Below are 288,358 nucleotides of genomic sequence, written 5' to 3' on the forward strand. Positions count from 1 at the left end.
TGCAGACTGCTAAAGTCCAATGCAATTAACATAGCAACTGCAGTACTGAGTGTCTTACAATAGAATGTATTATGAGAATGTATTATGTTTAATAATCATCAATAGCCAATAGCCAAATGACATTAATTTGCATTATTTAAAATTTGTACACTAATTTAGCCATTGTAGTTTTCAGTCTATAAAATTTTATACCACTGTGTAATAGAACAGATTCTAAAGATAATGGAAGTAGGCCGAAAAAGAAGCTTTCTACACAGTGAAATCTCCAGCATTGAGTTCTCCTGGGAGCAGGGAATACTTGCATGCTAGTTGTACCTTCTCTAATAAACATACTATTTAACTGCTGTAAAGCTTTTTTTGGTTGAAAAACACTGTGACTGCTGTTGCAGCAGAAGTGTATTGAGGGGATATAAATAGTTACAAGTTAACTAATTGGTTTTGTTTTACACCATATAGCGAAAAGTGAAAACTGCACCATAAAGCGAAAACTGTTGCCATATAGTTTGAAACACATAATTGGCTAGAATGCATTTTGTAAGTCCATAAAGAAAAGGTTTGCCAAAGTTGAAGATCTTTGGGATGAATTGAAACATCACCTGCATGCCAGGCCTCTTTAATCATCAGTGCCAAACCTCACTAATCCACTCTTGTGGATGAAAGAGCAACTCCCCATAGTCACATTCAAAAATCTTGTGAAAAGTATAAAATGGGATGTTTAACAAGCCTGGCCGTATAGTGTATATTGTCTGTGTATAATATTAAAGATAAAAAATATATGAAATATAAAGCTAAAAATAATTATGTTAACTTCAGAGAACCTAGAAAATACAAGTTCCCAGTCCAGGTTTCCTTTTTTTTCCACTCAGTGTCAGAAAGAGTTGACATATTAGCAGCCATGAATGTTGAATCAGTCGAATCTTCCAACTAGCTGATGAGATGTAAGATTTTAAAATGTCACCCTCACTGGTAGAAAAGGCTGCAAACTACTTGTGGAAGGAAATGTCATGGTGAGTCCTTCTGCAGCACAAGGATTAATCTACACACATTCAGTCAGAATTCAAGGTGTGTCAAACAGCACAGTACATAGGTTGTGTGGTTTGGGATGCAATCTATGTATTTGTGCCTCCAAGGATATACATAATTTGAGATGATAGTAAGTACTCTCAACAATAACAACAGCAACAACAAAAGCTAGAAAGGTCTCTTAAGATAAAACAACTTTTCACATGTGTGACAATACAAATTCCATATGCATAAAACAAATGCTTAGTTTTCCTTAGCTTCTCAGCAAATTAGAGCACAAATAAATAAAAATAAAGATCAATAAAAATCTAAGATAAACTCTATCAGACTGGAATCCATTTTTCTCTTTTTGATCATATTCAACTCTTATTCTGTCATCCTACCCTGATTAGTTGCCAGCTTGTGTCTGTTACCATGTAGTCAGATTTATTTTAATACAGAATTTGAATAGAAATGAATGAATAGAAATTTCCCACCAATATTCATCAGACAACCCAACCATGATAAATTACTATTACAATAGTCAGACTTACAGCAGCTCAGGAACCCAATTTGTAGAGTATTTCTGTGTCACATTTTTTAAAATTAAACATATTAAACAGGATATTTCAAATTAAAATAGTGATACTAAGAATAATCGGGTAAAACAATTTCTACAATTTCATTGCCACTTATGGTAGTGCTCCTGCCAAACATTCATTTCATTATGCATTATCACTCCCCAAATAAGTTTGTGGAAATAAACATACACTTCAATGATGCAATGGCTAAAGACACAATTTTTTGACTTCCTAAGTGGGCAATGATATGAATAAGGTAGAAATGTATATACTTACCACTGAATGGGAATAAAGGTTAGTTCCAGTCACATAATGAACATGCAACAGCAGCAGCAATAGTGGTAGTAGTAGTAGTAGTAGTAGTAGTAGTAGTAGAATTGTCTGTGTTTGCATGTGTGTGTTTCAGTAAGTACCCCCTTTTACTTCTACAATCATTAAAAGAGCAATCAGCAGCCAGTTGTTACTAATGAAATGCATAAGATTAGATAAACATCAAGAAGTGTGACTACCTCTTATGAAAGCAGAATTTTTGCCAGTTTCATGTTCTGGAGTACACAGGTGTATGCTTACATCATGCCAAGAAGAAAGAACATTACCCATGAGCTTAGAGAAGCAAATGGTTCTGTTCATCAAACTGGGCAGAGTAATACGACCATCTCCAACAATAGTTTTAAATACGTTGTGAATAATTGTTTATAAATGGAGACCTTTCAAGACAGTGGCTTCCCAGCAAATTCAGTCCAATGTCAGACCTTTTCATGCTCAGAGATGTAAATAAATGCCCAAGAGACTCTGTAATTACAGTAAATGTTTATGTTCATGACAGCACAATAATAAAAAATGAACTAGTGTGAAAGGCCTTTCTCTCCGAAAAGAAAATAGTAGCACAACTGAGGTTTGCAAAATAGCATTTCAACAAACAACTAAATTTCTGAAACAATATCCATTGGACTGAAGAGACCAAGTGGAAGAGTGATGATATGGGGTTGATTTGAAGCCACAGAAGCTGGCAAACCTGCAGTCACTGAGACAACAAAGAACTTCAATTTATACCAGAATATTCTTGAGACAAACGTGAGACCATCTGTGCTGCAGCTAAAGACGGGCTGAAATTGGGTCATACAACCAGCAAATCAACATCTGGCTAGAAATGAATTATGATGGTGAATTAAAGATGATCATTACTGAATTATAGGGTGTACATGTTGTTTTCCACTTGGTTCCTGAATGTTGGAAAACTTAAAAAAAATGTCATGTTCTTTTGTCACTTTAAGTTATCTGTGTGATTACAGAAGTATACACGATTGTATACACAAATGATCAATAAAAACATCAAAATGATAAGCAGCTTCTTTCTCATGACTGTATATTCTGGATTTGAAGAATAGAGATAAAATATTATTCTTCAAAAATATATTCCTTCAACTTTGGTTCTGATGATTGTGGAGAGCACAGTCTAAGATGTCAATCCAAAATAGTCAGTCCAATTGTGTTGAGATGTGATTGTGAATACTATAGCATATAATTTATGTCGCCTTCAGAAACCTTTCTGTCATCCTTCATGCCAAATAGATGGGGATATTGCCATCCTGAAAGAGACCACTCACATCAGGATGGAAATGTTTCACCACAGGATAACAGCAATGAGTAAAAATAAATTTGTATTGGTTTGAAGTGATCTGTAAGGGGACAATTGGACCAAAACCATGTCGGTAATATGCCTTCCACACTACCCATTTTCTATTTTGCAATGTGGCATCATGGTTCCAATTCCAATCCAATGAATTGGAATGCTTTTAGAGCTGTAGTGCAGCCATTTTACTCCTTTACCACCTAAATGTTCTCTTCAGTATGAAATACGTGTTCAGTGATATTCAGGATGAGAGTTTGTGAAGGGGGTTGTGGATTGTGAGGATTGTGAAGATCCTGCCCAGTTCCTGAGAGCTGTGTATTTTTTTTGAAAAACATCTCATTCATTAATGACCTAGTGTGTTTGCTAACAGACAATTACACGAAAATGACAATTACACAAAAACCTGGTAATTATTATCTACATTTGGCCTTGTTTACACATAGTACACATACTCTGAAATATTCACAGTTGCTTTCTAAACTAAAATACATATACAGTAGTTACCTTGTTGCAGGAATAGGATCTCTGCTGCAAAGGTTTCCATTGCAGCACATTTATTACTATTAATAGCAATATGAATATTTAGTAATGTTAGTTATTGTATTTTGTCAGTAATGTGTTATGCATTTGTGATAACATTTTCATCAATTACGTCACACTGGAGGAACATATCCAACATGCTCATCAGAATCTTTTGTATGTTGAAGTCTGACTTTTCTACTTGTCTTTGTGGTATCCCTGAGGACATTGTCATGTATATTCACATGGGATAAAGCTCATATCTGCATCACTGATATCTGTAAACCTATGAGCTTTTCTGTAGCTGAGTGTAGATCCATGTGCAAAACAGAAACACAGTCAAACTTAGAGAGCATGCCAGGAAACCTGGCTAGAACCAAGGTAGAAGTTCACAAAAAGCAAAATTCAAAAACCAAAAGCATGCATCATTCCAGAAAATAATGGATTCTGGAGGTAGGGTGAGATTCTGGAGGTAGGATGCAAATTCAGGGAATTTTCATTACAGAAATTCAAATATATATAAACAGGCAGAAAATTAGAAATGAATAAAAAATGGGAACAGTGAACAATCCAAAACATCAGGCAAAACTCTTGTCAAAAACAGGCAAGGATCAGCTGGAGTAAACCAGCACACAAAGGCTAGGCAGGTATAAAGTGAAGAATTTAAAAAATGGAAAATTACAGATATAATCAAACAGGCTTAGTAAAATCACAGACCAAAGGAACAGAGAGTATACCTCGCAACGAGGAACCGAAACAAGGAAGTTTATAAAGTGCATAAATCAAACATACATATTTGAACACAGGTTGAACATCGTGAATAGGCTGGTGAGTGTGAGAGTTGAAATGTTAGTGGTTGCTGGGAGTTGGAGTTTATTGCAGCCATGTTTGTTGACTGTATTGAAACGGTGGAAATACTGAATACATTAGTAACAAACAATATGTGTTTTTTTCCCTCTCATTCTTCAATAACAGGAAAACATAAATATAAGGGCTATGACCAGGTTTTTAAATACATCTTGTGATGCACTTTCCCAAATTCTGATACAGCAAATTGTTTACAGATTTTTTTTTATTTTATTATTTTTTTTTAATTTAAGAAAGTCCAAAAGAACATGCCACTAGGCTGGTAACTAAATAGTCTATACATCTTCTGTTTAATTGGAACAAATGTGTATTTTTCTTTCTTTCTTTTTCCAACATGTCTTTCCATTCTAGGATTTAAAATAAATCTATATTTACAGATTTCCTTAAATATTAAATGTTATGCACAATAAAGGATGTGGTAGCTTAGTGGTTAATGAGTTGGACTACTGTTGTGAGTTTGAATCCCAGGTCCACCAAGCTGCCACTGCTGGGCCCCTGAGCAAGGCTCTTAACCCTCAATTGATCAGTTGTCTAAAAAATTAGATAAAATGTAAGTTGCTCTGGATAAGGGTGTCTGCCAAATGCCATAAATGTAAGATGTATTTGGTGATTTATATTGGATATTTATTATTTGCATTTACAAACAGTACATGTGTACATGCCTGTAGAAAAATCTTCCCCATTTCATATTTTATTCTGGAATGACTTGAAACAGCTGATGTGGTTACAAACCATTTATGCTTCAGAAATTTAATTAATGGTGACCGTGAGAAGACGGCCCTTGGGAAACATGTTTTTCTTTATCTTAATTAGTCTTTTCATTTTATCATAGCACCAGACCCTGTTTGTCCACTTGAGAGAAAGTGTGAGAGAAAGATTATTCTATATTTGAAATCTTTATTTTCATCACTGCTTTGCTGATTTCAGATAAAAATGATGTCTACATACAAGATTATAAGGTAACAACATACAACGGATGCACAAACACAGCCAGCCAGAGCCACAAATCTCTCTCTCTCTCTCTCTCTCTCTCTCTCTCTCTCTCACACACACACACACAGCATTTAAGCTTAAAACCTTTTGTTATTTTGCTATTTAAATGTGCAAAAGTACCTACAAACAGGCTGCATAATAATATATTTGATTCATAATCGTCTCATTAGTAATATCAGATACACTTGCCCATATTGAAAATAGTTTTACTTGCTAAAATCATAATCATAATCATATTACACTGTGTGTTACTGGGTGTTTTGTTTGCAGTGTTTTATTATTTATTTTGATAAGTGATAGGTAAAGATGATTAATTAGTGAAGTTAATATTACATGGCCTGTTTATCATGTGACATTTACAGACTGTAATCACAAGTGACAAAGAAGGCTTCAGAGGACATGGAGGCATATGGATGTCTTCCAAGAAGCCATTTATACTTGAATCAATCAACTCTACTCTCTCTCTCTCTCTCTCTCTCTTAACTGTGTATGTATGTGTGATCTGCAGAAAACTGCAGTTTTTAATTAAATCTAAAAGAGACAAAAAATAGTCCTTTTAGTTACTAAGGCTAAGGACTTTTTTAGGTGTAGCATTAATTAGCTGCATTAACAATTATGTCACTGAAAGGTCCTCAAAAATCTACAAAGATAGGGGCTTACACAGACAATTTCAACACACACGAACAGACCCATGCTGAAAACAATTGTTTAATGCACTCTCATAATGATTTCATTCATTTAACACTAAATGAATATTAGTATGCAAAGTATTCTCTCCTTCCATGCAGTAAATAGCCAAAGAACAGTACAAAAGTAAGTGGAACTAATTTGGCCAGTCTCTTAACATAAAGGTGACTCTTTTTTTAGACCTCAGGAGAATTTCTTAGCGATTCTTACATGTATTTCATTTAGCTTTTAATCTTTGTAGCATCCGTTTTTAGTGCACCACCTAAAAAACGTGTCGATTTATACTGCAGCAAACATTTCCCTTGCTGTAACTCACTGGGTAGTTTCCTGAGTCAAGCATTTTTTCAGGTGCACAGTTAAATTAAGTTACAATGATATTAAAGTAAAAGGGGAATTAAATCTCTTCTCCAATTTAAATGCTTGACAAACAGGATCCCAAATATACTAGTGTACTTGATTGAATGCTCAGGTAAAAAATATCAGTGTGGACAATAAATAAGTAGATCTGAGTATTTAGCATACTCAAATACTTTTCATTCCTTTAAACATTTATACATTTAAGCTAAATACAGTAACAGTTAACATCAAGTGTATTTCTATCCATGTATTCTTATAAATGCAGGCCTCTTCAAATGCCTCTTCACTTACATATGACGTAAATGCAAATTGTGCCTCTCTTCAAGCAATATTATATTTGTAACAATTTGTACTTAGCAGGTGAGTGTGGATCCATGTGCAATGGATTTTACTGACACAAAACTGAAATCAAACACAGAAATAAACAGGACATGAACTAGTGCAAAATCGTTGCTAGTTCCTTTACATTTGGCCAAGTCATAGAGACACAAGATGTTTCACAACAAACCAATCAAGAAAAGATCTGAACATGGTTGAGACACAATTTGGGAGCTAAGCCAGTAAGGTTGGAGACAAGACTGCACAATGTTATTGCTTGCTTATATTAATGTGGTAGCTTTGTGGTGAAAGTGTTGGACTAATGATCAGAAGGTTGTGAGTTTGAATCCCTGGTCTACCAAGCTGCTGCTGCTGGGCCCTCGAGCAAGACTCTTAACACTTAGTTGCATAAAATCTAAGTCTCTCTGGTTATGGGTGTCTGCCAAAAGCTAGAAATGTAATGTTTAAAAATTGGAAACCTAATATTATATTTGAATGAAAAAAATTATTTTTCAAAATTAGCTTGACATACTTGAGGTTAGTAGTGAAAATCAAGGAGTTAACATGTGATGTTATTGGGGTCTTTTGTCTTGGAAAATGAAACAACTGAGTACAAAAATACATTTTTACATTTTACATTCTAAAACAATAGTATTAGAAATAAAATAAGCCTTGGCTCATGTTGTGCAAATGTGCCTACAGTTTCTTAAAAAGGTTGCTACATTCCTCTAGCCTCCTGTGGTATAAATGTGGCCAATATTCACTCAGTTTGCATCAAATATTCAATCAGCTGACTGACATTCACTGTTTCCCATGTTTCACATAAATGGTAGGTAACTATAGACCATGGGGTTGACAATTTGTACCTTCAAAGCAATAACATAGCTCCATTCAGAGTTTTATAGACATTCTATTATACATTTATGAACCAGGAACACATCTGTTTGAATCATTGATGCTCAGTAATTGATTAAGTCTGGCCCATGGAAGTAAAAACAAGTGTGACTGAAAGAAAATGTCATGTTTGGAATGTAACCTCAGTTCTCTGAAGGAATGAAAGAAAGAAAGTAATATGCGCTGATGGCGATGAATTGTCATGATGGTATGTGTGGAAATCGATTAAATTAATTTAACTGAAATACATTATAAAGTATACAAATAAAACTCATTATGACATAAAAGACTTCCATGCTAGACTTTTTGGAGCCTTATCTGCCAATTAATTCCTGGTTTCATGCTAAAAAAAAAAAAAGTGATAGAACTGGTAAGGCAATCGCTGGAAAGAAATGGACTTTCTAAACAAATAAATTCTAAACATGCACATACAGCAACGAACAAAGAAAAGGATCAAGGGCAGTCAAGATCATCAGTATTTCAACACTAAAGATGTTTCTAAGGACAGGAGATGGGTGCTCTGAAAGAAATGCTGGATGCTGCAAGCATAAGAAAGAAAAAAATATTGCATTATTGCATGTGTCACTCACGCTGAATGCTAAATGAGGTCACAGTGGGAGATGATGAGGGTCAAAGCAGTTACTTTGGAGAAATCACACAAGTAGTGACTTCGCACTGCCTACACAGGGAATAGAGATTAACTTTAAAATTGACCCAGCCGCTGACATACGTCATGTAAGAAAGGCTTAGAGAGCCATGCTGTGATGGCTTGTGGTGACATTAGATGGGAGCTAAAGTACAATATCTATAAGTAGCTATGCAGTTAAACTATTAAGGTTGAGTACTGCATTATATCACAAGGTCTCATTAATAGCATACTAATATTGCAGGAGATACAGACAGACAGATATCCAGACAAACACACACACAGAAAGCCATACAGGGAGATGCAGTATTGATTAATAATATTTTGTATATTTCACATCCATATTCTCACCTGGGTTTCTGCTTCCTTGAAGAAGTTTTTCTGTTTCTGTTCTTAACCAAGAAACATAAACTTACAGTTCTCTCAACTGTCCTTATGAGTAATATGTGCTTTGATTGGATAACGTGTGCTCAGTCTATAAACTTTCAGTTTTTTAGGGCAAAGTATAATAGAATACACAATCGACCTCATTTGCATTTAATTACACCCCTGACTGAGTCTGTAACAAGACATGCTATGGACGTGTTATGTAGGTGTCAGTGAAGTGGGCTGAAAAGTAGCAGCCCAAATGGAGATCAAATTTAGTGTGCGTTTGACTCTGTGTAATCACCTGACATGCCTGTCACTGAGAGGCTCCGGTGGGCTATTCAGACTTAGTACCAGCCTAATTTTATTTATCTTATGACTGTTGGTGGTGCTGTTTTACTTGGTTCTACGAAATCTCCAAAATAATCCGCTTTAAGACATTTCTAAACCATAAATAATCATATGCCAAAACTGACACTACGTATTGATGTTGCTTTTTTAAAAAAAATCTTTGACAGGGGATTAGCCTGCTAACCCACTGATACCAGCCTCCCCTTGTAACAGAACAAATAATTCTAAGCTGAGGAAGAGAAAACAGGACAGCCCAAGATGTATACTGAACTACACTATTTTTTATTACTGTTATGTAGTGGAAAAGGTCAGAGATACAAAGTTCAAATGATTAGGAGTTCATTTAAGAGATAATGGCGGAAAGTAAATCAAATTAGCAGAATCAATATTTATGCAGCAAGAACAAGAATAAAACAAAGTGATTTCTAGCTTTGTGACATCCTTGTGCAATTATTGATCTTCCTAGATCTGCACGCCAAGTCAGGAAACCATGCTCTAGTACAACCGCACTAAATGGATGTTTAATGGACAATCCATTGTTTGAGCTTCAGGCAAAATGAAGCTGTTGTTACTGTACATTGGCAACATATACGATGTCTGCATAAGCAGGCAGCATATTCACCCAAGAATTCTAACTGAACAAATTGATAATGTATCTAAACAAATCTTTAGGCCAAACAGATTCAATTGACTCAGCTCCCTGAGAAGGAGAACAAAAAATCTCAAGGGCTTTATCACCATATATCAGCATAATGATATCACCATGCCAACACACCCACAGCCACATCAACAGCATTATTCAGCACACTGACTGAAGCATCTACAAAGAATTTCTCCTTAAACTCCAGTGCACAATGTGGATAAAATAATGCAATTCTAAAATAGTGGGGGGTTTTTTTGCAGTTAGTGCCACGTTTCATGTTGTGCTCATGCAACTTTTGTGTTCTGAAAGATTAATATTATATTATGAACATTATCATTTCTGGATGCCTGATTTTGTCTAATGGAAAAAAAAAATCACAACCACAAGAAAACTGACTATGTCCAGAAACACATCCAGGTTTCTTCTACATTCTTTTTCCACTGTATTCCAGTGCCATTCTCATCCCTTATTCCCAGCAGCCCTCTTCACTTTCCTTCTCAGCTCTGTCTTTCTCCATGATCACAGCCCTCTCTCTGTCTCAAAAATCACAACCCTTCATTTTTTGTTTTCAGTGAAAGTGAAGTCTTTCTCTTGCTGTCAATAATCGAAGCTGTTCTCTTTCTCTCACTCTCAATGATCACAGCCTTTGTCTTTCTCTCATTGAACAATGATCACAGCCATTCTGATTTTCTTGTTCTCAATGATTGCAAGCTTCTTCTTCTCCTCAGCTCTCTCTTATAGCATTTCCAAAGGATCGCATCTCTCTCTCTCTCTCTCTCTCTCTCTCTCTCTCTCCCAGATTCCTTCATTTCTTTCATGTATTACAGTGTTCTCTTTTGCCCTATCTCTCAATGATTGTCTTATTTGTAACCTCACCTCAACTGTTTTACCTCTATTCATATTAACCCTCATAACACATCCCAATACTCTTTCCATTCATCACAGCCTTATTCTTCATTCATCTCAACTTGCTTTTCTACTTATCCCAACACCTTTTCCCATCATCCAGACGTACACTGCTCCAGAGGACCCCATAATACCTTGCGTCCGCATGCTCACCTCCTACAATTCCTACTACCCTGAAGCCTATCAAAAGCATCACATTTGTCATGCTGATCAGCTGATCGACTAGCATGGACTAGCCATCCCCCCAGACTATTAAGGAGCAACTATTCCTAGGGTTCGCCAACTTCTTTAGACGCTTTGGGGCTTCAGCGCCATTGCTTTCCCTCTCATATCTCTGTTACGGGGCAGACCCAAATAGCCTGGAACATTTCAGGTGACCTGGCCATGGCCCAGTTCAAGAAAGATTCCACCCAGCCCCCATATTTAAGCACCCAATCCCATCCAGGCCCTTTATTGCGGAGGGCTCTGAGACAGGGGTTGGGGCATCTCAGAATGAAATTAAAACTTCACCCAGTCACCTTCTTTTCAAAAAATTATCAAAGGTCAAGTGCAATTACAATGTCCATAACTGAGAACTGCTGATTGTCCCCCTCATGTGTAATGGAGGCCATCCACTGGTAAATAGACCAGGTCATAGCACCACAACTACTGACATATTAGTGGCCAAACACATTTTCTGACTTCCAGCAAGTCCCCAGAGTCCACCACTATTAATGATCATAGATCATAAATCCCTATAACTTATCTGTCTCACTAGCCTCCTCTTTCATTTGCCATAGCCAAATTACTATTCAATCACATATTCCAGTACGTTGGGCTATCTGAGGCCATAGTTAGTAATTGTGAGATACTGGGAGTGAACTTAAGTTTGACTTCAGGCTACCACCTCAAGATCATCACCGAAGTAGATCAAGCATTTCAGAAGATCAGGTTCTTACCTGAAGTAGCTGGTCCCAGTTACTGCTGCCACAAAACTCACACCTTTTCAATGCATTCTTGGCTACCAGCCTCCTCTGTTCCCACCACTGGCTCACCAGCTGTGGGTTAAAGCTCAGTAAACAATTGTGGGAGGCCACCCACCATAGGCTTGAATGGGCCATCCAATTCCACAAAACCCTGAGACAATCTCATGCATTCAAAAACTCAGCCATAGATATGTTGGTCCCTTCTGGTTCAGTAAACTAATAGTCCTGTCATTCCCCATATCCTACCTCTAACCAGTGGAACCAGGCCCCCTCACCATTCACCAGCCTGTGGCTGCTCCCCTCTACACCTTAACATTGAAAAACAACTGACTTACCTGGCAAAAACAATTCTGAACTCATACCACTGCAGTGGAAATCTCCAGTACCTCATAGAGTGGGGGGGGCTATGGCATAAGAACAGCACACAACATCAACCTCGGTCAGAAATTCCACACCAAACACCCAGAACCCACACTTCCCCATTCACAGTCACTGTTATGTTAAATTACACACCCTTATTCCTAATCACCTGCACTCACACCCACAACACAATAGGACTTTGTTTCACTCAGTGCTCAGTTTTGGATATAGTTTATATAAATTTGATTTGCTTTTATTCATATTGTTGTTGTTCGCTTTGTTTTCTGTGTAGCCCAAGTAGAATGACAGAAATACATTATTTGTCGCTAAGGTTAAGAAGAATGATGAGAGGCAGGCTTTGGATCCACTCCGTCAACCAGAGCTGGAAGAACTACCCCGTCAGGCCTGTCGCAAGCTTTTGTTTCAGATCGCCAGCATACTCAGCTGTGATGTGATAGTGCTCCCCCCAACACACACAATAAGCATATACCATGCTATGTATATGTACTTTATATGATAAGCTAGAGTTGTAGTTTAAATAATTTAAACATGGGTTTAAATTCCTATCAGTAGTGTGTTTTTGAGTATTTAATTTTTTTCCTCAGTATTAAGAGTAATAAAGTGACTTTAGATGCCTCATATGTGCTTTAGTGTTCATGTCAACCCATGATTATTTTGTCCAGGAACAATGCACTGTCACTTTAATTCAGCATGCGCAGCGCAGCAAAAATAGACACAGTGCCGAAACAATTGTGGCACTGCTGCTTCTTCTCTGCTCCTGTTACACACTGCTGAGCCACCTCGGCATGTAGTGTGAATGCTCTAACCTGTTAACATGAGTGCCAAAAAAAAGTGTGCTGCTTTTGACCTGCTCACACAGCCAGTGTGAAACAGTCTCTACACACAGCATACTATCTTTCCCTGTTTGATGTATAAGAATGAAATGTTCTTTAGGTTCTTAAAACAGTCACTGGCCAACAAAGATTGTGAACCCAAGTTAAGACCCCGCATGTCAAGTCATGAATCTGCCCCCAGATTAAATCCTTCCACAAACCAGGCTTTTCTCACATTTTTTTCTTCATATTGTTACTCTTTTCCTTTATTTGAAACTTAACTGAAAAGTCGATTTTATTATTCACTTCCATTATGCTACAGCTTGCATTTCCTAGAGTAACTATTACTAATATTCTATTGCCTTCTATTAAGTATCTCAATTTTAACTCACATGAATGAAAAATGGTGTCACTTGCAGTTTAAAACATGTACTTTCTTAAATCTAAGACATAGAAAGAGAGATAAAGAGAGAGAAAAGGCATCTCTTGTTCCCCCAGGCCTTTAAAGACACCGTAGCATTTGTCATTAGTTTGCCGCAACAAACCTTCAAAAGCAATAAAAGAAGGCCGAGGCAAACAAAAAGAAGGAAGAAAAACATTACCACTTTCAATAGTAGATGCATCCAGACAGTTTAAATAAAAAGCATAAGGTCATTGCTGACACAATCATAGAAAAATATATTACTTAGCCATCTCTGGAATAAGCATTCATCAATGTATTTTGAGTAAAATCAACAGAATATGAAGACTCTATTGTCTTCTGATGTTATGATTGATATGAAAGCACTTTAAAGTATGATTTTATATGTCTATCTATATATGTATATGTATATTCTTCTGTGTACCCAGTAGCATATTTATATGATCTTAACATTGTTAGAGATTTGGGACTATAGTGTACCACTCAGCTCTAGACTCATACAAATTAAAAGTGTGTGTGTAAAAGAGAGTGTAAAATAAAGTGTTATTATTTAATATCTGTTTGCATATGTTGCTAAATATTAACCTTGGCATATTCCACTTGCTGCAATATTGCCTCACATAGCATGTGCGTATACATTCAAATGGTTTAAGATTTAATTAAGGATCTGTGCTCTCAACAACAGCAGATTTATGTGTGATACACAGCAGGCCTCTTGGCTCTTGAAGACAAGAAGCTTAGGAATAAATTTTATTTGTGCACACATGGAGCAGTTTAATGTCGGTAATAGGCATACAGAAAGACTATCTGACACTTCCTTTACCCAGGATCTAATTATTCCCCTGAGATTTGTTTATTAGCAGGTTTTTACAAAAGCTTTGGCTCCTTCTTTGAAATAGATCTGCATGTATTAAACAAGATTACACGTTTGATTTAGATACAGTAATTGTATAGAGGAACAATATTTCAAGGATGGATTTCAAAATCATGCTTACAACTCCACATTTTAAAAGATGATGACATTTGCAAATAGGTTTGAATAAATTATGTCTGAACAGATGACAGACAGATGCAGGTAGAGGTATTTATTAAATTAACCCATAGAACACAAACTAAAGGAACTTGGCAATTACCAAAATGGGAAAGAAGAAGAAAGTCCAACAATCTTTGAACAAGCAGTGTGGGTAATTAGGAAAGAAAGGTCAAAGCAACTAGACTAAACAGTATATGTATACAGCTCAAAAAGGTCACTGTCAAATGCTGGAGCAAAGACAGAGACCATACATAGAAATTCTACATAGCGCGTAAGCCATGCTCAGGATCAAACCATGTACCATTGTACTGTAAGCTCTGGGTTCAAAAACATTCATTGGCTTGTGATGGGTTGGCACCCCAGGTCCCCTGGGCTCCCTGTGTAGGAAAATTGATACAGAAAATGGATAGATAATATTAAGCACTGTAGTCTTCGTCATGGTATACATTCTAGTCACACTCACACAAGCACAACCATTATGTAAGTAATACTGGATTGCAATGTAACTGAAGCACCACAATAAAACAGTGTAAAATGGTGTAGGGCCTCTTTTTTGCAGCAAATGCATTGTCAATTTATCTTGGGAATGACAGATACAAGTCCTGCAAAGTGGCCACAGGGATTTTCATCCATTTCTTTAGGGGAACAGTGGCCAAGTCACTACTGATACTGGTGGAGGAAAATGTTACCTGACACACTCTTCTAAAACATGCCAAAATAGCTCAATAATATTCAGATCTGGTGACTGTGCAGACCAAGGGAGTTCAACTTCACTTTCATATTCATCAAACCACCAGTCTTGCTGTGTCTACTGGTATCCTGATATGCTGCACCACCTTCAGGATGCAATGTTTGAATCACTGGGTGCACATGATAATTCAAAATGTTTCTGTGGTCTTTGGCAGAGATTCGCCTATTTAGCACAAGTAGTAGGCCTAGGGAATGCTATGATATTGCAGCCCAAGCAGTCACTGATCCACCCCTGTGCTTCAAAGTGGGTATGCAACATCTGGGTGATAAGCTTTTTTGGTGCTTCTCCACACCGTAAGATGAACAGAGAACAAAACATTTTTCACACGAGACATGAGTGACCGAAATTTTGCTATGGCAGCCTGACCATGAATATTGCACCTATAGATCTCCAGACAAACAGTTTTGGTTGAAATAGATGAGTTGTGTTTACTTCTGTAGTGAATTGGGCAGTTGTGGTTATAGAATCTGGCTTAGTACCTGGGCATCCCTTTTAGACAGTTTCCTCATGCTTCAACAGTAACTTCTGCTAGATGTGATTCATCCTTTATGGTATGCTGATCTTACCCTGGATACTGTGGCTCTTGATACATCACAATGACTTGCTTACAGATGCACCACTGAAATGTACACCACCAGTCTTTTAAACTCTCATATGAAATGAGTTTAACCGTCTACAGAATTGTTCCTGGGATACAACATCAGTTCAGAGGGGGTTCTCATTGATCAAGGAAAAGTTTCTGCACTGTGTGAATGGCCTAAACCCTTCACTTTCAAGAAAGTGTTCTGGGGTTTGTAAATTTATATTGCTGTTTCATAATTTTTTTATAAATTCCAGTTTCACGTACTCCACTGAAGTTATTGTTGACAAAAGGTTCTAAGAAACTCAACTTTATACAACGAAAGGCATTAACAATGGTGCCCATCTTAAAAAAATGGATCTACAATAATCTCAGCTTTTTAGTGACAAGTATAAACTCCACCCCTGGCATTCTTTTCAAACAACCTGAAGTATGACATTGGTAACAGAGAACAAGTTACCATAAAATGGTGGTGAAAGAATGCTGTCCTAGGGGCAGCACATCAAAAGGATGCTCAGTTTACCTGGAAAGTCTGGAAAATACCTACAGAGTCTGGAAAATTTGATGGAGAAACAAAGAGCAAGTTGAGAGAGCACACTAGGAAGTAGAAGGTAGATTTGTCAGAAACTTCTATGCAGATAAACAAGTTTATTGGTTTCTTTCACAGGCAGAGTATTCCTAAAATTGACCTGCATCACCCATCTATACAAATACAAAGGCACTACAAAGTATCACCCAGTGCTTATCTGCCTGTCTGACCCTCATGCTCACAACTTATAACTGGCCTGATTTGCTCTGGGCATCTTTTGATGCGGCGCAAAGCTTCAGCCACTTTTTATCAGTTTTCTAGTGGCATTTTTATGCCATATGTCAAATAGGTAGTTTGTCAGTGTTTATGTGATCTTTCCAAAACAGTAAAGTTCACTGTACCTCAAATTATTAGAGACAGAAAGGCGGCATCTCTGTCTTTCGGTCATTTGGACCTGCTCTAGATGAAACATTTATTGAATGACTCACTGAGAGGTGAACATCAACCTTCAACTTCTGCTACAGAAAGAGAAAAGGCAATGTTAAATAGCCCCTAGACATGAACAGGTAATTACGTTGACATTTGACTAGGCACTATTACTGTACAATTTGACTAGGCACTATAACTATTATGAACAGATGAAGCTAATGTTATCTTGCTAGCTAGGCAGTCTCACAGTTATTCCAGAAACAAACAAGTGCTGAAATAACTTGACACTCACACTAATGGGCTATCAAACATCTAGCTAATCACAGTAAAAACTGACTTTGTTCAAATGCAGTTTAACTTAGCTTTGTGTGTTGATATTCATCTGACAAGATGCTGCCACAGAGTTTTCACTGGCATATTAGAGCTTAAACACTTTCCTGGATATCATGGTTCCCCTGCATAAAGTGCAAAGAACAAATATACAGTGACTCCAGAGGTTTCTTTAGATTCAAAGGTATTAAACAAAGCCAATAAGCTTCTTTATTTTAGGAGGCAGATGGAGATCCTATGGGGTCTCATATCAACAATAAATATTAGCATGAATTATGAGACATTAAATAGCATACATGCTGTGATGAATACAAACAGCATTTTTGTAAACCTTTCCAACAGGCCATGTCCTGAATGATGAAAACAAGGTGGATACACTAACAGGGCAACAATCAAAGGGTTCAGATCTAGTTCTTGATCCTGCCACATTAAATATTTGATTTTATAAATTTCTGTAAGCAACACACAAATACAAAATATAGTGCGGTTGTTGTACGAATAATATACCTCCCACCCAGGTATAGTCAGGACTTAACCGTGCAATCCCCTCATGACAGGATTCACTAAAAAGATTTATGGACAGTAGTTTGAAATGGCTTTTTTGATATTCGTTCTCATGATCCTATTCAATCAATATATAATTTCCTCCCACATTATGTACAAATTAAGTGTAGTAATTACCCATATAATAAACTATTGATCTTACCTTGTTGTCCCAGGTGGTGGACGGGGAGGAGCACCCCATGCTGTATATCAGCCGCAATCTGTTGTTGAGAGAGAAAGCAAGTACAGTATCAAAGATCAAAAATGAGTTTTTGCCCACCAATACTTTGCCATTACTCTGTTAAAACATGCCAACATTTTTTTTTTCTTCAAAACATACAGATCCCTTGTAGATATCTGCCACTTCAGCTGTTTAAATTCCACAACCAGAGACAGGTCATGGGGATATGTGGAGGAGGTGTGATCGAGTGTTGGATTGTGAATGGATGGTAGAACTGGGAAAACTGAGTGCTAAGGATCCACATCTTGTGCAGGATTGTGGGAAAAGGTGTTTTAGTGAGCGGCAGAGAAGAAAAAGTAGAGAGAAATGAGCCCTGTGACCGAGAAAGCTTGTGTAAGAGTGTGTGTGTGTGTGTGTGTGTGTTTATGTATATTTGTTTGTGCTAAAAAGCCAAATAAGTTAGGATGAGAAAAATTGTTTTCCTAAGCCTGTCTCCACCATCTCATTTCCAAATGTCCCTTTAAGGTGTCACACTGAAATTGTAAATTGTTTGTCTACTCATTGTTAATCTTTTCTGGTGATTTAGCATGATTAAACGTATTAGCAAAAACATAAGTGTCAACTCAAATAGCCATATAATTTGTGCATAATTTCTGTTCATTCATTTTTTTTGTCATCATCTGAATGACTTCTCTAGACATCAAACCAATAAGTATTTGATTGCATTTCTAATAATAAGAATAGTAAATGGGATATCTGTAATCAGATCATAAACATTCTTTAAAACCACTGGTCATCATGGTTAAAGCCAAAGATATAGTATCAAGCAGTGTTGATGAGTTAGAGTGCATTACCCACTACAATGATATATGTACCATTCCTTATCGGCTAGAGCAGATTGATGTCTGAAGAGCGTCCTCCTTTTGAATTACAATTAGGCTTCTTCAGGCTTTAATTGAAAAAAGTGCTGATATATAAAGGTAGCCTATCCACCTTAAGAATTGGGTTTTTTTTTTTTGGAGAGAAAAGAAGAATTTTTTAAGAAGAAAGTGTTTCTAGATGAATGTCATGTGGACATGGGTTTTAGGCAAAAAAACCACTGATCCCTTTTCCATGTAGTAAATGTAAACATGTTTTATTTACCTATGCTATCTTGCCTTATTGTGGTATCACATGTGCTCCACACACATAACAGAGTCATGCCCATGCCCAGCTTAGATTAGTCATTCAGTCAGGGTAAAGGGAACATTGTCTCTGATAAGCATGGTGAGCTCTCACCAAAGCCTGTTCTATATGCTAACCATGACTGGCTTACCTCAATATCTTGTATATTTACATTGCTCTTCAGTCTTCTTTTCATTTTCTTTTTCATATTTGACTCCACTTCTCTGTCTTTAATGCATTCCTCTTCTCAGTTTATGTAGACCATCATGCAGCTTTATAAACATCTCTGAGAACCTGTCATGGTTGTTCTTGTTTCTGTATTTCTTTGTCAAGTTTTTGTGTGTGTGTGCTCACATACATACATACATACAGACATACATACATACATACATACATACATACATACATACATACATACTGTATATACACATATTCTGTACAATTTCACTGATAAGAAGGTTTCTACATTAATTTAATGCATTTATGAATTACACAACCAATATTTGCAAGTCCTATTAGGGACAACAGGTAAGGAGATTATATCCTTAGGCTAGTCAAGACTTGACTCATCCCTCTTTACTGAACTAACAAAAAGAAGTAGTTAATGCTTCTACTTTATCTGGCTTTATTTGCCTTTTCACCTCTGCCGGTAGTCCTGGACCATGTATATTTACTTATAACTACATTACACTCTGTTCATGTGTACTCTCATGTACTGCTTTGTGAGGTGTGTTATCTATTCCCATCATGCTTTAGAGGAAACAAATTTCTAGTGCGGACTTCACCACATTGCTTTAGGCTTTAAGCTTGGGATTGAAATGCACACTACAGTGTTTGATTTCATAACACAATTTCAGATCCAAGCTGCAGGACTGAATGGTATATTTGTCTTGAATGCTGCCATAAGGCAGATCAGTCTTTTTTGGCATAAATAAATGATTAACTGCTATTTTTTTTTATCTGGATGAAACAGCAAGCTGATCAGAGATGTAGAACACATCATACAAATTTTGCTGAATAGTTTGCTGATTAGTGCTGATGTCAAACATGTCATTAGTCTTGCAGATTTCACAATATCTGTCTCAGATCAACCCACAGCTACTGATCAGTAATAATTTTCTGCTCTTGCCAAAGCTGCTTGAGGCTGTCTTTCTGTGGACAGCGAAATATCGTTTAGTGTGCTTAAAGTTTTAAGTGAGACTAGGAAAAGATTGCCAGAAAGCAAAAATGTTACTCCTCAGAAAAACTTCAAATCCTCAGTCAATGCCAAAGAGTAAGCCCTGTAGGCCTACATCAAAATAGGCCTTGTGGTTTGATTAAAATTTTCCATTTTTCTCTGCTTCTTTTTTCCATTCAAGGCCATCATCTTTTAATTAGGATGTGATGTGTTCATCGTGTAGACTGCAGGTGTGAGTCTAAAGCAGGCCTACTCCTTAGTTCATTACAATAACACTTGCTGATTTATATGTATGAGAACTAAACATCTATAAACTAAACTAAAAATGTTTAAATCATGAAGTTTTTGGTCATAAAATCTTAACAAGGGTAAGTTCCAGCAATTATTTTAATTGGCAGCACATCAATTCAAGCCATCTTTAATGCTGTAGGTAGAATTGTTGCCTCACAGGCCCAGCTTCCACATTCTCCCCATTATGTGAATGGGTTTCCGCTGGGTTCTCTGATTTCCAACTACCTCACAAAAAACTATAAAAAAGTTGGATAACTTAGGAGGAGTGAATAAGCTAAATTGCCTCTAGATGGAAATCAGTGTGTGGATATGTGTCTGAATATGAATGCTGCTCTACAATGGACTAGATGGCCATTCTGTGTGTATGTCCACCTCACTCCCAGTTTTTACAGGATTCAGTGTTTCTTCAAATCCAGTCCTGACCACAATAAAGTATTCATAAAATAAATTTATGAATTTGAAACATATTCAATTTTGTAAACTTTTTGTGTATATATTCCCACACCAAAAGTCCTGAAAATAATAACCCCATGCCTGGAGTTTTATGTCATTGATTTGAGCATCTTATGAGTTGTCACACTTCAAAAAAAGGATGACAGTGATTTTGTTTTGTTTATTTTAAAAATTCTAAGAATCTATTACATGCTTTCTTTATGAACTGTATTTCCTGCCTCAGATTGCTCACATAAACAATTAATGTGAGATTTATGGTTCAGCTTTCAATTCTGCCAATTGCAAAGGTACCATCAACATTGCTTTCAATTTACTAGGAGAACAATACAACAGTAGAATTCTTTTGTTCCTACTACCCAGCTTTGCAGAATGTTGTCAGAGGAAAGGATCAACCATAGTCCAGCACCCCTGAAAAAAAAAAAAGAAAAACTTAAAAGGTTAAGGCCATGCTCCACGACCCAGCAGTGGCAGCTTGAAATTGCAACCTCAATTTTTGTAGCCCAAAGGCTTAACACCTATCATTTCCTTCTGAGTGTTTGTCATGAACAATAAGCATAAATGACAGTGCTTTGTGAAAATGATTTTTGTTGTGCTCCTGAAGACCTGTAGATATGGCATTTCATACCTGTGCCAGTCCAAGATGACTGATAAAAGGCAAAAGCCTGGAGCTTTATTATATCTTGGATAATGTGAGTGATCTTTAGAGTGGACAGAAAAATATTGTTTATATGTCAGTTGCCAGAACAGAAAAGGTTTGTAATTGTCACCTTAAGAACAAAAATAAACTTTGTGAAGGACTGATTGTGTGTAATGTGTGAATTAAAGAGATGAGTGCAGGTTCCAAAATAACAATACTTCAGGTGAGAACATAGAAGAGAATAAAGCAAACTTTTACGTATCTTCAATCATTCAACCTGTAATCATGAGCGGTAACATTATAAGTATAGGAAAATTAGTATAATTTTCAGGATGTGATAATGAAGTTATGAGAAATGGATTTATCCTACATCCTCATCAAATACAGCAGGTGTATAGTTGGACTAAGGAAAGGATTTCTTTTTCCTTCATATTTTCTTAGCAATGTGGTTTCTTTTAATAGGTATCTTCAAACTTAGAGCTTCTCCTTTTCTTGTGTTTCTTTAACATTTTCTGAATAGAGGGAGGGGATGAAGTAGAGAACTGTTTGAATTAAAAACTTCCTGAACACTGTTTCTTCAGACACTCCAAAAATCGATCGTTAAGCATTGGTGCCCTGCAGCTACAAAACCAAAAAAGCTTGCTGTTGACATAAAACAATGAAATCCACTTGCTACAGAAGGTAGCTGCTCTTATTTTCAGAGGCTGTTGCAATGTGATGTAAAGTTAACATTCTCATATCTTGGTGCTTGTTAGAAATAGAAATACAATGACTTAAAACACATCATAGAGAAACTTGTCATGCATACTAGTTTTTCCTTACTAGAGGTGTAATAGGAGGCAAATAGACAATATAGTACTCCTTTAAAAAAGGCATTATGTGCTCAGATGTTTACACTGATAATATCAGCCTCACTCATTTGTTTTTTTTCCTCTGGTAATTGGCTTTTCGCCTCTGGTAATTAGTGTTTTTGCCCAGATCTCCTCCAATTAGCCAAGTAAGCAATCTAGAAATAGTCAAGATAATGGTACAAAGGAAGATAAATGGGCAGTTAGAAAGAAAAGCCAAGGCCAGAGTTTCAATATTCCTTTAATATTTTACACCATACTGCCTGTGGTTCAGAAGGCCAGTGTCACAAACAACATCCATATAACATTCATTCATCTTCAGTTATTGCTTAGCCTTGGTCAGGGTCCAGAGAGTATCCCAGGAACCCCGGACACAAAGAATCCTCTAAGGGCTGGATCATCACAAGGTATCAAGCACACACATTCACATATAAAGACAATATTAACATAGCCAATCCACCTACCGGGATGATTTCAGGAAATTACGGTATAAAACCCATGCATACATGGGAAAAATCATACTCCAGACTCCACATAGATATTAATCCAAGCTCCGGATTGAAACAGAGACCCTGAAGCTGCACCATTATGCCATCGTTCTATAAAGTAGACAGGCTCAATTACTCAGCAAACTAATGTCTGAGAACTTTCAAGAAAATGTTAGTCAGTAATTAGGGACTATGTAGAATGGGTTTGTTGTAGAAACTCCTCTAAACTCACTTATTATTCACTAGGGTGGAGCTGGAATATGGTTGAATAAGGGAATGAGTAAAGTCAATATAAATGAATTTAAAATCAATTTTTAAATCAATCACAAACTAATATGGAGTTCATTGTATTGGGGAATTGTGGCAGATGGTACCTTTGCACTTTCAGAAAGACTATAATAATAATTATTTCTTGATCCCCTACACAGACACAATAAATGGTTGTATAGTGAACTATAATGGCTATCACATACAACTTAAATATAGATAGGGGCATGCTGATGGCTAGCAGGCCATAAAACATAGAAACAGATTTCACTTTTACTAGGGGCACACTTAACTAGGGGCTTTTGATTCAAGAGTTTTCTGGACTGCTTGGCCATACTCATAAACTCAGGTGACCTGGCTGTGGGTGAAAAAGCGCTGTCCATTTGAAGATTGAAGAGAAATTCACCAGGGTAGATTGACCACTACTGAGAGCAGTATTTGAAACAGCCATTTCAGGGCCAACTCTGTGGTCTGGTTTCACAGTTCTTTGCAACATATGAGCAATCATCAATAGAAGAGGAAAAGCATATAGTAGATGGTAGGACTAGTCATCGTGTTGCAGCAGGATGTACTGCTCTGCTTAGGACAACCATGCGTTGTCTTGACATTGGTAAAGCTACAAATGCAATCTTGACAGTGTCTATTGCCTTCTTTGACAGCAATGGCAAATGAGTTTGCATTGCTAAGGCTGAGGCTAGCCATGGATGGATCACTTCATTTCTGTTCAGTTTTATTTATAGTATATAGTGCTTTTAAGAATGTGCACTGGCACCAAATAACTTTACAGAAATGGCTATATGAAATTAAACTCAATGAAAAAACTAGGAACTAGACTCAAAATGAGACCGGATTGTGTAATTATGATTGATTACACATTCACAACTGTACATTATAAAGTTAGGCAGTGCTGAAAGTGTTGCTGTTTGTTATTTAGGGTTTGTAAGATGTAAGTCTATATAATCCAGGAGAGGTTTTTCCACTGAGATTTGAGCATAGGCTGTTTTCAATGAGTGCCATCTTTAGCTAGCTAGACAGACAGATGATACAGACGGACGGACGGACGGACGGACGGACGGACGGACAGACAGACAGACAGACAGATAGATAGATAGATAGATAGATAGATAGATAGATAGATAGATAGATAGATAGATAGATAGAGAAGCATCCAATGACAGAAATAAGATGTGTAGCTTGACAGACAGATGGGCAAAGACAGAGATAGATAGCCCATTTAATCATTTATAGATCAATGTTATTTTATAATCCAAATTTTAATGGGAGCTAATGCAATGTGAATAAGATAACGGTGGTATGATCAAAGTCTTGCTGAATGACTCCTTTGGCTATCCACATAGTTAATAAATACAGAACAAAGGTGTAGAAAACTTGTGTGGAAGGAAAACTGACTACAGGGCATAGTGCTATGTGTTAGCCAAATCAGCCTAACTTAGCAGACTCAGCAATTAATCTTAGACTTAACTTGGACTCGGCAGTTAATGCTAGACATAGAAACTAAGAGGACTGTAACAGAGTGTGAGAAGTCAAATCAGCTGCCGGGGTTTTTGAAAACCCTCTAAATATGCACACATGACCAGCTTCACCATCCTGCTTAAACATGGCTACGATGACTGGAGAGTAAGCAGATTTTTTTTTAGCAGACATAGAGTTTACATTTCGTACACCTAAAATTTTTTATTACACTAATGAAGAGCTCATATTTGATTGAGATTTCTTAGTACATTGCCTACTAAGTATACTTAACTGATGCTAAGTATATATTGTCTGATATCAAAAATAAACTTATCTAATTTATTAATACTAATGAACTCGAAGCATTCTCCATTTTTTGACAGATCCTTTCTAGTTTTGCATGTTGATGTCTCATCTCAGACAAATAGAAAAAGTTCCTACACAAAATATGTCAAGGTTGATAGGTATGAAAATTACAGGCAGAGAGAAAAAGACAATACAGTGCATGTTTGGACAGGTAAAACAGCCAAACATTATATAAAGTGAATTAATAAGTATAGGTCTATATAGGTAATGCTGACAAAAATAGATAATGAGGGCCATGATCTATAGCACTATGCAACAAAGGTATGATGAGTGCAGTCATGCAGACAGACTATATGGCCAAAAAAATTGTGCACACCATTATGTGGGCCTTCCCCAATCTGTTGCATCAAAGTTAAATAGAAAACACACAATTGTATAGGAAATCTTTGCATGCTACAGCATCCCAATTTCTAAAAAGTTTAGCACAAACCTGTTCAATATGACCCTGTGTGCAATGCAAGGTCCATAGGGTTGCCAAGGTTAGTGTTAAAAAATTTGAGTGGGCTGCACAGAGCCCTATTCACACTTTCAGGAGTCATGCTACTAATTCTCATACATTCATTTCTATGATGAATTAACTCTTTTTTTAACCACATGTTTTCACAATTCCAAATTAAAAAAAAGTAAATGAAGCCTTATGAATTCAATCTTTTCACTCACCCTTTTAAAAATCTTTTTCAAGGAATTTAAGTTCTTCTTGATCAATAAAGACTGAAAGAATTTAAATTCATTTTCTTTTGGAACTTTTAGTATGCAATTTATTCATTTTTTCTTGGTTTGATAACACTACCATTGTGGTTATCAAATGGTTTTAGAAATAAGTTATATGAATTACACTTAATTACACAGTGTCATCATTTTGGGTTTTTGTTTATCTTGTTATATGAAATAAAATCTAGATGTGTCTAAATTCACAAATATGGTTTTGTCCTCCATCATTTGCCATACTATCAAATTACTTTTATGTTCATCTCTGGAAGACACATGCTATAAAACAAGCCATACACACCCCTATAACCCCACCCCACCCCCCCACCCACAATGTTCTAGGACCCTTAAATAGAGTATCTTTCATCTAAAATGCCAGTCAGTGAGCAGTGGCACTGTTTTGAACAGCATGCATTCACCCAGATGCATCTTTTATGCAAAGAAATAATGAATAACCTTCTTACCTTGGCCATTCTTAGAATTGTAAGTATATTGGGTTTAACATGTACCTTGCTCCTTTAAGCATACTAGGTTTAATGTATTCTCTGCCTGTTATATACACAGCTATTAAAGATGCATTAATAAAGCTTTAGTATTCAAAAAAACTATGCACAAATAAACAGAAAAAACACGAATATTAAAAATAACTAAAATGTATAATGGTTTTCTATGTAGGTTTGTGTCTTTCAATAAATGTGCCTGTTGTAATGCATTTTACATTGTTGTAAATAAATAATATGATCATACAGTCTATATTCTGAATTTCTAATTGAGAATTTGTTTTTATGATAATGAATTTTGCTGCAATGTCAACTGCATGTTTAATCAAATTACATTACATGGAAAAGGCATATTAAGGCCCTAGTATTTGCACATCTCAGTGACATTTGTTCTTTCTTTTACTTTTGCACTTGGGAGCACATTCAGCATCATGTGGTCTGTGATACAATTTATGTTCTCTAAGTGCACAACTGTGGCAAATTGGATTTGCAGTTTCCTCTGTGAATGTAAGTCTCAATAGAGTAATAAATATCATCCAGTTTTACTTGTCACATGTAATAGATTCTGGTAAAATGTGCAACCAGCAACTCAGAGTAAAATTATACAGTGTTGTGATGTTGGCATAGTCGTTTACATTGCAAAAGAAAACTGCTTTGCAATTAATATACTGTATGTAGGGCTGTATGTAAGATCAGGATTAAGTTTTATATGCTATCATTTCCTTATTTGCATATCTTCCTAAAACAGTACCATACTTGTACTGTATGTGCAGTTCATGTGCTGACATATAAGTGCATTTGTATTATGATGTTTGAGGAAATGACCTCAGATAGTTTCAGACTGTGAAATTATTATATTTTCTATATTTTCTGAATATTAGTATTAAAACAAGACCATCATGAATGGGCCTGTTTACTTTCCAATTAACCCCTACTGAATCTAGAATGGACGATTATCTCAAAGCGTTTTACAGATTATCAAAATCAATATTACATTTTTCAACAAGTAATACTTTCTCTAAAGAAACATTCAGTTTTGAGCTGTAAATTCATAAAGAAATTCAGAATACAGCCCTGAGGGTCTGTAAATAGTAATTAATAAACTTGACTATGTAGACTTATTTTTGGTGGTTACATATGTTATGTTAGTATAAAGCACTTCAAATGTCCAGAAATTTGTGTGACGCCTAGAATATTGTTATACTGTAAAAAGAAAGAGCATGTTAATCTCCTGATCAGTAATATTTTCATTAACAATAATTACTTTAGATGTAAGAGATGTAATATTTAAAAGCCTTAGCTTCCTATCAAAGGTGCTGGCTGTACATTCAGTATGATCAAAGTATTTCTACATTTTTATTTAGCTCAGGGAACTGACACAGCCTCAACATGATATGAATCTGAGTTACCACTCAAGGCACTTAGCAGATGGTTGGTTTAGGCTGCTTGTCTGCTCCCTGGCCTTGGCTCTGGATTGTCACTAATTAACTAGGTCTGTTCTAAGACTATGAGTTATGCTGCAAGAAATGAAAGCAGCACCTTCCCAAGTGGGATGGATATGGTCCCAACCCTAGTAAGACAGCCTTGCCCTTAAAAAACTACTCCAATTATAAATAACGTCCACAGTTATTACAAAAGAACAAGTCCATGTTTGTAGGCCATGACAAGGAGGTATTAGTTTGTGGCTCATTGTTACTCACAGAGAGACCAGACTGTACTCTGTGTATACGATGACATTTCATTTGATTTCATTTGATATCATTGAGATAAATTGAACAATCTTTGTGTTTTATTTAATGTAATTAGTTAATAATATATAATAATTAGCTTTCACAAAATGATTGTTAAAGATAACAAAAAAAATATTTAAATAAAAATTAATCCAGGAAAATTATATGATTTGAAGTCAACCAGTTCTGGGTTTACTTTAGTTAGTATTCTTATGCATAAATCTGCACACACTAAAGAGCACAAAATAAGATATTAAAATAAGATTTTTTCCATCAAGCTTCACGTAAAGGTCCCATTGTTTCTAGAAGTGAGAGTGTGTGGACATGAGCTCATGTACATCACCCTTATACAGTAGCTCAATGACAAGCCTTCCTTGGTTTTAGGGTGCTATGTTTACAGCAGCATGTGGAAGTTTTATGCAGAATAATAACGTCCCAGCCATGTTTGACTCCAGCCCTTGAGCATAAAATGAGACTGGATTGGCCTCTTTGAACTGGCACACACTGCTGACATGCTGTAGATGAGTGGAATTGGATAGTGATTTGACACAACACCAAGGCATGCTTTTGCACATATCTGGTCATAACAATCATTATACCACAATCTAAAAAGTAAATTTGGCAGGAATTCATTAATGAGCGGGCAGATTAAAATAAATTAATTAAAGAAAATGTACACCAATACACTTCATACAACTTGATTCCAAACACACACACACACACACTTTAAATAAGGGTAAGAAATCTAAATTGACAGTGAATAGAACCAAAATAAAAATGAATAAACTTTCACCACACTCAGTTGAGACTGAATCTTAAGGCCACAGTTTTCGTCTTTGCTGAGACTAAACAACTATTGAGTCAGCTTGATTTGTGTTGCACAGTAAACACAGCTGTCTGATAGCACTTCTTTTAAAGTGCTGCAACTGACTCATTTTTTTTTTTTGCACATGTCTTACTGTCTCCTATGATGAGTTTCTTGCTTTGCCAGATTTTTGTCTCCTGCGAACACATATAATTCCTATTCCTGCATAGCTAGACAATAGTGCAATTGCATCACCTTGCAGATGCCTGAACCATTTTCACAGAGTAAAATGGGATTTTTTTATATCATGAAATTACCATTCCAACATTCACCTATTCAGTTAAATGGACTCAACCCTCTTTCTAATGCAAGTAATCAGAGACCTAGAATGACCTGGCAGTCAATTCATTCGTTTCAGCATACCATTTTCACTCTCTTTTCCCTTACTTACACATCTATCAGACTGAGCTGGCATTCCAACAGGGCTCACCTGCAGGATTGGATGGGCCATGCTTTTGTACTTGAGATCTACCTTAAAGCACTTCATCATCATTTGTCTGAGGCTAGCATGAACACCTAAATGGGACAGTTAAAGATTAAAATAAGTCACTTGGTCTTTTTCCAATCTTCAACTGTCCAGTTTCTTTGAAAATGTGCATATGATAAGCCTCAGATTCTTGTTCTTGGCTCACAGGAGAGGAGCCTGATCTGATCTATCCTATCCACCTTAAGGTTTGATGTGTTGTGCATTCTAAGATGCTTTTCTGCTCACCATGGTTGTACACAGTGTTTATTTGAGTTGTATAGACTTCCTGTCAGCTCAGTCCAGTCATTCTCCTCTGATCTCTCTCATCAACAAGGTGTTTTAGCCAGCAGATCACAGGATATTTTTTGATACCTTTCTGTGTAAACTCTAGAGACTGTTGTATATGAAATTCAGTGGAGATCAATAGCTTTTGAAATACTTAAACCAGCTCATCTGGGACCAAGAACCATGTTACAAAGTCACAGAGGTCAAACTTTATCCATATTCTAGTGTTTGATGTGAACATTAAACAAAGCTCTTGGCATGTATCTATATGATTTTATGCATTGAGCTGCTGTAACATGATTGGCTGATTGGATAACTGTTTAAAGGGCAGGAATACCCTACTAACTAGGCTCTTTTGCTATGAATATTCAAATTAAATGCACTCCACTGCTACTTGATCTGAATCACACTGATCTGATCCACAGGCAGGCTTTTTCCACTTATTTTAGCTTGCACATGTGACATGTAACATGCAGGTATGTTGTAGGTTTTGCTCAAAACTGAGCAAAAATAAAGTGAAGAATAGAAAATGTAATACAGCTCTCCTGCTTACCACAGACACCTAAACCCATAGATAAACTCTGGCAAATGACTAGCTGCCTTTTTTAGGAAAGTATGTTGAGTCTTTTCCCCTACACAGGATAGTATTTACTCATTTGTATTTATAATAATGCATATAACTTGCTAACTGATCCTCCTGGTGGTCCAGCAGAACGATCTCTCTGGGAGCTAACTCAGCCACTGAAGAGTTAACTGTTAGTGCCGGTCCCAAGCCCGGATAAAATGAGAGGGTTGCTTCAGGAAGGGCATCCGGCATTAAACCTGTGCCAAATCAAAACATGCTGACCACATGATCCACTGTGGTGACCCTGAACAGGAAGCAGCTGAAAGACACATCAACATATAACTTGCTATCTAGGTTGACTTACATTAGACAAGTATCTAACCAAAACATGGGACTGTACAGGACATTGAATCAAGCTTTATACAGAGCTATATTATGCACATAGTGCTGAGGCTATATGAGTTAAACACAGACATTGTGTGCAATGTCTCATGAGCAGTTGTCCAAACATGACACACATTCCATGGGGTTTCACCGTTCTGAGATGAGTTCTTTCCTCATGTCTTTGCTTTTGTAACAACAACTTGCATTGCTAGCAACATCATTAATGTTTTGTCCCTCACTGGTGAAGTGTCTCACCACTGGAAAGGAGAAATCGTTCATTCTGATGGTGCAAAGTTGCTTAAAGGTTTTTCTTATGGTTTCGCTGACATACAGCTAGATTCTTGTAGGGAGTGTAGGGAGTGATGAGTGATGGGAAAATATAAGGAGTGATGAGTGACTATATCTATATATGAGTGAAATATAACTCTTAGTGCCAGTAACCAGCTTGGATTAAATGGAAGTGTTGCATCAGGAAGGGCATCTGGCATAAAACCTGTGACAAATCAAGTATGTTGATTTGGGTGATCCTTTGTGGGAACAACATATCAGTCTCAATAAAACACTAGACTAAAACACTACTTTTATGCATACCTTTTAAAATAAAGTGCCGGTTATTACAATATATATTTCAGGCTGTGTTTTTTTTTCCATGCATGTCAGATTCTGGCTTAAGTGAGGTTGAGTGCATTTGGTTAATGTTGTTTATTTCCAAATGAAGTCTCCACACTTGGGTTACAGCTGCCCACAACCAAATGAATACTAATGAGTTGTACAATGGAGACTCTTTTTCCAAATCCTAATATTCCACAAATTTAAAATGGACATAAGATAATAAATAAGTTTTAATCATGTTTTATGAATTTGCTAGAAAACAGCAAAAAGTACAGATTTACACAATCTGTCTAACAGTTTGTTCCAAGCTATTGTAATCAATAAAAATAAATCATCATCAATGTTTTCTTGTTCACTGTAGCTTTACCATAATGTCAACTTATAGTTGGAGGTTACAGTTTTCTGTGTAGTACAGCACATTGTCTTCTGAAACAAGACGTTAATGACTAATGACTGCCCAGTAGCAACATTTATTTCCAATAGTATTCTCCAGTGGACCTCTATAAGTGTTTATCGTCACTTCATACTGAACACAATCCCACAGCCCACTTTGGCCTCTGCTCTCCTTTAGTTTTGTGCACCAACCTCCTGTTATATGTGTGTTTCAAATGAATTTGTATCCAACACTTTTCATATATAGAAATGTTCATTGGATGATGTCTTAAAACTCTAATGGTTCTATTTATCTCTTTTTGCAAGTGTCAAAGATCTGTACCTGTAGTGTTAACTAAAAATGTGGATCTATTTCGCAGGAGCAAAATGGACTTTGATCAATAATATCTACTGCTAGTATAGTTTCAACAGCTCTGTTTACAGAAATACATTCTTAGGAATTTGCCCAACAGAGTCTCTTAGACCTTTCACTTACTCAGTCACCATTGACTTTATTCATGGCCTCCTTAAAGGTCGTGGCTGTTTTGTTCTACACTAGGTTAAGAGTTTGATTCCTGTAGGCTTTTACACACTTTAATTGAATAGTTGGTCCTGCTCTGTGTGGGAAGGATAGGCATCTGTTAGCTCCTGTATACAAAAGAGGGCAGTTACTGCTCTTAGATTTCAGTTATTTTATTTTCACATACTGTATGTCATCTGCATCAGCAGCTCATGACCACAGATTTTATAGGAGCAGGATGGCATTAATCATAAAAACTCAGTCATAAGGCTATCAAGGCTATCAGACTGCTACCTAGTGACTTATAATAACTTTGTTATGGGTAGTTAGTCAACAACATTATCTACTTTTTACATTATCTACTTCTTTCACTTCTTTCTAAGTTAAAGAAAGGAAATTATTTATGATCACACTCTCCAGTGTCACACAGATGAGGATGAGGTTCCCTTTTGAGTTTGGTTCCTCTTAAGGTTTCTTCCTCATATCATCTCAAGGAGTATTTCCTAGCCACTATTACCTCTGGCTTGCTCATTAAGTATAAATATAAACTCAAATTTGAAACATTATCATTTTTATTCTCAATTTTATATTCTGCATTGAGGAAATGTCAATTGTTAAAAGCTCTATATAAATAAGAAACTTACTGGTTTCACTTGATGATTTAATATGTATAATTAGTTTTAATAAATATTATTTTCAATAAGTAATAATCTTGGTAGCTATAGTGTATTATTTAAACAACCCTGTCATTAAATGTCCAATGCTCCTCCCCAACACATGGAGCAGCATAAATTGTGCCTCAAAGGGCTTCTTTTAGCTCTTGTTGCAATTCCAGCTACTATTTTTGAACAGTAGGTGCATTATTAACTCTGGATCTAAATGTGGTTGTGAGCCACACTTTTGCACAATAGGCTTGCATTTATGAAATAGCAACCATTTAAAACTCTATTATGCTAAAAGTGGTAATTAGTAATTTCAACAGAATTTTAAAATGTGTAGAGTTGTAAATGACTTTATATTTATATTTGTCAAATGGTTGATGTAGGTATGTATATGCAGATTTATTTATTTATTTATTTTTATTTTTTATTTTTGTGTGTGTGAGTGTGTGTATACTCGAGACACTCAATTAAAATCACAAGAGGGTGCATCCATTTCACTGTGCAGGATCATTTTAGTTGGCTTCCATTTTCATCTTGACCTACGGATACGAGCAGTCCATTGAGCACATCAATACAGGCACATTGTGATCTAAGTACAGCTTCTAGCTGTAGCATTCTGACAAAGACATAAATTGTTATGAAGCAAAATGTTTTTATCAAAAAGCTTGTAAGGTGAAAGGTGAGTTGCATATGGAAAGATTGAATGGTACATTTAGTACAACAGACACTCAAACACACACACACACACACGCACGCAAAAGTTTTTAGATTTTTTTTCTCTGTTACTTTCCCAATGTTTTTTAGTCTGCTTCCTTATCCTCATCTCTCAAAAACTTTTATCACCTTTCCTCATCCAGCGCCTTCTCTCTCTCGCTCTCTCTCTCTCTCTCTCTCTCTCTCTCTATCTATCTATCTTTTTCCTCATTGTCCCCCCTTCAATTCATCTCTCTTTATATCTCTGGATATCTCATTTGTCTGAAACCTTTGTGGCCTTGTTTGAACCACCCTCTTCAGTATGTGACAGTCCTGTAGTACGATTAATACCCTACAGGCAGGCAATCACACCCACACACACACACACAGACACACACACACATATATATATATATATATATATATATATATATATATATATATATATATATATATATATATATATATATATATATATACTGAAGTGTTCCTGTCCCTGACTTCCCATATGAATTTCAAATGAACAGGAAATCTTATCCATATATCAAAGGCTTCATTAGTCATGCAGCATCTGGGCGTGTGTTGTGTGTGTGTGTGAGTGTGTGTGTGTGTGAGAGAGAGAGAGAGAGAGAGAGAGAGAGAGACCTTGTGTGAAGGAGGAAATGCAGGTCAAAATTCTCATGGCTCATTTCCCTTTAATAACATAAAGATTGAAAATTTAAAATAGTCAGGTTTACTTTTGCTATTCATCTCCAAGCAAAATGACTACCATTACTGTGAACTGTCCTTAGATGCACTTGTCTCTCAGTGCCAACAACAGAGACTTCAACTTGTCTAAATGTACCTGAGATAATAGCAATAATTAGCTGTAAGTACACAGAGGTCTAGGACTCAAAATATTTCTGAAGGTTTTGTTTTTAGCTGTCTCCAGTTTCAGTAAATTCAGTAAAGAAACAGTAGCATAATCTTGATCTGTTAGCAAAATGTAACCTTCTATGTGGTAAACTTTGAATTCCATGAACCAACCAGAGCAATAAAGAATTCTCAACCCACAGCAGCTTAAAATATGACCATAGTGTTGCTCATTATGTATATAACCATCACCAATCATGTTTTACCTTCTTGTTGAGATGTACTGTATGTCACAAATATTATATTATTTATTATATGCTAACATCTGTCATATGTATTACATAAATATGGATGCATGAGACTAATTAGTGGTTTGTAAAATGCATACTTCAGTTTGTTTGGTTCTTTTTATTTGTTTATTTTCTTATTTAGACTACATGTAATATTGCCAGCCAAATATATTTTCTAGTTATGTGTACAAGTACAAAACTTCACAATCTGTTTCCTGAATGAAAGTCTCTTAAAGTCTCTAGAGTTATTGTGTGTGTGTGTGTGTGTGTGTGTCTGATCAGATGCTCGATGACTGTGAGTGGGGTGTGTGCTCTGGGGAATGTAGTCCAAAGCAGCGATGACTGCAGTCTACCACGGGAAAAGGAGTTTTATATTGTGTAATGTTAATACTTAATAACATATTACATGCACAGTTGTTGTTGTCCTTCGGCTGCTCTCTGTTTAGGGTCGCCACAGCAGATCATCCAGTCCTCATATTTTGATTCTGGCACAGGTTTTACACCAGATGCCCTTTCTGATGCAACCCTCCTATTTTATCTGGGCTTGGGACCGACACTGAGAGTCAACCCATTAGTAGCTAGGTGGGTTCCCTGCCTGGGAATCAAATCTGGGCCACTGAACCACCAGGTACTATAATACATAGTACCAGTTTGTCATATTGGTGTATTCTAAACCTAAATATTTTAACTCAGTAACTTAAACTGGTTGATGTACTATACAGTCAGCAATGTAATAACATAATAATCAGACACATTTCACTTTAAAATTTTAATTGTGATTATGGCTTTACCTGAGATGTCTAAGAGTGCTAATAGATATATTACATTTAGTGATTAACATCAGATCTGATTGAGGTGGTCTCAGTCCTCTAACAACGTTTAAGTGAAGTTATTTATATTCCACAATTCGCTGGGACTAATAAACTATTGAAGAAAGCACAGTATTTACATTTGTATTATTTACTGTCCAGTATCACCCAAATGGGGATGAGTTTCCTTCTGAGTCTGGTTTCTTCCTTCTTTCCTTGCCACCGTTGCCTCAGGCTTGTTCATTAGGGATAAATATTAGGAATAAATAGTAACTTAACTTTAAACTTCATGCTTTCAGCCCTACATGTTCCATAGTCAGGTTTTTCTTTTTGGCTTTTGGGTTTGAGAATAGAAAAAGGAGCAAAGAAATCAGTATGATTTAGGCTCGGCAAAGTGACCAACAGGTGTGGAAGTGGTGCATTCAATTTCTGCACAAAGCTAACATACAATATTTACACAAATTATACAGATATGATACAGATATTATACAGCGGCTGTACATTATAAATATTGTATCCATACAAATATGCCTATAAAAACATCACATACAGCTAAATTTAGCTTTTTAAGCTATAGCATAATATATTGTATATAATCACTATATTGAACTTTGTTAAGTATTTAGAATTATTGATAAGTATTATTAAGTATTAAAAGCATTTATGTATTTCTCATCTGATGACATGTGTGAATTACATAAATACATGTTTGTCAATGACTCCACAAAGACAAGTGTAATCTTAATCTTAGCCATTGCTTTAATCAACATGGATAATGTTTGACCCATTGTAATTGAACTGTTATTAGATGATATTTATTATTATCATAAGCAATATGCAGAAATCTTTTTCTTATACACAAGAATGACACAAATTAAGTCCAGACTGTTTTCTTTCATGTGATTAGCAATCCTCTGTGGTGCCTCATGTAAATGATTTGATTATGCATGAACAGTTTGACTATGAATTATTAAAAATATCAGGATTACCTCCGCAGCAGATTGCATCACCTGATTTGAGCTTTGCCTCCAAGCTATATACTACTGCCCTGTTAGTACAGCAGTACTGTCAGTACTATTTAAGGCATTTTATGTAGTGTGTAGTTTTATTGAATGTGGTTTTGAACAAAGCAATTGATTTTTATTGAATTTGTATTGACTTCTCACTGACAGATTTCCTAGATAATCCTAGAATTTATTTTTAAATGTTTTTGAATATATCAATAGCCTGATTTTATGTACATAAAGACCAATGTCTTAGAACAGTGTGGGGACTGGATTTGTGCTACTTTTTTGTCCTTGTTCTTTATGGTAAAAGTGCAAGCGTTTCGGCTTAGTTTGCATCTTGGAATTGAGTGGTTTGGTCCTGACTGGGTCTTGACTCAATGGACACATTTTTCTGTCCACCTCAGCAAAGCTAAACCATGCATGCTCACTTATTAGCCGGCTAAATTAAAAACATGACAATTTCATTATGAATCTGGGAACAATGGATGAAAAAAGCAGTTAAAGATGAGGATGGGGAACATTTTAATCAAGGCATTTTACGGCTGGTAATGAGTGTCGCTCTACCACCTTCTTTAATTTAATTGAGTTGCAAATAATCGAGAAAGAAACAGCTACCATAACTATTGTAACAGCAGGTCAGGACATTAGCCCTCACTGCCACTGTTCTACTGTGACCTCTGACCCTCATTTAATGTATATGGCCTGAATGTTTTCAGTAGTTCATTCTTGCCAATTCTTTAACAGTGTACGTTTTGTGTATTGTTAATAGTAGTTAGCCTTGAATGTCAAGATTGCTTGCTTGTTCATTTGAATTCTCTTTGTATTATTGTCTAGGTCTGTTTTCTAAGACCTGATTATTGCTTGCTTTCATTTTGGAATTTACAATTAGTACACAAGGACTAACACATAGGAACATATACTCCAGATACAATAACAGCCATGCAAATCATTCAAAAGTATCTCGATAATGTCAGGCATGCATTTCCGGGTTCCATGTTGCTACTTCCGGTTCCGGGACACAACTTCCGGTTTCGCGATCTCATTTCCGGTTTCCGCCATTTTATGCTCCTCTGTCCTATATAAGCTAGCGAGCAGTCCATGCTCCTTGCCAGATGGTCTCTTCAGTCAGCCTTGAGCTTCTGAGACAGCAGCCTGCCTTTTCTTCAGTTCCTGTCTGCCTGGTTTGTCTCTGCCTTCCTTCAATCAATGACTCTGCCTATCCTACGTTTAACCTGTTCTCTGTATTTGGATTATTGGACTGTATGCTGCTTATGACTCTGCCTATCCTACGTTTAACCTGTTCTCTGTATTTGGATTATTGGACTGTATGCTGCTTATGACTCTGCCTATCCTACGTTTAACCTGCTTTCTGGATTTTGGATTATTGGACTGTATGCTGCTTATGACTCTGCCTATCCTACGTTTAACCTGCTTTCTGGATTTTGGATTATTGGATTGTATGCTGTTAATGACTCTGCCTGTCCTACGTTTAACCTGTTCTCTGGATTGTGGATTATTGGACTGTAGGTGGTTGTTTCCTTTACTGATTCTACCAGCCTGCTGTATCCTGGTTTTTTCAGTTTCTTTTGAGAACTCTGCCATTTTTTGTGCCGTTCTTAATAAAGACTCTAAGTTTTGAACTCGGACCGTGTTCTGCATTTGGGTCCTCACCTGCCACCCCTGACAGTACCATCTGGCCAACATGGACCCAGCAGAGCCACAGAACATGCAAGCCCTTCTAAGCTCCTTATCTGAGACCTCCACCTCTCACGAATGTCGTCTCCAGGATCTCACCTCGGCTACACACGAACTGATCCATCGCATGAATCAGCTTTCAGTCACTCCACCCTCTTCAGCTCCCTCGGCGACAACGACACCCACGAGCTCACCAGGTCATCTTCGGGAGCCACACCTGCCTTACCCTGAGCGCTTCTCCGGTGAACCAGGACTATGCCGTGCATTTCTGATGCAATGCTCAGTGATCTTTGAACTTCAACCCTCTTCCTTCCCATCAGACCGCTCCAAGGTAGCCTATGTCATCTCCCTGTTGTCAGGCAAGGCCAAGCTCTGGGCAACCGCCGAGTGGGAACGTCAGTCTGTACTCTGCTCCTCCTTTGAGTCTTTTTCCAATGAACTCCGCAAGGTCTTTGACACCTCAGCTCCTCAGCAGGATCGGCACGCTCCCTCTTTGAAGCCTCACAAGGGAGCCTAACCGTGGCGGAATATGCGGTGGATTTCCGCACATTTGCCATCGACAGCGGGTGGAATGCCACCGCACTCTACGATGCCTTCTATCACGGGCTGGCTTCTGAGATTAAGGATGAGCTCGCTGCCCGGGAGCTACCAGCCGACCTCGATGACCTGATCGCCCTGGCTACCCGTATCGATCGACGCATTCGGGAACGCCAAACTGAAAGGTCAGCCCGACGTCTTGGACAACCCAACTACCGACCCACTGTCTCTCGCCCCCCGCCTTCTCCTACCCTCCCTGTCTCTGCATCCAGGAGCCTTCCTCTCTCCCATGCCATGGAGATCGGTCGTCGTCACTTATCCTCTGCTGAGAAGGACAGGCGTCGGGCCTCAGGACTATGCCTGTACTGTGGAGAGGCTGGACATTTTACCGCTTCCTGTCCAGTAAAAGGCCGGGCTCGTCGCTGAAAGAGGGGCCAGCGGCGAGTCTACGACCATCAGTCCCTTCCAAGCCACTGCTCAAGATCCACATCTCAGTTGACCAGCGGGGCTACGACCTATCTGCCTTGGTGGACTCCGGAGCCGACTCTGAATTTATGGATCAAGACCTGGCTAAACAACTAGGCCTTGAGACGGTGCCTCTGTTCTCGCCCCTCCAAGTTCGGGCCTTGCACGGCCACGTCCTCCATCATGCCTCCCAACGCACAAAACCCTTGCTTGTCACCATCTCTGAACATCACCAAGAGTGATTGTCTTTTCTTCTGATCCCTTCACCATTTGCCCCTGTTATGTTGGGCTTTCCATGGCTCTGGAAGCACAATCCTCACGTGGACTGGACCAGCGGCCGTATCCTGGATTGGGGGACCTACTGCCTAGCCCATTGCCTAGGATCTGTACCTCCTACCAAGGTGTCTGACATGGACGAACCACCCCCTGACCTCAGCTCAGTACCCTCCGATTATCATGACCTGGGGATGGCATTCAGTAAGGTCAGAGCCTCCTCTTTACCCCCTCATCGCCCTTATGACTGTGCTATTGACCTCCTGCCTGGCACTACCCCTCCTCGGGGTCGGCTCTACCAGCTTTCGGGACCCGAAAGAGAGGCTATGACCCAATATATTCAAGATTCCCTCGCGGCCGGGATCATTCGTCCATCTTCCTCACCTGCTGGGGCTGGGTTCTTCTTTGTAGGGAAGAAGGATGGGTCCTTGCGTCCATGCATCGACTACCGTGGGCTTAATGCCATTACCACCAAGAACCGTTATCCATTACCCCTCATGTCTACCGCTTTCGAACTCCTCCAGGGAGCCACTGTCTTCACCAAACTCGATCTCCGCAACGCCTATCATCTGGTGCGTATTCGAGAGGGTGACGAATGGAAGACTGCATTTAACACCCCAACAAGCCATTATGAATATCTGGTAATGCCGTTCGGGCTCACTAATGCCCCTGCTGTTTTTCAAGCCCTGGTCAACGACATCCTCCGGGACTTCCTAAACCAGTTTGTCTTTGTGTACTTGGATGACATCCTCATCTTCTCCCACTCCCTAGAGGAGCATGTTCACCACGTCCGGTCGGTGCTCCGTCGCCTGCTTCAGAACCGTCTGTATGTGAAAGCCGAAAAGTGTGAATTCCACACCTCCAGCACCACGTTTTTGGGTTTCGTACTCTCGGCCGGTAGCATACAGATGGATCCCAGGCGGGTGGAGGCTGTGAGGGACTGGCAGTGCCTGAAAGCCGTAAGCAGCTCCAGCGTTTCCTGGGGTTCGCTAATTTCTACCGGAAGTTCATCAGAGGTTACAGTGCCGTTTCGGCACCCCTGCACCGACTCACTTCCTCGCTACACCCCTTTTCATGGACTCCAGAGGCTGAGCTAGCCTTTGCCCAACTTAAGAAGCTCTTCACTACTGCTCCTGTCCTGATTCTTCCGGACCCATCGCGCCAGTTTGTGGTGGAGGTGGATGCATCTGACTGTGGGGTGGGGGCCGTCCTGTCTCAAAGGGCTTCTAAGGACAATCGTCTCCACCCCTGTGCCTTTTTCTCTCACCGCCTTTCCCCAGCTGAACAGAAGTATGCCATCGGTGAACGGGAGCTTCTGGCTGTGAAACTGGCCCTGGAGCAGTGGCGCCACTGGTTGGAGGGCACTGAGCAGCCTTTCATTGTATGGACTGACCACAGAAATCTTGAATACCTTCAGACAGCCAAACGACTCAATCCTCGACAGGCTCATTGGGGGCTGTTCTTTGGGCGTTTTAACTTCACCCTCTCATTCCGCCCTGGTTCTAAGAATGGTAAACCGGACGCCCTTTCACGACTATTAACCCCCGATGAGGATGACCCAGCTCCCGAACACATCCTCTCTTCGTCGGTAACCATCCGTGCTCTTCATCTGGGGATCGAAAGGAGAGTGCCACAGGCCATCGCAGGGATACAGATTCCAGGCAACTGCCCCAGGAACAGACTCTTTGTCCCTGATCACCTTAGGTCTCAGGTCATCCAGTGGTGCCACAGCAGCCGCCTCTTGTCATCCCGGGGTTTCCCGTACCTTATCTACTCTCCAACAGCGTTTCTGGTGGCCATCACTCAAGCACAATATCCAGAGATTTGTGGCAGCCTGCCCCACCTGTGCTCAGCAGAAATCGTCCAGGACCCCACAAGCCGGGCTCCTGCGCCCCCTTCTGACCCCCAGACAACCTTGGTCCCATATCTCCCTGGACTTTGTCAACGGACTACCTCCTTCTGCCGGCCACACTACCATCCTTACGGTGGTTGACCGATTCTCGAAAATGGTCCATTTCGTGCCCTTGGCCAAGCTTCCCTCCACCAAGGAGACTGCCCAGATGCTACTATTACATGTCTTCCGCTTACACAGGTTGCCTCGCAATATTGTGTCTGACCGGGGACCACAGTTCACCTCGAGATTCTGGAAGGAATCTGTCACCTCCTGGGTACCTCCATTAGCCTTTCATCTGGCTTCCACCCGCAGACCAACGGCCAGACGGAGCGTTTAAACCAAGAGTTGGAGACTGGGCTCAGAATCCTCTGTTCTGAAGACCCTACATCCTGGTCATCCAACCTCATTTGGGTCGAATATGCCCACAACTCTCTTCCCTCGGCAGCCACAGGCCTCTCCCCTTTCCAGGCCGCTTACGGCTATCAACCACCTCTGTTCTCTTCCCAAGAATTAGAGGCCTTGGTTCCCTCTGCCCTTGCTCTGGTTAAACGGTGTCGACGGGTCTGGAGGAGGACCTGCTTAGTGCTTCTCCGCTCATCCAAAAGCTATGCTCGATGGGCCAATTGTAAGCGCCACCCGACACCCCCTTACCATGTTGGCCAACGGGTTTGGCTGTCCACTCGGGATCTGCCCCTGAAAGTCGCCTGTCGGAAGCTCGCTCCTCGCTTTGTTGGTCCGTTCCCAATCTCTAAAGTGCTCAATCCAGTATCCGTCCGACTCAAGCTTCCCCGGGCCCTTCGCATCCACCCTACGTTCCATGTCTCCAGACTCAAGCCTGTCCGAGCCTGTTCGCTGGTATATGGCATATCTGTGATGGTGTGAAAGTCCCCAAGTGGCTCTGTCCATGGCTGTCTCCTGGTCCACACAGATCCATCCACAGCACCAGTGGGCACCATCAAGCGGCGAGACTCTGACCAGGGGTAGGGCAGTGGTCACACTGGAAACTGGCAAACACTGGGAGCTCAGGAGTGGGGTGTATAGCTCGACAGAGAAGGTAGAAATAATGTATCAGGACATATATTAGCTCCCAAGACAATGAAATCCTCACATTAAATGACAGACTTTTAATTTTGTACTTGGTTAATATGCTGCTGAAGGTGTGTCATCTCCAAACATGGACAAGACATTCATATTAATGTCTAAAGATGCTGCACTTCTGCTTTTGCAGCGATACATTCTGTACTACATGTTAATGATTTAAAGGTGATATGATACTGACAGTTGTTTAAGGTCTTGCTACTTACTGATCAGTATTAATAAAGAGCTCACATGACTAATTACTACTGTTAATTTCAATAATGTTACTATGTACTGTATTACTTTCCAAAGCACAATGTTACTCAACCATAATTGCCAATCAGATGGAATTTAGTTCATTGTTTATTATAAGGACTCTCCAATTAAAGCAATGTCATAAAATTAGTTTGAGGAAGCATCGGATTGAGTCATAACATCATAATTAGATTGTGGGTATCCGATTTACATAATACGATACATACTGCATGTTTTGCTATTTATACTGCTCATTACTACAGCACATACATCATGTACCAAGTAACAAAGATTTCAAAGTGCTTTCTTCTGCCTTTCATTTTTAGAAATTCTTTTCAAAGAATGGTAGGAAGAACAAAATTAGGCTCAAAATGTGCCATCAGCTTCAACAGGAGATCAATACTCAGTGTCCACTCAGCTGCAGAAAATTGTTAGTGGATCCCCCAGTGAGATGCCAGCTCATTCATCTCAATATTTTTTTGACCATCTTAATGCATGTGCTCTGATGGACTTGTCAATCTTACCCACCTACAAACTGTTCTACGCAGTAGGGTGCAGCCCATTACGGAGACATTACTTCACTTGCACTCTACTTCTGCAGCTATTCTAACAAATGAAATAGTATTATTTCGGTATCTCTCTCTCTCTCTCTCTCTCTCTCTCTCTCTCTCTCTCTCTCTCTCTGTCTCTGTCTCTGTCTCTCTGTCGCTTATAAGTTATTATTAATTATTTACACAAATCCTTTGCTTCAGTTGTTTGTCATTTGTACATTGATTGGAAAATTTCCGCTTAGTCAATTTACTTCTAGTTTCTCTTCAAAGGTATTTTGGGGGAAAAGTCTAAAAAGTCTATAAAAAAATCTACATTGTTCTGTTTATTACACCTGCTATTGTATTTCATGCTGTCACATCACACCAGGGAAATTCTGAACTGGCTAATCGGGGTAAATTGTTATTATTTTGTGTCATGTAGCTTCTGAAAGGCAATACTAAGATCTTTAAATAAAATTATAGCAATTTACACCGATAATCCGATTCAGATGTTTATACCCCCCGGCTCTTAATTTAACATGTTGCTTTCTTGAGCATCGTTGAATGTTTGCACCTTTTGTAATAGTTGTGTATGAGTCCCTCAGTTGTCCTCAGTGTTAAAAGTGTCAAAATTATATAGGTTCTGTTGGAAAGGGCTCAAAAATGCAGAAGATGCCGGAAAAGCAAAGAATGTGCAGGACCTGTGCAGGATTTTACTGAGGAACTTTAGGCAGGTTATTTACTGAGGACAAACGAGGGACTCCCAAAACCTAAAAACAGCTGTTGATCATTCAGGTAACAGCACTCAGTATTAAGAATCGATGGGATGTCAACTTTTGAACTGTTTCATTTGAGTAAATTCAGTTATTATTTTGTTTGCAAATATCTGTTATGTGAAATAGTTTATAAGCTATATCTTATTTCTTTTAAATTATTAACATTTTTCAGATTCTGCAAGTACTATTTAACTATTTATCTTTACTGCAATGGCCTTTGCTGTTGTTGCACCCAATGTTCCTCATTGGGATCAATTCCGTCCGTCCATCCATCCATCCATCCATCCATACATCATTATTATCATTATGTATTATTAATGTATTAATATTAATTCATACAAATAAAATGATCTATTAATCATATCTAATATTAGTATCTATCTAATAAGTAGTAATACTTAACTTTATTCTAGAATCAGTAATCCAAACAAAAACTGAGCTTCCAGCATGCCTTCTGGCTGCAAGTTTCACATTTGGGGGATGTTAAAAATCATTAAGCAACCTAATCTAAAATAAATTGCTCCATAAGCCTCCTGAATTGGGAGTTTCAAAAAGCATGTGTCATTTTGTTTGTGTGTAATATATTCTAGCTTTGAGAAATACAGTAAAAATTAATAGCATGCTTTTGGGTATAACACTGAGGGGGTAAAAAATAGAAAACAACTGGAGAAAGAAAGAGCAGGCAATTATATACCTACACAAGTGGAACATGCAGAAATGCATTAAAATTGTCATCTTAATGATCCTGAAGCATGTGGCCAGAAATTGAATGACATTTTGGGCAACATGAGTGATAAATCAAAAAATATCTTTAAATGCAGTTAGTTTAACAATGAAGTCGGGAACTACATTTACAATATGTAGTTTTTGAGGTGTTGCCAGATGTATGACTCTGTGAAAGGTTAGAGATAGCTCAGGAAAAATATACACATGGAATCAGAATGCTCTCCTCATGCTGGATTAACCAACTGACTGTATTCATGAATATTCAGATCTTGGACAATGGATTATGTGGCTTCAAGGACTCAAAAGGTGTGCATCTTTGCCCTGTGTGTAAAGTCAAATTATTATCTAATACAATTATTATATATATCAGTAACAATAGAGCTGACATCTGAAGACCAGAGGTCCTCACATGTACACCTGGACTTTCTGAAGCATGTATCTGTAATGGATGATTGTTTTTTTAAAACATTTTCTAATTCTTCATTATTCAGAAAAGATCACTTTCAATGGAGCTTTGGATGACAGGTTGGTTTAGTTTCACACTGAACATAATATTAATATTAATATTATTAATATATGAGGTGAAGATTTATTATTAATGTTATTAAGAATATAATTAATATAAGAATATTGTTAAGAATATTGCTATATTATTAAGTATAATATTAATATACAGGTGAAGACTTCTTATAAAATGCTTTAATTCAACAATCAGCACTACAGTGATAAATGTACTGAACAAATCTCACCAGATGCTTGTAGAAATCTCAGAAAATGCAGGTAAGTACAGGTATTTTCTGGGAAATACCAAATAACTGCTTTAAAGCATTTTGTTTATCATATCAGGAATTTTTAGCAGGTCTGAATATCCAGAGCATGAATGCCGTTTCTGCTGTGCTGCTTTAACAAAATACATAGCATGCTTGGTTCATGTACTGCAACTGGGGTGATTCAGGATCTGTCCAAAAATGTGTGTTCTAGGCTGATTGGCATCTCTAAATTGTCCATAGAGTGTGATTGTGACCTATGATAGACTGGCCATGGTGTACCCTGCCTTTTGCCAATGTATTTTATTTCAAATCCACAGACCACCTTCTAAACCATGTGGCTGGGTTGCACTTTGCTTTGAATAAAAAAGCATCTGGTAAAAATGCTAAAACGTTAAAAGGTGATATCAAATGCAGAGAACTGATAAACAAATATTAAAGAAGTTTAAGACAAAAACATAAACTGCAATACTATTCCATTCAAAAAGGAGGCGCCGCTCCCCCTAACCCTTTAATCTCCACACTTTCATCTCATTTTACCCCTCCTCCTTTAGTCTACACCCCATCATGCCGCCTCTTGCCTAGTTTGCCCTTCCTTCTCATCTGTGCCTGTGTGTGTGTCCGTACGCTCTCGTCACATTGAACGTATTAAATGGGAAACATGTTTGGAGTCTTCAGGAAAGAAAGGAGGAATGAAGATTGCTCCACATGAGAGCCCGAGGAAACTTTCCAAACTTCTCACAACTTTTATGTTTCTATTACATGCATGTGAGTCTGTGGAACTACTTTTATTCCTGAAAAAAAAGACACTGTTGAACTGCATGGCACTGCTTATTTATAATGTAATGCATGTTATTTACTTATAGTCTTGTCACTGATTCTAACTCTGTGGATAAATGCTTAAGCATGCATGCCTGTACATCTGAGGGTATGTTTGTACTAAGAAATATGCTGTTAAGAATCAGACATTTAGTTTCATGTGCTTGAGACAGGCTTTATTTATCTCTTCCTTTTTCCATTTCTAGTGTCCACTAAATCACTTTACTTATTCATTTACTTTACTTTATTTGCTGCTGCATAAAGCATGTACTCCACTACATCTCCCTCTGTCATCTCCATCCTTTTTCTTTTATTCCTCTCATATTCATATGTTTTTTCTGGGATGGACTCCTGCCACAATGAGGAAGGCTCACCAAGTGTCTGCATGCCGAAATTTGAAAATGCAGCCTTCAACCGTTCCATAATTGTTTCAAACGTATGCGGCTCTCCTCCTGAGGACTACTGCATGCAAACGGGTTCCACACGCTCCTGTCGCCATTGTGACGCTTCAGACCTCGAGACAAACCACAATGCCACCTACCTGAATGACTTCCACAGTGATGAGGAACCTACCTGGTGGCAAAGCCAGTCCATGTTCTATGGTGTCCAGTACCCCAACTCTGTCAATCTAACACTACACTTAGGTAAGACTTTTTGATAACTAAGAATATTTCCTCTTTGTTAGTCGATTCCCAGTTAGCACTGTGCACATGACATCACGATACAGTTAGGCGTAATGAATGGAGACTTGTGCACTATTACGTAAAGTAGATTCAGCTAAATGTTTCTAAAGGCTTCTGTTCACCGATAGCCACATTGCCATTTCGGCTGCAGGTTTCATTTCAGAAGAGCAATAAATGAGAAATATTTGCTAATCAAATGGTGAAATGAACCACTCCATGGCGTTATGAGAAGAGGGTTCGCACAGCAAAACCCCATTTAATTTAGCCATCCTATTTCTCCTACATTAACAGTCAGCCTCAATTTGAACCTGCTTGAATGCTGCTATTTCATTTCAGTTCAGTTCAGTGATGAGTAGAGTAGACTATCATGCCTTCTCTGATTAGACAGCCTAAAAAAAATCACACAGAAACCTTTAGACATATGAAGTATTTGTTTACACTTATTATTATTAATTATATCTAGAATTTTATGAAACTACATTTCACATAAACTTTATTTAAGCTTTATTGCTATTAGTATTATTATAAGCAGTCATAATATTAGACTGTTTCATTCTAATGTCTCTGTAATGGAAAGTTGATACTAGATGCAGATTTTCAGAGAATTTACTGCTGTTGTTTTATGTGTCATTCAAGATTTAGCTGCTTCCTGTGGTGATTTCCTGTGTTTATTGGATCCTGATCTTTCGAGCTCATTGCAGTTCAGTGTCGTTTCTATTTCAAAGTCTTAACTAACCCATATGCTCTAAATGGCATAACAGCACTTTTTTTAATCAAGCTCAGGGGGTTAAAGGCATTAAAAATTAATTGATACCACTGGTTGGATTTGTGTGGCCTCGTGACTGGTCACCTAATCATATCTAATATTTTAATTTCCACAGCTGCAAACATATTAATCCTTAATATAGACCCTAGGTTGTTATTTGCTTGTTCATTTATCAATTCAAGCCATTTTCCACAAAAAAAGCACAAAACTCAAATTTCGAAAACGTCTGCAGACACTCCACTGCCAGCAAACCTGACAGCATCCAAACATCCCAGTTTACCAAAACACTCCATGCCCATGAACCCTGCAGATCTACACCTATACCAAAGAAAAAATACTATTCACAAAAGACTTGACTAATCACATTTCAGACTGAGACTGTGTCTGAATCCCAAAAACTAATAGAAAGACTTTTCTGTTGTGGAGCTTTGTAAGAAACAGTTGCTGTAGCGTTCACTATGTGAGGTACCAACAAGTAGTCTGCACCTTTTGATTGAAGTGGGAAGATCATAAAAAGGTCTGTAGTAGTATTTTATAATCAATGCAAAATATGAGTGAGAGACAGTGGAGTGTGGATGAAATAGGTACTAGTTAGACCACTAGCTGTTGCATTCTGCACTTACTGGAGCTACTGGAACATCCACACAGTAAGGCATTTCAATTATCCAACCTAGAGGTAACAAACGTATGAACTAGCTTTCCCTGCATTGTGTAGTGATATTATATTTCTTATCTTATATCCTTTCAATATTTCTTCGATGAAACAGAAAGGCCATCCGGAGTCATGATATAATCAGACATCTTACTTCTAGCTGCATGTGGTCCTAGTACAAGAATGACTATCTTGTCAGAATTAAAGAAAGAGGAAGTCAATAAGTATCCAGTGTCTATTGACCTTGAAAAGTTTTGACTATCTTTAAGTGTCCGATTATTGTTACAGTGCACTACTGTATATACTGCATGTACATTCCACCTTCATTCCTTTTGATAATAGGCGAAATCTCTAATTATACTAGCCACTACACATGTAGTAAATGGGTTGAGTTCTGCCTTATTAATTTAGATGACCTGTCACACAGGAGTCATCATCAAGTGCCAAACATCTTGAACGGACAAACTATACAGAGTTGGAATTCAGAAAATGTAAAGTTAAAGGTATGATTTACTGCTGCTGTGAAAAAGGTTATGAAGATGAGTTCCCAGAAGCTTAAATGTCAACTGTTCGACAAACCCTGAATAGTACAATATTGTCTTTATAAGTAGCAATAAGCCACTATAGATTTGAGATTTACTCAATGAGTTGACAGCCCTGGTGCTAAGACATGAATCTCTGAACAGGAAATCGTGAGAGAAAGTCTACCACGTCTGTCTCTTTCATCTTAGGTTCTACTTTTTCCTTTTGATCACCGGATGGCTTCTAGTCAGGGGTCTGTGTTCAGCTCTCTCTAGCCTCCAAACCAAACAAATTACTTCCTAGGCTCAGACATGCATCAACACACACGTGTGTGAGAGATGGTAAACAAAACACTACGAGGAAGAAGACAAACACAAAAAGCAGCAGAGGTCTCGTTGCATAGATTTCAGGTCAGGTCTTTCCCACACACAGACACATACAAACACACACACACAAACTTTCAAAGAATACCTCACCCATCTGGTTTTCATTGTAGTTTTCCCTCAACAACCTTCTAAAAACCAATATGAGACACAGATGCCATGTGGTGCTTTTGAAAATTTCAGACAAAGAAGCAGCACGTTACGCAATCCTGACAAAGTGTCAAGCCCCCCCCAGGCATTGTCCCAGGAACATTTGTTCAGTGGATACTCCAAAAAGTCTCCAGCATTATAACTTCAGGCTAGCATTTTGTATTCGAAAGGTGCCAATATCTAATGTTTATTCAAAGCATTTACAATTTCTGATTCCAATTCACAGAAGGCTAAAGGACATGGGCTGTGAAGGATGACTTTGCTTCTGGTAGTGTTTCCTTCTAATATTTGACCTGTAAATTCGCAAACTTCGGTCTTGTGATCCAATAATAATAACTGTAGTGTGTAGTATGTTTTTTGTGAAGAAAATAGAGGTGCTACTAATTATTATGGATGATTCAGCTAGATAGCCGAAGATACTAAAGATACATTATCTTTCAACATACCACAAGGACAGCCTGTAATCAAGTTATCTAGCATACAGCATGGGAAATATCTGATCTGGTGTGACAGTGGCCTTTAGATTGAACATAGACAGATGTGTTTAGCTGGATGCTATCATATGATCAGTTAATCTAGGTGCTACCAAAAGGTTATTTCTTGTTCTTAGTGACAAAATAATTATATGCAGGAAGATTGAATGTGCTTTTGTCATTCCTTATTTTAAAAAATTGCAGATAGATTGTTTAATAATCACAGGGTAAAATCTGCTGTTTGTCATTATTTTATAAAACTTCATGAAATGTACTTGTTTAAATCATTTCTATCTCTGGAGTGGCAGATGTGAAACTCCAGCTTCAGATGGAGCTCAGACATATTTTATGTGATGGTGATTAAATTATTTGGCAACCAAAGATGCCCATAACAAGCAGATGGGGATGAGTTGTAGATGTTTATGTATTCCCTTCTGCTTTAGATATAAAATAAACAATATTATCTTCCAGCATGTGCCACTCAGAAATACTTAGTCTGGTGGAAAGCAATTAACACAGACACTCACATATAGTAGCTGAGTTTCTCAAGTTCATTGCACAGACAGGGTGGTTTAGTCTACTGATTCATAAACAAGGATTAGATGCTATGCTGCAGTAACTAGTGCTGGATAAACTTCAAGTGCTAGATGTTGTAATCATAACACACAAGCACACACAACTCTCACAGTAGGGTTCATTTATCAGGCTGGATATTTATTTGTAAATTATCTGTAGGAGCATTTACACAAGAAATGTGGTCACGTAAGTGAAAAGTGATTGGATCTGTTGAGTAATCCTGAGTTTGTGTAATTCTATTCATTTAAAAGGAGACACATATGAGCCATGATTGATCAGATTCAAATCATGTAAATAGCAATGAGTTACTGCAGCATTAGACACAGATTACGCTGTCAAGTTTAACCCTTGTGTTATGTTCACTCTTTGGACTCAAAGATCAAATTAACCTGCGGACATTATTGGGGTTTTAATAGGACTACAGGGGAGGGGAAAAATAAAAACATAAAAGTCCTTTACAGATATTGTCTTTATCTTAATCCTAAACAATATAGATAATATTTGTGATTAATGTTAGCAATTACTAGATCATATTTCAATGAACAATGAAAGTGTAATTCGTTTTTGTGTTAGTTATAATTTGTGTAAGAAAACATACTATAATAAAGACTTAAAGGCATAAATCTAGAAAAAAAAACATTTGAAATGAAATGAAATGTTTCAGTTAATGTTTATTATTTTGAAATGATTTATCGAATTGGTGATGAACAACGACAGAAGCACAAGAAACAAAATACAGCTCTCAAAAATGCATCTGCAAATACGGATGATTTACAACAAATGCAAAACACTTTTAGAAAAAATATAAAATGGGTGTAGACACAAGTCAAAATAATTTATAATTCTGTTTTAGAGAAATTCCTTTTATTTCCATTTTGACCTCATTTAGCATTTTCAGCTGTCTGTGAGCTTTACCCTATGTGGAATTTTATGGGTGTCACTAAATGCAAATAAGCTGTGCAAATGACCTTGGCATTTATCAACTTACGGACATGAAATAAATCAGCATTACTGAAACCTATACTTTTTACACACTTATTTAATTGTTAAGGATTTCTACCTGTAACTAACATCCCTCCTGAGGAGAACTGGACTGAAATCTGACACTGTCGCAGTCTGTGTCTTTTAAAGATTCTTACTGTATTAAAAACAATCACTACATTGATAGAAATGCCTTATAAAGATTTTTCAGGATGTTCAATGTAGAAAAAGAAATAAATAAGGAAAAACTCAAACGGCTAATCAAATTAAAGCAAAAAAAAAACAAAAAAAACCTGAGAACATTTCTGAGACATTTTTCTGTCATGGCTTCCTACCTCTGCATCAACAAAAAAGGCCAAAGAATTGCAGTCACAAATGACCTTCAGGACAGCACTGATGTTTTAGCTTGTCTGCATTCACTTATTATTTCATTGTAGCCAAAGATGTAAATGTAAACTTTATACTTTGCCTCCTTGAGTGACTTGAAACCAATTATTTATTTCTGTTCGAGCTGTTGCGTTTGTTCTTAATGTTGTCCTCTGTCTTCCCTGTTTAAATTTTGTTTAATGTTGTTTTGTTGTGTTCCAGGCACTGACGTCTGACACAGACGTAGACACATACATAGACACACACACACACACACACAAGTACACATACGCACTTAAAGACAGCTGCATTTGTTATTTATTCATTTTTTCCCTAACTGGCTTCATGATGTGTTTACTCTGAATACTAAACACCAGCACACACACACACACACACACACACAACCTTACATTTCTGTCATCTTTCCTTTTGGACAACGTGTCCTCTTTTTTCGTTCACTATTTTTAGTTCATTTTCTTGGTATTTTGAGGGGAAAAACAGGTGATAGGTTCAATAATCCGTCGTATATGCAGTCATCACACCTCCAGCTCTATTTCACATACACCTTCTCAATTGCTGCTGATGACATGTTCCGGATTTGTCAGTGATAAATATCTGTGCAGTGAAGATCAAATCTAGGGTGTGATTCACTCTCTGGAATTACCTGCCACAAATGTCACTGATAGGCATGAAACAATTACTATTCTGTCTATGCTTTTGTACTTGGTTCAAGCAAAAAGTGATCCACCTTAAGACATTTGTTAATAGATCCTGATTAGTGCTGGTAATTTCACTTCAGCCCAGCGACTCAAATCTTTTCATGCGATCCTTTCTGCAAGTTACATCAATACACCGTGTCACTGAGTGTCTTTATAGATATTGAGTAAGTCATTGATTCATTCACTCAGTACATTCATTTTTAAAAACGCCCCATTTTAAGAGACAAGATTTAGTATTATGTTTTATTGAAAAATTGGCATGTTCAATCCACATAGTAAAAGATCAGGTACATTTATTTTCAAGAAAGGGTCAGTGGTCATGAATGAGGATACAAATATAATTAGAATAAGAATTATAAGCATTTTTACATACATATCTAAAGTAGTTTCCATCCATCCATCCATCCATCCATGCATTCTATACACCACTTATCCTGCTGGGTCGCAGGGAACCTGGAGCCTATTCCGGGAGACCCAGGGTACACCCTGGGCAGGATGCCCGTCTACATATTCTTGTATATTTTATGCTATGAATACACACATAAGGTTCTTCTCAGTTCAACACATTTTTTCAAATGTACTGTTTCTCTTCTTGTTGAAGGCGAAGCAAACTGAAGGAACAACATCAGTGAGTCAGCAGTCTCTCATTCATTCACATTCCAACCAGTGATATACTCCTTCACACCCATACTGTACTCTGCTTTCTAATTGGGATGCTTAATATACAGATATAAAATTGACCTTCCCTTTACAGCATGTATCCTGCCCCTTCTCCTGTTGATTCATTTGTTTCATTCAGTACAAGTTCAACCAAATCATTCACAATGTAGTTCCTTCAGTCCATGCTGAGCCACATATTCCCCCTTTTTTTTTTTTTTTACAAAAAAGAACCTCTCTCATTCAGACTCAACCCCAATCTCGTTCAGTAAGAGGCATATTCGCTCGATACATCCAACTAATGACATTCACCTTCAAAGCTTGCAGTCTAGTGCAGTCAGGAAAAAGCTGCCAAATATGGTACACAGGTGGGACTTATATGAATGAGAAATATGATTTAGTAAGTGATTAAGAACAATACATTCATTCAAAAGATTCTTTCCAAAACACTGATTCATTCACTCCCTGTGTCTCAATTAGTGATACTTTCACATAAGATGTGTTCACACATGTATTCTTTCTATGTTTCTTTCTGTTTGTCTTTTGTGATACACCTGTGTTTTATTGCTCGTTTCTTAATTACAGATTATCCTGGTTCTGTTTCTATTACATGTGGTTTCCAAGCTATTTATTTGTCACCCATCATTTTTTAGTAAAAACTGGACATTACATTATTGACATGTAAGGCATCATAAAGAGAAAACAATGAACGGCTCGGTATGTAGCTAGCACTAACAATACTTTGTGCTGAGTGTTGGTGTGAGCTGTACTTTTGAAGAGAAATTCCAACCCTGGAGCCACATCAATATTCAGGTGAGGGCTCTCTCTGTGGCTGGGAGGTGGCATTGCTGGTGAAGTCATGACAGGACATTGTCAGAGGACATTTTTTTCACTTGCTGTTCCCCATGTTAGGTCTGAGCTGGGGACAGGAGGATTTTAATGCTACAACAACGCAGAACAACTTACAGGAACACTTAAAATTTACTGTGCTCCCTTTGCAAATTCAATTTATGGCACTTATAAATTATTTTGAGTACAGCCATATTGTAAGTTGCTTCTGTGATATGTAATTATATTATACCATCTATATTACCATTTCTGTTGTGCTAACTGTTGTCATGTATTTTGGTGCCTTCTTGGAAATAAATAAAGGCCACTTACTTATTTACTTAATCACTAATGTGTTGCTGCCTGCCTGTGTTATGATCCCAATAACATGCTTCTTATCTTATCCTGATGTCCTTTAATATAAATGGTATCCTATTTATACCCCTAAAAAAACTCCTTTGTTTCAACAATGCGGCTTCGAACTTGAGTCTGCTTAACAGTTACCATGATCTACATTCCTCTCCCGTCTGTAGCACCTCCCAAAAGATCTGTTCTTCCCACCCAGATTTAGGAAATGGAGACCAGAAATGTTTTATTTATAGTTCTTGCATGGATAACAATAACACTTTGTGAAGTCTGGGAAAATAAACCCAAATGTGTTTGCAGTGTAACTTATAAAAAATGAAGAAGTGCAGATGTTCTGTAAATCTTGGAAGAGATTTATTTACAGGGAGGCAGGTCCGTTCTTACGGGGTTCTAGTTATAAGGCTAAATGAATAATTTAAGTGTGATGAAATGAATGTGAGTTTTATGACTGGAATCTAAAACATAATAAGACAGTATCAGGACAGAGTAATTATTAAAAATTATTGAAAATGATTAAATCAGACACTTGCATTTTCTGCTAATGTAATTTGGATTTTTCATCTTTTTCTTCTATATCATTTTATAGATTTTTTCTGCGGTTCCTACTTGGTGTTATTTCTGATTTTCTACTTTTACTCTTTTTTGGCCCATTTCTTTAACATCCTTGTAAAATCCAATCTTTCAGAGAGCTCTGTTGTTTCAGGCGTTTTCTGTGAACATATAAAAAATTAACTCATGACATTTTTTTAAAGGTTTAGAAAAGAGAGAGCGATAATCCTGTCAATTTTGTAATATCACTGATTTGACCTACATGACCCTCTTACATGATGATGTTATGGGAGTTACAACATCACAGAATGTAGCAATGACCCACACAGAGAAGTCATATATTATTTTATTGAGCCGGGAGCCTTGGATAAAGGAAAAAAAACATATTCTTTCTATCTTTTCAGGACAGAATGGTCACCTGATGTTTCAAAGCAGTTTAAGTTGCTAGACATAGAGTGCAAGAAACCTCTTGTTATATCCTCCCACTCTGTCCACTGCTCACAACCATTTCATCTCAATAGCCACTTGCTTGTTGGAAAGTCACCATCAGTGTTTGGTCAGCAGATCAAGCAGATCAACATCAAAATGCTAGGAACCAAATCCATTCGAATGCAAGAACCATAAAAGAAAGGATATTAATCTTTGTAATTAACACGTCTTCAGTGGCCTCCAAGATTTAGTTATGCCTTACTCCATTACCCACAATGACTACCTGCTGATAATATTGTCAATGGGAATTAGTCCTCACTTCATTTCTACCTAAAGACACAATGCAGCAGCATTATAGTATTTTGCCACCAGATCAGTTTCCAAATCTTTGATGCTAATACCATAGTCTCTGGCGTAATTCAGTGTAAAAATGTAATCCATCATTTGTTCTTTCACTTCCTCTGTATATAAAATGGCATTGGACGTCAATAAAAATGGTAAACAGGAGAAAAATTCATAGTATTTTGTTTTTGGCCAAAATAAATATATGGAAATCACAAATCCTGTTATCCCTTATGTTTGAGATCAGTATTTTATTTTTCTTCAAATAACTCTTTTTCAAAGATTTCAACAAATGAAACTTGTGCCTGTTTTGATGTGTGATTTATTTTATTTTATTTTATTTTTCACACTCATTTCACACTCCACAGTGGTGGCTAATGGTTCCTATAAAAGTAGATACACGAGTCTTTAAGAATAATTTGTAATTTTTCATTTATGTCTGTTTTTACCTAACCTACTAGGGGCAAAATCGCTATTTTTTTCACAAATGTTTCTATCTTCAAAGATGTTATCTTCAACCACTAAAGTTCTATATAAGGTTATCCAAAAGAAGGAAAAACACTGGTCTCACACTGAAAGCCAACAGAGTCCTGACTAATTTTATATCAGACTTGCAGCCAGAAAATTATTTGTTTACACTGCTTGAAACTATCCAATAAGGTGATTTCATGGAATGCCAGTATACTGGTAAAAAAAAAAAAAAAAAAACGCCACTGTACCTGTGCTAGCAATGTCCCCCTGTGATGCCAGAGTGGCAGACAGCCACAAATATTTGATAAGAATAATACATCAAAATTTGCACCTGAATCTCTAAACATGACATAACTATTTCACTACAAACAGATTTATATTTTATTTTATGTGTTTCACTGTGGACTTTTCAAGGTATTCACAACATATAGTGTAGTTAGACAATGGCTTTCAGGCTTTTGTATTATAAGGCCACATACACGAGACATTATAGCATTAATTGCCTGGAGAAGTTAAAACAGTCTACCATATTCAACATGTGACACCTTTTTGTATTTGGCCAAAGGAATAATAAATAGATGTACAACTGAGATACACTCTATAGCTAAAAGTATTTTCCTGATATGGAGATATAACAACCCCTGCACCATTATCACTCCATCACCAAACTGTTGGCACTTTGCATGTCAGTTGGTAGCATTCCCTTGGCATTCACCAAACCCTGGTTTATCCATCAGACTGCATGATTCATCACCCCACTCCAAAATCCAGTGGCTGTGTGCTTTAGAAGACCTGGCATTGCAAATAGTGATCTTAGGATTGTGTGCAGTAGCTCAGGCCATGGAAACCTGTTTGTGAAACTTCTGACATACAGTTCTTGTGCTGATGTTGCTTCCAGAGGCAGTTTGGAACTGTAGTGCATGATGCAAGAGCGCAAAGGCGATTTTTATGTACAGTAAGACACGCTTCAGCACTCTGCATCCCTGCTCTGTGAGATTGGGTGGCCTACTGCTTTGTGTCTGAAATGTTGCTCCTAGACATTTCCATTTTACAATAATAGCACTTACTTAGACCACAGAGAAGGGCAGATTCAGAAGGGCAGAAATTTCAAGAACTTACTTAAAAGTTTATAGTCAGTCAGCTCTTCAGTGCAACCCAATCTACTGCACATGTTGCATTTATAATTGACTCCAACAAACTCTGTTGCAATTTCCTTGTTTCACAAACAGCATTATTGCTCAATATTAAGTGCTCATTCATGTACAATCTAACCATGACTCTCCTTGTTTACCTCATTTTAGAGTCTTGTTTTTTTTTTCTGTCCTAAGGAGAGAACAGGACTTACCAACATTATTTAAATACTGCTCTGGGCTAATTATGTAATTATGCAGCTTTGGATTGTTGAATCGAAATACACCCTGTGCTTCACTGACTTCGATAGAATATTACAGGTAATAAGAATCAGTCAGCACAGCTAACCAAATTAAGAGAACTCAATACAAAAGAGATAGCACAAAAAGAAAGAAAATCAGAGGTAGTGGTTAAGTTAACTGCTTGGATTGTATCCCCTTTGATTTGTGAGTCACTCTGAACACCTTTCGTCAACAGGTAAAGCCTATGAGATCACATACGTCCGGTTGAAGTTCTACACCAGCCGCCCAGAGAGTTTTGCCATTTACAAGCGTACAAATGAGACAGCACCTTGGCAGCCATACCAGTACTACAGTGCATCCTGCCAGAAGACCTATAGGAGAGACTCCAAGGGCTTTATACGACCTGGAGAGGAGGAGAGAACAGCACTCTGTACGGATGAGTTTAGCGACATCTCTCCACTAACAGGAGGAAATGTAGCTTTTTCTACCCTTGAAGGAAGACCTAGTGCCTACAACTTTGACCAGAGCCCAGTACTACAGGTTTGCACAGTTATATTACTTTGTTATTATTATTCTAGGTCTAAAGCAGGTTGAATCAGATGTTGTTCAATTTAGAATGAAACCTGCACCCACACCAGCCTTTTGCCGGAAATGTTCGGACACCCCTAGTCTGAAAAACATTCTCATATTATGGTTGCATATTATTCAAAGTAATGTAATGTTTGCCCCTTGGCTAGCCATGCAACTGGTGGGGATTTACAGGAGCTCTAATATAATTCAACTCTATTGTGCTTACATATGGGAGTGCACTTTTCCCTATCCCTCTTTCAAGTGAGTTGATATAAGTGCTCAGAATCAGTTACTCTGGACCAATCTGTAAGTATACCTGGATTATTTGAAACTTCACATTGGAGCTGATCAGCTATTTTAATGTTAATGGTAGTTGGACTCTAGACCAATCCTCGTGTGAATGTACGGCATGAAAGTTGCTCAATTTTACATTTACATTAATGGCATTTGGTAGATGCCCTTATTCAGAACATCGTACAGAAATGCTGGAGCCTGAAGTGTTGTCTGAACAGTAAGTCTCTAAGAATGCCATCAGTATAAAAAATGTATTGGGAGGTGATTATAGCAAGAACAGCACACAAGCAATTCTTCATCTTCATCTTCTTTTTCTTTTCCTTCTTCTTCTTCTTCTTCTTCTTCTTCTTTTTATTATTATTATAATTATAATAATAATTATTATTATTAGTAGTAGTAGTAGTAGTAGTAGTAGTAGTAGTCTGGGGACTGTGGTTAAGGTGTTGGACTACTGATTGGAAGATTGTGAGTTTAAATACTGAGGAGCCCTTGAGCCCTTAACCCTCAAGTGCTCAATTGTATAAAATGAGCTTAAAAAAGTAAGTCGCTCTGGATTAGAATGTCTGCCAAATATCGTAAATGTAATAGTAAGTTTTTAAGCGCTAGTGCTAGTGACTCAGTTGTTTGGACACCTTGGGAAAGTTTATTCCACCACTTACAGTAGATGCCTAACAGAGAAGAGTCTTGATGCATGCCTCCCTTGTATTCTGAGAGATGGTGTGATCAGCTAGCAGCAGTATAGCAATGTATACAATAACGTTGAAATTGAACAGTTTTAAACTGCATGATTACAGTACTGTTTTAAGATCATTACTTTCAACAGCGTAGCATGTATATATATAATAAAACATACCTATTATTTAGACTAGTCACATAATACTATGTTGCCCTTATATTGAAGGCTTTTATATGACCATGACCACCGTAGCAGCAGTCACACACAAAATTTTTAAAATTTTAATTTCTGACACTGCCAGGGCATCTTTGGTGCCTGTCTTCAGTCATAAATAGTAAAAAAATTGGTTGCTGGTTATCTCTATGATCTCAATTCATGACCAAAAAATTTTGTTGTGCGTTTACCCCACATCATTTCTCACACACAAACACAAGAATTTTTTATATGAAAGTGAAGTTTGGTTTTTTACCAGAGGTAGGTAGTCCACTCAATCTTCACTTTCAGAGAAAATCACAGCAAGCAGTTCACACTATAAAAAATCACAGTAGGCAAATGACAGTGAAGGGTTTGAAGTTATAATTAGTTCTGCAATTGCCTAAACACACAACATGTTTAGTATACCTAAGCAGAGCGTATTGCATGAGAGAGATAAACCGGAGAGTTTACTCTCTTACACACTATTTTATGAATCTGTGACATTTTTCAATATAAGAACGCACACAAATGGGAATTGTTATTCACCCCAGCGCAAGTGAATTCTTAAATCTTTTTGGTCAGGTGATTGCTTTTGTTTAACCTCATGGCTTGGGCAGTGGCTCCAGCAGTAAAACAAACGATCGGGTTCTACGAATGCACACGTTTTAATATGTTATTGTTTTCGAGTAGCAGCTCATACACAGAGACTGGCATGATGGATGTTGATATGATGAAGCTTTTTGTTGGACATGTTCACTTAACATTTATGGAACGAATCACAGATGTTCGTACTTTTTCCAAGGTTCCCAGGACAGAGGAATTTAAACCTTCCACTTTTTCTGAGAAATGCTGACAATTTAATTTTCATTTTAATTTTCCCATTTTAATTGAACATTGAGGGGGTTGAAGTGTGAATGGGTATGATTCTGATATTGTTAAATTAAATTAAAAAAATCAACAATGATGTTTAATCAACGTATCCGATTAAACATCATTGTAAATTGTAACATGCTGATGGAATATCTGAAACTTTTTTTCAAGCAAAATATACAGTATGTCACCTCTGCTCTGCACAACTGTCACAACATGACATCCATTGTGCACAGCCTTGTTCAATTTTGAAATAAAATGTAGCTAACAAAACACAAATTGTTATATTTGAAGAGTTTATTTGCAAAAACCGATAAACACCATATTTGACTGTCATTAGTTATTCTCCACATATAGAAAGATCTGAACCCTAAACACGTTTTGTCAAAAACGCTGGTATTGTCCACTTTCAAGGCATCAAGAGTTCACGTTGTACTGCAAAAGCCGACAAGCGCCCTTGTTGTTTGTGAGCAAAAACCGATAAGTCAATTTTAGCGAATCAGCACGCAGTATTCAGGTCAGCTGACCAGGCTGCTAGTCACTTCGTAAAGACGCGCTTGCTGAGAGGACTAAGTGATCGAGTATGGATAATTTTGTTGGATTTGATGAACCTGTGATATAAAAGAAAAATAAATGCTGAAACTTTTTCTCGGAACATTGCTAAAGCAGCACGTTACAGCAGTGAGGGAAAAGCTCCCTGTATTGTGCGTAATCACAACAACAAAGTTTGTCAGGCGTCTACATCATCAGCTGAGGAGATTACAAAGATGAACCCGATTGTTTTATGCAACCACTGATAAAACTAAACAAGATGCCACTGTGTTGTCACATGGATTTCACGTTACACAGAAATCATGCCAATTGTGTACATTGTGATGTTTTGTTATAAACTCTTGATTGCCGATTTCTGTCATCTAGAATGTTTAATATTGCTTATTAATGGTCTATTTTTGCTGCTGTTTACCTATACTACTTGTTTTAAGTTAAAGAATATTAAATATTACACTTAAATGCAATAACAAAGCAAGTACTTGGTTTTGTTTATCTCTGAAAGATAGTTATCTGCTTTTGCTCAAAAAACAGACTATTAATAAATAAAAAAACATACTTTCAATGAACTTTAATTTTGTAAGTTACCTGTATTATTTTGAGTAATTAATACTTAATCAAAACAACCAAAGTCCAGTTTGATTGATCTTACTTGCACAATAAAAAAACATCATTTCTGAAAATTTATAAAAACAGAGTTATCTGTTTTTGCAAATAAACTCTTCATTTGTAGTTATGGCTAAATTGCAATGAATTACCTGGCTAGCTTCTATATATGGGGAGTGCCATTAGCTGGATTGCACCATATTATCCTACCCCCTTCTGAATACGTTTGATTTTTTTTACTCTCCCTCTCTGACTAGCGATGCAAAATAGTCCGCTGAGCAGCGCGAGGATCGTAATAGCTACATGTGCTGTCAGTCACACGGCAGTAATCAAGAGCTGGGTTGTGTGGCAAAATAGTTAGGCCAAGAGTTGGGTGCTTTTAGTGTTTATTTATTTATTTTGACAAAATTACAATCTATTTGGAACAGCAATAATGCTACAAAACAAAAATGTCCCTGAATCATTTATCCCTAAATTTAAAAAATGATCATTGCTTCCAAAAGTGGAATAACTCTCTCCAGACTGTGCTGATACAAATATCTGCTTTTCTATCAGCCCATATCACACCGCCCCTGGGGGTATTAAAACTTAGAATAGCACCATGGTCTGTCATGCATTATTCCTTATATCACTTGTGTGCATGGATTCGAACCAGATGTGCTATCATGTCTACCAAAAAAAAAATAAGACAAAGCTAGAAAGATCTCTAGATATCTATATCTTTCTCATGCATACAGAAAATCCCATGTAGCAAATGGTGGTACATATAAAGTAATATGTGGTTTCTCGCTTTCTGTCCTTCATTTTCACTATCGTTTTCAATCTCTTTGCCATTACCCTATCTTCTTTCTCTGTATCTCGAGCTCTTTCTTCTGCCATTAATCATTCTCCTGCTTCTGAAATCCCTATCTGCTGTCTGTCATACTGTACCCTTTCAGTGGGTCTCCCAAGCCAAGCATCACAGCTACATTCTCAAAGAAGCTTTGTGTGTGTGTGTGTGTGTGTGTGTGGAATGCAATTTCATGAAACATATAAGCAGTATTATATTATGTGTACAACATATGATTTTATATTAATAGATTAATAGATTTATTAGAGAAGAAAAGTATATTGATAATTGATAATTCTAATCTGTATGCAGAAAAGGTATTATGCAAAAAAAAAAAAAAAAGCCCAGCTAAAACATCAAAGATAGCGTTATCCTGCCATTAATCCTAAAGGCATTTCACCACTCTTGACTTAATGACCTGAAAATCTTTCATGCACATCAAAGTTAGAGTTTGTCTTACAGATAGATACAGAGTTATTGCTAACCTTTGCCTTAGCTGTGGAAGAAACCAATCTCGAAGAAGGCAGTGAGTCTTAAAGGACTTATCCCTCTAGCATTTAAAAGAGTTTAACTTCTTTATTCACGTGAGACTTTAGTCATCAACATTACATTTCAGTCAGACGCCCAGAAAAGTAATGACAACAAATATGCAAAATTTTATAAAAGCAAACAGATCGATCAATCACTTGTTTTGTCGTTTGAAAAAATAAAATATCTGTACCTATAAAAATGTTGTATTAAATGGATAGCAGTCCATCCAGAAAGATGTTTTTCATATGATACCATCACATGCAATGGTCCATTAATATTTTCCTTCAGTAGTGGAAATTGCTTCAGGCTCAGGGACAAAAATGGTTGTCGCCGTAATACATTTCATTTTCAAAATGTCAGATTTTTGTCATTCTCGTATGCATTTAAACCTTCCACTTTGTTTCTTGTAGGAGATTACAAACTACATTATACACTTATTTAAATGCATTACAATATGAATTCTTCTTCTACTGAAAAAATTGTGATAATGAAGTGTGGAGGCAAATGAAGTATGTAGACAAAGACAAACTGTTGGTCCTCCCACTTATTTCATTCTTTCTTTCCTCTCTCTCTGTACTTGCTTTTCCAAACCATGAGCTAAGTCAACCTCAGTATTTATGTTCTGACTAGAGAGGGAACAAAAGCATTAACATTAGCAGCTCACATTAAAAATGGCATATCTTTAAGTATAACTTTTTTTCATTTTGGACTGGGTAATGCCAAAAATAAAAATAAACACTGGCCTATCACTGAATGGTACTAATCATCGATTAATTCCATCCATCCATTCTCTATACCAGTTATCCTACTTGGTTGTGGGGAACCTGGACCCTATCATGGAGACTTAGGGCACAAGGCAGGGTACACCATGGATGGGATGCCAGTCTATCACAGGGCACAATCACACACACTCAGAATTTAGAAATGCCAATCAGCCTACAACACATGTCTTTGGACTGGGGAGGAAACCAACATGCAAACTCCACACACACATGGCAGAGGTAGGAATTGAACCCCCAACCCAGAAGGTGTGAGGCAAACATGCTTACCACCAGTCTATCATAAACTTGTTCACACACTCATTGGCGTGGTAATGCCATGTTTTATGGAGTTACGTGGAAACTGGAGAACTCAGAGTACTGGCAGTTAGTATCCCACATTTATGGTTGGAATTGGGAACAGTGGCCAATGCGCCACTGTTCCACTCAGTTATTAATCAATACTGACTAATTTCTGTGGCTGTGTATAATGTTAGCATGATCCATAAAATCGGTGCATGACAGCCTGCAAATAAAGATTATTGGTGTCTGACTCTAAAAGCTTGCTGAACAAACAACCACACATAGACACGTGCCATGCCAATCAAAATGTCATATTATTATGTTTAAAGACTGAGCCATTCAATACATTCACAATCATTTTTTTGCATCCAGTACAAACTAGGATGCATGTACAAGGAGCATTTTTTTTAATTTTTTTCCAAAGCTGCAGACAATAAAGTGGTCAAATCCAGGTATGTTCATAAACATAGCAGACAAGGAATAACGGTTCAGACTCTGCAATAAACAACAAGATTTTGCAAAGACAAACACAAAAGCTAAATACTGTATGAATAAGTTGATTGACAAGCAAGTATCCAGTGTTTGCAGTTTAAAAGGAAGTACTTGTAATGTATGCTATGTAAAACTCTTCTCTCCAACCCATAATGTCACATTTACACTAGAGTTTTTAGAGTTTTTTAAAAAAAAATAAGTAGACTATCTTGCTTTTAAGAGAACAAACAAACCAGGTGAATATTTTTTTAAAAAATCCACAATATTTCAACACAATTTTAATAAGCCCTGAAGGTTAAGACAATTCCTTGATTGAATACTTTACACTTCCTTTACCAAATAGCCTGCCATCTGTCGAGTTCTCTAAAACAAGCGTCTCATTGACACACCGATTACAGTGCATCCTCCGATCAATGAGCCAGCCACTTTACACGAAGACATGTGAGTGTATCCAATATTTTTTTTTTCACTTTCATGCCATTTTTTTTTTCTAATTGCTAAATCATTAACAAACAAGACAGGGGGATTAAGATCAACTATTTACACCACTTTCCAGTCTAAATGATAGAGAGGTAAGTGAAGTAAAAGCCCTTTTTTGAACACATCATTCCTCTTAGGTTAGCTAGAAAATCGCACCGCTACTATAAACCGATCAGCCGTACCATTTAACCCATTGAGTGGTGAAGTGAATAACAGTGATTATCTCCTTTCAGTGGCACCTGTCAAGGGGTTGGATATTATATAACAGTTTGTTCTTGAAGCTGATGCATTAAACTCAAGAAAAATGGGCAAGCACAAGGATCTGAGTAATTTTGACAAGAAACAAATTGTGAGGGCTTGACCATTGAGTAGAAGCATCTCCAAAATGTCAAGTCTTATTGGGTTTTACCGCCATGCAATAGTTTGTACCTACCAAATCATGAAGACAGGAACCGATAGGCACCCAAGACTCGATGATACATATATGGAGTGAAGGCTATTCTGTCTGATCCGATCTCACAGAAGAGATACTGTAGCTCAAATTGCTGAAAAAGTTAACTCTGGTTATGATAGAAAGGTGTCAAAACACACAGTGAATCACAGCTTGCTGTCTATGGAGCTGTGCATCCACAGACTGCACTAAAAAGTCAAATACACTTGTTGGATGGTTATAGACCTTTCTGTTTGTTCAGCCTTTTTTATGGAAATCACACAACCTATGTAGAAGTAACTGTGAGCACCAGGGCAGCAGGGTGTTCCACCTGTGGAGTCTGTCCTCAATTATTTATAATGTAATAGAAAAATCAAGCACAGTAAGCATGTTAATGTTTAAACTACATATTACAGGACAGGTAGAAAAGGAAATGATATATGTGTAAATGAAGGACAAGGACATGATATTTCATATCAGTACCTTAATGATCTCTCAGTTTTAATTTTTAATTATAATAGGGTAGGTGGTACTCGGAAATTGTACAGTGTTTCCATGACCAACAAAACATGTTTGAAGAGTCTGAGAAAAGGGTTTATTCTATCCTTAGATTTCAATCAGTGAGACTAACCAATCCTGGGTGTTGTTGAGATTATATATGTGGAAGAGGGTAGATGGTGCTTTCCTCTGAGTGTCCAGCTACTATGTGATGCAGCATGAGCAGAAATTTGAGAAGGTGGCTAGCTTCACGTGTCTCATAGGAAGAACATGCTAGCTTTAATCATCTCTTGGCTTGCAGTCTTGTGATAGTGTAGAGCTAGCTAATGGATGGGAATGTGCAACCCTAGACTTTAGAACATTCTTACCAAACTGGCACTGGTTAAGAATAAGGAACTGGGGATTTGGGGATCATGTCTGTGTAGGGCCTGGGCGTCCATGCCTTAATTTCCATGCATTAATACTGTGTTGAAAAAAAAAAAAAATCACAATATTCCTATTGAATCAATGCAGTGTTTATTTCTAATCTGTTTTGCCTGAGCCTCTCTTGCCATGTTTTATCTGTTAAAAAAGCATCAAAGATAGGATTCGGTTCTGTTCCTGACTAAAATCATACAACTGCATGCGGTATAAGACTTCATTAAAGATTAAATCATCATGATGTGTATATATAATCTGGATTATACGAAAACGCGTGTAATTCTGATCAGAAAAAGTTATCATATTTGAGTACAATGTTTTTATTTTGCCTTTTGCCTTTTTTCATCTTTTACTAAATTCTCACCAAAAGCCTGGAGAGTAGAAAGAGGATAAGGGAGGAGATATTTGGAATTTGGAATGACAGGATATACAAGACCCCCTTGGGTTTAGCTTCAATAACAAGAAGAATCCAGAAACATTTATTTATTTATTTATTTATTTTTAAAAAAGCAACATATAAAGAAAAAGATTCTTCTTAGTTTTATTTCATTATACTGATTCCCCTTATGAACTTTCTATTTGTGCAATAGATCTAATTTGGTATCTTAATATTCTTTAATATCAGTCTGTTTTTCATTTAATTATTTGACTTGATTGAGTTCCTGCAATCCTCTCTACTGTTTTTATTTATCTTTCCTCAGACACTATTGTTTATCTTGATAACAGAGTAGCTGGGAGTATGTGGACTAATGTATGTGCTGTTTTTTCCCCCTTCACTTCATCATAGCTAAATAAATTGGCTGAAATAACAAACGGTCACCTTGTAACCCGGTGCTTATATATTTCCGCAGAAGTAATGGATTACCTCAAAGGGGACCTGTTTTCCAGTTTGTACGACATTATTATAAAGTTTTTTTCCTCCTCCATAAAAAATCCGCACTGAGGATGAAAGCTGCTCCATGAATTCAAATTTAATTTGTTCAGTCGTCTATTAAAATGCTGGGTATGTTCACTCCCTCTGTCTTGCTTTCACTCTCTTCCTGAGTAGGCTTGAAGAACTGCGTGTTGAATTGGAAGGCCAGCATTGAAGGAGAATGAAAATGAGAGTGTACAAAAGATGCGAAGGCAATGTGAACTGAAGCAATCAAATTAAAAAAAAAAAAGTTATTAAGTTTTGACTCTGGAATGAGCCTCTACTCTGCACTGTATAATTCAGTTCACCAAGAATCTCAGCTGGGATGATGGAGTGATGGAGAGATTCATATTAACTATTCAGTAAAAGCAGGACAAAAGCATAACAAGGAAGCAAAAATCAAATCATGTTCTTTTATTACTCATTTATTATAACAGTGCAAGGTTGCACTTAATTATTATCTGCTCATAAGGTTTCATGCCCATAACACGTCTCTTATAGAAGCTATACCTGTGTGAGGAACTCAACTAGAGTAACATACCAAAAATAAATAAATAAATAAATAAATAAATAAAAACCCAGACATAGTTCTCTGACAATCTTCTTGAAATCTCATTTACATTTTTACTATTATGAGTTTTTAACTTAATCTTTGCTGACACTGGAATGCTCAGTTCATAAAAATGACAGGATGATTTTGATTGGTCCAAAATCCCGGAAATACACCAGTAATGATTACATTAATCTACATTGCCATGGAAAACTAATCCAATCTAAAGAGGGCTTATGGCAGAGTTGTTGGCTGAATAAACAGAAACACTGGCATTGCATATGAGGACTACTGGGAAAGGACCATGTGATGTTTTCCTAATCATTAACTGTCCAGCTTTTGTGAACCTATGCCCACTGTAACTTCAGATTCCTGCTTGTGGTTGCGAGGATGATTATGATAATTATACAAATATTCTGATAATTGATTTGAACGTTAACTAAAGCTCTTGACCTGGATCTGTGACATTTTATGCACTGCATTGCCGCCACATGATTGGCTGATTGGCTAATTGCATGAATTGCATGAGTGGCCAGTAAGTCTCTGTGACAATAAAATAGTATAATAGAAAGCTTTAAGGAAAAGAAAAAAAATTAATCTGATGTGACATTTATTTTCTAATACTTTTTTACACTTCCACTCTCCTTAATAAAAGCTCCAGTCCCAGCAGGTAAGGATTACAACAGAGTAAATCTCTGTTTTTGTAAATTTTAGCCCTCTCTTGCACTATATGTGTGCACAATCCAGATAGAGAGTGCTTATTTTGAGGTTCAAATAATCCCACGTTTTCCATGTGGTTGAGGTCTGGTATGTTGCAGGCTAGTCAATGTGTCACAGTCTTCCATCATGCTTGTCAAGCAAGTGACAGACATTTTTAGTCTTATCCATCCTGGAATGTAGGAGAAGCACTATTGTGGTTGGACATGAAGCGTAAAATCCAGCCTCAAAATCTGGACAACAACTGATTATCTAGTTGCTTGTGTAAAAGTTGATAATTGCTTATCTGTTCAGGCGTGCAACCTATTGACATTGTATTACTGGTGGATGTGACTTGTTCTTCTTCTTCTTTTTTTTTTTAATCCAGTGACCTTATATCATAAAGAAAAAACCTGACATCATTACAGTGTTATAATCTGTAATATATGTTTTGCAGTATTACAGTAATTTTCTATCATTGTTCAGATCCTCAAAGAAATGAGGAAAAATCTATCACTAACTCAATCAGCAATTAAACTATCAGGGCTGAGTAATGCATTGTATCAAAAGGTCTCATCAGTGGCATAATAAAAATGATATATAGGCAGGCTCAAAATGTTTCTTTTCTTTTTCTTCTTTTTTCTCAAGTCCAATATTCTACTGGTTTTCTGCCATATTTCCTTACAATACCAAATATGATAAAATAATAATAATAATAATAATATTTTGTTCAAACAAACAAACTCTTACCATTGTGTCATCTGTCCTGTAATCTGTCCTGTAAGCATGTGCTTAGTCTATTTAATTTAAAAGGCTTTCTTGGGGAAATAAGGATGACTCCATATTTACTTCCTCCACCTTGTATTGCATTCATTGCACCTATGAGTTTATTTCATGTGTACCTTCTCTATCACTGGTGATGAAATGTTAAATATATCTATATATGCCTTATAAATATATGAACAATATTTGTGCAAATACATGCAATTTGTGTGTCAGTCATAGGCTGTATGATTCTACAGTCTGGGCTAGAAAGCAATCAGCCCCAGTCTCACTACTTCATTGGATTTGGTTTATTTTTTGCACAAACATCAGTGGTGCTGTTAAGTGTATTTCCACAAAATAATGAGAATAATCCTCATTTATACAGTAGACTTTGTTAACAGTCAGCAATCTGCTGTGAATGCCATCAACAAAACCTTATGATGTCTTTTTTACTTGTAAAAGACAGTGGATAATTAACTCCACTAGCCCTTTGTGGCAGCTTCCACTGGTCTGGGTCAGTATTACTGTAGTAAGAACTAAAATAACAAGATTTTGGAAAAATATCTACTACAAATTTAGCAAAAGTAGACCAAAACCATTAGACTGCATGCAGTTTTCACTTGGATAACATTTCATATTCTCCCATGTGATAAACTAAAGAAGCACAAACCTAGCCGTATCGTTCTGTTTGTCCTGCTTATACTCAGTCTCTTAGGAGATACGGAAAGCAGAAGAGTGAATGAAATAGATTAGGATGGAGGCGGAGGGAGAAGAAACAGAAGGGTAAACAGGAACAAAAGAAAAATCATAAATGTACTCAGATACATTTAAACAGAAAGCAACAGAGACAGGTGTATAAATATTTATATTTCATAATCTGGTTACTCTCAAGATTTCTTCCTCATATTATGTTAGGGAGTTTGTCCTTGCCATCATTGCCTCAGGCTTGCTCATTAGGGATAAATATAAATTTATTTATTTATTTATTTATCATTTTTACTGTATATTTTTCTTTTTTGCAAGCTGCTTTGAGACAAAGTCAATTGTAAAAAGTTCTATCCAAATAAAAATTGAATTGAATAATATTATAATTAAATAGTATGGTTAGATCTTGCTCAGATTCATGTACAACCCCTTAAATGAATGCTGTGTATACAGATGCACTGGCTACATCACTATAAAACAGGTCTTAAAGAATAAACCTATCAGGGATGGTAAATCAACATTGATGGCTAATTATTTAAATGATTTTTAAATAGACTTCCTTGCCAAATAATTTAATACTTGAAACAGTTGAACAGTGCAATGATTTATATCATTCATCTGTCATTCAAGTGCAAATTTGTAAGGAGATACCAGAAATTGTGATAATGACTTGCACACATCATCAAATCATGTCATGTGATTTTTTAAAAATAAAATTCTACCCCGTAATATTTCTGTATGTTTAAACATGGACTATATTTCTTCACTATTCATCCCAAGCCAATGTGCTCAAAAGTAAAACTGAAGTCTTAGTCATCAAACCCATAGTCAGTGATTTTAATGAACCTATTACGGAAATGAGCGAGCGAGAACAAGCATTAATTAAGCTTTTTGCTGCCATTTGCACAATAAGCCAATAAGGCTAGTCATGATTAACCTTTAAACGATTGCTTTCATTCTGCGTAGTAAATAATCATTCAAAGAGCACTTGGGCCAGACAATTAGATATACACTACCGCTCAAAAGTTAGGGATCACTCAAAAATTGTATTGTTTTCCGAGGAAACACACACGAAATTAGTCTGAATAGAAAATATAGCAAAAGAACAGGACATGCTGACATGTCAGAGTTAGAAATAATGATTTTGATGGAAATGATGAATGTTTTCTTCAAACTTTGCCTTTATCAAAAAAAAAAAAACACCTTTTGCAGCAATTACAGCCTGGGCACTCTAGCTGTCAATTTTTCAAGATAATCTGAAGAGATTTCACCGCATGCTTCCTGGAGCATCTCCTACAAGATGGCTTGGTTTGATGGAATCTTCCTCCGTAGCTGAAATCAAGCTAAAATATGCAAGTGATCCCAAACTTTTGAGCGGTAGTGTAACTGAATATGAATGAAAAGTGGGGAGTTTATTATGACCATAATGACCTTTGACCTGATTTTTGTCAATAGCATTAAGGTGCAGTGATGAGGTTGATCAACTGTGTAATATTTCAGTATTTCAGTACTTTTATCATTTTCCCAAAATAACAGAAAAATCACCGACAAACATGTTGTATGGGTTCTCACTTCCTGCTGCTTAATGAGATTGTAGGAGTTGTTTGTGACAGAATTAGACATGACAATGTTGTTATGTGTTTAAAATGTCTGTTTTGCAAGGAGTAGTTGTTTTGTATTTTTTCTTTTTTTTAATGATTATTTATACCTGTAGCTTGGAAAGGTCTAGTGATGACATGTGCAGGTTAAAATACACATAATAATGTAAAAAAAAAAAAGCAAGAGGAATGGTCAAACACACACACACACACACTACTTACACTACTTACTAAGTACACAATAGATAAAGGCCCAGAATTAAGGACTGAGATATGAAGCAATGTTTAGCAATAAACTTGCATTGCATTCAGTTAAAGCTCATAACCCCTGACTAGGAAAAAACAACCTGGAATTCCTGTTCAGGTAGTCAGTATAGTCTTCTCAACCCCAAGTTCAACATATGACATTTTAACACGGTTAACAGAAAATATCACTGCACTGCTTTTTAGTAGTATTGACTAAATCTATAACACTGACAACACACTTCTCTGTTTTGAGAAAAATCATTCATTAATCATTAGCTGACTGGATAGTTGCTTACAAAACCTAATTTGTTGACTGTATAGATTGAGGTTGTAAATTCTGAGCAATATATAAAAGTAGCTCACAGCAATATGTATATAAGTATATAATATAAGTAACCAGTATGTAGCCCTATTCAGGTTGGATTAGTTTATCAGGGGGACATGTCAAACATTATTTTGCAATGCCTGTCAAAATCTGCATAGAGAATCATGGTATCTGGAATAGTTTAAAATGATCAGATAACATCTGAGTTTTGTGGGAAAAAATAGGAGGTTTATTTATTGTTCTTTTTATTTCCATATCAGCATCAATGGCTATTTTCATGGTAACAACAAGGGAGGTAAAACAGGATATTCAATGGATTGTTATAGTGTAACCTGTAACATTGGAAATTACCTTAAAACCCCATGTACATTTAATACTGACCAGATGTTTTTAATTCCAAGTTTGCCACATAACACAGCTTGGCTACAAGTGCTATTGTTTGTTAGTGTTATTAGGACAAAAGTGAAAATGTTCTCTACATTAAAATAAGACTAGCTTTTGTTTCCAGGGCAGAAATGTGTGAAGTTTAAAGTACTTGAACTGAACAAAAATATTTTTTGCTCGTTTTTATTTTTCCGTGAACAAGGAAAGTAAATGATTTCAAGATCTACCAACTGAAGCCAAGATAAAGGAGGTTTTTTTTTTTTTTTTTTAGAAATAAGGACGTTAATAACAGGCACTTTGAAAAACCTGAAATGGAGCCAAAGAAAACTGCATGGAAGGGATTATACAAAAGTTTCTGAAAAGTTTCTTAGAGCTTGGCGAACACCATACTATATCCAGCTGGTTGACCAAATGCTTTAAGCACGCAAAACCATTGGGTGTCAGTGAAGATTCATTTCCTTCAATTTATTTATTTTTTTGTTGTTCTTGTTCTTGTTCTTTTGTTACAAACATGGTGAAAGTTTGTAAGAAATGTGTTTAGTTCAGTGAAACTAGTTAGAGCAAGTCATTAAACAAATTCAATTACATTAAAATCAATTAATGCAATCAGTTTCTTATATGTAGTGCTTTTAAATACAAGGGGAAATATGAGATTTGGTTATATTCAAGAAATTTTCACCTGCTATGGTATTCTTTACAGTGCAAGATGAGCACCAGAGACTTTTATGACTATAGCAGAAGCTTTTAGGTAGATGTCTTGGTAAAGGTGATCTTTTGCCTGTCCAGAGCAAGTTTTCGTGTACCCATGTAGGGCTTTTCCCAGCAGCAGGAAATGATTCACAAATGCAGAAAGCTCCAAGCAAAATTAGTGCATCAGGATGGGCCAGACAAGTCTGGAGGGTAGAGTGAATCACCAGCATCCTATTAGGTAATTTCTGATTCTATTTTTATCATACAGTTGTTCAGAAACAAGTCTGGAAGGATTTCCTAAAAGTATTATCTATAATTCATAAGCAGCAAGTTTATAGATTTTCATTGCCGGAAGGATGAAATATCGCATAGCATGCCACATCTCATAAACTTCAGAATCATGCATTACCAGACAAGAAAATTTCCATCACTTAAATGTAGCAACAGCCCTGCAAATATCTCTCACCTTCCCTGATACCAGTGCATCAGGAGAGCACTTTTTTTTTCCCAAACTAACTGCGGTTTTATGTAACCATGCATCTGTGGAGCTCAAATAGCTTCCAGGAGTAATGAGAATCACTTGGAGTACATTTTTGTTTATGTACTCAACCTTTCAACACAGTCACATAAAGACTTATGATTTCTTTAATTAAATATTAAAAAAAAGCTTGATGCAGCTTATAGGGCCATTGTTACATACACACATACATACATACACACATACATACATACATAACTACATAGAGTCCGGCAACCATGTATGGCATGAAAGACTAGCTGGCAAAGGTTTCAGAGAAGACTATCACATTCACACTTGCTACATGTATACATCTGTAAAGCAGCTATGCTGCTATAGAGAGGTTGACAGAGGGAACAATGAATTTCATTTCCATCCCTTGAAAGGCAAACCTTAGAAAACATTTGTGCTTTGGGGTGATAAGTGCATGAAAATGATAAGTACAAGGCAGCACGACCTTGTATACACCAAAAAAAAGGACCCACTTCACACCCTTCTTCAAATCTCTCACTGGCTTCCTGTAGCCATCCACATGAAATTCAAGACTCACCTTCTTTGGAGAAGCACCCTAATGCCTTAACATTTTTCTTGAGGCTTATGCTCCATTCCGCTACGTGGGATCAGTTGACGACCGATGCCTGGTGGTGCCTCCTCAGCAAGGCATGAGAAGCTTCTAGAAGCTTCAAACTCACTGTTCCTCAGTGGTGGAGTGAACTCACAACCTCAATCTTGACACCAAAAACTTCAGAAATTGGAAAAAAAGACCCAACTCCAAATGCAATCCTTTTCAGGCTGCCATAATTTTAAGACTAGTGACTATAACCAAGCAGGGACAGGCCCAAACCAATTCTCAGTCAATGTTGAGGCCAGAGCCAGGAAGAATTTCATGGACGAATCTTTAAAATGGCTCTGGACATAGAATCTTAGCATTTTGTTAATAAGGACTGTCAGAGATAATTAATTATTTGGGTATAAGGAAAGCTCTGTTGTGGAACAAGAGCCCAGCGATGTACTGTCCGAAGCCGCAAGTCTTTCCAAGTTGTTCTATGTCTCTTATATTTCTTATTAGTCAAAGCAGGCTACGGGGCTCGACAAGGCAGATTCAACTCTGAATCAGGGTCTAAATCTGGCAGCAGAGAAAACCATGTAGTTATAGCTGAGCAGTCAGCCAAGGGGCTGTACATGTCAGACATTTAGTCATAAAGGCCACAAAGTCTAGTTCTACCATAACCAAAAATGAAATAAATATACACTATATTGCCAAAAGTATTCGCTCACCTGCCTTGACTCGCATATGAACTTAAGTGACATCCCATTCCTAATCCATAGGGTTCAATATGACGTCAGTCCACCCTTTGCAGCTATAACAGCTTCAACTCTTCTGGGAAGGCTGTCCACAAGGTTTAGGAGTGTGTTTATGGGAATTTTTGACCATTCTTCCAGAAGCGCATTTGTGAGGTCACACACTGATGTTGGACGAGAAGGCCTGGCGCTCAGTCTCCGCTCTAATTCATCCCAAAGGTGTTCTATCGGGTTGAGGTCAGGACTCTGTGCAGGCCAGTCAAGTTCATCCACACCAGACTCTGTCATCCATGTCTTTATGGACCTTGCTTTGTGCACTGGTGCACAGTCATGTTGGAAGGGGAAGGGGCCAGCTCCAAACTGTTCCCACAAAGTTGGGAGCATGGAATTGTCCAAAATGTCTTGGTATGCTGAAGCATTCAGAGTTCCTTTCACTGGAACTAAGGGGCCAAGCCCAGCTCCTGAAAAACAACCCCACACCATAATCCCCCCTCCACCAAACTTAACACTTGGCACGATGCAGTCAGACAAGTACCGTTCTCCTGGCAACCGCCAAACCCAGACTCGTCCATCAGATTGCCAGATGGAGAAGCGTGATTCGTCACGCCAGAGAACGCGTCTCCACTGCTCTAGAGTCCAGTGGCAGCGTGCTTTACACCACTGCATCCGACGCTTTGCATTGCACTTGGTGATGTATGGCTTGGATGCAGCTGCTCGGCCATGGAAACCCATTCCATGAAGCTCTCTGCGCACTGTTCTTGATCTAATCTGAAGGCCACATGAAGTTTGGAGGTCTGTAGCGATTGACTCTGCAGAAAGTTGGCGACCTCTTTTCGCACTATGCGCCTCAGCATCCGCTGACCCCGCTCCATCAGTTTACATGGCCTACCACTTCGTGGCTGAGTTGCTGTCGTTCCCAAACACTTCCACGTTCTTATAATACAGCTGACAGTTGACTGTGGAATATTTAGGAGTGAGGAAATTTCACGACTGGATTTGTTGCACAGGTGGCATCCTATCACAGTTCCACGCTGGAATTCACTGAGCTCCTGAGAGCGACCCATTCTTTCACAAATGTTTGTAAAAACAGTCTGCATGCCTAGGTGCTTGATTTTATACACCTGTGGCCATGGAAGTGATTGGAACACCTGATTCTGATTATTTGGATGGGTGAGCGAATACTTTTGGCAATATAGTGTATATCTCATCTAAAAAAAAAAAAAACACATCTTGAACTATTACACAATTAATCTTCAAAGGAAAATGAATGAATTCTTATGCCGCTAGGTAACTGGTGTGAAATGTTCCATTGTAACGCATCTTGCACAAACGGTCTACATTATCTGGGCAATTTGTTTTTATTTTTCAACTATAAATCTAAATTGCAGAGTCAGCCCTCCTGATTCTCTCTCTCTCTCTTTCTTTCACTTGCTTTCCTCTCCATCTGCTATCCTCCCGAGGTTATTTATCTTTGTGATTCATGGCACGTTGTCATCCACCAACCCAAAGAAAGGTTTCTACCTGATGCACAGAGCAACATTCAAAGAGTGAGAAGAAAGAAGGTGAAAAATAGAGAAGACAATAAAGTAAAAGTAGAGTAAGGATGAAGCTGGCCATTCAGAAAAGAAAGAGTGGAGAATGACTGGGAACATGGGAAAAAAGTGGAGATGCTACAGAAGAAAAAATTGTGTGCAGATTAACAGAATGATGCAGTGAAAGAAGACTAGAGGATATATACAGAGAGCAAGCATTACAGGGGAAAAAAGTGAGATTTTTTTCTCTGTTTACATATTGTTTTGAATAGAAATAAGTTTTTATTCTTCAGACAAAAAAGTTTTACTATCAGGGCAGTGGAAAACTCTTGTATGTAGTATTCTCCCTAGGTTCCTTGTTCTCTAGCGTGAAATATAAATGTCTGCTTGTCCAACTGAGTGTAAACTCCATTAATGAGAACAATACAGTGGCTAAAAGGTCAGCCAGTGATAAGGAAGCCTTTCTCTTTCTCCGTTCTTCATCCACAGTCCACACACTCATATTCATTCAAGAATGGTTAGGTCACTGTGTTCCGTCTATTAAAGGCTAGACCTTGAATCAGCAATATTACTCGAAATGTGGCCATTCAGCAGTAGATATGCCGGGACATATTCCCCAGGGATAGAATGGTTTCTAGAATGAAGATATGGGAGTACAATTGTTCTTCCGCTAAACTCTTTGCTAAGCTAAATGCTTATGAGATTTGGAATATGTCATTCCAGTGAGCTAAATCACATTATTTAGGAAAAGTACCAGTCAGTACTTCGCATGGATTAATGAAAAATTCTGTAAATATCTGACAAGGTAGCATTCTGGAATTTACAAACTGATGCTTTTAATTATCTAAAAATCAACAGAGGCTTCTGTTAAAAAAAGAATAAAACAAAAATACATACACTATATTGCCAAAAGTATTCGCTCACCCATCCAAATAATCAGAATCAGGTGTTCCAATCACTTCCATGGCCACTGGTGTATAAAATCAAGCACCTAGGCATGCAGACTGTTTTTTACAAACATTTGTGAAAGAATGGGTCGCTCTCAGGAGCTCAGTGAATTCCAGCGTGGAACTGTGATAGGATGCCACCTGTGCAACAAATCCAGTCATGAAATTTCCTCGCTCCTAAATATTCCACAGTCAACTGTCAGCTGTATTATAAGAACGTGGAAGTGTTTGGGAACAACAGTAACTCAGCCACGAAGTGGTAGGCCACGTAAACTGACGGAGCGGGGTCAGCGGATGCTGAGGCGCATAGTGCGAAGAGGTCGCCAACTTTCTGCAGAGTCAATCGCTACAGACCTCCAAACTTCATGTGGCCTTCAGATTAGCTCAAGAACAGTGCGCAGAGAGCTTCATGGAATGGGTTTCCATGGCCAAGCAGCTGCATCCAAGCCATACATCACCAAGTGTAATGCAAAGTGTCGGATGCAGTGGTGTAATGCACGCCGCCACTGGACTCTAGAGCAGTGGAGACGCATTCTCTGGAGTGACGAATCGCGCTTCTCCATCAGGCAATCTGATGGACGGGTCTGGGTTTGGTGGTTGCCAGGAGAACGGTACTTGTCTGACTGCATTGTGCCAAGTGTAAAGTTTGGTGGAGGGGGGATTATGGTGTGGGGTTGTTTTTCAGGAGCTGGGCTTGGCCCCTTAGTTCCAGTGAAAGGAACTCTGAATGCTTCAGCATACCAAGACATTTTGGACAATTCCATGCTCCCAACTTTGTGGGAACAGTTTGGAGCTGGCCCCTTCCTCTTCCAACATGACTGTGCACCAGTGCACAAAGCAAGGTCCATAAAGACATGGATGACAGAGTCTGGTGTGGATGAACTTGACTGGCCTGCACAGAGTCCTGACCTCAACCCGATAGAACACCTTTGGGATGAATTAGAGCGGAGACTGAGAGCCAGGCCTTCTCGTCCAACATCAGTGTGTGACCTCACAAATGCGCTTCTGGAAGAATGGTCAAAAATTCCCATAAACACACTCCTAAACCTTGTGGACAGCCTTCCCAGAAGAGTTGAAGCTGTTATAGCTGCAAAGGGTGGACCAACGTCATATTGAACCCTATGGATTAGGAATGGGATGTCACTTAAGTTCATATGCAAGTCAAGGCAGGTGAGCGAATACTTTTGGCAATATAGTGTATATATATATATATATATATATATATATATATATATATATATACATACTTTCTACACACTAAATAAGAATGTATAAGTAATTAACCAAATATGAATAGATTATTCAGATTGAAGAGATAATGTATATTTCTTTAGATGTTCTTCCAGAAGGCATCATGCTGAAACTAGATGTGTGGATCAGGACTGGAATCCTGCAGGAGCAAATAAAAATTGTTGTGCACGTGAAAGATTTTTACATTAAAATCTTCCTGAAAAAATCTTATTCTTGTAATAATAGATAAATAAGAGTGTACAGCACATTTTTCTGGATCTTTCTACAAAGTAACAAAGTAAAGACGAAGTAAAAATTTAAAGTAATACTGATAAAATATTAAATAATAGGCTCATTGTTTTTTGAAACATCATTTGGTTACTCACTGATTCACATTAGATGGTTATCTTCTATTAATTGCTATTTTTGCTCAAATTTCTGTGTGGAAAATTATTTTCTGCTATATATTTGCCATGCTGATAGATTTAATGTGTTTTAATATCCTTATGTGAACCAAAATATTTGAAACTATCTAATAGTTTTGACCTTGTGGGGATTTGCCTGGTCCCCATGAGGAAAAGTGATTTTTTTTGCATTTTGGATACTGAGAATAAAGGTTAGGGTTAGGCTGATGTAGTGTTAATTAGCTGCATGAATAATTATGTCAATGGAAGGTCCTCACAAGGATAATAAGATAAATGTGTGGATGTATGTGTGCATTCCATTCATCGGAGACACATGCTAACACCCTTTGTCTTTAGTCTTTAACCTTGTGGCCTGTGAATGGTTATTCATTACACACACACATACACACACACACACACACATCAGGTGCATTCATACACACAAATTAGACAAACACACTTGCTCAATCTTCATTTATTTATCTATCCTTCTTTTGGTGACTGCTGTTTGCCCATCTTCTTGTCCAGCGGTGAAACAGAGAGTCCCTGAGAAGCTTAGTTTGTTTAATGTCAAAAGGTAGAAATCAATTCAAATCCTTGAACTATTTCTACCATTTAACAACAAACACCCCATGCTACTCAGAGACTTTCTAAATCCTAGCAGTTTTATTTTTCTGTTCTAGTTTTGGTGCATTATGTAGTGCCATTGTGTAAATTGATGATATTTTTAAAAATACCTCATAGATGAACTGCCTACTTTCCAATAAAAGAAATCCCATGGAGAAAGGAATTTGTGCAGAAAGGTATCTGTGTCAGCTCCAAATGGCCAGGGCAGCTTTAAATAGCTCCTAACCCTAGACCTAGCCCTTTTAGTCATTTTGGTTCCTTCCTAACCTTCTTTTTAATGACCCTCCTGAGAAGCAAGCATCTCGTACTTCGAGGTCTCTGCGTACTTGCAGTTTAAGACCTTCTCACTATGAGGCCTCGTCTCCGCAGATTCATATTTGAACTGACAAGACATAAATGTTAATCACTGTTCATTTGGCATTTCAGATCTGAGGAGATCTTGCTGAAGGACATGAGACCATTTGAAGTCTATTCGATATTTATTCACAAAGCTGTCAAATACAGAAAAAAAAAACTTTCAAGTCAATACAGGTATTGCATTTGAACAATGGTGAGCCCTGAAAAGAATATTGAACTCATTTCTCCTGAAAAGGTATGCTGTGTTTTGTAAAGGCAGTTGATAACACTTGTGTTAACAAGCGTTGACTTTTAACTATTACTTAGAAGGTAATTAACAGTGCTGTTTACTTTCATTTATGCTGTAACTTAGGGGGGCTTTCATACTGGCAGTTTAGTATGGAACAGAGCACGGTTTGCATGAAACACTGATCATATGAAAGCTGTCAATTGGACATGGAAGTGCTCTATGGTACAGAACCTGAGACTACATGTAGGAGGGGGTGTGAGTTGCACTTGAATTGTGCTGTGATTTCCGTGAATGTGAACGTAAGTTGCATTTGGGTCTGCACTTGTTCAGGAAGTAAAATAACCTGCACGTGTGTTTTAGCGCTGATGATATCATTAGTTTCCACAACAGACATGCAGCATGGGTGTCAGGGGAACAGTTTGGGACACGATTGGAAACATTCATACTTGCAGCTAATGTCCATTGAATTCTCATCTTATTACCAGAACAAACATGAAAATATAATGACTGCTGAGAGTAATACTTGTATATGCTATCTAAACATGATTAGGAGAAGTAGGCACTAAGATAGGATTTTATACAGTCATTCCTTTACAAAACCCAGAACCTTAATCTCATCATATTTTTTCCTCTCTTTGCCTTCATTCCTTCATGCACCATGTCAAGCATTGCTCCACTCACGCCACCTCTCTGCCCCAGTACCAGCAGAAGCCATTGCATTTCTCTTTTGTCAGGCAGTTGAGGATGCTACTGCAGGTACTCAATGAGCTTTATTATCGAGGAAAACAAGACAAAGACGTAATCCAGAAATCAACTGGCGAGGGTCAGGTGATGAGCAAAGAGCAGGCACGATCAAAACATGAAGAGCAAAACAAGATCAAAACCAGAGAAACAATTAATGACTCAAACAGTATGAGACACACAATGAAGTTAAAGACAGAGAGTCTGTTTATACTGTGGTGATGTGATTGAGTCCAGGTCTGCAGATTTCTATTCTTGTTTAAACCTTCAACAAGTTATAACATAAGTTAAAACATATTTTACTTTAATACCGATAGCACATTTAAAGAGACCCAACACACTGCCTTCTGCTATTTTGGATTCTGACAGTTTTTCAGTGCCAGTCTCATATGATGATCTTCAGCTCTGGTTACTGTCTGTGTGGAGTTTGGCATATTCTACCTGTGGGTTCTGCAGAATCCTTTTGCTTGTGTAAATGAATGTGCAAACTAACATCTCATCCAGGGTATATTCATGCCTCACTCCCTGAGTTATCATGAACCATGTCCAAAAATGAATGAGTGAATTTACATCATGTTCTCTTGTTTCTGTCTATCCTCAGGAATGGGTGACAGCTACAGACCTACTGATCTCTTTGAACAGGCTGAACACCTTTGGAGACGAGTTTTTTAAGGATGCCAAAGTGCTACGCTCCTACTTTTATGCCATCTCTGACTTTTCTGTGGGGGGCAGGTAATGTTTATTTACACTCACACACACAAACACAGACACACACCGACATTGTGACATACCTGACAAAGACATACCCTGACACAGCACTGTCAAAGACATACACACTGACACAGACATACACTGACACAGCACTGACACAGACATACCCTGACACAGACACACCTTGACACAGCACTGACACAGACATACCCTGACACAGCACTGACACAGACACACCTTGACACAGCACTGACACGGACATACCCTGACACAGACATACACTGACACAGCACTGACACAGACATACCCTGACACAGCACTGATACAGTCATACCCTGACACAGACACACCTTGACACAGCACTGACACAGACATACACTGACACAGCACTGACAGACATACCCTGACACAGCACTGACACAGACATACCCTGACACAGACATACACTGACAGACATACCCTGACACAGCACAGACATACACATACACACTGACACAGACATACACACTGGCATAGAGACAAACTGACACAGACACACACTGACACAGACACTGACACAGACACACACTGACACAGACACCCACTGACACAGACACTGATACAGACATACACTGACACAGACACTGATACAGACATACACTGACACAGCACTGACATACACATACACACTGACACAGACATACACACTGGCATAGAGACAAACTGACATAGACACCCACTGACACAGACACTGATACAGACATACACTGACACAGACACACACTGACACAGACACTGATACAGACATACACTGACACAGACACCCACTGACACAGACACTGATACAGACATACACTGACAGACACACACTGACACAGACACTGATACAGACATACACTGACACAGCACTGACATACACATACACACTGACACAGACATACACACTGGCATAGAGACAAACTGACACAGACACACACTGACACAGACACCCACTGACACAGACACTGATACAGACATACACTGACACAGACACTGATACAGACATACACTGACACAGACATACACACTGGCATAGAGACAAACTGACACAGACACACACTGACACAGACACTGATACAGACACACACTGACACAGACACTGATACAGACACACACTGACACAGACACTGATACAGACATACACTGATACAGCGCTGACACAGACATACACTGACACAGCACTGACATACACATACACACTGACACAGACATACACTGACACAGACATACACTGACACAGACACTGACATACACATACACACTGACACAGACATACACTGACACAGACATACACTGACACAGACATACACTGACACAGCACTGACATACACATACACACTGACACAGACATACACTGACACAGACATACACTGACACAGCACTGACATACACATACACACTGACACAGACATACACTGACACAGACATACACTGACACAGACACTGATACAGACATACACTGACACAGACACTGATACAGACATACACTGACACAGACATACATAGAGACACATTAATACACAGCCACTGGCTCAGACATACGTACTGACACAGACACACACTGACGCAGACACTGACTCAGATATATACACTGACATAGGGACGCACACAGTCAGAGACGTAGACACACACACACACACACACACACACACAAAGAGACACACTGACAAAGACACAAGAACACAGATACACAATGCGATACTGACAACACAGAACCACAAATATCAGTTAAACTTGTGAGTCGATGGCATTTACAGATACACACAAACACAATCACACCGTTCAGAGTCACAAGCAACACAAACAATTATACATCTGTGGAATATGGAGATGTATGTGATGAGAGACACAGGGTGACATTAGCAAAAACCTACAATCTGCTCTGCAGCATGAACAATGCTTGTTTCAGTTTTTACTGTGTAAACAGGATATTGTAAAGGGGGAATGCTGAGTGTGGTGAGAAGGAGGATGTGTCTGTATGCGTGGGTGTGTTTGTATGTCTGGGTGGTCGTTTACTTTAGACAGTTAAACATATGTGTAAAATAATCTTGAATTAGTTGTTGATGACGTTGTGACATTATGAAAGAACAGAAAACATCTATCAATTATCTTTCCCATTAGAATTTTCAACAAATGTTTAGCCATAGGTTTTTCTATCCTTTTTAAAGAGTATTTTAGCATCAAATATATTGCTTTCTACCTGAAACATGTTTTTTTTAATGGTCTCTTTCTCAAACTGCAGATGCAAGTGTAACGGGCATGCCAGTGAGTGTGTGCCAGACGAGCAAGGCCGTCTGGTGTGTGTGTGCGAGCATTACACTGCTGGGACTGATTGCCAACACTGTGCTCCATTCTACCGGGACCGACCATGGGCTCGCGCCACTGCAGACTCTGCTAATCAGTGTGTTAGTAAGTAATCATCGCTGCTTGAAAGCTTCCAATATTAAATAATAATAATCTTTAATTTTCTACTACAGTTAGCTGGTTTTGGTCAAAAATCAGCAAATAGAAACAGAAATCATGTCCTGAGTATAACCAACAGATTGTGTAATCATGATATCAGACATCAAAATGTGGTATGAGAAGGCTGCAACATACACTAGATCAGAATTTATTATTGTTCTTGAGAAGACTGCATCAAACCTCCGTGTTCTTTAACATGGACCATTCTCCAAAAGGTTGTTTTTTTTTCATGTAATATGAGCAAGCCAGTGATTTGAACTCTCAGATTTAACTGATGCTTTCTCAAGCCCCTCCTCCTTCCCCCATTTCACATTAATAACGCTTTTGCCTGATATTGTAGTGCTTGAAAGATGTATTACCCCTGGGCTTTCTGTCAAGAACAAGCAGATATTATTTGTCACAAATACATTACACTACAGTACAATGAAATTCTTTCTTCACATCTCCCAGTATGTTAGGAAGTTGGGATCAGAGGTCAGGGTCAGCATTATACAAGCACCCTAGGAGCAGGGAGGGTTAAAGGCCTTGTTCAAGGGCCCAACAATGGCAGCTTTGGAAGTGCTGGGGCTTGAAGCCATGATCTTTCCATCAGAGTACACATTTGGCAAAAATTCTGACTGGAAAAAAAAATTTGACGGACCTCCAACAAAGTGTTAAATTCCACAGTGTTTATCCTGCTGGTCGGTGCTCAGACATGTTCAGTGGGTCTGAACATCAGATCAATAATTATGCTGTAAAGTCTATATTAAAAACCTCTTTTTTAATATGGTTCTATTTTAATTATTATAATTAGCCAGTTAATAATATAAAGTAAAAGCCTGGGCAAATGTCACGACCTGACCTGTTTTTGTTTTAATTACAATACTTTAAATACTGACAAGTTTTTGTTGTTCTTCTACTTGGGCTGCAACAACAAGAGGAAGCAGAGACTGATCTGATAACAACACGAGGCAGAAAAATGCAGCAGGTTAATTATTTTAATTAGCCTTTCTATTAGCAACGTGTTGTTTTAATTGCCTTGTATTACATGTCCAACAGATGGCTTCTTCCAAGTGACAGTTGTTCTCTAAAATAAAATAAGGGAATTACACTTTGGTTAACTAATGCGCTGCTAAATGACAGCGAAGGCGACAAAGAGGAGCAGTTGGTCTATTATATGAATTATATGTAGGGCTTATGGTGACTGCCATATGCTTCTGTTTTTCTGACCAACAAACAAATTCATTGATAAAGAAAACATTCCTTTTTTTAGTCCCCAGTGTGTGAAATAAGCTTAAGATAATTAAAATAATTTGAAATAAATATAAATGTGACCGCCATAGAAGTAATAATAGTAATAATCTGGATGCCTGGATTCCTCAATCAAAAACAAGATATTGTATTCACCTGACATAGTGTCTCATGGTATTCATTATAATATTTATTTAAATATATGGCTACATGGATGGCTATTATTTAAATAAATGGCTACATGGATGGTGTAGTCATACTATAATTTTCCTCACACTTCTAAATCATATCCATCTACTAGAATACTGACACACCTTTGTTGATTTCTTGTCGTAATTTAGGAATCTGTATAATATTAGTGTATATAATTTTCCAACCTGGGTCCATCCCAAGCATCCCACCCCCTCCTCTGAGATCAAATGGACATGAAAGGTCTCCGAATTTTCTCCTGGCACAAAAGACACTCACTGTACGTTTCCTCATTATGCTAACAAATTTTTCCAAAATCATGCTAATGCTGGAACCATAGACTACAGTATATTCAACAGATAGCAATACTATGTGCTAAGTATTATATATTCCAAATATTATTTCAGTTTCTGAGTATGGAAAATAATACAGTTCCGTCAGCAACTACTGGAAAGACAGGGTCAATTCTTTTGTTTTTCTTTTAGCTTTACACTGAAGACATTTTGGTTTGAATTCAATGAATATTAGAGAACAGATTGATTTCAGCGTGTGTTTTTTCCCCTGATCTTTAAATCCAGATGTGTTATTTAGAACATTTTGTTTGTTTTAAGTGATATTAAAAAAATATTCGAACATGCGAGTGACAGGTGTTTGTTTTTTTTTGTTGTCATATCTTTGAATGTCTACTCTTGGTTTGAGCCGGGTTTCACCTGTGAAAACTGCATTTGTTGATAAAAAGGATAAACCAACACGAAGACCAGACAGCTGTCTCTGGGAGAAAAGCAAACTGTTATGAAGTGGAGAAACAGAGAAAGACAGGAGCAGAAAGACAGGAGCAGAAACTTGTCCATGAGACACAATCCTCTCATCAGCAGAAAGATTTAAAGCCAGTTTGGAATACACAAAGAAATACAAAGATAAGCCACAAAAGTTGATGAAGCAACTTTTGTGGCTTCACCAACTTTTGTGATGGACAGTCAAAGAATGGATCTGGTCCACACATGTGAGATCATCGGTTAAGCACAAAGGAGATAGTGTCATTGTTGGGCTTGTGTGGCTGCTGCTTCTAATTGTGTTAACAGCAGAATAAAATCGCAAGTCTACAATATTAAGTCTACAAAACAATCTTTTGTGTACAAATTTAAACAGATATATGTTCAATCTAATTTGAATAAATCATCAGGCCTCAACTCTCTCAGTGTTGGTCCCAAGCTAGGATTAAATGGGGGAGGACAAATCGAAACCTGTGCCAAATCGAAACATACGGACCAAATGATATGCTGTGGCGACCCCAAGCAGGGAGCAACCGAAAGAACAACAACATCAGACCTCAACCCAATTGGGTAGCATGTGGATGTGCACATTAATCATTACAGTATATGTAAGAAGTTTGAATCCATTAATGTTATCCCAATATCTAAATACATTATCAAGCATTTAAAATGCATTTGAAGAACAGATTTTAATTCTTTTTCCCACAAATATCATTTAAACATGTTTTTACTCTGCTGATGGCAAGATCTCTTTAGAAATTTTAGATAATAAAAATGTAACACCTAAATGAGTTTCACAAAGAGAAGCATTCAGGAAGATTTTCTTTAGGATTGCCCAGTAAAGATCCACTGGTTAAACTGTTGGTCACTGTAATGCTATCTTTTAATGTCAAATTGTCATAAATTTTGACAGAGTAGTAATGTGTATTGTGTTTCTTATGCATATTATTAATTCTAATATTTATTATCCATTGCGTAAGCCAAATAAAATTGGATAGTAATCAATTACTGATTATTATCATCAATTTAGATAAGATTACAGAAAGTAAAACATACATACATATTGGTTTGTAAACGTTGTACCTCAAAGGTATTTACAATGCAATATATCAGCGTATTAAATGTATTGCATATGCTTAATGAAGTGCAAAATTCATTATTCACAGCATTACTATGAAAATGGGCCACTATATAAATGCATAAATATGATCCTTAGCAAGTGCAATTTACCGAGCCGCAAAAAAATAAAACAAACACTGAGCCAAATATTGAATTACAAATTGAACCCCCCCCCACCCCACACACACACATTTCTATAAATTTTGCTATGTGGCAAGTGAGTCTGTATGATGCATGTTTCCGATGATTATTTTTGAAAAACGCAACAGGCTTATCTTTAAATGTGTTTTGATGGTTTCATACTTTTCACAGCCAATAATTCATCATTCCACTGCGCAAACCTTCTGTAAAGTCTGATTTCATGTAAACTGTACCGTTTATTTTTTATTTTATTTTTTACATTTTTGCAGCAAGAATTTATTGCCATATGTTTTTATAGTTTCTATACATTTCCATTTTGTTATATCTTTAGCATGTAGCAACTTTTTTTTTCTCAGCAGTTAAGACCCAACCATAAAGGTCCCAAGACTCACCAGTTGAGATTCCCTAGTTTAGACATGTATAATAGATCGTGTTCCACCCTGTCAGCCAAGAACAGGAATCTGCAGCTACAGCAGACTCACAGAAGCTCACAGAAACTGGACAAATGAAGGTTGAGGAGGAGAAAAAAATTATGAGTTTCAGTTGTCCAGTATCTGCAAGCTTGTGCTCACTGTAACCTCAGACTGGCTGATTAGAATGGAATCTGATGTGGTTTTCTGCTATTGTAGACCATTCTCCTCGCGGTTTTATATGGTGTGCATGCTGATGCTTTACTGTTCACCACAGCTGTAAAGAGTCAGTATTTGAGTTTTGGAAGCAGTCTTCCAGTCAGTTTAAATCAGTCTGACCTTTTTCCTTTGCCCTCTCAGAACTGTTACTCACTGTTATTTTGGTTTTCTGCACCATTCCATTGTGAATGAAAATCCCAGTTCTGAAATATTCAAACCAGCCATCTGGCACCTACAACTAGTGTCCAAGATCATATTTATTCCTCATTCTGATGTTTGAAATCAAGTTTAATATTAAAAGAAGATCCTGACCTGTGTTTTCTACAGCCATATGATTGGCAATTTGGATTATTCATTTGCTGATATAACAAAGAAACTACATCAGATCTGTTACAAATTCACCCTCAAAGCACATGACACATATATGGTTGTTTTTGTTTGCTTCTGACATAAAGTCCTGTGCATTTATTCATGTTCGAATCTCTACCCTATGCTGTCACTGGTTGTTTACCCTATTGTGTTCACCTTTTCTGTGTTAAGCCTTAGATTAGTTCAAAAAATCCCTCTTATTTCTGTCTTATTTCTAAGTCATACTTTCCTAAGTTGTAGCTCATGTTCTTCACTGTATTTCACTTATGCCTGCTGAACTATGGACCCTAACCCCAGCTATGTTTCATGACCAAATATCCTGACCCCATATACTAAAAAGCATCAGTGTCATGCACTCACATCCTTCTTCCCATACATTACAATATTTTATGAGATCTACTCCAGAGGGATACAGTCATATTCACTAGCAATACATTTTTTAAACAAAGTTGCTAATAAGATGATGAAGAAGATTCTTTGAAGGAAGGACAAAATTCCCTAGAGTGCTGTTTTAGTAATATATTAGTTACTTGCAAACCTAAAAGACATCATGAAGTCTTGCCATGATTTAATAAGTAGTTATGCACATTGATTACAAAAACCTTCCACACGGTAAGAGAGAATGAATTTTCTTCAAACACAGGCACAGACATTACAGCACACCAGGGACTGATAATCTTTCAGTTGTTGCAGATGAAATGGAGAAAGTCATATTTGGAGTAAAATGGGTCATTTCCCATAATGCCCCCCTAGGTGGCTGATGCCTTAGAATCTGCGACTGGATGGTTGGGATTGAATCATTTGCGTTTACACAAATGTCAGCTCATGAGGCAGGAACCTGCAGGCTTTGTGTGTGTGTGTGTGTGTGTAAAAAACAGGGTAAAGAAGTTGTTTGAAGCAGCCACAACTGCTTAATTTAATTGCATTATTCATCAGTTTTGACTTTTTTTACCTTCTCTATACCACTTAATGTCCATTGATTTCACACAGCATTCTGACTATTTCTCTCTCTCTCTCTCTCTCTCTCTAATTTTCTGCTTGGGCCAGAGTGCAACTGCAGTGGCCGCACGGACGAGTGTGTGTTCGATGCAGAGCAGTACCGCAGTACAGGTAGTGGTGGACGATGTATTGGCTGTAGGGACAACACAGCAGGGTCACACTGCGAACGATGCAGAGAAAACTTCTACAGATCGTCTGCACTGCTTCCCTGCAACAACTGCAGCTGTAACACGATGGGTGAGATGCAGACATGTGAACACAAGACACACAGTGAAATGATGAATAAAGATACCTGTTCTATATGTTCAGTTAGAAAACTGGCTATATTTTTATGGATGTCTTGCATAAAATGCCACTATGCCTACATCCAAACAGAAAGGAACGGAACATTTCATTAAATTACTTGCATATCAACATTTATAAGTAAAGTTATCTATAATGTCATATGAGATTCATTAGCATTTTGGTTTGCAGTGCTGTTTGTCTACACACTGATCCCAAGACCAGTGGCAATCATCCATGCTTTACTCGTACCTAGAGAGTGATGCAGCAGAGCTTTATTCCTTTAGTCTGTCTATCTCTCTCACTTTCTCATCTAAACACTCTGCTCAAATAAATCATTAACTAACATGCAAACAACAACATAATGCTTATCATCTTTATAGATCATTATAGATCGGTAACTAGCTTACCCAAGTCTCTGTCGTAACTCAGTGCAGTATAACTATTTATATATTTGTAGCTACATTGCATTCTGTAACTTTGAGTCTGATTTCTCCATTACTTCTGCACTGGATATATATATATATATATATATATATATATATATATATATATATATATATATATATATATATATATATATATATATAATACTGAACAATGCTGATGCTGAGCCAGAAAATAGGTACTTGCTATTTTGCCTTTCAGTGCCATGAAACCTGATGAGAGTGAAAGCTGGCTGATAATTATTATGTAAGCTTGAGATCACGGAAAGATTTCTTACTTGAAACAGCTTTGTAACTGCACTAGCAATCAATGTGTCTCAGCGTGGCGGACAACTATGAAAAGTCTCACAGGAATAACTAAAATACAACACTAACCAAGAAATTACACATGACTCGCGTAACATTTTACTTTCAATTTCAACTGGATTTTGCCTTTAACCTTAACATATTTTGTTTGTTTAAGTTTCTGAAAAAGAGCACAGACTTTATTTGAAGAGTTCCCATAAGACTAAATGTAAAAGTAATTTAATTGGAACATTTTATACCTACATTTTATACACACTCGCACTCTCACAGGATTAGCCATCCACTGGCCTATATGTCACTGTTGCTAAATATTTTTATGCCTGTAGCTTTTTCTAACCTTAACCTTTTAGGAACTCTTGGCACTTACCATTTTCCACCTCGAAAAAGCTGTGTTCTGTGTAAGAACAAACGTGATTTATTATGGGAACCAGCAAAATGACCCTGAAGCAATAAAATATTCATGTTTTCTGTTCATTGTGTGCATTTGATTCAGATAAAGAGTGTAAAGCACACAGTGGCCCCCACAGAGTTCAGAGGGTTTTCTTTTAACCTCTGCTGTAAAGCAGCGACTGAATAGCAAATAACGTTCATTCCCAAGACGATCTATCCAAACTACATAACAACACGTCCCATCAGCACTTGATAAATTAATAATCTGATCCCTATACATGATACCGTTTTACTTCCACTGAGCTCCTGTTTAGAATAAAATCTATTAAAAGAAATAGAGTCAGGCTGTAGGCTATATGACTAAAATGCAGATTTTAAATTTGTAATTGAACATGTTCTTGAGTCAATAATCCTGTTGCAGCCGTGGAAGCAGACGTCTATGAATAATTTTTGGAATTAAAAAATAAAAAAAATTCTCCTTCTCTACCTTTCTCCAGGCTCTCTGAGTCTGCAGTGTGATGAGGAAGGAGTGTGTCTCTGCAGGTCGAGCGTGATGGGAGTAAAGTGTGATATCTGTAGACCTGGCTTCCACTCACTCGGACCAGGGGGCTGCAGGTAACGACAATGCTAATATGTCAATGCTCTCACTCATGCTTAAGAACATCTATGGTTTAGTGAATTCAAACAAAAAGTCATTACGTCTACATGAGGCATTTCTTCATTCTTATTTTTAGTATAAACCACATTGTAACATGAGATTCCCCCCCAGTTTTCTTCTTGCCCTAATAGTGACCATATCTACACCATTTGTTTGACATTTCCCCATGCCATTTTTCAACTTACTTTCTATAGCATCACCAACCCAACTTCCACTTTTGATACCTTTCCTATTTCCAGATTCTCCTTGAATTTGATTCTTGAGATCTCCTGCTGGTCCAAGGTCCATGTGGGCACATAAACATGCCAACTATCCACATATACAAGCACATAAGCTATTGCAGCTAGTAAACACGATATAAGACCCAATTCTCACTACAAAAAATATATATAAAGTCTGATGTTGGTTGTTGATAAACATATATAACTTTTACAACAAAGTGGATTTATTATGTAAGTATTAATCCTTGTGGATTTTATGTGGAGTCCAGGAATGATGATCAGGAAACGTAGCAGGACTCAGGGTACAGCCAGTCAGGGTTCTCACAGACATATCCAGACTGTTAGGTCAGATAAACAGAACTTTAACTATAATGCAAGAAAAGATAGAACTTTCAGCGAAATGTCGCTAAACACACAGCAGGCGTACACACTGGAGGAACAAACAAATAAAATAGCAAGCATGAACCAAAACCCAAAACAAAGGCACTTGGTAAAATAGAAACAAAAGCACATGGGGGGGAAATAACAAACACATGTCACTTGCCATGCTAGGAACCCTGCTGTGTGCTGAGGGGGAAATTCGTGACAGAATTAAAGACAGATAAATCACGGAAAAGAATGTCTTGACAGTAAGAACGAAGGAGTCCACAGCCACGTCACACACTGTGAAAGGAAGAATTGGAAGAGACTGAAAGTTGATTGCTCCGGGCGTCCGACAATGATGCCCGCTGCTTGAATCCGACTCGAGCAGTATCAGACATGTCCCACTGGATAAAGACCCCGGGGCAGACTGAGGATCTGCTGGAGAGATTGTATCTCACTGTTGGTTTACAAATGTCTGAGGATCCCCTAAGATAGAGCTGGAATCTGTGGTTAGAGGGATAGAGAAATCTGTAAACGTCTCAGAATTGTTACCACCAAGTAACCTGAATGGAAAATGAATGAATTTTCTGTTGTTTAGCACATACCTTTAAAATAAGTCTGGCTAACACATGTACTACCGCTCTGTGTTTTCTATTGCTCATATATTTTTGTCTGATGTATGCATTCATGAAGGGTATTTGGACACACAAGACTGAAATGATTCTCATTGATTCTCATTCATCATTGATTCTCATTCATCATCAGTTTTGATTCTCATTTTAAATAGGTTTATGCCTGAAATGCTGCGTTCCAAGACCAAATATAAACATTTCTTTAAAAAATAATAACTCTGAAATAAAATATATGTATTTTTTCCTTCTGAATTGAACTGTTTTTCCAAATAAGTAGCTTTAATTTAGAGTTTAGAAGTAGCAGTGAGCAATTCTTCTTATTTGCAAAGCCTACTGGGGAAAATTCCCTCAGGAAGCTAGTTGAGAAGATGCCAAGAGCGTGCAAAGATTGAAAGGATATTGTCTTATATAAATAAATAATGTCTTAATTACTTATTTTCTACCATAGCATGAGCAAATGTTTGCAAACTTTTATGACTGGTAGCATTATTATAGGTTTTGCATTTTTGGCTGTAAAAGAACTAGAATACAATCAAGAATAAAATATAGAAGTATAGCATAGCACTTCAAGCAAATCAAACACCCACTATTCTCTCTCTCTCTTTCTCTTTCTCTCTCTCTCTCTCTCTCTCTCTCTCTCTCTTTCTCTCTCTCTCTCTCACTCACTCTCTCTCGTGGCCCATATGAGTCAGTATGCTGTGGTGTGAATTAGCTGGTTCGGTGGAGCAGAGCAGAATAGACCAAAATTGAGGAGAGGAATAGAAGTGAGAAAGAGAGAGAGACTCATAGAGGGAGAGAGGAATGCAGAGAGAAAATACAAGCCAGGTTAGATGGGTTGAGAGAGAGAGAGAGAGAGAGAGAGAGAGAGAGAGAGAGAGAGAGAATCAAATTATAAGTAATAGAGAGCTCATTAAAACACAGATGCTGGATTGATAATCAGAAGGCTTTGTCTGAGTCACCTCAAACGTGTAAAAGACACTACATAAATATGATATTATCATTATGTTGTGTTATTTATATTCATAGCAGCTTTAGCATCCAGCTCAATGCTATTTCAAATATATACAGAAAAACTTAAACTTACATTCAGCTCAGAATTCTTGACAAAATTCTAAAAAAAAATAGCTGAAGTGTAAAAGTAAACTGAACGTGATTGAAAATAGTGATTAAATCTAATAATTAAGTATGCCTAAATACTATTTTCTGGTAATGGAGGGACTATTTAAATATAAAGAGGCATAAGTATTCCTATAATTATACCTCTTCATGTCATCTCAATTTGCTCAACAGTCTGTCACAAATAATTATTTTTATGCTCCCTGTTTGGTGTGTGTGTGTGTGTGTGTGTGATATAATAAATTGCGTATTTGTGCATGTGTATGATTCTGATATTAAATCTGGGTATTGTGTTAGTAGATTGTGTGTAGTGCAAGCATTTACATGGGTTGTTTTTGTGTGTTTGTGGGTAGGTTGTGCGAGTGTGATGAAAGGGGCAGTGTAGGTGTGTGCTCAGCTGGAGATGGAAGATGCCACTGCAAATCCAATGTAGAAGGACATGCATGTGACAGGTGACCTTTTCTTTCTCCTCTTTCTCTCTCTCTGTCTCTCTCTCTCTGTCTTACACACGCACACACACACACACACACACACACACACACGAACACACATAATGCTAATACAATGGATGCATGCCAGAAGCCTACAGTTTGACATGCTGTCAATTTTTTATTTAATATTCATACAATTCATATTTTGTTTGTCGCATACACAAACCTACACGGTATGACGTGTATTTTACATTTTAAATAATGTATTCAGTCTATAAATGTATTTGTCAGTTATTCATTCCTATATTTATTTATTAAATAAACACAGCTTGTTAGTGGACACAGGTGTTATACCAGATTAAAATGTATTTTTACTGCATGTGGTGTGTGTGTGTGTGTGTGTGTGCATGCTTAGGTGCAAACCTGGCTCGTTCAACCTCCAAGCCGACAATCCACATGGCTGTCAGATGTGCTTCTGCTTCGGCCACTCGCTAGCGTGTTCATCCTCCCATCAGCATGTGGCCTTCAACATTACCTCCAACTTCCTTGAGGGTAATCCATCACGCAAAATCAGCTTTGATCGGCTAGGTTATAATATTGTGTATATTATATATATATAATGAGGTATAATCAAGTCAAACCTTAATTATATTGCATTTTAGTCATATTATTAATGTATATTTATATAGATTGATCCTGCAAATGTATTGTGCTTCATAAGTAGAAATAAAACTGGTTATTATAAGTTATTATAACATGCTAACCAACCAGTGTGAGAACTACAGTGTGACAAGTTGGAAGCAGACAGTAGTTTAGGATGGAGCACAGCAATTTCCCTTCATTGAAACTTAGGATAATACCCCTGTGTAAGTGAGGTCAGTGAAGACAGGGTTCACTATTGTTTCAGTGGAAGAACTCCACACAGAGCCCTGCCCTCAACCCCACTGAACACATTTGGGATGAATTGAAATGCTGACTGTGTGCCAGGCCTCAACATCCTACACCACTAATAGCTTGACCTCACTAATGCTCTTGTGGCTGAATGGACAAATCTCCACAGCCACACTTTAAAATCTAGTGGAAAGCCTTTCCAGAAGGTTAAAATAATACAAACATGGACAAAATGTTGAATATGATGAGTCCACAAACATTTGGCCAGATAGCATGTGATGAGCATGTAATGCTGCAGTGACATTTACAGCGTTAAATTATGATTCTAAATTTTGTAAAATGCTACAATATTCATTTTTAAATGTGGCTTCAGTGGCTTATCTATCATTTCAATTCAATTTATTTGTATAGCGCCTTTTACAATGGACATTGTCTCAAAGCAGCTTTAAAAAAGAAGAGAAACAGAGAAAGGAGAGAAAAATAAATAAAAATAAAAACAAATAAATAAATAAATAAAAATAAATTATTAAATGAAATTATTAAACTATTTTATCCCTATTTAATTTTATCCCTAATGAGCAAGCCTGTGGCGATGGTGGCAAGGAAAAACTTCCTGAGATGATATGAGGAAGAAACCTTGAGAGGAGAGAAGGGTACCCATCCTTATTTGGGTGACACTGGACAGTAAATAATGTAACTGTAACTGATAAATGTCCTTTCTACAGCAGCAATCAATGGCCTATGAGGAACTATTAGGTCACTGTAGTTTCTGAGGTCATTATAGGCACTAATTCCTTGCTGTCACAAGCTGACAGATGTAATGGCAGGTCTGTGACAGTGTGAAAGTCCCCAGGTAGCTCTGTCCATGGCTGTCTCCTGAGTCACAGGCTGTCCCCACAGATTCATCCACATATAATGTGAAAATACAGATTTCTGTGATACATCTAGATTTTTTGCTCTCTCGTTACTATTTTTATTCACCATTTTCAATTTTATGGCATAAATACATTATTATAATACAATTATGAGACCTGTTTTCATACCTACCTTGAATGACATGCACAAATTATTATTATTATTATTATTATTATTATTATTATTATTATTATTATTATTATTATTATTATTATTATTATTATTTTAAGTGAGCACTTTACCTTTCATTTTGCTCCTGGTGAGATCACACTGAAATGACATGAGCACTTACTGTATGTCAATTAATGAAATAAAGTTAGGTCACTTTCTTCATTTGGTGCAGTCCTACTGAGCTTCTTAGTCTGACACATGTGAAGACTCTACCTGGCTATTGAGGTGAAACAACCTCTCAGATAAACAATAAGAAGTGACCATCAAAACAAACAAACTCCTGGCCAAACAATCATGTGCAATCAGCTTGGTGCTCTTGAAAATCGTTGCAATATTGCTTCATTTTTTGACCTTTCTCTCTCTAATAACGCCTGTGGTAGCAAACTGCCTCTCCCTATAGACAAATATGGATTTTTTTCATTTGTTTTTTAAAGAGTGCCTAAAGTAGATCAATGTGCATTGTTTGCTTTAAGTAGCTTAAATATATTTTAAGGAATATTTTATTATTTCATTAGACAAGAGTAATGGGTCTAAATTAACACAATAATTATGTAATTATGTAATTAATATGGCATTTCTAGGATCTCTTCCTTAATGCACTTTCATGACCTGCTGGAAACTAAATATAAACTTTATAACAACCAATATGAAATGTCAATCAATGCACAAGCTGACAAATTTATAACCAATCAAAGATCATCCAGGTGTGCAACCTATTTGGTGTGTGTTAAAATCACTGCAATGTGATATAAAACCAAAACAAGTAAAGAAAAAAAAAAGATGCAATCTAGCAAAACAGGTACAGCAAACAAACTAGCCATGAAAACAACCGAAAACATTTATAATATATGTGTGTGTGTGTGTGTGTGTGTTTCCTAAGACACAGATGGCTGGCTTGGCGAGTTCTCAGAACATCAAGAAGCCTCCTTGATATGGAAAGAGGGAGAAGTCTATCTGCTACCCTACAGCCAGGAGGATGTCGGCTACTACAAAGCACCAGGTAGATCATTCTGTTCATTGTACATTTAATCAATCACAGCTATGATTGATATACATAAAGGGATTCTTGAGAGAATTGTGCGGGCTGGACATTAAGAGTTTGAAATGATGCATATTGTGTTTCAGTCTATTAATAAATACAGAATATGGAATATGGATAGAGTGCCAATTACAGTACATACAACAATTGTATAATTTAAGCAGTACAATGACTGGAACAAAAACTTGGAAAACACAAGCACAACATAAAAACTAGTACATACACAGCACCTGGGGTGAATTAGAAATAAATGGTTAAAGCCAAAACCTGAACTGTCAAGTAGTAATAAAATAATAAGCATTATAACATTTTAGGGTTTATATTATGCATATTCAATCACCATCCACTGTATTAGGAACATCTCTACACCTGTTCATTTATACAGCCAATCACATAGCAGCAGCTTAAAATTATGCAGCTACAGGTCAAAAGCTTCATTTAATGTTCACATCAATTATCAGAATGAAGAAAAAATGTCATGGTTGTTAGTACCAGATGGGCTGGTTTGAGTATGTCACAAATCTCCTGGGATTTTTCTTAAACAACAGCGTTTACAGAGACTGGTGCAAAAAAAAGAAAAGACATTGAGTAAGCAACAGTTCTGTTGGTGGAAACATGGCCAGATTTGATTTGATTTGAGCTCCTGGGAAGGATACAGTAACTCACTTATATTCAGTCTTTACTCTGTAGTGAGCAGAACAGGGATGCAAACTCAGCAGGGGTGACATGTCCCCTGGAGAGAAAATATTTTAAAAATCAGCTTTAGAATGTGGATTTACTGTCGATTTTAGAATGAGGATTTGGGGAATAACTCACCCTTGAATTAATCTTAGTGCTACTGAAGTAATGAAAAGGGGGACATCAGTTCAGGGCACTTGAAAAAATACTGTCAAGAGAGTGCAGAGCTCAGGTATTTAAAGTTAAGTAAATGATCGCAAAAGTTGCCACCCAGCTTGCATTTACTCACACAATTATATTAGGGTTAGGGTAAGAGGGGCTTTAAGTAATCAATAAGTTTTTTGCTCTTTACAGGTATTGCAACTGCTGTTTGGTCAAATAATATGACGAGCTTAGGGCTTTCAGGACTAACACGTAATGTTACATCCAAATTATGATGTCTAGCATAATCAAAACTCATGCTTATCAGACCAATTAACTGTCTTAAGCTTGACATATCAGCATATAAACCATTTAACCATTTTATCATAACGCTGCTGTAAAATATTTTTGACAGACATTCAAAAACCGACCTCCGAGAGACGGCCATCTTCGGTCTTCACTCCTCTTAGGTGCATGTAACAAGCACAAGAATATTTTTTTCCTTTCTGTGACAACCCAGAAGCCATGATTCTCATTTCATTGTCCTTACATGATCCATACCCAAAAACACCCCTCACACACACCACCCCATCCCAAATATTCTTCATACTTTAGATTCAAAACGGTGATTTTTGCCAAAAAGTGACAAGATTTGGCATCGCTGCCAGAAAACCATCTCAGCATGCACAAAACATTGAGGTGGATGAGCTACAACATCAAGTTCCACTCCTGTCAGCATGAAGAGCAATCTGAAGCCATCATGTGCACAGACACAGTGAAACTAGACAGTTAAAGATTAGGAGAAAAAAATCCTGGTCTTTTTATTTTCTCAGTTTTCAGCTGTTCTGTTTTGGCTGGCAAGAGCAGAACCTGATCTTCTGCGGTTGCAGCTAATCCACCTCAAGATTTGATGTGTTATGCACTCAGACCAGTCTCATTCTTCTCCGATCTCTTTCATCCACAAGGTGTTTCAACCTGCAGATCATGTTTTTTCGAACCATTTGAAAACTCTATAGGCCAACAGTTTCTGAAATACTCAAGCCAGCCCATCTGGCATTGAGAAGCATGACAGTGTTAAAATCTGAGAGAAAACAATTTTCCTGCTTCCTGATGTTTGATGTGAACATTAACTGAAGCTCTTGCATGATTTTATGCATTGTGGTAATGTCGTATGATTGGTTGATTAGATAACATTGGTTGATTAGCATAAATGGGCGAGTGTACCTATTATATATAAGTGTTCCTATTTACAGCGCTGTCATTTCATATGTTTTTTAGTTTCCTGGGGCATAGTATTAAATTTAGTATCTACTTTAGCGGGAAAAAAAGTTCTGTTGGTTTTAATCCTAATCCAGATATAGAGGTGATATGATATGTATTCTAAGCAAACACAGATAAAGCTGCATTGCATTAAAAAAGCTTACTCCATGTCGATTTACTCCATGTCGGTTATAATAAACAGGATACTAAGCGATATTCAACAACCGGGCCCTAGTTTTAGGACCTAAAATCAGCTTCAAAAGTGTAGACATTAGCCTAAAGGGCTATTTTAGCTTCCCTGTCCTCAGTGTGCAGCAAGTGCTAAACAGGATGAGAAACTTGGCTACCCTGAATCAGTTCCTTTAATAGTGTAATTTAGCGTTACTGTGAAACACTTAGCCCAATCATCTCAGGCTGATCACTGTAGGAGCAATCCTGTTACAGCATATCTTTAAAGCTTCCAGTCCAAAGGATGATCAAAGCACAGCCTACTCAGAGACACTGCTCCAGGCTAAATGCCTTCCAAATGTGCAAATCAAAATAAAGCTTTTGGCATCTGCCTTAATGCACAACTTTAAGGACAAGTGATAAAGAGAACTCTTTCTGCACATGGTCAGTGTGCATCTATGCTGCAGACTCATCCATCTCTGCTTCCCCGAGCCACCAGCCTGTTTCACAGCGTTTTGCAGCACTTTGCAGCACTTTGTGGCATTTATTCCTTATCACCAAGCCACAGGACTCACTTGTGTTTCTCTGGCCGCCAAAAAATGGCGAAGATCAATTGCTCCCACCAGTAACAATCACATTTCTCTCATCTCCTCCCTCTTATAACTCCCTGCGCTCAATTCTCCTCCCATGCGTTGGTTTTCTTCAAAGATTAGACTACAGTATCCTTTTTTATCCTTTTTTTTATTTCTAATTTGCTTGCTACACTCCCATTGGTAATCCTCCTCGTTTGGTGTAACCAAGCAAGACGGGCAAATTTTCTTTGATATTTACTAATCTGCATATCACATATTTTTAAGGTGGATTTTATTGAAAAGTCTGTATACAGCACTGGAACCTTGTTCTTGTAGTTATCTAGTACCATAACATGTAATATGTTTAATAGTTTGGAGTAATGGCGGAATAAATTAGCAGGGAATGCAGTGAGGTTTTTGTGTGTTTTGAATGGAGCAGCATGTTTTGACACTTGCTAAGCCCCTTCAGCTTGGATGCTGCCAAGTGAGGCAACAGGCAGAGAGACACCAAAGCATTCGAGCCAAGAGTTCAGTCTCTGCTGGCCAAATCAATTTGTGCATGTGTGTGTGTGTGTGTGTGTGTGTGTTTCGCTGCAGGTCAATGTGCCCATGTGCCCCGTAGTGAGAAAACAGAGTAGAACATTTATCACAAGTTGAGTCATAAAAAAACATGTACACAACACGTCTAGTCACATACACACACACACACACACAAATCTAGTCACAATCTGGCACACCTCAAAAGAGAGGCAGGGGAAGGAGTGTGCTAGGGGGAGGATGGGAGAGAGGGATGAAAGGAGGTTGAACAGAGAGCTTTCACTGAGACCCCAAGGTTAGGATTCTCAATCCTTTTAACATTGGCCATGCTTTCAGATATACCCATAAATCTCAAGCCTGAAAAAGATATTTTTTGCCAGCAAATATATTTACTTACAAAACTGCTGTTACGTTTAGAATATATATAAAAAACATATTGCACTAGTCCAAAATCAGGCACACAAGGAACATACATATATACACTGAGTCTTTTCCACAGCCCACTTATAAAGCAGATGTTACTTTATTCTTTATTTACAGTGAGACATGTGACAATACACATGGTTTGTGTTTATAGTATTTTACATTTACAGTAGGTCTTCGTCATATAATCTGTTACATAGTTCCTATTTTGGCTATGGGACAATGCCCTTGAGCTTCGTAGATTTCTGGGAATGGAAAGTCTTCATTCATTGTACAGCATCAAACAACAGTTTGACCAAAAATAGTTTAAAATTTTTTAAAACCTTTAGACATACAAAAGCACAAAAGGAAGAATTACAAGCTGAAAAGACAGCAAACCCCTCAAGGTTGAATAAATCTTATTCACAGAAGCCCAGTGATGGTGAAGTGATTTGGAGAGTCAGGTTGTGTTGGACCCTCAAGACACATTTATTATGAGAGTGAGTCCTTTCATAATACATTTCCACCAATGGATTCATGAAATGCGTATAATTTGTGTAAAACTCAATAATTGTGTATATTTTTATATTATTTATTAGTTCAGTGCATTTGATAATCACAAAGATGTAGATTTAGAGCTCTACTGAGCAAACCACAGGTGATGTTGCCAAGAAAAAGCTCCCTGATATACATGAGAAAGAAACTGTAAGAAGAACCAGATTCTTGGGGGTGACACGGTATACATGTGTGACTACCCACAGACAGCAGATGGTAAGTCACAAGTGCAGAAAGCTTCAAACAGAAGTAGAGCATCCGGATGAAACGGATGAAAAGGTCCAGAGGGCATGGAGCCACAACAAAAGAAGTATGTCAGGCACCAGCATCCCATCAAGCAGGTCTGAGTTCACATGCAGCTTGACAAAGCAACAGAGCACAGATTAATAGGTATGCTACTAAACCTTGAAAAATGTGATCAGAGTGCATGCATGGGCTCTAGCAGCACCAGCTATGATAGCTAAAAGAGAGACACAGGCTTGAGGGCACCCTAAGACATAAAAGCACCACACCATCAGTGATATTGTCCATGAATGGCATAAATATGCACATATACCAAACAAAATGCCTGGATAAACAAATATCTTTATTACCTATAATTAAAGAGGTCAGAATCCCCATTCACTTTGAAGTACATGCTGTACTGTAGTACTCCATTATTCTAGGTACTGATAAAGAACCTGCACCTTTTAATTAAATCAGGCATGATGGCTCATAATAGATGACACATCACTCTGTCCTCAGAAAAGAGGATATGCTAGTTATTTACTTGATCTGAAGTCGATCAATGCTGTATGTTATGCAACTGAGATTGTTATTCATAATAAAAAGCTGCCTGTGGCTCTAGAATGTGTTCTTAGAATTTTCTTAGAATTAAATACATATAGATGGTATAGGTACAGTCCTTTGTTTGGGTATAAGTGTATTAATTGCACCACTATTTGTCAGCTATTTGTTAGCAGTGGAAGCTAATACAATTGTACCCAAAGGTAGCATATATAGGGGAAAAAACAGAGCATTGAAGAACACAATACTTTACTTTTGTATGCAGAGAAGTCACCTTTAAAAAAATAATAATTGTTGACCAGGATAGAGTCTTACCCTAATGCTAACATTTTCTAGTCTGTCAAGTAGAATGTTGATAGCTATGCAATCAAAAGCTATACCAAGATTAAGTAATGAAAGCAAGGAGACACCCCTGTTCAGAGGGCAGTAGTAGGGTCATTTTAACAATTATTGTTGCGGTACAGTGATGAGGCCAAATCCTGAAATATTCAAGCTACATGTGGAAAAAATTCATAACATAAGTTGTAATTATTTACCTCATTAACCAGGCATTTCTGTAAAACTGCCACTCACTGAATGTTTTTTTTTTCTTTATTCTGAGTAAAGGCTAGAAAATGTTGTGAATGAAATCCCCAGGAGATCAGCAGTTAGAGAAATACTAAAACCAGCTCATTTGGCACCAACAATCCTGCCACGGTCAATTCACTGGTCAAATCGTTGAGATCACATTTTTGCACATTCTGATAGCTGAGGTTAATATGTTCAATGGCATTTTTAATTTAATTTGAGTGGTTAGAGGCTACTGATAGCAATGACAACCGAAGTAAATACTGTACAAAATACTGTTATAAATTATTATTTTATTATTTTACAGAAGTAAAAAAGTTATCCAACACAAACTAGTTTGAAAAATCAACTGCCCTTTAGTTACAATCAACAAATTAAACAAATGTAACTGCCAAATGGATTCAACTGGATTCAAAAGAACTTCTGGAAGAATTTAGAAAGTAAGTGCTTGAAATATATCACTCTGGAAAGGGTTTACTGAGAGGCTCATCTCAAACACTGATAACCCACAATATGTTTTGTGGACTGATCAACTTTTGATGTCTGGCATGAAGCAAGCACGGCATTCCACAATTAGAATGTCATTTCAATAAACAAGCATGTTGGTAGTAGTGTGATGGTGTGGGAATACTTTGCTTTTTCAGGTCCTGGGCAACATTCAATAATTGAAAGAAATAAATTCTGCTTTTTAGAAAATCATAACGAAGGATATCCAGTCACCAGTCTGTCATTTTGAAGCACAAGTCTATTCAACAATGGTTCAAAAGAAACAAAATTAAGATTTTGGAGTGGCTTAGTCAAAGTCCAGACTCAAACCTTATTGAGATGCTGTGGCAGGACCTTATATGCCTTATATGCCATAAATGCCTTTGTTTTAAATCCCCAAAAATCACTACTGTTTCTGCAAAAACAACAAGATTTGAGAGGCATCCTGCATGGATAAATATCACACCCTGTGCTTGCCTAATATACTAAGATTACACAGCTAACTACAGCCTAGCTAATTTGACGTTTCAGTTTCAACAGGCTGCTCTGTAAGCCCCATTAGTTCGGGGCAAATAGCCTTATTGTGTTGGGCAAATGAGTTAGACATGTGAATCAGTAAGGATTGGTGGTCTGGTGTCCAAGTGTTAGTGTTATCTTTGGTTTTGCAACTGGGCCACCAAATCACTCCTGCTGAAGGTTCTAAAGCTGGGGTTGGGGATCACTGTCTCCTTCTAAGCAACTCAGAATGTCATTTACTGAATCTATACTATTACTATCAATGTGCAATTTCAGCCATGCTGAAAAAATGAGGATGCTATTTAAGTTAACATTTACTTCGTAATTGAGGATTATGGCAAATTCAAGAATAGGCTCTGTTTTCTTTATAAAAAAAAAAAAAACTATTAAACTCTAGCAGAAATTGAAAATGAGCAGATAAAAAGAAAATGGACTGGTTGCTTTCAAATTAACTGGGTGGACTGTAAATAAGAACCTAATTTATAATGATATTCAAAAAGAAATCTCATTTACCTGGTATATCAGAGATAAAAAAAAAGATATGACAGTGGTTCTTAGATTTAAGTCTTAGACTCTTAACAGAATATTAAAGTAGCTTGTAGAATTATTAGAGATTGCTTTATTCTTAAATCATGTTATGGATTGTAGGGCTACCAGTAAACAACATACCAATACTCTCTTGGCGCCAGTCTTTGAGATGTGGTTTGAGACACAGCTGTGTCCAGTGTCTGCACTTGCTTCAGGCATTGCAGCAATGGCAGCCGTTACGGGTGAGCTGCTCAAGCCAGAAAGAATGATACCAAAGCAAACCTAAAGAAAAATCTTTGGGATTACTGTTGGGACCTTTTGAGAAAAGGCTGATTCAGGCATTGGAGATGGCAGCTGCTGCACAGCACAGAATCCCTAATGCATCACTTTCTCATGATGTTTCTCAAGAGTCTGTCACAAGCTCCTCCTAAAGCACCTTTCTAGCCAAAAAGAACCAAAAGTAAAACGTTTATGGCTATGTGCTTGTTATAATTAGGTCATATAACATTATTAGCAGTATTTTCCCAGCAAATAACACAGTTTCTGATCAATATATTTTAACAGTTTGTATACTTGATACAACATGACTTTAAATTTGTGGGTATATTGAATATCTTTTTTAATAGGGGCAAATTTTAATTTACAGTGGAATGGGTTTTGTGTTTACAAAAAAACCAAACAAACAAAACAAATAAAGCATGAGTATGAAGTCAAGGGAAGCAACAATCTTAATAATATGATGTTCTTGCATTGCTGTGAGTCACTCTGACATACAGACAGTGTTGTGTCAGGGCTCTCAGGTCAGAATTGGCAGGAAATATACACATAGGTCATACACCAATTCAGATATGTCAAATATTATCATGCCCAAACATCAGGCACAGAAATTGTGGAAGGAGTGCAGCTTGAGACATAGCCTTGAATAATTGTACATGCACAAACAATGTTATGAAATGTTCTTTATTTTTATATTTTATGTGGTCTACTAGGCATTTCAAATATATATGAATATACTCAACCTTCACCATTGTTAATCAGTGTCCTTGCACATGTTAGGCCTTCAGCAGAGCTACATTTTTTTACGCAGATTTCATACTTTCCTACACATTGAATATGAACTGCTAAATTGAACACATTTAAGTGCCAATTTTTGGCTGTGCATGCATTGATGTTGTTACTATGGCCACCAAATCTTGTCATCAGGTCAGCAGCTATAATAATTGAGATAATACTTTGTGATATTAGCATGATTAATCTGAGCAGCGTAGATGAATTTCACAGTTGTAATAAGATTTAGATGAATAGATGTGACACCTAGAGCAGCGGAAGTGAAATTTTTGTCCTCGCACACTTCAAGTTAGAAAGTTAGAAGGTTTCTTTTTGTCAGAAATTGCCTTTGATTTTTTGCTAGACTGATTTTTCACACCATCTTGTCTTGCTGAATAACACTCTCAAACAGCAATCTCAGCAGAAAAGTATAGCAAAGAACTCCCTCAGCAGGATTGTTTCCTGAGCTACATGGTTGTTACATTCCCTGGTAACCATCTGCATTTTGTTTCCTCTCCTTCTAATATATCTCCAGTAGCTGGATCCCATGCAAGGAGCCTCAGTATGTACCTCTGTGCTGTGGGTTCCATTGTTTAACTCAAACAGGTTTGTTTGCAGATGCAATTTTGAATGTTTCCTGATAATCACTGTTAGTTGTGATTGATATTTAGGAGAAGGTTCCAGAAGATGGCCTTAAAAGGTAAATGACACAAATCTATTTGTTCTTGGGAGTAGCATGCCATTGACCAGGTCAGCGCCATGGAGGTGACCAACACTTCTATGTCCACCAATTTCCAAAATATGCCAAGAGAACAATAAAATATGTTCTCTTCATTCTGGCAAAACAGGGATGCAGAGTTTTCTCAAGCCTAGATGACCACATGCTTCATGTAGGTACCCCCAAGCAAAAGTTCCGTTGTTCATGAAACCCTGTAATGACGGATTTCTAGTAATATTTGCTGCACATAGGCATGTACTCTGTCACTAGAAAATCCCAGATGATGCTGGATACCCGAGAGACAATGCCAACCACATTGGAAACTGTAGCCTGAAGGTAATGGAGTGAAAAGAGTTACCAGTCATGCTATCTAGAGTATAAAAAAATAGCAGCAGAAGCAAGAATATGTGGGTAGATTATTAAACCATGAAATTCTGAGTAAGCTATTATTGGAAACACTAATGTGAGTACAACATATGAGGAAGGAGGAATCTTTGTGAGAGGGAATGTTACATACAAAAGAAACAGATAAGCAAGACCCCAAAATAAATAAGATGAACAGTATATACAGTATACTTATATGCCAGATGTGAATGATTGCAAGAAAGCTATTCAGTATTTTATACAATATGGCACAACATGATATTGGTGTGCAATGGTACAGTAATGTGTACGTTATTATGAGGATGATATACAGATTGTGAATAGCATGCTGTGTTTGGGGCTAAAGCATGCCCTGGGGGAATAAGCTATACTTGGTACCTTCAGTTTTCTATCAGTAGAAAGGGCTGAAAATTATCATTACCTATTTTTTTTTTAGCAAGATTAAAAACTACTCTTATAAACACTGACCTGCAACACTTCAGACTTCAGGTGATGAGTGAAAAGTGGCTCTTGGTCTAACATGGCTTTGGATCTAATTGCTCAAAAAAGCTGTCTGTTTAGCTGTGGACATGTGTATGTTATACTTTAGGGTTTGTTTGTTTTTTTAATCTTCACTGGACACACTTATATATCTACAACCCAAGACCACACTAGGGCAGTATTAATTTTTTTTTAGATACAAAATCATTTTTATGTGACTGAAAAATTTGTTGAAGAATCACATGGAACCAGAGAAAACCATTTAAATCACCAAGCTATAGGCCATAAATTCTAGCTATTATCCTTTATCAGAGGATTCTAATTTAAAAAGAAATAATAATAATTAGACAATGTACACCCCCAAGCGGCAGTGTGAGAACTATAGCAATGACTTTTCGGTTGCTAGTGTGATTGCAGGGTAAGCTCAGACAAAGTTCAGTAAATGTCATCAGGTTTCATCACTTTGGTGACGGTTAATTTGTCTGATGAGGAGAAGGTCAGCACCTGTGTTTCATCATGTTTGATCTTGAACAGCAGAGAGAACAGAACGTGCTAGAAGTCAAGGGCCTCTTTGGTTCTGTTTCGCTCTCTTATCTTTCAGACAAAGTTCTTTTCCTTCAACCCCAATGGCTGTAATTTCTTTCTTCTGCTTTACCTATTCCCTGTCAAACCCTGCATGCTACGAAAAACCAAATGAATGCCTTCTATGTTAATGGCCTAGCAACACAAGAGTGCAGGTATAGATATGAAGGTATGTTTCGATCTGCATGCTTTTACAATTTAACCTCATCAAGAGAGCCATGGTTGTAGCCATTTAAAGCAAAAGTATTATGATTATTGTATATTTAAATTCAGCTCTGCATTCAGCATTGGTTTGAGTGGTTAATGTTCAATTTTTGTATAATGTGTATTTACATTGAAAAAACAACGTGTCCACCTTTTCACTTCATTACTTTACATAACATCACATACACTACATGACAAAATGTTTTTGGATACCCAACTATCACAGCCATATATGCTTTTAGAACATCCCATTCCAGATTTAGTCTCTGCTGCTGTTATAATATCCTGAGAAGGCTTTCTATAAGATTTTGGAGCATGGCTGTGGGGATTTGCTCATTCAACCACAAGAGCATTAGTGAGGTCAGGCACTGACTGAGGCCTGGGGTGCAGTCAGCATTCCAATTCAACCCCAAGGTTCAGTGATGTTGAGATCAGAGTTTTTCCGCTCCAGACTTAGCAAACCATGTCTTCATATGAGCATCATCATGCTGGAACACGATTTGGTCCTTCTTAGTTCCAGTGAAGAGAAATTGCATTGCCACAGCATAATAAGTCATCCTATACAATTGTGTGCTTTCAGCAAATGTTTGGGGAATGTCCACAATGTTAGTAGGAATATTTCAGATTTGATTAGCATATCTGAGGTTAGTTGTAGACATGTAGAAGAGTCATTTCTACAGAAACTACAAGTAGTTTTTCACTAGACGATTTATTTACTCTAACCATGACTTGAGTAAGATTACTGCTACTGTAGTAATAATTCACTTGAGAAAATGTAAAAGAAAACCACTTGCCAATGGTTTTACATTCCTGTTTCTACTTAAATCTTACATAAAAGGTTTTTTGGCTTCTTACATTTCAGGCATTCCCATTCATCTCTGGGAGCTAATTCAGTCTGTCTCAAACACTTGAGGAGAACTTCCTATGTGAGATGTTTGCTTTTCAAGTAGAAAAAAGGTTTCTATGTAAGAGACTGGAACATGGTATCTGACCTAAACACACTGAGAGCTCTGAAGGTACGAGGTGCTCGGTTCCGTCCTCTTTCATTTCGGGGATGAGTCATGAGCCTCAGTTCCTCAAATAGAGCAGCAGGAGACAGGAAAGAAAAACACACACAGTATGTGTTTAACAAGACTTTGTTTTGTCTGGGATGATAATGTTGTGCAGTGTTTTGTCTCTGGCAAGACACATTTCACTTAAAGAAACTGTCATATGTGTATGACAATGGGCTGATCTGATAGTTCTGGTAAGTTAAGTTGTCTTTATTTGTCACATATACATTACTGCACTGTGAAATTCTTTACCCATCCTTGGGGGTTGGGGTCGGAGCGAAGGGTCAGCCATGATGCAGCACCCCTGGAGAAGGGTGGGTTGGGGGCCTTGCTCAAGGGCCCAACAATGATAGAATTTTTATATATTATATAATGGCATGATGTGATTTAACTGTTTATACTTACTTTTTGATGGATTTAATGTTACTGTGAGACAAAGTTCCTGTTAACACTTACATTATAGCAGCTTTAAATGCTATACTTGCTCCATCAAAGTCATCACATTCTGTTACATACTGTAGTATCTTTTCGTTCATTATACTATTTGCTTATGAGCCTGTAGAACGTTTCAAAATGGATTTCCGCAATTCTTTCTTACAAATAATTTGGCTGTTATGGAAATGGCAGATTAAAGCGACGAGGCGTTTTATGTGCTCCCTGTGTGTTGTTTAGGACCACCAAGCTGTAAATGTTGCCATTTGCTGACTAAAGTGAACATTAACAAGAGTCTGAAAGTCAAAGACAATAACACAGACAACTGCGTTTTCAATTCTAGTCATTACTTTTAATGCCACCATAAAGACAGAGCATTAGAAGTAATGAAAAGCTTCAATCTCATCAAACGGCTAAATAAAGTCAGAAGCTGTATTGTTACTCAAATGGATTTGCATGCTAATGAATGAACGATGTTTCATAAAATGAGTTACAACAATGTGTTTGTGTATGGCCATGGTTTAAGTCTTAGTGTGGACCTTCTTGTTCTGAGAAGTATAGGAATATCTGACAGTTTTAATTTTGTGGGGACATTTGGGTGGTCCCAGTATGAATAGTAAGACAAATGTTTGTGTGTGTGTGTGTGTGTGTGTAAGAGCATTCTGTGGGGGCTTTTTGAAGTCTTTAATGAGGAGAGATGAGATGAAAGCCAATTACAAGACTGTCCACATACACTGCTGCTTCAGCACACACATGACTAGGACATCAGAGAACCCGCCTACTCGTCTGCAGAGCAAGAATGTAGCCTTTATTCCTCATCATTCAGTCATTTGTGGGATTTATAAATCCTTGAGTAAAGTCTTTATCACACTTCAACACATCTTCCAGCTTACATCAGGTCCCTACGTATAGCTACATTGTGCTCATAACATTCACTGCTCTTAAAACAGCTAATAAAGAATGTTTTTGCTTTGTTTTGTCTAACAGCAAAGTTTCTGGGGAACCACCTGCTAAGTTACGGCCAGCACCTTACCTTGTCATTTACGGCTGAATCAAGTGAGCTGTTGCCCAAGATTGTGACTGTGGTTCTTAAAGGATCTGGACTGTCAGTCAGCACTGACGTGTTCTCGACACAGTATGAAGATCGTGAGACAAGCCACACCCCTCGTAACATCTTCACACTCAGGTATGTGCCTAAGAGTTTATATGATGTATTTGTACCTTGGGATATGAATTCATTTATTTGGAAAATCATTCGTAAGACAATGAACTTAACCATAAAATGATGTTAAGATACTGTATAACTGTAACTGGAAATTTATACACATAAATAAATAGCTTTATTTCAATAACACGCAAATTTAATGAAAATAACTGATCATGTGACCGAGCTGGTACTTCTCAAGTTACAATGCCCTTTACAACCTACTGTACTACTGTGTATTCAAAACGTGTAGCCAAAGACACTCTGGTGGTCAAAATCTCTTACAACCATCTTTTAAATTAAGCCACATTAAGTGGGATTCACTCACTATATTCTGCTAAAGCTAGCGGTGTCGCAATAGTCATTTGCCATTAACTGGGAAACAGATTATACTTCCAGTTAGTAAAAGTTTTTTAGTGTTCCATTTGAGATGATGGGCTACATAGTACATCGTGTACGTGTGTCATTTGGGATGCAGCTAGAGGTAGTGTTCCCGAAACCTTTAGAAATCTGTTGGGAATTTTTTTGGTCTGCAAAAACATTTACACAATAAAATAAAAGTTTAGTGCACTTACATATAGCTTCTGTGTGCTTATTTTGAATTTGGGTTAAATAATAGTGTTGGTCTGTTTCTTGATTGATTTCTGAAAGCTAGAGCTTTATTTGAAGTAGGTGACAGGTTTCCACTTTATACCCCATCCATAGAATCAGAAGTTATTTCTTTCTTGTTTATTCGAACTCTTTAAATCTGACCATGACCGAAACCAAACCGAAAAAGTTTTCAAATCTGTTTATTCTGAAATTGTCCATGTGAAGAAATTTTCCCATTCCACAACACATTGAAAAAACATGTAAAAGCATGTTTGTCCTCATCTAGCAGACAAAATAGTAACCAGGAAAAACTACCTATTGAGACCAAGAAAATGTGACATAAGAGGCAAGGAAAGTTGAGATGATAATAGAAATAGTAACAGAAACAAATAAAGAAAAACAAAACATACAGGAACAGAAATTGTGTGCCACTATGTGTGATCACATGCACACATTCAGAGAATTCATACTCTGTTACTATCATGTGTCACCTATAGACCGATCAGAGAAAGAAGAAATAAAGCTGAAATAGTTGAGACAAAATTATCAGGAAGCAAGAAGTGCCTCCTTAGAAGGGAGTATTCACTGTCTATTCATTAGCTTGTTGCCTGATTGTGTTCACCTGTTTCACTATTTCATGATTCTTGATCAGTTTAAATTTTTATATTATCTGACACCACTGATAATCTCAGCCTTCTCATTTCTGGTCCTTAATTCTGTATTGGCATGTATTAAGCCAGCCTTGCATTCTGCACAAAAACACAACATTCACTATCTCAAATCTCTTGTTATGCAATATGTAGGAAGACCTTTATATGGAAGACCTGATGCTTTGCATCAAAAGCATTACTGTGTATTCTTTTGCATGGACATAAACTCAAACTACACACACCTATACAAATTTTTCAGATCTCAATAAACTTTTTTTTTTTTTTATCGATAGGTTAACCGAAACAGAGATGAATCCATTGCTCACTCCATTTGAATTTCGACGTTTACTCAACAACATGACTGCACTACACATCAGCAATGTGGGAGGACTAAACTGTGAGTGTTGATTTCTTTTTAAGCGTCTGTTTTTGCAGGTGTTTCCAAAATAAAAGCAATGCCTACATAAGGTATTTTAATGAGTATCGTAATAGATATATTAATAATTTATTAGGATCATTTAAGTCTATTGAAATATAAACTCTAAGCCTTAAAGCAAATTCTGTGCTGTTTAATATAAACAATCAGAAATGAGCCTACATTCTTGGTGCATTAAACATTTTCTGTTGAACAACTGGTAATAATCTGGCAATGAGGCTTGGATTAAAACATAGAATTAGAAATCCTGGACTAAGTTTGGAAACATGACCAGATTCTGCAGTTGGACTTCAAGCTGAAACATAGCCCATGGGCTGTTTTGGGGTTGGTCTGCACAGCATAGCAGAGATATTGCATTTTGTAGTGATTTGAGCGAGAAACCACCTGCATGCCGATTGCAACAGCAGAATATAGACTCAAAGGATAAAAATACACATGAGCATGCACAGAGCTAGTCTTAAAGGTTTCAAGACTGATATAGAAACATGCTGTAAGTACTATTGTTTCTAGGTCTGAGGTAAAACTGGCCGTAAGGCAGAATCCAAGCCTTTAGATGAGTGGTAGAGGGTCAAGCAATTGATCAGTAGCCCAACAGTGGCTACTAGCACCTGTGTGCTAACCCAGAGCTAGCATTTTGATCCAGTTTTAAGATACAGTCAGTTGACCACAGACACAAGTCAATGGCTGTGCCTCAATCAGCAGTTTTTGTTTCACATTTATTGCAGGGGCTCAAACTTTTTGGAACCAGAGACCATAACTGATTGAGAATTCTGAGTTATGATCTCCATTGCTGCAACTACATTAAAAAATAATAAATCATGCACCCCACCCTACTGCCCCAAGCTGTGCTTCCCAGACCTCACTTTGAAAATCGTTGGGATAACGTTTCTGGAGCTATTTAAGGCTAAAGAATTTTTACATTTTGATTTACACATAAGTGTAAAACTAAATTTCTTAATATGAACTTTTTGACTTAGCACCAACATTTTGCACCCTGGCCCTTGTCCCCACTCTGAACTACATGAAAAACAAAGGGAACTCCTCATCAAGGAAAAGCACAAACATGTGCTCCATGTGTACATGAACAGAGACAGATAGCTATGAGAAAAAGAAAAGTACTAATGGTGCATGTCCCAAACTAATCCTTGAACAACCTTGTGAGGTCACACACCACCCAAAGGCTTTGGAAGAGAAATAGCATTGGAAACGAAAAAGCTTCTATTTCACTGCCATTGCACTGTCTCTCCCACTGGAAATGGATTATTAGGCCATTATTATTCATTTGTCAAATGTCCCATTACAACCCTGGCTGCTTTGTTCTGCAACACACACACACACTGACAGCTTGAGGTACTGCTGCATGAACACTACCAGAGAGAGATGTGCTGGTGTGTGTGTGTGCTTTTCTCTGCAAGTTCCTATATGTAGCAATGGCTAGGAACAATCTCCTAAGGTTGAATATAGCACTGTAAAATGGCTCAACAGAAAGTATACATCTATGCTGGTATGTAGCCATATGTAAGAATGGCAGCATGGTCTGTGTGTGTGTGTGTGATATCACTTTATCATTATTCATAAGAGCTGTGGGTATGTAAGGGAAAAAAAGACTCTCCTCCCCCATGTTTCTCCTCTGCTCCCTTCAGCCTATACTGATTAATTGATCTTCACTTCTTTTATTTATATACACGTTGAAAATTCACTCCGCAAGCATCAGCACCCTGAATGAGAGAGAGGTAAAGAGAATAAGAGGGTTAAAAAAAAAAAAACAAGAAGGTGAGAGTTGGCTCTTGGGAAATGGTATGAATTTGCAATCTGCAGAGCATGTTGGTTATTCAATAAAGGGCACAGATTTTCAAAGACTGGAAAGTAGAGATAGAGCCGAAATATAGAATACATTACAGAAAGTCATTAAGAAACTAAATGAATAACAATGTTGAAATGCATAGGCTGTGGATGCATGCTGCGTAAGAGAAGATTCAGTAAACAGAGAAAAATCTGATGGAAATGTTTCAATTAAATATGATTTTGCTATCATATATAAATAGGTTAAATTAAATGAATTAGAATATGTAACATAACCAAATGAACCAAATAAAATCCTTAACATTTTTCAAAATTCTGAATAAAAAAATAACATGCATTTAACCATTCAAAAATGTTTTAAGGTGTTTCAGGCAACAGTATTTTCACAATGTGTTGGGCTTAAATAAGTAAAAGGATTTAAAGTAACAGGGATGCTTTTTTTTTTTTTTGTAGCACAAAATTACATAAATAACCAAATGTATGAAATGTGGCTAAATAGCATCCATGCTAAAGGTGGCATCAGGGCTTAGTGGTTAGCAAGTTTGCATCACATCTCTTGGGTTGGGGATTGATTCCCTCCTCTTCCAAGTTTGCATGTTCTCCACATACTTCTGGGTTTCCTCCAGGTTCTCTGGTTTCCTTCCCAGTCCAAAGACATGCATTGTAGGCTGATTGACATCTCTAAATTGTCCATAGTGCGTGAATAGTTATGCGAGTGTGTGTGCAACTGTGCTTTGCAATGAGTTAATATCATGGATTTTCCCAACAAATATTACTTTTTTTAATGTTTAGATTTGTATTGTGAAAATTCATCAGTAAAAAAAATCATCTGTAGCCTCACCTCAATCCTTTAACAATAGTGTGGATTTGATCCTTTGTTATATAGAAGTGGGCATTAGTCATTTGATTCTAATTAATGTTTTATTAGGTATGATTTTATTCAAGATTAGGTCTTGCCATTAAAGCAAGATTAGGTCTTACCATTACCATTAGGTCTTAAAATATAAACCCTGACTCATTACTCTCTCCTCTACCTTACTGGACTGGATGAGGTAAAAAAAAACAAAAAAAAACCTTCAATTACATCACTTATTCCCTTAACAGAAAAAGGTTTTGTAAATAATTTAACACCCAACAGTGGATATTTATCTGTATCTGTTGTAAGGACATTACCTACAATGCTTCTCCACTACCGTTTGATCTGGCTTGAGCCGTAGGGGCAGCCATCGTAGTTGCTCAAGTGGGAGTCAGGATTTTTCCCTGCAACCAACAATGAAAAGAATCTGGAGGGCTACCTGATAGGGGGCCTAAAGCCAGATCTTCAGTCTGTAGTCTCCTTCTCCTTGATTTTAGCCTGTTGGACTAGTCCTTTGTGGAGTATTGAAGTCAATGTTTCCAAGCGAAGATGACTGTTGGCATTTTTGTCCACTGAGGTAGGGTTAGCTTATGGTATCGCTCATGATTGGGCTATAATTGTGGGAGGGACTGATATTTTATTCGCCTGTTATTAATGATGTGCTATGTTTGGTGTATTGGGGTTTGAGTGAGCATTGTAATACATACCATCAGTACTGGAAAATCTGGCCTACAGTGTTATACAGTTAATCAGTGTTATATTTGCATGGTTTAAACCCTATTGGTAACAACTGTACCTTTGGTCCATGCTTATGAATATCATCTCACCTGTGCACTTTGCCCAAAGAGCTTCATCTTACATGCTAATACCACTGCCACACTCACCATCTTGTAGATTGTTAACTAGCTGAGTCGAGCCTCTGCTGTAACTCGGCACAACTGCATCATATAGCTGAAGCATTCTAAAATTTTCAGTGCAGCACTTCCATGGTGGAATTTTCTCAGTGGAAATTGAAGAGTGACAAAAGAAGGATGTATTCTATTAAGCATGTGACCAATGAATCCAGACTGTTATTACTTATGTTTGAGGTCATTTTTCTCCTATCAAATGCCACTGTAACTGCACTAGCAATGTCCCCCTGTGACATCAGAGTAACAGCCCAGTTCCAGACCACTGGGTACAAATCAGTACTAGAATCACTAAGCACAACACAAATATTTTTATAAAAACATACACTACATAGACAAATATTTGTGGACACATGACCATCACACCCATATGTATTCCTTCCCCAAACTGTTGCCACAATATTGTCTAGAATATCTCTGTATGCTGTGGCATTACATTTTCACTTTACTGGAACAAAGAGGCCCAAACCTGTTCTAGCATGACAATGCTCCTGTGTACAAAGCAAGCTCCATGGTTTGCCAAGTATGAAGTGGACGATCAAGTGTCCTGCACAGAACCCTGACCTCAATCCCACTGAGCATCTTTGGGATAAAGTGGTAATACAGACTGCACCTGAGGTCCTGTCACTCAACATCAATGCCTGTCTTCACTAACATTTTTGTGGTAGAATGATCAAATCCCAACAGTCATGTTCCAAAATCTAGTAAGCCTTCCTGCAATAGAGAAGGTTATTGTGACAGCAAAGGAGGACAACACATAGACCCTTGATTTTTCTATTTTGTTTTTCTATTTTCTTACCCATATAGTTAAAATTTTATTTTTTGTCATTTTATTTTTAATGTAGTTTAATATTTTACTAGATTTTATTTTATTTTATTTTATTTTATTTTATTTTATTTTATTTTATTTTATTTTATTTTATTTATTTTAGATTTTAATTATTAATCTATTTTATGAGACAGTTGAATAAGCATTCACTACATGTATACATGACAAGTAAAATTTGATTTAAATCTGGAATGGGATGTTCAAGAACAAACATTAGACTATACAGAGTGCTTAAAGTACTTAAACTCCACCCTGATACACAGTAAGTTTACAGTATCGGAATATTTTCTGATTCTTTTCGGCAGCAAAGCATGATCGCTTTTCGACTAACAAAATAAACATCTTGCCTCAAGGGACAATTATACGTATACGCTGCAGTGTGCGATTCTACTGCATTATCATTATTAGAATCATTATCCCCTGCTATGACTTACATGCTTATCTAATTATAGTAACACAGCTCAGCTCCGATAGTCATTCGCATAAATCAAAGCTGCTGGCGTGTCACTTTTGTTGCTGTTACCACGTCAGCAGCTTAAGAGTTTGTGCCGAGCATTTCTCTTTGCGGTCATATCACAGCATGACATTCGGTCAAGGTGATTAGTAAGAAATAACCTAATATTAAATGATTGCAATGTTGATGTATACATCCACCCTCTCCTTTCTTCGATATACGTCTCTACACCACCACCACCTCTGCACACATTTATTCACTCACTAACATTCATGTTTCAAATCCGCCAGCACAAATCAACTGTGGCCATAGTTTTAAGTGTTCCTTTGACCTTTTACCTATTTCTTAAAAAATCTGTAGCCTATTTAAACATATTACATTCCATAATACACTAGTTCAAAGGTGCCAGATTCTGTTATAGCTTGTGGCGTGTATGACTAACTACAAAACCCGACTGTAATCTGTACCTAGTTCTAACATAACAATTTGATCTGGCAATCAGAAAAAATAAGTCCACAAAATACAGTGAAAAACCCGACAAGAAAAAGGTTAATAAAACAAAAGAGTATTATAATTACTTTTGAGAGTGTACTGTTATCAACCAAATAAAAGTTAACTTGTTCCATATTTACAGAATCACTAGGATGGATAGACTTTTATTATTAAAAATAATTCTCACTTAAACCTTTTTTTAATACGTCTCCCAAGTGCAGGGGTAACAGAAAGGTGTTTGAATATCTTCTCAACGGAGGAGAGAGGAGATTCGAACACCTTTCTTTTGCTCACTAACATTCATGTTTCAAACTTCCACTCACCAATCATGTGCATGTCAGTTCTCATGTATGCAGAAGAGGATGGACATTGAACTTCTTTAACAATTGTAAATTCATCCTCCTTAAATAAAGCACCAAAACTTATTTCCATTGAACTCCAAGATATGTGGTGGTTGTGTGTGTGTGGGGGGGGGGGGGGGGCAGTATGAATGAATGTGCCATCTGTGGCCATTGTATTGATGTGTGAAAATCAAATCAATAAACCCATCTCGAAGATGATTGTAATTCTTCATACCCTGTGCTACTGAAATGTAACATGCCTGAGTAGCTGATATTATCCTCATTAGGATTCATGGCTTAAAGAGTGATGTAGGGTTGACTTTGTGGAAGTTCTGCTGAATTTCAGCAGCCTGGAATCATCTTTTGATCATTAAAGAGATCTTTCATGCAACGTAAGTGCTTTTATAGACTTCTCATGATTGTGGCAGATCTTTTTAATATTCAAACGGTTGAGTTGCCTTTTAAAAAATCGTATGGTTTATATTATTAATCCCATGTAGGAGTGCCTGGGATTAATACACATCCCAACCACCCCCATGGTTTCTTGTAGAACATTGTGATTAGACAAACAATAAACCTGAACTATTGTAAATCATCTAGAAATATAGAAACTAGAAACTTTCATTTGCTAAACTGTCAATGATAAAACATGGCAAATGTCTGATTAGCATACTGCAGAAAAGCTAAGGAATCATACCAAGAATCTTCTCCCATTAGATCATTACTTGCTATACAGTCTTTAAAAATGAAATCTGTTATCAGATGGTTGATAAACACTAGCTAAATATGATTTTTTTTTTCTAATTACTGTATATAAAGCAAATAAAAGCAGCAGAGGTGGTGGGTAAATATATTGTTTTAAATGTAATGTTTTTAGAACATCACCTTTCCTGGGGGATTTGAACATTTTATCAACTTTGAGTGTTTATCAAATTGAGTGGAGGCAGCAGGGGGGCATGTCAATTTTACATATAAAAGATGCTACCAAGCCCCCAATATGTTGATACATTGATAGTGACTCATAAAAAAAGAATTATTGGATTCTTTCTAGCTGCCCTATGGCATAAGTATAGTGTTTAAAAAAATGTAAATTATAGAAGATAATGGCTAATCTAATTTATTTACTTGGTAGAAGTCAGTTTGTATCCATGCTAGCTTGACTGTTATCTTATCTTAATGCCTTGGGCTCTTTCAATTTCCTGGCCTGCATGTACTTGCTTTTCTTTATGAGAGGGATCAATACAAAAGGGACCAAGCTGGTCTAAAGTCAATTAAACTCAAAATGTCTGTCACCGAACTTGAGACAACCCAACTATTTAACCTTTACTCTGATGTATGAATGCTTTTGCTTAAAGGAATGGCCTAATATATCTTCCGCTACACCTCTTCGAATGAGTGTCATTAATCTTTGGAACGTCCATGTACTAAAAACATGTTAGTTTGAAGGTAGTGCTTTGCAGTCCTCTTCCACAAGTTTCCCCGTACTTCTAACACTACTGACTCAATACACCAGCAAATAGAAAATAATTCATGGTTATATAGGAGCAGGAAAATGGGTGCTAGTGAATCACCTCTGGGAGTTCCTGGTCTAAAAGGACACAACCACATTTTTCCATTTCTTTTGCTTAATTAGATTTTATAATGTAAAATAAAGCTGCATCCCAAGTGATATACTACACGCTATGCACTTAATCATCTAGCGTATGAATTTTAAAAGGGTAATATCATTTGGAACACTAATGTAGAATCACCCATTGCTGGCTAGTTTAAGACCTTTGTACACTTTTTTTTTTTTCATATACATTATCAGCACTTGGTAGCCCTGCCCCCTTCCACTACAAAAGCAATGGTGTGAGTCTTAAGTGCATGAAGTGTCCAACATTACACAATTTTTTTTTTGTGTGCATCATCAGGGTACTTGTTTTTTTTAAGTGCATCATCCGGGTACTTGAAGTACACTTTTTATTCTTGTGAACATACAACAGTACAGTACAGTACAGTACACTATTTATACTACAAAATGCTGAAGTAGAGTGCATAGTTATGCGATTTGGGATGCATCTTGAGTTTCTTTACAAGTGTTTGTGAGTGTGGCTGATGTGAGTGCACAGAGTGTGGTCACTAAAAAGGAACAAAACTGCATATTGACAAAGGTTCACAGTGTAGACACTGACACAGAGGGCCCAGTGCTTGCAAACATGATGTGCTCTGATGTATGAACATTTCTCGATTCACTGGGACAGCTAGCTGCTCAGTGTGATGTATTTTTTTCTTCAATGTATTAGATTTAACTTGCAAATATACACCAATCAGCCATTACACATTGCTGCAGACCAAGTACACCCCTCCATGGAAACCAAATGCCAGTAGCCATTGTCAGCAGGATAATGTGTTCAGCCACTGCAAAAATTGTTCAGGAATAGTTTGTGAGGAACATGACAAAAAGTTCAAGGTGTTGACTTTGACATCCAAATTCCCCAGATCTAATCTGTTTCCGCATCTGAGGCCCTATAGATCCATAGAGGCCCTACCTCAAAACCTACACAATATTAGGGGGTTGGTTTAATGTTAAGGCTGATCAGGTTAAATTAAATATAAAACTTGTATATACAGTAGAATTTAAAAGCAAAAAAGTCTACTTTGTTTATTTATGCTGTTTTGACATCACATCGTAAATGGGAAAGAGACTTACAGTTCAATTCTCTGTTGCAGTAGCATTTCATGTCACAAAAAGTCATTGTCATGAATTCCACTATTACGAAAGAAGGACTTACCAAAGTGTAGAAAAAATAGTAATAGAAACATCTATAGTAAAAGTGCAGACAAAATTTTTAAATACTCTTTATTAAATTATATTATATTATTTTTGAATATCTACATTTTACAAATTCATTCTTGTGTTTTAAAAAACAAAAAAAATTAAGAGGTAAAAAACCAGTGCAGGCAGGTTGGAATGGGTGGAGAAAGGTATCGGGAGTTCTGTGTGATAGAAAAATATCAGCGAGAATCAAGGGGAAGGTGTACAGGACAGTGGTGAGACCGGCCATGCTGTATGGTTTAGAGGCAATGTCACTGAGGAAGAGACAGGAGTCAGAGCTGGAGGTTGCAGAGCTGAAGATGTTGAGGTTCTCTTTGGGAGTGACAAGGTTGGACAGGATTAGGAACGAGTACATCAGAGGGACAGCTCATGTTGGACGTTTGGGGTACAGAGTTAGGGAGGTCAGATTAAGATGGTTTGGACATGTTCAGAGGAGGGAGAGTGAGTATATTGGTAGGAGAATGTTGGACATGGAGCTGCCAGGCAGGAGGAAAAGAGGAAGGCCAAAGAGGAGGTATATGGATGTAATAAATGAGGATATGAAGCTAGTGGGTGTAAGTGTTGAGGATGCAGAAGATAGGGATAGGTGGAGAGAGATGATTCGCTGTGGAGACCCCTGAAGGGAAAAGCCGAAAGAAGAAGAAGAAGAAGAAGAAGAAGAAACAAAAAAATTTTTAAATTGTAATCAAGAATTTTTTTTCCTGCAAAATAGGCCAGCCCAACCTGCATTTCACACCCCATTGTGTTCATGTTTAATGATCACACTCACTGATACTGTTTAAACACCATAAGGTTTTGGTTTTTTTATCAGGTTAGCTCCTCTTTCACAGAGCAGTTTTTCAAACAAATATGAGTACAGTAACAGTATCAAGATGATAAAAGGTAAAAGTAGTCATAACATTCGGTATAAATGATAAATAACCTTGACCTGACCCTCTTACCTTCTCTTCACACACAGATACCTCCCAGCTGTCTGGGGTGACACTGACCTCTGCGATGCTGGCTGAATCCTACTCCAACATCCACGTCACACCACCTGCCCCTTGGGTTGAAGTGTGTGCCTGTCCACTGGGATTCATGGGACAATTTTGTGAGCTATGTGAGCCAGGTTTTACCCGAGATAGTCCTAATGGTGGGCCATATTCCCCCTGTGTGCCCTGTGACTGTAACCAGCATGGAACGTGCCATCCAGAAACAGGTCTGTGAGATAACATAATCCTTTAACTCCTTTTCATAATAATTTTAATTCAAATGATTACTTTCAGGTCAAAATAACTAGAATATAATCTTGTGCTTATTTTTGCTTGTTAATTAGAGAGCACGTGACGAGTGCTGGAGCTTTGTTCCAATTTCAGTAAAACTTTAAAATGGGTCAGTTTGTCCAAAACAGGACACGAGGGTGAGAGGCTTTCAAATTGTGTGCAAGCACGTCCACTCCATCAGCTAAAAACAGGATGTCATATGTTCTCTTTTTTCTTTCTCCGCACCTCCATGCCTGTCTAATTTCCGTCTCATTTTGCCCCTGTCATCTCGCCTTATTGTTTCTAGTGCCTGCACTCCCTCTCCCTCCCTTTACCCCAGTTAACGGCCTGCATAAGGAGTTGATTGCCTACATAGGAGAGCCAGAGTTCACTGCCACCTCCATCTTTCTCATTAGCTCTGTTAACCAGCCCCTGGCTAATTAATGTTAATATAGGCTACACCCGTACATGTGTGAGAGTGTGACAGAGTAAGAGAAAAGATATAAGAGAATGTGGCAAACAAATAGCAGGTCTAATGTGTTAAGTTGTTTCTGCCTGCTTTTAGGTGCAAATTACACTGCAATCAGTGTGAAAACCTTGTGTGTTATGTAGGAAACATGCTGTAGGAAAACATACGTGCAATACTTAATCCCTGTCTGTAAGGGAAAGACAAGATCAATTGGTTTGGGTTTGAGATCAAAAGATGAATGAGTCAGCTTCCACTTCCAGCTAGAAGCCTTCACCAACATAGAACATGGCACCCCGCAATTTTTAGGTGAACAAAAGTAAATTGCAGTAAATAACACTTTTATTTGTTTGCATATCCTAACTGTATCAAGTCAGTGACATCAACATACTATTGCATTCTTCTTTTGGGATGCTTTTCCTGGCTTGTACTGTTGCTTCTATCTGTGGTGAGGAGTTTCTCCCTTCATTTTCCTCTTCAGGAGGTGAAATGCTGCTCAACTGGGTTACGGTCTGTTGACTTGGCCAATCTAAAACCATCCACTCTTTTCATCTTTTTTTTTTCTGAAATCCTTTGTTGTGTTGACAGTGTGATTTAGTATTGTATTTTATTTACACCTTGGCAACAAGAAATATCTGTCAGTCTTGTGTTCCATTATTTCTGATAACTTGAAAAATGTGTGGGTTCAAACGAAATGTGCTATGTTCCAAGTTTATCACACTGCATATAAGAGGCAGAGAGAAACACTTTACATGTTGCAGCATTTTGAAGCACAGGGAAATGAGAATTGTGGCCAATTAAATACTCCATTTAACTTTTGTGGCCATTTCTAAGTGTAAGTTTGTTCACTCAGGAAAGTTAGGTGTTTCTCTGAGCAGAGACTGGGTGTTATTATTATTGTTGTTTGTTGTAATTATTATTATTTTCATAAAAATTCTTTATTACATAAATTAAGAAGCTGCTGAATTGTCATTCATGAACAAAATAAGGATCTGACTCACTGATGTCAGAGTAAAAAAGAAAGTCTTTCGTTCAGTTCGCCACCCTTTGTTGCTTACTGTTTGAAGGTTACTGAAAGAAAAATACATCAAATATATCTATGTGACTATGTGTCAGAGCTGTGAATTTTCTGACACTTAATTGCACTTGCGTTCTGATGGTTAAAACTTTCCAAGGTCTTAATTCTCCAAAGTCTGTCGTCCTTTTAAAACAGGACCATTTGGCAGAGCGGTGTATTTGAAAAGTATGTAGCACTGAGACTTATGTCTTATGTGTTGTTCATAGCATAGTCTATTATACACAAACATATCAGAATGACTAATGGCAATGAAAACGAATTCATTCACATGTTTTTTTTTTGTTTGTTTTGCCATTTTATATAAATCATAATAATAAAACTGTTTTTAAATGAATGTACTGAGACAGTGACTTACTCAACACATCTATACTGAAACTCACTGACAAAGTGTAATGATTATAATAATGATATTATTACTCATAGAAATTCGTTATTACTGAATTAATACACCACTTATCATACAATAGTGAAAGAGCTATTTATGTATACTATGCATATTTAAATACTGCTTGCCCAGTGGCCTACATTTTTACCCTAACCACAAAAATGAACTTGTAGACTGTTTGCATTTGCCCATCTCAGAGCACCATGCACACACAATCACAGCTAGAGGCAATTTAGAGTAGCCAGCCTACCTCTGGGAAGAAGGGGAAAACCTCCCTGTGACCCTGATGCTGTGAAGCGGCACAGCCAAACGCTGCACCACACCGTCGCCCTATTTTCCTGACATTAAGCAAACCTTTAAAAGTCTTGCCCCATTTCCCCGTCTTGCAGACATGCCGTATCATTCACCTACATGAACCTACTCCAGTACAAACAGGATACTTTAACCAAATATATTGACACAATTGATAAAAATGATTCTATACGTAACATATGTAGCTGTAGTAAAGGATCAGTTAAGTGATTAGTTAAAAATATTCATAGAATAGAGGCATTAGGATAGTTACAGAAGCAATACGATACTCAATACATTATCTACAAAAAAAACAACTAATTAAATACACAAATAACTTTAGCCAGTGAAAGGCATTAGAGGCTATAGACCTCTATAGAATTCCTCTATGTGCTTGAGTGACCAGCAAAAACGGCGTAACATCAGCCTAAAAAAATCAGCCAAGTCTTATTTCTCAAACTAAAATTTTAATGTGGAATCTATAGAGCATCACTGATTCTGAAATCGGATTATTAAAATGTCACTGCACTGGATTTGACAGAAGATTGAATATGACCTAACCATAGCTCTTGATAATGTATTCACTGAAACTCATCCACCACATTTTACAGGTTACTACTTGCAACAAACGTCAGAAAAGTACATCAAATATACCTGACTATGTGACGTGCCAGTGCTGTGATTTTTGTGATACGTTGTTGCGCTTGCATTATGCTAGTGAAAATACTGCCTTAAATTTCCAAGGTCTGAATTTTCCAAACTCTTTTTAAAACCTCCATCCATGGCCAGGAGTTGAGAGAACAAAAAGTGGTCATGCTCTCTGGGTGGAAGTAATGGCATTTCTCCCATGAAAGACTCTCCCTTCCTGTTAATTACAGTGACACTAACCAATCATCAGCTCATGTATGCAGAAGAGGGTAGATAGCACTGCCCAGTGTGTTACGCTGCCCTGACATGCAGCATGAGCAGCTGGATTTGCATGTATAAGAGGAAGTCAAGATTCAAGATTCAAGATTCAAGAAGCTTTATTGTCATTTCAACCACATATAGCTGGCGCAGTACATAGTGAAAAGAAACAACGTTTCTCCAGGACCTGGTGCTACATAAACATACAACAACAAGTTCAACACAAAACAACAACAACACCACAGAGCTAGGACAGAAGTTGTCTTGGCCATGTAAAGTGCACAGTGTGCAGCTAGGTGCAAACAGAGCATAGACAAGACAGTGCAAAAAAGACAATAAATACAATAAAGACAACACAAAAGAACACAGGACACTTAGCGCCGAAAAGAAATAAAAGAACATGTGTACTGGAATGTAAGTGAAATAAAATAGATAAAGTGAAATGATGTAAAAAATAAAAAAAAGTATTGTGCAAAAATATTGTGCAAAAATACACAGCAGCAGTTGAGGTAGTGCAAATAGAATAAACATAAATATAACTATAGCAGCGGATGACAGGTAGAGGTAGTGCAGTAAGTAATGAACAATATAAATTATGTGTGTGTGTGTGCGTCCACACAGTCAAGAGAGAGTGTGTGTCTCTGTGTGTGAGAGAGACAGAGAGTTAATATACAGTTCAGTCCTGAGTGAGAGTGTGTGTGTGAGAGTGTAGAACAGTTCAGTCCTGAGTGAGAGTGTGTGTGAGAGTGTAGAACAGTTCAGTCCCGGGTGTTGAGGAGCCTAATGGCTTGAGGAAAGAAACTGTTACACAGTCTGGTTGTGAGGGCCCGAATGCTCCGGTACCTTTTTCCAGATGGCAGGAGGGTGAAGAGTGTGTGTGAGGGGTGTGTGGGGTCATCCACAATGCTGTTGGCTTTGCGGATGCAGCGTGCTTTGTAAATGTCTGTGATAGAGGGGAGAGAGACTCCGATGATCTTCTCAGCTGTCCTCACTATCCGCTGAAGGGTCTTGCGATCCGAGACGGTGCAGTTCCCAAACCAGGCAGTGATGCAGCTGCTCAGGACGCTCTCGATGGTCCCTCTGTAGAACACAGTCAGGATGGGGGAAGGGAGATGGGCTTTCCTCAGCCTCCTCAGGAAGTAGAGGCGCTGCTGGGCTTTCTTGGTGATGGAGCTGGTGTTGAGTGACCAGGTGAAGTTCTCTGCCAGATGGACACCAAGGAATTTGATGCTCTTGACGATCTCCACAGAGGAGCCATCGATGGACAGCGGAGAATGGTCACACTGTGCACTTTTTTTATTTTTTGTTGTGGTACGTCATGAAAAAATCAGTGTTTATAAACAACTCTTCTAAGGGATCTAATCGTTCTCATTCACTTCCATGTACCAACTTAGATTTTTTGTTTACTTAAATCATGCCTGTGTAAAAGACATTACTTCTTTGGCAGAATTTTTCTTGTTTGTTTGTTTTTTTCCTCCAAACTGCACCAGAGTGCTGGATGTTAAGGAAATAATCACTGGTTGGTTGGACGTATTGACTGAATACGCCTCTTACTCTGAGTCTGAACAAGAGTGATAGACATACTACTCCCTCTGAGCGAACTTGCAATTCATGAACGAAACTAAGAAACGGGTAATTGTCATTCGTGATCAAATGAGGACTCACCAATGTCTGCTCGGCTGATAAAAAGTAAGTCTTTCGCTCAGTTCACCACCATTTGCTTGCTTACTGCTTGAAGGTTATTGTAAGAGAAATACATCAAATATATCTGACTACGTGTCAGTGCTGTGAATTTTGTGACACTTTGTTGCACTTGCATTATCATGGTAAAAAAGACTTTCCAAGGTCTTAATTCTCCAAAGTCTGCTCTCCTTTTAAATCAGGACCATTTGGCAGAACAGTGCGTTTGAAAAGTGTGTAGCTCTGAGACAAGCCTTATGTATTGTTCATGGCATAGTCTACTATACACAAACGTATAAAAAAAAATGGCTGACAATGATGAAAATGAATGCATACTTTTTTTTTTGTTAGTTTGTTTTGCAAATTACATTTGCATCTTCATTCGTGACACTCTCACCTGACCTTCTCTTTGTGGCTTGGACATGCCAATTTTAATAAATCATAATACTAATTCTTCCCTCTTGATAACTTGGTGTTTTCAAACGAATGTATTGAGTCAATGAGACGATGACTTACTCAACACATCTATAATGAACCTCACTGACCCAGTGTAATGATGCAGCTTACGGAATAGGCCAGTGAATTAGAGAATGAATCCTGACGAATCAAAATTGGAATCAAATGATTTGAGTCACTGTGATGAACCGAATTGTCTGCCTCTAGTTAGTGCTCATATCAGAGCTGACTGGTGAGTAAAAAGTGTAAAGTGACCAAAAACGCTTTATGGCTTCTGGTGCTTTGCCTTCATCTTTCTATTTCCCTGTTTCTACCCCCCCCCCCCCACTTTCTCTGACACTTACCAGGAACTCAGACTCTTTTAATGTGCTGCAAATTAAACCTTCATAGTTCTCGTTATGAGCGTAAAAAGCGATTAGTTCAGTACAAGGATTTTACGCTGCAAATTAATGTCAAACACGAGCTGATATGCTTTAAGAGAGAGAGAGAGAGATAATTGTGAGGCGAGAGCCAGGGAGGCGTTTAATACAGCACTTTGAGCAGAAAGGAGGAGAGGGGCGATGGAAAAGGTCAGGGCAGGTGTAAAAGAAAGTTGAAAGAGGATCAAAAGCAGAAAGACGAGTGAAGGAATGGAAAGGAAAAGCCTCGGTCAAGACATTTTTCCGTCCCAGGAGAGAAGGAGGAGCTCAGGAGCTTTATTTATTCATGAACCTGTTTAACTTCAAAGTGCAATTGAATGCCAGTTGCAACGGGCGCCGTTCAGGGCCATTTAGCTGCTTAAATCCTTTTCAGGTTAGTAAATAGAATTAGGCTTGTGATGAATCCCTGCTGAAAGTGGCTTCGCTCTGCATTAGCATGTGTGCATGCCATTCTTCATTTTCCTCTCTACTGCAAAAGTTTTTCAAACTCTTTTATACCCTATATTAGAATTTTAAGGCTTTTTTATAAAGGCTATTCAGTTCAGTTTTCCCTTTCAGAAAAGTTTACAGTGTACAAGGAGAGCTGAAAGAAAACACATCTTTGATTTTTCTATGCATGAAAAGAGCTGGGAATTTTGCTAGACTTGCAAATGAGGTCTAATTGACTATTAATTGGTTAATAGCTAATCGATCCAGTCAGCCGAGACTAGCAGAAAGAGCAGAGGAGTGGTGTTTCTGCCTGAGCGCAGCACTATTGTGGTTTCATAATTGTGATTTATTAGATGGTCTCCAGATTGTGTCACTGCCAGCGACTGAACAGATTGCGAAAATTTTGATATTTGTGGCGGGAAAAGACAAAAACGGGACGCTGCTCATCCAGCAACGGAGGACTAATGAAGTCAAGCATATGTCCTTCAGATGCATGAACGTTGTTCTTGTGCCTGTTTTTGCTGTGTATTTTTCTTCTTGAGTGTTAATTTAAGACTTGCCATCCATTAAATTAGAGTATGCAGGCAGGAGGGGGAGGGGTGTTTGGGGTGGAGAATGATGCAAGAAAAGACGGCATAGAGGAAAACGGCAGCAGTGCACACACGTGAATTTATCTTTTAAACAAATTTGTTGTGTCATGCTCTTTTTTAGTCTCTCATGCTCTCTAATCTTCTCTTTCCCCGAGCTCATGAAATAATTCAATTATACTCCGCGCACGTGAATTACAGAAAGTTGTACAGTATACATAAACACTGTCTCCAAAACAGCCATGTGCCATTTTTTTTCTGTTATAAATCTTTCATGCAGTGTTCCATGTAAACAAGCCTCACACTTCTTTATTCAACCCTGGATGCAATTCCCCCAGAAGCAGTAGTGTTTTACCCTCACGACCACCAAATATTGATGTCATATACTAATCGTGGAGACCAGCCTTGCCATAAAATAGATTTTTTTTCCCTCTATATTGTGGCTTCATATTGCTAGTGCTTACAACAGCACATATTTATGTCCACTGTGTAGCTTATTGAAACCCTTTCCTTTCTGAAGGACAGTTTGAAGGGCAACATTTGCAAGTAAAGCAAGATGAGAAAGTACAGAATCAAGAGGAAGAGGCGAATGGAACGAGAGAATGAAGGCCTTCACACCTCATCAGTCATAGAATGTCTGCATTTTTATTTCTAAGGTTATATCTAAGGGCACAGCACACAGCTTCAGAACTATCTGCAATTTGCTGTGCGGTACAATCGTTCATTCCTGAATTTTCAAACTTCTGCTTTAAAACAGCCATTATCCATTCTGAGGGAGGGGGAAGAAAATGAGACCATAACCTATTGCAAATTGCGTTGAATCTCTCATTTCTCATAGAAATGACATATGGAATAAAAGACAATTTAAAAAAAAAACAAACTTCACAACAAATTGAAAAATAAAGTAGGCATTCTTGTGTAGCCAAAACGTCAGACCGACAGCAGAAGGTCTGGACTTCATAACAGCTATAATAAATATAAACCGATAATTCATTTTATCGGCTAAGGACCGCCCAAGAGGGCGTCTGACTGACATGTAAAGTAACCAATCGCAGTTCATTTTGTTCAGTTTAAGGGCGTGAAAATGTAAAGTCAATGATATCCCTACAAAACAGACCAGTGTGCAACCATAGATCATTCATTTAAAGAAGTTGCACAAATTAAAAAGGCAATACCTTATTTGGAATTTTCTCATTTGGAAATTCCATCAAATAGCTGATCCTCATAAGCGCTCATTGTCACAGCTGTAAACATGATGAGTCACGATGACTTTGTTTCCATACAGACTGTTAAAAAAATGCAACACACACATCTCCAGGAAATCCTGTAGAATCAAACCAGATGACAAAACATGCAGTGTTTCAAATTACACACACACACACACACACACACACACACACACACACACACACAGAGTAAAACTAGAGTTAATAGGAAGCAGGTGAGCATATTAGTGCAACAACTTAATGAGGGTTTGAGACAGGACCAGAAAGTAAATAAAAATAAAAACGTGTCGTAAATCCAAATAAAAATGAGAGCAGCACTGCAACATGCGGCACTTTGTGCTGAGGGGGATTCCTACACATCCCTGTGCAAGATCAATCAGAAGTCCCTTTTCTTCAAGGGGACAAATGTCAGCAAAATACCCCCAGAGCATAACAGCACCAGCCTCATCTGTGTATATGCTTGTGCATTTGGGGATAAAAGTCCTTCAGAGTTTCTGCAGTAGCAGAAAGAGAGAAACATCTGGCTTGAAAAGGAAAGATAAATTGCTTCTCAGTCTTACAAACACTTTGTTTATCACAGCTGCAGCATTTTCATGCACAAAAGTCCCTTCTTTTAAAACACAATGGTGCAAAAAAAAAAAAAAAAAAGCTGCAGGTCTTGTAGATGAGAGAGGTGGAGATCAGAGGAGATGATCAGAGTAACTCGAGCTCTTGGGAAGGGTACAGTAACTCAATCACTCTTTACAGCCGTGGTGAGCAGAAAGGGTTTTTATATAGATGGCTTAATATACTGCATTTTTTTAATCATTATTACATAGAACGAAACATTGAAAGCCTGTATCTAAGTAATAAAGTACGGCAATATACATTAGTATAAAAGCCGCTAACAATCATCTTACGTTTTCATATAAGCAGAATCGTGTATGTTTTTTTGTAGCGTACAAATGAAGACACCTTTTCCACCACTTGAGAAGGCATCATCCTGTTGAATACACAGGAAGTAGTCAGACAGTAAGTCCCCTGCGGTAGTTGCTAGTTTCCGCATTTTCAATGATTACTTCGTATGAGAGGAGTTCAAAAAGAAGCAACGACGTAACGAGAGCAATTACTTATTTTATAGAAAAAGACATGCTTCCAGTTAAAACGGTGGTTCAAACGGCTAATGAAAGTGCTAGATCCAGTTGCCTTGAGGCGTAAACGCTATGGCCGTGTTGGCTGTGGAGAGTAGCAACTAGCTGATTAAGAGATAAATAGCTGTTCAGAACCAGATCAAACCTGGTGCGATTTATGAATACTACATCTTAAACTGAGTATGGTTCTTCAACTTCAAATTAAAAGGCAGCTCACCCTGTGGAGTTTACTCTTAAACAAATTAATTCATTCTTGAGGTCTAACAACCATGTGGCATGCATTGCCTTCTACAATAATGATAATGAAATTAATAGCCCTATAATTTATTTAACAGCAACTACTCCTGAATACTGGGGCAGGTTTTATATATAGAAGGCTTAATATATTACACTTTAAGTAATAAAGTGCTTTGTAAGACACAATACTAAAAAAAAAATCGTACAATCATCTAACATTGCCATAAACGTATGTATAAAAGAAAAGAGCGGAGGGCAGAAAGAAACACTTTCTGGAGAATAAAATGTATTTTTCACCTGTCCATTTTCTGCCTAGTGTCGTTTTCCTTTTCTCCTTTTTTATCCCCTATTTCTCTCGACTGAAAGAGCTGCAAACAATAAGGAGCTGTTCTGAGGTGCTGACATTTAGCCATGCAAAATATGGTGAATTATTCAACATGGCGAGACATACAAATGTCAGGAAGAGGGGAATAGACTTTGCCTGAAGAGAGTTGAGAGGGAAAATAAAGTCAGGAACTAAATAAGGATGGACACCCGCTGAGCTTCAGATGCTGATATGGTAATCTCGAGGCCCCTTTGGGCAAGAGGGCGGCATCCTGTTTCATGTTGTGTTAATGAATATTTGGAGTTCTGGGTTTGGCTACAAAATATTCAATACTCTTTTGGGTGCACACGTGACCTGATCCCTTGATATAAAATCAATGGAACCGCATAGATCATGTATAATTTGGCATTTGGCTTCTGAATTTGCAGAGAAAAAGGAGCTAAAGGATAAAATTTAGATAGAGTGTAAAAAAAAGGGGCAAGAACTTTATAATAAAGCTTTCCATAAAACAACCTGTTCACACCATGCCATGGTTGGTTAGTAGCTATATCTTTTATATTCATTAGTTAATTGAAAACTGTGACTGGTGGTGGTGATTATTTGTGGGGTGACCCTCAATGTATCAGATGTCACTGTAGACCAAAATGCCGATAATTATACTTCTCGGAGGAAAACAAATACTTTTCCAAGATGACACAGAAATCTTTAATATTATTTTGAGCCAAGCTTTATTTTCTCTCTGAGAATACTGCTGGGTAAAGAGTCAGGTTTAACAAATGCAGCAAGTAAAGCAGTCACGTCTGTCTAAAGATGCCAGGTCAAGGGTGCTTTTCTCATGATTTGATCAAGATAGTTCTATTTTATAGAAGATTAGACATAAGCCTAATCGGCTCAGTTAGTAATCACATCCCGTCTGTGATGCAAACACGTCATCATCAAAACTAAGAAGAGCTCCTACACGATCTGTACAGAAGACAGCAGAGAACACTGAAACACTTAAGTATTTTCTACTCTATCTATTTGTCTCCATTTCTCTCTCCCCTTTACTGATGACTCTCATCCACTATCTCTCAATTCATCTTCTTTAAAACGGAAAAAAGGGTACCCTGGTCATTGTTCTCTCTGTCTGTCTGCCTTTCTTGTATTCTCTCTTCTCTCACTCTTATCTTCATCAGTCTTTCTCAGTACAGGAAGGTAATAGTACCTTCAGGAATATTAAACTAATGAGTTTATGTATTTTGTTGATGTGTGACCGACATAATTAAGCCTACTCCTTGGTGCTGATGTGCCTTCACTTAGTAAGATGGCAATCCAGAGAGACGTATAGAAGTGCTTAATAATTACCGTCAAATACTAATTAGCACAAACGAGTCAGGATCCCGTCAAGCTTAAACCCTGTTAGAGAAAGAGATCGTTTAAAAATAAATAAATATTTAGTGCTCATTAAGTGCTTGTTGAAGAGGTCGGCCTTTAGTCTTCATATGAAGATGATCAGTGACTGTTCGGAAGTTCATTCCACCACCTGAGCACCAGGACAAAGACTCTTGCTACATATTTTAATTTCATTGTCATGTCACACTCCATAGTGGTGGTTAATATGAAACTCATATGAAAGTAGACACTTGGCGTTTTAATAGTTTCTGTTCTTACCTAGCTTACTAAGGGCAATATATTCAGAGAAATGCTTCAAAAAAAGGTTATTTGTTCCCTACATAAATGTTTATTGTATCTTCAAAGTAAATAAAACCCAATTTCTGCTCGCTAACATGCTTTTTCTAATGTTTTTTAAGCTTTTTCTAAAATCTAATATTTAAAGGTGTCTTCAGCCAAAGAATTTCAAGTCAAGAAGCTTTTATTTCTGTGTAAGGTTTTCAGAATTTCTGTGTAAGGTTTTCAGAATTTCTGTTCCGGTTATCCGAACAGAGGTAAAATTGAAAGCCAACATTGTTCTGACTTATTTTATATCAGACTTGTCTGTATATAGGAAGTCTGTGAAGAAAACTCACGAGAGGTGAGCAAGTAATCTGTTTGCTCTCTGGATCAGGCGCCAGAGTAATTTTAGCATGTAGGGGAACATCTGCAGGCAGAGAGTTGATGTAGTCCAATCCTGACATGATTAAACAAGCAAGAGAGTGACCACCACTGTGGAGAAAAATGACCAGATCCTCCTGATTCTCTAAGGAGAAACCTGTGTATATTAGTCACTTAGAAGTGTGAAAGATAGCTGGTTGACTAGAACTGCCACAAGGCTGTGTGTGTTACCAGATGGTGAACTGTTAAAAGTGGCAGAGAGAGAGAGAGAGAGAGAGAGAGTGAGAGGTGGGGAGAGAGAGTATGCCATTCCTCCCACCTCAGACAGCACAGCCAACGTTTCTCTCTTGGACCATTCGGTTGCATCTCCTCTGGTTTTACTGTGTAATACTTTCCCCCCTTTGCACCTTTTGAACTGTGCAGAAATGCATTAAAAATAATTCAAAATCTCTTCTTTGAACTTGCATTACTGTAAAGTCAACTCTTCTATTTTCAAAGTAAAATGCAGTAACTACCAGTCAAGGTCATGTCAGTAAATAAGCGCTAACCTTTAAATTAACATGCCGTTATCAGCCACGAAAATTAATCAAGGTTTTATACAGATTTTATTCAGCATACTGATGCTTTTTTAAACAGATTTTTTTTTATTTGTCCATACATTGCATGCTGACTTCTGGAGCTTTTTTTTTTTCTTATATTCATGTATTGCCCTGAGTGTTGTTTGTGCACACTCATATGTAGAGAACGACTTCCCAAAAGCCTGCAAAATCAAATACCTCTTAAATCTAATTTAGCAGAACAAATAAACTGAAATAGTGGGAGATGCAGGAAAATGGGAAGTGAGCTGTCCCCCCAAGCTCAGATTTTTATTTAAAGACCAGAGTCTTCCTGTGGAACAGCTATTTTTCATTAAAGGCAGTTTCTCACATACTCTCTGCTTCCACCTTCAACTTCTTTTCCTCAGCCTGAGATCTGTCAGGTATGGTCAAGAGGCTTTCAGCGTTCTAGAAGCACCATGCTCATTTGTCTGTATGTGTGTGTGTGTGTGTGTGTGTGTAAGAAGGTGAGAAAGTGCATTAAGAGTGCAGCTCACAATGCTACAACATTCAAGGTGCCAACACAAGAGTCTTAAGTGCATTTTTAGAAAAAGTTAAATGATTTGAAACCAAGTTAGGCTTTCAATGGTTATGTTTGCCTTTAAATTATAAACACAAACACATACACGTTTCACAGATGTTAAATGTAACCCTAAACATCAGGATAAAATAGAATTATATGTCATTGATGAGTTAAAATATTGTGGACATTTTCTGTGGTTTAAGAGAAAACACTTCAGGGTAGGCTGCTATTTGAAAAAAAGCTGCTAAAAAAGGATTGTTTTTATTCTTAATCTTTCTTTTTACTGTAATTGCAGGATCTGGATTGATTTTTGGATAACAAAAGGGAGAAACACAGTTAATAACAGTCTTAAGGCCATTTGCTATGCACCATTATACCCAACACAATATTAACAAATAAGTAACATTCACAGCCCCAGCCAGAGAATAAAATAATAGTCACCTTTGGCACTCTTATTGCTACAGCCTAATATTTCATTAAGCTCTTTTTTCATTATTTATTTGTTGGGTTGCTTGCTCTTTGCTTTTTTTAAACCATGTAAGCCAAGTGTACTAATCTATTCTCAGTTCAATAGCACAACGTGAAAGTGTGAAACATTTCAAAGTGAGAAACTGCTTGAGAACATTTTGGAAGTGGGGAATTGTACCTCTACTCACTCATGCAATTATCCAATCAGCCAATCAGGTGGCGTCAGCAGCAGCACAAAGCAGAAAATCATACAGACGCAGGTCAAGCCTTCCAACTAATGTTTACATCAAACATCAGAATAGGGAAAATGTGATCTTGGTGACTTTAGCCGTGCTGTGGTTGTTGCTACCAGGCAGGCTAATTTGAGTATTTCTGAAACTGCTGATCTCCTGGGATTTTCATGCACAACAGTTCTGTTGGCAGAAACACCTTGCTGATGAGAGAGGTCAGCCGAGAACGGCCAGACTGGTTCAAGCTGACAGGAAGGCTTTGACGTTTTGTGGTTGCAAAGGGTCGTTATTTGAGTTGCCAAACCTTGAGGCAGATGGGCTACAACAGCAGAGGATCACATGTGGTTCCACTTCTGTCAGCCAGGAACAGGAATCTGAGGGTGCATTGGGCAATGGCTCAATGAAACTGGGCAGCTGAAGATTGGAAAAAATCCAGACAATGTTTTTCCAACAGCTGGATAATTACATGACGTGCAGGTGTTCCTAATAATATAGATAATTTATTTTCAAGAAATTTTATTTGTATAGAGCATTACTGAAAACCAGAAGTGTATTTAGATCCCTAATGAACAAGCCAGAGATGACACAAAGAAACTCATTACCTCCAGGTTTTCAAGATATTGCACTCGCAGAAATTAAGGCATAAACAAGTAAGCGCTGCAATATTCAGAGGTAGATTTAGGTCTGTCACGTCTGTGATGTCATCACAACGTGCATTCAGCCAAAGCCCTCTATCTTCGGTCTTCATTGTTAGCAGTTTAATAGAAAAATCCTGTGCTTGTAATTTCACCAACTGAAGTAGTTTCCTGAAAAAAAAAACGTCTTCAAGATGCAGTGCAAATTTTGAAAAGAAGCCATTGCAAAATCAAGCATTTCTGATCACAACAAAAAAAAATTTAAAATCTATGAAATGCTGGAGGAACTGTATAATTTCCCTTAGGCAACATGAATACAAAACCTTGTGTAAATCCGGCTTCTTCTGGGTGATACCAGACAGTGAAATTATAATTCATTACTCTTCTACAAATGAAGATGTCTCAACTGACATAAGCATCTAACGAACAGGAGTCCAGAGATGAGCACAGGAAATATAAATACATTTCAATCAATATATGATTTCAGGGTGTATGAGATTTCTGCTGATGTTTCCAGCTTTATGGACTGAACTCAGTAACCAGATTCATTCAGGATGTATGATGGTATCATGTACTGTCTAATATATACTGTACCGTCAAAATATGGCTTCCGGGATCAGTTTCTTCGTTGCTCGTTCCTTGCTTTTTTTTTTCCTCACAACCAGTTAGACTGAATGCAATTCAACCGTATAGCTGAGCAGTTGGGGGTCTTGCTCGAAGACTAAACAACAGCTCTGTGACAGTCCAGGGATTTCAACTCAAAGCCACTGAACTACCATCAAAGCATCCTGTCTCTCTTTAGTTGCTTAACAAAGTCACCAGAGTGTCGTTCATGCATCTGCAGTTCAGGGCTTTATGCAATACTAGCAGAGCATACGGATTTGATTCCGACACATGTGACTTAAAATCAATTTTAGCGCCCTGTCCGTAAGGAGCGAGGCAAACAAGGTTATAAAAAGAATGATGTTTGGGATGTCTTTTCCTAAAGCGCTTTCTGATATTGGAATGAGGCATGGGACACAGTTGGCTCCAGGGGTTTGTGTGATGGCTTGTTTGTCTGTAATTTTTTACTTTTGCATTTTTACCCTTAGATTCATCTTTTCTTCCAACACGTCTCTAAAGCAATTACAGTCGGGCTGGATTTAGATTCTGAATTGGCCACACATGGGCTTGCCTCTCTCTCTCTCTCTCTCTCTCTCTCTCATCACCCTCCCCCACCACATTCTCCCTTCAACTATTTTTTGTACAGTAATGATACATTGCCCTCTACTGTTGAGAAAACGTGGTACACCCTCTGCCCTGAATCTGTCAGCAGAGAGTGTCAATAAAGCATTGCCTTGTCAGTGATGTGTTCTGTGATGGTGTGTGTGTGTGTGTGCATTTTCTTGTAAAGTTATCTGACAGTGTGCAAGGATGCGGTCAGAACCCAAATGGATGCCACATGCTCACACAGTGCCACATTTCTAGGCTGCCCCGACACACTCCGATTTGTCTGTTCTCATAGAAACTCATAATGTATTCACTAGGCTTGTGCTTTCCTGCAAAGTGTGTATGTGTCAGGTGTTTTTGTGCCAGCAATTCTCAACGTGTGTGTAAGAAGCCAATGTTACCCTGGGCATGAAACGGTGGATGTAACGAGCGAGTGGGTATACAGGGTATGCAGTATTTTGGTCATCCAGTGTGCATGTGTGTGTGTGTGTGTTGATCCAGGTGTCTGTGACTGCACAGACTTCACAACTGGCCCCTCTTGTGAGCGTTGTCAGGATGGTTACTATGGAAGCGCATTGACTGGCAGCTCAGGAGACTGTATGCCCTGCCCCTGCCCGGGCCGTACCACTTGTGCCCAGGTGCCAGAGACAGGGGAGGTGGTATGTACCAACTGCCCAGCTGGACAGAGGGGTGGGTCACAGTTTTCTCCATTTTTACAGTGTTCAATAATTCTAACCATTCTACTAATATCGTTAATGGTGTGAGTCAACAGAACAAAGGTCATGTTATTATGTGTGCATGTTCAATGGATTTACAGGAACCAGATGTGAGTTATGTGACGATGGTTTCTATGGTGACCCGCTTGGCTGGCATGGTGAGGTGCGGCCATGTGTAAGGTGCGAGTGTAACGAGAACACGGACCCCAATGCTGTAGGCGTATGTGATCACATGACTGGACGCTGCCTGAAATGTTTAGGACACACAGACGGGGACCGATGTGAAAAATGCCAAAGCGGTTACTATGGAAACGCTCTAGATAGGAGCCTGAGGCCTTTCCAAAAGTGTTTGCGTGAGTGTGTCTGCATGCGTGAATAGATTGATTTTTAAAATAGATTCATTATTATTGCAAACGGGAAGCTGCTGTGATATAAGAGAAACATAACAGTCATGAAATCGAAAATAATTTTCAGGATGGTAATAATAACTCCCTTTCACTTAAGCTTACTTCAGTCTATGCTAAATAATTTTAGATTTTTGGGCCATACTGAACTAGGCTTGTGTGATCTGTAATTTTCAGCCTGTGTCTGTAACCCCACTGGCACTTTGGGGACAGTGAATGAGTGTGATCCTCGCACAGGAAGATGTCTGTGCCTGAGGCATGTGACAGGAAGAGACTGTGGACAGTGTGAGTTCGGTTACTTCAACCTGCAGCCAGGGCTGGGCTGTGACAGGTGGGTTACGGTTACACACTTGCCTTTATTCATCCATTGATCTGTCCAACAAGCATTCCCAAACTTTGACATTTACTACTCAGTTCAAGTCCATTTTATTGTATAGAGCTTTAACAATGGACATTACAGAGACATATAAATAACAATTGCATTCAGAAATATATAACTTCAGGATGTACATTTTAAATGTAAAACTTATCCTTAATAAGCAAGCTAGAGATCATGGTGGCAATGAAAAACAATATTAGAAAGACAATATTAAAAAGAAACCTAGAGAGTAACCTTATCTGAATGTCACCAGATACTGCAAAAATTTCCCTTCTATAATTGTGTACTATACGGTCAAAAAGTGCAATTGTGTAACTTGGAAATTCATTCTAGTTTTAAAATTAAGCCTGACTTGGTGACTGCTCATTGATGGAGACCCAAGTGCCAAATTTTAGTTGTAATGCTATCAGTGCATTTGTACTCCTAAGACATCATAGTAAAACTGATCATATCAACTGCAGTTCAAAGCCGTCTTCATGGATTCCATTCACTAGACGGCACGTCAGAGCCAAACCTCCCTTATCCATCAAAATGTAAAATGCTTTTGCAATTTCATGCAGGCTGATGGGCTCGGTCTCCTTTCTAGCGTGGCCATGACTTTTGCCATGAGCTGTATCTCAAATCAAACACTCTGACCCTCCATTGAAAAGTATTTCCTAGTCACGAATATCCAGAAGGCTGCTATGCAGAACAGATCTTTTATTTAGGTAAATGGCAGACTTGTCAGATTTCTCCTGCTCTAGCAACTTTGAGGCATTGGTTTTTTTTTTCCTCTTCAAAATATAAAAGTTCAGTTGATACGGTTTTGCTCCACAAAGAGTGTATGATATCCTGTTTTTGTTTAAGCAGTTATACTTCATGCAGTTGCTACCAAAAAAGGGACATTCTGTTAATGTTAAATAATGAATAAATGTTAAAAATATCTATGAAAATCTGAGACTATTGATTAGCTTGTTTTTTTTTTTCTCATTTACAGTTGTAACTGCAATCCTATTGGCTCCTCATCCCCAATGTGTCACCCAATCACAGGCCATTGTGTCTGTCGGACGGGTATCAAGGGCAAAATGTGCGATGTCTGTCAAATGGGATTTTTTGGCTTTTCCTCCAGAGGCTGCAGAGGTACACAATCATCAGCCTATGTAAATTAAAATGATCAAAATTGACCAATTCATTGTAGTACCATCAGTAATAATTCATTTGGTACCCTGATAAGAACCATTTTTTTTAATATTGTGATATATTGAGAATGAAAATCAACCGTTTCCATCGTCATATGCAGATATCTATTCCATGACTTTGAGATCATTATGTTGTCTAACACAATTAATGCATGTTGTACAAATAAAGCCTTATGAGCTACTGCCATTCCTGCATTTTTACACCAACATTAACAAAACACATTTTTGTAGTGCCTTGTTGGAATTCTTACTAATTTAAAATCGTGATAGCATCATTATCATTTTTGTGAAATCTCAGAATATCCTGATATAAAATGTTGGATTCATTAAGCTTTAGTATGCTATAATGTATGCAAATAAGGAAAGCAAGAGACACAAACCTGTTACAATAGAAAAAATATGTTGGAACATTCAATGTGCATCCATGTTTGGCCACTCTGTCTTCAAAAACTGCAGCTTGTAACTGTGACCCAATGGGATCGGTGTCCATGCAGTGCCACGCCAATGGGACATGTCCATGTCGTCAAGGATTTGTGGGATACAAGTGTGACAAGTGTGCACTGAACCACTACCAAAACCCCCTGACCCACCAGTGTGAGGAGTGCCCTATGTGCTACAGTCTCATCAGAGACCAGGTGAGTGTGGTCACTTATTTCTGGTCTTATAGCAAATCCAGATAGATCTTCCAATAAAGAACTTTTATGAAAATTGGATACAGTGTTGTATTGCTGCACAATTAATCGATTTTCTGATAGTCTGTAGGCATGTCCTTATCGGCGCCCCGATTATCCACTTGTACATGTCTATCTCGTCATGTTAATTTCGCGAACATGTACGAAGAATCAAGAATTAGATCTAGCGATGATGTCGAGCGGCATGCTATAGTGTGTTTCTGCACCATCGAGCAACACCACAAATTAATTCACTCATTTAAAATCCAGCCACAGTGTGCAATACCACCAGTGTTTCAGCATGAAAAAAAAAAACAACAAGCCATGCGAGAACTGGAACACAGACTCCCATCACGACGTTGTTGTTTTGTGCTTCTCTGTATCCGGGAGATTCTCCAAGACAAATGGAGATAACTGAAACGATTACGCATTACATTGCAAAAGACAAGGTGCTGATTAATACAGTTTACAGTGCGGCATTTAAAATACTCATAAACACACTGGATAAGAGATATGTAATCCCCTCCTGCAATTACTTAGCCTAGATTCACAAATTAATTTTATTGTTAGTATAACATTATTTATACCATGCATAATATTCCTTTTTAATTTTTTTTTTAATTTATTTAAAGAAACCAAAGCAATGTATAGTTGACGTTTGAGTCTTAAGTAATAGGAGTTTTTCAGGAAGAATGTTTTCAGCTTTTTTTAATTTATATATAAATATGGCATGCAGTTGCTTCAAAAAATGGTATAAAGCTATTCAAAACACCATTTAATGTAAATTGTGATAATCGTAATTAATAATCGCAATTACAGTTTCAAGGGAATAATCGACAATTATGATTTTTGTCATAATCGTGCAGCCCTACGGTGTTGTCCAAAATAAGACAAGAAGCCTTTAACAAGGAAGAATCAGAGGGAATCTGAATCCATGTTACCAGGATTTTCAAATAACTCAAAGTAATTAGACATGGACTGGTCAGTACACAGGTATACATCCAAAGATAACAAGGTAAACAGCTTGTGTAATAAACATGTGTATATAATCATCCTATCATGTGCATACAATGATCAAGAGCTAAGAGTTTGAATGTTCACATAATGGTTTGAGTATCTCAGAGATTGCTGATCTCCTGGGATTTTCACACACAAAAACAAGTATCATACTGTGAGCAGAGGACCTGCACACTCCTGCAGCCCTTGTTGATGAGAAGGTGCAGGAGAGAATGACCAGACTTGTCTGAGCAGACAGGAAGTCTATAGTAACTCAAATAAGCATTCTCTATGAACCATGGTGAGCAAAAGAACAGAACAACAAACCATGAGGTGGATGGGCTACATTAGAAGCTCATGTTGGTTTCCACTCCTGTTAGAGAAGAACAAGCGTCTGAGGCTATCATAGGCAGAGACACCTGAACTGGAATCTGAACTGGAAGACTGGAAAAAGCCAGGGTAACTTCTTCTTTTTTTAAATAATTGTCCAGTTTCTATGAGTCTGTGTCCATGATGGCTGCAGTTTCTTGTTTTTCACAGGAGTGGAACCTGATATGGTCTTCAGCTGTTTGATGTGAACAGCTGGAGCTCTTGACTTGTTTCATGTACTGCACTGATTAAATATCTGCATAAACAAGCAGGTGTGCAGCTGTTTAAAGCGTATTAAAGTAGACAATGAGTGTATAATATAGCATAGGTAACAGAAACATCACGGCAATAAGGAATAATAAATCTCAGATTTGTTCTCAATGCTATGTGATTGGCAAGACTTCACAACTATACTGAGGAATTAACCTCCATGGAAATGTTTGAATTGGCCTAGTGTTCAGAAGACTGTGACCTCTGCTGGCAGAGGGGAGGAACATTTGCAGCTTCTGAATATGACTTAACACTGATTTACTAACAGATTAATTGTGTAAACACGTATAACATGCAAAACGGGCAAAAGAAAAGAAAAGAAATGCATGTTTTACTAGCAGGATGTACACAGGATTGTCTTTCAAAATGAGTAAAATAGCCTTTTCTTGTTAATTTTGTGCATAAATATGAAATGTGAGTTATTGCTACACAAATATACAAAATACAAGTGTTTCTGATTAAAGAAAAATATTTTTAACATTATTTATTATAAGGCCTAAAGGCACTTTGGATGCAACGACTGCGCAAAATTGTATGACCAAAAGGCAGGTATTATATTTGCAGAAACACATAGGTGAAGCCAAATGTACATCATTCAAGTGACAATAAGGTGAATTTTTATCAAAATTATGATCTCATAAGGATCAGGAAGTTTCTTAAAACCATGACTTAATATTCCTGAACATTTGAACATTCAGTACCAACAGCGTTTTAAATAGAGTCTGTGGAAAAAGCTGTCATTCACAAGCAGCTAAAGAATTTAGCAGAACTGTTTCTGAATTTATATTTCATTACTTTTTTAAGCAGTATCACATGAGTAAGAGTGTAGGGCTGGTGCTGTAGGTAATTACAGATGTGCAGAGAAATTAATAGTCAGTAGGTGACATTTCAGACATGGCCAACTTTTCTGATGATTTTTGCTTTGCTAACAGAAATAGATAAAGACGTTTCACTCACTCTACAGCATATGGCTGGCTATAGCTCACATTATTTTATGCATTCCTGTTAAAGGTGCTTCCCCACTCTTAACTGCCCACTTTTAAAGTGACAGTACCTATGTTTATGAGATTGCATTAAATGTGAAGTAATCTGAGTTAAACATATGTTTTTTTTTTAATTTGCTGTATACCATTAGTGCGGTTGTATTTTCGAATGTTGAAGGTCAAAAGGCGAGTGTAATTTTTTTAATAACGGCTGTTAAAGTGTTTTTGTCAAGAGACATTTATGAAAGAAATCCCGGGTATCAGCACTTTGGAAAGTTTCTCAGCACAGAAACTTTGTATTTTTTTTAGGTTTTTAGTGTGTGTGTGTGTGTGTGTGTGAGAGAGAGAGAGAGAGAGAGAGAGAGAGAGAGAGAAGAGGATGCTGATGAAGGAATGACTGCTATATCATTGCTATAACATAAGGGATAACAGGAAATTGTATCACAGACATTCCACACCATAAAATCTAACTATAAACCATTAAACAGCTTGACATGTCATTCATTAATAATTGAAACACTCTAATCTTTGGAGAATTTCTAGGTTTTAAGTAGAAAACCAATCCAGTCCATACTGTTACTGTTAATATATTTCAAATTATTTTGAAAGCATTTACTTTTCCCTGGGATCCTGGATTCTTCATCTTTGGCCTAATTTATACAGAAATCTCTAGGTTTTTTTGTGTGTGTAGTTTTTTGAATGAAATGCTTGGAAATGGAAGTCCTAGCCCTTGGTAATATCAAGATAAAAACCATACATATTACAGAGTACATAAAAAAATGTCTTTATTTATGTATATCATTCAAATATACAAAACTCATATCCAAATCCCTTTAACAGATTCCAAGCTCCATAGCTTACAGGATATTCTGAATATGTTTTTAAATGCTATTAGATGACTCAAACAAAGCATATGATGCTTCAATAATTTCTTCTACAACTATTTCAAACATAAGCACATATTCAGTGCTTTATCTCTGTCTCCTGCTTGTGTATTCTAGCTTACTACTGCACTGTTCTGATGTCCCGCTCTCACAGGTTGCCAAGAGTGCTTTCCAACCAAGCTCATTTTACTCCTAACAGTACAGAATTACTGAGGCATGTAGCATCATTTCTCTATTCAGAGAGAATAAGCGTGCCAAGGTGGCTTGTGTTTGCCAAACAGAAAACAGGAATATAAAGCTAGAGAAACAACACACTTTATCCAGAACACAAAAAAAAAGTAATAAATGTGATCAGGCTTTGTAGATGCTTAAGAATGGAGACACAATGGAGGTGTTTGGTCTGTGAAAGCAGCCAGTTCAGGATAAGGGTTAAACAGAATAGAGTGTATGAATAGAGTGAGATGCACATTTTTATTTTCCGTTACATTTTATTATAATAGAGAATTGTGAGGAAATTTTATTACCTTTAATGAATCTTTATTAACTCAAATCACTTTCTGGAGATTATTATGTGTAATAGCAGGTAATCTTGGGTGGTTGTTAAATGGGAGTAAACTGTGGGCCTATAGAAACATGGAAATACTGTTTGTTAACAAGCAATAGGCGATTGTTTTTGTGTTAATTACTTGACAATATCATTCACAGTAAAAATAAATTTTGGGAAAGAAATTAGGATGTATAAAAGAAAAAGATATCCACAGTTGAATTGATAGATTCACAGAAACTGGCCAGATGAAGACTGGATAAACATTGCCTGGTGTTTTTCCAAACTACTCTATTCTGACTGTGCCAACTGTGGCCTCAGATACTTGTTCTTTGGCTGACATGATTGGAACCAGATGTGTTCCTCTGCTGTGTAGCTCATTCTCCTCAAGGTTTGATATATTGTACATTCTGAGTTGCTTTTCAACTCACCACATTTATAAAGAGTGATTTTTTGAGTTACTTTAGACTTGTTCTCAGCTTTGGCCAGTTTTCCCTGAACTCTTTCATTAACAAGAAATTTCTGCCTTGTTACTGGATGTTTTCTGGTTTTTATTGTTATTCTGTGCAAAATCTAGAGACTGCAGTGTGTGCTTCTGGCAGTAACAACCTTGCCACAGTCAAAGTCACTGAGATGTCTGATGTTTGGTGCTACCCTTGAACTGAAGCTCTTGACTTGCATCTGCATGATGTAATAAACATTGTACTCCTGCCACCTGATTGACTGACTGGATAAATGTATGAATGAGCAGGCACACAGACATTCCTTTTAAAGTGGCCAATGAATATATACTACAGCTCTGGAAAAAAATAAGAGACCACTGCAAAATAATCAGTTTCCTAGGTTTTTTTTCTACACGTGCATGTATTGGTGAGATGAACAGTTTTGTTTCATTTTTTTTTGTGAACTGCTGACAATATTTCTAAATGATAATGTAGATGATAAAGACAAATTACACGCAGCACAAATATACTTCAGTTATATGGTTAAAAAAAACACTGTATATATTGTATCTTCCAATACATCCCATAATGTTACTTTACTATATAGATAATATAGAGATCATTTTTATTATTTCACTATGATACATATTTCCTCTTAGGACTACAAATATGAATCCATTTTCTCCAGCTATGTGCAAAGTCACATATTAATCAAACCTCTGACATCTCAATTTCCATTTATAATGCAATATTGTATTTCACAGCCATCTGATATTGTGGTGAGGTGAACTAAAATAAATCTGTCAACACGTGTCTGAATAACAGCACCTCAGTAACATTGCCCTTGGATTTAATTATCTCATATAACAGGAAACATACCTAGCTATTAAAATCAGGCAAAAACAAGTACCCTATAGTATACTATAAGAGATTGTTTGCTGGAAATGGAGAGAAATGTCAGTGACAGGAGAACGAATCGGGTCTCAGGTAGAAGGATATTCTTATGCTGAGTTATCATTTAATCACACTTTACACATTTTGCATACAGTATGTGATATCTGGAGGTAGAGTGAACTCCATTTATATCATCGGGGCATGATTTACTTCTAATGAGCTCTGAGATATGTCTGAGGTATGTCTGAGGTAGCACTTAGGTTTATGAACCACGGTAATTATACCACATTGGATACTTCACATAAACATTACAAACTTGTTTAATTGTTTATTAACCTTTATAACTATCTGTGTGGAAGGAGTCTCCAGTGACAACACTTTGTATCTGGAAAGGAAAGGTACAGCAGTAGCTTTAGGTTAAGTGTTCAGAATAAAGGATGTCATGGTTTCTCAGTAACCTAACAGCACCAGAAAGCAAATATTGTTTTATATTGGTTTCACATTTAATGAAAGTACAATTCAATTCAATTCAGTTTATTTGTATAGCACTTTTAACAATGTACATTGTCTCAAAGCAGCTTTGCAGAAGTATAGAAACATACTATTATTTTCTATTTATCCCTAACATTTATCCCTAATGAGCAAGCCTGAGGTGACGGTGACAATGAAAAACTCCCTGAGATGATAAAGTACGGATAATGCATAATGTACAGTATGTGTCAGGGTCATGCTGAATTGGTGCTGGACTACATTACCCATTAGAACCTGTGTGCCACATGACCTGGACACATGCCTCACTAGCACCCACAGCTGCTCTGTGTTTCCCTGAATGTATTAATGTCCTAAAATGTATTGATGAGCATATTGAAGCACTGAAGTCATGTGTAGCAGATGCTTTTAATTTTAACTGTGCCACTTTGCCCTAAAACCCCAGAAAAACTGGGACAAAAAATACACGGCTGACCCGTCATGCACTGTGTATTCTGACACCTTCCTATCAGAACCAGCATTAACTTCGTCAGCAATTTGAGCAACAGTAGGATCAGATCACGCAGGCCAGCCTTTGTTCCCCTTGTGCATCAATGAGCCTTCGCTGCCCATGACCCTGTTGCCGGTTCACCACTATTCCTTCCTTGGACCACTTTTGATAGATACTGACCACTGCAGACCGGGAACACCCCACAAGAGCTGCAGTTTTGGAGATGCTCTGATCCAGTCGTCTAGCCATCACAATTTAGCTCTTGTCAAACTCGCTCAAATCCTTAAGCTTGCTGCTTGTAACACATCAAAATGTTCACTTGCTGTCTAATATATCCCACCCACTAACAGGTGCCATGATGAGGAGATAATCAGTGTTATTCACTTCACCTGTCAGTGTTCATAATGTTATGCCTGATCAGTGTATACTGGACCTTTGCAGATAAGATTGGATACCTCTGGTCTAATATATATTGCAATAAAATATTTAGTACTTATCAAAATCTTGCATTTTGTTAAATGAATTGCAAACACCAGACAAAGGAATACGAGTAAATGAAATATGAATGTTTCAGAAGAACACAGTAGTCAGACTCTGTATTTCTTTTACTTTTTATCCCTCACAGGCAACTAAACTCAAAAGCCAGCTGCACAGTTTAGAGAGACTGCTTTCCAACTACGACTGCAGGAGCTTCAGGCACCGAATCTACGTGCGTCCGAATCACGTGCGCCAGCATCACAGGCTCGATAATCACTTGCATCAGCATCAAGGCGAGGATTACTTACCTAACGCGCTGGAGGATTTTCTGGCCATCCAAGGTAAAAGAAGTTCATGGAGTTAAAGGAGAAATTGCTGTCATATTTTAAAGTAAGGCAAAAATATATACAAGGTTTTTAAGTCATCCAAGGAGGAAATCTCCTAGATACATTAGATACATTAATTAAAGAAAGATTAAAACTTAAATGTCAATTTCTCACAGATTTGCTTTTTACAAAAAAAGCTAACAGCTAAGCTAAGCTTTAACAGCCTCAGTGTAACTATTATTATTATTATTATTATTATTATTATTATTATTACTATATTTTTGTACAGAGGCACGGGAAGCTTTCATCAGCCAGTTCACACAGCTGGAAACATCTGCACAAGCCCTACAGCTCCAGCTGCATGACTTTGCCAGCATAACAAATTGCAGCCTCCTGAAGCAAGAAGGAAGCCCAAGCAGCGAGGAAGAGAACACGACACCAAAGGCAACAAACGAGTGCCGAGCTCTCCTGGACACGTTTGCTGCTGTCACAGAAACACAGGCACAGCTTCAGAAGATGACCTCGGAGCTTAACAGTCTAGTAAGCGTGCACAGTGTGTTAAGCCTACACGCTACATACTAATACATATCCAATGTTCCAGCACCTTCCCAAAGCCTATGGTGTTTAAAATTCAAAATGAATATACGTTAAAGTAAAACTTGAAGTAAAATTTGAGTCATTTAAGACAAATGGCACAATTTAAAGTTAATAAGATGAGGAAAAACAGTGAGAAAAGATTAAAGAGAGCAATTAAAATAGACATATTGGGCATATTGAGTAAGCACAATATGTCCAATATGTCTCTTTTAATAGCTCTTAGAACAGAATACATTTAATAAGAAGTCAAAAATGTAAATACAAGCAGGGCTAAACCATCTATCATTCATCTAAAAATCCTGAGCATGGTTTATCAAGCATTCAGAGCTGTAGGAAGGTGGGTTGTAAGCCAGATCTGTCCCAAATCCAGCCCCAGGCTGATACGCTGCTTCTTTAATAGATCGTATGTTCAGTGGACTCCCAGCCAACACACTGCAATATTTTCTTTCACATAAAGGTGGCAGCAGACTGTGTTAGCTACAATGCATCAGCCATTTTTGTTTCCACAGAACTATACCTGCAAATTAATCAACATGTCAGTCCAGGATTTGGCAGAGTTTGTTCAATATTTGTGACGCAGCATGTGGAGATTTTTGTGCATTTTTAAATGGATAACTACTTGCACTGGTGAAATTGCAAGCACAGGATTCCTCTTTTAAACTCCCGCCACTGAAGATGCCTATGTAACTCCTGTCTATGATAGCTGTTCAATAATCGTGAATCAATGAGGGCTTTGGCTGAATGCATGTTGTAATAATGTTATATGACACGTCTTGGCCCACATCTGTGGAAAATCTGCAGTAATTTTGAAAAATCGGAATCTCCTCAGGATATCACAGAATTTGCTTGGTTAACGGTGAGAAGAGGTGATTTTAAAATATCTGGAGGGCACTAAACATGGAAAGCCTTTAAGGAATTCTTAATATAAACCTTCACTAAATCCAATTCCTTTTGGACTTTTTTAGGCACTTCAAAAAAAATTATTTGTTAGCCACTTAAAGTAATCAATGAATGAACCAGGGATAGTGTAGTAATGCTTAAATAGGTGATGTTCCCTATTTCTTGTATACAAGAAATCTGACAGTGGGATTTTGAACAAGTTACTGACTCTCTATTACATAAACAAAGTCACAGAGTGTGTGGTAATGTGAAATTTATGCTGAGGTTCTTTTGTGAAAGCAGTTAGTGATATTCTGCTACTAAGATTTACTCTGATAACACAGGCATAACTTTAAAACCACTGACACGTGAAGTGAATAATATTGACTATCTAATTACATGCATTAAGCATGCATTAAGCAGCAAATGAACAGTCAGTTCTCGAGGTTGATGTGTTGGAAGCAGGAACAATGGTTAAGTAAAATGATCTAGGACAACAGGTGAACCAGCACTGATGTATGTGGTGAGTGAAGGCTAGCCCATCTGGTCCGGGTCCACAGAAGAGCTACTAGCACAAATTGCTGAAAAAGTTATTGTTGGCTATGAGAGAATGGTGTCAGACTAAACAATGCATCACAGCATGCTGTATATGGTGGTGTTTAGCTGCAGACCGGTCAGAGTGCCCATGCTGAACCTTTGACCACTGCCAAAAGCACCTACAATAGAAGGTGGACTGGTCTGATGAATCAAGAGTTTTTTTTACATCATGTGGACATCCAGGTGTGTGTGCATGGCTTGCCTGGGGAAGAGATGACACCAAGGTGACCTATGGGAATAAGACAAGCTAGCAGAGGCAGTGTGATGCTCTGGGAAACCTTAGGTCTAACACCTACTTAAATACTTTTGCAGAACAATACCTCCCTTCATGGCAACCATATTTCTGATGGATTATGGATGGATACTGTATGTAGCCCCCTATTTTGTCTGTTAAATATATGGTGAATATATTATGGCTTACTTAGGCTTAATGCCACAAATAGTCCTTTTTAATCCAATTAGTCTATGTGTGTGTGTCTTATGTCTGTGCACACATTAGTGTGCACAGACATAATGTGTTTTAATGTGGTCGTGTGGTGTATTTGTTTGAACATTATGTACCCATTTTGTGTCATCAGATTAGTCTCAAAAGAAAATACAGCCACATTTATAAAGGATAAGTTGGCCGCTTTAACTCAGTTCATATGTTATGGACATATTAATTAATGTGTCATGAAACCGAATTTTCGCTTTTAGATGCATTAGCTCTGATTAAGATTTCCTGGCCGAGCTCCAATATGCAGTCTGTGCAGGCTTTATAGAAGTGTGGACAATTTATATGAACCATTTTTTCATAAAGTTATGGCTGTATGCAATTACAGATTCATAAATTCACAAATTCTCACTAGTATGTAATTGCATCTGCACACATGAATAACCTACGCACAAATATTTTAATTCTGAGGTCTGAAAACTCATACGCATAATTTCCATATAAATTCCTGACTCTACGTCCTCAACATTGAATACAGCTCTTAATGATCCTATGTGGTTTGAATGTGAAGTGTAATATCCATGTTGACTTCTCTCCTCCTGTCTCAGGTAATCCCATTCATTATCCCCAAAGGACCGACAGAGTGGAACGCCTTTGTGAACGAATCAGAAGCTTTGGTGAAAAGGTGGGTTGGGAAATTAAACTGCAGTCCTGTCAGCTCATTAGGTGTCTACCAGTCATGCAAGAGGGTAATGTAGAAAAATGAATTGTGTGCCTTGGAGTAATGAAGTCGATAAAGGAGCTTAAAACTGGTGACTTCACAAAGGGCCACGAAGTGCTAAATAGGAGGTTGAAGAATCTTAACCATGCGTAGTTTTCCGACAGCAATTTGAATCAAATGGCTCGAGAGTGAACAGGGTGTCATGTTCTTAGCTGATTAAGTTAAACCAGTGTTAGAAGTGTCTAATATAAGATTCTGCAAGAGTCTCCTGAAGGTTAATTGACAGTTATGATCATGGTTTCATTTATTTAGCAGTGGTGCAGAGGGTACTGTTGCTTTCTCACACTTCCAGGGCCCTGGGTTTGATCTTGAGCCCAGGTTTCACATGTTTTTATTGTGTTCTCATGGGTTGCCTCCTGGATCTGTCCAAAAACATGCTGATTGGACATGCAGAGATATTAAATATCCATCAGTGTGAATGAGTGCTGCAGTAAACTGGCATCCTGTTAAATCCCATCACTTGGCTAGATGAATACACTCCGGATCTACAACCCTGACAAGAATAAAGTAACCAGCCTGGAGCATTTATTTAGCACCTTTTTACAGTTCATATTTACAATTTACAATTTATAAAGAAAAAAAACAAACTGCACAGTGAAATTCTTTCTTCACATGTTCCATCGTTGGAGGGTTGGGGTCAGAGCACAGGGTCAGCCATGATACAGAGCCCGTATGCTCAAGGGCCCAGTGGTTTCAGCTTGGCAGTGTTGGGGCTTGAACCCCAATCTTCCTATCCACAACCCAGAGCCTTAATCACTTGAGCTACCACTGACCAGACACACAAGACATTGAAATGACAACTCAAAAGGATCATCTGTATAACATCTGTATAGCAAATATAAATACATTGTTCAGAATAAATAACAACTGGAACGAGGAAAAGTCTAATAATACATCCTGGAAAGCACAAACGTTAAGCATGTGGGACAAGAATTAAAAAATAAAATAACATAGTGATAGAGATTAGCTAAAGATATAAGCATTTGGAATATCACAATTAACTGCCTGATGTTAAAACCCATTTCTGTTGTTTTTTATTCTTACAGTCAAAAAGAAATGGCTGCTCATATTGAAGGGCTAGCAGGAGAGGTTTTAAAAGCATCTAACAAAACTTATTCCATATTGCTGGATCTACTGAAGGATAACTCCACAGAGCGCCATTTACAGGAGCTTACTGAGCGGTGAGTAATGATGCGTGTACATCGTATAAAAGCTGAAACGTTATGGGAATATTTTACTGGTGCCTAGAGTGAGAATAGGGAGTCCACTGCAAGCAGACTGTTTTAATAAGCTGATATCTCCAATGACACTAAATACTCAAGATTATAATATTTGCATATTGAATTTGTTTTTTTAACAGATTCTTGGATTAGGTTGAATTACATTAAATAAAGTTGACCTTGTCAACGCATAGGTCTTGATTTACTGACCTTTGTATGTATAAAGGCATACCAGAAAAAAACTTTTACTAACAGCATCTACATGGCATTGTGTCTTTCAAATGAGCAAAATATCTTTACTGGTTTCCAGATTTGTCTTACTGAATATTCAAACTGTGAAAGAAAACCGGACAGTGTCTGTCTGGAGAGATTCATTAATAGCAGAGTGATTTCCTAATGCTGAAATTGACTTTTGGAGTGGCATTTGTGGAGGCTTGTTGCCAACAACAACAACAAATTTTAGTTTTGTAATTTAAGTATGAATATTAAACTTAATATTACTAGATATATAGATAGATAATCTCACCTCTGATGCCAGCAGTATTCAAATTGAGCCAATTGAATATATCTTTATGTCTCACTGCCTTTATATTTGATATTTATATTTGATTACTTTATGTCTCATTGTGTGTGTGTGTGTGTGTGTGTGGGAAGCGTTTATAATTAATGGTGATTTATTCAGCTGTCTGGCATGGAAGTCTGCAGTTATGTCTCAGATCACACTTAAAAGACGAAATCCACATTAAATGTCTAGTTCTTTGTAAATCAACATCACACCCAATAATGGCATGTAACGATGTGTAGTTTTTGTCATCCCTCGGCTGTTCCCTGTTCAGGGTCACCACAGTGGATCATCCGATCCGCATGTTTGATTTTGGCACAGGTTTTACACCAAATGCCCTTCATGACCAACCCTGCCATTTTATCTGGGCCATTTTCACAGAAGCTGATACCTGTTTCCTGTTTCTCCAATCAGGATATTAAAAGCTAAAAATAAAAGTTACAACAAAAAAAGTCTGTACAGGGACAAACTAGAGGGAACAATTAGAAATAATAAAAAGAGTATTTAAAAAAACTTACTAAAAATAGCGGAAGTTGGATATCAACTACACTACAAACTTAAATTGGCCAAAAAAGATTACAGAGCTGTGAAAGATAATGATACCTGCTCAGGCACAGGATGGTAGACCGGTTCAAGACCAATTCTAAAAGATCAAGACCAAGTATTTTTCTCCGTGATGTGAAAGCTCAAGACAAGCCATTATTTATAGTGGTTTTTCCAATATAAATAAGATAAAAATAATAATAAAAAAAAAGACTGTAAACAGTGTACAGTGTGTAACGTGAGATTACAAATAGCCAGCATTAATTCTTAACCCCCGGGTAAAGCAGGAGCAGTGTGAAATGCCAAACAGTGAAACCCAGGATGCTGTTTACACTGACCTAGGGGAAGTATTTCAAGTGGAAAGGGCTCTTAGGTGTGCTTGAATACAAAGTGTTCTGTGTGTCTTCATTTTGTTTTGTTCTAGAGAATGAAGATGTCATGGTGATTGTATGTGCATGTGTGTGTCAGATTGTCAGACATGCAGCAGCTGAAGGAGAATCTCACACGGCAGGCGAATAAGACCCGTGCTGCCTACCTGTCAGTGGAGGAACAGAACAAAAAAGCAGAGGCCATTTTACAAAATGTTACCTCCACTCTCCCCAAACAGCACAAGGACATAAATAACAACCCCCTGAACACCACCTCAGCTGAGCAGCTCAGTGAAGCAGATAATACAATAACACGGGATACGCAGCTGATCCAGGTCTACACACCACTCACTTTTGAAGTCCAAAATACACAACACGTTAATTAATTAATCACACTAATAGGCGTGCTGAATTATGAGCTGTACACGCATGCAATATTAATAAAAGCCCTTTAACTGAGGCAGGCATAGAGGAATAGATCATTAAAGGCTTACAGAAATATGGTGTTTCTAGCAAGCGATGGAAAGTTCAGTTAATTTCACAGAGCCGAGAGAAAAATTGTAGACATTATACATATCGATCCTCAGAACCAGATGATGATGATGCAAGGATCTGTTAGGATTTTTTTTCCCATTCTCTAACTTAATAAACTAATCATTAGAATGCCTTCCAAACATAATGTGTTTAACAATGTCATAAAGAAAGATGCTAATCATTTTTAAGCCTGAAAATGCAACCATTTTTATTTCAGAGTCTAGACCTGGCTAACAGGACGGCTGAGCTGGATTTGCTGATCCAGTCCAAGGAGCAATTGCTAAATAAAACCAGGGAGAAGTTTCAATCACGGCTGGAAAACGTTCACAACCATTTAAACACCACTGAAGAGTTCAAGCAGGTGAGTCCAGAAAAGTTATATAGTTTGTAGTAACGTCAAATGGCACTTGATCGCTTATGTACACTTTTATGAATATAAAATTACACTTTTATTTTTTGACTTATCAAAAAAGGTATCTTGACACTGAAATGTCCTTTTTGTAAATTGACAAACACTGTATTTAATTCGAACGGTAAGGCTTACATTGGGGGAACAGTGACTTAAGAGCACCTAGGTTTAGTTGTAGTAGTATTTATATAGATACATAGAGAGAGAGAGAGAGAGAGAGAGAGAGAGAGAGAGAAATAGATAGCTATCCCCTAAAGGTTGTCATTGCTGTTCTTCATTGTTGATATTGTGTCTCTTTTTCATTTCTTAATATTATATTATCTCTGTTTTTGTCTTTGTAAAGCTGACAGCGCTTACCCAGGGGCTCAGAGAGAAAGCCCTTGCTTCAGTAGTGGAAGGAAAGAAGATTGAATCTGAGGCATTCTCTCTCCATAGACAAATAGAAGGTAAAGCTTTTAACCATAGAGTCATCACACAAATCACTTATTTATTTATTTATTTATTTATTTATTTATTTTTTTAGTTTGTTTGTTTGTTTGTTTGTTTGTTTGTTTGAATCCATCACAACACCTTAAGGTATTCTTAGTCATAGCATAATGCCCAGTAGTCTCTGGGTTTATCAAAAGAAGTATACAAGAAAAAAATGATGAATTGCAGCAAAATTGAAGTGGAAAGTGGAAAACAAAGAAATATAAATAAAATAGAATAGAATAGAAAGACAAGATTTGAATAGGCTTTATAAAAAACAGTAGGATTGTACAGCTAATAGAATTGAACAAGTAAATATATCAAAAATATATATAAATTGATAAAATCGAACTGTGTGCATTGTACAGAGAAAGAAATACTATGTTCCATGATAGATCATAAAAATATAGTACAGTATAAATAAAGTTGAGCAGAAGGGAAACTGCAGGATAAACAGTCGGGTATGTAAAGACAACTGAGATAGAAGTGCAAATGCGGGATTGAATGTAAAGTATAACAAAATACAGTTAAGGAATAAAGTAGGATGTGGCATGCTGTTACTGGAAGAAAATCAAAGACTCCAAAGATACCCATAAGATCACATGACCACATCACACACCACAAATAAGCACCTGAATCATGTTTATTATATAATTAGCAGCTTAGTTTTGTGTAGCACTCAGGGTCAAGCTCCTGCTGCTGTTTGTCTTTTGGTACGGGTGCAATGTTACTATGCAAATCTCGTTCTTGTTCTTTATCCTAGTTTGCATATTCTTTAATGGCACTTTATTCTCTCTGCGCCTTCATTCGCTCCGACCCCGAATCCAGTTGTGACAGTAGCAGTAGTGTGATGAAGCCCAGCATGAAGTGGAGTTTCTGTTGCCACCCTAAAGATGTTTTTCCCCTAATAACAGCTGGCTTTATTTAGCTTACATTACAGCCAACTCTGATAATTTTCTCGTTTATTAAAGAACGACATCTCATACATTTTATCCCTTTATGAGTCCATAAAGAATCAGTATCAACCTTATGGCCAAGTATTGTGGGTTTTACATGGACAAGGAAATTGTGGTGTATTGGTGCTTAGGAATGTAAAGCAAGGGTGAAAATATCTGCGAATAAATATAAAAAATATCACTGAAAATTCTAGGAAACAATAACTGTATTAACAAAAGGAAACATTAACTGTATAACAGTGCAGTATAAAAGTGAACCAGTGCAAACACTAATTTACAAATGCTACATTCAATGCAGATGGACACTGTAAAGTTGAAACTAGTTCCTGTTGCAGCTACAGCATAAACATATTAGTCGCTCACTCCCCAGCTTAGAAACTTTAAAATCCCTCTATGCTGTTAAAAAAGGTATAGTTTTACCTCTAACTGGTGACTTTTTCCAAACATTTTGAATAAACATTTGAACAAGGAATGTCCTCTTATCATTTCAATAGTAACAACTTACACAGTGTCAAAAAAGAGAGACTGTGGATATGGAAATGCAGGTAAGGCAGTTTTAATGAGAAGACTGCGGAAAGATCCGGAACATGAGGCAAAGGCAATGTAAAAAAAAAAAAAAAACAGGTAAGGGTCAGGTGATCAGCAAATAGTAGCAATGGGACTAGGCAAAGTCAAAGCAGGCAATCAAACACATAACAGATGCTTGGTAACATCAGAAGTGTAAACTGAGTTAATACTTCACGATGAACTGGGTGAAAGAAAGTCCTTTTGTTCTGTGATTACTGTGTGAAATGGTGTGTGTGATCAGTAGGAAGACAACTGTATATAGGGAAGTGTGGCCATGTTTGTAGGCTGTGATGCATGTTGGGGATTGGAGTTTACTAAGCCAGCAGACTTGACACACAGGAACTTCATATTAGAACAGATTAAGGGCTAATGGGCTTAAGGGTTGATGTAAAGAAAATGTTTTAAGAAGGATTCTCCAGTTTCAGTGCTTTGTAATATTCAAGAACCACTTTGCATTGTCCCAGATCACAACATTGATTATTTTCCTATAACAGAGCACTCTATGGTTTTATTCCTTAAATGCAGACTAGAAGCTACAGAGCAGATGAGAACATAGCATTAACATAGGATTAATGATTCAAATAGAATAAACAAAAAAGCTGTTATTCTGTCCTCTACAACAGGCTTAGAAAAGGAATGGCCTGCTGTGCGCACACAGACCCAGGCAGCTCTGAAGAGAGAGGGCATTGTGGAGGAGAAGGTCCTGCCAGAGGTGAAGAAGAGGGTGAGGCATGCTGAGAGAGTGCTCAGACCTGCGCTGGAAAATGCGACGCAAGCAAAAGACACAGCTACACAGGCTCAGAAGACAGCTAATTCCATCGCTAAGGTAACTTTGAAATGTTGTCTCATACAAAAGAGGAGGTCCAAAAAATTGTTTGTTGCAATATGCACAAAGATCTCAATGGTTTGTTTGAGAAAGTGGACTTTTTCAAGATCCCACAAATCTAATCATCTTTGCAATTAATAGTTGACTGTTTATTACTATCATTTACAGTTATTATTGCATGGAAAGATATCAAGCAAAACATGATCTAAGCCTCAGCAGGTTTTCATTTCAAATGTTGAGAAGCAGAAGGTCAAGATGACTGTATACTTTCGTCATCCATTTTATTAGGAACACCTGTACACGTGCACAATCTTGCAAATACAGTGAGGGAAAAAATTATTTGATCCCCTGCTGATTTTGTACGTTTGCCCACTGACAAAGAAATCAGTCTGTAATTTTAATGGTAGGTGTATCTGAACAGTGAGAGACAGAATAACAACAAAAAAATCCAGAAAAACACATTTCAAAAAAGTTCTACATTAATTTGCATTTTAAAATGAGTGAAAATAAGTGAAATAAGTATTTGACCCCTTTGCAAAACATGACTTAGTACTTGGTGGCAAACCCTTGTTGGCAATCACAGACGTCAGACATTTCTTGTAGTTGGCCACCAGGTTTGCACACATCTCACATCTCAAGGAATTTGGGCCCACTCCTCTTTGCAGATCCTCTCCAAGTCATTAAGGTTTTGTGGCTGACCGTTCAGCTCCCTCCACAGATTTTCTATGGGATTAAGGTCTGGAGACTGGCTAGGCCACTACAGGACCTTAATGTGCTTCTTTTTGAACCACTCCTTTGTTGCCTTGGCCGTGTGTTTTGGGTCATTGTCATGTCCATTTTCAATGCCCTGGTTGAGGGAAGGAGGTTCTCATCCAAGATTTAACGGTACATGGCCCCGTCCATCGTCCCTTTGATGCGGTGCAGTTGTCCTGTCACCTGGGGATGGTGTACTTGGGGTCATAGGCAGCATTCCTCCTCCTCCAAACACGGTGAGTTGAGTTGATGCCAAAGAGCTGGATTTTGGTCTCATTTGACCACAACACTTTCACCCAGTTCTCCTGTGAATGATTCAGATGTTCACTGGCAAACTTCAGATGAGCCTGTACATGTGCTTTCTTAAGCAGGGGGACCTTGCGGGCGTTACTGGATTTCACGGCGTAGTGGGTTACCAATTGTTTTCTTGGTGACTATGGTCCCAGCTGCCTTGAGATCATTGACAAAATCCTCCAGTGTAATTCTGGGCTGATTCCTCGCCGTTCTCATGATCATTGAAACTCCATGAGGTGAGATCTTGCATGGAGCCCCAGACCGAGGAAGATTGACAGTCCTTTTGTGTTTCTTCCATTTGGGAATAATCGCACCAACTGTTGTCACCTTCTCACCAAGCTGCTTGGCGATGGTCTTGTAGCTCATTCCAGCCTTGTGTAGGTCTACAATCTCGTCCCTGACATCCATGGACAGCTCTCTGGTCTTGGCCATGATGGAGAGTTTGGAATCTGATTGATTGCTTCCTTCTGTGGACAGGTGTCTTTCATACAGTTAACGAGCTGAGATTAAGAGCACTCCCCGAGAGTGCTCCTACTGTAATCTCAGCTCGTTACCTGTATAAAAGACACCTGGGAGCCAGAAATCTTTCTGATTGAAAGGGGATCAAATACTTATTTCACTCATTAAAATGCAAATCAATGTAGAACTTTTCTGAAATGCGTTTTTCTGGATTTTTTTGTTGTTATTCTGCCTCTCACTGTTCAGATACACCTACCATTAAAATTACAGACTGATCATTTCTTTGTCAGTGGGCAAACGTACAAAATCAGCAGGGGATCAAATAATTTTTTCCCTCACTGTATCTAATCATTCAAACATGTGGAAGCAGCACAGCGCATAAGATCATGCAGTTACAGGTCAAACACATCAGAATGGGGGAAAACTGTGATCTCTGTGACTTGGTTGCTGGTACCTGATGGGCTGGTTTTTCTGGTATTTCAGAAACTGCTGCTCTCCTAAGATTTTTACACATGAATGTAAAAAGAAAAAAAAAACATTCTGTGGGCAGGGGACCTGTGGGATGAAACACCTTGTTGCTAGGCTGGTTCCAGCTGACAGAAAGTCTATAGTAACTCTAATAATCACTATTTACATCTATGGTGAGCAGAAAAGTATCTCTGAATGGATAAAACACCAAATCTTGAGGTGGATGAGCTACAACAGCAGAAGAAGAAGAAGTTCTTTCAGCCAAGAACAAATTAGATAGAAAAAGACTGGAAAAAGACCAGGGGATTTTTTTTTTCTAATCTTGAGAAAGTCTCAAGAGAGTCTCTGCTCATGATAGCCTCAAATCCATGTTCTCGGCTGACAGAACAAGGACAATAGAACACAATGTAGTCTTCTGCTGTTGTAGTCCGTGCACCTCCAGGTTTGATGTGCTGTGCATGCTGAGATGCTTTTCTGCTCACCACGGTTGTAAAGAGTGATCTTTTTTTATCTCTTTTATCTCTTACAAAGTGTTTCCATGCACAGAACTGTCACTAAAGCAACTTCTGTTTTTCATATCATTCTGCATAAACTCTAGAGACTGTTCCTTGTACAAATCTAAGGAGATCTACGATTTCTGTAACACAAACTATCCCGTCTTGCACCAACAACCGCACTTTTTCTTCATTACACTCACATTTAATGTGAAGCTCTTGATCCACACGATTGTCTGCTTGCATGAATGTTCCTAATAAAGTAGACAGTAAGTGTATGTGTCCAGTCTTGTTTTCTTTGCCATACTGGATGACTAAAAGAAATCGAAATCCGTATTCTAATCTCTTCTAGGATGCTAAGGCGTCTTTGTCTAAGGGAAAGCAGGCAAAGAAAGTGTCTGCTCAACTAAAGACGGTCGTGAATGCAGCCGTGCAGCAGCTGACAGAGCAGGAGAATTTAGCTGCTCAGGCAGATGTGCAAGACGAGGTAAACGAACCATGTGTTCTGGGACTTGTTTGTATTTCTGTCAACTTAGTAGTGCTTGTAGAACCTTGTTATACATAAAACATGTCCTGATCTGGTTCATTTATTTTATTCCACTGCAGTTTCCCAGTCTTTACTTTGTTGTTGCTGTCAATCAAGAAAACTTTTTATCAGCCAATAGTTATGTTGTAGAATTGCCATGAAACAAGTTCCTGTTACCAATTAGGTTATCTCTCAGGTTTTCTTTTCTCTCTCTCTCTCTCTCTCTCTCTCTCTGTTTCTCTCTCTTTCTCACACACACACTCATAAAGATAGCAACATAATCAATATCAGCTTGTCATGTCAGCCTCATATGATCAAGTTTATCTTTGAAATCTAATAAAACACATCTTAGACATCTTATTTAAAGTGTCTGCCATACATATGTCAGAATGAGCTGTTGCTATAGAAACCATAACGTACTTGTGGGGTTTTTAGGGTTTTTTATGTCCTGGAATTTCCAAACTCTACAAAATTTGTCCAGAATTAATCATTTTCCTCATTAATGCCAACCAATAAAACAGATTTTATCTACTCAAGACAAGCTTGTAGGATGACCATTCAGCTCAGCTGTCATTAGTTATATGTTGTTCTTTTTTTAGTGTCATTTAGGTTTTAAATACATTAGGTTGAAAATATTTAACAGGTTTTGTATTTATGATTTTAAAACCAGGCCGGAAAGTAAGTGAGTAAGGGATTTGTCTGAGCATCGCAGATAATTTGACTCCTGTGTAGACTTGAGAAAATAAAAATGGAAACTATTTACTCTGGAACCATTGTAACCTAAATATTGTATGGACTATAAAATACTTCTGGTGTATAAATTACTTTAATTGGAAATGGAATAGTAGTTTAAGCCACTTTGTGACTTTTTATCCTTTCATGAATTCGCCCCACATTTCTGCTCCACAGCCCGATGTTTCTCTGAAGGGCATGATGGGCAGCATGGAGTTAGCCAAGAGCCAGCTGGAGGGTTTCACACACATGCTAGACGAGCTGCTCGGTAAAATAGGTACGTTCCTAATCCCTTCTTTTACTCCTTGGTTTCTTTTCTTCTGACTTTCCTTTTCAGTAATCAACATTTCTTTTCTTACTTTTACTTAACCTTTCCTTTGCTGAATTATTTTTTGTTATATTCTTCTAATTTACATTTACATTCTACTCGGTTTATCTTTTGAAACACAAAACCTTCCTTGCACCAAACAGAAAGGAATACAGATGTAGAGAAGTACGACCGCGTGCTGAACGAGACAGCTGCCCGTCTTCAAGTCCTCCGGGGAAGTGTGGAGAGCCCGGCACTGAACAGGAAGTTCGAGGTACTTCTTGGAGCTGCTGAGGCTCAAAAGAAACAGCTCGTGGAGCTTGAAAAGAATCTGCAGGACATCCAAGAAGAGCGAGACAGTCTGACTGATATTGCCCAGAATCTACCTAAAACATGCCCAGAGAGGAGCTAAAGAGAAGATAAAATATATATATATTTACATATATATATATATATTTGGCATACTCCTTCTGAAATATGTGATTAAAATATATTAGCTGCATATAAAGGAGGTGTGCTCAATGAGAATTCTTCATGCAGTTCCACATTTAACCACAAATGCACACTATCTAATAAAAATTTGGTTTTGTCTTCATGCAGTCCTACGTTTTGTCCACGAGGTGTCGCCACATATACACGCTCTAATATAAGTCTGGTTTCTGAAATTACATATACACTGCAACCATACAATTTTGAATTACTGCCTATGTATTATAAACCATGATGATGTCCAATAAATCATTTGAACGTCTTTATTATTTTTTAATTCTTTGTGTATTTTATCTATTCAATTTCGCACCATTTGGTCAAAATCTATGGGTCCATAAATATCTACTGGATATCTGTTGGCAGTGTTTTGTGCAAAATTCAGTAAAAATAAAAATTCAGTTTTGTTTGTCTGCAATCATACATTACCTTAAATAAACCGAGCATTTATTTAAATACGTATTTACTTAACAAAACATGTTAAGTAAAAAAAAATTATTTTAATTTAATATTTTATATCTCCATTTTTATTCTTTTTACACTACTCATAACAAAGCGTATTTACTTTCTTTTTTTTTTCGTGAGCCTCAGATTTAAAATCCAGTGTAAATATTATTTTATATATTATTAAATATATTTAAAATAAAAAATAAAAAAGTAGTAAAAACAAACCTCTAAACATCACTTTAACTTCTTGTAAAAATAAAAGTGACTATAACTTCTGCCCTGAGACACTAATAGGGTAAAGAATGTGTAATTTTATTTAATGAAAATAATAAGGAGGAAATTAAGGCTAGCGTTAAATAATGCATAACCACATAATTCATTTAAGAAGTTAATTAGCCATTGTATATCTGCAGTGAATAAATGAAAAGTAGTTCTTATTATGCTGAACGAGTATCTGTCTGTTCTTTGCTGATTTTCTGGATTTGAGACCTAGATTATACAGTATAAACTGTGCTGATGTCACACAGTGCAAACCTTAAAAACTTATAACAAGATAGAATAATATACACACAAACGGGTGATAAAAGAAAGCTAAACTCTGCAATGCTGGGGGGGGCAAAATACTGGTGTAGTTTGTGGGTTACTTGAGAAGGAACAGTCCCTATCCACAGATTAAATGAGTCTGAGATTAAATAAATGCTGTACCATAATATGTACGTTCTTGAACATCTTATGTATTTCCTTTTTCATTTCCTTTTCTACAAATAAATAGAAATAAAAGAATTGCAGCTTACATATTATGCATCCATACACAGCAAATCCATATGCAGGATAGACATTCGACATCAGACCTTAATTTGTACGGTGCTAAATACTTGGCTGTTTATTCTATATGGCTGAAGTATTTTGCCCAAATTAGGAATTTGTTTTGATTTTTAGGCTGTTTTCTTGAGATTCCTCTTTTGGCCGCACGATGGCGTCGGGAGACTAATTCCTGCTGAACAATGACCACTATGGGTATTAAGAATCACTTAACGAATTTGATTCCCGTTTAAAAGAATCGAGTTTGAGAGAGTTGGTTTGATTTATTCACTCAGTCCCATTCATGTCTTAACAGTTTGTAATAGTACTACGAGTCACTTTACGGATTCGATTCACATCTAAACGAACCGAGTTTTTGGTGTCATTTCTTCATTCATCCTCACTCCCGCTATATAAATAGCCATGGACATTACGAATCGATTCTTGTTTAAATGAATCTAGCATAGTAATTTTGCTTAGATTTCGCCCTTAGTAATATCGTGTGGATTATAAATTGACACTATATGGAAGTTGTTATTTTTAATACAATAATTGGCTTTCCGGATATTTCTGTTTGTGCGTTAAATAAGAGACATCCACTACAGTTAACATAAAAATATCAATTTGGCTACTGAAACATTTCCTCTTTTAGCAATTAGCCAAGTCAGAGACGACAACAAAACACGACACAACCTTGCTAAAACATTCGATTGGTTTGTGTTTGAGAATCGATTCCCCAGAGTCGACACATTGAGTCGTTCATAAACAAAAGAACGAGTCATTAGCGGACGCCCCACACTGAACTCCTGCGACTTGCGTTTATTCTCCTCCGCCTCCTCACGAGTGAACACCAGTTCTCCGCTTCGCTCCTCAACCTAACCGTCTCATCATGCCGTCTAATCAGAATGTACAAGGTAAGTCTTGATATAATCGTTCATCTTATCAATTAAATTATTATTTTTAATCGCTAATTCTCTGTGTATTCTCCTCTCGCGCTTGGTTTCCTCTGGAATGCTGCATTATTCTGTTAGCCCGCTGCTCTTTATTACCTCAGCGGCAAGTGCATGTCAATGCAAAAGAGTCTAATGGGATTTTTTTAAATTTAATTTATTTTATTTTATTTTTTTTAACGAGGATTGTGTTTATTTTCCAGGTGGAAAAGCCTTTGGATTATTGAAAGAACAGCAGAGGGAGAAGCTAGAAGAAGTGAACAGGGTGAGATGAATTTTACACTCCGTTTTTTTTTGATGGTGAGAAACGGCTAGCTTCACAGCTAACTGGACTTGGCTTTGACCTTTACTGTTCATGGAGTGAAATAAAACGTATGGAAAACGATATTATTAATCAAACACCACGGTCAGTGTACATGCAGCTGTGTAGCGTGTGTGAACGCGTTTATATTGTATTGTGTTACTGAGCTATCATAGTGTCTGAGAACAAACACAAGTCTCATTACAGACGGCGATTAAAAACTTTCCCCAGGCGAGAAAAATCAAACCCGACCCCTTTATTTATATACACGGAGTCATTTTTAAAAGCCGGACTATTAAAAGCCTCTCTGTGGCCGTGTTTAGATCAGGTGTGTCTGGCTGAATGAATGAGACCGTTGTTGCCAGCGTTGAAACTCCTGTTCAGGGGAAAGTGGCTTACTGCGTGCGCGAGATGCCACCTCGCGACGTCACGGGCGCATTTGCATATTCATGAGGTCGTCTTGTTCATTTGCATATCATGACGTGGTGCATGAGGAAAGGCGTTTCTTCTTCTTTAGGGATGAAATAGTTTAATAATTTCATTTTATTTATTTTCTTTCTCTGTTTCTCTACTTTTGTAAAGCTGCTTTAAAACGATGTCCGTTGTCGACGGCGCTATACAAATATATTTAATTGAAGCCTCATTAATAGAAAAATATTCATTATGAAGGTAGTTAAATAGTTTAGTAGACCGTGGTGTTTATCGCACCACAAATGAACAATATTTACAAAATATTGTAAGCTCTGTTACAAATATAGACAAAATGTGGTGGAAAAAACCAAACAGCTGAGGCTCTACACACGAACGAAACCTGTTTGTAAGGAATATGTTGCTTTAATTTTTGTCGCATATATTACAGCAAAGTCAAATCTTTTCTTTGCATATCTGAGCTAAGGAAGTTGGGGTCAGAGCAATGATACAGTGCACCAGAGCAAAGATTGGGGCAGTTCTATTGCACTGAATTTTCATGTGAAATTTTGGACTGAAATTGCAGTACAGTGACCACAGACAAACTCTAGCTACATGTGTAATAACTCTAATAATAATTATCTTTCACCAAACAGTGATCATTCGGGGCCGTGTTAGAGATTTACCCAAGCCCCGTGTCTGTATGTCAACATATTAATTGAAACATTACTTTACATTTGTTACAGTAAACAAGGAAGGAACTGGTAGTTGAATAGACTAGACAAATTCATGAGTTTAACTTTCAAATCTGTGTCTTTTCCTGGGAAATCTTCACAGCATTAAAATAAACAAAGACCTGCATGTGTTGGATAAACAATAGTAATTTGAACACCCAGTGAGCGCTGGGGCAAAATCATATAAGCAGCAGCTTGGGATGTGAACTGGAGAGCCGTATCAAGTGCAGGACATCACTAACGTCTGCTCAAAGCCTCAGAAGATTTGTTCTTAAGCTTTTAGTCAGTAAAAGTCGCCAAATACAGCGATTAATCTGGCATCCCTGATGAGCAATGCCTTTATTGATCTGTAGTCTTCATAGTGTTACTGTATACGCAGGAACACACTGTGTCCAAATAAACACCACAGAGACCACTAGGACATGCTTACACATGATTTTTGGCCTAATTGTTTGACCTGCAGATTAAAGAAATTTAATCACCAAAAAATTGAACTCTGAGTTGTTTCTGAAGCTGCCACCGGTTATCTTTGCGTTCTTGTGCTAAATTCCAGGGCATATTTTTGGTGCCCTTGATAACACGGTCCCAGAAAGTAGTCCACTACAGTTTCTGGGTTAAAGAGACAAAATGCATATCACGTGTCCTAGAAAAGATTAAATAATAATATTAAGAATAATTGCAGTAAGGCCTAAACAGTGAGGTTAGGCACGCTAAGATAGAAGATTACAAAAGTTGTTTTTGCTTAAGTAGTTATCCCCCTTTGCTATGAAAATAAATCTCTTTGGAAAGAGACGTGGTTAATAAACTGTTTAGGTTGCTAGTGAAAATTTGTCAGTGTCACATTTTGGGGGTACCTGAGCTTATGGCTCTTCTATTCAGTTTTACCTTCATAGTGAAATGCTTTGTTTTTTGTTTGTTTGTTTGTTTGTTTGTTTATGTGGGCCATTTGATTGGCAATTCTGGGTTGTTCATTAATGAGAAGTTTGGTTGCCAAACATTTAATCTACTCGATGCCTTCAGATATGTGAGCATGTCCATAGTGCTATGCTGTCAAGTCAGACTTAGTCCATTCACATTGCTGCCCACTTCCTCTGACCTTAATTTGAATTATTTTTAGTTTCCATTCCTTCAACTAACTTTATCACTGTTCCCCATCATGTTCTTTCCTTGTCCTGTGCTTGTTTTCCCGCACTATGCGGAATGGCCTGTGTGTGTGTGTGTGTGTGTGTGTGTGTGTGTAAATTGTGTGTGAATATCTCACACACACACACACACACACACACACAATTTTCAAAGTGTCTGAAATTGTGCCTGATTATTCCCTTTAGAAACCAAAGTTACCATGGAAACTCTTCCCAGTAGTTTACATAATTTGTATGTTAACTCATCACAGTATGTTGTGTACTAAGCGTATTGTATATTCAATTCAAAACCAGCGAAACAGTGCTCTAAATAGACATACAGAGGTTTAGTTTCCGTTTGTGGAAGGAGTCTCCTGTATCGGTGCTTGAACAGTCAGAATTAAAGCTGCATTGCTGGCTGTGATTGTTCTTTTAGTTTGTTCCTGTGCTTTAATCATGCTGCTGAACTACACACACACACACACACACACACACACAGTGACTAATCACCAAACTGAACTTCTAATCTGTTTACAACCTTTCGGGAAAATTTGGGTTAAGCCGTGACTGTGTGACTATTTCAGAAGGTATAAAGTAGAAATCATATTTACCTTGGTTCCTAGATGGAGCAACACGTTTATCCTACTCTGTAAAGGCAAAATCTCATAATCCTGTTAACTCTACAAGAGTTGAAAGAGTAAGTGTAAACAGTTCATTAAACAGGAAATCTAGCTAGCAAACGTTAAAGCTCTCACTCTTTAACTAGATGAATTTCTCAGCTTGGATCTAACTAGCGAAGACTCTCTTTAGTCAGTTGAAGATACAGGTATTACTGCATAATTCTACTCCCTCGTGTCTAACACATGGAACATGGCTACACAGTTGAGAAATTCCTACATTCTGAGAAACCTCCACCTTTGTTTTACCTGAATAGCTTAATTTAGCAACAAGATTTTTTTTAGGGCAAATTCGCCTTTGAAGATTTGCGCTAAACAAATTTTAGCAGAAACTCTATCCAGTTCTGCTGCTATTCCTAGCAGCACTAGTTTAACCAAATTAAGCAGAGGTGTGTAACAAATATGCATAAGCAAAAAAACACAACCGTGTATAGCGGCATCTGTTAGCTTTCAGTGTTTAATTCACAGTTTCGTTTCTATAAGTGTATAAATGTCAATATCAGTGTCAATCAGTTTGAAGTCATGTTTTGTTTCTTATTGGCACATTAAAGGTGCAATAGCACATACAAAGAACTTGAAAGACATGTAGAACATCATATGTGGGGACAAACAGTGGATTAAGTTGTGGCCTGAGCAAATGTGTATAAGTCACTGAGAAAACCTGTTTGGAATTCGTGTCTAGAATTCTTGGTTTTGGTTTGATGTGCCTACTGTCAGTCAATTTACAGAAGGTCCAACATAGTTCCTGAGGGTGAGCTTCATGAACATGGGCAGAAATCATTCAAATGTCATTGCTATTCGACGGGAAAAAAATACTAATCTTACTTAATGCATCTTTTGGCTAACAGCACAGACTGAACAGATGAAGGATCCAAGCTGAAAAAGTATTTATAGGAGATGTAGTTTATATACAGAAGAAGCTTCATTATCAAATGAAATAATCTCTATATTCTCTATATGTCCCGCCCCAGAGGAGGGTCGTGTTGTACAGTAGTAGTGCATTGTCCATGGTTTGTTGTGCATTTTCTCACACACTTTTCCCTTGAAAGTGAAATTGAAGAAGTGTTTTAGCAGCTTGGGTTTCTTAAATCCTTGAACTTGTTGCATGGACATGCTTCCGGGGATTCTTTAGCATTGAGTAAATTCACTGATCTGATTTAATAGAATATTAATTGATTCATTAATATGATTAATTGAAACATTAATATGACTTCCTGTTTCACAAGGAAATAAGTAAACATATGGGATCGAATGGTAGCTAAGATTATTTTTATTTCATGGAGATTTTAAATCTTCTGTTTCATCTTTGACCATTTTTATGCAATATGTTTTGCTATCCAGCCCTAGAGATAGTCAGACCTATTCAATAACGTAATTGCGTCTAAAGCTGAATGTTGAAGTCAGTTGTTTGATTTACAGTTGTGTATTAGACTTCATACTAGCTCCTTGGCAGAGCTTGCTGTACTAGCTTTGTCCACTCTCACCAGAGGCCCCAAGGAACCCTGCTACTTCCTTCCAAGCCTTATTTTTCTTCTAGTGTCTCTTTTTGGAGCAGGATTTGATAAAACCACAGTTATGGGCTTTTCTTGCATTTTTGCACAATAGTCAGTAGAATAGCAGGTATGAACCAGTAAAGCAGCATGAGGAACTGGAATCCTTTTAAGCCAGTTCTTTGGATATGTCACTTGACCTAATTTGTATGGAATTGTAAAAATGTGACATTACGTTGTGCGTACACACACACAACAGTCACCTGCAAATATGAAAATGAAAGTAGTGTTATCAGTTTATAAATATGTCCTCATGTACACAAACTATAACTGTCTGTTTATTCAGTGCTGTCCTTAGACATAACTTTAGAGTCAATATTACAAAAAATCACACAATTTCTCTTTCCCTTCCACTGCAGGAATTCATGGAGGATCAGAAGTACAGAGATGAGGAGGATTTGGCAGAGAAGCTGGATTCTTTCAAAAGTAAGCACTACAAAGACTAAAAGCTCATCAGCAACATCTTTAACATGTAAACGCCCTCAGAGGCTGGCACCCGAGTGTGATCTGCATGCATATGTGGCATTGTGTTTGTAGAAGTGTAGCGTGTGTGTGTGGAGGAGCTTTCTGTGCTGTGGGTCTGTAGGAATGCTTGCTTGCTTTTTTTTGTTGTTTTTTTGGAGATGGAATTCTTTTGGGAGAGAAAAATAGCCCAACTGAGCATGTCCGTGGATAAGAGATTATAGCGAAAACTTCGCAGTCATGCAGCACAGATCCAGTCTCTTTCTTTCTCATCCCCCACTTTCTATGCCTGACACTTGAACTCTATACTCAAAGGGCCTTGAATTCTTTAAGCTGTTTACCATACATCCAAGCTGTGTGTTTTTATGCACGTGTGTCTGTGTGCTTATCTACAAAGTAAGAAAATGAAGCCTCTTATGAAACACAACCATGACACAGCTGAGAGATAAACATGTACAGGATCCAGACGGATCGAAATAGTTTTGTTTCAGTTATGGTTTGCAGAAGCGAACACACACATGCGTGCTTGCTTTTTCTAGAGGACTTGAGCCGACCACAGTGCTAGACCCGCAAATGTGCCTCTGCATGAGTGTCTTTTTTTGATCACATACTCAGCTCAGGGGAGAGAATGAGGAAGCATTGGCTTGAGTAGTGTAAGAGAGTGCACCACACAAAAAAGACTGACCGCCACAATGATAACTGAACATGGTCATGCTGTTAAAACCTTAGAATAGGCAATAACAATTAAATCATCTCTACAGTATATCCAGTGACCTGCCACTCTTTTGTATCACTATATATTATGTAGGAGTACATTAGTATCACACACAAGTGTGTTGGGGTGTGTGTGTGTTTCACAAAACAGGAAATGACCCAATCGATACATTCATTTGAAATTATATAATAACTATAACTACACTGGTACTAACTGTCTGGAAGCCCCGCCCCTTTCACCACCCATCTCTTGCCTTCAGTTCAGGTTAAATAGAAAACGTTTTGAGTTTTTTTTTTTTAATATGTATTAATCACCAACATATTTTTTTTTTCTATTTAACTAGCATTATGCATGTATTTGTTTGACATCAGGTAATTACATTTATTGTGAATGAATGCTAGAAATTTATCAAAAGAGGAAAAAAAGACCAAAATTTTGATCCTAGCAGATTGACTAGGCCAACAGCAAAGTGTTCAAACATTTGCCGTATCATCTGAGAACCTGAGTTTTAACCCTGATGATTCCTCAGTAATCTGTGGCCACTCGTCCAAAAGAGCTAAATAGACCCAATCACTAGGTGGAAGGGATGTTGGCACATCATTCACACACCCATTAGCCAATTGTGGGTGTTTATGAATGCGATTCAGGCATGCGAAAAGAATGGACAGTGTTTTTCTGTTTTATGCTAGGAGGGTTTTATACCACCCAGTGATGCAGTATGAGCAGCAGTTCAAAAAGAAGCAGTTGGCTGGCTTCACATTTCTCAGAGGAAGCACATGTTAGCCTTCACACTCCCTGGTTGGTAGCTCCCTGTTTGTTAATTCACCATCCAACTGTGTTTGCAGTGTGTGCAGTTGCCACTGCCAGCAAGCGACTGCACAACTTATTATTATTATTATTATTATTATTATTATTATTATTCATTTTTCTCACTGTCTTTAAACCTGAAATAGCAGAGATGCTTGTTTTCCTTTTCATCCCTTTTTATTAAATGGTAAATCATGTGTATAGAGAAATCTGAAGCCTACTCCAGAACATCTGTGGTTTGTGTATAAAACCTCAACTACCGCTGCTTTGTGGGGATTTGAAAGCAGCTGCAGTGCTAAAGACTGACAGTATAAGATGCCAGCATCTAGCCACAGTTTAGCATGATTGTTGGTGATTATGGGAGAAACTTAAAACTGCGTTTCTCTGGTTTCTCAGCTAATGCAGTGGTCTGACCAAATGCAAATAAAATTCACTGAGCAGAAAAGGGGAAAGGATGCAGGACATGAAGACATGTGCCTGGGGTTAGATATAGCCAAGTTTATGCTTTCTACTAACTTTATCTACATGAATTTACATGAGCTGTGAATTCACAAGCCTCAGTCTTGAGCCAATAGATAATGAGAATGCAGGACTGTGGTCTCTTTGGTCAGTAACAGTGGAGATGCTGCTTATTAATTATTACACACCACTGCTTAAGTAGCTAGATAAAGTTACACTGATATTTTGTCTAAAATGATGTATTCAGGACTGAACGTAATGTCGTGATTGTGAATTGTTAGGAAGGAAAACAGCATGCTGAGGATCCATTCTCTCAAGTGTAAAAAGAGTCTGAAAAGATTCTGGATCTGAATAGAAGAAATTTTAATTTAAGAAAATAGCAGTGGAGAGCAGGTTTTGTTTTACTTTGCATACCATTTCTGTACAGTCCATGTTTTGGCATTCCTTTCCCATCCTTCAACATGCAATAGGGGTTTTATAAAAAAAAAATTTTTTTTTTTTCCCCCAAAGGATTATCTTGTTACTAGTGTCAGACGCTTTTTAATTGATTACCTCAAGCTTATGTTTTTGTTAGCGTGCTTCGTGTTTAGGGCCTCAAATCAAGCTGCCATGTCTGTCTATTCCATTCTCTCTACCCCCCCCCCCAAATACCCCCCATTTTCTCTTCCTCCCCACACAGTTTTGTTGTGAATAGTCATGAGTTTCAGGGGAAGGCATTAACAAGGGGGGCCATTGTAACCGTCGTCTCTCCTCCTCTCCCAGAGACACTGTTACAATCCCCACTCCAACAGAGATGTCTTTGTGATGCAGAGAGAAACAGAGATAGAGACAGATGGACAGACGCAGCGATCGTAGAGTAGTAAAGCAGGCACAGAAACCAAATCCTTGAAATGATTTAAAGTTAAATGAAAGTTTGACTGTTTTATTTTTGCCTCAGCACCGAGTTTCACCTGCTATGATCCATTTCTCTGTCACAGCTCCAGCTGTCCTTATAATGACCTGGCTTTCTACTCACTTTTTACTAGCAGCTGTGTGTGGGTGTGGGGGTGTGTGTGTAAACGAGTATAATTTGAAACGGAGTGTATTTGGCTTTATTCAGCATGATTTAATCTGACATCTTCATATTTGTTTTGCAGACAAGTATGCAGAATTTGACCTGAATGACCAGGGAGAGATCGGTAAGTGTGTGTGATTAAGGCTGAGTGGAAATCTAGCTTTCATGTAACTGCCATGAAACATGAGTATGTGCTGATAGAGTATGACTTGCTGTAGACAAAGTGTGTAATCTCGGGGGAAACAAATCAGCAGCCAGGACCTGGGACAAGCAATAACAAGGAAACTAAAAACCTACCCTTTAGTGACTTCCACAAGCATTTTCATTTCAGTTAGAATAACTGTTCGGACTAGTTAGCATACACAGATTGCACAGTGCTTTCTGTGTCAAATATATCTGTATCTGAAACACTGTCAAAACTAAACACAAATAATTGCAGTGGGAAGAAGTCCTACTGTATGTAACATCATGGTTAAATGTGTGGAGAAGAGGATGTTAGCCAAAATAATAATAAACATAATCATAATTATACATTCATTTTCCATAGTCTCTTTAAATACACGTAACTAATGCACTTAACTGCATTTAATTAATGTTATTACAATAGTTTTAGCCTAGTCAATTATTTTTAAAATCAGAAATGGAGCTCCAACATTGGCTAAAATGTCATAAACATCCACAGTCTCCACAAAAGAAAGCGATTGTGTGAGCAGTATTCAGTCTGTATAATTTAATTCTATGGGTTATGCAGATGTGAGCTCTGGTGTACAAATGATGAATTAGATGACTAATTGATAGAATTCTAACATCCACAATATTTCTACATTTTTATTAAGATATTGTTAAATTCTTACAAAATCAATATTCTGTGCAGTGCTATTGAATTTTTGATTCTTATTGGCAGCAAAACACAAATTGGGAGACTAGCTTATAAGTTTTCCACTTGTATGCCATGAGACCTGGTGCTGCAGAACTGCATTAAACACTTTCGATGGTCACAAACTGAATGAACTTTATTATTTATTATTATTATTATTATTATTATTATTATAGTTATTATTATGTAGATCTTATCATAATATGCTGCTTGCTCATTTTGGATATCTTCAATACATGAATTTCAGCCATATTTATTGTTTGTGCTCGTTTCGGTTTTATTTTGCTTGCAAGAAGAAAGCTTCCCAGGAATTTCTAGTTAGATTGTTTATCAGTTTCATCTAAGCATGAAAGAAAACAACCAGCATAAAATTTAGTCGGCTGGCAGATGTCAGCCATGTTGCACGTGGACAAGCGCACACTCCTCCTGTCCCATAGAAAACAGCTGCACATGACAACTGTCCAAACACACCCTGTCATCATCTCCTTCAACTGTAACCTTCTGATCGGAAACATAGCAGCAAGGTTTCCAATGCACTTTAGAAAACACTGCCACTGCTCCAGAGCTGTCAAATTCCTTGAAATCTGCTTTAAATTTTAATGGTTAGATACACGTTTATTGTTTTAACATGGCTTTCGCATTCATGTAATCACAAACCTTTGTCCAAATAGTGTATATAGAAATCACTATCCACATATACATTTTCAAATATAATACATAAATAAATGTGCTAATTACATGCATGTAATTCCTTGTTTTAGGAGGCACATGTTTTTTATACTGAAATAAATACTGAAATTAAATGCACTAGGGAAGAATGATATCTTTTGATCAGAGACATTATCTTATGCAGAAAATGTCTATTTTTAAAAAGTACATTGAAAGTTAAATATTTCTGCCTGATTATTAAAATAAAGAGGTGTTTGAACTGTGAGATTCATTCTGACTGCACTAGTTGGCACACTGTTGTTGTTGTTTTTCACCTTTGAAAAACACACCCCATGAAGAACTTGCTAATTAGCGGCGGACTTTATAAACTCCCTGAGATGAAGTGTTTTTCCTTCCTGATCTTCTACTCTGTACATTCAGGTGACGTACAGTGGTGTATTTTCACACCAAGCTATACATTTGACATGTTGAGACTGAGATATTGTGTGCATTTATCTACTTGTGCTGTGCTCTATTTGCATATATTTACATATATTTTGGATGGTAATTTTATCAGGGGCTGCACAAAAATCTTATGAAAAATACAAACTTGAATTGTTTTTTCAACTCAAATCTGATTGTGCAACATTAGCATTGCATAAAACGGAGCATGTGTTCCACTTTCCTTGCAGTGACTACAGACGTTGAGCTTTTCAACAATGTTTTTGTATTGAATTTGTAATTACTAAAGAAACAACGACATGAAAATTGATGACTGAAATGAAAGAGTTGAGCGAGTCATGGCTAGATGCATTGTTTCGCTCAAATCTCGCCAGTGACACGTTACACATACAGCTTGTTTATCAAGTCTGATTATTTTTAGTGGCTTTAGGAGTTGCTTTCTGCAGAAGAAACATTGTCATGACTAATGATTTAACCAGCCATTAACATTGCTGCTTTTCTTTTGGGAGGACACGGTGCAGTCTTGACACCTTATGGAAAGTTGTATTTTGTAAATATTTTCCTCAGGATTTAATCTATTGCAAGTGTTGCAAGCCCTTGGTTGCTGTTGTAGAAAAGACATTATTCAATTACATTTACATTATTTACTGTCCAGTTTCACCCAAATGAGGACGGGTTCCCTTCTGAGCCTGGTTCTTCTCAAGGTTTCTTCCTAATATCATCACGGGGAGTTTTCCCTTGCCACCGTCGCTGCAGGCTTGCTCATTAGGGATAAAATAGTAACTTTAAATTTTTTTTCCTTCTCTGTTTCTCTACTTCTGTAAAGCTGCTTTGAGACGATGTCCATTGTTAAAAGTGCTATACAAATTGAATTGAATTAAAATTGAAAAGTACAAATGTGCAATAAAAGGATAATAGACTTTTTAATAGAGTAACAGTTTGATTCAGTTTGACATACTGGCTTTGATTCATTTCCCTTCTTAGAACATTTGGAACAAAATTTGAATGAAGCAAAAAATTAATTGGAAAAGCTGGTTTAAAATAAATAAATAAATAAAATAAAAGGCTAAATAAAAAAAAATGGCTAAGAACAGTAGATTAATATTTTAAAAAATGTACTTGCGTATTTTTTTTACGCAAGATTTTTATTATTATTTTTAGGCTTACCATAAAATAACTACATTTTATTAATGAGGATCAAGTTATTAATAAAATGTTCAAGTGAAACCGACTGAGCTCTGTAGCAACACCTGAGCATCAGAGACTGAGCTCCAAATTTGACTAAAATGTCCGACTTCTGCAGTCTTCACATAAGAATGTAATAAGATGTGACCAGCATACTCTCTATTTAGATTTTAACTCTCAGGTAAATGGTTCTTAATGAAATTGCTGTGAGAGTAGTACTGAAAGCATTTCTAGCTGCATGGTTTATTTTAATTTATTTGTTCTTTTATGTTTATGGCATTTGATTCTACTATGTTATCATCGCTTTGGTCACAACGTACACAATAAAATTCATTACAGATTAAGAATTCATGTAATTTTTGATGTAACTTTTATTTAGTATTTTTGGGAGGAGTGTTTAGGACAGACACTTCTGGTTTCTTAGTTCTGTGTTCTTGCTTTTTAATGTCAAGAGAGGAACAAAAAACAGAGGCTGGCTAGTAACATAAGCCTTAACAAGAACAAACTTGTTTGGTGAATGTTCCACATCATTAAGCATGGCTATAAATGTATGAAATATACAACGTTATTTTTAAATAAGTAATGCAGTGTCAGAGGAATCAACCACTTTTGTTTGTAAGCCAAAAAACATCATCCAGTGTTATCACTTGCATCAAAATGTGTGTTTGAGCCTGTCTTATGTTTGTCATGCAGATATGATGGGTCTGAAGAGGATGATGGAGAAGCTCGGTGTGCCCAAGACCCACTTGGAGATGAAGAAGATGATCTCTGAGGTGACTGGTGGCAGCAGCGAAACCATCAACTACAGAGACTTTGTCAAGATGATGCTGGGGAAGCGTTCGGCTGTGCTGAAATTGTAAGTTTGCGTGCTGCATGGGCAGTTTATTGTGCTGACAGTTTCTGCTCGACAGGGCTATTTATAGGAAGCGTACATGTTTAGTCGTGTCAGCAAATCTACTGCTGAATCACACAATCGCAACAGCTTATCAAGGCCATTATCTCTCAGTACAGGATATCATGAGGCATCATCATTCACAAGCCATTTCTGTGGAAACTCCATTACATATTCCAGTTTAACAAAAACATCAATTACACTTCTTTTTACAAATTTTAGGCAAACACAGTTCTACATGAATAATAAATATCAGAGTAGGTGTCTGTTAGTTTGTTGATTAATGTAGAATCTGCACCTAATTTGTGTATATAAATAAGCAAGATGTTGGTGTGACCTAGTCCTTCCCCTCTTAATAATGGCATGCAAGCCAGATATATATCTCTCACACACACACACACACACGGTTTTCTAACTTGTCTATGCCATTATGGATACACTCCAAGTTGGCCAAAGTTGTTCCAACCTCTCTGTTTTTTCCGCAAAGGGAACAGAACAGATATCAGCAGAAATCGCAGGCTTTAGCTACTCAGTGTTCTTTTCTTTGGCAGAGATAAGAAAGGCTTGGCGACGGTGTGACTTGCAAGCAAAAAAAAAAAAAATTCTTGTTGATGTTAGGAAAACTGTGAATTTATGCCAAGTTCCTCAGCTGCTGAAGCAGTGTTGACCGCCTTTGTTGCCGAACTCTTCAGACGCTGTCTAGCTTGAGATATACAAAGCGTTCAATTTGCCACATAACACAAGTTTAATGTTAAGTGTTCTAACAGCTTGTTTAGGCAATGCAGTGTAGTGAAGTGTTCTAATGACAAAGTGATGTTTAGAACGTTCAGATTTTGAGGACCCTGAGGAGCTGTATTCATACTGTGTCAAGTGTTATGGTATTTGCCAGGCTTAGAGGAGTTATGAGTCACAATCACAGGTCTCAGTTCTCTGTTCTAGTCCACTCTACTGTGGATTGATTGCATATGCTTTTGAGAAAACAGTTTTGACCTTAAATCAACCCAGGATGTGAACCAAACCTATTGTAGCTTCTCCTTATGATTTATGAAGATGTGAAGGAGAATTGGGGACATTTCTAAAAAAAAAAAAAGACTGACAAAAGGCCAATTCTAATACAAACAGACGCTTCAGACCAGACCAAAGAGCGGGTTTCCAAAATGTTGAAGTTTTTTCAGTTATGCAACTTGTTCTTTTCTTTTCTTTTTTTTTTAAGCATTTATTTATACTAGTTAGAAATGAATAAAGAACCTGGTGTGTATGTGTACAGAGGAAGACAGGTGGAATTTTAGGAGAGCTCCAGGCTCAGTTTTAAGTCTCTGCTGCTTTTCAGAGCAAAAAAAATATACAACTAGCAACCCAAAGGGGCCGTCAACATAAACAAAAGTATTTTTACCGAAGAATGAAATAAGGTTTCTTCCATTTTGCTCTGATTTTGACTCTGTAAACCCCTCCAGAATAAGGTTATGTGAACAATTGAACTGAATGCTTTGTGCAGAATTTAGGTACTATAATATGATTTTAGCTTATGTGTGTTTATTATGCAGCTTAAAAGCCTTTGGGATTCAAAAAGTCACCCATTCCTGATTGTGCCTGGTGCCTTTCTTTTCTGTTAGCCAGCATTCTGAGCAGTCTATCCGTGTAAATACTTCCTTATAAGTCTCTACAATTCTAATACAAAAACATAATGCAGTGCTATGCTTGGGAGACACAGCATTGATTGTAGCAGGAGTGAAGAAGAACAAAAAAAACCCACAGGATATTTAATCATTTCCACTTGAATGATTTGAGTAAGAGTAAATCCATTCCCTTGACCCACATGAAGGTAATATGTCAGATCCCGTGGAGTTGGTCCTTTAAGAGGAGAGTAAACTGGGACAGAGAGGGAATTTAGGACAGCTTTAAAGTAGCCCTGCGGTGCTGGAAGAGAAAAAGGGACACTGACACAAAAGATATTATTAGGGGCAAATATAGCATATGTTCTATTATATGTAAGGAATAAAACAAAATAAGGTGGGTTTTTTTTATTATTATTACGTTTTTTTATTTATTTATTGCTGAACAACATAGTTTTTAGCCATTTATAGGCATAAATGTCTTTTTTGAAGCAAGTTCCTGTTTTCACTTGCATTGTAATAATTAAAAACAATAGTTCCTTTTGTTTCTCTCTCTCTCTCTCTCTCTCTCTCTCTTGAAGTTCATGAGATAAAAATAACAGCTAGTCATAGAACTGAGAAACCACAAAGACCTCTTCCCATGGCAGGCAGCATACTGTCAGTGCTATGTAACTGTCACTGGACACTCCTCCTATAAATGTTAAATAAGCATGCCCTGACACAAAGCTTCACCATATCTAAAGGTATAATTTTGCTTTTGTATAATAGCATGTCTGTGTCTTAGATTATGTAGATCATCCATAACTGATCTGTCTCTTACTATACTTGGATTATGTAGAGCATGCATAATGGAGGTCCATGTGCATGAGCTGTTACTATAGAAATGATAACTTATTAATGATATAAATATAAACCTGAAATGTGTATTTGCAGCCACTACAACAGTCTGAGCTGCTTAGATAAAATTAATCAGCAGGTGCTAACTAATTTGACTGTTCTATGATATAAAGTGTTTTGTTTGGCCTATTAAACATATTCAGATTTCTCTATTTAACAACATGTCTGTCAAATGACTCCAGAATTATGTTTTCTGAGTTTAGTCCCAGCTCTGTAGTACTCTGGGGAAGTGATGTATAAACCAAGTTGAAAACAGCACTGAGGTCGTCTTGAAAGGAAGAACTTGTACACAGTTCTTTACAGTGATATGTTCGTGATGATGGGTGAGGGGTGAATGCTATTAGGTCAGTTCAGCACATGGCTTGTGCACAAGGCCTCAGCAAGAGCTTAGAGGAGCTTTGCATTGATTAACCAGAAAAGGAAAGACACCTCTGAATAGATCGGTCAAGAAAGCTTCACGTCCTCGGTTACACTGGTCACTCGGACTGCAATTTCAGATATCCAGTTTGTTTCTTAATGTGTGGCAGTAATAAGTGACGGCATCTATGATTTAAAAATCACTTTGTTTTTCCTTTTATCTATTATATTGTGTTCAATAAAAATGTTTAGACTCATTTATTTAGTCTGGCAAAAAGCATCAGTTCATGTTTTAAGGTATATAATTGTCTAGACATCAGCTGGCAAGGAGGGTTCATTTACTAGACCTCAAGCAATTTTAGTTGAAGACTCCTGATAGTGTTTAAAGGCTAGACAATTTCCCACTGAGTAGAGATGATGAACCCTGTGAGTGATTGTCGAAGTCAGGGGTTTATCTCCCTCCTATCCACTGCTGCATTCTCTGCCATGCCTTTTAGACTTTACTCATGTCGGTACCTATTTTATGATGGGTTATGATATGTGGGTTTTATAATTACAATTATTTAAACATTCTTATCATTTTGTATTGGCCTGTGTAATTATTGGTCATTTCACTGACATTGTTCTTTGATGTTGGAGGGCTTGGTTTTCTCTCTTTAACCTGATACTACCAGTCTTGTCACCTAAACTTACTTGACCTGGACGTCTGCAAACTAATTCCCTTAGCCTTATTTTACACTAAAGTTGTACAACTGGTGTCGTCACTCTGTCTCTTGACCACGGTATGTAGTGTTACTGTCGTTCTATCGGTGTCTTTTTCTTTTTTTTTTTTTTTTTTCTCTCTTGCTCATATCCTGTTTTGTTGCTCAGTAGGGTGCTGTACTAATCTGGTTCATGGTCAGTGTTGCACACTGAGTGGTCAATGAAAATCCTGCTCGTCCCTTTTGTGTGTCATTTAGTAACATTTATTGAAGGCTCCATGTGCAAATCGAGTCCAAAGTAAGACCGCAATTTAACATTGCTTTTGTTGTATATTAAAGTGAACAAGAGCATTGTACTTTATAATATTCTGTGTAACCACCCAGTTCCCTTTGATCTGATCTCACTCAATTTTCAGTTCAAGAAGTAGTGGTGAAGTTACCGTTGAAAGGGGAACTGTTTGACAAGCACACACTAATAACTTAACTTATTACAGAGAATGATTTAAGGCCAAGTCAAATGAACAAAACAAAAAGGAGGAAATGAATAATAAAAACAAAAGTTTCAGAATTCTTAATATACTTCCAGTGCATATATCCACTTCGTATTTACACGCATCATGTCTTTTTGTATTTCCTTCTACTTGTAAATATGAACAAGAAAGTATTTATTCTAGGGCTGTCAATCGATTAAAATATTTAATCGCGATTAATCGCATGATTGTCATGAGTTAACTCGTGATTAATCGCAACTTAATTGCACATTTCTATCCATTCTAAATGTACCTTAAATTAATTCTTAAATTAATTAATTCTTTTCTTTTTAAAGTTTTTAATACTCTAATCAACATGGGCATGGACAAATATTGAAATGTATGTTGTTTATTATTAGTGAAACCATATTCAACATAGAGCATGAAGACTAGACATGTTTCAAAGGTCATAGATATTTTTCAAAGAACTTGTTCATGTCTATTAAACATATGGGAAAAAAAGAACATAGAAAACAATGACTTCTTTCTTTGCACTGAGCTATTTACCTACACAAGCCTGTTAACATTTTCAGATCACTTCTAAACATGCAAAGTGTACATTTATTACTGAAACCACCTTAAATATAAAGCATAAAGAACATAGACATGTTTGTCAAATAACTTGTTCATGACAAACACATGAAGAAAAGAACATAGAAAGAACAGAGGTTCACATTACGTCTCTGCTGAAAAGAATCTAGTGTTGTCTGCCTTTGGCGAGGGGCAGGAGAGCTCTCTGCATCAGTTGTATGCTTCGCCATCAAGTGATATTTTAAACTCGACGTGCTGCGGTGATAATTCACATCCGCAATAAAATGCAGACTTGTGTCTCGTCGACAAACATCAGACATCGTTTTATATATAAAGAAGTTTTCCTTTCTCAATTTCAGTTTGCTGCTGCATCTTCCATTTCCCAAACTACAGGCATGGCCAAGGGTCAAACAGAAAATGTGCGCTGCGTTAATTGCACGTTAATAAAATTAGTGCCGTTAAAATGAATTTTGACAGCCGTAATTTATTCATAATCATAAACAAGGACAATATTCAAAACAATTAAATTATCACCACAAACTACCAGCATTAGTATTTTGTTGCAAAACTGTTATAGCAGTTACAGTTTTATGACTTGCATCTGGCTTTTCCCCCATTTTTTTAAAAATTTTTTTATTTTTTATTTATTTATTTTTTTGGCAAATTTTCTTCATTTCCCTGAGGTTATGAGGATGCCTCTGATGACCTTGAAACAAAGGGATTTAAGGCAGGAGATTGGCTAGGCCTTGCAAGGCTTTGATTCATTCCCTTTTTTTTTTTGAGCTTGTCTTATTTGAAACATCCATCTTCTCCTCTGAGATTAAATTCTCTTCTAATGTTTCTCGGTACATCCCTCCATTCCCGTTTCCTTCAGTCATGTGTAATGTCTCAGGACTTTTTGAAGATAAGCAGCTCCATATCATGATGCATGTTTCACTGTGGAAATGTTGCTTTTGGGATCATATACACACAACTGTTCTTTTTCCTAACAGCAAGATCTGAGTGCTGTTTTCATTTCGTCTGCCCAGAATATTTTGTTCTAAATTATGTTTATTTATTGATTTACTTATTTATGTTAAGCCAAGACGTTGAGCATGGTATGTTGGAATGGAGATGATTGAGGTGCAGTTCATTGCTTATTGCTTTCTGTTGTTCCTGCTGCTTTTAGTCTGTTCTGCTACTGAATTTTATCTGATGCATCTGTACAGAGATGAGTGTTCGTGGTTCCATGACCTTTCCTCCTGCAGTTATACTGGCAGGGATGTTTAAGGTCTTTGTTATGGCTCTGTAGCTTTTGCCATTCAAGTGATGATTGATGATGTCACTGAGTACGATGGGTAACTCCATCACCTTTGATTCCTACACAATTGCTATTAGTTGCTGTTTCCAGTTAATAACATAATAACAGAGCAAAAAAATACTTGGTTTTCAATCTGCCAGATGTTTTTGGATCAGAAACACATCTGACATGATTCCGTTCGAGTGCATTATTTTACCTTCTTCATGCAGAACAGGCTAAGACTTTCCATTTCTGTTTCAGGGTGATGATGTTCGAGGACAAAGCTAACAGCCCCGCCTGCAAACCAGATGGACCGCCACCAAAACGTGACATCGCCAGCCTACCCTAGAGAAATCATGGAAGCAGAAGCAACCCATTCCCACCTATTTCAAATCCAGTGGGCAAAGTGTATATAGGGAAAACACCCAAGGGAAAATCTTAGGTTTAGAGAAAGCGGGAGGGGATCAATGCCGAAAAAAAAAGAAGAGATATCTATATAAATTTGCTGTGAAGAGGTCAAACCCCGCAGATTAGCTTTTTTTTATAAGTCAAATGTATATATTTATATGGAAATAGGTCTTTTTGAAGTGTACTTATTCCTTTTAATGGAGTCGTGTGATGAAAATGAACAAAGTGTGTTTGTTAACAGTGCAGTGTGTAACATTTGAGCGTGTATTAAGTGTAGTGTGTGGGATAAGACCATTTTATTTCCGAAAAATATCACAATATTTTTAGAATTAAGATTAAGGTGTTTGACTTTCCTGCCATGCCTTTATTTTTGAGTGCTTTTGCATTAGCCAGATTAAATTAAATGAAAGTATTAGGTTTTAAATGATCATTTACCTTTAGCTGCAATGTCCAGTGACGTAAATTGTAAGCTAATGCCAATAATACGTACAGGCCATTTTATAGCAGAACAGTTAGAGGCATTAACACTCATGGCCATTTTAATAGAAACATGTGATTTTCAGTTTTGGTGCCAAGACAGACTGGATTAAGATAAGAGGCCAGACTGATCGAGCTGACAGGACTCTGAGGCTACACTGGGCACAGACTCGCCCAAACTGAACGGGGGTTCCTATCCAATTGTTGTGTTTGTGCCCACCATAGCCTCAGATTCCGGTAAAATTCCCAGTAAACATGTCCTGTGCAAAGTCACTAAGATCAGTTTTTTCCCATTCTAAAGCAAACTCAATCTCATTACCTGCAACACTTTGATTTTAAGCATTGTGTTGGATAATTTTATAAATGAACACATGTTTCTATTAAAGTGGACAGTGAGTGTATATATAACTAATCATATTCTTTTAATATTATAGGGATTTTTTTTTGTGTGTGGTTGGAATTTCCATAACAGAAAAGGGCCAAGAAAGCAAAGGAGGAGGATTCACAAGCTTTTACTTAATGAATAAGTAGCAGGTTTCATTCCTTCTAGCTTAAATACCTCATAGCTGTTCATTAATTGTTCATCCTCTTGTGTGTGTGTGTGTGGTGTGGTGTTTTACTTATTTTTTTTGCCCAGTCTGTGTGACTTGTCTCAGTTAAAATGTGATTAGTGGAACACTGTTAAAAACGATGTATTGTTTGTTTCACACATTTAAGGTCTGTTTTATGTTCAAGACCGATGCATCACACTTGGAAGAATGCCATATTTCTACATGCGTTTAAACAGGGTCACCTTCTGCTTACTGTAAATCCAGCTGAAGTCAGGCTTTCCAAGTGCCTCACACTGTTCCAATGTAGCCAGTTTACACTCCGTGTGTAAAGATTTATTTTTTTTTTACACGAAAATAATTGTCTTTTTCATTCCCACATGCATCTTCTGCTCATCTCACTGATTGTGATGTTCTCAAACATTTCCACTTGTGCTATTTATTTCCTCGTTCTTTACATTACTTAGCAGTAATACCTAGCTCAGTATCTAATTGTAATTAAAAAAAAGGCTTTGGCCTGTAGGCTCATGTAATTCAATTCATTTTATAATTTTATTCAGTCTGTGTAGAAATTGTGCATCTGTTAGAATTTTTTTTTGTTTCCATTCCTGTTAAAGTGTAAAATATGAACTAGCAGTTGCACTGTGTTTTTATTTAGAGTTTTTAGATTATTATTATTAGTTTGTTATTTCGGCATAATAATGAATGCAGGCATTTTTTATACTGTAGGTCACATGGGTTTTTTTTTTTTTTGCATACACCAAAGGAAATAAAGATCATATGGTGACACCGGAAGTTGCTTCATTGTGTTTGGTGTTGCGTGAGCATAAGGTTAAGTTGAAATCCCAGCACCAGGAAGCTATAGCTGTTACCACATTAAACAATGCCTTAAATCTTTCCTCAAGCCAAATGTGTGTCCTTTTTTTTTAGTTAATTGTAACTGTCATTGTCCAGATTTGAGCATCAGTAGTAGTTGAGAGGGTACTAAACATGCATTAAATAGATTAACTTCTTATTCGTTGTTCTGCCTTTTTAGCAGAGACATATGAAATAAACTAGAAATGAAAAAGGAAGTGTTGTTGTCTGGCTAGCTGGTCTTGCTCTTTCAGCTAGCTAATGGCATCCCTGAATATGCTTCTGTAATGATCTCTGTAAAGTACTGATATGGTCACAGGTTGTTTGTGTAATTTCCAACCTGTTATCTTGACTATTTCAGAAATTTGGCCATCCATCCGTTTTCTGTAGGGGAACTTGGAGTGCAAGGCACAGGACACTCTGGTACAATAGTACATCACAGTATAATCACAAACACTGTCACACACCTATTCACTCAATACAAGTGATTTAGAGATACCATTCAGTCAATGGAGGAAACTCCGGGGGGAAATTCCTACAGCACAAGGAGAACATACAAAGTCCACACACTGGGCAAAGTCAGGAATCAGACCCCGAATCCTAGGGGTGTGAGGCAAACACTTTCTCCACTATGATTTGTCTCCACTGTCCCAGCCATTATTGTTGCTGACTAAGAACTTGCTCCCTGAAGCCTATACTTTTAGCTGCTTTATTCTAATAGGGCCTAAAAATTATATTATTAGAATATTTGCACATATTATCTTTCAGCTGGCTTAAAGGCTTGAGGTTTAAAGCATCATTACTTTTTTATTCTGCATGACTGATCAGAACATTGTAATAAAGTCATCCATCCATCCATTGTCTATACCCGCTTATTCCTAATTAGGGTCACGGGGATCTGCTGGAGCCTATCCCAGCACACATAGGGCAAAAGGCAGGGGTACACCCTGGATAGGTCACCAGTCCATCGCAGGGCCACACATATGGACAGACAACCTCACTCACAGGCAATTTAGAATTACCAATCAAATTGATGTACATGTTTTTGGACTGTGGGAGGAAACTGGAATACCTGGAGTAAACCCACGCAGACACAAAGAGAACATCCAAACTCCACACAGAAAGGCCCCTGTCTGTTCGAACCCGGGACTCGAACCCAGGACCTTCTTGCTGTGAGGCAACAGTGCTAACCACTCTTCCCGTAATGAAGTCATATTTTATTTATTTAAAAGACAACTTAAATAAAAATGATTTAGTTATACTTTCTTACTTATACTTTCTTTCGAGGTCTAGGTAAATCTAGCTCTTCTACCTGAGCTTGCTAGTGAACAGCTTAGCTGGCTGAACAATATTCATTTTGTTGACCTGATTTTGGAAATGCCTATGATGCTCTTATGTATGAGGAAAGCCTGAGAGTTAAACAGGAGGCCAGTCTAACAAATGAAAAGAATGAAACAGGACACACACACACACACACAATTCAATTGTGCTTCCTCTGTTTTAAAAACCACCAGAGAACCAACACTGTACTGAGAGTACACATAGTTAATTTTATCACTACCACCCCTGCTTCCTGTGTTTTATATATATATATAGTATTTGATGAGACCCTGTGTCAACCTTAACATTCATAGTAATAACTATTTCCTGGTCACAGGTTTTTTGTTTGTTTGCTTGTTTTTGTTTTTTAATAGACAGGCAGGTGGGTACAAACCAGTATACTGTATGAATGAGAAGATGTCCAGAGCACATCATCGTCCAGATTCAGAGCCTGATATCACTCACAGCTATGCTGACCCTGCTGCCATTTCTACATCTGGGGTTTTCCAGTGTTTTCCAGTGTTTATGTGGACATAGTGGTAGTTTGTTGGGGTTTTTTTAATAGACGTTGCAGATACAGATAACAGTATTGTATTACTGTGTATTACACCTGTATTATGTATACCGTATACATGTTAGAAAAACATGATGTAAACATTACAAGCACAAAAGCTTTATATTTGACTTCATATCCAGTATTTGTTCATGCTCACTTTGCATCTCCAAAGTTCTCTAGCAATTCTGAGTGACTACCTCAATCTTTGAGCTGTATTTATAATCATACAGATATTAAAACCACAATCTTTGTGTATCGTTTGTAAAAAATCTGACCCTTTGAACCTCAGTTAAGGCAAAATGTTACTCCAAAGATGAATTTCTTGCACTTCTGCTGTTATTTCCGTGCATCTTCTTTAAATATCCGTGTGGTGCTTCTAAAAAGAGGATCTGTTCGCGAGTTTCTGTTCTGTTTTGAAAGTTTGGAGTTTTCCTTCCTGAGTTTGCTTTCCTACATGCGATGAACACGAACAATGCGAATTGGAAGAACAATAAACAGTGCGTTAGTTGTTGATTGTTTATGCAATTAAGCATTCAGACATATGCTCACTAGTATAATAATGAGCATCTGTGTGTGTGTGGTGTTTGTTACATACTGAGTTTCCTTGTTCCATTTTCCAACCCCTCTAAGGACCTCGAACAGAGGAAGAGGTGAGAAGAGTAAAAGAAACAGGTGACGAGTGAGGGAGAGAGAGGGAGAGAGAGGGAGAGAGAGAGAGTTCTTTATTTAATATATGCAGTGATGAGAGTGGGACAGAACCCCATAATGCTTGACTCCTAACTTTGTGTATTTAGAGTTCCTACAATAGCTTCACTCATTCAATGCAAAATGAAATGAAATCGCACTCAAACACCTATTCACACACACCTAGACTCAATCTCCACTGCACACACACACACACACACACACACACACACAGACACCTGGACACCACAACACCTATTTACACACACACACACACACACACACACACTTGGACACCACTACACTTATTTACACACACACAGACACCTGGACACCACACCTATTTACACACACACACACACACACACACTTGGACACCACTACACTTATTTACACACACACAGACACCTGGACACCACAACACCTATTTACACACACACACTTGGACACCACTACACTTATTTACACACACACATACCTGGACACCACTACACCTATTTACATACACGCACACACACACACACACACACTTGGACACCACTACACTTATTTGCACACACACACACACATCTGGACACCAATACACATATTTACACACACATATACACACACACATCTTGACACCAATACACATATTAACACACACCTGGACACCACTACATCTATTTACACACATGTATCTGGACACCAATACACATATTTATACACACACACACACCTGGGCCGCACTACACATATTTACAGTCACACACACACAAATATCTGGACACCAATATACACATTTAAACACTCAGATACTCAAACACATACATACATATCTGGACACTACTACACCATTGTACACACACACACATACACACACAGTATCTGCTCAGCTGTACTCTGCTCTACTTTTCATTCTGCTGGATTTGACTCTTGTCTTTCAACCTTATTTATCTCTAGGATCTGTTTTGGTGCTTGCAAGTCATTTCAATAAACACATATTCAAATAAACTGTCGTTGTCTCTGCCACCTGACAATCACTGTGACACTATTGTAGGCGACTCTTTCAGGGAATTGAATTTACTACTAATTCTATATGGAAAATTATGGAAGAATATTGCACCATTTAATTCAATTCAGTTTTATTTGAACAGCCCTTTTAACAATGTCTCAAAGTGGCTTTATATAAAGTGATATAGCGATTCAGAAAAAATGTACAAAGTTTAGAATTTAATACAAAGTTACAAATTACAAAGTTTAGTATTTATCCCGAATGAGCAAAGCCAGATGCAGCAGTGGTGAGGAAAAACTCCCTGAGACGATATGAGGAAGAAACCTTGACAGGAACCAGATGCAGAAGGGAACACATCCTCATCTGGGTGACATGGGAGAGTGATTATAAATAATGTCCTTTCTAACGTTGTAGATTATAGAATATTGAATTAGATAATATAATACAGTCTTCATTTACTTCATTTACAGAATTTACAGCCAAAGCACCTTCAGTTGTTGCCTAAAATTGTTCCATTTTAACACAAATTCTTCATTTGCATTTCTGTCAAAACCAGAACAGACTCCAGAACAGACTGTGACAGCTATGCAAATGTAAAGCATATTTTAAAGCTAAAAACTTTATCTTATCATCACTATATAAACAGTACTGATGCAAACATGGCATGTGTAGAGATCATGGCTTTAAGATGACTGGCTTATTGTTTTCTCCACTTATTAATCACTAGAAAATAATCAACTCTTATTTTTTTATTTTTATTATTTTGTTCTGTTACGCTCAGGACAAATTAGTTGAACATCTCTGTGTAGTTATAAATCTGTAATCTTGGATGCTTTCACACCGTCACAGATCTGCCGTTACATCTGTCAGCTGACAGCAAGGAATTAGTGTCTAATGAACTCAGAAACTACACTGTCCTCGTGGGCCAATGATTGCTGTTGTAGAAAGGACATTAATCAGTTACAGTTACATTATTTACTGTCCAGTGTCACCCAAATGAGGATGGGTTCCCTTCTGAGCCTGGTTCCTCTCAAGGTGTCTTCCTCATATCATCTCAGGGAGTTTTTCCTTGCCACCGTCACTGCAGGCTCGCTCATTAGGGATAAAATAGGGATAAAATAGTTTAATAATTTAATTTAATAATTTTTCTCTCTCCTTTCTCTGTTTCTCTACTTTTGTAAAGCAGCTTTGAGACAATGTCCATTGTAAAAGATGCTATACAAATACATTGAATTGAACTGAATATTATATAAAAGCAAAACTAAATCCAGCACATTCGTTGCTGTTTAGAAACTTGCTTGGTGTAGACATGTTGTATTACTCTACTTTTAGTAAATGATTTATTTCGACTCAAACAGAGCAGAAAAGTTCATAGAAATTGTGAGTATTATGAATGATGATCTTATATGATGTACAGGGCTGCTACAGAGAAAATCAACTTAGGTTTAGTATTTATTTGTGTTGACAGTGGTTTCTGCTGCAACGAACATCAGAAGATTTCAAATGAGTCAAATTTGGTTCCATGCTGATGATGATAATGTTAAACAACAGAGAAACATATTCAACACACTCAAGTACTGCGTTTACTGTAATAACAGTTCTGCACTCAAGTTTCCATCAGTGTACATTTACAAGATAGACTTCATTTTAAAACCAGAATAACTTTCCTGCTTTGATATGGCTCGTGTTTTGAATATGGATTAATAATTAAGATTAATTGGTTCAGTTTTAAAACATTACATGATTCAGTGGTGGATTTTGTGTGCATTTATGTGTTTTTGTGTGTCAAAGTAATTGATGTTTCCCATGCAAAGCCTGAAAAAAAAAAAAAAAAAGAATAAATATGTCTCCCTTTTCCAGTTGCCCAAGTTTACTGGGCTAGGTCTTTTGTTTGGTTTCTGAGGTGTAGTTGGACTTGCTGAAACGTGTAAACCTTGGTTAATGATACTTATGCAATGAATACTTAAGCTCTGAATCAGATGGCTACAGTATATTACTAGCAGTAACATGCTGCCTCCTGTAGTTAAGTCTATCTATCTATCTATCTATCTATCTATCTATCTATCTATCTATCTATCTATCTATCTATCTATCTATCTATCTATCATCCCGGAAATATTGCTAAGACAAAATATTGCAGAAAAACTAGTTCATGCTTTTGTTACCTCTAGGTTGGATTATTGTAATGCCTTACTGTCTGGATGTTCCAGTAGGAGCATAAACAAGCTCCAGTTAGTCCAGAACACAGCAGCTAGAGTCCTAACTAGAACCAGAAGATATAAACACATCACTTCTATCCTAGCCACACTGCATTGGCTCCCAGTAAAAATTCAAACTGATTATAAAATACTATTACTGACCAATAAGGCACTGAATGGTCTCGCTGACTGTGAAGTGGTTAAAATGTTTGCTGAACCCTGTAAGCCCTGGTTAATGATATTTATGCAATAAGCTCTGAATCAGACAGCTACAGTATACTACTAGCAGTAACGTGCTGCCCCCTGCAGGTAAGCGTAGGGAATGCACGTTTTCTTGTCGTTCAAAAAATAAATAAATAAATAAATAAATAAATAAAAGTCACGGCAAAAACTACACAAACTATTGCTTCAGTCATATAATGATGGTCTGATTTCTCTCTTGAATGTTGAATTTTGTTGTTGCTGGAACTCTATTGTTTGATGAGTGAGTGAGTATTCTTATACGTAGCAAAATACATAGGATCGTATCACGCTTAGAGTTGTTTCCCGCGGTCTCATATAGGTGATGCACCATCTCATGTGCAGTAGAGCAAGCAGAATGTCATGAGTTAGTTAAGAAACAGCATTATATCAAATTTAACACTGACATCCGAAATGAATGGGAGGCTTATGTTATAAGTTACCAACACTACCGGAGGGAAAAGAGTGGCCTGTATAGTCTAGGGGACACAGATGAGTTGATTTGACACAAGAGAAATGGACATGATGTTATAATCACAAGGTTAGACTGATGTCAGGATAAACAATGCTGCTTGGAGTGAGGTTCAACATCCTTCGTGGGGTAAGATTAGCTTTTTATTAATGATGTTATTAGTGCTATCTTTCACAACTATCTATCATCTGGCTAGTTCGTCACTGTGTATTAATGAGCAGTGTGTTCATTTCCAGCGTGTCAGACACTGTTGGTGTTTATCACCTCCAGCACGGAGTGGACAGAGGAAAAGAAACTACAGTTTCCTTCAAGGTGATGTTTCTTATTCCTTATACGTCATCTTCGAATGCTTCAATCTGATTGGTCAGACTCGATGACGCTAGTTCGTGCAGGGGACATCAGAAGTTGGGTGAAATTGGCTTGTTTTTATGGCTGATCATGTGTTGATAATCTCAGGTCCACCAAGCTGCTTTTGGGCCCCTGAGCAAGACCCTTAACCACCAATTGCTGATTTGTATAAAAATGATGAAAATGTAAGTCGCCCTGAGCTTAAGGGCGTCTGCTAAATTCCAGAAATGTAAATGATAAACTTGATCTCAACACCCCAGAGCTTTAAACACTTGAGCTTCCACTGAGAATGGCTCCAGGGTCTCATTTTGTCACATATACATTACAGCACAGTGAAATTCTTTCTTTGCATATCCCATCCTTGTGGGTTAGGGTCGGAGCGAAGGGTTAGCCATGATGCAGTGCCCCTGGAGCAGGGTGGGTTTTGGGCCTTGCTCAAGGACCCAGCAGTGGCAGCTTGGTGGTGCTGGGGCTTGAACCCTGATCTTCCGGTCAATGACCCAGAGCCTTAACCACTTAAGCTACCACTGCCCCATGATCATCTTTTGAGACATTGTTACTATAGCAACAACCAGAAGTCAGGGACTTGTATCACAAGCAATTCACAATAATCTACCTAATAAAAATGAATGATAAAACTCCTGTTATTTAGCAAATAAGCTTTTTAATTAACGTTAATGGAAGGAGTCTCCACTGTCGGCACTGTAACAGTACGTTTTCCACCACAGGAGAGTCTTCAATACTTTTTTTGGTAATGATTGTTTAGAGCAGCTGTAACTTGTTTCTCAGATGTCTCACAATAATAAATGTGTCTGTAAATAATTACAAGTAGGACAGGACATGCTGTTTATGAAATATAAAACACCTGGGTGGTGTGATGTAAAATCTTAGTCAATAATTTTCCTGTCTCATCAAAAAAAATTTTAGTGTTTAATTCCTCTTATTCCACAGCACATTTAAAATTTCAACCAATTTTTTTTCATTTATTAATATTTATTATTAAACATAACCCTGTTACATTATTTACCTGTCACATTTAATGTTGTGCGATATCCGAGAGAAATGTTCGATACAGTTCATCCTTCAGCTTCTCTATTTTATCTCTTGTGTAAAATAAAGTAAAATAAAAGGCAGCATTTTTTATGAAAGTAGTGTCCTGTGTCCTGAATACTCTCCCATCTTGACTGTCCCATCTTATAAATGTTAAATAAATGTGTCTTAACAGAAAACAATTAGAAAACATTATATATCTTCAGTACCATGACTGTATTAAATTCCTTATACATTTTTGTTAAATAACAACACAACAACATTTAAAAAAAAAAAAATCCATTATTGTCTTATTATATAGATCATCTGGTTTATGCAAAAAATCTGCACTGATTATTTTGTTATGACAGCATGGCCTGTCCTGTTTTTTTTTCCTTGCTTAATGTCCGTCATAACTATAACTGATTTTTCCCAATCACATTATTTTGCAGATGATGTTAAGTCACCTCGAGCCGTGGTCAACCCGGACATCTCAAAGTAAGACCCTGATTGTTTGAGGAGTGTTTTGATGAGAACTCTCAGTTATTGTTGCTTTTAGAGGATATGGAGTTCTATTTTTATGTTTCTCTAACATGAGCTCTTCTACTGACACTCAGTGCCACACTAGTGATTAATTAATCTTGTGTAAAAATTCAGAAGAAGCTGTGACAAGCCTGTGAGAGACTACTAATCAAACTGCGACACACATTTTCCATAATTTATGTGAACAAATCTGTCTGAAAAAGCTTCTATTGCATTTTCTCTTTATCCACACACCAATGTATTTCACCTTTCCATTAACGGTTGTTGATTCATGATTTAAATCAGAAAAATAAACCTCATCGAAATGCATCAGATGCAAACATGGCCTTCTGGAAGGAAAAGCAAAGCTGTAGTACAATTCACTTATTTTCACATCTGACTGTAGTAGTGTCTAAAAGATTTCTGCTTCCATGTTAATATCCAGAATCCGGAACATCGGCATCATGGCCCACATCGATGCCGGGAAGACCACCACCACTGAGAGGATGCTCTATTATTCTGGCTACACACGTGCTCTTGGAGGTAAGCTCGAATATCACTAGATTAAAGCTGCTGTACGCAGTAACCTTTTCCATGCTAAGCTACTCAAGCAGTCTACACCAGTTACTACACCAGTCAGTTCAAATCAATTTTATTTGTATAGTGCTTTTCTAAAGTGGTTTTACAGAAATATATCAATTCTGGATATAAGCAGTACTAATGAACGATATGAGGATGAAACCCTGAGACGACCCCGATTCAAAAGAGAATATATCTTCATTTTGGGTGACACTGTAGAGTGTGACTATAAATAACTTTCAAAATTACTATTTTAAAATAATAAATAATTTACTTCTGTATCTGTTTTATTAGACAAATTAGACAAACAGTGCAATTGTGTAACCAGGAGGTGCATTCTCCAACCAGAGGGAGGGCATCAGGAAGGATCAGGCAGATCCAGAAAGCAGAAGAGGTCGAGACTACTGGAGACCTCTGGTCAGAGAGAGAGAGAGAGAGAAAGAAAGAGAAAGAGAATCTGTAGATATGTTTCCTATAATGTAATGGTTAAAGACAATGTACATTGTATGCAGAATGCAAGCAGGCATTCTGGCAAAACTAGCTATCATAAAGAAAGAACTAGCATAACTAAAGAAAGAGCCAAAAGTTTCATGAGGAAGCCTTGAGAAGTTAATGGGCCATCCACTGCACTGCCAGCGAACCTGAGTAAACATATGATGTGACAGATTTCTCCTTTACCTAAGAAAAAACTTGAGTAAATAAATGTGTAGGGTAGCTTAGCAGTTAAGGCATTGGACTAATGTGAGTTTTAATCTCATGTCCACCAAGCTGCCACTGCTGAGCCCCTGAGCAACAGTCAGCTGCTCAGATGGGTAGACTGAGATAAAATGTAAGTCACTCTGGATAAGGGCGTCTACCTAATACCATAAATGTAAATATATTTTCAGCGTAGATTTAAACACTGAGGTCTGAGTCTCACCTGTTTGCTTCTCATATAGAAGTGTTTAAAGTGAACAGAATAGATAATCACATGGTTAATCTCAAAGACCACTAATCATAGTAATTATTGCCCTCATAAACAGTAATTATAGCAAATGTGAGGTAAGAATGCAAATAAGAACAGGTGGTGGTGTGAAATCTCCTTTTTGTGCCATGTAAAATGGCATACTCGCACTCCTGAGCGGAAAGCTCTGTGTTAGAATAACAAGTATTGTGTATATTCGAGTATTACTCCTCTTTCATTGAATGCTTCAAGCAGCAAATGAGGGTTTTAAGTAGCGATGCATGTTGTGTTATATCTAGACGTGGATGATGGAGACACTGTGACTGATTACATGGCTCAGGAGAGAGAGCGTGGAATTACGATCCAATCAGCTGCAGTCACCTTCGACTGGAAAGAGCACAGGATTAACCTCATTGACACACCCGGTAAACACGTACACACTCATACACACACACACGCACACACACACACTTCCCTGGTTCATGCACATACTCAGCACAGACTGGGGTTTGTTACAGGCCATGTGGACTTTACTCTGGAAGTTGAGAGAGCTCTGCGTGTACTGGACGGAGCAGTGGCTGTGTTTGATGCCTCAGCAGGAGTGGAGGTGAGTTGGGTTTTTTTTTTAAACTGTCTTTTATGTGCTTTATATTAAACTGTGCCAAAAATGTGAGCTGATTAAAAGTTTGCACTTCTTGCACAAAATATGTCAGAGCCCACTACATTTACTGCAGAAACTTGTGGGTGGAGTCAGACCTCATCCACTTCCTCCTGCTTAGCTGGAGTGGAGTCAGGAGTCTAGAGACAGCTCTGTATGTCCACAGTGGAATTCTTTTCTTCACTGAGGAAGTTGGGGTCAGAGCGCAGCTATGATACAGTGCCTCTGGAGCAGGGAGGGTTAAGGGCCTTACTCAATTGCCCAACAGTGGAGTTGGGTGGTGTTGTGCTTGAACTTCAATCCTCCAATCAGCAACCCAGAGCCTTAATCACTCTAGCCACCAATGCCACTAAGTTACTGCTACATTTTCCAATAACAGCACATCCCAAGTGTTTCGTTCAAGAGAGATTTTTTCTAACTGTTGCTATTATTTAAACCAGGGTTTACGAATGTACAGTCAATAGAGTCAGCTGATTCACTGATTGTGTGTGTGTTTTCCTGAATGACTTGAAGGCGCAAACTATGACAGTGTGGCGACAGGCAGAGAAGCACAACATACCCTGTGTGTGCTTCCTAAACAAGATGGATAAACCTGGAGCCAGGTAACACACAAACCTGCATGTCAAACAGTTCATACTTTTCTGCGACTCAAGTCATTTCTTTTCGTTCAGTGACGGAAGTGAGAAAAAATTCCTCGAGACGATATGAGGATGAAACCTTGAGAGAAACCAGACTCAAAAGAGAACATATCCTCATTTGCACTCATGTAGAGTGTGATTATAAATAATTTACTTCTGTACAATTGTGTAACCAGGAGATGTGTTCTCCAACCATAGGCAGCTCATCAGGAAGGATCAGAAAGGTCAGGAAAGTAGAAGAGGTCAAGACTACTGGAGATCTCTGGCTAGACAGGGTGAGAGAGAGAGCGAGAGAGAGAGAGAGAGTCCCTGGATATGTTTATGTGGATGCAAAGAGTAATGGAGTGATGGATGGATGGAATGTTGGATGGATGGTATATGTAGTAATCAACGCCTAGACTAATGGATTGATGGATGTAAATGTGGTTTAAGTGTTTGAATTAAGTAATCCTCGGTCATGTCAGCAGACTCACTGATTGACCTATAATAATTGACCATCTGATTAAAAGATGGATGAATCTCAGTCATGTCATGTGATTCACTGATTCAAATACAAACTCTGTGAATGAGAGAGGATTGAATCTCAGTCATAACTTTATTTAAATGAATTCACAGATGGTTAAAAACACTGGCAGGTTAACCAGATATAAAAAAAAAATACCTAGAAAGGAGCAAATATTGACCAAAAGGATTCAGTGGTTTATTTTGTAGTTTGCAATTGTGAAACCCATCAGTAGCATCAGAACAAAAGTATTCATTCATTCTTAAAAGATTCATTTGCCTGAAAAGAGGAATCTTAGACAAGCCAGTGATCTGAATAACTTTAAAATACATAACATAAGGGAGTAAATCACAGTTTTCCCTGGAAGAAAAATTCAACATGTTCTTTCTAATGTTTTCCTCCAGCATGACTTACTCTGTAGAAAGCATCAAGACGAAACTGAAGGCCAACCCCATACTCCTTCAAGTAAGAGTCCTCTCCTTTTCATTCTCCCATTAATTCATGTTCAGAACAGTAATCTTATTGTTTATTTTTTATGGATAATTTTTGTTAATTATGTTTTTAGCTTCCTGTTGGCTCTGGAAAGGGATTTATTGGATTGGTGGATTTGATCACCAAGCAGCAAATGACCTGGCGGGGAACGTCATGGGCTGATGACGGGCGGGCTTTTGAGACGAAAGCCCTCCAACCCACAGATGACCCAGAATTCCTAGAGGAAGTCAATCAAGCCAGAGCAACCCTCATAGAACAGGTGCAGTGCCATTAACACAATGTTCAGCTAAACTATGCAGCTGTGTTAAGCTGGACTTGAACTGTAAACCAGCCTGAAGAAACCACATTTACAGCGTTTCCTCTGACTGAAGCAAAGTGCTGATTGAGTCATTTAAGTTCCATTACTATAAAAATTATGACATGTTAGAACAAACACATAACTGTCATAGCTGCTGTTAAAGGAAATTGATCAACATCTTCTGACCAATCAGAATTGAGCACTGAATGAAGTTGCTGCATAAACATGCTTCTAGGAGCTTTGTACACGGTAGTATACAAAACACAAAGAGCACAAACAGTGAAAGCAACCACAATGAGGCGTTCAGTAGCATGTCTTTGTGTAAACTGGCTTTCAGTGCTGTTAAGCCATCTCTTTATTACAGCCATGTAGCAACACTGTTGTAATACATACATCCATCCATTGTCTATACCCACTTTATTCCTAATTTGGGTCACGGGGCCTATCCCAGCACACATTGGGCGAAAGGCAGGGGTACACCCTGGACAGGTCTCCAGTCCATATAGACAGACAACCACACACACTCACTCCTATGGGCAATTTTAGAATTGCCAATCAACCTAATGTACATGTTTTTGGGCTGTGGGAGAAAAGCAGAGTACCCAGAGTAAACCCACACAAGCACAGGGAGAACAAGGCCCCTGGCTGTTCTAACCCAGGATTCGAACCCAGGACCTTCTTGCTGTGAGGTAACAGTACTAACCACTAAGCCATCGTGCTGCCCTGTTGTAATACAGTCCTCTTCAAAAGTATTGGAATTGCAACTTTCATTTCCTAATATTTACATATAGATTTTAAATAAAAAAAAAAAAAACACCATCAAATCTTTCTGCTATGCAAAAAGTATCCGAACAGATTGGCTTAAACTAAATATTTATGTCTTCAATGAAATACAATATAATTGATCTTGCTGTTCCAGTCCATTTGGAAGCTTGCTGTATATGTAAAACGTTTAGTTTACGTTTTGATTAGAATAACCATTTTACTTCACCCACTGGTTATTGCAAAAAACAGCTTTTAAACCAACAATGAAGAATATTTTTCTTTTATCCACGTTATGCAGGTTGCAGATTTGGATGACGAATTTGCTGAGCTGCTTCTTGGAGAATATGGTGACAACTTTGACTCAATGCCTGCCGGGAAAGTACGTTATCATATGTACACTTCGTTAAGTATATTTGTGTTGCGTTCCAGAAAAATTCTGGAATAAATGGAAAAGGGACAAACGTCAAAATTTAGTTCCAGGCACCAGTTTCTTCTTTCTGTCTTGTTTCTGTGTTCAGGGTTAATGTGCAGTTCCGAATCAAATGTAATAGATATTAGAGTCTGGTTTGACACATTGGATAATTTTTTACCATGAAGTGTGTTTAGCTCAGCTGTAGTAGATTAGTGGAATGTCATTACAGCATTGGAGTTGGAGGAAGTGTGTTTATATTTAAAAAGATCTCCTAGATATCAGACTTGTGTTTTGCAAGTAACAAGAATTCTGGATTTGGTTTCTTTTTCTTGCTGTTGAACCTACAACTTCCACAGAGGAACTACACATAAATAGTTCAGAAGGAATATTTGTATATCCTTGTTTTTTTATTCCTCAGTTTGTATTAATCAGATGATGTAATACATGTGTAGAATTACTAAAGCAAATAGAGATATATTTTTAGTTGCAGGAGGCGGTGAGGAGAGTGACGCTGTCTCGTAAAGGGGTGCCAGTACTGTGCGGAAGTTCACTGAAGAATAAAGGAGTTCAGCCTCTACTAGACGCCATCACAGCGTACCTCCCTGCTCCCGACGAAAGGAACCACGACCTGGTGTGAGTCTGATGCATTCCTCCACAAAAATTTGTTTAATGTTTCTGTAATTTTACATGCTGTTTAACAAAAATATATTTCCCTACAACTGTAAAATAAACAAAATCATTTGGTTTGATTCAGTCAAATGATTCTTATTCATTCAAGGAGTCATTCAGTTGATACAGCCTGATCAGCTCCTGGTCTCTAATGGAGACAAAAATCTATCTGTCTGTCTGTCTGTCTGTCTGTCGGATCAAGGTAGTCATACCCACAATTACAGATACAACTTGCCGTGCAAGACTGCATAGAATCTTTTTTCACATACTTTATCATGATTTGATTCAATTCTCGATATTGCCTTCACCAGTTCGATTATGACTGGAAAGACCCAAAAAATTGCTACAAACAGAAATTTGTAAACAAAATGTACTATAAGTATCTTAAAAATAATTTCATGTATAAATTCTCCAAAAGATTTTGATTGAATAGTCTTGAACTGGTGATTTGGAAAATGATAACAGAGAGAAACATTATGGTCTCTGCAGCAGAAATAGAGCTCCAAAGTCGGCTAAAATGGCTGATCTCCGTGGCCTTTGGTGTTGTTTAAAAGCTACTAAAGAACTCTTTTTAATCATCATCATGTGTTCATGTGACTGCATGACGTATAATGCATGAAGGATCTTTGGATTTCAAACCATGCAACTGTTTTACACAAAGATTCAGTGAACAATTTCAGATGCAAATAGGACATTTCCATGAAGCACATCGTCACAATTTTGCATCGCAATGGTTTGCTTAGTCATAATTTAGTCATTTGTAAATCCCTAACGCTTCCAGATCCCAGACTTCTGAGCTGCTGCATGGGCATGGATGCTAATTCTGTTCTCCATACAGGAGTTAATACAAGACAAGCGTATATTGTGTTGCTTTTATTAACAGAGAAGATCCATCCTTTGAAATCACATTTTCCTGACAATAGTTAAACAGGCATAGCCTCATTTCTCACTGAAAATTTCTTCTATCATTATGCGATTATCCTTTTTTTCTGTTTTTAGGCGCTGGTACAAGGACGACTTGTGTGCTTTGGCGTTCAAAGTGGTCCATGATAAGCAGAGAGGTCCTCTGGTTTTCCTGAGAATCTATTCTGGCTCTATGAAACCGCAGTCAGCAGTGTACAACATCAACCGAAACGGAACGTAGGTCTATCCGAAGAGACACAGAGCACCGAACCACACACTTGCTTTATTAAGCACATCTAGGCCACATACTCCAACTTAACAATCTCTTAAACGATTTGGAAATCAGAGGAAATGTTGTCTTTATGCCACAGAGAAAGAATGAGTCGTCTCCTGCTGCCGTTTGCAGATCAGCACGTTGAAATCCCCTCAGTGTCTGCAGGGAACATCGCCCTCACTGTGGGACTCAAACAGGTACATGTTCGGTTCCTGAGTCTCACACAGCTCCAAGCTTTATTATGTTAACTACAGACAATGGAAAAATAACATCAAGCTCAACATAATGATCTACTATTTCCTATAAGATTATTAAACCTATGTCTAGACATATTTTACTATTTCTAAGCTTTATGTTTTCTTGTTCTGTTGGCAGATCATATGAATTAAATTAATTGACTTATAAATAGATTATGAATTGCTCAAAGGCTCCTGATCGCACAACTCCACTTAACTATATACAGCTGTAAAAAAGGACAATATTTATAATCACACTCACACTCTCCGGTGTCGCCAGATGAGGAAGGTTCCCTTTTGAGTTTTTGTTCCGCTCAAGGTTTCTTCCTCATGTGATGTCCGTGAGGTTTTTCTTGCCTCTGTACCCTCAGGAATGCTCGTTAAGGATAAATATATAATAAGTTTATATACTTTATATAAATATTCTATATACGTCTAAGATACTAAAATGTCATTTTTGCAGTGTAAGTGATTCCCTTCCCACCCTGAAACTTCTCAACACATTTTTTTTTCTTCCATTTTCTAAAAATAATGATTTTATCTGTTTAAAGTTACAGTTTTGTTTATAATTCTGCTTGTGGACCTTCAGCAAAACAAGTACCAGTTCCAGTCATCACTAATGTTATAGCAGCACCAGCCTAAAGAGGCATAACTCCTCAGAAAGTGTGAAGCTACAGTGAAAGTCTGTGTGTTACAAAATGCTGACACTGGAGACTCCTTCCAAAAATGCTGAATAAACATCCTGACAGAACACTTTACCAATAACAACACAATTCTCTCAAAAATTTCTGTTTATGTGGGTAAAATGTTACCATAGAAACCAGCTATAGAACAAGCACTTATTAAGCAAAAAGCTGTTTCCTTTAAAAATTCTAACAGAAGTTTCAGTCATTCAATTTCATGCATAATATAATATAAAGTGGTATATGGTCCTGTGCTCATTCAGACGGTTACGGGTGACACCATTGTCTCATCCAAAGCCTCAGCAGCGGCCGCAGCTCGCCGAGCACACAACAAGGCGGAGGAGAAGAAAGCGTCTAGCCGACAGCCGCAGAACAGTCTACTCCTGGCCGGGGTTGAGGTGCCTGAGCCCGTCTTCTTCTGCTCTATAGAGCCTCCTACAATGGCCAAACAAGCAGGTACATATTTACCTCCTGGAAAAATAAGACTCCAATCTCACTAAAAGTGTCTAGTGTTTAATACTCACCATATAGCCCACCATATTCACTGGAAAAGATAATGAGCTGCACTTGAATACAGTTGGTAACGTGACCAAAAGTATTTAGAGATGAGTTACACGTGTTTACATGCTCTAAGGCTGCTAGGTTTTATTTTTTCATGTTTGTAGAAATTTTCAAGGCAGCATAAGTATGTACCCAGAAAACATTACAGTAAAAACATAAAATAAATAAAATATAATAATAAAAACGATTATTTTAAATGAAAACATTTTGTCATAATTTACATTGCAAAACAATTATTATAAGACACTAAATATAAGAAGTCATCTTGTTCTGTTGGCAAATTAATGTGTTCATTTTAAGCATTTATTTCTAGAACAATGCAAATTTATCTTCTGATAGAATATAAAATTATTTTAAAAAATTAAAAAAAAACGTCTAAAAAATTATTTTTAATCATTTAATAATAATATTTGGTTCAGTGTAATCTCATAAAAGATTAAAATACAAGATTATTTCCCTTACATTACTCATTCTTATAAATCTCTTGTGTTCTGCTGATTTGTCGGATGATCCACTGAATAATAACACTGGGGCCATGCTGTTACTGGAAAATAATAAACAGGGTCATATCCTGTTAACACACGTGTCAAAGTTATAAACCTTCATTCACTTACAAGTATCTGTTTTTTATGTGGTATGAAGAAAGACAGAGAAATGTGGCTTTGTCATGTTACTGAGAAAGCACTAAGCTTTATATCATAAAGACTTTGAAATGTTGAGAAACTTGAAGGAATTGCTTTATGTCTGAATTGTCTGAACAAAGTGTCTACTACTAGAGACTCAGAAAAATGCTGGATAAAAACATCTTCCGGCATAAACCTTAAACATATCAACAATTCCACACTGTTTTCACCAAACATTTAAGTGATCTCCGAAGATTTTTTTTTTTCCAACCACATTTCTTCCTCAAAGATGATGGTTCATGACTATCCTTCCAGATGTTTTTAATAATGTATTGGACAGTTCTTAACCCAATTTTAGTAGATTCAGCAATCTCCTTAGTTGTCTTTTCTATGACCACAGGAGATGTCTTCTGACATGGCAAGAAGCTACTCTTATCAGTTAGGGTTAAATAATTTGTTTCCAGCTTAATCATATTAATCACAGCAGCTATTATCCAATGGAAACCTCTTATCTGTTTGCTTGGTTAAATCCAGGTGGTTACCTTTTTTTGACTATATCAAGAACATTGATATAGTCCTTGTAGCCGGCGCTACTGCCAGAGCTGCTGTTAGGAATTAAACTACGAAATGTAAATCTTTCTCACTATTCAGACTGAAGTGTTTAACAGTGATGCTGTGCCATTTATTTATTATATAACTATTTATATGTACATCTCACATACTGACTTATTTCTCACTGCAGATCTTGAGCATGCTCTGAACTGCCTCCAGAGGGAAGACCCCAGTCTGAAAGTCAGATCAGACCCCGACTCTGGACAGGTATGTAACCTTATGATGCTATGTTTGTTATTTAATGATAAACAGCACATTCATGCTAAAAGAGAAAAATATGTTCATGTGGAATCTACTAACTCGAATACCTAGTCACATTCATCAGTATTCTTACACTTCTGAATCACCTCTGTAGACAGTTCTGTGTGGTATGGGAGAGCTTCACATCGAGATTCTGCACGATCGCATTAGGAGAGAATACAAACTGGAAACACACTTGGGGCCTCTACAGGTTGCCTACAGAGAGACCATCAACCAGTCAGTAACCACAGCAGGTAAGACTTCTGACCACTAAGTTGAGCACAGATGTATTTATTTTTACTTCTTCAACACGCCGGACCCGACTCATCAGCTATTGCTTCATGAATTGAATACAAATTATTTAATCGGAATCTGAATTATCTAAACAGGAATCTGACTTGATAAGTATCAGAACGGAACACACAAATAACACTACAGTGGAATCTGAGAGATACAGTGCTGTGAAAAAGTATTTGCTGAGTATTTCTTGATTTTTTTTTATATTATTTTGCATATTTGTCACCGTTAAATGATTAAAGATTTAGATTAAGATTTAGTTTTTATATCACACAAAGATAACCTGTAAATACAAAATCTTAATCTAAATCAGGAAAGGGGCAAATACTTTTTCACAGCACTGTATATAGTGCAGCAGTTTATAGTTTAGTGGACTTCAGCTTGAATGAGGACTAAGTGAAGTATTTCACAAGTGTGAAAAATGCTGTAGCAGATGCAAACAGGATAGACTGAAAAAGACCAGCTGCAATTCACAATTTCTAAACACAAACCCGCTCAGCAGTCTCTGTTGCTTTTTTATCCAGTTTATCCAGTCACGCATGTTTTTAGTAATGACTTAAACCCAGGCATGTCACTGAACCACATTGAGCTACAGAGGGTTGGTACAGGGTTGGGGGTTCGATTGTTCTCCCCATGCGGCCAGGCATTTCCATGTGTGATGTAGGAATCTCTAAATTGTCCATAGTGAGTGAATGGGTGTGTGTGATTGTGGCCTGTGAACACCCGATCCAGGGTGACCCCACCTTGTGCCCTAAGTCACCAGGGATAGATTTCAGGTTCACTGTGACCCTGTGTAGGATAAGCAGTACAGAAGATGGATGGATGGATGAGCAGTTATTCCTATGACTTCAAATTTAAATTCATTGGGAGAGAAAAGTCACAGGTTCAGGCAATTTCTACTTTCATACCTAAAGCTTGTAGGACAAAGAAAGGCTCTGGTCATTACCATGGGTATATACAGCTTTCTTGCACATCATCTCTAAGTGTGACTGCTTTATCCTGGTCAGAGTCGAGAATTGAAATCCTCATGCCTACTACAGGATAGAAGCTTAAAGTCTAAAGGTGTTTGATATCAGCAGTATCAGTTTATTCCTGGAATTCTGCATCAGTAACCCTGATAAAAGATTTTAATCTAGATGGCACATATGAGTGAAAAACAATTACTGGATGTCGTGTGCTTTCAAATCACTTACCAAAACACTTAGAAAGCTTAAAGCTGTTGTGTTTTATGTTTCAGACACTCTGGATCGCACGCTGGGTGAAAAGAGGCATGTTGTGACTGTAGAGCTAACCGTGAGTCCCTGGGAAGCCTCTGTTCCAGGCACGTCGTCATGTCATATGACTTACGATGAGGAAGTAGAAGCTCATATCTCTGCTGACCTTAAAGAGGCAGTGGACAGTGGAGTTCAGAGTGCATATCTCCAAGGTAAATATTATGTATCCACCCGTTTTCATGCCAAAAACATAAGAACCCAATAGATTTTGAGAACGTTTTAGAGAGCTTAATTGAGCTAAAATGCAAAGCTACACCGACAACACAAAGTGAGTCTTCAGAACAAAAGTGGGCATTTCTTAATATCTAAGCTATTCTCAATGATGTGAGAGTTCTCAACTGATGGAAATAACTAATGTTTGCAAGCTGCACTCTTGTTCCTCGGGGAAAAAAAAGGCCCAATTTGACTATGTAGCTAAAAAAAACAAGTTCTCTAGGTAATGTGACTAGCTAGCTGCATTGTTAAAGGTTTTTTTTTAAATGAATAGACAAAGTACTGTTGTTTGATTTGTACGATTTCTGGATTGAAGAGAAATTTTTGCCTCTTTACAAACACCAATGTAGTTTCCCCACTAACTCAGTCCAACAAACACAGACAACTCTACTAAATTATAACCAGATATTCTTAGTTACGACATTGCTCTTTTGGATTGGTCAGAAACTCCCAACATCCAAATCTGAGAAATCACCTATTTCTGTGAAGCAAGCTTCTATATATAAAAAAAAATACACAGAACAAACATCTATATCCTAGATCACAAGTTTGAACGCTGACAAAGCCACAGCCATCAGTAACACAGAGCCAGTGGACCAAATCTGGCATCACTCTTACCTTCTCTCCTGTCAATTACAGTGACACTTTAGCCATTCACATGTGCTTGTGTATGTGGAAAAGGATTGACTGATCTTTTCTCAGTGTGTTTAAACTGCCCTTTGACCAGTGGTTTGAGGGAGGAAAAAATGATATGGCTTCATACGTCTTGGTGGAAGTATGGGATAACTTTCACTCTCCTGAGTTGGTAACTTTCATTTGATAGTGGAGAGCTCGTTTGTGGTTTGCTGCTGACCAAATATGGCAGAAATCAGAGAAAAACAAATTAGGTAATATACAGGTCTATATATATGTCTTTTTAGTCTTTGAGAGAAACAAGTTTAGCTTAAATGATGTAGCTTTGTTTTGCTTTGATAGGATGTTACGTATTATTGGAATTGTCTCTGTTCTGCAGGTCCTGTGCTGGGTTACCCTGTGCAGGGGGTACACACTGTGATCCACAGTGTGTGTGTGGAACCTGGTACCTCTCTGGCCATGGTGTCAGCCTGTGTGTCTCGCTGCATGCTTAAGGTACCTTGCATTAAATTTCTGTCACTTTGGATACATCAGGTGTTGTCATGGTAATAAGGCTGTTTGGGGTTTAGATTAGATATTCTAAATTATGGAAATTAACTGTGTGTGTGTGTGTAGGGGCTGAAACAGGCAGAGGGGCAAGTCTTGGAGCCTGTGATGTCATTAGAGGTGACAGTGGAGGAGGAGTACCTGAGCTCTGTGCTCGGTGACCTCGCTCAGCGCAGAGGAACAGTCCAAGACATCCAGAGCCGCCATGACAGCAAAGTACTCTTGGCCATTGTACCCCTTGCTGAGATGATGGTGTGTGCACTTTATACTTTTTTTTTTAATTCTTAAAAGCACAAATGTGAACTTGGATAATAAATGAGCTTTGTCTGTGTGGTGTTTCAGGGCTATTCCACTGCACTACGCACTTTGACCTCAGGAAATGCCACCTTCTCACTTGAGCTGGCCAGCTACGAATCCATGAACCCTCAGGACCAGAACGCGTTGCTCAACAAAATGGCTGGCCTGGCATGAGATCACTTCCTTTTTTCTTTTGCACATTTGCAAAAAACATTTTAAACAGCTGTTAATGCATTTTCTTTATGAACTGATTTCCACTTTTATTTATTCATTTTCTGAACAGAGACTTGTTCCACTTGCTTATGTGACCGAGTCATATAAAAAAAGTGCACATTAAAATACAACAATTCTTAAGTCTCAAGTCAAATCTTTAAAGTAAGTACACATACAGCAGATCTGCATTTTCATAAAACCTATTCACATGATCCATTAAACATTGTTGGTATATAAACCCAAAATTAAAACCAGAAAATAGTGATAAATCAGCTATGTTAATTTCAACTGTGAAAAAAGTGCATGCAGAAATATATTCCTGATCAGCATGTTCTTGTGGAATTATATAAATGGTAGGAATTCAGTCTTCTGGAGCTCACAGGCCGTCATATTCATGTGGACAAAAGCCCACAAACAGCGGCTCTGCAGGGATGCCTCTCCTGAAGGGGGAAAAAAAAAATACAGTTTTGTCATTTTACAATAACGACCTGCTACAAAAATTACTTGAAAAAACAGTGCAGGAATATTCTGTATGCCTTAATTTTGGGGAACAATAAAACAGAAGAGTCACTGGTGCAATTCTATGCATAGCTTTTGTGCATGCAGATTTGTTAAAAAGTTAGCATTAGGTTTATCCATATGCAGGGTTTAATTATTATTATTACTATTTGCCTTTGGTGGTAACATTAATGTGGAGAAGAACAGTGCTTTTTGGAGAATGGCATGTTATCCTGCTGGAGATACCAGATTGATTTGGACCACTCATGGGGAAGGAAATATAATGGAAAAGCTGAATTAAATCATGTGATGCTGCCTGGGAAAACCCACTGGATGAATTCGAACAAATTTTGGTTTTCACCAACATTCATGCTTTGACACACTTCAAAAATACTAAAATTAATAGTAAATGTCATTAGTGTACATTATTTTTATCTAGCCCTGTATAAACTTTCCTGCTCAATCTTTTATTACTTTACATCATGAACTCACCTGAGCATGCGGCAGCGATGTTTGATCAGACGTTTGTAGGCACTGCCGACGTCCTTCACATTTTCATCGCTCCACAACCTTTCAGCTACAGCGCTGGCTCGTGGCCTGTGAACGGTGAACATACACATGACAATCAATCAACAGTCTTCAGATATAAAGTGTGGGGTTGAATGTATGGGGAAGTGATCAGCGTTGGAATACTGTTCAGAAGGTTGAGAGTTTGAATCCAAGGACCACCAAGATGCTACTGCTGGGCCCCTGAGCAAGGCCCTCAACTCTCAACTGCTCAGTTATATAAAAAAGATAAATGTAAGTCGCTCTGGAAAAGGGAATCTTCAGAATGCCATAGATGTACCAGGAATGGTGAAATGGACACAACCATTTGAATGCTTGGTATGGAATGTAGCTGTATACATCGAGTTTGATTATAATCAGTTTTTTTATATTAACTGGTCTTACCATAGACGTGGAGTGAGGTTGGTAGCATCCACAAACTCTCCCCAAAGACATGCCTCCCCACCAATCACAAGCTTCTTCTGCTCTGCTGTGCCTGGGGAAATCAAAGAAAGTTCTTATATATTATACTTTAAGAAAAAAAAAAAACGTCTTATAAAATCATCCATGTTCACTCTCTTGTAATAGAAACACTTGAAATCTAGCTTGCTTCACTCAACAGGCCTCAAGAGTATGAAACATTCATGATAAAACAATCTCTTTCCTTATCTTTTGTCTCTCTCTCTCTCTCTCTCTCATTATATATATATATATATATATTTATTATATTTATTATATTTATATATAAAACACACACACTGACCACTCTACACTTTTCTCCTCAACACAGGCCAGTCACATGACAGCCAGAAAGAAATGTATTATAAAACAGCATATGCACAGGTTCAAAGTACACTCATGGGTATAAAAAGGCTGCAACTCTCAAATTGCACCCTCAAGAGATATAATGCTTACATAATATACAGGGGACTTCCATCTATCTCCTACACACTGTGTTGAGAGACTTCCATTTTCCATCTTTCTTCCAGACTACTGCATGGTGCGATTCCATCCTAAACTTGCTTCAGGTCGGATTATTCCATTTGTCTTCATTTTTTTTTCATATTTAACCGTGCTTGTGTTTAACTTTGCAATGTTTATGTAGTAGGTTTAACAGATTTCTGAATGGATCCAAGAACTCATACAGCAGAAAGCCACAATGGGGGTATACTGTACAATGGAGGTTACTGATCAGACGGTCAGGGCGTTCAAGCTGCAAACCTGTCCTTGAGCAAGACCCTTAACTCATTTTGATTCAAGGGTGCTGCATCATGGCTGACTATATGCTCTGACCCCAACCCCCTAATAACAATTAATTTTAGGATAATGTCAATATATGATAAAATAATGGCTTGTACTTTAATTTTGATGCATCACAGGCCAGACTGCATTACAGTGACTAACACACTGAGAAAAGTGACATAATAAAATGCTTTGATGGCATAAGACCATTATATAACCCTAACCTCCAAGGTCCTGGAGAAACGTTGTTTCATTTCACTATGTACTGCTATATGTGGTTGAAAGTGGTTGACTTGACTAACCTACCAAAATGAAGCTCAAGGCTGAAATAATCCATCACATTCTCTTTAGTTTCTTCACCTCTCTTCCTCTCTCTTACACACATAAATACGCACTCACTCATACGGACACACCATTGAAACTCTGAGGGTCAGCCTTGTAAATGCCTTGCCAGTCTTGGCCATAGCTGATGCGGTTCAGGTACCAGGGAGTAGAAAGTAGGGCATGAAACCCAGCTGCAGTTATCTTGGCCATCTCACTGTTGTAGTCTGGCTTCTCCTTCCACACATGGATCTGTGTGTCTGCTTTCAGCTACGCAGAAACACACACAGTCACAATTGCTTTTGCAAAAAGCATGCATCTTGGTCCAAGCAAAAGCACTGGGATGATGTTTAGAATACACCCATAAATATGGATGTAAGGAGGACACTGCTTGTTTTGTTTTACGTATGTGGGACAATCTCAAAAATGAACTTCAAATGAACTGTGTCAAGGGCACATTCACACAAGTGCTACAAATTCTTCTACAAAAATGAATACCAAGAAACCCAAAAATGACCATCAGTAGAAATATGTTCAAGTATAAAGTTTCATTTCTTATACCTTTATAAATAAAAACAGCCACACAGTGTGAATGTGCCCACAGTGTAAAACGGGTCATCAGTCATAAAAGTCCTACACTGCTAAAACAGCCTTACTGCTAAAAAGCAGATGCTGTGTTAATTCAATGCTAATCTTGTGAGTGATTAGTGTTGACTAGGGTGAATGTATTGTGCTGCTATTCAATAAGGCACAGCAGTTAATTGCATGCATGAGTTCAGTGCAACAAAAAAAAAATAAAACACAGCCAAAACGAAATGACCTACACTAACTTTTACACTACACCAATATTTATGTTAAGGAATTACATTTTGTAATACTTCACTATTCACACCTGCCCATGACCCCCATATTTGGCCTTCCCTATCTTTTACCATCAGATTATAGGCAGGCATGGCGATTTTCCTTTGCTATGGTACTGTATGAGGAAGTCAGGAGTAGCAGAGAAGTATGTCAGAGTGGTGAAGGACATGTATGAGAGGAGCAGGACAGTGGTGAGGTGTGCTGTAGGTCAGACAGAGGAGTTCAAAGTGGAGGTGGGACTGCATCAGGGATCGGCTCTGAGCCCCTTCCTGTTTGCTATGGTGATGGACCAGTTGTCAGAGGAGGTCAGACAGGAGTCTCCTTGGACAATGATGTTTGCAGATGACATTGTGATCTGTAGTGTGAACAGGGAGCAGGTGGAGGAAAACCTGGAGAGGTGGAGGTTTGCGCTGGAAAGAAGAGGAATGAAAGTCAGTCGTAGTAAGACTGAGTATGTGTGTGTGAATGACAGGGAGGGAAGTGGAACAGTAAGATTACTGGGTGAAGAGGTGAAGAAGGTACAGGAGTTTAAGTACTTGGGGTCAACAGTCCAGAGTAATGGAGAGTGTGGGAAAGAGGTAAAGAAGCAAGTGCAGGCAGGTTGGAATGGGTGGAGAAAGGTGTCAGGAGTTCTGTGTGATAGAAAAATTTCAGCAAGAATCAAGGGGAAGGTGTACAGGACAGTGGTGAGACCGGCCATGCTGTATGGTTTAGAGGCAGTGTCACTGAGACAGGAGTCAGAGCTGGAGGTAGCAGAGCTGAAGATGTTGAGGTTCTCTTTGGGAGTGACAAGGTTGGACAGGATTAGGAATGAGTACATCAGAGGGACAGCTCATGTTGGATGTTTGGGGGACAAAGTAAGGGAGGTCAGGTTAAGATGGTTTGGACATGTCCAGAGGAGGGAGAGTGAGTATATTGGTAGGAGAATGTTGGACATGGAGCTGCCAGGAAGGAGGCAAAGAGGAAGGCCAAAGAGGAGGTATATGGATGTAATAAATGAGGATATGAAGCTAGTGGGTGCAAGTGTTGAGGATACAGAAGATAGGGATAGGTGGAGAGAGATGATTCGCTGTGGCGACCCCTGAAGGGAAAAGCCGAAAGAAGAAGAAGAAGATGGCGATTTTCCTTTACTGATAGTGGATTTGCTCAAAGCTGTGCACAAAGTGAGGACCAAAAAGACACTATAATGAAATATATTTCACTCCTCCTGAATAACAGGGGTGGTGTGAAACATCTAGATGATGTACACTGGACAATGTTAATGTGATGAGCAGGACTCAATTTAGTGGTCTGAATGGTGCTTAGAGAAGATGGCCACAATCACACCAATGCGTGCTATATCCGTAACAAATAAACCGTTGGTCAGATGAGTGCCATTTGATCCAAACAGCACCACAGAACACGTACTAGGCAAAGCAAGAAATGCTATGCTGATCAAGATCCAGAGACCAATTCTAGTTTAAAACTGGGCTTCAGGAGTTGGTAGTAGTATTGTTTTGTTAGAATTGTGTAGCCCTAATATAAAGAGCCATGTGTAAAACAATTTCACTGATAGTACTGCTGAAGGTGGCGGCAGAAACTAGCTGATAAATGGGAATAACTGGTCAAGCACACTAACCTCAATGCAAACCATTGCCAAACGATCTGCAAAGCCAATGTTAAAAACCTCCGAAAAAAAGTTTAGAAAAGTAAAAAGAAGAAAAAGAATAAGCCTTCTACAACTAAATCACTAAAGCTGAGGCCTGAGAATGAAGCATAGTCACAGCAGTTCCTGGGAGTTAACTTATACAAGCCACATTTAGTTCTGCTGCTATTACATCTACTATATTATATGAATTAATTTTAATAGACTGAGTAGAGAACAAAAGGGATAACAATGAATCCTAATAGATATTTTCATCTGCTAAAATTAAATCTAACATAGCACAACTATTGGCCAATCATTAAGAAAACTAATGATAAATGTTTATATGAACCAGACACACTATAACAGTAACTATCTTCATATAAAAAACTGCATAATTGCAGACAGTTCACTGAGCAGACCAACCATCAAAACTGAGCGGCTCGACCTTGTAGTATGTCTGCCAATCCTGTCCATAACTAATGTAGTCCAGGTACCAGGGGGCAGAGAGAATGGTGTTGAAACCTGCCCCAGTCACTTTTTGAAGCTCCTGTGCCACCTGGTTGTTCATCCAAACTTCCACCACTGTGTCAGCTTTCAGCTGCAACAAGCATACAACTCATTGGATGACTTATGTCTGATTTAAAAAAACAAAACCAAGCAAAAAAGGACTAATGGTTGAGCAAGCAAAAATGCAGATCACTGCATGCCAAACAATAGCAGCAGAAGGGTTAGCATTGCACAATCGAGGTCCATTATTATTTTTAAGCAATTTCTTAATGCAAAATTAGTCCTAAAACTCCCACAAAGAAAAATATTATTTGCATATCATTCCAGGTTAAGAAAATATGTTAGCCAAAGATAAAAATACAAAATTTGTCCTCCAAATATAGTCCATCACCATGACCGCTCATCTTACAAAACAACTAAGAGAAGCTTTAAGCTACTTGTTTATCCTTGGTCTTTTGTAGCAAATTTCATCTTTGGCCAAATTATTCCATTCAAATCACCAGATGAAAGTGGAATCATGGATAAAATGTGATGCTGATTGTGTATTTAAGCACTGGCTTATAACTATACATTCAGCATTTTAACATATACATACATCTATACATATTCATATATATATACATATTCATATATATATACACATATACATATATATATATACACATATTCATATATATTCATATATATATATTCATATATATATATATATATATATTCATATATATATATATATATATATATATATATATATATATATATATATATATATATATATATATATATTCATATATATATATATATATATATATATTCATATATATATATATATATATATATATATATATATATATATATTCATATATATATATATTCATATATATATATATTCATATATATATATATATATATATATATATATATATATATATATATTCATATATATATTCATATATATATATATATTCATATATTCATATATATATATATATATATATATATATATATATATATATATATATATATATATATTCATATATATATATATTCATATATATATATATATAGATATATATATATATATAAATATATATATATATATATATATATATATATATATATATACATACATATATATATATATATATATATATATATATATATATATATATATTCATATATATATATATATTCATATATATATATTGATATATATATATTCATATATATATATATTCATATATATATATATATATATATATATATATATATATATATATATATAGTTGAAATTGAAGTTTTAACAGGAACTATCTGTTTTTATATGAATATATATATATATATATATATATATATATATATATATATATATATATATATATATTCATTCATATATATATATATATATATATATATATATATATATATATATATTCATATATTCATATTCATATATATACATATATATATATACATATATATACATATATATATATATATATATATATATATATATATATATATATATATATATATATATATATATTCATATATATATATATATATATATATATATATATATATATATATATATATATATATATATATATATATATATATATATATTCATATAAAAACAGATAGTTCCTGTTAAAACTTCAATAATACTAATGTTTTAACAGAAAGATGAACCAATGTAATAAACTAGACATCAGCAATAAAAAGAAAATGGTCAAATTTGCTCATTTAAATTTGTTTTTAATTTTGGCATCCATGACATCACTTTGCATCTTTTAGCATACTAACAAAACCTGTATCAGTGTTAACCCCCAGTGATTTTGCTTGGAGCAGCTATACTAAACCATATAACTATAGCTTGATAATTTGTTGTATTTTTCTTGATTACTTAAAAGTCTGTGCAATGAAAAGCTCTTACCTTAACACCATTGTCAAAGACCTCTTGCCAGACCATGTAGCCCTTATTGGTGGCTTTTACAATGTCAAGGAGCCTGAAGTTTGATTCAAATCACACATTAAAGGCATTGGTTTAGAGGTTTTACAAGCTGAATTTTCATGAGGACAAGATCTCCTACCTTTGAATGTAGTAGGATTCTAGTTTGCTGTAGTCTTGGCCAAAGCCTTGCTGCTCCATAAATTTTTGAATATCAGGGTTTGACTTCCTAAAGGAGCAAAGAAATCACATCGCAGGCAATTTAAAAACGACTTAAAAGTACTCAGATGGTTCTGCTTCGATGGTAGGAACAAAAAAAAACAAGAGTTACAGTATCTCAGAATTCAAAACATTCAATAATTTGTTTTTTTGTCCAGGACAGTTTTTCACATTTTTATGCAAATCTTTCACAGAAATTAAGCAACAGAACACAAGACAACTGAACATTCAAAAGAGAGTACAACTTAATGACATCACTAATCAACTTCTACTGAAGTGTCATCTTTTCCACCTCTGTTATAACTTTCTTGCGCCATATTTGGTGTAAATCATCCATTTGGAATCACCAAGTTAGTGAAGAGCAAAAATCTCCTCTCACCAGCAGGAGAAATCGACCTCGTCACCCCCAAGGTGGACATAAGCGTCAGGGAAGACACTGCTGATTTCCTTAAAGAAGCTGGTCATAAACTCGTACGTGGAGTTGAGGATGGGGTTCACAGGACCGAAGGTACCTGAAGGAGTGCTGCCTGCGTAGCATGGGGTCAAAAGATTCGCCTGACCTACACAAAGATGAAGACGCATCAGAGCAATTAATTTCTAGTATCATTTTGACTTATACAAGCCACCGGTTTAAAATTTTGTGCATCCATAAAATATTTATCCAGTTTCCTATATTTGTAATCAATTCGGTGTGAATGACAAAATACTTGATGCATTTAATTATCAGAAAATTACACTGGAAGCATTTGGGAAACAATTTCCAAATATGTTGGCTATAGAAAATTAATTGTGCTGTAGGCTAATCAAGCATGTCTATCTGGTTCAAAGCCACATTTGCCTTTGCATGTAGGAAAGTTACATGAGTATTGTTTGAGAACCACCATGTGACTAAGTTAAACCACTTCCTAAAGGAAACTAACAACTACATGAACAGACTGTTAAACACACAAGGCACACACACAGATAGATATAGATAATATAGACATGAATGAAAAAACAATAGTACACCAACTGTAGCTCACATGACTTGTCACTGACCTTTCCCCCATGACTGGGTGTGGCCTGGAGTGTCTAACTCGGCAATGACTCGAATCCCTCGCATACGAGCAAACTCGATCACCATTTTCACATCAGCCGGTGTGTACACATGTGTGTACGGATGAAAGGCTCCCTTTTGGTAACACAGAACATAAATGTGCAAGTAGTACACACTATCCTCATTGCAGCTATAATGAAAAGAACTAGAATATGGAATGATACTGACAAGAAACACAACCCAAAGGAAATAAAGAACTGACATGTAGAGAAACAGGACTTTGGGCCCACAGAGGGAGAGAGGGGCTACTGCAACTACTGTTATTATTAACCAAGGCTACAGAACTGTTAATATATTTTCACCTACCCGCTACATCCAGGACAGCAGCCGAAAGAATAAGAGGAGCAAATTTTTTTTTATCCAACTTTTGATTTTTTATAACTGGAAAGCAAACTAATAAAATGCTACATTATTAGTACAGTAGTTGAAGCAATTAAAGTGTGGCTTCAGTTACACATAGATTTAGTTATCTTTAGTTAACTATGGCAAGTGCATTTGATGCAATTTTCTCTACTGAAGTAAACAAATTATAGAAAAGTGAATGAAGCTGTTGTTGCAAAACCCCAGAAAGCAATCATATAATCATATATAATTGCTTTCATATAATCTCATGTGGTGTCCCAGTCCATCATTCGCAATAGGTCTTGCTAAACCTGCTTTTCTGAGTAATTAATTAGGTGATAAATTAACCGTCACATGTAGGCTGTGTCACATTATTGTTGAATACGTTGCTGTGTTTTCTGAAGCAAAACCATCAGTGAAATTGGATGACATGTCTCCTACGAGCTCCATGTTGAGTTTAGTCATAATAACTCTTATTTTGCAGTAATAATTATAAAATGTTCAGGCCCATCTCTAATTACAACCAACACCTCCCAGTACACCACAGTCCTTAGAGAGGAGACTGCATTTCAGCATGACAGTACTGCAACATACTGATGAAAGTGAAAAGCAATCCAAATGGTAATTACATTCACCTCTGACACAGCACTTCATTTTAAAAAACACTAAAGACACTGTGAGATAAGAGCAATGCAATATAGATTTTGTTTCACCCTCCTTGTATTCCATTTCACAATTGCCGTGTGGTGTGATTGCTTTTCTGGCAAAAAAAATCATCTTACAACTAAAGCAATGAGTAAAGGTGTCTTTTTCCCCCAGAACACACTACAACATAACCTGAAAATTTGACCATACAGTGTACGAAAACAGCAAGCTTTAAGAATTGAGCCAATTTCAAAAATCAGAAATAAGCATACAGAAATGAAATTGGAAAAAAAGGGAAGAGAAACAAATCACTTTTTGGAGAAGACAGTATAAAACAACTCACGCGCTGACTGAGGTCAGGGAAGGTCCGACTGAAGAAGGGAAAGGATGGATCATCCACAATGTGCCAGTGGAAAACGTTTAACTTGTTGATTGCCATGGCTTCCTACAAAGACAGCATTTGGTTACACAAAACATTTTGTGAGAAACTTTTCAGTAAGAGCTCATGCATTTGAAAACTTCAGATATTGCAGTAAACACAGATTATTTACACATAATACTTTCTATAGCTTCTGACCATAAGCTAATCTTTGTTGGTCTTACGGTTTCCCAGGGAAGTTTTCATGACATCACAGTTTGGATCATTTATCTCTCAATTCTACAAGTTTCAGACTTTTTTGTTAATTTTCTTCTAGCAAAGAGTTACGAAACAGGTGGACTCCAATCCAGGTCCTGGCTCATTTAATCTGATGTACAGCTTATTTTGCAGTTTACCTAGTAAATACTTCTCTTTGGATACTAGCCTAGTCGTAGTTTGAGGGACTTTTTTTTTCCATTTGTCATTTCTCAAGACCTAAAATAACAGCTAGGGTCACAAAGGGGCTTCATAAAAATCTGGCTATAGATATAGATACTTATATAACTGCACCAATTGAACTTTGCTGTTTGCTGGTTTGACAGCTAGCAGTAGCCAGGCAACAACACTGACTCTGCAGAATGAAAGCAATCCTGACATCTTGCTTGGTTCAAACTTTAGTCTGGTTTATTTATGATGCATCTAAACCCAGATCATATGGTCATGAGAGTCATAATGGTAGACATGTGATTTTCTAGATACACAAGTATCACTAGTTCCTTGAATTGTTTTTTTCAAAGTGTCCGTCAGCCCTCATCTACTCCAAACATTAATGAACATAACAGCACCACTGCTCACTAGGCATGAACATCACTATTGTGCTCTATTATAGAAATGCAAACTGGAATTGAGAACACGTGAAGTAGAACTACACTGATTAAATTATTGCAGGCTATAATCTGTACTTCTGTTGTAAAAGCAACACTTAAACACAGCCGCTTGTCCCAACTAGCACCAGCTGACTAGCTGATTAATACAGAGTTATCTCATGAGTGCTGTGATGGCACTCTGAACTTTCCAATCTGGAAAAACACTGGAGAAATGTTTTTCACTTTAAGTGAGTTCAGTTCATTCTTAGAGCGCACATGAACATTGTACTAGGAAGACAGCACATTACCTTCGTTTATCCTTACTTTACTTTATTCAATGGCTAATTAAATATAATTAACTTGTCAACCTTCACCAGAGTTGTGCTACATTCTCACACACCTCAGCTCACAGAGAAAAAGCGACCAGAGACCGCTCATTTTCAATGAAAGCGGGTGACTCCCAGTGACATGAGTGACTGTTGGTGACAAGATGTGGGCATGTTTTGAGAAAAGTGTAACTTTATGCATACATGAAGCGATTGGCACAGTGACTACCGATAGGAGAGAAAACTTTAGAGCGCAAGCGATCCATGGCTAAGAACACATACTGCTTTTCCTTTATCTCCCATGATACGATAGCCAAATGCTCTCCATCCAGAATTTCAGACAAGAAAACTGATGTGAAATGCTTGATGTGCCACCCACTGAGAAATGTTGTTACTATGGAAACCAGTAGTCAGAATCGCTACCTGCAACTTCCTAGTACAGCGACTGGTGACTTGCTGTGATGAAATCGCTGCATGTGTGAACATAGCGGTGGATGTAGCCGTTTAGTTCTGGATGCTGACGTGTATACACACACAACATGCACATGCAATACAACTACAGTCCTACATGTGCACATATCTTTTTTCTTGCATACCCTTGACCTACACATATTTAAAGCCAATTTGCCTCCAAAGAGTCTCCTCCCTCCTGCAATTACCCTTCCCTAATACTACTACATTGTATGTAAACCAGAACAACAAGTCTGGATGATTGATCGTTTGAGCAGTTAATAATAACTATAGAAGTCACATTATTATAATCTTATTCCACCATTTAAAATGCCACAAGCATCTCACACACAGTTTACACACAGAGTTCAACAGCTTCAGCTTACCAAATTGGCCAAAATGACTTTGAGTGGCAGGAAGTGACGAGATGTGTCCAGCAGGATGCCTCGATGAGCAAAGCGAGGGAAGTCAGACACATCTGTCTTATTGATTGTAGTCTGGTGCAAAGAGATATTATACAAGGACAATTGTTTACCGTTTTGAGTTCATCATCATTAAATTAACTATAGGATGGAGAATGCATGGAGAATAAACTTACAACTCCATAATCATCTTCATACACCAGCTGGCTGAAGGTCTCAAGTCCTTAAAAAACATATATAAAATCATAAATGATGTGTGCAAGAAAATGTACCATTACAAAAAGAGTCTATGGCCTTTAAGATAAGTTTGTATCCTAGAGTCACTCCAAGAACATACATCACAAAGAATACATGAATCACATTATATGAAACAAATTTTGTTAAAAACTGAAGATCTTTGTAAATCTTAATTGATTAATAAGTATAATTTATGCAATAAATATCACCCTCCATCTGTCTGTATGCAGAAAGAATGAATGAATGAATAAATAAGTAAGTAAGTAAGTAAGTAAGTAAGTAAGTAAGTAAGTAAGTAAATAAACTCCTGAGCCAATATGAGGAGGAAATCTAAACTCTTGTAGGAAACCCATCCTCATCCGAGCGACACTGGATAGAGCGATTAAGAGATCATTTCCCTTTTATAGCTCTGTGGTCAAAAAGTGCAATTGTACAAGCAGGAGATTCATTCTAGTTTCAACGTCAAGTCTATCTTGCTGAAGTTCTGAACTGTGTGTGTGCTCTTCGTATTGCCTCCCTCCTGTGACCTAGTGAAGCAGTATCAATGCAAGTCTATAAGTCTCTCTGGATAAAGGCGTCTGTTTTTACACAGAGCAACTGGATAATTGTAATGGGCAATTATAGTCCTAACTATAGTCCTTCATTGGGTCTAAGTGGTACCATCCCCAGTAATCTTGTGTATTGTAAGGCAGGGGCCATCGTCCCCATCCTAATATAATCAAAAAGACTTCATGGAATGACCTTTTATTTCTCACATCCTTTTAAAAAAAGGTACCAAGTCATTTTAACACATTTCCATGAATGCAAATCACATTCCGCAGGTGGGCTCATATCCATCCTCTACTCACAAACAGCTAAACAGCATCACGATACTCTATACCCAGAAACGCAACAGTCTCCTGACTAATCTTATAACACGGTAAAACAATTTGTTTGTTAATACTTACTGAAAAGTACCAGAGATTAGCTTACCTCTCAATGCTCCCCACACATTTGAGGCCTTCAGAACAGCTGTGGGTTGGTTCACTGAAAGCTGATCTAAACACGAAACCAGAAATGAGGTTGAAATGTAAACAAGTGTAAAACTCCATTAATATTAACCAGCACGATTATTTAATCTTGGGCAATCTCCATGACATACCTTAACAAACCTATAAACCTTTGTTCCCTCAACAGAGTCTCTTTAGTCAAAGGCCTCAGTCCTGAAGACTTTCCCCATATCAGAAAACATAAAGGAACAGCTTTACCTTGAACACTAAAACTGGAGACTCCTTCCAAAAATGTTAAATTAACATCTCCTCCCAGAACACCACATCAATCATCACACACTTTTAATCTGTTTACGAGGTAAATCCATACAAGTCAAAGTCTTTACTGCAGATTTGAAGTAAAATCAACACTAATAAGCTGCTGTTTACAGAATACAAATCACCTTCTGACTAATAAGAAGGAGAATTCAACAAAAAAAACTTCAGCAAAATCAATAAGTTTTAATAAAAAATTCAGTAAAAAAATAAATCTGTTAAACAGTGTTGAAAAAAAGTGAGATACTGTCTGAGCTCATTTTAGTAAAGTAGGTACAATTTTTAACACTGAACGAGTATTTACATCACACAACCAATTAACGGTGCTCTAACCCTTTACACAAAACCTAGAAAACAAATTTAAAGACCATTTTAAAGATGTCAGATCAGTATGATGATAAACCTACCTGTCTATGCCTTTTTTATATTTTAAAAGAAGCACCTGGAAACATGGTTAAAGCTCTTAAGCAGATGTCATGTATTGGATTATGGTCAAGTCTTTGGATCTTTGGATTAGCAGAAGTGGATTACTGTGACTACAATCCCTGTCTCAACCTGCAATTCTCAATTCTGTTTATTTGTTATGTATGTAATGCATCTGAGTCAAGGTCAAGAAAAGAAAGAAAGAAAGTATGGATCATTGTGTGAAAGGACATGAAGGAAGAATGGGAACTCACAGGATTCATCTGTTTTTAGACTCGGATAGCCGTCACACTCCGGGTCAGTAGATGTGATCTGCACCTGAAGCTCAGTCAGCTCAGCGTCCAACACTTTTTCTTGGTCTGCATTGTGCTTCTTCACATAATCAAAGATGTATTTAAAATATCTGAAAGAAAGAATCTGACGTTTACAAAATCTTACTTAACATGAGTTAGAATTATGTGACTACTACTAGTCCAAACACACTTAAAGTCACGAAATTCAGAGCAGATCAGCTTTACTGTTATTCGTTGCTGTACAAAGCCAATGAAATGCAGTTCACTTCTTCCAAGCGCAAATAGCGATAATAAAAATGGGACAAGCGAGTAAAATACTGTAACTTATTTACAGTAGGACAAATGTGCAAGATTTAAAGATCAGAAATAGAAGTAACAGTTAAGCTGTGCAAAATGTGTGGAAGATGGCTCGGAGTTCAGATTGGTGACAGCTGAAGGAAGATGCAACTGTTCCTATTCAGTGCATTTTGCTTTTAACCACAAACAGTCCCCAAAAAATGTATGTACATTTTTACATCCCTAACAAGAAAGACAAATGAAAAACCTTCCTGACACGATATAAACCTTACGGATAGCGAGATTAAAAATCATCTGCTATCAAGTCAAACTACAGCATGACTAACATAACCTTGGATGAGGAAAAGACAGTTTCAGTGATTGCAGCAGATCTGAACTCAGGTGAATAAAGGCATGATTTTTAACAAAGGCATATCATTCAGTTTTCCCATGTAGGACCATCCACAAAAGTGTTTCACAAGCATAGAAGCAGAAGTTGAAGAATATATTATATATATACACAGTTGTACAAGCGTAGTGTTTTTTTTTCTTAGAGTAAGTCCACTTCCTCTTAAAGTTTCTTCCTCATGGAGAAATTCCCTCGGAGAGTTTTGCATTTTATTTCATAAATAAATATCTCTACTTATATCTACATCCAGATTTCTGTTAAGCTTCTGCAGTAGAAATATGACTAATATATCTTATTAAAAATGCACTTCCTGTTTGCCAGAAAATCTACGTTTGTTAGGGTCTGTTTAACTCGGGAAACAACAAATTGGGGTAAAAATGTGTAAATAAATAGCTAAATAAATAATTGTAAGGTTACCTGCGGAAGGCATTTTGGAGCAGACTGCAGCTCGGACCCGCGGTCGAGTCTTTAGCATGAACGATTTGGAAACTGGAAGCGCTGAGTTTGAATGCACTCGAAGTCGTCTGATATTTCTGTGGCAGCGGCCAAAGCGAGACGTCGTCCGTCTCCTGATATCTCTCACCAAACCGATCAGACACCCAGCCGTTACAAACGGTAACTGTTAATAACAGGGAGCCAAAGATTAGCATGGTTAGCGCGCGCATAATACTCTGTGAGCTCCTACACAATCAAGTGACTTCAAGCACGCGACCGGAGGTTTGTATAGCAGCCGAGCACAGCCAATCAGAATACTCGGTGTCACGTGGATAGAAAAAGGCGCTGTCGGGACAAAACAAAAACACTGTCACCCGCGCCGCCATCTTAGAGAGGTCAACAGTCGAAGCCGGGCAATTGAAAACAATTTTTTTTTTTTTACAAATAACCAGGAAAATATGTAGAACATGATAAACCATAACGGTTTAAGCAATAACCTCAGCATAAGTTTATTAAATTGTGTGTAAAAAAAAGGAAGGGCCCATCAGCTTCATTTATCCTGGTGCTTCTGGATCCTCTTTCAGATTTAAGTCAAACATTGGATCTTCATCCAGATCAGTTAGTCTGACCTCCATTGAAGTCAGTGTAACTACATCATCTTCACCGTCTCTGTCGTTACAGACACTGATTTGATAGTAATCTTGATAAAAAACAGGCAGAACACAGCAAAACAGCAATCCTCCAATAATTATCCCTGCTACCACCATAATACCCAGTTTGGCTATCCATTGTTGGATGCAAATGATATAATCTGTCTGAGGCTGAGGCTCAAAGAAAACTACAGGTGCTAAAACAGCTGCATGACATCCTGAAACCTTTCCAGTTGCAGCTGCATTATTACCTTTAATGACAAAATAATGGCCCATTTTTGAGTGTCTGACACTTGAAGAAAGCTAACCTCTTATGTTGCATCATGACGGATATAAGTTGACCATTTTGTTCAGCATGCTTGAAGTTCCATAACTCTTCCTAAACCCACATTGTTTGCAAACTGATGATAGACGAAATGTGCGCAAGAAGAGTCAGTGTAATCGTTTACAATTTCCTCTTCTGACAACTACCACAGGATGTATTAGCCAGCAAGAAAGCAGTCAGTTCTCAAAGTTGATGTGCTCGAAGTAGGAAAAACGGGTAAATGTAACCATTGGAGTGACTTTGACCAGGGCCAAATTGTGATAGCTACACCATATTGCCAAAAGTTTTTGCACACCCCTCCAAATCATTGAATTTAGGTGTTATCTGTCAGGGGTTGGCCTTGGCCACTTAGTTCCAGTGAAAGGAACTCTTAATGCTTCAGCATACCTAGACATTTTGGACAATTTCATGCTCCCAACTTTGTGGGAACAGTTTGGGGATGACCCCTTCCTGTTCCAAAATGACTGCATACCAGTGCAAAAAGCAAGGTCCATAAAGACATGGATGAGTGAGTTTGGTGTGGAGGAACTTCACAGAGTCCTGACCTCAACCTGATAGAACACCTTTGGGATGAATTAGAGTGGAGACTGCAAGCCCAACATCTAGTTGGACTTCTAGTCCAACATCAGTGCCTGACCTCACAAATGCGCTTCTAGAGGAATGGTCAAAAAATCCCACAAACACACTCCTAAACCTAGAAGAGTTGAAGCAGTTATAGCTGCAAAGGGCAGGACAACTCCATATTACATTCATGTGCATGTAAAGCAGACATCCTAGTTTTGGCCTGGCTCGCAGTCTCCGCTCTAATTCATCGCAAAGGTGTTCTATCAGGTTGAGGTCAGGACAGGACTGTGCAGGCCAGTCAAGTTCCTCCACACCAACTCCCTCATCCATGTCTTTATGTCTTTGTGCACTAGTGACTAATCATGTTGGAACAGGAAAGAGTCATCCCCAAACTATTCCCACAAAGTTGGAAGCATGAAATTGTCTAAAATGTTTTGGTTATACATTTTCATATATATATTTATTTTTATGTAATACAGAACATTTAATTGGATTCATAAATATTGTTTTTCCTGTGTGATATTAACTATAAGTGATTAATTATGCATGAATTATGTTTCTGTATTATTTTTTTTAGAGATGTTATTACATTGGTGTCAATAACACTAAGCAGCAGGTACAAAAAGCACTGAAAGAACAAGTTTGATCCAAATGAGGTACAAAAAGATGTTTCATAAATGCTCCTGAATTGTTTTGTTGGGCTTTAAACAGTTTTATAATATAAATTTTGATAATGGGCCATACATTTAATCATAAGAGCTTATCAACACTTATATGACACATAAATTAATTATTGGTGACAATTATTTATTTATTTATTTATTTATTTATTTATTTATTTATTTATTTATTTATTTATTCATTTAGCAGTTATAGTTGCCTACATGGAATTAGCTAAATGTTACTCTTTTGCTAGGGTTATGTTTTGGAGAAAAGATAATCATTAAAATAATAATAATAATAATAATAATAATAATAATAATAATAATAATAATAATAATAATAATAATAATAATAATAATAATAATAATGATTCTTTTGCAAAGCACACAGTTTGGCAGCTTTGGGGGTTATGAGTTTTCTTTCGCTTCCTGCATGGATCCTTGGTTAAGTGATAGAGAAGATTTCATGTTGGAAATTAATTAATCAGCCTCATCACATGAGTCTTCAGTCAATTATTTTCCTCTAACACCACACCCCTTTGTGTTTTATTTCTCACCAAATAGATGTGTAATGTACAAATTTTACAAAAGAGACTGGTCTGAAATTGAAACAGCACACCCTACTATAATCCATACTGAAATTTTTCAGTGCTCTGTTTGTTAAGCCGAACTGGTCTGATGATTCGCTCTCTGAATGAAGCGGTTCAACTGTAATGACTCAGACGATTATACTCAGCCTCCAAGCAAGCCTCGCCTCAGTTCTTCAGAACAGTCTGGTTAGCCTCGATGAACTAATCTTAATATGCCTTGATTCTGTCCTTTGACTAAGACTCAGTGTTCCTGTAAATTGCCAGTGTTATTTAAACCGTTGAAGTCTACTGCACTCCAGTTGGTGTGGTGGCTGCAGCAGCAGCTGATCAGACCTCCACTCGGGCTGAGCACAGCCTATACACACTGATACAGAACACAATGTGACAGCAAGGATCTGGAGATGCTGCCAGGACATGCTTTATGCAAAATGGACCTCAAGCTGGATCCAAATCATACATTCGTTTTCTGTATTGCTTATCCCACAAAGGGTCAGAGGGAAGTAGAAGACTATCCTAAGGTACTCAGGACACAAGGTGGGGGACACCCTGGACAGGGTGTTAACCAGTACAGGGAACAATCACACACATTCACACACTACATACAAGTTAGAGATGCCAATCAGCCTACGACACATGTCTTTGGACTGGGGGAGGAAACAGGAGTACCCTGAGAAGACCCTCCAAGCACAGGAAGAACATGCAAACTCCACATACACAGCATGGAGGCAGGAATCAAACCCCCCAATGTCAGAGGTTTGAGGCAAGTGTTCCATCAACCATACCATTTAATTCATAAACCTTTCACAGTAGCATATGCTCATAAAAGATACTGTTCCTTTTTTATGTGAGTCCTTGACTTTGAGTAAATTTATAAATAAGGAGACTCACTAAGTGAACTGCACTTGATAGTCATCAAATTGTATAACTGGCACAAATTACTGCAGAGGTTATTTTGTAAAGCAGTTTTCAACTGCATACACAAATTTAAACACAATTGTATTTTTTTTATTTTTTTATATATTTTTACCATTATCAGTCATTTAATAATAAAGAAAGCAAGCAGAAATGAAGACAAAAAAAGACTAGCTAAAATTAGGACAAAATAATAGCACCATATACAAGGAGGTAAAGGTAGAGTTATGTACAATGTTTGGAGGTTATAATTTACCATTTAATTTGCCATTTTATTATTCTCAGCTCACTGTAAGCTTTGCCTTTTATGGATTGTTCATGACATACACTTCCACTAAATTTAAAAGAGCTGTGTTGTGAACATGCTTGGTAATTTATGAGCGATTTATTAACATATAGACTGGAGTAGAAAGTAAATAAATATTATTGAAAGCACAAAAAACGTTATACTGATTGCCTGATCAGCACAAACACATGCAAAGCCACACAGATAGGCAAGTATAAGGCTGTTTGGCATCTCCAAACTGCCCTACTTCTTGCTGAAGTCTCATCACATCACAGCGAGGTGCTTGCTTCTGCTGAGGATGGGTCCATGTGGACAGCCTGGAGATATATATGGGTTTTTGCTGTGGATAGAAACACTTGGAGACCATGAAGATGGCTTTGGACTGCTGCTACCATCAGTTTTGTGCTCGGGTCTCCATTACTTAACATTCAAAGACTTCAGCAGGACATTATTTATGTTAAATCTATAGCGTTTAGAAATTATGCTGATGCTTATACTTCTAAGATTCCCAAAAGCGTCTGGTTGCACTATTCTTGACTATATACAGTTATAAAAAGAACATTATTTATAACCACACTCTCTTGAGTCTCCCAGATGAGGATGGGTTCACTCTCAAGGTTTCTTCTGCATATCGTCAGAGAGGGAGGGTTTCCGCACCACTGTTGCTTCAGCCTTGCTATTAGGAAAATAATATAATTAACATTTTTAACTTTGTAATTTTTATTCAATATTTTATTCCTGTAAATTTGCTTTGCGACAATGTCCACTATTAAAAGCGCTATACAAATTAAATTAAATTGAAATGAATTGAATAAACACGGCACAAAATAGGTAGACCAATCGAATTTATTTCTATAATTTTTTACATAATATCCAGCAGAGGGCGCTGTTCCACTTTAAATAAAATGAATCAACACTGAGCTGCAACTAGTGGGTGGCTGCAGGTTTTCATTACAACTGAGCAGGAATACAACTAAAACTCATCAGTCATGTAAAGACTGAGGCAAGGTAATTAAATACGTGCTTGGTTGCATTGCTTGTGTAACGTTGGAATGATTCTGGCTCTGGGGTGGATTAGGTTGTATAACCCTGCTCTAAATGTTCCCTTCTCTTACACTGTTAGAAGTTTAAAACAGCATTAATTCGATAACTCAGGAGATGTGTTTATAGGAAGAAGGCATACAGCTGTTCAAGGGAGTATTGGACGTTTCTGTATTTTATAATCTATATAAACATAGATGAACATCAGCAGATTTTAATCTTCATAAAAAATAGACACAAAATAAACCAAGCAAACTGAACAGTATTCATTTATTTATCAGTTGTCCATTTATGGTGCTTTGGATATCATGTCATCATCTCATTAGTTGACTGACGGTTATCATTCATAACAACAAAGAGATGCAAAGCAAACACAATCAAACACAAACAAAAATTCTTTGAATTTGCATAGGTAATTAGTAAATTATTACAGGATTCAGTAAGGTGATCAATATGCTCTGTGATCTCTTTCATTTGATATTAGCACAATGTGAAGAAACTCTGCCCTTGAGAGTCTTTCGGAGGCCTAACGCCTCTTCAGTTCAAGTGAACAGAAGTCTCATGAGACCATTTTGCAGTTCTCTAAACAGTGAAATAAAAAGGACTAAATAAGTGTTATACATCAGGACATCAGGATAATTGGACATTTTGCTGAATTTACTGACTACTGAATTGTAATATCACATATTAAATATTATTACTAATATATACACATTAGAGTAGGGGCATACTATTATGCAGAAACATGGGAACCCACACACACACACACACACACACACAGAAAAACAGATAAGCAGTTATGTTTCTGTTTTTTTCCTGTATTCTGTGAATCTCCTGTCTTGCCTCCTCCGATTATGCAGCATGCCGAACAGAAAAACAAACTGATAAAGGTGTCAAAATAAAAGGAAAAGAAATACAACCTTATTTTTCCTTGACAGAAAGACGAGGCTTAGACCCGCTAGCCAATTTATACCAGCCAGCCATGCTAGAACATGATGTAATACAAGGTCTACAAAGTCTACAAGGTCTGCTTGTGTAGACAAAAAATTCTCTAAAGGAAATGTCATTTAAAAAAAAGAAAATGTCCATTCCTCATTGCTATTACTATATTATAACTATACACTATTGTAACATATAGAAAACATCTCTACTTGTCATCTACTTGTCAGTGAATACATCACTCAGATCATGTGGGGATATTTTCCCTTCCTGTTTAGAGCTCTTTTTCTCCCTGCATTTTCTACATGCTATTTTCTAAATGTTCTAGAAATATTAAAATAGTAATGCTTAAGAATTTACATTAATTAAGATATATATCTTAATTTATATAGATGCTTAAGGCACTATCATGCTGGATAATACATGTTATTTTTTTGGAAAATTGATCCCCTTTTGGAACACATCCTTAAAAATTCCATGTTTGCAACCAGCATTAAAACCATGCGAGGACGAGGCAATGGTACAAACTCACTGCTTAGTTTCAATAACAGATCAGTTTAACTGAATTTATATTTATTTTTATGAGGACTGATTCTGGGAAGGAATTTGAACTCCTGCCCTTCCAGTCGAATGCACCCATCTTTAATAGCAAACTTAAAAATAATATTTTTGAAAGTAGAACATATGTTACAAAGACAAATTATACAGAGTATGTAAAGAAAATATATGAAATAAACGTATGTTGTAGTAATTAAGATGACCAGAAGGAGGCTGCGTGTACAGAGAGATAAAATACTGACAAATCCAGTATACCTGAGATAATAGATCAAATAAAAATAAGAATAAACATATAGATAAGACTACGCAAACTTTGGCATGTTTCAAGTTATGTCTAACCTTCAGTGGATAATCTCACCTGGACACGTTGGACTACTGATCAGAAGGTTGGAAGCTCAAATACCAGGGCCACCAAGATGCCACTGATGGACCCTTGAGCAAAGCCTAGAACTTCTCAGTTGTATAAATGAGATAAACTCAAAGTCGATTGTAAATGGATAACTGTAGACTGAGTACTACAGCTGTAATTATAAAGAAAGGACTCATGTGGGCTCAGTAACACACTAGGTGCATGATAAGATTTAGATTAGACTAACTTGCTCTAGATGTCACCCAGAAGGCGATATAGGTCTTCTCATGCTTCCTGCCAATATCTATTGTAGTATTCAACAGTGCTATACAATTTCCATTGAATTTGTACATTTAATCTCTAAATGTACAATAATAATCTCTTTGGATGTAGATAGATATGGATTCAGTTTATATATATATATATAGTAAAAAAAAAAATATATATATATATATATATAGAGAGAGAGTAAATATATATATATATATATATAGAGAGAGAGAGAGTAAAAATCTAAACACATTTTAACAGTAACAGAGAGTGTTGGAGTGATGTTAAGGTTGAATTTGAGATCAGTTACAAATCTTTGACTGTGAATTGATGCACTTCTTATCTCTAAAGCACCAAACACCAACCTATTGCCTCTCTCTCTCTCTCTCTCTCTCTCTCTCTCTCTCTCTCTCTCTCTCTCTCTCTCTCTCAGCACGCGCCCCGCCTTTCTGTTTCGATTAAAACACACCCCTTACTGCCGAGCACAAAACACTTCCACGCGCCTGGAGACAGCACAAAGTGTTCAACAGCACGAGCTCGGCATAAGCGCGAGATCAGAAAGAAAACTATCTATCTACCTATATATTGCGAGATACTCTCTCTGTACCCTACCCTATATTAAATATTGCACGTGCTGGGCTGAACAGTGGCGCACGAGGATTAAAGAGCGAGCGCATCGTGGCTGTGTGCGGTTTGGTATGCACGAGGACTAAACGGAAAACGGACAGAATTGAACTCCTGCTTTGTCACAAAGAGGTATGTATATGTATAAGTGTGTGTACGTGTGTGCGCGCGTGTGTTAGTTTACTTCTACATTAATTCCCTCATTCACTGAGCGACTGCTTTTACATGCCATGCGACACGCGCATTTTAATGAAAAGCAATTCATTCCCAGTTCACTGCTCATCCTAAAACGAGAAAAAAAATTGAATAAATAGTTTGCAGATATATGATCGAAAAATCAAAAGTCAGATAAAGTTTCCTATTATGTATTAAAGTTGGCAAGGCTTAATCATTTTAGCCTACACGCATTTGGTTAACACATTACTTATTTTGCAATATATATATATATATATATATATATATATATATATATATATACACACACACACACATGCAGATTATTAAAGCATGATTATTTTATAATATATGCACACACACATCTGTTTTGTAAAATATGCAAACATATATATATATATATATATATATATATATATATATATATATATATATACACACACACACACACACACACACACACACACACACACAATACAACACTACTGTATTACTAGGCTATATGTGCCTTGATATAAGGTTGCTGTAAAGAACACAGCCTCAGAATAATTCATGTTCTTTTTCAGCTTCAGCCCATTTAAATGCATTATCAGACAGCATCAGGTGGCATGTAGCAACTTTGCCACCGAAGTAAAGCGGTTAAGAACTACATTAGGCTTGTGTACAGCACTGACAGAAACACAATTACATCCACCCCGGAGGGACGATGACAGCCGGCGGGGACCTAGGGATCCATATCGCTTACATAGAAATGATGACAGATTGAATTTGAACGCGCATTATACGTGCAACCAGATGGCAGCTGGTGACACTGACACACTTAATGTTGACTTTGCACCCAATGCCTTTATCCCCCCGTTATACTCTGTGCTGCAGTGTTTACTTTTAAAAAATGCTGTCCTCTTTTCCCTTTTTCTCTTTCCGTCCGCCTTTGAACACCTGGCAATGATTAAACTGGCTCACATTCCAGGGGCCTAGACATCAGAGACAGAACCAGTGTTATCCAGTGTTGTGTATGTGTGTGTGTGTGTGTGTGTGTTTGCAGAATGACATCATGCTCTGTAGTCTTTTCCTAATCTGATTTTGCTGATGTTGATCTTTTAATGTAACCATATGTGACTAATTCTTTTAGTGAGTAGTCTAATCTACAAACCTAGAGTGACTCGCTATGATGCAGTATAAATCAAGCTCACTGGATAAACTGCGTTTTATTTAACCGTGTTATTTGTTTACTATGATCCCTGTTCAGTCAGAAGTAAATCAACTACTTTCTTTGTTCATTTAGGAACAAAATATTTCTGTACTGAGAAGTCATGTATTCTGACTGCAGCTGTTGCTCCCGTTTTCTAGGATTCAATGAAAATGTCTGTCTGTGTCCATGAGAACCGCAAGTCACGAGCCAGCACTGGCTCCATGAACATCTATCTTTTCCACAAGTCCTCATACGCCGACAGTGTCTTGATGCACCTGAATGTCCTGCGGAAGCAGAGGCTATTCACAGACGTCTTGCTGCATGCAGGCAGCCGCTCTTTCCCATGCCATCGCGCCGTGCTGGCTGCCTGCAGCCGATACTTTGAGGCAATGTTCAGTGGAGGGTTAAGAGAGAGCCAAGCCAAGGAGGTGGACTTCAGAGACTCTATACATCCAGAGGTACTGCAATGACCATAGTTCCAGATTTTAGTGTCAGGTTTTTCCTGTGATTTGTTATTATTGAAACACAGCCAATAAGATAACAGTTAAGGATTATGCAAGCTTTTTTTCTGTATAGTCTAACTTTAATGTTGCTCTGTGTGAACCAGGTGTTAGAGCTGCTCTTGGATTACGCTTACTCATCCCGAGTAGTCATCAACGAAGAGAATGCTGAGTCTCTGCTGGAGGCAGGTGACATGCTAGAGTTCCAGGACATCCGTGATGCCTGCGCTGAGTTCCTTGAGAAGAACCTTCACCCGTCCAACTGCCTTGGCATGCTGCTTTTGTCTGATGCCCACCACTGCACCCAGCTGTCTCAGCTTTCCTGGAGCATGTGTCTCAGCAATTTCCCAGCTATCTGCAAGACGGAAGAATTCCTGCAACTGCCCAAGGACATGATAGTCCAGTTGCTCTCGCACGAAGAGCTGGAGACGGAGGATGAGCGGTTGGTCTATGAATCGGCACTTAATTGGGTCAACTATGACTTGGAAAGGCGACATTGTCACTTACCTGAGCTTTTGAGGACTGTACGCCTGGCCCTCTTACCTGCCATCTTCCTCATGGAGAATGTCTCCACAGAGGAGCTCATTAACTCACAAGCCAAAAGCAAAGAGCTGGTGGATGAAGCAATCCGCTGCAAGCTGCGTATTCTGCAGAATGACGGCGTGGTCAACAGTCCTTGTGCCAGGCCACGTAAGACTAGCCATGCCCTTTTCCTGCTAGGTGGTCCTACCTTTATGTGTGACAAGCTGTATTTAGTGGACCAGAAGGCCAAAGAAATCATCCCGAAGGCAGATATTCCCAGTCCACGGAAGGAGTTCAGTGCTTGCGCTATTGGCTGTAAAGTCTATGTGACTGGTGGTCGGGGCTCAGAGAATGGTGTGTCCAAAGATGTTTGGGTGTACGATACCTTACATGAAGAGTGGTCAAAAGCAGCTCCCATGCTAATAGCTCGATTTGGGCATGGTTCAGCCGAACTGCGCCACTGCCTGTATGTAGTCGGAGGTCATACTGCTGCAACTGGTTGTCTTCCAGCTTCACCATCTGTCTCGTTGAAGCAGGTGGAGCAGTTTGACCCAGTTGCCAACAAGTGGAGCATGGTCGCACCCCTGCGCGAGGGCGTTAGTAATGCAGCAGTAGTCAGCGTAAAGCTCAAGTTATTTGCTTTCGGAGGAACAAGCGTAACCCATGATAAGCTACCAAAGGTCCAGTGTTATGACCCAGTGGAAAACCACTGGACTGTCCCAGCATCTTGCCCGCAGCCTTGGCGTTACACAGCAGCTGCTGTTTTGGGCAACCAGATCTTTGTCATGGGTGGCGACACTGAGTTCTCAGCTTGCTCTGCGTACAAATTCAGCAGCGAAAACTACCAGTGGACTAAAGTAGGTGATGTTACAGCTAAGCGAATGAGCTGCCAGGCAGTAGCCTCCGGGAACAAACTGTACGTTGTCGGTGGCTATTTTGGAACGCAGCGCTGCAAGACGCTAGACTGCTACGATCCCACACTGGATGCCTGGAACAGCATAACCACTGTACCCTATTCCTTGATCCCCACTGCCTTCGTTAGCACCTGGAAACACCTCCCAGCCTGACAAGTGCATGTCCCTTCACCTTCCTTCATCCATTAAGGTAGGTTTACTAATGTAAACATCGATGAAGGTTCATGTCTGTAAAGATACAAGCAGCTAAAGAAATGAATTTTATAACAAAGTGAAATAACATTTTCTTTTTATACATGTAAAGAGTAAATCTTGAAACATCCATTCAGGTGGACAAGTTTAAGAATTTCTGTTAATCCACCATCACTGAAAGTCAAATTAGATGAATTAGATCTAATTTGTGTGATTGGTCCTAATCATAAATATTGTTTATTGTTCTGGTTCTTTTAAAACCTGATCACTTGCAGTATTCTTGTGTTTCAAATTGGTGTAAATTGATACTTGCAGTACTTCTAAGGCACTAATTATTGGAAAGCTATGCCATTGACTAAGTTTAGAGACAAAGATTCTTATTAAAAAAGAACTGATTCAGTGTTGATAAAGTAATTAGATTCCTCTGAGAGGCTTCTTCCTCTTGATATCATCCATCTGCCACATACATTTTGCACATCTGTCCTTTCTACATTTACATTTTCTAAATTTGCACCCAAAATGTTATTCGAGGCAACTTAGTAATGTAGCATTATACATGATCCAAGCATCTAACTGTTTAAGGAGATGATAGCATAGCTACGTATCTAGTATGGCTATAATTTACTGGGGTTCTTTCTTTAGATGATGCTACACTCTATAGTTAGTGTCCATGGGTCAGTTGGATGTTAGGATTGCACATATATGATTTAAGAAAACACACGACAATGTTGTATGCTTGAACTCGCTGCTTGAATGCTATGAAATTGTGGAAAAACTTGTGTCTTCTTTCTGATACATCTTATGTGTTTGAGGATTTAGATCAGGTTAAATAAGATCTCAGTGTGTGTGTGTGTGTGTGTGTGTGTTTGCTACATGTCCCCAGTGATGCCTGGGTGAATTATGAGTTTGCAACATGGGGCGTAGCACCAAGGGTAATTGAAACAGAATAGAAGAGTTTTATTGTCGCTGAGGGACAAATTTGTCGGAGGGTGGAGAGAAGAGGGAAGCGTTGGCGAGAATAGATAAAGACAACTGACAATTATCAATATGTTAATACATAGCATGCTAGTAGGTGTTGTAATGCAGTGGTTTAGAGAAAGAAAATTGCGAGATAGAGAGAGAGAGAGAGAGAGAGAGAGAAGTATTGATGGAATGGACATTGATTCTAAACAAAGGCAATGGGACAAGAGGGAAGTACAAGAACATCTATAGACAGGAAAGCATTTCTGGGTAGTGGAAGGTAGTGCAAAGTTCCTGAGCTGAAAGTGTGGGGTTCATCTGAAGGAGTTTTTTTTTAAAAAAAGCAAGCAAAACAAATACAAAACATTCTGGATGAGTTTCACTTCCACAGTGTCTGAGAAAGGGAGCATATGGACTGGAACCGAAACTCCTGAGCGTGAAGGCAGATAAAAGCAGAACCTTCATTATTCAGACAATTAAACCATACTGACACAACAAAAGAACAGAAAGAGCGTTTTAAATTTGTACTGTGTCTCTGCGTTTGTATTTTTCTCCGCAAAGCTCATCTGGCTGTAACAATGATGGTGAGTCATACGCCGAAGCAGATTTGAATGTCTAGGGAGTTGCAGTCCAGTAGACAAAACAAACGCTTATTAAACCCCTACACACTGGCTTGATAACAGGAAAAAAAGCGAGTAGGAGTGAGTGAATTCTAAAAAAACAAGGAGGGGAGAGGAAGGCGTGAGACCTCCAAGTGTGTTTATTTCATTCCTGACCCCCTGATGTCGAGCCTTCAATTCGTCATTAGTCTGTGACCCGGTGTATTAGTGTGGATCTGTAACTGGAATGCCGCCCACCTCGACAGGGCAGTTCATTTCAAAGTGGAGGTCCTTTCGTTGCTTAATGGGGACATTCCTATGCATTTCAATTACCATGGAGTGTTCTTAGCAGCTGCCCCCAACCCCGTAACAATAAAAATGGTTCACCACTGGCCAAAAGAGTGGGAGGAGAGATCGAGAGAGAGAGAGAAAGAGAAAGAGAGTGAGATCGGAGTAAAGGAGGATGAGTTGAGAGGGGGAGGATGAGGAGGAAAAGGATGAGTAAACAAACCATCTCCTTTGCCTTTTCCTGTGCTTACAATCTCAGTCTTTTTTTTCCCCCTTAGCTAACGACGGGAAGATGGCTACAGGCGTTTTTTTTCCCTCTCCTGCAGTGTGTACTGGTTAATGTCACACACCCACACAAAAGCACGCATGCATCTTCCGTACATCTTGTATTTTCTTTAGAGATCATCCTAGCCAGTGAGCAAAACGGTCCAGTTCTCACGGTGTATGTGTAAGACACCCCATGCTGTGAAAGTTGAGTTCATGAACCAGTCAGCTGTCTTTGCTGCTCCTTCTTATCAGTCCATGTCCTGCCAGAGAAGAAAAATAATTATTGGACTTATAGGCGGATGGTTAACAATAGCAGCACTTAAGCTACAGTGCGATTTGTCACCAGTAGGTGTGGCTACTACTTGGTTGCCATAATACCGTTTCTCCGTGGGTAGCACAGCTAGCATTGATAACTTATCTTTTCTTGCTTCTAAAATTAAACGTTCTGGAGGAAGATTCTGCTTTTTTAAAAAAAAAAAAAAAAGAGCAGTGTATATCTGCAGTTGTGATTCTTGCCACAGATCACCTACACACGAGTCGCTCCATATTTGCACAATTTCTTAACTTTGTTGCTGGACACTCCCACATCGTCAACAGATGCTGTCGCTCATATTGCTGGAAGTTGGTGGCTTTCACCAACAGACATGTTTAACACAACAGGCAGCTGCTACGGAACACTGGTGTGATATTTAAAGTTTAATACACAGCTCTCTTTCTGTAAAAACATCAAAAGATCTGGCCCTAGTTCCAGCAGCTAGCTACTGGCTTCCCTGTACATGTGTCCACGGGTTGGCTGTTGAGCTGTAAAAACGTTGACGTCTGCATAATGTGCAGCTCATTATCATGCTGATTCCTCCCAGAGATTTAAAACTGAAAATACCGGATAAATTGGGCCATAAATTGCATACGAGTTTGCGTAAACAAAAAACGTATGCAAGGCATGTACCCGAGGGTAGAGGAGGAGAACGGCCGTCATTAGTCCCAGCCCCATTCCATTGACACAAAGTCGCCCCATGCTGTCTTAAAGCACGACTCGTGCTTGAGGGAATGCTTTGTTTCCGGTACAATCCTTGGGAAAGCAGCATAGTTAGTTGGATAATGAGTGGGTGCAGGAATTGATGGATACATACATGGCCTCCATACATCCATACATTGTAGTCATTATGGTGATAAAAAACACATTTAAATGATAATACTGAACCCACTGTAGTGTGAATATTTTGCCAAAAGACAGACGGTTTTGTTTCGATTGTTTCAAGGGGCAGAATATTGCTGCACCAGGAGAAAGCATAAGCACTTTACACTGATAGAAACGTCACTACTGATGGGAAATAAAATTGGCTACATTAAATACTTTAATTCTGCATCTAAGGACGAGACCACCAGCTCAATTACTAAACCCAGTACTAAGAAACCTTACTTTCTCCTGCATAATAACTGTTTATTAGGATATGCAGTAAGAAGCTGATGGTTTCTGTGAAATGCGATCTCAAACACAGAGTTAATATCTGTAACACATTGGATGGTGATGTTACACCATGTGTTACACTAGAAATTGATTCGCAGTAAACTGAACAGTGTATGAGAAGTGTGTGTGAAATAATAACAAAATGAAATTTTACATTAGGGGAAATTTTTACATTAGGGGAAAGTAAATAAGTGATGTATAATTGTTCAATCCAAATTGTTACAAAATGGGAATACTGTTTTATAATAATCACTAGGGTTGGCAGCGTAAATCGATGCTCTGTAATAAAAGCTAAATATACATCTTGTAAACACTGTCATGGTTGTTATTAGTGTACTGGTGATCACATCGATCGATATACCTACTCTTGGAGTGTCAGTTGATTGCTGGTAGAACAGAACGTGAAAAATGGATAATCCTGATGGTTAATCCTGTTCCTCTCATTAGCAGCAGGTTGCCAGTAAAATAATAAAGTAATTAAACAAACTAAGGACAGCTGAGGAATCATTATAAAGCAATAAATAACGTTCACAGATACATTTACAGCATTTGGCAGACGCCCTTGTCCAGACGACTTACATTTACTTCATTTATACAACGGAGCCGTTAAGGGTTAAGGACCAGCAGTGGCAGCTTGGTTGTCCTTGGATTCGCATTCACAACCTTCCAATCAGTAGACTCCTAACCACTGAGCTACCACTTCTCATATATATGTTAGCCATTTGAAACTGTCATAAAATATTTCACGGAGACTTCAAACTGAAAATCCTCCATCTGCAGATCTGGGTCTTTGTCCCCTTCACAGTACTGCAGTCTCCATACCATTCAGCTGAACTCATGGTCTAAAATCTGGCTTCTTAAACCAAACGCAAATTGGTTACATACAGAGGAAATAATACTTCAAAATGGAAATGAAAAAAGGATATGATTCTTTAATAATGTCTACCAGTGAGGCAGGAAAAAGAGAAGTCTGCTATCGGTCAACAAGATGAAGTCTGTCACTGGTTGGATAGCAGTAGTATATAATAACTAGGAAATAATCAACATGGATTTTCAGTCGGTTTAGTAAAAAAAAGCAATCCCTGACTAATATAGTGCTTACTTGATAGATTGCCATTGTTTTTGCAGTTCTCAAAACTTAATGGCTTATAGCTTCCGGCTAACGTCTTTCAACTTCCCCTTTCACGGTGGAGGAAAGAGTACAATACACAATGCTATCTGTAGTAATAATTTACTTGGGTAAAAGAAAGGTGGTGGTGTTAAAAGAGCTGAAGTGAACACCTCAGTTATCATCAGTACAGAAAGTGAGGGAAAGTTAGCTGATTAGCTAGATGGAGTTTCAGTAGCATGCTTTGTTTGTTTGCTAGCTAGTTCATGTAGCTAGCCATGCATTTACCTGTAAAGCTGCTTTGCTGTTAAAAGAGCTAAACAAATAAAATCGAATTGAACAGTGCACATTTTCCTAAGCGTTAATTAGAGGCTGGCTAGATATATTTTACACAACAGTTTGTGACTAGCTTCCAGAGAAAGACTGTAGTCTAAGTCAAATTTACACTTCTCTGTGATTATTTAAGTGATTTTAAAATATCAGACGTTCTTTATTCATTGTGTACAAGTGCTCTAACACATGTATGTGTAGTTTATTACTTTCCACCACTGCTCTTACAGAAACCCTGATTATTGTAGTGGCTTCATTAAAGCTCCTTCACTGCAGTGAACTAGAATTTTCCAGGCGTTACTGAGGTCACATGACTTTTTTTTTAGGGTTTGTATTGCCCTTGCACAACGTTCAAACAGGTGCAAGCACATAACCTGTCCTTCTCCAACTGTTTTTCCTTGAGGATGACAGGAAAAGCAGCAGAACAAATGGCCAGACTAGAGAAAGAGAGCATCTGGACTTTATCTCTGAGACGTGTTATTATTATTTTTTTCCTGCAGTGCTATGGCAATTGAAGTGTTTTGAGGAAAAGGCCTGCTCTTCTTTGTTTATGAGGCCATTTAGCAGAAATGCAGTTTGTTCTGATGGGACGGTCATTTTATGCCTTAATAGGAAAACCAACTCGAAAATGAAATGATTTAAACTCTTCTGTGTTGTCTGCTTTCTTTACAGAAGTCCTGTGCGATGTACTGGATTCCAGCTGTGACAATTTCCTGCTTTCTGTGCAATCTCATCAAAAGACGATGACGACGACTTCTTATCCATCAAAAGCTCAACGTTAATATTGAAGATATCCAGCAGCGAAGCTTTCACTACTTTATTTTTTTTGGATGACATTGAGTGTTGGAGAAATCTTGCTTTAAACGTTCCATTGTCTAGTCGTTTTTGTGGAGCTATGACAACCAAATGAACCAACTGCTAATATAAAAAGGCCAATTAGCGCCCGGCATGTTTCGCTGTCATGTCTGTGTGTGGGCGCATACCCACTATTTTGTTCTGGGATGAAAATGGTGTGGTAGCTAAAACTACTTCTCTGTGTATCTCACAACAAGAACTTCAGCCAGTGGAACTGACCGATTTCCAAAATGAAAGCATGAAGACGCCTTCTGAATATATATAAAGTATATATAAATATATACAAAGCGCATTTCTTCTTCAGAACTGTTTCACAGACACGAGAGAAAGACTTATTTATCCCAAGAACGCACAAACTAGGTTTTTTTTTCTGTTGACATGAAACAGACAAGTTGTTTGTCTCCCATGTCTGACTCTGGTCTGTTCCTGACAAACAAACCTCCTCAACCTGGTGTGAAACTTGCTGTGAGAAGGCATCCTGAGGTGAACCACATTGCAGATGTGTGTTTGTATATGTGTTTGTATGTGGAAAAGATCAGCATGTTCCAGCATGTTTTCCTGAGTGAAAGGATACCTTTGACTATATTATTCATTCTTCTTCCAAAAAACAAAATCCAAAAACCTAAGCATGTCCACCGAGAGCTTGGATGGATGAGGAGCATTACAGAAAGCAACTGTTGTTTGTATCTCAACAGAGACACTGTCATTTTTGTCAACGTCTCCGAATGAATTCTAGACAAGAGAACTTTTTGGTATAAAGTTAGGCTGCTTAACTTTGTGCTGAGTGTTCCTGTTCTCGCACATACAGCCTCAATATAAATGTGAAAGGCAGAATGATGGAGAGAGAAAAAGAGAGAGAGGGAGAAAAAAAAAAGGTGAGAGTCGTTCTGTCTGCCGGAGAGGTAATGTCTCCATGGCAACAGCGAACAACCTGAACTGAAAAGAACTATCACAGTCTATTCATAGTCTTAATTTATGAGGTTTTTTTTTTTCCATTTATTAATTTGACCTGTGTATGTTCGGTTTTGTATTTATTGATTAAAAAAAAATGCTTGCGTACATATCCGTCTGTATATATCCAGCTGTACAGAATTTGGCGAGTGTTTTCGTGCTACGCATGGCCCGTACCGCTTTGTGTTCCATAAGAACTGCTCTTTTGCACACGTCTGCGTCACGCCGTAGCCGAGGCTGAGTTTTTCAAGGGGTCAGAGAATCCTGGACCTCTGGTTCGACTGACCTGAAAACGGGCAGGTTTGGGGTCTTAGGTCATCACCCGGATAAGAATGGGAGGAATGAAGCTGTAGGATCAGATTACCCAGGATACAATGAAGCAGTTGGTTTGGGAAGCCATGGGGGAAGGGCTGGGGGTTAAGGATTCATACTGTGATCGAGTGCCAAAAAAAAAGTTTTTGTTATGGCTCAAGAACTATAGTGTATCAAACCAAATGGGGCTTGAATTCCAACAACCAAAACCTGTTCAAGAATGTCAATGATTCTGATTGGCTGATTTTGAAAACCTAAGCATATATGTGAAAAAAAAAAAAAAACATTTCAAGCTGCAATAATTTCAACCCACTGAACTACTATGTTTGGTGAAAACCTCGGCCTTTAACTGACTGCAGCAGCACACAATATTAGCGTGGCCGCTTTTAAACTTGGTGTCAGTCTAATTTGAGATGACTGATTAGGACACCAATAGTATGGAGCGAGAAATGTGACATCAGCAGCTGCTCCAAGAACAGCTGGAACTGTCACTGTTGCCCCTGAGCACAGTGACAGGTGCTAATTATTATTGTTAACACCCTCAGCATAGACGTTTGCTTTCTTTTCTCTAATCGAAAGTCTTAACTCATTGAAACGGTCCTTGGACTGCTGTTAAATGTCTTTAGCACAGATATTGAGAGTGGCATTGGCCTGTAAATTTGCCTTTCCTCAGGGTTTTCTGTACTACCAGTCCTAAGTGTTATGAAGGGTTTTTTTTGTCTAAAACTGGCTATGTTTGGTAAATAATGCCACAAATAACCACGGCAATGATGCTACATTCCGAAGGTCATGTTTGTACATACGTATCACAGGATATCGTCTCAATGGAAAGTCATGCTACAGTTTTGCAGGGTGAAGAGGGTATGTTTAAGTGAAAAGTTCTGTATGCTGTATGTCAAGCTAGCTTTCTAGATCTCTGTCAAACCAATAGGAGGGAATATTTTTGAATAAGGTTTCCTCCAAAAAGGATTGCGAGATAGGAGAAAAGAAAGAGAGAGGTCAAGCTTCACATTCCTTCCCAGACCTTCTTCCTTCCCACCTACTCCCCTTTTTTCAGTGAAGTGCCGCTTTACCCTGCTGCCTTTGAAGCTCCCATGTCTATGCTTTAAACAGAAAGCCCTCTCTGTTTTTTTTCCAGTACACTGCACACACAAACCTCCAGCCAATCAGATAGCCCATTCTAGCCTCGTCTCAAGTAGCGTTTCCCAGGCAATGGTCAACAATCCCCCCCACCACCTCTCTCCTGTCCCCCATCAACACATACCATTTGAACTGGTAGCTGTCAAGTGTTTTGTTTTTCCTCTCTCCCCCTCTCTCTTTCTCTCCCACTGACCCTCTTTTTTCCCGACTGGAAGATCAAGAGCCGAGTCACAGGCTTGCACGTGGCATAAAACTCTTAATCATCTTCTGCCTTTGTCTGTCAACACTGTCAATGTTGGGCTGTATTGTTCTGTCCTGTATGTCCTAGTGTGTTATGTTATTGAGTTGTCGCTCTGTCACAACCACGGCGGTTAACGTTATTTTGTACAAGTGATTTTTTTCACAATGTGAAATTTATGGTGAAATAAAACATAAGAGTTTTTTCCTCTTGATTGTTAAAGGTGTGTTGACCTTCTTGAACCCGTGTTTGACGTTTTCAGACTCTACAAACCTCACTTGTCCATTCCAGAACAAAAACGTTACGACATTTCTCACATATTTGGGGCAGACAGGAGCCCTGTCATCTGCACAGGGGTATTAGATCGGGTGTGTATTCCTAAGGGCTTTGCTTAGATGAGTGGGAGAGGCTGAAATAATCATCTTATCTGGGTGTGCTTGTGTCCACCTGTGTGTGTGTGTGTGTGTGGCACAGGATGAACCACCCCTGCACAGCCCATCAGATACTTTCCCTTTTACACTTGCGTTACCATGGCAACTGGTCCCTTTATCTCCAAACTGTGGGAGCTGATTTGGAACAGGCCCATTTAAAAAGACCTCCTTTTACTCAATCCCTTCAATATCCCTCTTTCTTGCTCACTCAGTCATTTATTTTCTCTCACTTCTCTCTTCCTACAAATGAATCAAGATTAACTTTGGCTAGTGCATTCTGTGTGTGTCCTCAAGTTTTTCTTTTAACATAATTTAACGTAACACACCCACACACACACACCCACACACACATTATCAAAATAATAAACCTTTTGCTTCTTTTCCTTAAGAGAACCACAAATACAAATCTATCTCTTATTTCTATCATTGTGGAGATATCTAGTTCTCAACAAGTTATAAAATCATTCACACACACACACACACACAGGGAAGTGAATTTCCCAGAGACAAGACAGTTTGCATTCCTGTGTTAAAACAACTCCCTTGCAGCAGGTTCGGAAACACCAGTTTTACCGGCTCCATGAATGCTGCCTTACATTTTACAAGGCAAGCACACACATTTCACAGGAAAAGGGAAAACTATTCACTGTGCATCCTGAGCTCTGAGAAAAGCCTAATAAATTCCTGTTTATTCATAAAATAACACATTGTCAAGCACAATCATGCTGATATCTCATGTAAACTTGCTTGAATAAAAAAATTAGATTTATTGTATATTCAAACAGGTTCAGCTTTAAATAACACTGACTTTGGGTTTTCTTTGAAGGTATATGATGAACAGGGGGTAAATATGGGTGCACACACAATCTGTCTCTCTCTCTCTCTCTCTCTCTCTCTCTCACACACACACACACACACACACACAACCTACATGTTAGAGCAACACAATATACCACACGCTCCTGTTGCCAGGCAACATGTGTGGCAGCTCTGTTGAGGTTGGCACGCTCTCCGTGCGATTCCTGAGATCCCCTGAATTCCCACACTGTAACAGAGCCAATTGCATGGAGGGATGTTCCACTCATGCTCAGCTAATCACAGCAGGTTCCTGTGCATTAATGAGTTGTCAAATGTGCCAGAGAGATGTGAGCTTCTCCTGACTGGCTATTAATCACATGTAAGCAGCTTCATAATGCAATTTGCGATGATTATCGTCATCTTGTATTTGTATTGCAATAAGTGGTGGCTTGTCAATTTGGGGATGGTTTGGGGGTGGAGCTTTTACATTAGCTTTAATTTTAATCCTTATAAAGTTCTTGTTGTCTACTCCATACATTTTAAACTATGTTGAAATACTACTGACCTCTTTTGAGTCAATATTTAAAGCATGTTGCTGCTGAGCTGCTCAACATTCTAGACATTGAGTTTTTATTGCACCTAGTGGTCATTGGGAACACTATTTGAGGGCCACTGGGGCAGGATTCATGCTACCCCATGATCAAGAGTTGCCAGATATTGCATTTATACCAAACTGACCTAGTTTTAAAATACTCTGTAGCCACCAAGATCGTGTGAATGAATGAATGAATGAATGAATGAATGAAATTGAATCAAATTAAACATTCAGGAGACATGTGCATGAACTCTGCATGTGTTTTATTAGCCATAATCAACGCCACAAATCAGCCAGAAGCGAACAAGCATAATCCATACTCAGAAAACCAAAGAATTAAGAGCAAGGATCAGTGCCAGAAATCAGGAACATCTGAAAACGGTGTAGACAATTGGTTGAGTCATAACAAAACAAACTGCACAATAAGGCTTTACAGTGAAATGATGAAACAGGCTTAAATCAAGTGACAAAAGGTGCGAGCAATCGTTGAAAAAGAGAGAACTGACAAAACAGACATGGAGATGAGCACACTATTTATATATATATCAAAGAGGTACAAAATAAATCATGAACAGAGGTATGAGTTTGTGACACAAAAAAAGACCATATGGAAGTACAGACAAGTGTGTATATCATGTACAGAACCATTAATACTGTAATAGACTACACTATGTAGTATATTGCACAGCGTGTGATGCATGTTTCACCATACAAAGCCTATGCCTCTTATTTTCAGGACAAAGTCAAGTCAAGAGGCTTTTATTGTCATTTCAAAAATATATAGCTCATGCAGTACACAGTGAAATGAAACAAGGTTCTTCCAGGATCATGGTGCTACACAATACTAGGAACTAAGTGCAACTAACTTCTGTCTTTTGTGTTTTTGCAGAACTCTGGTTAATGATATTATCTCATATACATACAACATATATGAAAAAGATATATATAGCTTTAAACCTGGCCCCAACTAGCTGTTAGATTGTACACAGGATGACTGTGTGGTCGACTCTGAGATTTCACTAGATAGTAGCCTGTTGCATAAGTCAAGTGTGGTGACGTCTTGACTCTGTGGCATTGCCATCATTAAGGTCATCCTGCCCTAATGAAAACTGCACAGAAAGACCTCACAGCTCCAGGGTCCTCAAGTGTATCCTGAAGAGTCTATCCTTAACGCTCAGGTTACGGTCAATGCAGGGTTCTAATCATATTTGCCTGGGTTTTTTTCTGGGTTCTCTGGTGAATTGGCTACTGAGGGTATAAATGTGTGTGTGTGTGTGTGTGTGGGTGAGGTGTCCCATCCAGGAGGGAATTCCCCCATTTCATAATGTTTGTGTCCGCCAAATGGCTTCTATAGATGAACGAATGATAAATGAACTTCTGTTGAAAATATACCTGAAGACTTATGGAACAAAGTGTCTAGCACTTCCACATGTAAATCACTGGGATGGCACACAAACACACACACACACACACAGACTGGCCTACTGAAGTGTCTGCTAGTGATTGAGCACACCTGTAATACATTAGAAGATAAGAGAAAGAGAGGGAAGAGAAGTAAGCCATGTAAACACAGAAGAAGAATGTAGTAGAAAAGAGGTGAGTCTCAAGGGGCTCATGATTTAGACCACACACACACACACACACACACACACACACGAGTCCCCTCTTTATTTTCTCTTCACTTTCGGTTGCACAAGTTTACATTATGGTTTAAAAAAAAAAACTCCAGGCCTGGCAAGGTCACCTATTTTCCTGCTCTGTCTAACTCTGGAAATTTTTTACCAGAGCATAAAACTTTCCCAATTTAAACTAATTGTTATGGCTTTCATATGTACAGTAGCATACTACACTGTAGCTGAAGCCTTTATGTATACACACTCGTACTGTATATTTAGGTATAATTACAGCTAATTACTGTATGTCAGTGTAAAATGGAAGAACCTCATTAAATCTTTGTATGCTGTTAAACTTGATGCTGATGTTATCCAAGTAGTGATGAAAGATATTTAACATGATTGTAAGTGGTGTTTCTAAGCTGTCCGTCTCCACCGTATCTTTGCCAAGGATGTGGAAATGAACTATCAAAATTTTCCATTTTTGTTTCTGAGAATGAGAGATTTCACTTTCTGCTTACTGTCTCATCCTGACAGAGGTCAAGTGGCATGGAATCTCACCATCCCTCTGGTTTGCTGGGGAAAAAAGGGAGGAAGTGTGGCTATAAATCTCTTTACACATTATTACTTTTACTTTATCTCTCCTTTCCTCTCTGTTGCTCATTTTTCCTCCTTTTCCCTCAGTCCCTTTCTTTTTTCCTTCCCCACCTGAAAAACACTACTGCACCCCAGCTTGTGGCATGGAACCTCACCATCATTCTGGTATTCAGGGGTAAAAAAAAGTGAAAAACAAACAAACAGAAAAGATGCATATAAATTGCTCACAGCATTCCATCCATCTTTTACTTACTTTCTTTCTTTCCTCTTATTTTTCCTCCTTCCCTTTCTTTTCTCCTTCTTCCCCACCCAAAACAGATTATTGTTTTCCCTAGCTTCTGGCATGGATGCTCACCATCCCTCTGGCTTTTAGGGGAAAAAGTGAGAAAAATGACAAAAAAAGATGCCTATAAATCACTTTCGGCACTCCATCTCTCCTTGACTTAATTTCTTTTCCAGTCTTTCCTCATTCCCTTTCTTCCCCACCCAAAAGAGACAATTGTTTCCTAGCTTATGGCATGGAATCACACCATCCCTTTGGTTTTCCAGGGAAAAAGTGATAAAAATGTCTCTATCTCTACTTTCCTTTCTTCCTTTTTATTTATTTTTTCTTAGTTTTCCTTCTCTTTTTCCCTCTTTCTCATTGTACCCCAACTTTTTTCCAGACTGTTGTTCCTAAGTTTGTGGCATAGAATCTCACCATCCCACATTTTAAGTGTGTGTGTGACTATGTATGTGTGTTTGTGTGACTGTGTGTGTGTGTGACTGTGTGTGTGTGTGTGTCTACCACATGCATTCCAATATCACTCATTCAATCGTTCTCAGTCTTACACACAATAAAAGATCTACACTCAGGTTAAATAAGATTAAGATAGGTTTGAACATGAGGAAGCGACAGAGATGAAAAGAATAAGCAAATCTCTTTGTGTCATGAGCAATCCTAAAAGTACAACTAGAAGCACCAAAGCTGGGCATCGCTTTAGGTGTATTTGTTTGCGTGTTTGCATGAGCTTTGACTTCCCTCCCCACCCTCCAAATCATCATACGACCTTGTGGAAGTTCTGGAACTCATTTTTGAGATACAAAGTAAAAAAAAAAACCTGTTTGCTTTATAGCCCTTTAATTAAAGGAAAGGAATGTGTAAAGGCTTTGGCTAACTGTGTAGCGGCTTCCCTTTTCTAAACCCCAGAGATTTCGCATCAAAACCTCGCTCTCTAATGACCCAGAAGAGTAATTACCAAAGCTGGGAACGATATCGATTTATTGGGGCCGTGGCAGGTTTGAGGAATGTAACATCAATTTGAAGCTAATCCCAAGATGAATAACAGCTCCGTACTTGCATTTGCTTTTGAGAGATTCAGAGAAATATTTATAACTGAAAGGTTAAATTGGAATTTAAAAAAAGGTTTATTAGGATAAAAAGGATAATAAAGTGCTGATTAAAGCACAAGTCTCCAGAGTTTAAACAGGATGGTGTGATAAGCAACTTCCTGTTGTAGAAACTCCTTGTTAAGGAGAACAGGGATGACTGGCCATACTGGTTGGAGCTGATCGGAAACACCACAGTAACTCAAATAATCACTATTTACAACCTTGGTGAGTTGAAAAGCATCTCATGATGCTCTCTCAGATCTTATCACGTTTCCCTCCAGTCAGCCAAGAACAAGAATCTGAGGATACAGTTATCACAGGCTAAATTGGACAGGTGAAGTCGAGCAAAAGATTAGATGTTCCTGTCTTCAGTGGTACTCAATGTCCACTACGTCCTCTGATTCCTGTTCATGGCTGAAGACAGGGTTAGCTCTGAAAATTTCTTAAACTACCCTAATTTTTCACAAAAAGTCAACATATAAGAAAATGCTTTATACTGCATATATGCACAGATTGAGCATGAACATGAGCTCAAGGGTCTCACGGCATACAGTTCATGATAGGGTGTGGCTACTCCTTTTATTTTTTGAGTTAATTACCAAAAAAACCCTAACCCTTGACAAAAAATCTATTAAACATATTAAAGGGGCAGTGGTGGCTCGAGTGATTAAGGCTCTGGAGGATTAATTGGAAGTTCAGGGTTCAAGCTGCCACTGTTGGCCTCCTGAGTGAAGGCCCTTAAGCCTCTCAGCTCCAGTGGTGCTGCACCATGGCTGACCCTGTGCTCTGACTCAAACTTCCAAAGTTTGGATTTTTCAGTAATGTAATGTATATGTGACAAAAATAAAGGCTTCTTCTTCTTCCTTGTTACAAAAAATAATAATAAATGTTGCAGAGACTGTGAGAAACGCTGGCTGACTATTCGACACATTTCCATTAGTGTCCACTGTAAGCTTACATCTAATAAGATCTAACAAAGTTATTCAGTGTGTGTGTGTGTGTATGTGTGTGTGATTACTAGATATAAATGGGTTGATGATATAGTGAGCTAGCATAAACACATTAGGGAAACACATCACACTCTGAGGTTCACTCAGCAGAGGCAGCAAAGGCTTGAAATTCTTTAGCTGGAAGTCTGGGGGGCCTCCTCCTCTATCATCACTTAAATGAGCTTTTCTTTAATTGAACAGCATGCGAGCAGATGGTGTGTGTGTGTGTGTGTGTGTAGGGAAGAAGAAACCCACATAGTTTATAATTAGCAAAGAGAAGCAGCACATTCAACAGCTGTTTAGAATTTTAATGTTTTTATACCCTGCTTGACCAACTCTGTCTGTGTGTGTGTGTGTGTGTGTGAGTGAAAAGGGCCCATCCCATAACAGCATATAATATGTAGATTTCTGCCATTGCCAGTGGCGGAGCTGTAATTCTCTCTCTCTCTCTCTCTCTCTCTCTCTCTCTCTCTGATTCCAGAAGATTACTTTGGTTTTGATTCCTGATCTGTTATCTGTTATCTGTTATAATTCTTCACACATACACACACACACACAGACACACACACAGATAGAAAGAGAGAAACAAAGAGAGTGAGAGAGAGAGAGAGAGAGAGAGAGAGAGAGAGAGACAGACAGAGAGACAAATCCTGATTTTCAGCTTGAGACCACACGCATAGAAACAGGAAAAGGCACGTGGCACACATAAAATGAACTCTCTCTTACACACACACACACACACAAACGCACACACACACACACACACACACTCCCACCTTCTTTGAGGATACGAAGCACATGTGTGTCTGATAACATACCACTTCAAAGACTGGCCTGGTTTCCCTTTTAAACCTCTGCACAAAGCAGACAGTATGATGTTTGGTATGTTTGGAACAGGATGTGGAAGAGACTTTAAGCCTTACTTCCTACAGTGGAAATGACATCACAGAAACCGGTATCTACTCCTATAATGTGTGAGATTGTTAGCAGAGGGAATGTTGATAAGGAGGAATTTACTAGAAGCAGAAGAGAATCCTCAGGGCCTTTTAGAGGATTTAGTCATGGGGTTGTTTGGGAACTAAAAATTCTTTTGCTGGATGAAATGTTTGAAAGCAATGAGGATTTTCTCTTCTGCTGTGTGTAGATAAATGCAAGCTCAATCATTTGTTAAGTCAATATATTAAGAGTTAATATTCCTGAATAACTGATAACATAATTAAACAGTAAGAGGTCAACCAATAATCAGGTCTTTTTTGTGGGGGAAAAAATAATTCACAACCTTTAGTGACTGATACTGGTGACTCTCAGTGACAGATAGTGAGCGACTTGGTACAGCATGTGATCCATGGCAAAGAGTACACACTGCTTCTCCGTTATCTCGTGTGACATGATGCAGATAAACGCGGCTGAATTTTATCCACAACCGCAAAATCTCCTTCCAGAATGTTTCATTTTAGCAGCAAAAAAACTTGACATGTTAAGTAGAATGCTAGTTGTTCCACCTTCTGTTAAAAGTTATTACTATGGCAACCAGTAGAAGGACTGTCTACTGATGACTTCATAATACAGTGATTAGAAACCGACAGTGTGTGAAGCCTGTGATCTTGTGTTTGAGAGAAAACTGGTGACTGATCAGCAAAGTTCAAATGTATTTAAATTACTAATAAATGCAGAAAGTAGAGAGAAAAGTGCAAAAACATCACAGTTTATCAGATCTTCCGGTCCAGTCATTAAGCAGTGATTAGTAAAGGTGGGGTTTGATACTCTGCAAAATATGTATGTGAGTGTTTGCGTGTGTGTGTGTGTGTGTGTGTGTGTGAGTGTGTGTGTGTGTGTGTGTAAGGTGCACATAGGATTCATTGCATCAGCAAATCAGTGAATTACATCATTCAGCCAGAGTCTAATTGTACCACAGTACAGGTGAAAAAAAACAGTGAAAATACAATATATATATATATATGTTTTATGTTTAAATTTTTCTCTTAGTTTGTTTAGTAAGATATACTGTGTAGGTAGTATATACTCATTAATTGCTATGAGTCTGTTTCCCACACAAGCATATACACACTCCGTCTCACACCTGTACCTCTGAGACTCTATAAAGTTTAAGATTAGCACTTGGATTTATCGTTCCAAGATACTGTAGGAAGTGAGTGAAGCATATGTAGTGAACTTGACTGAACAGACTAAATACAGTAAATATGTATAGAGGTTGAAAAGCAGTGAGAAGCAGTGAGAAAAAAAAACCCCAAAACAACAAGCTACATTGTAGTATATTGTAGTTCGGTTTTAAAATAGTAATGAATAAAAAGCAAGACAAATCAAAGCTTAAAATTGGGTAAAATGCCTCGTAGTTGCCTTAATTACAAACATAGTCTAATTTCATATTAAAAACATAGATATGTAATATATGCCTATATTTGTATATGCCTATATTTGTATCCCCCCCCATGTTTCTTACCGTTCCAGTTCCTTGTTAGCTCTTAAAAGATTTTTGTGACTGTGAGAGTCAGTGAGGACTATGAAACCTGCCTTTCTGCTGAGCTCAGTGCACACTTGGATGCACTTGTGGTAAAATGATATTCCACAGTTGGGAAAGACCACTACCACTTAGGTTTGTGAAGAATGAAAGGTGAAAGGTTTTTTTTTCAAGTAGGCAATTTTTCTGTATAACTCTGAGTGCTGACCAGTCAACAGGAAAAAAAAGGATCCAAATTGGTTATTTGAATCCAAACCTTGGATCTGGAATGTCATGAAGGAGCCAGAATTATGCCATCAGCAAACAAACACACAAGGACCAAGCAGAAACAACAACCTCAACAATAATCAGACCAACAATCACAACAATAATCCTAATAAATCAGAACAACAACAATGATCAAAACAATAACAACCACAATAATCATAACAACAACTACAACAACAATCATAACAACAATCATAACAACTGAAAAAGTAATCATAACAACTGCAACAACAATCATAACAACAATCATAACAACAACTGCTACAATCATAACAACTGAAAAAATAATCATAACAACAACTGCAACAACAATCATAACAACAATCATAACAACAACTGCTACAATCATAACAACTGAAAAAATAATCATAACAACAACTGCAACAACAATCATAACAACAATCATAACAACAACTGCTACAATCATAACAACTGAAAAAATAATCATAACAACAACTACAACAACAATCATAACAACAATCATAACAACAACTGCTACAACAATCATAACAACAACAATCATAACAACAACCTCAACAACAAAAATCATAACAACAACCTCAACAACAATCATAACAACAATCATAACAACAACTGCTACACCAATCATAACAACAGCAATCATGACAACAACCTCAACAACACTCATAACAACCTCAACAACAATCATAACAACCACAACAATCATAACAACAACAATCATAACAACAACCTCAACAACAACAATCATAACAACAACCTCAACAACAATCATAACAACAATCATAACAACAACTGCTACACCAATCATAACAACAATCATAACAACAATCATAACAACAACTGCTACACCAATCATAACAACAGCAATCATGACAACAACCTCAACAACAATCATAACAACCTCAACAACAATCATAACCACAACAATCATAACAACAACAATCATAACAACAACCTCAACAACAACAATCATCATAACAACCTCAACAACAATCATAACAACAACCTCAACAACAATGATAACAACCACAAAAAACATAACAACCTCAACAACAATCATAACAACAACAATCATAACAACAACCTCAACAACAATCATAACAACAACCTTAACAACAATCATAACAACAACCTCAACAACAATTATAACAACCACAACAATCATATCAACAACCACAACAATCATAACAATAACAATCATAACATCAACAATCATAACAACAACCTCAACAACAATCATAACAACTGCAACAACAATCATAACATCAACAATCATAACAACAACCTCAACAACAATCATAACAACCGCAACAACAATCATAACATCAGCAATCATAACAACAACCTCAACAACAATCATAACAACCGCAACAACAATCATAACAACAACAATCTCAACAATAATCATAACATCAACCACAAATAGTCATAGCAACAAGGACAATAATCAAAACAACAAGGAATTAATTTTACATAATATTTAAACATAATTTAAATCTATGTTCTCTTTTTAAATTTTTTCCCCAATTCATACTGTATAAACTTCCAGAATGTCACATTTTGTTATGTTGGCACTGAGAAGTAAAAAATAGCTATTGTTACTGTTGTTAATGATACATTCTCAGCTGATATTACACAAACGCAGCTCTGAAAGAGACAGCTTTTAGCTTCTGGAAAAGAATTAATCAAGCATAAGGGAGGGAAACAGACAGAGGTAGACTGTGATTTTTTCCTGAATAGAGCCAATTAAACCCATTTCCTCTTTTAATCGGTGCAATCAACGCTTGTTGCTTGGGTTTGAGCAGAGTTTTTTTTTTGTCTTTGGCCCCAGCACAAATGCCTCCTTTCTCTGTCTGTACTCACGTCACGCCCATATCAATTTGCCAGATTAATATATTTTTAATGTGACTTTGTGTAAAATCAGAAAAGTGTATCAGGCCACGTAATTTCTTGCGGTGTAATAGTAACATCATCAGGTCTCATTGTTAAAATACCCACTTTTGTACGGTAGTGAAGTGCAAACACTCTCAATATTACAATGTATTGAATTGGTTTAAACACCTTGAAGCTACAGCTTATATACAAGTAGAAAAAATTCTATCCGAGATCATTAACTGCTAAAGAACAGTACAATGGTATGATGAGAACTGATTTCTAGTGTGTTTCTCAGTTAATTATGTTGATTTGCATATGTAGATAAGCAAGACACTTGTCAAATCTAAATGCCTCTCCAAAATCACTTCATCTCTATATTTAGAGTATGTGATGACAATTACTTAATATATTAAGTATGTGATGACAATTACCATAGAGATTGTACCAAGAGCATCTTGCAAGGCTTCGGGCACTCATTAACTGAGCAATAATGAGCTTCAAACCCACAAAGTCAAGGTCAATCAGGCAAAATTAGGGAGAGATTCCAATTCAACATCATAGGAACATCAATCCCAACCATCTAGAAAAAAAGTCAGTATAGAACCTTATTCAACAGCAGCTTGTAAGGTGGAAAGTGGAGCTTGATAGCTGGCCTAAAGCACTTGACAAGTCAAGACTAACTACCAAGTCCAAAAGATGGGTTTACCAGCACAGCATCCAACCAAATATCCTGTGGCCATTGCTGGTGTAGGACACAAAAAAGAGAGGAAGGTCAGCCACTTTCTCTGGATGTTGCTTGGGATGCAAAAGAGATGCAGTAGCATTTCTTCACACCTTTATAAGAACTGCACAAAGCTACAGTTGCCTTTGAGGTCCCTGGGAAAGGAGTTAATGGTAGCATGAGCAGGACAGAGGATGAAGTGCAAGGTGTCAAGTCACAGAAGTGGTCCAGTCAGGTGTGTTAATAAGAAGAGGAAAGAAATGAAGCAAAAATGAAGGCTTGTGGAAGACAGCTTTAAGAAGCAGTGGACCAGCAGTGTGGCTGCACAGAAGCAGAAGGATGCTTCATCATCATGAGGGAATAGACATATAGGATAGAGAATGCCCCATCCTGTATAGCGCATCATTCTTACACTGCTGGGGAAAGTGAAATTTTTTGAATGCCAAGTGTGCTCCAAGAAAACAATATATCCTCAACTGCTGTCCGAAAGCTCTGGTATCACTGGTGGCATGAGCACAAAAAATCAGCACAAAGATCTTTAGCAGCAAGCAGGTACAGCACTCATACAAGATTGTTGCCTCCATAAGTGCAGGTTAGTAGCTCGGACTGAGAATCAAACCATGGGATCTTGGCAAGAAGCTTGCAGCCAAGGATTCCCAAACATATCACAACTCTAAGAACTGATATAACACTGGTCTCTGACTAAACAAAGAATATCATCCTACTGGAACTGATGGTGCCATAGGAGGGATGCCTGGAGGAGGAAAAAGGTAAGGTATGATGAGCTGTCACACTGTCACAAAGAATGGAAGTAGAAGTTGGCTGCAGAGACTTTCTGGGGTAGTCCCTGTACAAGGCCTACAGCATACAGATATCCATCTGGAACACCACTCTTTGAGTCATCGAAGAACGTGTCAAGATGGCTTTGGATGAAGTAAGCTGTGAATATCTAGTAGTCTGATCAACCATGGCTGGGGCCAAATGGCAAAGACGTTTAAAGTTGAAACACACAAAAACTCCAGTAAAGCATCCCTGATCATTTGTTTTAATCATAAGTTCTTTAAAACATTTGACATACTTACACTCATTGTCTAAATTCAGTTTTAGTAAAAGCTTTAAACATTTTTTGGAGGTTGGAGGAACCAGAGAACCTTATGGATACCCACATGTACACAGAGAAAGCATGTAAAGGAACTTAGCACAGAGAATAAAACAAAGTTCGGGATTGAACTGGAGGCCCTGGAGCTGCGTCAGCCTTGCTACCTGCTGCACTACCGTACCCAGTATTATTGTTGTTGTTGTTCTTCTGGCTGCTCCCTGTTTGGGGTCGCCACAGCGGATCGTCTGATCCACATATTTAATCTGGCACAAGGTTTAATGCCAAATGCATTTCCAAATGCAACCATCCCATTTTATCTGGACTTGAGACTGCCATTGAAAGTTAACCTCGCAGTGGCTTGGTTAGCTCTCTGCCTCGGGAAACAAACCTAGTTTGTGACAATGGAAGCACGGGATCCTACTGCTGGACTACCAGGGGCGTGTTCCCAGAATTATTACATATGCAATTTACAGTGGCTAATTCATGAAAGGTAAGACCTGTATGTGGAAATATTTAATGAATTCTGTCAACTGTTTATTTTAAAATTTATGTACACATAGTAAAACAAAGGGAACAATGGGAATACACCTTAAACAAGATACCAATTAATCAATCAATCAATCAATCAAAAGGCTTATTCTAATAAGATAAGACTTTTCCTCTAAGATCTCATTACAGTAAAACATCTTCAATAGGTCTTTGTTTTATATGTCATGTTTTCTGTAGCCCTCAAATTCACAATCATGTCAATGACACATGGAACAGACACTTCTGATTTTTGTAGATCATGATTTCATTTGTTTTCATATAGCATATAAAAAAGTGTAATTCAGTGACCAGTAGATTTTTATGGAGTTTATGCTCCATAAACACATTCGAATAAAAATAGAGACTATGCATTAAGTTCAGCATGACTGGTCTGGTTGAAAGTAGAAGTGGAATTGCTGTGATGTGCTTCTGATGTGTGTCGGGGGAAAAAACACTTCAGAAACACATTTGGTGTGAATTGGCCTTTATTTTATGTCTCTGCTTTTAGTTTTATCTGCTCTGGCTTTTATTTGTCTAGATTCCACTGCCACACTCTGTCATCCCTCAGCTGCACATATGCACAAGACACACACACACACACACGCACACACACACACACACACACACACACTCACACACACACACTTCTGTTGCTGATGCATGAGTTTTTCTTTGTCCTTTCACCTCAGAGTTTCTGTGTTGACCTTCACCAACTGGCCCATCTACTCTGAATATGTGTGTATACGTGCTCATTCATTTTAATTGAAGGTCAGGACACACGGTTCACATATCCTGTTAACAGGTGCTCGAGTTTTGTTACAGTGTATGCCTGTGTCTGTATTCTTTGAGCTTCTGTTGTTTGGTGAGTCTCTTAGCTGCACACTGTAACCCAAGCATTTAAAATCTGAGTAAAGGGTTACAAAACAGTATGGTCCATTTTAGTGTTCACGGGCTATAGCTTTAGTTCCTGTGAAGGCTACGCTCTGTTTGGAATGGCTAATATAGCATTCTCCTGTCCAAATCCCATGAGAAGGCTTGAATGTTTCAGTTTGGACCACACTGATGCTTTCCCCCCATTTCTCTATCCCATAATGCAACAGTATGCTGTGGAATGCTATCTGATTTGAGTCATTCTCTCTTACTGTTTCTCTCACACATGTACTTTACAGAAACACACACACATCTTACACAAATGCTCTGTTGTAAGAAAGTCAATGTTCAGAGGACCACAGGCCAAAAGAGTGCTAATTTTGGTGTCTGAATCTTTTTATTAAGCTCTTTCTACAAGTCTGACCATTGCTTTGATGCTCATCGAAAATTCACAGATTCACAGAAAATACCATTAGTAACTCAGTCACTTTGAATAATGTTCCTGTTTGTGTAAACTATATTCACAACTTTAAGACTATATGCTGTGCATCATTCAAATTCTGGTTGGAGTCTTGTCTTGGGGGTGCTCACTGCTGCTGAGAATGACCCCATGTGGACAGCCTGGAGAAACATGAGATTGCTGTGGATACTACAACTTAAAGACTTTTGATGGTTTCAGCAAGAAGGAATTTAGGTTAAAACTATAATGAATTTAAAACAATTACACTGATGCTCCAAAAGATTCTGGATACTCAATACCAGTTGATTATATGTATATAGTTGTAGAAAGGACATTATTTATAATCACTCTATCAGGTGTCTCCCAGATGAGGATGGGTTCCATTTAGAGTCTGGTTTCTTCCTAATTTCGCCTCAGGGAGTTTTTCCCTGCCACCATCACCTCAGGCTTGCTCATTAGGGAAAAATATAGATTTTCAATTTTCAATTTTTAGATTCTGGTTAAACTGCTTTGCAACAATGTCAACTGTTAAAAGCACTATATAAATAAAATAAAATAAAATTTAATTTTCATAATAAAAATGATCCTGTAATATTAGACATGTGTGCTGAAAAAAATGACATATATACAAGTCTAAAATATAGCCATTTATCTAGTATTTCCTATTAGAAGTTTACAATAAACTAAATTTATGATTATTTAACCCTTTTCCAGACATTTTTACTTAAATAGCCTTGTTTAGTTAGCTGGTTTATTTATACTTTTTAATTAAAATAAATAAATAAATATGAAGCCAATAAATCTGCCAATAGAATAAAAAAAGCAGCTAAAACAAGCTGAATAATCATATATTTGATTTATAAATCTCATAAGAAGTATTAAATAAAAATTCTCATATTCATGATAGTTTTACTTGCTAAGATATTATTTTTTTGTCACAAGTATTTAATTTCAGTAACACTACAGTAAAAGTATACATACCCAAAAATAATACTTAAGTATAGTTAGTAATGAAGTCTAATTACTCAAGTATTTTCCAGCACTGGGTGGGAACACAAACTATCCTTGACATCATCATTAATTAACCTGCGGCACTGGTGGGAACCTTTCCTGTTCTTCTGAAAGTTAGACATTAACCCATTCAGATTGGCATCATTCAAATAAATGGCACTGAAACGTCAAAAGCAGCTCAATAACATCACAATACGTCCATACATGTTGTTGTTCTGTTGAAGGACTGTGCGCATTGCATGTCGCTTCCACATGGCCAAATCTCAAGAGGGGAAAGAGGCTCTCACATCGTCTCACTTCCTCTAACCTGAGAGTTGCCAGCCGCAGATGTCTTAACATGATTAATGGGTGACCACAGATGGACATTCTCACTAAGTGGGATATAATCCAAAATGAGGATATTTTTCCTTTTTTTAATCAGTGTTCAGGGAACAAAAGCTCACACAGACACTCCTGCACAGACCCCTGCCTCCTTTTTCCTATATAGTAAATTACTTGCACCTGTTTCGGAAAAAGGCAGCAAGACGGACACGTTGAAGGCACCCAAACAAACCAGCGTTCAGAAAGCAAACGACTGTAGACTGGAAGCTTTCAACTGACTCATGAGAGGACGTTTAATCAGACACTTTAAATCGGTGTCTACCAAAGCCATATGGTCAAGTGCACAGACATGATCACAAAAATGACCCAACACTAACATGATCTAATTTGATCTCAGTACATACAATTCAAGCTTTTTATTAGTGCTCTAAATAGCCTTATCTATGTTTCCCCTGACGTGGGCATGACCTAAACTGAAAGGGGTTTTATTTTTAAACATGAACTCCCCAGAAACACTGGAAAACACTGAACAAATCAGATAGAGAAACTCCATACCATCAGAGTCATCATCATGTAACAGTTCCTCAACCTTATTATTTATGCTTATACCCGTGTACAATATTTCTATTTTGCCATCACAGAAATGAACAAAAATTCAAGCAATCTTTACAGTATTTGGAGGAGCTTGCAGTTTTTTCCAAATTTACTGCAGATTTGGGCCCAGATGTCATGTAACATCATCACAACACACATTCATCCACAGCTCTCTCAATTCATATTTATGTGATTCACATTTATGTGGGGGGTATGCTAAGGTTGTAAGTTCGAATCCTGAAGTCCACCAAGCTGCCACTGCTGGGCCCCTGAGCAAGTCCCTTAACCCTCAGTTTCTCAGTTGTATAAAATGATGTCGCTCTGGAAAAGGGTGTCTGCCAAATGCTATAAATGTAAATTTAAACATGGGCTCTCATAGAAAGTAGTTACATACTGTATGTGTCTTTATTGGTAGAAGATTAAACAAAGTATCCTTTGCTGGAAAATTCATCAATTAAGGTAAAAAAAAAAAAGACATTTTTTACAAAGCATATTTGGTAGCAACAATCACAAACTCTGCAAAATCCTGGAGATATTGATTTCCTAACTAATTTACTTGGATCATACTTCTGGATTTCCCAAAATGTACACACAACCCTGACCAGACGGTTACCAAGGATGAAAGAATGAATGATGTAAATTGATATAAATGAACACAGATTTTGTTTTAGTCAAAATATCCTCATAGCACAATTTTTTGCGTGACACAAGATCCTAGAGATAATGCACATCTCTAGTATCAACCAGATTCCCTCTGAACCTTTCTAGGAAAGATTCTGAGAAGAAAAAAAGAAGTAGTGTGCATCCTATTTGTATCTTTATCTCTTCATTCTGAGCATCTCTTCATTCTGATGTATCAGAAGCAATCATTTTGCTAATAAATATAACTAATAGTGAATATTAATGGAAATCCTATACAAATTTTTTTAACATCCACATTTGTACATACAACTATGAATCACACAAGCAAGTGATCAGTAATCCGACTCCTTTAAGGTCCATCTGAATCACCAGAGCCCTTTTTTTTAATCGCCCCAAAACTGTGTCCTACATTGTGGAAAAAAACTCTATGAGGATATTTGATGAGGCTAGCATCTGGTTGGCTTTTCTAATGAAAGACTGCATGGAACTGTTCTTTGTGTCAGCTTGCATTATATACAAGGGCATTTCAGGAAATCAGGAATTTAGGAATCATGTATTTGTAACAACAGTAACAAAAAACGTCGATGATCCTAGCATGTCTGCTGTATGTATAGACAAAAACAATACAGTTTAGCAATAAACAGAGCTACATTGTCTTGCCTATGATGTCCATTCTAAAGACTCTGAAGACTGAGTCACGTGAAAAGCCGTATAGCTCACCATGGGCCCCTGAGCTATGTTGCTTAGTCAGGAGTTTAGACAATAGGTGCCCCATATTGTTTGGGTCTGAACAGGTATAAATGCAAGAGGCAGGACATCAGTTTAGCCAGTCAGGCACTGACAAGGACGTCAAAATGATGAAGGTACACACCTGCAAAATGTTTTAAACTGTCTTTAAAAAATACATATTTTAAAATGTATTGTTTTTCTTCTCAAAACAGATCATCTTCTACGAGGACCGGAACTTCGGGGGCCGCTCCTATGAGTGTAGCGGTGACTGTTCTGATATGTACTATTACATGAACCGCTGCCACTCCTGCAGGGTCGAGAGCGGCTGCTGGATGGTCTACGATCGTCCTTACTACATGGGCAACCAGTATTTCTTGAGAAAAGGAGAGTACAGTGACTACATGAGCATGTGGGGCTGGGGCATGAACAACTGGATCAGGTCTTGCCGCATGATCCCTATGGTATGATCATTAGCTGTGCAATGTTTTGTCTCAAGACCAGAAACTATTGCCCTGCACAATTTCATGCTTTTCTTGCTTGAACACATTTTGACTTCCATCCATCCATATATTTACCACTTACCCTACACAGGGAACCTTGAGTCTTTCCCAGGGGACTCGGGGGCACATGGGAGGGGAGGACAGGGTGCCGACTTGATCTAATTAGCTGAACAGTTATATCTGTTTTGTTAAGGGAAAAACAGTAGCGTTCTATGTGTTCAGGAATTTTAAGTGACGTTATTGCTTTCTGTTCCCAAACAGTACAGGGGATCTTACAGAATGAGAGTTTACGATAGAGAGAACTTCATGGGTCAGATGATGGAGATGACCGATGACTGCGACTCCTTTATGAACCGCTACCACTGGTACAATGGCTGCATGTCTTGTCACGTGATGGACGGCCACTGGCTCATGTACGAGCACCCCAACTACAGAGGCAAGATGTGGTACTTCGGACCTGGAGAGTACAGGAGCTTCAGGCAAATGATGAGAATGGGTGGCATGAGGTTCATGAGCATGAGGCGCATCATGGACTCGTGGTATTAAAAGCCATTACACTGAAACAAGGCAATTTCAAATAAATCTTGTTTTTTAACATAAATTAGACGCAACTTTTTTCTTCATTTCTAAATGACAATCCAACTTGTATCAGCTCATAACACCTTATGTAGAAGATACTAAATTGATAGAAAAGATATGTTGGGGTAAGAATATATGACACTTTAAGGCAGCATGTATGCACACCACTTCACACACTCTTTCACGCCAAGGACAATTTAGCAAAGCCAATACACCAACTGTTATGCTTTTGGTAGGTGGCAGAAAACCAGAGAGGAGAACCTTGAAGGACCAGAACACTGGGAGAACATACACACAGTAACCAAAGCTCAGCATTAAATTGGAAAACCTGGAGCTTTGAGATGGCAATGCTACCCACTATACCGAAATGATTTGATGATGATCCTTAGAAATGATTTAATGGTCAAATATAGAAAGATATACTGAATCTTTTTATTATTCTTTCTAATTAATTTTTTTTTGTTGTACTAAATTGCTTCATAGTGATCATGAGGGACCTTTTTTGTAGTTCTGTTTATAAAGCTTGACTTGAGTTGCAGCTTAAATCTAAATTTTGATAAACACTTAGGAGAGTAAATGGTCACTACTTTAATATTACATTTATGTAACTTGAATCCTGTTGTTCTGGTCATTCATTTGTATTTATGTCAGTGTTGGTGTTGGCAAATTTTCTCATTTCCCATGCTCTAAAAGCAGGTTTGCATTCGTTCAAAATCTTTCTGCAAAGAGATGTTTAAAAAACCTTCATGGAATTTGACAGAAGAGAACGATTTTTAGAATAAGATCAAATCAGTATCGATGTGGCTAGTGACTGGGATTAGCGGTGGGGTGTGTGCAATGGAGATTATTTAATGCTGGAATGTGGGGGTTGCTGAGACTTTGGGGGTGATCCCGGATAAAGGGCGTTGATTTGGGATCCAATAGGGTGCGTGCCTCGGGGCCTCTGTGTTGGAAATCTCCTTTGAGGAGGATGTGCATGGCTGCCACCTTCTGCCATTGTGCTGTTAATAGGGCAGGTCAGAGGTCAGACTTAGCCTCCTCTCCACTCCACTGCCCACTGATCTGCCCTGTCATTTGTCTATTAAACCCCTGATGCGAGGCAAAAGCTCCATGCATTTGAGTGTTTGTCTGACTTGTCTATATGTATGTAAATGATGTCAACATGCTAGCTTTGATTCTGCACACACGCAACAACCCCCCCCCCAACACACACACACACACACACACACACAGAGAACCCCAGGTTTGCATCCCCTGCTACTCACCACTGCCCTCCAATGGTTCTTTTAATTAAACGAGGGCCAAGTTTGCTTCTTATTTTAGAACTATAAGCATTATTATTGAACACTCTAGCATGCATGAAAAGAGCTGTGTAGATAACATACAAATTAAGAGACCTATTACAGAATTGGGTGTTTATTTTGATCAAGTAACCAATTTAAAAATTGGTTGTTCGCTTCCCGTCAATGCTTTTCATTGCATTTCCCAATCTTGCTGTTCTCTGTGTTTTGTGGTTTCTTCTTCATCCCACGTCATGCACTGTAGGAAGAATGCATTTCTAATGGATGTGTGTAATTGTGAACTGCGTTGGGTTGGCACCCTGTCCAGGGTGTCTCTAGTGGACAGGCTCCAGGTTACCTGTGACCCTGTGCAGTACAGATGATGGATAGATAGTGAAAGGTGAATGCAGAAACTGACCCCATTTTTGATCCTACCTAATATTCTTAAATAAGTTTGTATTTACAAAAGCCTGTGTTTACATATGTATAACTGATCTACATTCATTCAATTTGTCTTAATGGAAATATGGCATCTAATAAATGAAAGGCAAAAACCAGAATGAATTAGTGCAAAGTGACATCTGAATTTGGACCTCAGTAAATAGGGTGTTCAGAAGCATAAATTCCATGACTAATGCTAGTGAATTAATGTGATATGTAATGAAAAACCCACATAGGGGCTGTTCTTCAGGTGAAGCAGGATGTGTTAGCAAGAACAGTCCACCATCAACCACAGAGTCCAGTTGGGCTGCAGTACAAAATGTTCTCATTACAAAAAACAAAGCAACTTTTAAGCCAAAAAAAACCCCTAAAGGCACTGGTCTACAGAGATGTGAAAAGGTGAGTCATATTTCACTATATTCCCAGCGAGTGGGTGAGGGCATGTGTGGCATTCACAAAGACAACAGTACAGGACTGAATTTAACACCTACAGTGATGGAGGGGTAGCTCTGAGGTAGCTTTGGGGTAGCTCTGTCATACTGTGAGGCATTTTTGCTGCCATACTTTGGCCTAACTTGTCTTCTTAAGAGGAACATTCAGTGCAAATCAATACAAAGCTCTTTTATCCTATGAGGAAACTCTTCTATCCTGATAGGAGTGGTCTTTTTCAGGATAACTCCGCCCCCACTCACTGAGCACAAGGACTGGTTTGAATGGAATTCAATGGAATGAATGGTTTGATGAGTATAAAAAATGATATAAATCATATGCTATGGATTTCACATCTGTTAAAACAAATGGTGTATAGTACACATTCAGAAATTTGTTTAATCTATGCCAAGGTGCTCTGAAGCTGTTCTGGTGGCTTGTAGGATTGTGACCCAACACCTTGTGCTACATTCACAAATACAGTGACTGGCAGCAACCATTCATTTTTAATGAGACCTGCTTCCTTTGGCCAATATGAGTAATTAGATGTGGGTATGTCAAGTGACTCAACAAAATTGTAAAACGTTTTATGCAAATATAGAGCTAATTGGTACCAAAGACAATAAATAAATAGGTTAAATTCATAAACAAACATTCTTCCTCAGGAAGGTTTCATTTTAGCAGCAAAAAAACCCGGATTTGCTGTCAGTTTAAAGTACTCAGGCAACCAGTAGTACTGACGGCTTTATAGTACAGCAACTTCATAATGACGCTTAAGACACTTTGTCATTTTTTTGTCACTCATGTACACAAGAGAGAAGTACAGACAGCCATATGCACATAATGGCCATGGACGCAACCCCAATATCCCCCAACAGTGCAAGAACTTTTTTATTTAGACAAGAAGGAAGCAGCACTGTCTGTAATTGAATGACCTGCCCTGTCCCCTGACCTTAAATGCAATCATGCTAGTCTGAAGCTGTGCTTTCACTGAAGCGTTTGATAGAGGTGTCCGATCAAGTCGCCTGCAAATCCCTGCAGGAGGCATAGAGCATGTGTGGGTCATTCTGAGGAAACCTGATTGTGTGTGAAGAAAGTGCTTGCAGCAGTGCAGTTATAGCTGGCACAGGAGATTTCCTTTAAACACATTGTTTATTACTGGCTATAACAAATAATGACATGATATTGTTTCCATTAAAATAAGCTTAATATGTAAAGTCATTGCAATATAAACTAATGGAATTCTAAATGAAAATACATTTACTAAAAACATAATGAAAAGCTGCATTTCCACAAACAAACAATCATATAATGTGGATAGCCAAAGCTTTAATTTTAAAAAGGCTTGTCCATATTTCATGAAAGTAGCTTGGGCCATTTAAGTTTGTATAACGTTATGCATCTCATGGACTTTTATAGTTCTTCATCAAACATCAAGCTACATCATTCAAATTCATAACTTGTCTTAAACTAGACGGCCTGTGGAACTTACTGTCATCCTTTCTATCAGATTCACTTTAGCTTTGGGGTTTGTTATATTTCAGAATATTCTGAAACAGTTGAATCTACTATGAAGCTGGGACACAGTGCTGCCTCCAATTAAAATGGGGTCCTTTAAGCAGCATTTCATTATAATGCTTTATAATTTTATAGGAGAAAGAAAGAAAGAAAGAAAGAAAGAAAGAAAGAAAATAGTGTGCCTCCAAACCATGTCTGTACTTCTATCAGATTAGAATGCATTATCTGTTCATGTGTACTGTGTGTATGTACAGTGAGAGCTTATGTACAAATATTAATTTTCATAACCGCAATTCACTTAAATAAGTGTGCATAAATATGATAAATGAACACAGAGGTCAGTATGTCGTGGGATAACAGTCTCTGCTATTATAAGGTGGGTGGTCTCTCTTAGCATAACGACCCCACAACAAGTTCTGCTCGACAGCAGCACATTGGCCCTTAACACCATTAGATTGTACTAGACAGCTGAAATAAATCTTTTAACCAAAAACTGCTGCCATTAAAGTCAGCCCCTTGACTTTCTTCTACTTTTGCTCTGCCTTGAGAGTCACAAGGGATTGAGCACAGCTAATCAAGACCTGAGTTCAAATTCAGTGCATAATGTTAAGCTAGGAGTCAGGACAACAGACAAGCCTGCGTCTGGTGCCCATGACCCAATCAGGATTGGGTTTCCTGCTAAATTGGGTGGTGTGTTTTGATAGTGGATAAGACTGCTTTTTTCTGGGTTTGTGTAAAAAAAAAACATTCATCCATCCTCTGTGATACTAGGACTAGCAGGGGTGCAAGGGAAAATAAACAAAGCAGCAAAAAAGACTAGAGAGGGAGAGAGAGAGAGAGAGAGAGAGAGAGAGAGCAATAAAAAAAATGAAAAAAGCACAATGCTGGAAGATAAGCTATATGCTAGGGTAGGTAGGGTAAAAAGAATTTGCAATGATTTTTTCATAGCCCTTGAAATGAGGAAACTTCACTGACTTTTTTTGCCCACTAAGTCATGTTCAGAAAAAGTTAGTCAAATAGGCCTGGGTTTTAAGAGTGAATTTTAAGACTGAATCATGCTCAAGGAAAAGTAATATTATTTATCAAAAACTGCACTTTACTTAAAGTAAAAACTTTACTTTAAGTAAAGTGCTTATCATAAAAAGTACTTTGAGTAAAATAATAACATATTTCAAATAAGAGTTGCTATAGTTAATAATTTTGAGTGTTTCAAGTCTACGTAAAAATTTGAGGCTGAATTCCTGAATGCTGATATCTCAAATGGCAAAGCAGATGTTAAGTGAGAATGCTATTGCACAGGGTCCTGATCTGCACCAGTTTTCAGCATTGCACCCATTCCCAAAAAGGACAAGCAAACAAGACTGAAGGATAATTGACCACATGCTCTAACCTCAGCAGCATCAAGTCTTTTGAGTGACTAATACTGGCCCACCTGAGGTCCATTACAGACTCCATTACTTGAGGTCCATTACAGGTCAGTTACCACTCAACTCAACCACATCAAGTTTGCTGATGATACAGGGGTAGGTAGGTCTCATTGTTATAAATGACAAGGTTTACTTAAAGGATGTGGACATCCTCAGTAGAGGTATGGTAATAACAATCTCTCCGTGACTGGCACCAAGACTAAGGAGAAGATTATTTATTGCAGGTAGGGAAATACTGTACCCTGATGATTAATGGGGCCACAGGTGAAAGGAAGTATAGCTTCTAATAGCTTGTGGTCCATTTCATAGAAAAATTTTCCTGGACAAACTCTACCATCTATGACACCTGGCCAGGTTGAAGGGCTCCTAAAGGGTGCTGAGAGCATTATATATAGGAGCTTCACTCAGTGAGCATCACTGCCTGGTTTATAGGTACTAAAGCCCAGAACTGAAAGGCGCAGTTCAGAGTGGTGAGGACAGTGAAGAAAACCATCAGGACCAAGCAGGACACAGAATCTTCTCAGTGCTTCTATAAGAAAAGTGCTCCCAGATCCTGAGGACCAACACAGACAGGCTCAGGAGAAGTTTCTACCCTCAGGCAAACAAACTACAGAAAAAGGACACTTGAGAGAGTCTATCCCTTCCTACCTTACACACAGATACAAATACACAAAACAATTTGCACTATAAGAACATTTTCTGCACATGGTTGTATTTCTGTTTACAAAGTATTCACTCTATATTTTATATTTTATGAAATTTTCTATAATCTATATATCTATAGACTATATTTTTATTACATGTCTATCATATTGGTAATATTCTATTTCTCATTATGTGTGTGTCTTTAGTTTGTTGTTAGGTCTGTTTGTTGTTGTAGCGTGTAATGAGGAACTATATAACTCCTACCACATATGCAAGGACCTTGTTTGTGGAATTTAGCTCTGTCTTCAAAACGTTTCTTTCTGAGCTGTTCTTGAGCTACTCCACAGCATACTCATCTATCTAAACATACCCTCTAGCACCTGTCAATGGATCACCAAAAGCAGTATGTGCAATTGGGACTCCCACCTCTCAGATTCCATGGCAGTCAGCACAGGAGTACCACACGGTTGTGTTTTCTCACAGCTCCTATACTCCCTTTACATCAGTACACCAATAACTACAACAAAAAAGAAAGCTCCAAAAAGTCCATCGATGACACAGCTGCAGTGGGTCTCATCACAAGTACCTGTTAATGTAAAGTAGACCATCCTATAGCATGGTGTTCCAATAACAACCTTGAACTCAGCGCTACCAAGACAGCTGAAATTTTGTATGACTACCACAAGCATCCAGCTGCCTCAATCCCTGACAATTATTGGTCAATTTCAGTGAGTTGGTGATGGTGGTCCATAAGAAAGATTCCTTAGACTCTGTAAATGCACAAGAGTCCAAGAGAGGTTGAGTCTTTCTGATTCTTACGGACCACCACTAGGTCTTGGTGGCCACTCACTGAAACTGACCAACTATAGTAAATGCAAAAGAGTCCTCATGGAAGCATAGCAAAGTCTATTCTTTCTCCACCAACTCAGGATGCTCAAAGTTTCTCCACATTCAAATCCTGAAATGATTCAACCAAGCTTTAGAGAGTGTGCTCACAACCTCACACAGTCTGGTTTCTCTCTGCTTCTTCCGTCTGCAATACCAGACTGCACAAATGCGTCGCTCAGTTGAGTAGATCATTAGCTGTGAAGTCACCAAAATCAAGGATCTATATTCCATCAGGGCAAATTTCAGGGCAGTAAAACATCCACCCCAAACATCCAAAGATCCAGCAAATCTGCCATGGTGCCAGAGGTGCTACAAGTCCATCATCTCCCAAACCACTGGCCCAGCTGCCTTCCAGATGCTCTGCAATTTCTCAACTGCCCCAGTCCTTAGCAACACCCCCCAACTACTTCCACACACTTTCACATATTTTCTGTCATGTCCTGTGTTTGTGTATCCGTTGTGCTCCTGTGTGTCTTTTGTCTATTGCTGTGTGTCTATTCTCTGACATCTGGGCCACTGGATAATTTGTGATTACTGCCCTGTATGATCCTGATGCACTGTTTGTTTGTTGCATTTATGTCAGTTGGCAGATGCTTCTATCTAAAGTAACATAAAATTGAGCTGAGCAGATGAGGGTCAATGACCCAACAACAGCTCTGCAGAACCGGACTCTAACTCACAACATTCCAATCAGAAGCTCAGAGCCCTAGGGGCACTGTATGTTTTGATTTACTGTTTAATTTTACACACTGGCACAAAACCAAAACCAATTCAAGTAAGCACAACTCACAGGCAATAAAGTGATTCTGATTCTGATACACTATATTGCCAAAAGTATTCGCTCACCTGCCTTGACTCGCATATGAACTTAAGTGACATCCCATTCCTAATCCATAGGGTTCAATATGACGTCGGTCCACCCTTTGCAGCTATAACAGCTTCAGCTCTTCTGGGAAGGCTGTCCACAAGGTTTAGGAGTGTGTTTATGGGAATTTTTGTCCATTCTTCCAGAAGCGCATTTGTGAGGTCACACACTGATGTTGGACGAGAAGGCCTGGCTCTCAGTCTCCGCTCTAATTCATCCCAAAGGTGTTCTATCGGGTTGAGGTCAGGACTCTGTGCAGGCCAGTCAAGTTCCTCCACACCAGGCTCTGTCATCCATGTCTTTATGGACCTTGCTTTGTGCACTGGTGCACAGTCATGTTGGAAGAGGAAGGGGCCAGCTCCAAACTGTTCCCACAAAGTTGGGAGCATGGAATTGTCCAAAATGTCTTGGTATGCTGAAGCATTCAGAGTTCCTTTCACTGGGACTAAGGGGCCAAGCCCAGCTCCTGAAAAACAACCCCACACCATAATCCCCCCTCCACCAAACTTTACACTTGGCACAATGCAGTCAGACAAGTACCATTCTCCTGGCAACCGCCAAACCCAGACTCGTCCATCAGATTGCCAGATGGAGAAGTGCGATTCGTCACTCCAGAGAACGCGTCTCCACTGCTCTAGAGTCCAGTGGCGGCGTGCTTTACACCACTGCATCCGACGCTTTGCATTGCACTTGGTGATGTATGGCTTGGATGCAGCTGCTCGGCCATGGAAACCCATTCCATGAAGCTCTCTGCGCACTGTTCTTGAGCTAATCTGAAGGCCACATGAAGTTTGGAGGTCTGTAGCGATTGACTCTGCAGAAAGTTGGCGACCTCTTCGCACTATGTGCCTCAGCATCCGCTGACCCCGCTCCGTCAGTTTACGTGGCCTACCACTTCGTGGCTGAGTTGCTGTCGTTCCCAAACACTTCCACGTTCTTATAATACAGCTGACAGTTGACTGTGGAATATTTAGGAGCGAGGAAATTTCACGACTGGATTTGTTGCACAGGTGGCATCCTATCACAGTTCCACACTGGAATTCACTGAGCTCCTGAGAGCGACCCATTCTTTCACAAATGTTTGTAAAAACAGTCTGCATGCCTAGGTGCTTGATTTTATACACCTGTGGCCATGGAAGTGATTGGAACACCTGATTCTGATTATTTGGATGGGTGAGCGAATACTTTTGGCAATATAGTGTATCTGAAAATATTTTAACTTTTTCACCCGCCGTTGCACATACAATTACAACCACAAACTGATTTTACTGCAATCAAAAAGGGGTTCTCATGATTTTATTGTATTTTTGAGATTTAACTGAATTAAAACAATGATGTTCATGTAGCTTGCAAATGTACACTCTCTGGCCACTTTATTAGGAACACCTGTGCACTTGCAAATCCATGGCATTATCTAATTAACTAGGCTGTGGCATGGTTGTTGCTTCCAGATGAGTATTTCAAACTGCTGTTCTCCTGGGTGTTTTTACATATACCAGTACCTAGAGATTATTCAAAATGGTGCCAAAAATATCCTATTAGCAGAGGGTGTGGAGGCTGAAACACCATGCTGATAAGAGAGAGCAGAGGAGAATTACCAGACTGGTTTGAAAAGACAGAAAGTAACTCAAATAATCACTCTTTAAAACTGTGATGAGCAGAAAAGCATCTCAGCATGCACAAAGCATTGATTTTTGAGATGGATTGGATACAACAGCAGATGACCGCTTCTGTTAGCCAAGAACAGGAATCTGAGGCACAGGATTCATGTACATAGATTCAACCAAACTGGGCATTTGAAGACAGTTGATTTTTTTTCCCCCATATCTGTCAGGTTTTAATGATTCTGTAACTGGTTGATTATATTGGCTGATTAGAACGTGCAGTTAATGCTTAATAAAGTGGACGGTGAGTGTAAATGTGAATGGTGAGTGCTGATGTGAGTTGACTTTACTGATAAGAGATTTTTAAGATCAGCAACACAAATTGGAACTAAGCACAAATGTTCCATCCATGTAATTAGGCATTTTTGCAGCTTTTGATTAACTTGTAATTCTCTTGTTCATGATTTCACACTTCAGTATTAGGTTTGGAAGTGTAAAGCTCAAAATACTTTGTTAACTACCATTTCATAAATATTCGATTGAAAAAAAATAGCCAAGTTGTGAAAGCCAAATTAAAAAGGGAGAATTTTCATCCATGAGAATTTTTCACAAATGCAGTATGCACTGGCACTGAGAAGAAAAACAGCAGAGAGATAGAAAGAGAGAGAGAGAGAGAGAGAGAGAGAGAGAGAGAGACTGGTTTAAGCCTCTTGTCAGAGAGCAGTCAATGTGAAATACTAATATAAGCATTAGAAAGACTCGGCTGCCTCTTAAGCCTGAGCTTTGGGTATTAACTGTTCTGTTGGTTGTTTACCTATTGCTCTCCCCTTCTTCGAATGCCAGGACAGACTGTGCAAGATTTTCTTAATATCTCCCAATGGCACCAGATCACTGCAGAATGTGTGTGTGTGTGAGTGTGTGTGTGTATTTAAATCTCAGAATGCTCTCAAAGCACTGCAACAATAGGATCACAAAAAACCCTCAAAGGACAATTACAAATACACTAGTCACACATGCTAACAGACAGAAAAGCTATCCCTATTACCTCATGCTCACTTTGAAGAATGATTCTGTTTATCTAACCCAGGTTTCGGCATGAACCTATATCATGCCGAACACATTAACCTTCTTTAATCACTGGTCCATCATTAGAGGAGCTTCAGGCTGTAATCTGCCACGTAGAACACATGTTAATGTGTAGTAATCTTAAAAGATCGCTGTAATCTCATAGCCTAAACCCGGGTTTAGAAGACATAGGAAAATAAGACGCCAGTTCAGATTTAAGACAAAAAAATCCCTTGATTATAAGAGGGACTATGAAGTGTCCCTATGTTTATATACTAAATAGAGCATTATGGCAGTGGAAAGCATTATGGCAGTCCCTTGGAAAAAAAGAAGTATTATTTTGGGTTATTTATACTTTTATTACAGTGCCTTCAGAAAATATTTCTTATATCTCATGTTTGTTCTTTTTTTTCTTTTTTTTGCTTCATTTTGATGGTAAGTATATCAGAATGGAGGTTTGTTCCTCTCTAAATAAAAAAAAATCCTTAAATGGTTAGCATTCTCTTACCTTTCTTTTAACGGACTAAACTTTCAAATTCTCCTCTGTCCAGTTGTATGACTGCACAATAAATAGTACTGACTTTGGGAAGTTTTAGAGGACACAGATCAGACCTGTGGGTATGAGGAGCAAGAAACTACCTGTGAAGCATTGAGACGATGTTGTTAGTAAGGAAAAAAGTTGTAGAAGATTATAAAAAAAGATCAGCAAAGCCTTGAACATTCCTAGGGGCTTTGGAGTGGAAAAATATGGCACAAGCCAGACGCTACCAGGATCAGGCCATCCCTCTAAACTGAATGAATGGGCAAGAAGGGCAATCGTCAGAGAATCTACAACACTGAAAGAGGAAATCCTGTGCAGACCTCAACAATAAAACACTTCAAAAAAAGGCTAACATAAAAGCATGCCTGTAGTTTGCTAGAAGCCATGTGACAAAACCTGAGAGCTTTTGAAGAAAGATTTAGTGGCAGTTTGATGCAGACTAAAAACAGCCAAATACCCTGGTAACACCATACATACTGCGCCATTAAGGATGGTGGTAGTAGCATCAATCTCTGGAGTTGCTGGAGTACTGGCCTTCAAAAAGCAACATGGATAGAGCCAAATACAAGCAAATTCTTGAGGAGAACTTGCTCCAGTTTCCCAGAAATGTGTTTGTAATGCAAGAATTTATTTCCTAGCAGGACAATGACTCAAAAACTAATAGGACAAAAACTACAATAAAAAAAAAAAAGAGAAGGTTTGTGTTTGGGGAATGGCTGCATTGATCGCCAAACTTAAATCCAGTTGAAAATCTGTGGCGTGACCTGAAAATTGCTGTCCATTAACATTCTTCATCTTCATTCTTCATCTTATGTGGGAGTTGCAGACTATCAGCATTGAGGAATGGGAGAAATGGCCCAAAACAAAATGTGGAAGACAACTGAAATCTGTAACTGCTAAAGGACAACAATCGAGGTATTGATTCTGAAGAAATGAATACTTCTAAATTCTAAGGACTAATAATGTGGCAGGAAAAGACAAAATGGAGAAGATGTCACTGGGGCTGAATAGTCACAGTGGAGACACTGGACTTGTTACTAAAGGCTATTCAGTCAAATATGCACAGTTTAGCATCTAATCAAGTACATCTATGTAGAATAAGTAGCATGACCTTTTCACCCTACACAATACAATTAGCACTATTTGTTGTTGTTGTTCTTTGAATGCTTCCTGTTCAAGGTCACCACAGTAGATCATCTAATCCTTATTCGTGCAGTTCCTAATGCAACCTTCTCAGTTTATCCAGGTTTGGGCCCTCAGTGGCTGGGTTGGTTCCCTGCCCAGGAAATGAACTGGGGTCACAGTGGTAAGAGGTAATAGGGATACATTCTGTCTTCATTTAGATCTCATTTAACAGGGACATTATGTGAAGAAGCACCTCCATTAAACCACATCATCATGTTTAGCAGTAGTAACCATGAAGACTTAAACTGAAAGATTAAACCTCAAGTCCAAGTAACCATGACTTTCTTTTTACTACTAAATATCCCAGATGAATAATGTACCTCATCATTCCTACAGACCTTCCTTGATAAGGTATCTTTTTATGCAAGTGTGAAAATCTTAAGGAAGTTGTCTTCCAGAGTAGTCTTTGGAATTCAGAGAATTGTTTCCTGATAATGAGTGAAAACCATACTGTCTATTATCACAAAGTCTAAGGATTCCTAATGACTAACTTTTACATCCTGTTCCTAGCTGAAGCTTCCTGTATGACTTATGCAAGCTTCGTTCATTTTTTTTCCTTGTGTTTCTTTCCTTCTTTTGTATTTTGTGATCGAGTGTACTTAGATCCAAACGACATTCTGGCACACATCTTTCCAAAATTTTTTTGGGCTATCTGAACTTGTGCGGTCACATGCAATGCAAATTGGATAATGAAATGAAAAACATCGTTCAAACTGCTGGGCAGAAAATCCTTGTCACTAGTGACTTCCTGTTGTATAAGCTGAACAAATGACTGCAATGTGCCTACAACAGTTCCAGCAACAAGACAAAGCATAAGGCTCATTCACATAAGGCTCATTTTATTGTCATTCAACAATAAAAAAATATTCTGAAAAGAATGCAATGACCCTTCAACTGCCTTCCGGAGACTGCCTCGCTCTCCAGAAGGCAGTTCATAAGATTAGCCAATTATAACAAATATGTCAAGTGGAACCAGCAAAAACTGGCCTATCAATCTGGCACAGTTAATAAATACATGAGGAAGAATGCGCAGAGGATGAACACAAAGGCCATGATGTGAAAGAAGCTGGAAGCACTTACAAAAAAATTGTACAGGGAAAGATTTATATAATGATATAAGTTTATATTTACATTTATTATCTACTGATTTCTTAGCTTAAACTCTTTGACAATTTGGTACCTATGACAGTGAGAAAACATGTAGCACTACATGTCTAAGGTGATAAATGTCTTTTTTCTGTCCAGAGGGTGTGCAAACTTTTGCCCTATCTCCATACCTAGCTTGCTGTAGATTACAGACCAAAAATGGATGCGGGGAAGCATACTAATTTATACCATAGCACTCTTTATATAGCAACTGTGTATGGTGTGCATTAATACATAAACAGGCTTTTAAGAAAGTTGCCATGGTAAATAAATTAATTTAGCAAGTTCAAAATGAGTCTCGAGCATCAGCGCTTTTTTAACAGTCAGAGCTGCAATTTTACATCTTTGTAAGAAAGCTTTAAAGTTTCTCAGAAACATGACAGTAACTAATAGAGTAAAAAGAGTGGCTGAAAAGGGAACGACTGTTTAATGCAGCTGCTATCTTGTAACTAATAAGAATAGTAATAGAGCCGCCTTAACCATGACACCTAGGGACTAGTGTTTGGCTAACATTCCACATCTTTAAATGTAACTACAAACAAATAATGATAATAATAAAAAAAATGCTATTGTTGATGGCATGGGAGTCGAATTTAACTAACTCACTGTGTCTGACCTTTTAGGTGAATTGATGTTGCCATGTTCCACACTAAATCCACTGACAAACACAAACTCATCCTATAAACCTATAAACATTTGGCTAACTGTGCTAGGTTTGTAACAAAGGGTGTCTCAGTCAGCTCCATATAGCTCCCTAAGTGGTAAATGAGCTTATATCGTGTACACAAGTTTGGGCACCAATAAGGACCCTGACCTGTCATAGCACTTCATGCAAGATCGGAGTGGACTTTATTTGTTAGACTCAAAGAAACCCTATATAACGCATCAAATATATGTTAAAAGTATTGGGGTCTTTACATTTAAATGTAAGTAATCATTTGAGATCTATAACAAAATTAACAAGCTACTGATATATTTAGATGAAGTTGATGAAGATGAATTTTTTTCTGAGGTGAGAGGCTTCAGAAAATATGACATTAGTTCCAGTGCACCCTTTTTTGCTGGATTTTTTTTTAAGGGGCAAGCGTTCCTGGAAGGATTTTACAGCCCTTAATATCACCGACTAGGGAGTTGTATTGCTGTCGGAACAGTCCTGTGATGCACTGTGTATTCTGGCACACCTTTCTATCTGAACCAGCATTAACCAATGTATTTAGCAATTTGAGCAACAGTAGCTCGTCTGTTGGATCAGAACACACGGGCCAGCCTTATTGCCCCTAATCAGTGTTATTCATTTCACCTGTCAGTGGTCATAATGTTATGGCTGATCGATGTAAATATACCAATTCATAATGTATGGCGTCTTAAATTCACGAATATGGATAACAATAGAAAAGCGTGCTACACAGCAAAAATTGGATCGATGTTGCTTTTTTAATTGGGTGTTTTATTGATAGATGCTTTGAAAAATTGTTAATCAATGAATTTATTTTATTATTATTTTAAAAACTGTACGTATGAACTGTGAATGCAAGTCAGTTGTGTAAACTGCGCTGTGCATCATGTGGCACAATTTGAGTGATTGAGAAAGACAGTTCAGAAGAACAGACTCAGTCACTTATACTGAAGTAAATGTCACATCAGTAGCAGGAATGTGATGGAAGGGGGTTTAATGTACACTAATCTATAGCAGTAGATTACTTCCCTTATCTCCATGCTAAGTGCAGAGCACCATAACATATTACTCATTTCTATGACAGAAGCGCTTTTACTGAATTGATTTTCCTGCTTGTTTTATAATGATTAATGCTTAATCTCATCATGTATGTGTAAAACTAACCTGGTCGTGGACCCACAATGATAAATAGTCTCACTGACATGTCATTATAAGCTTGCACTTATGCAATACTTCAGATGGGTCTCACAGCATAAGAACACTTCAAATTCCACTGAATTCTTGGCAGATGAACTGCATGCCCCTAGGTGTGAGTGCGTGAGTCTGTAGCTTGTGGGTGTTAAACCTCTTACCCAGTCTTCCCTGATCACATCAAAGTGCAAACGATCAACCTGAAAAAAACAAAAGGCTTGACACATTTTTGACATGATGCCAACAATTGTGGTCTGCCCTGAACACTGGGTGTAGATGACAGACAGACAGACAGACAGACAGAAAGAAAGAAAGAAAGAAAGAAAGAAAGAAAGAAAGAAAGAAAGAAAGAAAGAAAGAAAGCTGTTTATGCTGTAGGTTAATTTAATCGTGTAATGCATTCATAATGAATGTAGAATGATATTACAGTCTCTGCAGTGTAAATTACACTGCGTATAATGTATTCAGTGAAGTCAGTGAAGTCTAGTTACACTATTATTATCCGGAATAATTCAATTCAATCTGCTTTTTTAAATAAAAAATAAATATGTAAATGCTTGAAACTACAAATGATAAGTTTATCATCGTTATATTTTGCACTATATTCATAACATGCATGGAAAAAAGCATTGCACAAATATTAGGAGCTCTTCTTAGACACTATACATTAAAAAATACAGAAAATATTTGACGAATACTTTTAATACATACAGTACTTAAGTATAATTTACTTATACTTTTAAATCTTTTTTTACCCTTAACTTATGCATAATGAAGGTCTTGCTAATGACTGTGTGCTATACACCAATCGTATTTAGAATCATGTTATGTGCTACACAATGGAGTTAGCGCCACAGCTATTTGGATGCATTTGAAGACATAAGCTACAAAACTTCAGTGTGAAACTTGAGCATGAGCTCTTCATGGCATCAATAAAAGCTTTCAGCTTGCTCAGACTCAGGTAAAATGTGGCCTTGTTTTTGGCAAGAGCTTCATTTTCTAATTTGAAAAAGCATCTTGATGTAAGATTGCCTAACATTGCTGCCTATACTATAACTAAGTTAGCCTGTTGTCTTTGCTAATGCCTGGATAGACTAGCATCGCTTCCAGGAGCTAACATTCACAGCTTAGGCAGCTAGTTAAATTGCTAATATCAGCTTGGTAGTGGTTATTTATTGTTATTTTGCTTATTATTTTACTAAATGGAGTAGTTTTGAAGTCTTGCATGTGACCAGCAAATTGGGAGAGACTAAATGTTTAGAGGCAAAACAACAGTTTATAATTAAAGTTTTAAGAATTCCCATATCCAAAAATCCTACAGTTTGTCCATAGAATCTTATTTGATTTTTTAGGATCTTATTACAATTCTACTTATTAGAAATAATGTTTTATTCTGGGAAATGATTACAAATTACAAAGGCAGATGGGTGCAGTTATTTATTTATTTAGCAGTATTTTAATGCTAATGCTGTTTCAAAATTATATGTATATAATGTATATATATATATATGTATATATGTATATATATATATATGTATATATATATACATACATGCAATGGTTTTGTTGGCACTTTCTTATTTCTTTTCTGCTCAACATCTGAAGAAACAGTACTACTCTTTCTCTCTGCTGCCCACCACCTTGTTGTTTAGAATGTAACTGCATGTTGACCAAAGTAGAACATAAGTTAATATTCTATGTACAATATTTACACTGAGGTGAGTTCACAAGACACAAGACACAGTTAAAAAAAAGTATGATTTGTTTAATAAAACACAAAGAAATACAGTGGAAAAATGCACCTTTCAATAGTGAATTCTTTTTAGACCTGAATAGGAACCTAAAGGGATCCCATTAAAACATCCAGTTTATATGTTTTTTTCCCAATAAAACAATTCCGTCAGGAATTATCTGGTTCCAAAATATGACAGAAATTCTACCCAAGTTTCTTATTTGACTTGAAGAAATCTGAACAGGTTTGTACAGTAATCCATATCATGAATCTTTTATCATTGTATCATTACACCCTTGGCTCTTGAGACACTTCTCACATGTTCATCATCATATCTCTTTGCTTCTTTGTCCTTTGACAGGAATCCTACGTGGATTCCATGGCAACTCTGCATTTGTGAATAAGTGGTGTGATGTCACTGCAGTGAATGAATAGAAATTCTGGCACCTTGTACTCGAGATTGAAGCTGTTACCATGCTGATGGGGCTCATGAGCAATTTATGCTGAAGGTATGAATGAGAGCGATTCACTTTGCAAACAAGAAGTAAGTGACTTCATTATGTAGTAAATGAAGACCAGGGCTGAAAATGTGTGTGGTACATAGAGATGAAGTTAAAAAAAGAAAAGTTAAGGAGAGGGGTAAAAAAGAAAAGTGGAATGGTAGCCGAGGAATCAAAGAAATGCAGTGTGGGATGAATATGGATTTTAGTGTATTGTGTGTGTGTGTGTGTGTGTGTGTGCACGCCTACTGCAAAAGCCCCAGAAGAAAAAGTCATGCAATAAAAATGATAGGTGTGTGCCTAGAACATACATTATGCATACCAGTGTTTGAGAGCGAGAGAGAGAGAGAGAGAGAGAGAAAGAGAGAGAGATCTTTGCTCTTGCTCTAATTGGTTTTCTGTTATTACCTCCATAGATCACTGACTTAAACTTAGCCAGCACAAACTGTGACAACAAATTCTCAGGACTTACATAAAGCATGGGGAAGCACGAACACACACACACACACACACACACACTTAATGAGCAAGCAATAATTCATTTTCTCATGCAACTGTGTAAACACTTATCATTCATATTTCTTTTTAGTATACACATTACAGCAAGAGTAGACGAATAATCATGCATTAATACCTGAATGATCACAGACTTAAATGGGAGCTAATGATGTGTTAACACATGTACTACTCACAAACTGCTGTAGAGATAACCATAACTATACTGTGAGTCTTATAAATTCATATGTGAATATCGACAGTCTTAAATACATGTTAGTACATGTTTGTGAGTTAATGAGTTAATTATCACTTAGGGCTGAACCAAACAGGCTCTAAGCATGTAAGACTAAAACACTGAAATGAATCTTAGAGAACACTTTGTTTTAAATGCTAATAGATAATGGCATCTGCCAAACGAATCAAAAGTCAAGTGACTTTTATAAATACAATGGTTTTATTTATTTATTTTATTTATTTATTTATTTTTTGGTAAAGTGACAAGTAAATAAATTGTTATTGTATTAATTTGACCCTTGTGGATAGCAGTATCCTGGACCAAAGCCATCCAGAAACCACGCAGTGCTCAGTATAAGTGCGTCTTTCTACATCTGATAAGGATAAGTGACGAAGCTTTAATTCCTATTCATTCATATAAAACATGTTTGATTTAGTTTATCTCTATGTGTCAATTAAAGACATGTATTAACATGCATATGGTGGTTGTTATTCACGCATAAAATGTAAAAGATAAATAAAATAAAATCGCAGAAATCTAAGATCAGGAATGGAAATGAGATAAAAACCTAAGAATTGCCAAGGCAAAAATAAGCAGAAACATATCTTAGTAGCCTGAAGCTGCATAGTGGTATAGAGGTATATTCCTTTCACATCTTGCTTATCTTTATCTTTTCTAGCTTATTTATTCATTGTTTTACCAAATACTCTATCTGTTTGAAAATTTAACTGAGGGAGAGATAAGAAAGAAAAAGTGGAAAGCAGGAGGGACAAAAGATGGAGAGCCCCAGAGAGCAGATGAAAGAAAATGAGAGTGAAACTGTCAATAGTGCTTCTGAGAGATTAACCCCAAAAAAGAAAAAGCATGAAATGTTTATGATTTTTCAGAAAGTAAGTTTGTTGTCAAACTTACTGGCCTGAACTGTGAAAGGATATACAAAATTATACTTTTTAATGACAATTAGAGTTTTAATTGAAATGTTTGTGAAGGCAGCGTTTGTTAGCTAGCTAGTACAAGAATCCACAGAATTGCTTTATTAAGCCATTCATATTAAAGGTTTTAATATCTACAGTAAATCCACCAAGCAAATTTGTATTAGTTCGACTATGATGCCTTCTGTAGAACATCCTTTGCTGCAGCCTCTCACATGCATTTAAACAACTAAAATAGCCAAAGGGAGTTAATTAAGAAATTGAAGAGTGTTCATGGGCTTATGAAACACTAAATCTCTCTTTTCTAATTAGTGAAAGAAAACATTGTTTAAACTTGGCTGGATAGAGAAGTGTGCATTTATTCTGCACTTCAGGTAACAAAGAGATATTTCATCTGCTCAGAGTCTATGGTGCTAGTCAAATGTGGAGCATTAGTGTGAAACAAAACCCACACACACACACACACACACAAACACACACACACATTAATCATTAAAGTTTAAGCATTAAACTACTGTCACTATTCATCTTTATACACAAGGAAATTTATGTAGGTGGATTTTCACAAATGTTTAGATGCACACCCGTGTTCCAAACTATAATGGATTTAAAAAGGAACAAAGCTATCCAACACACCATCCCTGACCAGGATAACACATTTATTGTAGATGAATAAATGAACGAATGAATCAACTAATAGGTACTGTACTTGAAGTGTAGACCACACTTCACTATACAAAGACAGACATCTGTGTGAATGTAAACATAAATCTGACTTGAAAGCAGCAGAAAGGCTAGCCTTTTGAGCAAGGCCAGGGTGGAGACTCTTGAGTTAATCCTAACTGAAACAGTGAGGCAATTCTGTCAAACCAAACTCCCAACATCACTAAATCTAGTTGAGGGTAATGCTTATGTTCACAAAACAGACACACACGAAACCTAAAGGTAGTCCTGCTAATGATGAGCATTCTCACAATGTGATACTATGACCATCATTCTTCTCTGTCAGAATGGTATTCTCAGGGTGATGGGGTTTAGTGCTTTGTCTCAAAGAATTAGTCCTATTTTAAGCATTTTACAGCAATGGGGGTGATATTTATGCACAATTTACACATTTTATTACTTTTATTTTAATACATCACACAATCCAAACTAAGCCCATTTAATTTCCTAGTTGTAAAATACAACAGTATTGTGGAAAAGTTCAAAGGCATAAATATACAAGGTGTGAAACCATTTTATATAATAAGCTGACATCTTTCTCTTTTGCACCAATTACAGAGCACAGAATCTCCACAACTTCCTCACTTAAAAACAAGAGAGAAAATCAATATTTCCCCCGGTTCTTGTATCTGTGTCTATAGTCCATAATAGATCATATGGACATGTGGAAATCTGCTGAATTGCCTTATGTCTGTTGTTTTAACAGATCGTCAGGACATGCGGCTTGTGAGTCATTAGCTAAAATGGTTGTTAGAAGTGCTGTATGGTTTCTGTACTGTCCGTGAGAACAGAGGACCAGGACAAGATTTGCAAATCTGCAAATCTTGAGGTTATTTGCAACACAGCCTCCAGATTTGCAAACATTAAAACATACACCTCAATGTTAGGCCAAGGGCAAAGGTTGGGATTTTTTTGTATACAAAGGATGAACTTTTTATATGAATTCCTGTCATATGTACAAATAGTACAACTGCTTAATACCCATACCCTGGCCATTTTATCAGGAACAGCTATTCACCTGTTCATTCTTACAATTATCCAATTAGGTAATCATGTGGCAGAAGCACAAACAATCAATCAGTCACTCATGCAGATACAGGTCACAACATCAACATCAGAATTCAGAAAAACAACAACAAAAATCCTATCGTAGTTGTTGGTGCCAGGCTGGTTTGAGTATTTCAAAACTCTCCTGAGATTTCTACATAAAACTATTTATATTTTACAAAAAAAAAAGCATCAAGTAAGTGGCAGTTCTGTGAGCTAAGATGCCTTGTTGATAAGATCTGATAAGTCAGAAGTGAATGGCCAGGAATGTTTAAGTGGAATACTATAGTAACTCAAACAATCATTCTTTACAACTGTGGTTAGCAGACAAGCATCTCAAAAAACAAGGCAGATGACCTACAAGTGTAGATCATACTGGGTTCAATTTGAAGCCAAGAACAGAAATCTGAGGCTACAGTGATCACAGACATGTTGAAATGAAACCATGTTGAAAATTGGAAAAATGTCACCTGGCTTTTCCTTTTCCCACTTCAATCTTTGCTCAGCCAGTGCCCACTGTAGCCTCAGATTCCTGTTCTTGGCTGATAGGAGTAGCCCATCCACCTTTAAGATTCATTTCAATACAGAAAAAAATTTCATCCGATGAATGCTGCAACCAAAACAGGACTTTTCATTTCCCAATGCTACTCTCCTGACCTTTTAAACCTTTAATTATTTTTGTCTGCAAACTAAGCACTTTCATTGACTTTCAGTACTCTTAGGCCCTCAGAGATCTTTGTGGAAAGGGAGAGAGAGGAAAGGGGTAAGGAAGGAGAAGTTAAAAGGGACATCATACTTTTTCTTTTTTTATGAGCATGCGGTTGTTTGCCTGAAATTATGGTGTGTTGGCAACATAAATCATACCACCGCAACTTTTGTAATGAAGAAACTACCGGGAAAGGGAGGGGAAGCCATTTAATGTCAAGGATACTGTAGCAGTTTGTGTGTGTGTGTGCGTGTGTGTCTAGTTGATTTATGGGCTCAATACTAAATGGTCCTTGGCAGTATAATACATAAGGCCCTTATCTGCTGTGTGTGTAGTGTAAGGTGCCTCTTATCCAAAAGTTTTAACAAACAGCCAGTGAGTTTGGCCATCCTGCAGTTTTACTGTTAAGAGAACAACAGAATTCTACTACTGCAATAAGTGAGAACATAAACTCTAGGACTGGAAAACATAAACTGGCTTCTGCTATCATGAGAAATTGCAGGGTTGAGTAAAAAAAAAAAGAAAAAGTTGAGTCTGTTGACTTCCTCTGTGTTAACATTACTATATATGGCAAATATGAATATTTTTTGATGGATATAAAATCAGCTTATAGAACAGAAATGAAAAAAAATATTGTACCCCCCAAAAAACCTTAAGTTTGATAAGCGCCGATCTTTTCCTGTATCTCTGCTGCAGGATTGATGGTCGGAACTGAGATGATAATTCAGTTAAACTTGTTCTGATCGGGAGCAACATCTTTCTGCTACAGTGCATGTTAATGTTCAGATTCACTAAACTGACATCCACTACAATACTGTAATCCACATGATTCACACGCATGGGTGTAGCAGAGTTGTTGTTGAATTCCTTAAACATATCTTAACTGGAACCAACCATCTGTATCTTATTTTCTTCTGCAGAATAGAGACATGAAAGTGAGGTATTTAATGCTGGTATAGCTTTGAGGCACCAACTTGCTATAAAAAGACCACAGAGATTAGAATCGATGTTGCATTGTTCTGTATATGTTTCTCAAAAACAGAAAAATACAAAAGGGAGGGTTTAGAAGAGTAAAGATTAAGGTTTGCTTAGATTTTTGGTCTCTGGACTGCTATCCTTTGGAGTAGTTTTCATATTTTACTGTTTTAGTGTTGTAGGGTAAAGTAGTCAAGGACTGAGGTTGGGAAGGTGTGTGCTTATTGTGTGTTTGAATAGAAAATCACCCTGAATCCCAGAAATATTTTAGTGCCATTCAATGTCACATTAATGAGAACTCCAGTGCAGCTCTACTGTAATCCACAGAGACTACAAGCAGTGATGGAGTTGATTAGCATCAAGGTTGAAGTTTTGGAAGCTGATCTGTTTGAGCAGAGTGTACAGGTGAGGATGTGAGCCAGTTAGACAGACTAAGGACTATAAGCCACTGCTGCATCAGTCTCTTTCAGTAGAAATCACTCTCTCAGCAGGTAGTCGAACAGTATTGACTGCAATGTTGCATTAAAAAAGCGTTAGGTAAGAATAGTCTTTTTTTTTTTACCAAGATGAGGTCTCTAACAGTTTGAGATTTAAAAGATTCCTACTCATTTTAACCAATGAGTCCCCAGGATCTTATGGCATAAACTGACTAAGATTAGCCACACTGAAAGAAGAAAAACAAGCATTCCAGGCCAGAAATCAGTTTTCCAAATGGGTTTCTTCAGCGACTTTATACACTTTTGTTAAGGTCATTCATAGTTTTTTTTTTTACATTTTACTTTATCTTCCATGGTTATTTGTACAAATTAGAAATAAAAACAATAACTATTTCATCTTTAACGCCAAATTTCATAACAAAATATATCTGGAAGATCACATCCATCCATTTTTTTGGATCATCATCTTGTCCGAGACTGGTTCCTGAACCAGGAGTCTATACCAGGGGACTCACGGGGCATAAGCTAGAGGGACACCCTGAAAGGGGTTGAATCCCATTGCAGAACACAATCTTTTAACAATTTAGAGATGCCAATCAGTCTACAGCATGTCTTTTGAATGTGGAGGAAACTGAAGAACCCTGAGGAGACCCAAAAGCACAGAGTGAACTCCATACACACAGAGAGGAGTCAGGAATCAAACCCCCAACCCTGGAGGTGTGAGTCAAATGTGCTCACCACTAAGCCACTAGTGGCAGCTCTCATGCAAATGAGCAATGTACTGAGGCTGGATTTTGGATTGAATTAGTGAAAAAAGATCTCACTTTTATTTCAGGTCTAGACTAGACGTTTAATGTTAATCCCTCAAAGCAGATGGTCGGAAGAAAAAAAAAAGCAACCGCTAAGCTGAGAAGATCTCCCAAGTCATTGTGCTCTTAAGTTTCACCAATGTACTGAGATGTTGCTAAATTATGTTTGCAAGGCTTGAAGATGCAGGATGTGAATAAAAAGAATAAAAAGGATAAGATGTTGTGTTGATGTTGCAACAAACCGAATGGTCTTTGTAGTTTTTCCTCTGCAAGCTAATAGCCTTCTTAGCTATATGCGTTTCACCAAAAAACACCCCAGATAAATCCAAACACTAAGACAACTAAGGACAGGAGCACTAAGCAAATTTGACCTCTGCTGTTGTAGATAACTGTTACAAAGAATGCGGAGGGAGGAAAGATAAATATAATGAAGATAATCAGTGAAACTCCAGGGCATGCTGATAGTAACGTGATAATTGGTTACTTTTCATTATGTGGAAACAATTTCATGAGAAAATCTTTCTTATCTCGGCTACGTCATCCTGGCTTTTGTGCCTGCTCTATTAACAGGTCATTTGTGTTAGCTGAAATTGGGCTGGTGAGTGACTCACACTCTCAGTGTTTTTCTTTCTTTCTTTCTTTCTCTCTCTCTCTCTCTCTCTCTCTCTCACACACACACACACACACATACACACACAGTCAAGCAAGGTTCCTCATACTTGTCATGGTAATGCAAAGGTTAGACAAAAGAGTCATAACAAAAGGATGAAAGAGAGTCCAGGTCCTTTATCCAGTCATAATAAGTCATCTTCATTTGTTTGTTTTGTCCTTTTTTCACTAGCATGCCATCACTGTTTATGAGAATAATACCATGAGACTCCATTTCATAAGACCAACCCTTCTGTGTGACTCTATATCATCAGCCTGCTATGTTTGGCATGCGGCCTTTTACTGAACAAATGACTCCTCATTAAAAAGACACCGAGGTTTGGCATGCTCGCCTTTTGTCTGCCTGTGCATTCCAGTTCAACAGCTGGGGATAACAAGATACTTTTGATCAACATGTGAGAACATGATTAGTGAGAAAAGAAACATTCACACAATAGTCTGTTTATAGTGACCTGTGAGAATGTAGGTGTGGGGGGAAGAGGGACCGAAATAGACAGGTGGAGTAAATGATCATATTAAAGTTTTCTGCAAGCCAACATGATCTAATGATGTAATGTTTCTGGCAGTCTGGGAAAATCTGTCAGATGTCACTGTGGCTAAATTCTGGCAAACAGCCAAGAAAGATGAAAATCACGTTTTGTCCAAATCTGGGTTTTTTTTGTCCATAACATCATCTTTAACCTTTAAAACATAAACATATTCTACTGAAACAAAGTGGAAATGTTTTTATTTAGTCTACATTGTAATCTCGACTGTCTGGTTTTCAGAGGTCACATCGGGTAACGAGGCAGTTTAACGAACACAGAACTAAATTCCGTCTAAAACCTTGCTCTATTCTCACAATTTGAGAAGTTATGTGGCAGTAGTATTGACATAAGCCGAATGAATTCAGCTTATAATCAGTGTGAAAATGTCAGCGAAAGGTTCCTGCACCGTCATATTATCAGTAAAAAACAAAAGAGTGCTTGAATGAGCCAGACAGACAAAAGCAGACAAAATGTTGTAAAAATGTCCATTACTAATCTAATAATAATAATAATAATAATAATAATAATAATAATAATAATAATAATGACTGAATGAAGCAGCGATTATTGTACAGCTGATGTTCAGAGATTGTTCAAGTGATGAGATTATGACGGGTTTCAAAGCAGCATGTTTTAGGTCAGGTTATAAGACCGAAAGTAATCCTATAAATCAACTGATTACTTATTTCCTTTTGCAAATTCATACAATACATCTTTTACCACTGCAAGTTATCTTTACCATGAATTTAGGCATATTACCATCTGTTGATGGTGTAAGAGTATTAGCCATGGCCAAAGTATTGTCGTTATTGTTAATCAACTACATTTAAACTACATTTTCTACAGAATTTGAAATCTGGGTCAAAAACACAGTCAACCGCACCTATTGGTTGTGTGGCACTTCAATCCTGAGCCTATAATTACTGATATTATCTCATCAAGCTGATTGCATTCTGGGAACCTGATTCAGAGTTTCGTCGTCATTCAACAGAGGCACGGATGAGAAAGCTGTGCATAGACCAACAGACATTAATAATAAGCAGAATAATAAGCAGAGGGAGTACAAAGTAAACCTAGATTGTTTTTGAGAAAGCAAAACAGTGTAAATCATGCAAAAGGTTTGAGAGCTTTTTACATATATAATATGCATAATGTGTAATAACACGTGCTGTGGGTAAGTTAAATCTAAATTTAAACTGGCCTGAGCAGGAAGCTAGCGCTGTCCGTTCTAAGCTTGACAACCGCTTCCTGACTTCGGGCCATGCGCCTCCCCCTCACACAGACAGTTGTCATTTTTTCCAGACCTCCATGCTGAGGTATCGAGGTCCTGGAAGAACCCATATTCGGCGCGCCTTTTTTTCCCCCTGCCCCCTCTAATTATTCAGCCATTATGGGGCTGGGTGAACATGGTTATGCACAAGGTGGAAGCTTGCGAGCTATCTCGCCCCTACATTGCTGGCATGGAGGAGGCCGGCGCTCCCTTCTAAAAGGTGTAGAGCCACTTCAGCCCTTAGGGGAATGCCTACATGGCAGCGTTCCAAGCCAGTGCGTCCCTGCACACCATGGAGGTTTTGCAGGCCTACCAGGATGACCTGCTGAGGGAGCTTGACTGCAGAAAGGGACTTAGCCCTGATGCAGTCTCTGAGCTGCCTGCGCAATAGGCCGTTCAGTGGCTGCACTATTTGCCATATAGAGGCACCTGTGGCTTAATCTTACAGGGATTAAGGACAAACCGCAGTGAAAAGATCTGAGATCTGTCATCTCAGCCAGGTGGGCCATGAAGGAAGCCTGACGCCTGAGGGCTAGGGATCCTGGGAGCCTTAGTGAGGCTTTCCCTACCTTCGACCCTGCCACCTCTGGTGTTTTGGTTTTCCCCTCATAAATCTATTCCCCCCAGTTTGTGCGTGCCAGTTCACTGTTTTGGGATGCCGGGGGGGACAACACGAGGTTGACACCTCTTTCAGACAGCCTGGCAGCATGGGAACTTCTGCCAGATGTCTCTCAGTGGGTCCTAGATACCGTAGGGTAAGGGTACAGGATCCAGTTCGCCACCCGTCCTCTTCCATTTCAGGCAGTGTTGCTCACAATCGTCGGCACACACCAAACTATGTTCCTCCAAGAGGAACTTCTCTCTCTTCTGAGAAAAGGGGCCATAGTACATGTTCCCCTTCCAGACTGAGACTGCCTTACAGAAGTCGTAAGAGAGATGGGGGGGCTGCATACAATTTTGGGCCTGCGAGCTCTGAACTCTGCCCTAATGACATTAAGGTTCAAGATGCTCTCTATGAACTGATCAGGGAGGCAGACTTCCTGTCGAGACAGGTGCTGAGGCTCGGGAGTTTGCCCATGGCATGTCCAAGGCTATCTTGCACCCCAGGGCTGGATATATCCCAAAGATGCGCAGGATGGCTTGTCGTCTGGTCATCCTGCAGGTCATCTGTCTTCTGCCTCATGACTCGGTGGAACAGGAGAGGCTGCACTTGCTGGCTCCAGTCAGAGCCCTTAAGACTTATGACCACCGCTCCAGCTTGTGGCATAAATCCCCCTCCTTATTCATCTGCCTTGGGAGCCGGGACAAGAGTATTCTGTTCTTCAAGCACACTGGGTGGTCGAGGCCTTTACCTAGGCCTACGAGTCACATGGTATTGCTTCGCC

General features: G+C 37.9%; 6 protein-coding genes across 7 annotated transcripts; 5 read left to right on the forward strand and 1 right to left on the reverse strand.

The window, feature by feature from the left end:
• The first annotated feature begins 45,817 nt into the window (after positions 1-45,817).
• On the forward strand, positions 45,818-162,128 carry lamc3 (laminin, gamma 3). Its single transcript, XM_058383655.1, has 28 exons — positions 45,818-46,660; positions 57,538-57,842; positions 81,163-81,293; positions 83,533-83,699; positions 89,251-89,439; positions 91,124-91,241; positions 93,970-94,068; positions 94,463-94,599; positions 96,905-97,024; positions 110,146-110,344; positions 111,897-112,000; positions 121,499-121,738; positions 137,590-137,778; positions 137,906-138,157; positions 138,386-138,539; positions 139,564-139,706; positions 140,222-140,400; positions 147,424-147,616; positions 147,891-148,141; positions 150,716-150,792; positions 151,935-152,069; positions 153,682-153,916; positions 154,333-154,476; positions 154,868-154,970; positions 157,139-157,341; positions 160,162-160,296; positions 161,245-161,344; positions 161,539-162,128. Exons 1-28 carry the CDS (start codon positions 46,282-46,284, stop codon positions 161,784-161,786), a joined length of 4,929 nt encoding a protein of 1,642 aa, XP_058239638.1. The 5' UTR covers positions 45,818-46,281; the 3' UTR covers positions 161,787-162,128.
• Positions 162,129-163,876: 1,748 nt separating this feature from the next.
• aif1l (allograft inflammatory factor 1-like) lies at positions 163,877-184,546 on the forward strand. The gene is made up of 6 exons (XM_058383554.1): positions 163,877-164,022; positions 164,262-164,323; positions 169,209-169,275; positions 172,429-172,470; positions 176,212-176,374; positions 182,580-184,546. The coding sequence occupies exons 1-6, from the start codon at positions 163,998-164,000 to the stop codon at positions 182,665-182,667; spliced, it is 447 nt and encodes a 148-aa protein (XP_058239537.1). The 5' UTR covers positions 163,877-163,997; the 3' UTR covers positions 182,668-184,546.
• A 6,361-nt stretch (positions 184,547-190,907) lies between these two features.
• Positions 190,908-206,555, forward strand: gfm2 (GTP dependent ribosome recycling factor mitochondrial 2). Its single transcript, XM_058383408.1, has 20 exons — positions 190,908-191,199; positions 191,307-191,382; positions 192,900-192,945; positions 193,415-193,512; positions 194,791-194,916; positions 195,010-195,098; positions 195,663-195,751; positions 196,694-196,754; positions 196,855-197,040; positions 198,143-198,223; positions 198,741-198,889; positions 199,925-200,065; positions 200,200-200,299; positions 201,285-201,477; positions 202,948-203,024; positions 203,173-203,311; positions 204,592-204,780; positions 205,854-205,969; positions 206,090-206,272; positions 206,363-206,555. Exons 1-20 carry the CDS (start codon positions 191,164-191,166, stop codon positions 206,489-206,491), a joined length of 2,304 nt encoding a protein of 767 aa, XP_058239391.1. The 5' UTR covers positions 190,908-191,163; the 3' UTR covers positions 206,492-206,555.
• hexb (hexosaminidase B (beta polypeptide)) lies at positions 206,548-222,467 on the reverse strand. 2 transcript variants are annotated; one of them, XM_058383409.1, is made up of 14 exons: positions 222,164-222,467; positions 221,023-221,171; positions 220,014-220,079; positions 218,981-219,027; positions 218,769-218,879; positions 216,726-216,827; positions 215,338-215,470; positions 214,679-214,859; positions 214,223-214,309; positions 214,066-214,138; positions 209,230-209,407; positions 207,980-208,070; positions 207,521-207,625; positions 206,548-206,970 (listed from the first exon to the last, which is right to left on the reverse strand). In XM_058383409.1, the coding sequence occupies exons 1-14, from the start codon at positions 222,409-222,411 to the stop codon at positions 206,907-206,909; spliced, it is 1,635 nt and encodes a 544-aa protein (XP_058239392.1). In that variant the 5' UTR covers positions 222,412-222,467; the 3' UTR covers positions 206,548-206,906. The 2 variants fall into 2 exon arrangements, with proteins under 2 accessions (XP_058239392.1, XP_058239393.1); XM_058383410.1 differs by lacking the exon at positions 209,230-209,407 and adding an exon at positions 212,049-212,223 and having other exon boundaries at positions 222,164-222,465.
• A 7,344-nt stretch (positions 222,468-229,811) lies between these two features.
• Positions 229,812-241,846, forward strand: enc1 (ectodermal-neural cortex 1). The gene is made up of 4 exons (XM_058383524.1): positions 229,812-230,083; positions 231,476-231,775; positions 231,925-233,443; positions 239,138-241,846. The coding sequence occupies exons 2-3, from the start codon at positions 231,482-231,484 to the stop codon at positions 233,404-233,406; spliced, it is 1,776 nt and encodes a 591-aa protein (XP_058239507.1). The 5' UTR covers positions 229,812-230,083; positions 231,476-231,481; the 3' UTR covers positions 233,407-233,443; positions 239,138-241,846.
• An 18,158-nt stretch (positions 241,847-260,004) lies between these two features.
• Positions 260,005-260,979, forward strand: LOC131348682 (gamma-crystallin M2-like). The gene is made up of 3 exons (XM_058383817.1): positions 260,005-260,067; positions 260,146-260,394; positions 260,695-260,979. Exons 1-3 carry the CDS (start codon positions 260,005-260,007, stop codon positions 260,977-260,979), a joined length of 597 nt encoding a protein of 198 aa, XP_058239800.1.
• The last annotated feature ends 27,379 nt before the right edge of the window (positions 260,980-288,358 follow it).

Source organism: Hemibagrus wyckioides, linkage group LG28 (genome assembly GCF_019097595.1).
Source record: "Hemibagrus wyckioides isolate EC202008001 linkage group LG28, SWU_Hwy_1.0, whole genome shotgun sequence".
NCBI lineage: Eukaryota > Metazoa > Chordata > Actinopteri > Siluriformes > Bagridae > Hemibagrus > Hemibagrus wyckioides.

Coding starts and splice junctions, on each gene's coding strand:
- lamc3 (XM_058383655.1), top strand. CDS start 46,282: ATGTACTCCACTACATCTCCCTCTGTCATCTCCATCCTTTTTCTTTTA. Junction 94,600..96,904: donor TACCTCCAACTTCCTTGAGG/GTAATCCATCAC, acceptor GTGTTTCCTAAG/ACACAGATGGCTGGCTTGGC. Junction 154,477..154,867: donor CCACTGAAGAGTTCAAGCAG/GTGAGTCCAGAA, acceptor GTCTTTGTAAAG/CTGACAGCGCTTACCCAGGG.
- aif1l (XM_058383554.1), top strand. CDS start 163,998: ATGCCGTCTAATCAGAATGTACAAG. Junction 164,324..169,208: donor AGCTAGAAGAAGTGAACAGG/GTGAGATGAATT, acceptor CTTCCACTGCAG/GAATTCATGGAGGATCAGAA. Junction 176,375..182,579: donor CGTTCGGCTGTGCTGAAATT/GTAAGTTTGCGT, acceptor TTTCTGTTTCAG/GGTGATGATGTTCGAGGACA.
- gfm2 (XM_058383408.1), top strand. CDS start 191,164: ATGCTGCTTGGAGTGAGGTTCAACATCCTTCGTGGG. Junction 194,917..195,009: donor TAACCTCATTGACACACCCG/GTAAACACGTAC, acceptor GGTTTGTTACAG/GCCATGTGGACTTTACTCTG. Junction 200,300..201,284: donor TCACTGTGGGACTCAAACAG/GTACATGTTCGG, acceptor GTGCTCATTCAG/ACGGTTACGGGTGACACCAT.
- hexb (XM_058383409.1), bottom strand. CDS start 222,411: ATGCGCGCGCTAACCATGCTAATCTTTGGCTCCCTGTTATTAACAGTT. Junction 220,080..221,022: donor TCTAAAAACAGATGAATCCT/GTGAGTTCCCAT, acceptor TTTCGTGTTTAG/ATCAGCTTTCAGTGAACCAA. Junction 214,860..215,337: donor CACCCAGTCATGGGGGAAAG/GTCAGTGACAAG, acceptor ATCTTTGTGTAG/GTCAGGCGAATCTTTTGACC.
- enc1 (XM_058383524.1), top strand. CDS start 231,482: ATGAAAATGTCTGTCTGTGTCCATGAGAACCGCAAGTCACGAGCCAGC. Junction 231,776..231,924: donor GAGACTCTATACATCCAGAG/GTACTGCAATGA, acceptor TGTGTGAACCAG/GTGTTAGAGCTGCTCTTGGA.
- LOC131348682 (XM_058383817.1), top strand. CDS start 260,005: ATGCAAGAGGCAGGACATCAGTTTAGCCAGTCAGGCACTGACAAGGAC. Junction 260,068..260,145: donor AGGACGTCAAAATGATGAAG/GTACACACCTGC, acceptor TTCTCAAAACAG/ATCATCTTCTACGAGGACCG. Junction 260,395..260,694: donor CTTGCCGCATGATCCCTATG/GTATGATCATTA, acceptor GTTCCCAAACAG/TACAGGGGATCTTACAGAAT.